The sequence below is a fragment of the Canis lupus genome, chromosome 9 (genome assembly GCF_011100685.1).
Source record: "Canis lupus familiaris isolate Mischka breed German Shepherd chromosome 9, alternate assembly UU_Cfam_GSD_1.0, whole genome shotgun sequence".
Lineage (NCBI taxonomy): Eukaryota > Metazoa > Chordata > Mammalia > Carnivora > Canidae > Canis > Canis lupus.
In genome coordinates, this window is record NC_049230.1 from 55,223,500 (window position 1) to 55,488,804 (window position 265,305).

General features: G+C 52.1%; 14 protein-coding genes, 3 long non-coding RNA genes and 3 other non-coding genes across 44 annotated transcripts; 10 read left to right on the forward strand and 10 right to left on the reverse strand.

The window, feature by feature from the left end:
* The first annotated feature begins 3,458 nt into the window (after window positions 1-3,458).
* Window positions 3,459-3,523, forward strand: MIR219-2 (microRNA mir-219-2). The gene has a single exon (NR_049376.1). It is a non-coding gene; the product is annotated as a microRNA mir-219-2 (primary transcript).
* A 1,879-nt stretch (window positions 3,524-5,402) lies between these two features.
* Window positions 5,403-21,459, reverse strand: URM1 (ubiquitin related modifier 1). Its single transcript, XM_038549198.1, has 5 exons — window positions 21,369-21,459; window positions 17,169-17,239; window positions 8,153-8,234; window positions 6,802-6,850; window positions 5,403-6,471 (listed from the first exon to the last, which is right to left on the reverse strand). Exons 1-5 carry the CDS (start codon window positions 21,401-21,403, stop codon window positions 6,403-6,405), a joined length of 306 nt encoding a protein of 101 aa, XP_038405126.1. The 5' UTR covers window positions 21,404-21,459; the 3' UTR covers window positions 5,403-6,402.
* A 5,346-nt stretch (window positions 21,460-26,805) lies between these two features.
* On the reverse strand, window positions 26,806-41,946 carry SLC27A4 (solute carrier family 27 member 4). Of its 2 annotated transcripts, none has more exons than XM_038549199.1 (13): window positions 41,777-41,946; window positions 40,287-40,453; window positions 38,330-38,724; window positions 36,654-36,812; window positions 35,035-35,104; window positions 34,823-34,914; window positions 33,900-34,009; window positions 33,488-33,697; window positions 33,187-33,313; window positions 32,414-32,551; window positions 32,071-32,235; window positions 31,835-31,981; window positions 26,806-29,319 (listed from the first exon to the last, which is right to left on the reverse strand). In XM_038549199.1, the coding sequence occupies exons 2-13, from the start codon at window positions 40,445-40,447 to the stop codon at window positions 29,162-29,164; spliced, it is 1,932 nt and encodes a 643-aa protein (XP_038405127.1). In that variant the 5' UTR covers window positions 40,448-40,453; window positions 41,777-41,946; the 3' UTR covers window positions 26,806-29,161. The 2 variants fall into 2 exon arrangements, with proteins under 2 accessions (XP_038405127.1, XP_038405128.1); XM_038549200.1 differs by lacking the exon at window positions 41,777-41,946 and adding an exon at window positions 41,265-41,415.
* A 479-nt stretch (window positions 41,947-42,425) lies between these two features.
* Window positions 42,426-42,516, forward strand: TRNAR-UCU. The gene is given in 2 exon segments: window positions 42,426-42,462; window positions 42,481-42,516. It is a non-coding gene; the product is annotated as a tRNA-Arg (tRNA).
* A 5,244-nt stretch (window positions 42,517-47,760) lies between these two features.
* COQ4 (coenzyme Q4) lies at window positions 47,761-58,658 on the reverse strand. Its single transcript, XM_038549202.1, has 7 exons — window positions 57,971-58,658; window positions 57,767-57,898; window positions 56,277-56,373; window positions 55,646-55,748; window positions 49,446-49,575; window positions 48,870-48,963; window positions 47,761-48,351 (listed from the first exon to the last, which is right to left on the reverse strand). The coding sequence occupies exons 1-7, from the start codon at window positions 58,038-58,040 to the stop codon at window positions 48,171-48,173; spliced, it is 807 nt and encodes a 268-aa protein (XP_038405130.1). The 5' UTR covers window positions 58,041-58,658; the 3' UTR covers window positions 47,761-48,170.
* On the forward strand, window positions 58,471-68,243 carry TRUB2 (TruB pseudouridine synthase family member 2). The gene is made up of 8 exons (XM_038549201.1): window positions 58,471-58,579; window positions 58,922-59,053; window positions 60,832-60,906; window positions 61,920-61,981; window positions 63,319-63,400; window positions 66,116-66,188; window positions 66,695-66,831; window positions 67,544-68,243. The coding sequence occupies exons 1-8, from the start codon at window positions 58,471-58,473 to the stop codon at window positions 67,825-67,827; spliced, it is 954 nt and encodes a 317-aa protein (XP_038405129.1). The 3' UTR covers window positions 67,828-68,243.
* A 780-nt stretch (window positions 68,244-69,023) lies between these two features.
* LOC119873440 lies at window positions 69,024-70,446 on the reverse strand. The gene is made up of 3 exons (XR_005364083.1): window positions 70,016-70,446; window positions 69,808-69,926; window positions 69,024-69,082 (listed from the first exon to the last, which is right to left on the reverse strand). It is a non-coding gene; the product is annotated as an uncharacterized LOC119873440 (long non-coding RNA).
* Window positions 70,447-94,124: 23,678 nt separating this feature from the next.
* SWI5 (SWI5 homologous recombination repair protein) lies at window positions 94,125-99,349 on the reverse strand. The gene is made up of 6 exons (XM_038546062.1): window positions 99,329-99,349; window positions 99,047-99,261; window positions 98,738-98,786; window positions 96,906-97,027; window positions 96,082-96,176; window positions 94,125-94,474 (listed from the first exon to the last, which is right to left on the reverse strand). The coding sequence occupies exons 1-6, from the start codon at window positions 99,347-99,349 to the stop codon at window positions 94,410-94,412; spliced, it is 567 nt and encodes a 188-aa protein (XP_038401990.1). The 3' UTR covers window positions 94,125-94,409.
* Window positions 99,350-99,393: 44 nt separating this feature from the next.
* Window positions 99,394-116,327, forward strand: GOLGA2 (golgin A2). 3 transcript variants are annotated; one of them, XM_038549204.1, is made up of 27 exons: window positions 99,394-99,552; window positions 101,072-101,188; window positions 102,323-102,403; window positions 105,505-105,621; window positions 105,900-105,943; window positions 106,063-106,126; window positions 106,545-106,604; window positions 106,785-106,865; window positions 107,664-107,702; window positions 108,007-108,069; window positions 108,155-108,248; window positions 108,347-108,453; window positions 109,386-109,444; window positions 109,728-109,869; window positions 111,008-111,097; window positions 111,204-111,311; window positions 111,497-111,584; window positions 111,965-112,305; window positions 112,576-112,689; window positions 113,515-113,739; window positions 113,819-113,894; window positions 114,095-114,183; window positions 114,457-114,666; window positions 114,750-114,852; window positions 114,936-115,042; window positions 115,120-115,273; window positions 115,362-116,327. In XM_038549204.1, exons 1-27 carry the CDS (start codon window positions 99,505-99,507, stop codon window positions 115,583-115,585), a joined length of 3,045 nt encoding a protein of 1,014 aa, XP_038405132.1. In that variant the 5' UTR covers window positions 99,394-99,504; the 3' UTR covers window positions 115,586-116,327. The 3 variants fall into 3 exon arrangements, with proteins under 3 accessions (XP_038405132.1, XP_038405134.1, XP_038405133.1); XM_038549206.1 differs by lacking the exon at window positions 106,785-106,865 and having other exon boundaries at window positions 99,490-99,552; XM_038549205.1 differs by lacking the exon at window positions 102,323-102,403 and having other exon boundaries at window positions 99,490-99,552.
* On the reverse strand, window positions 103,750-111,947 carry LOC102157251. Its single transcript, XR_005364949.1, has 6 exons — window positions 109,707-111,947; window positions 107,642-108,000; window positions 105,692-105,791; window positions 104,847-104,989; window positions 104,281-104,499; window positions 103,750-103,977 (listed from the first exon to the last, which is right to left on the reverse strand). It is a non-coding gene; the product is annotated as an uncharacterized LOC102157251 (long non-coding RNA).
* A 1,105-nt stretch (window positions 116,328-117,432) lies between the features above and the next one.
* DNM1 (dynamin 1) lies at window positions 117,433-162,998 on the reverse strand. The gene is given in 22 exon segments (NM_001131049.1): window positions 117,433-117,571; window positions 121,357-121,572; window positions 121,940-122,181; window positions 123,246-123,416; window positions 123,991-124,002; window positions 124,446-124,557; window positions 125,195-125,304; window positions 129,099-129,212; window positions 131,536-131,547; window positions 131,753-131,804; window positions 131,976-132,046; window positions 135,115-135,201; window positions 144,090-144,228; window positions 145,331-145,398; window positions 145,571-145,706; window positions 145,848-145,990; window positions 147,222-147,382; window positions 147,473-147,571; window positions 147,974-148,177; window positions 148,470-148,619; window positions 148,922-148,995; window positions 162,722-162,998. Coding segments are annotated over 22 exon segments (2,595 nt in total). The 5' UTR covers window positions 162,883-162,998; the 3' UTR covers window positions 117,433-117,510.
* On the forward strand, window positions 126,986-127,044 carry MIR199-3 (microRNA mir-199-3). The gene has a single exon (NR_049377.1). It is a non-coding gene; the product is annotated as a microRNA mir-199-3 (primary transcript).
* Window positions 162,999-167,952: 4,954 nt separating the features above from the next.
* Window positions 167,953-187,402, forward strand: CIZ1 (CDKN1A interacting zinc finger protein 1). 10 transcript variants are annotated; one of them, XM_038549214.1, is made up of 19 exons: window positions 167,954-168,164; window positions 168,921-169,044; window positions 169,277-169,392; window positions 170,898-170,969; window positions 172,737-172,966; window positions 175,141-175,234; window positions 175,421-175,529; window positions 176,045-176,339; window positions 176,424-176,607; window positions 176,820-176,938; window positions 177,564-177,761; window positions 178,427-178,551; window positions 180,634-180,721; window positions 181,164-181,277; window positions 181,484-181,630; window positions 182,824-182,893; window positions 183,099-183,220; window positions 183,573-183,728; window positions 186,254-187,402. In XM_038549214.1, the coding sequence occupies exons 1-19, from the start codon at window positions 168,011-168,013 to the stop codon at window positions 186,344-186,346; spliced, it is 2,610 nt and encodes an 869-aa protein (XP_038405142.1). In that variant the 5' UTR covers window positions 167,954-168,010; the 3' UTR covers window positions 186,347-187,402. The 10 variants fall into 10 exon arrangements, with proteins under 10 accessions (XP_038405136.1, XP_038405142.1, XP_038405135.1 ...); XM_038549213.1 differs by adding an exon at window positions 184,200-184,258 and having other exon boundaries at window positions 167,956-168,164; window positions 176,045-176,607; XM_038549212.1 differs by adding an exon at window positions 184,200-184,258 and having other exon boundaries at window positions 167,956-168,164; window positions 176,045-176,607; window positions 186,290-187,402.
* Window positions 184,906-188,395, reverse strand: BBLN (bublin coiled coil protein). Its single transcript, XM_038549217.1, has 2 exons — window positions 188,177-188,395; window positions 184,906-185,384 (listed from the first exon to the last, which is right to left on the reverse strand). Exons 1-2 carry the CDS (start codon window positions 188,253-188,255, stop codon window positions 185,212-185,214), a joined length of 252 nt encoding a protein of 83 aa, XP_038405145.1. The 5' UTR covers window positions 188,256-188,395; the 3' UTR covers window positions 184,906-185,211.
* Window positions 188,396-193,088: 4,693 nt separating this feature from the next.
* Window positions 193,089-207,435, reverse strand: LCN2 (lipocalin 2). Of its 3 annotated transcripts, none has more exons than XM_038549219.1 (7): window positions 207,411-207,435; window positions 196,824-196,999; window positions 196,152-196,288; window positions 194,679-194,758; window positions 194,401-194,520; window positions 194,067-194,168; window positions 193,089-193,290 (listed from the first exon to the last, which is right to left on the reverse strand). In XM_038549219.1, exons 2-7 carry the CDS (start codon window positions 196,959-196,961, stop codon window positions 193,244-193,246), a joined length of 624 nt encoding a protein of 207 aa, XP_038405147.1. In that variant the 5' UTR covers window positions 196,962-196,999; window positions 207,411-207,435; the 3' UTR covers window positions 193,089-193,243. The 3 variants fall into 3 exon arrangements, with proteins under 3 accessions (XP_038405147.1, XP_038405148.1, XP_038405146.1); XM_038549220.1 differs by lacking the exon at window positions 207,411-207,435 and adding an exon at window positions 199,704-199,725; XM_038549218.1 differs by lacking the exon at window positions 207,411-207,435 and adding an exon at window positions 193,412-193,442.
* On the forward strand, window positions 202,493-202,882 carry LOC100682801 (60S ribosomal protein L30-like). The gene has a single exon (XM_038549221.1). The coding sequence runs from the start codon at window positions 202,553-202,555 to the stop codon at window positions 202,880-202,882; it is 330 nt and encodes a 109-aa protein (XP_038405149.1). The 5' UTR covers window positions 202,493-202,552.
* A 975-nt stretch (window positions 207,436-208,410) lies between the features above and the next one.
* On the forward strand, window positions 208,411-213,959 carry PTGES2 (prostaglandin E synthase 2). The gene is given in 7 exon segments (NM_001131050.1): window positions 208,411-208,773; window positions 210,756-210,953; window positions 211,598-211,656; window positions 212,023-212,172; window positions 212,468-212,668; window positions 213,012-213,129; window positions 213,805-213,959. Coding segments are annotated over 7 exon segments (1,119 nt in total). The 5' UTR covers window positions 208,411-208,503; the 3' UTR covers window positions 213,928-213,959.
* Window positions 213,960-223,444: 9,485 nt separating this feature from the next.
* On the reverse strand, window positions 223,445-259,312 carry SLC25A25 (solute carrier family 25 member 25). 11 transcript variants are annotated; one of them, XM_038549222.1, is made up of 11 exons: window positions 259,040-259,312; window positions 231,531-231,657; window positions 231,357-231,444; window positions 230,696-230,731; window positions 230,329-230,440; window positions 228,766-228,924; window positions 227,031-227,183; window positions 226,623-226,730; window positions 226,357-226,524; window positions 225,642-225,792; window positions 223,445-225,539 (listed from the first exon to the last, which is right to left on the reverse strand). In XM_038549222.1, the coding sequence occupies exons 1-11, from the start codon at window positions 259,295-259,297 to the stop codon at window positions 225,355-225,357; spliced, it is 1,545 nt and encodes a 514-aa protein (XP_038405150.1). In that variant the 5' UTR covers window positions 259,298-259,312; the 3' UTR covers window positions 223,445-225,354. The 11 variants fall into 11 exon arrangements, with proteins under 11 accessions (XP_038405150.1, XP_038405160.1, XP_038405157.1 ...); XM_038549232.1 differs by lacking the exon at window positions 259,040-259,312 and adding an exon at window positions 242,536-242,554; XM_038549229.1 differs by lacking the exon at window positions 259,040-259,312 and adding an exon at window positions 241,981-242,116.
* On the forward strand, window positions 238,052-242,684 carry LOC119873364. Its single transcript, XR_005364950.1, has 2 exons — window positions 238,052-238,121; window positions 241,989-242,684. It is a non-coding gene; the product is annotated as an uncharacterized LOC119873364 (long non-coding RNA).
* A 558-nt stretch (window positions 259,313-259,870) lies between the features above and the next one.
* NAIF1 (nuclear apoptosis inducing factor 1) lies at window positions 259,871-265,047 on the forward strand. Its single transcript, XM_038549234.1, has 2 exons — window positions 259,871-260,998; window positions 262,718-265,047. The coding sequence occupies exons 1-2, from the start codon at window positions 260,488-260,490 to the stop codon at window positions 263,188-263,190; spliced, it is 984 nt and encodes a 327-aa protein (XP_038405162.1). The 5' UTR covers window positions 259,871-260,487; the 3' UTR covers window positions 263,191-265,047.
* Window positions 265,048-265,305: the final 258 nt, after the last annotated feature.

Consider the following 265,305-nt stretch of genomic DNA (forward strand, 5'->3'; position numbering starts at 1 on the left):
AATCGCTTGGTCTTCTATAATCCCCAATAATTCTGCTATTATTTCAGCTAAAGAGTTTTTCTGTGGCTCTGCGCCTTTCTTGGAGTCTGGCTGGCTATTTGTGTGTCTGTCTACTTGTCTACTGGATGGATACTTCTGGAGAGGCAACAGCAGATGGCTCATCTTTCTCTTTGCCCTCTCCCCAGCCTCCAGCACACAGGGTACACCTCAGATACTCATAAATGTTATTCATTGTCAGGGAACCCGCCTGAGGTCACCTGCCTGTAAGAGCAGGTTTGAGACCCTGCTCTGCCATCTACTAATCCCAGGCCACCACCAGCTGTCACCTGCAGTAGTAGCTCAATGGATCTCCTGTCATCCAGCTAGTCCCATCCCCTGCCCCACCCCCATTCTCTACACAGCAGCCCCAGCAAACCTTTAAAAATGTAAATCTGAACTTGTCAGACCTTCCAGGACCCCCACTGTGTTAAGGATAAAATCACAAATCCTCCCAATGTCTTACAGGGCCCAGCGGGGTCAACCCCAGCTTTATCTGGCACTTCCTCTTCCTCTCCAAGCTCCAGCCACACCAAATCTCTTCCCTTCCCACTCTCCCAGTTCTTTCTTGCCTGTTAGCTTTGGGGTATGCCATTCCCTCTGCCTGGAACAGTGCCTGCCTCAGTGACTGTCCGCCTTCACCTCATGCCCTATTCCCCTAGGACTGGGGTCTCCTCCCCCGCTGGTCTGCCTTTGGGGACACTGCCCACTGCTGAAACCCTGACCAGCACACAGTAGGCATTCCAGAAATATCTTTTTAATGACTTGCGTGATAAGACCCTGCTTAGGTCTCAGTTTCCCAGAGGATGAGGATGAGGCCAATTGACCCTTCTCTGCCCAGGACTAATGGCTTTAAATAGCTCTGACATACTCTGGAGGTGGAAAATGTAGATTAGATTGTAGAGTGTGGCTTTAGGCCCCGGTAGTTCTGCACGGGTGCAGAGACCACTCTGGCCAGCTTCATCAAGGTTGTTTTCCTGCCAGGCTGGACTGGGGCTGGGACCAGGTTTTTAAGAAGATACAGGTGTTTCTGGGTCTCACCACTCTGTATGTGCATTTTCACAAGTCCTCTCAGTATCTCTGCTGAATAAAGGATGGAAACCACTGTGCAGTGAGTTCCACAGCCCTGGGTCCCAGTTCTGGCTCCATTGCCTGCCAGCTAGCAGCTAGGGACTTCACTGCCACCACTCAGTTTCTTCATCTGTAAAGTGGGGCCGCTACTAGTACCGACTTCTCAGGGTCATTGTGAGCAGTCCACAGGCTACCTTAAAAATGTTTAGTGCTTGGCACATCAAGCATTTATTGCAGCCATTATTATTAGCAGATGGTTCATTCCCAGGAGTTGGGATCTTGTTAGTTAGCAGTGCTCCCTCTCTATGAAACCTGGACTTCAAGTACTACTTCCCAGAAGCCATATTTTTTCAACTTTTTGTAAGAAACTCCAAGAAGTTTATGTGGTTCATGTTTAAGCCACTGGTGGATGTTAGCGGACATTCAATGATGGGTGGTGGTGGTAGGGCACTGTCCTAGGCTCCAGAGGCAGGAATATTAATAGGATCCACTTCTTGTCTGGTGAGAACAGACAAGCTGATAATTACAATCCAGTGGGGGCATGTGTTGAGATGGCCCACAAACTGTGAGGAGAGGAGAGGATTTCAGGGTGGGGGCAGCGGTCCTTTGAGTGGAGAGCCCCAGAGTGGATGGAAGAGGGGAGGATGTATGGGTGGAATGGCCACATACTCCCCCACCAGGGTGTGAAATTCACTGGGAAAGACAGGTTGAGCTCTCCGGGTGATAAACTGGTATATAATCCCCCAGCTGATAGAGAACCTCCCCCGAGCCAGACCTGGCTGGGCTGGAGGTAGGGGGCACATCAGCCCTCCTGAACCAGTGGGCTGTCCAGTGGAAGAGACAAGACAAGCATTAATAGCATCCACGCCCCTCTCACCCTCCCTCTGCTCCCCCCCTCCTACACCCTCCCTTGCCAGAGTTGAGGTATCCAGGAACCTGCAGGAGGTACCCTGGGAATCAAGCCCCTGTCCTAGGTCTGGGGAGAGAGCAGTCTCCAGATCTCTAGTGGGGGTGTGGTCTCTGAAGATGGCATCTTCAACCTTGGGGGTTGGGACTGCGTGCCCTCCTCCTTTATCCTTTAGCAGAGCCTTTTAAGGGGGTGACCCTCTGACCTCCAGACTGTTCCCCCTTACCCTCCAGCCAGAAGTCCCTAGGGCAGCAGCTTAAGGAAGGAGGGCTCCGCAGGCCTCAGGTTGAGCTGCAGATGGAAGGCCATCGTTGGGCCTGAAAAGACTCTGGGGTCCCCTGGGCACTCCTGGGGAGCTCGATCAAGGCCAGGGTGCCTGAGTCAGGTCCATGGGAGTGCAGCGACGAGAGGCGGGTGCCTGGCTGGCCCAGGACAAGGGAGGGGGTGAAGGGCGAAGGGTTCAGCCGAGGGAGCAGGCGGGGCATGGGGAGTCTAGGGCTCCGGATGGGGGTGGGAGGGTGAGGGGTCCGGCCGATGCAGGGGAGGGGGCGCCCCTGGGGAGGGGCACGCTATGTCTTTAAGAGCTGCCTGAGCGCAGGTTGCAGCTGCCTGGCCGGCCCGAGAGACAGCGGAGATTCATTACCCGCCGACACAATGACCATTGATGGCCCCGTGGCGTTATTCAAATCCAGTACCAATTGCAGCCGAGCCCCTTTCTCCGCGCCAGGCCCGTATTGTTGGAGCGGCCCACTAAAAGCCCGCCCCGGCCCCGAGCCGCCAGAGGCGCCCGCTCGGGTTCAGCCCTGCGCCTCGCCAGCCTGCCGGCTCCCAGCCCGGCTCCCAGCCCGGCTCCCCGGGCGCTGCAGGTGACCCGGCGGCGCATTCCAGCGCTCCCCGCCGTCCCGGCCACCGCCGCCACAGCCACCGCCACCGCCGGCGCCCCGCTCGCGACTCAGCCACCGGGAAGCGGAGAGCGCCGGAGCCGGTGCGTGCGCGGGGCCGGGCGGGGGCGGGGACCTCACGAGGCCAGCAGCCCGCACCCCGGGCTCGGAAACGCGCCCCGGCCTCCGGCCCCTGCTTTCCGGATTCCCGGCGAGCCCGGGGAGCCCAGGCTGGGGGCGGGGAGAGGGGAGTTGGGGTTCCCCGGGCCTGACAGGGGAGATTCCCCCGACTCAGGGCGGCGCAGAGACCCAACGCGGGCTACTCTAGGGACCCCGGGCCGCGATCGAAGGAGACGCACGCCAGGGGCGATGGGGATCCCCACGCAGGGTCGGGATCCGCGTGCCTGCTCGTCCACCTTACCGCGGGATGGGCCGCGACCGCTGAGCGTCTGCGAGGTAGTGGGACGCGCAGCTCCGGAGATCTCCTGGTCCGGCGCTTTTAAGGAGCCAAGCGGAACCCCGCACGCAGGAGACTGGGGCCCCGAACTCGGGGGCTTTGCCACTGATTGTCCAAACGCAATTCTTGTACGAGTCTGCGGCCAACCGAGAATTGTGGCTGGACATCTGTGGCTGAGCTCCGGGCGCAACAGGGGCGGAAGCCGCAGGGACAGAGCTCGGCGCAAGCGAGACCCCTCGGGGAGGCGGCTGGTTAGCCCCAGCGCGAGGATCGCTGCCCCAGCCGGGCGCGCAAAGGAGGGACGCCGGTCCCTGCCACCAGCGCCGCCATCCTCATCCTCGTCGTCGTCGTCCTCCTTCTCCTCCTCCTCTGCGGGTGACCAGTCCTGGCTGGCGGGGGGCCTCCAGTCGATCGCGTCGTTTTTCCCTTTTTCAAATTTCGGCCGGGAACGAAGCTGGCACGCCGCGGCTGGGCACGATTGTGGTCCGGGGAGCCCGCCCTCGGCCCGAGCCTCAGCAAGTCAGGGGCGAAAGACGATGCCGGCGGAATGGGCTCGCTAATTCGTTTTGAATTGGTTTTAACCTAACCCCCACAAATACCCCCCCCAAACAAAAAAGCCTAAACTGACCCTTAAATCCCAAATAAACCGACCCCTCCCGGCAGCCCCATCCAGGCGGACCGATGGGCTGAGCCTCCTCCAGCGGCTCCAGGAGTCAGGAATCGGAGAAGCGTCGGGAATTATGCGCTCCAGCCGGGCAATCGCCTCGGCTTTGGAAACAACTTGGACAAACGAATCCTTTTCATTAAAGACAAATCTTCGGAGATAGTGGGGTTTACTTATTCGTTTATTTCCTCCAAAGCGAGGGTTCAGGAGTTGCGGGGCGGGGGGGAGGGGGCAGTTGGGCGTTGTTGAGGCTGAGCCCAAGTCACCTGTTCCTGACCCTTGTCCCACTGGGGGCTGAAAATGACCTGAAATGTCACCAAGCAGGGAGGGTTTGGGCCAGTTTCAGCATCCCTCTCCCCAGAGAACCCAGTTTTCTTGGTGTAGCCTCCTGCCCTACCTCTCCGCATTAATTGGGGGTGCCCTGGCAGAAGGGATATCCCACATCTACTCTCCCTCTTCCCACTGCAGACGGGAAAGGAATCCTATCATCCAGTTTCCAGGACCTGGAATCCCAGGTGGGACAATGGGCCACTCCAGTGGAGCTGGAGGCAGGGAGGGACCTCCAGGTTACAGCAATCAGTGAGATCATAGGGGGCCATTTCAAATCCCTTGCTCTGTTCCCTAACATGGAGACCATGACCTCAGTACTGAGCACGGGCTGGTCATAAGCCTTTCTAGACAGCACTTGGACTCCAACACTGGTCTTAATTTGCACTCAGACCAGTTCCTACCCAGAACCCCAACATGGCTCGCCCCTACCTGCACATACCCAGAAAGTCTCTACCCACACAATGCTGGAGAAAAGCTCAGAAGCCAGAGGTCATGTGTCCTCTAGGCCTTCAGACTGATGTGCACACACATCCCCTCTACCCCCAACACTGCTGAGACAACTATTTGGCACTTTCATCTCCATAGGAGACAGATTCCACCTTAAATTACTGACATTTAATGAAAAGCAATGTTTGGGGTGGGATAATGTTAATGCCCTAATTTTTTTTTTTTTGAGGTTTCCCTCCAGCAACACTTTTTCTCCAGGTCACAGGAAAGGAGGTTTAAGCAGTCTTCTATGCCATCCCTATTCTGGTTTCTGGGGCTGCTGGCTGCAGCTGGTAGGACAAAGCCTGGCCTTGGACAGACAAGTAGAGAAGTGTCCTGGGACCCAGATTGGTCAGCACGGACTGGCTCTGCCATCCCCTTCTCCAGATGGCCCTATTAGACCATCTCTCCCAGACAGTTTCTGTGGTCTGGTTTTTAACCCCTGCCCTCTTTTTGGGTGAAGGGCAGCTCTGGAAGCCCTAGGCTGAGGGCAGAGAGGTTGGATCAGGGACCTTGGCTCAGGGGATGTGGGGTGCCACTGGTTTCTAAAGATGAAGCTCCAGGCAAAGCTAGTAAACAACCTAGTCTTTTATTTGCCTAAGGCCAGCTGTTGCAGGCACTGAGGCCCCAGGACTTCCAGAAGGGATGGAGGGAGGAGGGGCAAACCATCCTGCCTACCAGGTGCTGTCTGCCCCTATTCTGCTTCCTGCAGGAGGTGGAAAGAAGATAAAGTCTACGTTTGTGCCATCAAATATAATGCTTCCTTCAGATACTATAAATATTTAGTTGCTGTTGAGGAGGAAACTGAGGCACTCTGCCCCCCCCGCCCCCAGCCTCTTATGTGCCAGTCCGAGGTTTTTGCCTGTTCCTCTCCAGAATGAGCTGCAGGCAGCCTTTTGCTGGGGGAGGGTCTTAGGAGCCCATCTGGTGGCCTGTGGGGGGGGGGGGGGCAGGCCAGCCAGGGTCAAGGGCTGGGGATGGGGAGCAGGAGGAGGGGTGTGGTTGGAAGAGCAGCTGCTGGGAGGGGGGAGTTAACACTGAATAGGGGACCCCAGCTGGGGTTCCATAATGATATCAGTGGGGGACAGCCAGAGCCCTCTGCTGTCTAGATGGGGAAACTGAGGCAGAGAATCCTCTTATCCTTGAGAGGGGAGGGGCCTTCCCCATCAGCTATTCCAGTCCATTCATCTTCCCCAAGAAGACACCACAGCCCAGGAGCTGGAGTGCCTTGTCAGTGGTCAGTGTTCAGCCTGACACACAAGGAGTGGAAGGCAGCTGGGTCACCTGGCCACGGGGTCCCCTCCTGTTGTGACAAACCAGAGGGGCACCCTCCCCCACCTCAGCTGCTGGGGAGGGAGGCAGGGCTGAGCCTGTCCGCCTCTACTCACGTGCCTGAGAAAGGCTCATTTTTAGCACCTGGCCTCTTTTCCCTGCCTGGAGGGAGCTCAGGGGACAGAGCAGGGAAGAAAGCAGCCAAGGGGGACAGGGAGACCTGGAAGCAGGGCCCCAGGGGATGTCTGATTGTGCTCGTCTCCCCACCCCAAGGGAGCCCGAGCACCGAGTGGGGCCCTCAGCCGCCATGCAGTGTGGATATGAAGAGGATGCTGTCCTGGTCCTGCAGCTGGTAGTCCAGCTCGCCCTGGTCCAGAAGAGAAAGGACGAGATTGTCAGTGGTTTCTCCTCAGCTGTCGGGTGGGGAAGAGGGGGCCTGGCCGCTTTGGAAGAGAAGGAAAAAAATCTACCAGAAACATGGGTGCCCTACACACAAACCTGTAAATCTTCAGGATGGAGGAGAGTGAACCACTTCCTCCAGCTACCCGTTCCTCTCTGGGGTAGAAAACTTGAGTGGCCTCAGTTTGGAGGCCAAGCAGGACAGAGGACTAGCCAGCCACCCCCACTGGGCCTGACGAAAGACCCAAGGCTGTTCTGGGGAAGCAGCGAGGGGAGGGACATCCCCTGAGGTACTGACCAGCAGTTCCCAGTCGGCATCGTTAACCAGCACCAGAATTCCTGGTCGCCTGTGGGAAAGAGGGTGTAAGGAGCAGGGCGTGAAGGGCAGGAGGTGGCAGGGATAGAAAGGCTAAGACACTTGGGCGGGGGAACAGTGTGGTGGGAGCTGTTCCTCCTGAGATTCTGATTAAAGATCATCCAGAAGTGGAGGGGACACTAAGTTTAAAGGAACCCAGGCCAGACAGTCGTAGCCTTTAGTATGATAAGGAAAACAGGTGCAAATTCCAGCACCACCTCCCAGACCTCGGGCAACTCATTTTGTTTCTCTGAGCATCAGTTTTCTCTCTGAAAATGGCACAAATTACACAGCCTTCATCCCAGGTCTGTGCCAGTATGAGACAGGATGATGTGTATCAGGTACCTGCCTGCCTGCATCTATCCTGGTAAGCACTGGTAGCAACATATTTTCCCAGAGGGCTCACCACACTCTCCTAGGCTTTCCACAGGCTCGTCCTGGACAGGCTATCTTGGCTCTTTGGAATCAGGGAAAGCTGCCAGTGGCCTCAAGCACCCACATGCCCAAGAGCAGCTCTGCCTAGTGGTAAGGCAAGGGAGGTTGACATTTGGATGGGTATCTGCCTGGTCCCTGCTGGCAGTAGCCCAAAGAGCACTACTGTTCATGGGGATGGCTTCCATGACCTGAGCCAGGGGTTGGATGGCAGCCTTAGCTCCCAGGGTCTGCTGGTGACCTCTGCGTCAAGGGGGTGATAACTGGGTCCCACAGTGCCTTGTCCACCTCTTTTACACATTAGGTTGGCCTTCTTGTAGAAGCAGAGTGACTTCTCGGGCCATGGAATGTGGCTCTTTTCCCAGGAGGCCAGACTAGGTCTGGGACAAAAGCTTTGGGCCAGGGGTAGAGCTAGCTTTGGAGTGAGCACAAATATGCACGTGTGTGTGCACGATGTGTGTGTGTACCTGTGTGTGTATACACATGCGCACAGTGACTCCCCAGAATTCTAGACTTGTGCACTCCAACACGGTATCTATGAGCCATATTCACATTTCCAGAGCTCAACAGACTCCTATGTTTAGCAGCTACTATATTAGCACAGATACACATTTCCATCATCATAGAAAGTTCTACGGGACAACAGAAGTCCCATATTGTTGAGGGATGAAAGGGACCATAGGCAGCATCTTTTTCTCAGTGCTTCCTGTGTGGAGAGAGTAGCTGGAGCCCAGAGACGGAGGAAGGATAAAGGGGCGAACAGGACCCTGAGAAGGCTGTGAGTGAACCCAAGGATAGGGGCTCAAACCTTCTCCCCACCCCACCCCCTGCCCGCCTCAGGGAAGGGAAGAAAGGGACTCACACGCTGTCTCCCTGGATGAACAACTCTGGCCGCTCTTTTAGCAAATTCTTCTTGATCCAGACAAGGAGACTCCGGATGTCCCCTGGAGAGGAAGGCACAGAACAAGCTGCCATCAGACCCCAATGATGCCTGGCCCCCAGAGCCTTGCCTGGATCAGAAGGAAGGGAACATGGGGCACAGGCGGCCTCTTTCAGACCAGGCTGTCGTCGCCTCTGGACTTGCAGTTTCCCAAAGTGAGGAAGTGGGTTAGGGAGCCGGCACCTTTCCAGAGAGGCCCTCGGAGAAAGTGGCACTGCTCAAGGCTTATAGAGGCAATGGGCCTCCACATAGACTGCAGAAGGAACCCACATATGTGGGAGGGTGGGAGACAGATCCCCACCACAGGCTCTGGGAGACAGTCTGAAGCTAAAACAGACAGGCTTCTGAAGGACCCTGAAGGACCCCCGCCACTCTTCTCTCTTGAGCCCATCCCAGACGATGGGGAGGACTCAGCTTTGCTCTCAGAGGGGTCTGCATATATTTCCCTTTGTGAGGGAAGAAAAACAATTGCTGAGCCGATAACATCAGTTAATTTCCTCTGGCAGAGGGAGAGAAGGATCCTTCACCAGCCAGAGCTACTGACAGATTGCTGCCCCACTACCCCCACCTTCACAGAGCCCCCCAGGCCGGGGACAGCCACCCTAAAGAGGCAAGAGGTTCAGGATCAAAAGGGCCTCTCCTGCTCAAGCTTAGACACTGGGATCTGCCACTCCGTGGTTCTTGGACAGCCACTGAGCTCTGTGCAGACCACATGGAGGCTGAGCCACCTGTCCCTGGGTCACCTCTCCTTTCCTAGGATCAGGGTCCTAGGCCACAGCATACTGAAATCTGGCTCTAGAAACTCCTCAAAGCCTATGGCTCCCAACCATCCACTCCTCCAACAGACTGTCTCCCAAGGCGGCAGGAGTTCCTACTCTCCCTGAGGCCACTTGAGGACAGAAGGCCCAGGGGAGTCAGTAGGAGCTTGGGGCTGCCTACCTCTATCCTGACTTCATCTCTCAGAGGGGTCCGCTGTCCTGGGCCCACACCTGAGACAAGGCTCAGGGGCAAAGCTGAAGAAAGGCCCAGGCAGTGCTTTGGTTTCTCTGTGCAGTGACAGCCTTGGCATGTAAGTAAGGGAAAGGCTGCTTGGACAAGCAGCTCCGCTCTGCCCTAGTCTCGGTCCAGCAGTGTACCTCAATCACAGAACCAGCTTTGGGCAGGGTTTGAAGGCATTCTCCCTGACCTGTATGCCACCCTCCTGAAAGGCAGGCAGGCTGCACCCGGGATGGACTCGCTCACTATGCTCCATGCCAACTTCCCTGGATCATCCGCCAGCAGAGCACAGGGCCATGGGCAAAGTGTCCAATATCTGAGGCTGCTGCCTTTCAACTGGAATTCCTGCTTTTAAACAAAGCAGATCGGATCTGCAGATCATGGCTCCTGGAGTAGGCAGGGGATGGGTGTTGCCTCCAACTAGCAGCAGTCCGTTTGGACTTCTGGCTGGGTTCCTCCCTTAGGCCTGGTTTCAGAGGTTCTCCCTTGGCCTCCATCTTGGCACTGTCTGGTGGGCCGCCAGCCCATATATCTTGTGGCCGCTCGATACAGCCGCTGCGGTCTGACACATCCATCAGCCAGCCGTGGCAGGCGAGGTTGTGCCTGTGTGTGTGTGTGTGTGTGTAGGAGCTGAGAGGCACTGGGCAGTGCCTGGCCGAGGGTCACCAGCTGCACCTCCACAACCCTGGCTGGCCTGTACAGAACCAGGACCCAGTTGGGTTAACGGTCTGGGGTCTCTCCAAAAGGAGGAGTCTTCTGTTCCACTTTGGATAGGCTGGGGGCTGGGGGGAGGGCTACTGGTCATGTCAGGGTCATCCAAGTGATGGCACCATCATGGAGTCCCAGGGGGGTGGACTAGGGGGTGAGCCTGCTGTTGGTCCAGGCTCATTTATCATGATGCTCCTCTTGGCTGAGGTCACTCCCTCCCTCCTCTGTGCCCCCCAGGCCTGCCCACATTCTTGATAGCCTGTTTCCATGGTGAGGTCGCCGTATTGTTCCCCCATGCCTGGATTTGGGGGTGGGGAGAGGTGGAACTTGCTGCTCCCTTCTCAGGGAGGCCTGCAAGGGCCACTCGGCCTGGCCTGAAACACACCCCCAGGGACATCTTGCTAGGCTTGCTGGGGCCCAGACAATATGCAAATAGCCTCCAAGCCAGATGGTCGGCTTCCAAACACGCCCAGGGGAGGAGAAGGGTTAAGCAGAGTCAGGGACTGGTGGCTCTGGGGAATCACCCGTCCACCTTCCCTCTCTATGTCCTCCTGCCTTCCCACTTTCACTGAGGGTGGTTTCCCTCCTGGGATCCCATGCAGTCATTCACAAGACAAATATTTATTGAGCAACTACTACGTGCCAGGTGCTAGGAAGACGGTGGACACAGAGCCTACCCTCATGGGGTTAACAGGCCGGCAGGGGGGATGGCTGCTATTTATTTCATTAGTTGTGATACATGCTATCTCCTTCATGCAGGGGCAGGAAAATTTTTCTGAAGATGTTCACGTTGATGTCAAGGCCTGAGGTATGAATAGGGCAGAATGGGGAAGTGTCCTAGGCAGAAGGAACATACACGAAGGCCTGAGGCAGGATGGAATTGGCAGGTTCAAGGTAAAAGAACAGAGAAGCCAAGAAGATTAGCAGAAGAGGAGGCCAGAGCAGTCGCCAAGGGGCCAGATCATGCAGGGCATGCTGGGGCCTTGAGATGGGTCTGTTCTGGAAGAGGCCTCTCCTTCCTCATGAACCCCAAGCGTGCTCCATGGATACAGAACCCACACTGCCTTGGCCAGTGCTCCATGTTTCTCTGGCCACACACGTTACCAAGAGCCAGCTCAAATGCACGGCATGACCATTATGCACTGGAGTGTTCTGAGGACCTGCTGCTGGGCACAGCACACAGCACAGAACCTTCCACCAGAACCCGCCTGAGATGTTTGCTGTACATGTGGACAACTTCAGAAGGGACAAGAGGCTAAGAACAGAGATAGTCCTGGTTCTGAGTTTGAGCCATCACTTTCTGTTCCTATTACCCTGGCTATGGGATTCTCTAAGCCTCAAACATCTTTCTGTGGCAAGTGGGAATGGTTAGAACACTTCACAGGGTTGTTGCGAGGATCAAATACCATGATCCATATGAAGCTCCTGGCACATTTGTGCTGTAATTGTTCTGTGACCCACAGGAAAAACCTGTACCCTTTGCTCTGTCCCAATGTCCCGAGCTTCTACATGCTCTGCTCAGGCCCCTGGCACCCTGGGATGTGCTTGGACAGCCTGGCAGGTGGAGTACAGTCAAGTACTCATCAGATAGCACTGGGACTGGCTGGGGCTTTCTGTGGGATTCATTCCCTTGCCATCAAACGTGAGAGACAATGAGGGAATGTGGGGAGGAGGGCCTTGGGAATGGCGAGGCGGCCCTACACACTGGCCTTCCCTCCATTTTATTATTTTTAAAAATAGTTGTTGTTGTTGTTGTTTTTTAAAGTAAACTCTATATCCAATGTGGAGCTTGAACTCACAAACCAAGATCAAGAGTTGCCTGCTTCACGGATAGAAGCAGTCAGTTGCTCCATTTCCCCCATTTTAGATGTTCAGACCCCCAATGTGTTCTCGGGACAAGGCAGGCAGGCAGGAATCACAGTCTGAGGCTGTGGAGGCCAGAATGCCAGCGCTGGATGAGCATCCAATACAAGGTCTCCAGAGGGAAACCTGGGGAAGAGCAGTAGTGGGAGCCACTGCTCTATGGCGGGGTGGTTAAGAGTTGGAGGTTCTAGAGAGAGACCCTGGACTGCTGCTAGATGCCCTGGGTAGGAAGTCACCTGGCTTCTCAGTGTCAGTGTCAGCCTCTGACAAATGAGGACAGCAATCTAAACCCCAAAGCACTGCCATGAGGGTTCAAGCATAAAGTAGCAGCAGGCCCTGTGGAGTGTCCAACACAGAGGACAATGTCCATTTGCCCACAGGGACTCAGGGCTCCTTATCCTCTGGCTGCCAGATCCCTCTCTTGCAGGCTGCTGGCAAAGGGGCATCATGCACACCACTCAATGATGAGCACCTACAAAAGCTCCCACTAGGACTGCTTGCCCTGGTAGACTGCCCTTGTCTGGGGACACTAACCAACCCACTTGGCAGGGCCACTGGTGTCCATCCTAGCTTCTTGGGCTGAAAGAGCACAATCATGAGGTCTTATCTGATAATGAACTGCCAAATGCAACAGACCCACATCCAGCCTCTCTTTGATCACCTCTAGGGAGAACTTTTCTCCTAACTAGTAATCTGTCTTCCTGACACCCTCCCCCATGAGCCTGGTTGGTCCATGGGGACCACACGAACAAAAGTGGCCCTTCTTCCCCACGCCACTAGGATCAGGGAGGGCTGGATCCCCTAAGTCTTCTCCTCCATGAGGTTAAACCGCTCCAGTTCCCACCAAGTCCACCAGGCTCCAGGCTCTTCTGGGAGCCCACCCCAGGCCTTAGTTGAAAAGGGAGAAGAAAGAGCAGGGATGGGGGAGTAAAGGAGAAGAGAGGGTAGAGGGAACATCAGAGGGTCTATTTACAAGTGAATGGGGGTAAGAATGGAGCAGTTTGTGGGCTAAACTGGCCTCAGAAGGAGGTTTACAGATGTGCAGGGGACGCTCCTCATTGTTTAATTAAGCAGAAAGTGGATCTTTTCAAAAGCAATTTTGCACAGGGACTGGGAGGGACTGGGGGAGAGGAGGGCGGTGGGGAGGGGATCAGCAAACAGGCCCCAGAGCAGAGAAAGGAACAGCTGGCCTCAGAGAGGCTGTGAAATGCATGCTAAGCAGTTTAAAGCGCCGGGAGCTCCCTCCAGCTCCCTGGCCGGCCACCCTGTAATACAAAGGCAGGGCAGAGGAAGGGCAGGGAAAGGTGAGGCCTAGTGTCTCCTCCTAAGGACCAGGGCAGGTAAGGCCCTGCCTTTGTATTATGGGGAGCGGACAGTCTGTCTTCCCTGACATTTTAAGTTTGCTCCAGGGAACTAACCAACCAAGGGCTGGGAGCCTTGCATTGAAGAGACCCTTGATGCATAAAAGCCAGCCCCCAGTGACAATATCTGAAACTGATGGCTTCTACCAACCTCTGACAATCAAGGAGATGACCTGTTCCATGGAATTGGCTGTTAGAATATTCCCTTCTATAAGCATACCTTCTGGCCAACACAACCTGATGTCTAGAATTGTGTGCTTAACTCTTCCAAACTGCGGATGTCCAATGGATAACCAGCTCCGTAAACACTAAATCTAGCCCAATCTCCCATTTCACAGATGGGAAAAGAAAGGCCCACAGAAGTTAAGTGATCTGCAAACTCACACTGCCAGGGCTCCTCTTACAGGCTCACCCCATTTGGCCTTGCCCATCTTCTTTTCCCAAGTTGGCTGGTTTGAAAGCTCTCCCCTGGCCCAGGACCCAGGGCCTTGGAGTCCCCTTGTTTGTGAGACTTGTCACAATCCATAATCTTATGGTTGCCATTTTCTCCACTGGAGTCTCCAGGACCTGCTTGGCCAAGTGGCAACCCCTGGGCTGGGAAGGCTGCCAGTTGACAGAGCTGGGCACAGGCTGGGGGGAAGAGTGAGACTCTGCCGGCAGCACCCGCTGGGCTCCTGTGTGCCAGGGTAATGTCTGGCAGCTGCCAGCCGGCTCTGAGGCTGCGGTGCGACCTATGCCTCTGGGCGCAGCAGGGCAAAAATAGGAACCAGGAGTGGAGATCTACAGCCAAGGGCACAAAGACTAGGTCAAGGGGCCATTTCAGCTTCTCTCCCCTGTTTGCTTTTCTGTCATCCCAGAGAGGGTAGGGTAGGACCCAACTTACCTGCTAAGCAGTGAATGGAGGCTGAGAGATTGAACACCTGGGTCTTAGCCCCACTCCCTATTTATCTAACTCTGGACAGGTCAACATCTCTCTCTCGCTCTCTGACGTTTGGTTTCCTTGGTCATATATAATATATACTGGGGTCATTACAAAAATCAAAATAAGTAGCTGTTAAAAGCATGAGCGAATGGGATGCCTGCGTGGCTCAGTGGTTGGGCACCTGCCTTCCACTCAAGTCATGATCCTGGAATCGGGGATCAAGTCCTGCATTGGGCTCCCTGCAGGGAACCTGCTTATCCCTCTGCCTGTGTCTCTGACTCTCTCTCATGAATAAATAAAAAATCTTAAAAAAAAGCATTAGCAAATGAACAAATGAATAAATGAACAAATAAGTGAATGAAAAGTGTAAAACCCAGAAAAAACACTGCAGGTGTGAGAGTCATGTGGGTGACTCAGGGAATTTGTGGCACCATGCAAGGATTTTGGAGACCCTGGAATATGGTTCTAAATCCCAGCTCTGCCATTCATTCATTTATAAGATTTATTTATTTACTCATGATAGACACAGAGAGAGACAGAGAGAGAGGCAGAGACACAGGCAGAGGGAGAAGCAGGCTCCATGCAGGGAGCCCGATGCAGGACTCAATCCCGGGTCTCCAGGATCACGCCGTGGGCTGAAGGTGGGCACTAAACCGTTGAGCCACCCAGGGATCCCCAGTTCTGCCATTTAAATAACCATATGGTGTGGACTGAAACCCTTGACACCTCTGAGTTTGGGTTTCCAGTTTTTAAGAAGGGAGCTATATTGGGAGTCACCACCTAAGTATCTGTGACAATTATTTGTATGACCAACCAGGGTTGTGCCTACCATGCTCAACTCAGCCTGTGGCTCTCATCACACCGGATTTTCTTCAGTTCCTGGACTTAGGTGAGGCTTTTGACCAAGATGCCCTCCCAAGAGCTAGTCCCTCTGCCTGAACTGGACCCCTGCACCTGTGCTCTCCTTCCCAACTTACCAGGCTAGCTGCTGCTACTTCTTTTTTTTTTTTTACCCTTCAGGCCTTCACCTCAAACTTAGCTCTGTAGAGGCCTTCCCTCACCATCCGCTCTCCTTCAAAGTACCTGTTTGCTCTCCTTATGCTAATGCCCACCACCTGTACGGTTTGCATTAGGTTTTTTCCTGGTTTACAACCTGCCTCTGCTTTTTTTTTTTTTTTTTTAATTTATTTATTCATGATAGTCACACGGAGAGAGAGAGAGAGGCAGAGACACAGGCAGAGGGAGAAGCAGGCTCCAAGCACCGGGAGCCCGATGTGGGATTCGATCCCGGGTCTCCAGGATGGCGCCCTGGGCCAAAGGCAGGAGCCAAACCGCTGCGCCACCCAGGGATCCCCTGCCTCTGCTTCTGATAAGCTACATGTCGGGCAAGAACCACATGCTTTGCTCACCACCGAATACCCAGCTACTAGTACAGTGCCTGATATAAAGGAGGCACTCAGAACAAGATATGCCAGCCACAAGCACAAAGTGCTTACTTCCAGCTCTGGCACATGGTAACTCCTCAGCCAAGGGACAAATGAAGGGGACTGAAATCACTAAACCTGGGGACTTCTGTGCCATGCTAATGCAGGTGAAATGAATCATAACTCGTGAGACTTTACTAACTTCCTGGCCAGGTCTTTAAGGCTGAATCTTTGAGAGGCTTCTGAGAGCCCCTTGTTCCCTCCCAAGGCTGTGTGGCCATCTGTCAAACTAAGAAACAGTCACCTTTATTTTCATGGGTCTTCCCTCACCGGGGACACTCTGTTCCCCAGTCCTCATGCCCACTCCCAGTTCAAGGATGGCAGTGTCCTGGACTTTGGTAAGTGTCCCCCAGCCTCTGAAGGTGGCACATAGATCGACCCTGTGCCACTGCTCTCCAACCCAAAGGAGGGTCAGGGACGGCCTTGGCAGACAGTGAACTTGGGCAACTGTTTGATTCTTAGCAAATGTGTGCACACTTCCAGAAAAAACCTGTCAGACCTCATGACCATTTCTCAACTGCCTACTTCCCTAAACCTCATTCTCCTGCCTCCTCATACGATTGATTTCCCTCACCTCAAGAACTATCTCAGCCCTAGGTGGAGATGGGCTTACATGTCTGTTCTGCCCTTGGGAGGATCCATTGCTAGAGCTGCAGAACAGCTCTAGGGTTGTGATGCCCAGGCTTCTGTCTCTAGGCTATGGGGGATATTTACCCAGCTGGGCTCCTGCAGGCTACCTCTTCAACAACCCCCTCCTCGGGTGAAGGCAGGGCCTGGCTCATATTTGCGTGTCTCTCCAGTGCCTGGTACACAGTCTGACACACAAGAGGTGCTCAGTATATACTAGTGAAAGGAAAATGAACCAGTGCTTGAATGGACAAATGGAAAAAAAACCCACTGTCTCCCTTAGTCAAGTTCCCCCATCCCACCTCCTTTCTGGCTGGATACTTTTCACCTCAGCTAATCCTCTCACAGTGTTAGCCCATCCACACTGTTCCATTCTCGATGAAACCAAACCCCTTCATGAGGACACCTCTCTGCTGCTATCGGAGAACAATGGAGATGCATGCTATAGCTTTTAGCACATAGGGATTTATGCTTTACCTCACATGTAAGAATGCTAAAGCTCAGAGAGGTGAGACCCCTGGCCCGAGGTTCTTTTTTCTTTTAAGATTTTATTTATTCATTTGACAGAGAGCACAAGCAGGGGGAACAGCAGAGGGAGAGGGAGAACCACTGAGCAAGGAGCCTGACTCAGGGCTTGATCCCAAGACCCTGGGATCATGACCTGAGCTGAAGGGAGATGCTTAACAATTGAACCACCCAGGCGCCTCTGACTTGAGGTTCTAAGGAGATCCAAACTCAAGTCTGTCTGAATACAGAACCTGCATCTGTAAGGACTAAATTATGCTACCTCCCTCTTGCGCAGCTGGCTCATCTCAGGGGAGGGGAAGGGAGAAGGGTACTCTGGTGATGTCTCTTCCTTACTCTCCTCCCTACTACTGGCCAGGGAAATCCTACCCATTCTTGGACAGGACTGAGTGAACCCTTAGACTCCTCTTCCATGCCCCACCCAGAGAGGGGCTCAGAAAACTCATACTCACAGGGCTCCTCCTGTCCAGGCAAGGTGACCTGATGTTTCTTTACGCCATCAAACAGGAGCTCTGCACCGCCTCTGCAAAGGAGGGCCAGAGAAAGATAGCCAGGTGAGCTCCTGCAAAAATCTAGCCAAGACTGAAAACTGAGGAGGGAGTTGATATTAGAAGCCCAAGAGAAGCACAGACCAAGGCTCAGGGACATCAGTGGGGTACCAGTGTGTGACTGATTCTCAAATGTGACTTCCTGACGTGGTCAACGAGGATGTAAATAATTTCCACCAATCAAGCGCCTAAATTTGCAGGCTCTCATATTTACTCCTCTGCTTTCTCAAGAGGCAGCTCAGCATATGGGTGCAGAGCACAAGCTTTGGAGCTGATGCCCCATGATGGAAACCACATTTCACCTCTGCCTGATGCCCAGACCATTGGCACGTGACTTCATGTTCTCAAGCCTCAATTTTTCCATCAACAGAAGTGTTGACAAGCCACCATCAGACAGAGACCCTGCATTGTTGAGGGGTTTCCTCTGGCCAGGGGATGGTCTGAAATGCCCCCTGCTTGTGCCACACACTGCTGGCCTGGTAGGCACACCACAGTGCTAGAGGCTGAGATCCACTGGGCTTAGCAATAACTTTGTCATTTACAAAAACATTCTTCACCTCATTTCACCCACAGGGCATCCCAGGTAAGGAGGAAGGGAGGCAAACGTTATTAGTTCCACCTGATGGAGAAGCAGGCTGAGGCCTGGAGAGGTTAAGTGACTTGTCCAAGGTCACACAGGCAGTGGCTGAAGTAGGATCTAAATTCCAGTTGGTTTCTGCTCAGCCCCAGCAGCCTTGGCAGAAAGAAAGCAAGGCTCCCCAAGGTCAGAAAGCCCCTTGAGGGCAGATCTTGGTTCATTTCTGTGTGCCAGCACCTGGCCAAGGGAAAGCTGGGACAGCAGAGCTGCTTGGAGCCACGTCCAGAAGCTGGGGCTTATGATGCAGACACCAGGGCTCTTTCAATGCCTCACAATGCTTCTTCCTCTGGGTCTCCTGATTCCCATCTCAGACTTCACGTGGATCTTAACTGAGAAGGCCTTAACAGACTTTTGATGGATGTGAGTCTTCCCACCCCACCACCCTTTCCCAATTTCAGAGAACAGAGATGTCCTGAGACAGTCCACTGGGAGGCAAAGGCAAGGCAAGCATTGTCATGGGGGAAACATGGGGCGACTGTCATCCAAACAAGGTCACGCTTTGTTGATGCAGAAATGTGGAGGGGGAGAAGAGGCCCATCTGTGGCCGCGCGCACGGCCATTTCAGCTGCAAGCCTGCACAGAGCCTCCATTTATCCCCTTCCAAGAGCTTCGTTCTCTCCTGGGTGGGGGCTGGCACATGCAGCAGCTGGGGTGGGGGAGGGTGACAGGCAAGGGGGCTCAGGAGTTGGGGGTCAGAGAAGAGGGGTGGGAATTGGAGGCCCTGGGACCCAGGCAAACACCCAAGAACAGCCAAACCTGGTGGTGCCAGGCTCAGAGGCCAAAGCTGTTTTTTCCTTTGGAAGCGGATCAAGAGAGAAGCAGTCTGGCTCAGAGTGACCTCTCACCACTGGGTTCACTGGCCCCCAAGAGAGGGGTTGGCACTTCTACTGCCAGCACATCTGGAGGGGAGGAAGGTGAATGCCCAGCCTCTGGAGAGATTCAGGGAGGTGGGCAAGTGGCCTGTGTTGGCCCAGAAGAGAACCAAAGCCAAACTTTCTGCAGGGTTTGCTCTTCAAACTCAGTTAAGGAGTCACATCTGAAGATACTTCATCTTCCCTTCACCCCCTAATTCCCGATAGGAATGTTTGTTGGTACCAGTGGCTGCTACAGACGCTCCCCAAACCGCCTGCACTGTTTCCAGCTTATCTCCATCTGTTTGTCTCATACAATTTTTGTTTTATTTCCCTTTTACCTGCTAGAGTATAAGCTCTGCCTAAAACAGAGTCTGGCAAAAAGTAGGCACTCAAGGAATATTTGCCAAATGAATGAAAATGCCCATTTCTCCTTCTTCTCTGAACTCAATGGCACTACCTCCCTTTGCCAACACCTTCTAGACTCAGAAGAAGGAAAAGGGGTGAGGGAGAAGGAATCTCACACCTGGACCGCAGGGACATACAACACATCTCTACTGCGTACTTTGAATCTTGTATGATCTGAGAAAATTAGCTGCTAAGGACGGTTCTGGAGGCAAGACAAAGGATGGCAGAACTGGTTTCTGACAAGAGAGTACAAGATGTGAGAGGTCTTCTAGAGTTTATCAAAGTTGGTGGGACTCACAGGACCACATCTGCTCCAGGGAAAGAGGCAAAAATCCTACCTGGACTCTTTAAGGACCAGAGTGGCACTCAGGAACAAAAGGGAGAGAATGATGGGTAAGGAGATTTCTTTGCAAATTTGATCAGGTTCACAATGAGGGGTGAAGGAAGTCCACTAAGAAATGTAGGTAACGAAAGACAGGCCAGGGGTCAAAACATGCACTGAGACAAAGAGAGAAGGAATCTGGGTTTGGCATCATCTTAGACATTCTTGCTTCCTGAAAAGCCACTATTCTCATTGGATACTGTGGTGGTTAGAGGAGGTATTAGGAGATGGGGAGATGGGACAGGAATGTCGTGGGGCTCACTCTTACTCTGGGGGGCAAAGGAGGCTGAAGCTAGAGATGTTTAGACTAGAAAAGGGGTAATTAAGCTAGTCTGTAAGCTCTGGAAAGCAGGGGCCATATTTTCCTCATATGACTTCCCTACTGCTGCCAGCATAGTACTCAGCAGAGACATTTCTGATGAACAAATACCTTGTTTGACTCAGTGAGAATGAAAGGTAAGCTGACTGCAGATAAACCTGTACACCAGCAGCCTGCAGCTTCTCCCTTTTCAGCTCTGCTGAAGCCAGTCAAAGCAGCAGGAATTGGCCTAGAACCTTTAAGCTCCAGGGGGTGGGGTAGGGTGGGTGTATAGCTGAGCCAAGGGTCCGTGAAGCAAAATAGTCAGGAGGCCAGACCAGTATTGTTCTAATTGGACCCATGGGGCCAGACAATATTGTCAATTAAAATGCAGTTAACATTCATGAGACTACCCCCTTCTTCTAAGGGACAGAAACACTGAACACTGGAGGGACATGGACAGAGTTCTATTTATCTTTGTATCCTCAGTGCCTGGCTCACTGCCTGGCACATGATAGGCACTCAATAAATGGCTACTGAATGGACTAGCCAATAAAGGGAAAACATGAAAGAAACTGAGGGCATCCAATGGAAGGCAAGGCATTTATGGGTAGAGGTTTTAGATGATTATTTCAGACCTTCCCTTTCATATAAGCCTTGGCTTGTTCATCTTCACACACACATCTAGTCCTGGCTCTTCCCATGTGACTGGAAATTATACCACCCATTCTTGGTCTCAGTTCCTTTGCCTTCTCTCCAGGCTCTGCAGTTTCTCTCATCTCTGAAATTACATGACAAATCTGTTTGTAGGGGATGGATAGGAGCTTGAGGAAGCTTCCTCCCTGATCTAGGTTTCTTCAGCTACTGGTGTGTGTGGCCCAATCCTGCTCCCCTTGTCTTGTGAATGCTGTACTGGCAACTTAGCCTCCTCCACTGTGCTTTTTATTCATCCCCGTTACCTCCACCTGACTCAAGACTTGCAGAAGGCAATCAGCAAGTTTACTGAAGGTCCTCAAAGGGCTTCAGGTCTGTTTTAACACCCCCACGTCTTGAAAAGAGAAGGAGTCCCGTCTTGGCTACACATCCCATGAGAAACAAGGCTCCAGGGACCGTATAAGCGGAAACTGCTGCCCGAAGGAAGAAATCTGGGGGTGAAGGATGGTCCTTCTCGGGTTCTAGAAGCTCAGATGCCAGACACACGGCCCTGTCCAAAACGAGATTAGCAAGGAAGGTAAGGAAGTCGCCAGCGCCAGCTAACCGTCACGGCTTTTGGATCCAGCAGGGTACAGGGCGCTGAGGAGTGCCCAGAGAGCACTCCACGCCCGGACTTGCGCCTCTATTCCCGGACATACGGTCTTGTCGCCGGGAGACCGAACCTCTCACACACTCCGAGGCGGGTGGCGCAGCTCTGGGAAGGCGCTTGTGGGCCTCGGCGACTCGGCCGTGACAGGGCCTAGAGCAGAGGGAGGGGAGCTCCGGGCCCGACGACTTCAATCCATCCCCACGGCGCCCCAGCTCTGTGACTCACCCGAACTCCACCTCCACTGACAAGGGCGCCGCCATGTTGAGGTAGCCGAACTCACAGGAAATTCCCCTCAACTTCCGGCGCTTCCGCCCCACTTCCGGTTGCCGCGGACGGAAGAGGCGGTGCCCAGGGAGCCATCCCTCCTCAGCTATTGGAGGAAGGCCGGGAGCGAGGAGCCGAGGGGAGGTCACGGCGCTGTTGGAGGCTCTAGGCTTGGTCTTCGGGTGCGTTTTAGGGACGGGGCTCAGGGGGCTGGGGGCGGGGGGAGGTGGGGCAGCGGCTCTTGGGAGCTACGGCGCGAGCGCGGGAGGCGGGAGGGCGTCCTCGCGCAGTACCTGTGAACCACGTTATTGGTTATCTTGGAAAAAGTTACGAATCTCTTCGTAAACCCGCACACCATTTGGGTGAGCCCGTCGGTTCGTCTCGGCTTGATTTGAATTATAAGTGACTGCAAATCTATTTCCAGCCCAGCAGTCGCTCCTGAGCTATTGAGCCCCTATCCAGCGGCCCCTTTGGTTATTGATTTGGGTTTTACTCTTTGAACAGATAATTTATCGCACGATCTCTGTGCACCAGGCATCTTGGTCGGTGCTTCCCGTGCAGTGGTGAACGGGATGGGTAAGGTTCCTGCCTTTAGGGCGCTCACACAGTCTAGTGGGCCAAGCTAGTTGTAATCAAATAAGCAGAACAACCATAAATACAAAATGTGAAACCGAAAGAAGTGATCTGAAGTTACAGGAGTTTCGAAAACAAACTGGGCTGTTCCCTTAGCTGTGCTCTCAAGCCTGAGTACAGTAGGTGGATGTGATGGGGAGAGAAATCTCCGGGAGCATTCCAGTGAGGAGAACAGAAGATGCAGAGCCTCTGGGTGGGAGACTCTGCGGGAGCACCCCAGGAGAAGAAGGTGGAAGTTGGGGAACAGAGGGCCTGATAAAAGATGAGGGTAGAAAGGGGGCAGGGGCCAAATCATACCTTGGGAGCCGGGTAAGAACTTCAGTCTGTCCTAAGCGTAGGGGGAGACTTTTGCAAGGTTTGCGGAGGGGGGGACATTTCAACTGTGTTTTAAAATAACCTTCCAGGTATCTGGGTGGCTCAGTGGTTGAGCATCTGCCTTTGGCTCAGTTTGTAATCCCCAGGTCCTGGGATCAAGTCCTGAATCAGGCTCCCTGCAAGAGTCTGCTTCTCCCTCTGTCTACATCTCTGCCTTTCTCTGTGTCTCTCATGAATAAATAAATCTTTAAAAATTAAATAAATAAATAAATAAATAAATAAATAAAATCCTTACTGGGGCATCTGGGTGGCTCAGTTGGTTGAGCAACAGGTTAATTTTAGCTCAAGTTGTTTTGTCAGGGTCCTGAGATCAGGCTCCAAGCTCAGTGGGTGTCTGCTTGAGATTCTCTCTCCCTCTCCCTGTGCCCTCTCCATTCTTGCACGAACACTCTCAAATAAATAAATCTAAGAAAAAAAAACCAAAACCAAAGAGAACCCTAAAAAGGTAAAGTATCCTTACTTGCTGCAATGTGAATGATTTGAAGGGGATCAAGGAAGAAAATGGGAGACCACTGGAGCCTGTTACAAAAGCTCCAGAGAAATGGAGTAAAGCAGATGTTCCAGACTTTCTTTTTCTTTTCTTTTTTTTTTTTAAGATTTTATATATTCATGAAAGACCAAGGCAGAGAGAGAAGCAGGCTCCACACAGGAAGCCCGATGCTGGACTCGATCCCAGGTCTCCAGGATCACACCCTGGGCCAAAGGCGGCGCTAAACCGCTGAGCCACTCAGGCTGCCCTCCCAGACTGTCTAAACCACACTTCCAAATTGAACTCAGCATTGGTAGCGTATGGTGGGGTAGCCTGATAGTTGGTGGTGGAATGCCAGAATGATTAAGAGCTAGTTCAGGGTGCCTGCTTGGCATAGTAAGTTAGGCTCTTGATTTTTTGGCTTGGGCCATGACCTCAGGGTTCTGAGAATGAATTCTGGGTCAGGCTCTGCACTCAGTGAAGAGTCTTCTTGAGACTCTCCCTTTTCCTCTGCCCCTTCCCCAGCTCATTTTCTTTCTCTTTCTAAAACAAGTAAAATCTAAAAGAAGGAAAAGAGAGAAAAAGAGCCAGGAATTCAACTGCCATCTTTATATCCAGGTCCCACCACTTCCTACTTGTTTATTTTAATATAGTTTTCTTTTATAAATCTTATTTATTTTTTAAATTTTATTTATTCATGAGAGACAGAGAGAGAGAGACAGAGGCAGAGACATAGGCAGAGGGAGAAGCAGGCTCCATGCTGGGAAACCAATGTGGGATTTGGTCCTGGGACTCCAGGATCACACCCTGAGCCAAAAGCAGTTCAACTGCTGAGCCACCCAGGTGTCCCCTAGCTGTTTTCTTTAAGTAAGTCCCTTAAGTTACATGTTTGTGCCTCAGTTTCCTCTGTAAAATGGGGATAACAACAACAAACCCCTAACTCATAGGGTTGTAGCCAGAACTGAATGAGTTCTTGGCACAGTGCCTCCTTCCCTAAAATGGGCCCTCTCCTGTGTTTCCCGTTTCAAGGATACCATTGCCATCCACTGAAACACTCAAGCAAGAAGTTTAACATTGTTCTTCATTCTGTCCCATATTCAAATAGTCACTGATTTGGATTCATCTCTCATTTAAGCTAATTTTGCAACCCTCAAAATCTTCCACCACCACCACTACTCTCTGGTCCCCGTACCTGCTTCCTCTCTGCTTGCCTGCCCCCTACATCCCTCACTCTGGCCTTGGCTTCATTGTGCAGTCTGTCTCTGGATAGCCCTGAGCCATTTCAATGTATTAGGCACTGTTCCAGGACCCTGGCAAAGTGAAGACAAATGAGACACAGCCCTGGTCGTCACAGAACACAAAGGAATCCTGGGGCAAATGGAAAGGCCCCACATTTACCCTGCTGTGTGGGTTGGTCACTTCCCCTCTCTGGAACTCAGTTTCCCCCATCAATAAAGAAGGTTGGGGACCAAATGATCTATGGTCCTTCCAGCAATATTCTAAAATTCTGCTAGACCCAGCTCCTCCAGGGCAGAAATCTTGCCTGATTCATCTTTGATCCTTGGCTTGTAGTAGAGGAGTTTTACTTGCTAAATGCTTGCTGAATGAGTGAGTGAGTGAGTGAGTGAACACACGTCACTCCCCCCCCCCCCCCCTCAAAGTCATTCACTGGCTTCTCTTTGCCAACAAGATAAGGGCTTTCCCAGAAAGTATTCAGAGCCCCTGAGCATCTGATCTCGACTGGCCTCTATGAATTGAATATCCTCTCACCTGGGGAACTGCCCCCTCCTGGGGCTGGAACCTGAGAGCAAGGGAGCATGGTTTCCTCCATCTGACATTTAATGAGCATCTATTAAGTGCCAGCCCAGTGCTGGTGCTGGGAACAAGACAGCAAATAAAACCAACAGGTCCCTGCCTTTCTTCTGATACTGTTGGAGAAGACACAGATGTAAAAATGGACCACACAGTGTGATCAGTAATATAAAGGGGGAACATGGGGCCCTGTGGGGGCTGGAGGAGCCCCCTAATCCAGCCCTGGGATTAGGGAAAGCTTCCCAGAAGTCACACCTCAGCCCAAATCCAAAGGAACAGTGGGAGGGAGAGGGCACCTAGGCAGCCGGGAGGAGGCATCTTCCCACATCTCAACAGGCAGGGGTTCTTGTCTTCTTGCATGGTCCCAAAGATTGGGAGCTTGCTTCTGGGTAAATCAGCCCATTCTGTGAATGCCTGGGTCTCAGAACGTCCTTCCTTCTGACCCCAAGCCTACCCCCCTCTCAACATCTTAATTAGTAACAATATTAGTGTAACATATTCAAAGTGTATTTATGGAACGCCCACCTTACACCTGACAGGTGCTTTACATGCACTATCTGATTGCCCACAGGGACTACTGTTATCCCCACCGTCCAAATGAGAAAACTGAGGCTCAGAACCAGTGGTTTGCTCATGGCCCCTGTGTTGGGCCTCAACCTCAGGTAGTACCTTCAGCATCACTGACCCTGGTGGCCTCCCATTGGATCAGGCTCACCCAAACACCTTCCCCCGGGATCCACACAGAAGAGGGGCTTGGGCCCCATCCCCAGTCCCCTCAAGCAGGCCGGCCAGCCCAGGCGTCGGCCTCCAGCCCCTCAGAAGCAACTAGGGAAACAATGGCAGGGTCGGCGGGGGAGGCGAGGGCGCGGGTGCCCCCCTGCCTGCCGCCCTTTGTCTTCCCGCCTGCTCCCCTCGTGCGCCCCGGGAGGCTGGGAGGCGCCTCGCGCAGGCTTCCTCCTCCCATTCTTGTGCTAATTGGGTGTCAAGCTGAGATCAGTGAGAAAGAAATCCGCCCCGGCTCGGGTTAAACTGCCGCCAAAGACGAGGGCTGAGCCCAGAATATCATTAGGCTGGGAGGAAGCAGGGCCCCCCTCCTCGGGGGGAGGGGCCGTCCACGCATTCAGGCCCCTTTGAAAGTCACTTGGTCACCCCCTCCCTTGCTGCCACCGTTTCAATGGGCCTCTCGGAGGTATTTAACCTTCTTCCCAGGGATTGAAAGTGATACGCCAAGCACCGGCCTGGTCAGCCACTTGCCTGTCCTGAGGGCGGTAGGACCTCCGGGGATGCTCAAGGCAGGCTCCTTCCATTCCAGCCTTCCCCCGGCACTGTTGCAGATAGGAACACTGAGGCTCTGGGAAGGGGGTTTGCATCCCAGCCCTGCCATTCACAGGCTCTGTGGTCCTCCACAAGACTGCTTCCCTGAGCCTCAGATTTCTTATCTGTGGAGTGGGGATGAAAATAGTAGCAGCTTTGCGTTATGGATTTAACGAACCCAAGTGCTTGGGTTCATTCAGCAAAGCACGTTGCAAAGATGCAAAGCGCCTGGCACATAGGAGGGGCTCCATCCGTGGTGGCCATTAGCAAGTCTAAGGCAGTGGGTCTGACCCAATGCCGGGACCTCATAGCATAGCTCCTGGTCTCTGGAAGTGTGCAAGTACAAGTGCTCTCAAAGGACTAATTTTTCATCTGGCTTCAGCTCTCCTCCATCCCCAACCTGCACTCCCTGCAGCCTCACTGCTTGCTGTAATCTGTCCCACTCACCCTGTATTTCCAGGCCTTTACATTTTTCTGCTACTCTTGTCCCTCCAATTCTTGGATAACTCTTTGTTGAAAAGCCTCTCTGACCAGGAAACATGACCACCAGGGCACTGGGTTAGTAGCTGCAGCTAACCACACACTCTCTGCTTCTTTACTCACTAGCTCCCAGTCCCCTGACTCCAGATGGTCGCTCCCGAGATCTGTCTTGCTCACTAAGCACCACCTCTGCCCCCTGCCCCCAGCCCCATGTAGGCCTTTAGAATCAGCTCCATAGATGAACTTGACACAGTACTTTGTAAACTGTGAAACACCATATAAACGTCAGGAATGTCCAATAAACAACAGCTATCGTTAACCTCACAAGCACATATTGAGCATCTACTCCATAATGACTCACACAGCGGTGCTTGAGGATGACCAGAGGCAGATGCTAGAGCTCCCAAGGCCCTTCAGGGGTAGGGGGAACAGTGTGGAAGTGGTCAACTCAGGCCTAGTCTGGGGTCTTGACACCTGAATATATATCTTCTTTTTTTTTAAATCTTGTAACTGCTACATACTGAGCAGATAGCAGCACCAGACTGCGTGTTTAGAGATCTCCAGGCACAATGCATGTTCACAGCTATCCGAGATCTCCATTTACAGAAGAAACTGAGGCTTAGCCTGGTGAATGGACTTGAATACATCTGTTCAAGCTGGAGCTTTTAACTGCCACGGTATACTGCCTTTTGGTAGTTGTGTCGAACCTCAAGGAAGGATGCCCCTCCACCCAAGTCGGGGGTGGGGTGGGCACTAGCCCATTGGAAAGCACTCACTCCCTGCGAAGGATTAAAGACACAAAGCCTTGCTGTCAGTCAGGTCCAGCACCTTAGAAGTCTGACCCTGGGCCCTCAAAGTCCCGCCATGGGGCGCTCTGGCCTGGGTACCTGCCTGGGCCAGATCTCAGCCCCTCCTTCCCACTTTTGTTGGAGGCTGAGCGCTCAGAGCCAAGATAGGATTCTCCAAGCTCTGAATGCCCTCTGCTGGCCACACTGGGACACTGCAGCCGTGACTGTCTCCCTCCGCCTTAAACCCCTTCAGCACCTCTCCAAGGGCTCTACTCCAGCTCTGCCTCCCACTGGCCCCCAAGAGCAGCATCAGACTCCTCTATCTGAATCAAAGTCACTCCCCCAGGGGGCATCCTAAATCTCATCCCGGCCCCCTCCAACTGGGCCTTCAGCTGCAGGCCTAGGGTGGGGCCCACAGTTGGCTCCACAGGCATGGGTGGAATGGAAGCTCTTTCGGCTTTGCCTTGGCCTGCTGCACCAGGAGGCAGTGGGGCAGCAGGAAGCAACAGGGGCTCCGGTTTGCATTCTAGCCCCTCCCCCCCCACTCCCCTGCTGTGTGACCTTGGCAAGTGACAGACCCTGGGGAAGCTTACATAGCGAAGATAACTGCCATAGGCTGGGTTGGATCCCTTTCCCAACAGGCTGTGCGTTTCCAGCCTGGGTGTGACTCCAGCGATGGGGCCTAGGAGACAGCTGGCTCTCCACGGGCACTGCTGGTGCCTCAGCCCCGGGAACATCACTGAGCTTTTCTGGACTCTGCCAGAGTTGGTCAGGCAGCCCTGCTCTGGCTCACACAGCCCCAGAACCCTGGTGATATGTACCCCAGGCAAAGGGAACAGCACTCTCAAGCATCTGGAGATGGGATCTGCCCCTGGGTCAGGGTTTTCTCCCTCAAAAGCTCTGAAGGGCCCTTTCCTCAAAATGTGTACCTGTATTCTCTGAATCCTCCTGACTCAGATGGGGAGACTGAGTCACTTGCCCTAGCCCACAAACTCAGAAGTGATACAGCTGCTTTGGACTTTCGAGTTCATGCTATTTAAATACCTTGTGAACTCACTGAGGGCATCTTACCTGCTGGATCCCTAAGTCTGAACAAGTAAATGGGCTGGAGGGGCAGGAGGTGGGGCCCGAGCAGGTGGGGTGAGCTCAGGTGGCATGCACACAGGGTAGGCTAGGGGGAGTCAAGGCAGTTTATTGGCCCCTGAGCGATGCCCCCCTCCCCACCCCTTCTCTCATAGCCAGCCCAGGACTGAGATGGAGAAAGAAACATGGACAGACCTACAAGGAGAAAGGTCCCGCCCAAGAGGTGGCCAGGCAGCCACCTAGGAGAGGAGGATGGTGGTGGGGCACTCAGTCCAGGCTGCCTGCTGCAGGTCGGGGTCCTCCTCCTATGGTCCTGGAGGTGCAGGCAATCTTGAGTGACACTGGAAAAGCTCTGGGGCCAGTATCCTCATTGCCACCTGATCAATAGCCGCTGTAGGCCCTGCCCACACTGCTGCCTTCCTGAGTCTGGGGGCTTTGGGGCTCGTCCCTTTTACAAGCTCCCTGCTCTCTGGGGAGTACTTGGCGACGCTCCACCTGCCCCTGCCCTGACCCAAGACATCATCCTGAGGGACCCAGTCTGTCTCAGCCTGGGGCCTGGTGGCCCCACCTGGCCTTGAAGACATTAACATGGACTTGAGGCTTTCACAGAAAGCCTCATGAAGGGCAGGAGGAGGCGGCAGTGAGTCACTTGGCAGTTTTGAGGGGAAGGGGGTCAGCACCTCGGGGTGGAGGTGCTGGGCCCTGCTTGCTTTGGTCTAGCATTGCCCATGACCCCTCTGGGGTGGGAGCTGGGGCTCTGGATCCAGCACCCGCTGGCCCTTAGAGGGAGTCAGGGCAAATCACAGCTTCTCCTCGCCCGCCTGGATGCGGGCGTAGGCCTTCTGGTCCAGCGGGACGTAGCGGCCCTTCCGGGCATCCAGGTAAAACAGTGGGTCTCTCACAACTGCCGGGTTAAAACCTTCCTTCCGAAGCTCCATCTTCTGTAGCTTGAAGGTCCCTGAGGGAGCAGAGAGGATGAGTCAGAGGGTACAGGGCAGGGGGCCTGAAGTTGGAGGGATGGAGGAGGCGGAGGGCTGGGGAGAGCATGGGAATGGGCACAGAGCACAGCGGAGCACAGCCCTTGCTTTGCAAAGGCAGCTCCAGCTGTTGTATTACTACTGCTGCTCAGAGCAGCCCTGGCGCAAGGGCGGGAGGGCGTGGTAGCACTACTTGCCTTCTTGCAGCTAGGGAAACTGAGAATCAAAGAAGGGAAAAGATCCACATACCCTGAATGACAGCAGAGGGAGGGCCTGAGAACCTCCAGGCACAGGCATGAGCTCATCTAATGTGCACACGAATCCCAGAGGCAGGTGCTCCACCATATTCTATGGGTTCTACAGTGCACATGTTTTTGGTTTCTAACATATGTCAAATAGTTTCAACAGCAATGTCTTCTCAGTCATAAGTCACAGAAGTGGGCAGCCCCGGTGGCGCAGCAGTTTAGCACCGCCTGCAGCCTGGGATGTGATCCTGAAGACCTGGGATGGAGTCCCACGTTGGGCTCCCTGCATAGAGCCTGTTTCTCCCTCTCCCTGTGTCTCTGCCTCTCTCTCTCTCTGAATAAGTAAATAAATCTTTAAAAAAAAAGTCATAGAAGTTACACAAGTCTTGGTCACTGGCATCATCCCACTGGAGAGATGAGAAGACTGGCGTGGGGAGGCACATACCTGTGTCAATGCCACACAGCTAATAAGTGCAGGAGCTGGGATTTGAACCCTGGTATGAGAGATTGCTAGAAATGGCCAGGTTCCTTCCTTACCTGGACACACACTCCACTGCCTTGTGGCTTGGCCATTTCTCTCAACAAGAGCTAGAGTCTTTCTCACCCTCCACCTGAATCTAACTGGCCTTGTGACTTGCTTTGACCAAAAGAACATGGGAGTTCTGAGAGTTGAGGCCTTGGAGGCCCTGCAGCTTCCACTCCAGGAGCGGGGGGTGCCTGGCACCAGTGTAGTCTCTGAAGGGTGAGGAGCCACCAGAGTAGAGAGGAAACATCCCAGGAATGCCCCCTGGACTGGCACTATCCAATACGATAGCCACTGGCCATATGGGCCTATATACATGTAATTGAAATGAAGAAAAATGTCAACTTCGCTTCCTCAGTCAACTGGTCCCAGTTCAAATGCTCAGTGGTTACGTGGGGCTAGAGGCTGCAGTGTTGGTCAGCATGCACATAGGACATCGTCATCATTGCAGACAGCTCTGCGGGACAGTGCTGCAGAAGCAACCAGTGGGGAGCCAGACAAGCAAGTAAGGACACTCTAGCCCTTCCAGCCCTAGCTGAGTCACAAGTGATGGCAGTTGATCCATCAACAGAAGAACCGCTCAGCTGAACTTAACCCCAATTGCTGACCCACAAGCAAGGGGGAAAAAAAAAAGGCTGCCTTAAGGGACGTTTGTTCTGGAGCAAAGCCTCTGAAACATGCTGGCTTCCCTGCCTCTCCTACACAGAGAAGTCAGCTGTCACCCAAACCTCAGGAGCTCCCAGCCTCAATCATGAGCCTGGCACCAGTGTCCCCATTAGACCCGCTTCAGGGGCTCCCAGGAGCCTATCACCTGACAGGGGCTAACATGACCAGTACAAGGGAGATGGCCCAAGGCTGAGCAGTTAGTGAGCCTGACATAGTCCAGGCCCTCCCCAGCCCAGAGTCTTCCCCACTTGGCCTCTCTGCCCCACCTGACACTGCTGCCCACAGCTTGGCTCCAGCTTTGGGGGCCTCCTTTCCTTCCCCTTGTGCCCAAGTAGCCTTCTGGCTTAGGGACCAGCCCGGAATGCCTCCCCTGTAAAGCCTACCCTTTCATTCAGGTCTCATCTCAAAGATCACCTCCTCAGGGGAGCCTCCCAGGCACCCCATGCCCCCTTTGCTTTTCTGTCAGTTCAGTTTGTATTCTGTTCTTTGCCCTTGGAATGCCTTGTCCTGTGCTGCCTCTCCTACTGCTACAGAGAAACTCCAAGATGGCAAAGGTCCCATCAGAACTTGTCACTTCTATCCCTAAAAGGCCTAGCATGGAGCCTGGCAGGCACACAATAGTTACTCAGTAAACATTCGTACCACTAATGGATATTTGAACCTTCTGTCTCTGACGGCTCGACCCACTTGCTTGTATACAGAGAGGTGTGTTTACCAATGACGCAGCAATGCTGTGGGAGAAGGGCAAGGGACAGCCCCCCAGGATCTCTCCAAAGGAACCAAGAAGGGGCACAGGCCTGGAACCCATGAGCTGGAGCAAGGGAGGGGACACACCTGTTTGTTTTGTTTTGTTTTAAAGATTTCATTTATTTATTTGAGAGAGAGTGTGAGCATGAGTGTGTGTGTGGGGGGAGGATATGGGTAGAAGGAGAGAGAGAAGCAGGCTCCCCGCTGAGCAGGGAGCCCGACGCGGGAGGCTCAATCCCAGGACCCCGGGATCATGACCTGAGCCAAAGGCAGACACTTAACTGACTGAGCCACCCTGGAGCCCTGGAAACATACCTGTTTTGTGCAGCTCAGGAAGGAAGCGCAGGAAGATGGGGCGGGCGTACAGGGGAAGCTCCTTCTCTAAGAGCTGTGCAAAGTGCTCCAGGTCACAGCTGCCAGCAGAGTTGGCCACAGCAGCCATTCCAGCCCGGCCCTCAGTTCCTGGGGGTGGCAGCATGGAAGTGAGGTGGCAGTGACCCCTGGCAGTGCCTCCCATACACACCTGGCACCTCCCAGTGCCCCATAGATACCTGGCACCTCGACACCATACACTGCCACATCGGTCATGTCCAGCAGGCGGCTGAGTGTGCCCTCCACCTCTGTGGTGGATACATTCTCCCCTTTCCAGCGGAAGGTGTCTCCTGTGCGGTCTCGGAAGTACAGGTAGCCCAGCTCATCCATCACCAGCACATCACCTGGGGGGGGGCGGTGCATATGAGCAGGGCTTGGGCCAGTTGACCATGTGGGATCCCAGGATCTCTTGACAAGGAGGGCTGGAACTGGGGCAGTCTGGGCAGTATTCTCTAAAGGTGGGAGAGGGCCCCTTCATTTCTCTCCACCCTGCCCACCTCAAAGGGGCTAGTGCCCACCCACCAGTGAGGTAGGCCTGGTCCCCCTTTTGGAAAACGTCCTTGGCGATCTTCTTATTGCTGGCACCCTGGTTCAGATAGCCATCAAAGCGCCGCAGGGGGTCCTGCTGGATGATGCGGCCCACTAGCTGGCCTGGCTCACCTGGGAGCAGAGAAAGAGGGGCACCTTTACCCTGGTGGCCTCCTCTACCAGTTCCCCACCCCAAATTCACCCTGAATCTTGATCTGACTTTTGGTCACAGTGCTTCCCACAGAAATGCTATGGGCTCTGTGCAGAAGCCCTGAGGGCAGGGAGCTTCTCCTGGTGGGTCTGATGGGCACAAAGGCACTCAGTAATGTCTGGAGAGCAGATGGAGAGATGAACAATACGAAAAGGTGGCCAAGCTCTGTGTAGTCAGCCTGACTAAAGCCAGCACTCATTGGTCCCTTGGCTCTGCTCAAAGAGCCGTACGTTCTTCAGCATGCATGATCCCCGGAGCAACCCCAGGATGCAGTGTTGCCATCAGCCTCACTTGCAGATGAGGGGACTCAGGCACAGAGCTAAGGAACTGAGCTAGGATCAATCCCAGGGTCCTTCACACAACAGTGACTCAATGGACTGACAGAGGGGATGAGGAATGGAAGGACGAATGGACGAAGAAATAAATGACTTGTGGCCCTAAAAGAAGAGCCAAGTGACGGCCAATGGTCAGAAAAGGGCTCCCCACTCAGCTCAGTCCCATCTCCTCCCAGGCCAAACTCTCCTGCTCTGACTCCACTTCCAACCCTGGGACAGACCTGGCTGGCAGGGAAGGCAGACACCATTGGGCCCCCGGATCAGTTCCATGGTGTCCTCGTTGACTCGTACCAGCCGGATGGGGTACACAAAGGACAGGATGCGGCTGTTGAAGCCACAGGCCCCCACCTGCAAAGGCCAAGACTTGGGCCTGGGCTCTCCCGCCACCGGCCTGAGGCTGGACAATGGTGGGGAGCCTGGTGCCCACACTCCCACAACTGCCCTGCCCCAACCAGACAGCAGGGTCTCCAGTGTCCACACTCCTAGCCGGACCTGCCCACCCTCCACAGCCCCGCTGCCCACCTGGCTGTCGAAGTTGCCCACACTGCAGTTACATTCAGTGGCCCCGTAGAACTCAGCCACTTGGGGGATGTGGAAACGGCTAGAAAAGTCGGTCCAGATGGACTGGCGGAGGCCGTTGCCAAGTGCCATGCGCACCCGATGCTGGTGTTCCGCCTCCCGGGGCGGCTGGTTCAGGAGGTAGCGGCACAGCTCGCCGATGTACTGCACAATCTGGGGGTGGACTTGGTGTGAGGGTGGCCCTCGGCTGCTCCCTCCTGCCCTCCCAATCCCGCGGACCTCAGTCTCCCCATCAGAACAACAGGAATGTTGCTCCCAAATGAGTGACGGGCTTCAGCTGCCAGACAGATGTCCCCCTGTGGGACTGGCAGGTCCCGAGGGGTTGGGCGGCTCATCCTCTGCCCTTCTCACTTACTGTGCAGTTGTACTTGATACAGTCGTCCCAGAACCGGGAGGCTGAGAACTTCTTCCGGATCACCACTGTCATGCCATGGAGCAGGCACTGCCCTATTCCCACGATGTTCCCTAAAGGTGGAGGGCTGGGCCGTGAAGGTCAGGGAGCCGGGAGATCCCTCCTTCCAGAGCTTCCTCTTGCCCAGCCCACCTCCTCAAAGGCCCTTCCTCAGTCCCTCCTTCCTGTCCTGTTCCTCCAACACTAACTAATCACACCTCTCCCCTCATCAGACACCTCCCATAGTTCCCTGCTGCCTCCCCAGTGTGGGATCGAGTGTATGCTCCTCAGACTGTCCCTGGGGGCCCTAGAGCTGGCCCCAAGCTCTTGCTCCTGTACCTGTAATGCTGCCATTCAGCTAGAGGGGGACCAAGCTAGCACTCCTGGCTTCTGCACCTCACATCTGCCTGACTTGGGAGCATCTCCTCCAGAAAGCCTTCCTGACCATCACTGGGCTCTTCTCTTGAGCTGAGCTCCTACTCCCTACCTGTCTTCATACTCACCATGCCATCTCTTATATTAGTCAGGTGAGTTTCCATCCTTCACCCTGCCCTAAACCCACACCTGACTCTAAGCACCTTGAGGGCAGGAACTATAATTATTCCATCTCTGTGTTTCTGTTCCTAAGCAGCAAGGCTGTGCATACCTGTGGAAATGAACTGGCTGGTCAGATTAGCCTGGGTGCCCTGTGGGACACAGCTGCACACATTGTGAGGCTGGTGTGGCCATCTTGGTTCAGAGGTCCAGTCAATGGCCACATCTGAGTTTGAACCCACATTTGACTCCAAAATTCATGTGTTTCTACCCACAAGATGCTGCCTGCCAAGAGGGGTGGGGTTCCTGAGGCCCAGGGGCACCAGAGGCTGAGAAAATGGGCCCAGTGTTACCTGCTGAGTGGTAGAGGGGCAGGCAGTCATAGACAATGTCATCGGGCCGCATCCGGAATCCATAGTACACCAGGGCAGCCATGCGGTAATACCTGGGAGGGCACAGAGAGAGTGCTTTGCAGGCCTCTGGGGAGGCAGGAGGAGGGCCTCCCAGGCCCTGCCACCCATCCCCAGCACCCACTACCCCCCAACCCCCGGCACTTGCCCCTTACCTGCTATGTACCACGATGGCAGCTTTGGGCAGCCCTGTGGTACCCGATGTGTAGATGTAGAAGAGCTTATCTAGAGAAAACAGACACATAAGTGGCTGTGAGAAAAGACAGCACAGGGCTGGGAAGACACTGGCTGCAGGGAGTAGGGTGCACAGAGAGCTTCTCCACTACAGATCATTTCTTTACTCCACCCTGATCCTAGATCAGGGACTGTCACGTTAGTTTCTTTCTTTTCTTTCTTTTTTTTAATATTTTATTTATTTATTCATGAGAACACACAGAGAGAGAGAGGCAGAGACACAGGCAGAGAGAGAAGCAGGCTCCATGCAGGGAGAGCCCGTCGTCTGGAGCCTGGGTCTCCAGGATCATACCCTGGGCTGAAGGTGGCGCTAAACTGCTGAGCCACCCGGGCTGCCCTGTCACGTTAGTTTCTATAGAGACTTGGGCCCACCAGGCTGGAGGGGGACCCTAGGTCCTAGGGCAGGAACATCATGTAAAACTGCATGTCATGCATCAACCATCTCATGCCCTCTGGATACCTGCTTATGCCAGCCCTTGGCTGGGTACCATGAAGACACCAGGCTGACCCAGCCAGAGACCCCGCCCTCAGGTAGCTTACAAAAGCACCCAGGAGGGGCGCCTAGGTAGCTCAGTAGATTAACTGTGCCTTCAGCTCAGGTCATGATCTCAGGGTCCTGGGATTGAGCCCCACATTGGGCTCCCCACTCAGTGGGAAGCCTGTTTCTCCCTCTCCCTCTACCTGCTGCTTCCCCTACTTATGCTCTCTCACTCTTTGCCAAATAAAATCTTAAAAAAAAAAAAAGTACCCGGGAGACAAAATTCACATATGACAGAGATAAAATGACCACGATGCCAACAAAGACTGGTCCCTGAGCATTTCCTGTCACACCCGAGCTTTCCACTGTCTCATTTTCAATCCTCAAAGCCACTCCATAAAATCGGTTCCGTTACCACCCTCATTGTTATGACTGTGGGAACCGCGGTTCAGAGAGAGGACAGCTCAGGTGCTCAGGGTCACAAGGGAAGCAGTGGGCTGAGGCATGAACTCAGTGCCAGCTCTGAGCCTCTGGGTGGTGTAGCAAACTGGGGGCTCCCCAGAGCAGAGTGGAGCGGAGGAGAGGCTACAGGGTTGGAAGGCTGCCTGGAGGAAGGGATGGGGAGGCAGGGCAGCCTAGTGCAGAGAGAGGATCGCAGGCTGACAGGGGCTGGTACCGAATAGGTGCGGAGTTAATATTTAGAGGGTCTAGCCCCTGGCCCAACCCCAGCTGAAATTCAGACCCAGTGGTTTCCTAGGATCCATGTGACCCTGTACATGATGGATGGCAATGAAGGCTGGTTCACCAAGCTAAAGAATCAGGTTTTCTGGACTCCTGAGTTGCTGGCACCATGTCTTGCATCTTCATATACATCAGCTATACATCAGCCTTCAGAGTGACCCCATGGTCACTATACTCATCTTCCCAGTTGGAAAAAGGGAGGTGACAGGACTCACTCCAGGTCACATACCAAGTCTGCAGAAGAACCCAGGCCTCTGGCTCTGGGGCCAGTGTTCTGTCCTGGGCCCATCTGAGAACCCCTCTGTGGGGTGGGAGGCCCACCTGTGAAGCCCTTGTCAGGACGACTGGGCAGGTGCTTGGGGGCATCTTCCAGGAGGGGGTCCAGGTGCTCCGTGCTGGCGGGCAGGGTGCTGGGCTCCCAGGGGCCAGAGCAGAAGAGGCTGAGCGAGGGGTCCAGGCTGGCTTGGATTTCAAAGATGGCTGCAGGGGAGACAGGGCCAATTAGCAGACAGACCAGGAACCTCATGTCCCCAGGACCTCTGCTTGTGTCAGAGCTGGCGTGTTGTCAAGGGGAGACCAGCTGTGTGTAGGGAAGAAGATGACTGAAGCACCTCAGCTCCCTAGTTGCTGGCTAAGTACACGGCAGATTCCTTGCATGCGCTCTCCTGCTCACACAGCCCAGGAGGTAGGTACCAACAGAGACAGGCTCCAAGAATGGGAAGGCCTGCTCACAGCTAGAATGTGCTGGAGCTGGGACTCCAAGCTGGCTCTCTCACATGCCAAGGTCTGCGCCCTTCCACACTGTACCATGCACATCTGTGGGGGACCGTTAGAAGGAAGGTGTGGAGTACCAGAGGTCAGCAGCCCCCAGCTTCTTCAGGTCCCCCCATGCACTATAGCTGTCTGGATGCTCACCTATGCTGGGCATAGGCCAGTCCTAGACCCCTCAGCTCTACTTCAGCCTCCCTCTGGATCTGTCCAACCCTCTCCCCTCTCCCTTGGGGATCCTTCCTCTTCCCTTCTCCATATGTCAGTAACCTTCCCTGGCCATCATCCCAGGATGAAATCCTGCTTTGGTGTGACCTTTTTTTTTTTTTTTTTTTTAATTTATTTATGATAGTCACACAGAGAGAGAGAGAGAGAGGCAGAGACACAGGCAGAGAGAGAAGCAGGCTCCATGCACCGGGAGCCCGACGTGGGATTCGATCCCGGGTCTCCAGGATCGCGCCCTGGGCCAAAGGCAGGCGCCAAACCGCTGCGCCACCCAGGGATCCCTGGTGTGACCTTAAGTGAGCTCCTCACACCACTCTGAATGTCAGTCTCCTCATCTGTAAAGCCAAGATGGACATCCCTACCTCACCTGGCTTTATGAAGATTAGGGCTGCTTTTGTAAGGCACCAAGCTCTGTACTCAGTCAGTGCTCAATGTGGCAGCTAATAAAACATAAGCTCTGCAGGAGAGCAGAGGATACATTTTTTTTAAAGATTATTTATTCATGAGAGATACAGAGAGAGAGAGAGGCAGAGACACAGGTAGAGGGAGAAGCAGGCTCCATGCAGGGAGAGCCCGACGTCTGGAGCCTGGGTCTCTGGGATCATACCCTCGGCTGAAGGTGGCGCTAAACCGCTAAGCCACCCGGGCTGCCCAGAGGATACATTCTTGTTCTCATTCTATAGATGAAGCAAATGAGGCCTAATTAGTCACAAGAATCGCTACCACTGCATCTGTGGGCTCACCTAGCATCAGGCACTGTTAGTACTTCTGGTGAAGTATCATCTTGAAAACAATATGTGGTAGGTACTACAGTGAGGAAACTGAGTCACAGACATTTCTAGTCTTAGTCAGGATCTCCAGCTTACAAGCAACAGAGCCCAGGCCATCTGATACCAGGCTTAACCCCTGAGCCACACACAGTTTCCCCCAGGCCTGGAGAGGGGCTGTGGTCTGTGCAAGACCCTGTGGGACCTCTTGCTTGACCCCACAGCCCTGGGACTCACCTGGGGCCATCTCACTGCCAAAGATGAGGACCCGGGCCTGGGAGGTGGTCAAGCAGTGGCACAGGGCGTCCCGTCGGAGGTTAGTGTTGATGAGGGCCGCCTCCACGCCCAGCTTGGCCATGCCCAGCCACAGGCCCACAAACTCATTGCGGTTCTCCATGAAGAGGGCAGCTACATCACCCGAGGCCAGGCCCCGAGCCTGCAGAAAGTTGGCCACGCTGCTTGAGTAATCATCCAGCTGGCGGAAGGTCCAGTGGGTGTCTGTGCCCTCAAAGATCAAGGCTGTCTTGTCTGGGTGGCGCTGTACCATAGAAGCAAACAAAATAGGCACTGTCCGCTGCTCCCGCAGGTACCGCCGGACCTTTGCCTTGACCTTCAGGAGTACCATGCCGCCACTACATGGAAACAAGAAAGGGAGCTGTGACTGCTGGGGTTGGGAGTGGGTGGTCCCAATACCCTGGTCCAGGTTGCCATCCCACAGGCCTGAGACTCCCGAGCCTGATCACTTGTAACACTCCCCTTTCCCAGCACCTGGGCGCCAGGCACCATGCCAGGCACCGACCCACTGATGCTGCACAGTAACTCCAGGGACTCGGGCGATAACTCCCTCCTCAGTACACGGGAGGAAAGGAGGCTCTGCAGGACCACAGCTCACCCGGAGTTCACAAGCTGAGATTAGGTCCCTGGTCCTGTCTGGCATCAGGGTTCAACGCCCAGGACTCAAGAAGCTCTGCTTTGAGTCTGCTGCTCTGTCAGAGCTTTCATGACTCTCAGGCCCAAGCCAAAAGTCTCAACTCATTTGAGATCCCCCACAGCCCTGTACTGCACCTCTTCGGACCCCTACCACAGTAAATAAGGGATAAGTTTGAGATTTGTTCAATCTCCCTCCCTGTGAACCTATTGAGGGTAGGGCTCCATCTGTTTACCACCTGGTCCCTGGGGCCTCACTTAGTCCTGGGCCCAGAGCTTCACTAAATGCAGAGCTATTTGGCAATAGCTCCCTCTCCTGCCCTGCCCCTGCCCCATCTGACCTTTGAAAGTTTCTAGCTCCCTGAGTTCTATGCCTATTCAGATGTTGTGCCCTCTGGTTGGAATACCCTGCTCCCATCACCTGGAGGCGCCTCTTGAATACAGCTTTTTGTCCTCCAGGAGGCCTTCTCTGATTCCCCAAGGTCCTGGCCTGAAGCCATCTCTCCCTGCCCCATACTCCCACAGCTTTCTGCTACCACCCTTCCTGCAGTGGCCACTCAGAACCTCCTTTTACAATCAATTCAGATGACAAGTGCTGAGCTGCCTGTTTTGAGTGTGGGTCACTGTGCTGAGCCATGGGACACCACCTGTAAGCAAGACTGCCAGGGGCTCTGCCCGCACAGTTTTGTTAGTTTAGGGATTTACTGTATCTCCTTCTTATCTCCCTGACCAGTCTAAGCTGGGCCCAAGACTAGGTCTGCCTTGTTCCTCCTGAGCTCCAGAGTCAGCCTGACGCCTGGCTCAGGGTAGGTAGCAGCAGGTGTTTCTGGTACAGAAGAGCCTGTGAACCATACCTGACTTTCTTTGGGGAGTAGGTTCCCCAGATATCTGATTCAGGGCCCTGCTCTGAACTCTGTGCCCTTTCAGACTTATGGACAGGGTCCTTCCCACAGGGTTCCTCTTCATTCTCTTACAAGCCATAGCATGGCCTCAAGACCCTTTGCAGATATCTTCTTCACACACCTGGTGTTCAGTGTACATTCTGGGCCCCTAAATCTGCCCTAAGCTCAACAGCACCAAGTTAGGGAGATCCCCTAGGACAACACTTTCACCTTGGAGGTGGAGATACCAGGTACCACTGCCAGGGGAAGGGGGTAGAGCAGAGGCTGCTCCTCTGGGGACCAGGGGACCCTCTGCTCACAGAACTTTGGTCTGGAGAGATTTTGGGAAGTAGGAGACCCTAGGATGGGCTAGACCAGATACTCACAAGATATCACGCCTTATGGTCTTGACGAAGATGCGGACAAAACGCCAGCCTCCAGACCCCAGGTAGAGAAACAGCAGGGAGAACCCCACCTGGGTCCAAGGCAGTTTCAGCACCAGTTTGGAGAACAGCAGCACCCCCACCAGAGACGCCCCGAGCAGCATTGTGGTCTGTGGGCACAGTATAGTCAGTGGAGCCAAATGTCTATGTCCCTTACCTCCTAGCCCAGGCAGCCACTATGATCCCAGGGGTCAACCCATAGTGAGGCTTAGCCATGCTGAGTAGGTAGCTGAGGATGGGGTCCCTTTCCAGGGCTGTTTTGAAGGGAAAGGCTAGAGGGGAGGAACTTGAGATGAGGAGTTCCATGGCTAAGAGGCAGAGGCCGGGTTCTAGCCCCTTAGTCCCATCTCCTCCTCTAACTACCCCCATCACCTTGGGTAAATTCCTTTCCTACTTTAGGCTTTAGTCTCCCCCTCTGTGTTAGGGGTATAGTGAGAATTGCTCTCGGAAGCCCTTCCAGCCCAAACAGGACGGTCCACTTTCCTGATATCCAGGATCTCTAAGCAATATGGCTTGGAGGGGGATATTAACTTAAGTGTCTCTGGTTTGACTCCTCATCCAAAGACCCAAGGAGGTTCTCTGGATGACCAGGCCAAGCCACAACACCCAAAAGGGCAGCTTCCTGGTAAGGGGCCTGGCTCAGTCCCAGCCCACAAACCCGGATAGTGCCATGTCTCTGCTGGCCCACAGAGGGCGACAGAGCAAACAGGTTAGAGCTTGGAGGTGCCTGAGAGGTGACCGCCTTGAGGGGAAAGGTGATTAAGGGAGCAGGAGGGCCCTGAAGTCACCCCGAACAAATACAGTTGGCAAGCCATTGAGATGACTCTGTGGGGACTGGCCTATAGGGGAAGGGGAATGGCTTGACTAGACGGAGATTAGGAAGGACTCTTAGTCTCTACTCCTGGCGTTGTAGGTACTTGCTCAAGAGGCAGCAGATGGGACTCAGTTTTCTTTCAGGGCTCTATTCCTGGGGAGGAGGCGAAGGTCATGGCTATAAGGGAGCCTGACAGTCTCCAAGCCAGGATGGAGACATGGTCTGGACCACAGGGAGCTCTTACAGACCATCTCCTCCCTTCTCCACATGAAAAGCAAAAACAAGGAGGGAGACAAAATCAGCGCTCCCATATCCAATGCCGAGATCTCTAAGGTCCTCAGACCTCTGGGCTCCCAGAGCCGGCCAGGACAGAGAACAGGAACCCGTCCCGGAAGGCTGGGGGATGGGACGAGAAGGGAAGGGGATGCCGACAGCCCTCGGGCCCCCGTCCCAGGTCACTGCGAACCGCCTTCGCTTCCGAGCAGCCAGGGCAGCAGAGCGCCCGGCCAGGACTTAGAGCAGCAGGGCGCGCCCCTCACCCCGGCCCGCCCCACCACCTCCCCAGGACTCAGCCGGGCACATTCCCTGCCCGGGACCCACTGGCCTGGCCTATGCTCACCCGGTGTTGGCCCCGCCGCGCGGCGCCCAGTCCAGATGCGGCCTGGCTGCGGCAGCGTAGAGGGGAGCGCGGGGGGCATCAGCCGCCCCTGGGCGCGCAGACCCAGGTCTCAGCAGAGCTTCGCCGGCTCCGCGCCCTGCATGGCCCGGCCGCCCGGCCAGCCCCGCCCGCAGCCCGGCCCCGCCCGCCCGCGGCGCTCCTCCCCCGCCCGCCTTCTGCAACCCAAACCGGCTGCGCGAGGCCACAGCACCGCCTCTCGCGCCTTCCCCGCGGCGGAAGAGCCGCAGAGACCTCGGCACCGCGCAGCCCCAACGCGCCCGACGCCTGCCGGCCCAGCCCGCCCTGCGCGCGCGAGGGCCTCGGGCGGCGCCCCGCGCGGCACGCTGGGAGTTGTAGTCCGCGCCGCGCAGCCCCGCCCACCGCGGAGACCCCGGGGTGGGAAGGAGAGCCGCGGGCTGGGGTTGGGCCCAGAGCCGGCAATCCCATGGCTTTCGCACGTGGTGGGGAGCACCCCCGCCCGCAGCGTGGGCGGAGAATCCGGAGAACGCGAGCAGAGATGGGCAGAGCTCCAAAAAGGCTAACGCTACACCTAGAAGAACGCTAAAAGGGTGGTGTAGACACAGAGGTGAACTGGGAGTTTCAAGTAGCTGGCTCTGTGGCGCAATGGATAGCGCATTGGACTTCTAGCCGATCGGGGTGTGGTGATTCAAAGGTTGTGGGTTCGAGTCCCACCAGAGTCGAATTTTGATAGCTCCTCCCTCACTTTCTTTTTTTTTTTTTTTTTTTTTTTCTCCCTCACTTTCATGGGGATATTTTACAGCCTCCAGTACCTTCACATGGTTCAGAAAATTTGCAGACTTGAGGCTGGCACCTGTGCATCTGGGACGGCAGTAAACGTGACGTCAGGTTCCTGCCCAGGAATCCTTCCTTTCTCATCCCTGGTATCTTGTAAGCACTGTGGCACACCTAGTGGTACAAAGGGCATGGAGCTGAGGATCTGTACCTAACTGGCCTCTGATCGCTCTGACCTTGCAGCAGATCAACTAACTTCTAAGCCTACGACTGTATTTGTCTTGCTACCTGCCACGTCCTTGGCCATTGGCCAGCTCCCCAGCCTTGTGTGGCTCTGGGCCTCTGAAAACTTGGTTCCTTGATAATTAAACACGTTGGACATCCACAATTGCCACTTATCTTTTTTTTTTTTTTTTTAGATTTTATTTATTTATTTGAGAGAATGTGAGCGGGGGAGGAACAAAGGGAGAGGGGCCAGCAGACACTCTGTACTCAGTGTGGACCCTAAGGTGGAGTTCCATCTCACAAACCTGAGATCATGACCTGAGTGGAAATCAAGAGGCACAACTGACTGAACCACCCAGGAGCCCCACCACTTATCCTTAAATACATCCCCTAATTCCTTAGTCCAGTGGGAAGTCCTTAAAGGGGAGGGGCGGGGCAGTTTTCAGGGTCTAGTCCTTGGGATTAAAAATGAAATTTTCATCTGAGAAGTACTTGGCAGAGTATAAAGTGCATCCTTTTGGGGAACCTAGGTAAGTTAAAGCTCTACCTCCCCCATGGCTATTATATTCAGGAGGCAGTGTGGGGCAGAAGTGATGGGCATGGGCATTGGCATCCAACACATATGGATCACCTTCTCAGCTGGAAGTTCAAAGTCTCCACTTTTTCTTATATATAAAAATGAGAACATACTATAAGATTGAGTTAGCATTTGACATATTTATTATTGTAGTTTATAAGGTCACTGACCACAAAGTACATGCAAAATCTAGACATGAAGATTCTTCCTGATTATGTCCACAGGGCTTATCTTGATAAATGTGTGTTGAATGAATGACAGGGAGAGTGAATTGGAGGCTCTGACTTGATCCACACCAGGATCCATCAATATAAACATGATCATTTCCACATCATCTGCTGAGGTTATATGTAATGTGGACAAAGGAGAGTTTAGAAGATGGTAAAAAAAAAAAAAAAAAAAAAAAAAAAAAAAAAAAAAAAGATGGTGCTTGTGGCCAGCTCCGCAGCTCTCCTCAGCCCAGCCTGGTCACAACCATGAAGCCAGGGCGGCACTCCACCTAGACCCTGGGCCTGGCCTGAGGGGGAGATGGGAGGGGACATAGCAGTAACAAGATTGTCCTTAAGTTGCTTTCAGTCTAGTTGGACACAGAGAGACTAGTGGAGATTAGATCATTAAATGGTTTGCCCCCCAAGTGCTCTCCATATGTGTAGTGGATATGCACTATACATTATTATGACTTGGCTTCTTTGCTTTTCAGTCAAGGACATCTGGGTTATACTCCTAGCCCCACCTGAGGCACTGGGCAAATCACTTCTTATGGCCTTGGTGTCCTCATTTTTTTTTTTTTTAAGATTTTATTTTAAAGCAATCCCTAAACCAAATGTGGGGTTCAAACTCAACCCCAGGATCAAGAGTCCCATGCCCTACAGACTGAGCCAGCCAGGCGCCCCTTCCCATGTCCTTATTATAGAATGGGAATACAGTCATCATGGTCCCTGCCTCCTAGAGCTTGGTACAGACTCAACGAGATGATGTGGGTCAAGCTCTCAGCACAGGGCGGGCACATCAAAGGCCCTCAGCTCCTGTAACTGTTCAACTCCAAGAGGGCAGGGATATAGCTGTCTCTTATCACTGTGGAATCCCCAGTGTTTGGCCAACACTCAGAGGTATTTGTGAAATAACTGGAGACTAGTGGGCCTGTGCATCAGGATTCATGGACAGGGGAGGGCCATGTGGTGGGAAATGGGATGGGAAAGGCCTTTGTGTGATAAGCTGAGGAATTTATCCTGGGGGCAGGAGGAGCCCCTGGGGGTTCCTAAGGGCAGGAGCTGGGTACTATCATTTGTGGGGCAGGCTGAGCTTAGGCTGACCTCATACTGGGTTCCTTTCCACTGACATGACCCCTATCTGCCTTGCATTAGGGAATTAACATCAGTTCTTAAACCTCCAGACTTGCCAGATAAGAGACCAACATTTGGACTCACTTGAAGGCACTAAAGATCCCCAGGGGACTGAAGTGGTTTGGCCCCTGGCACGCAGTGGACACTTATCCCATAGATACTTGGTTACATTGGCATTAGGACCTCTGAACTATAAAAGTCCTCTCACTCTGGGTGTGTGCAAAATAAATACCTCTGGCTTCATTGTGTACATGGTGACTTCAGAGGCCTCAAAGGGCCTTCCTGGCAAATGACAGCTTCTACTTCCTTTTTTTTTTTTTTTTAACAGCTTCTCCTTCTAATGCTTACTTTGTGCAAAACCACTACACGTGCATAACGTCCCTGCTGTAGGATAGGTAGGTACTCTCCCCATTTTACAGCCTTCCCAGAGGCTCAAAGGGGTGACAGTACTGCAAGGGTAGAGTGCTGGTCAGTGGCAGGTCCAGGTCTCTCTGTCCTCAGACCCTGTAACTCCAAATGTTGCTCTGAAGCCAGCTACATATGGCTTTTTTTTTTTTAATTTTTATTTATTTATGATAGTCACAGAGAGAGAGAGAGAGGCGCAGAGACACAGGCAGAGGGAGAAGCAGGCTCCATGCACCGGGAGCCCAACATGGGATTCGATCCCGGGTCTCCAGGATCGCGCCCTGGGCCAAAGGCAGGCGCCAAACCGCTGTGCCACCCAGGGATCCCTACATATGGCTTTTATCAGGCCTAGGGAAGGGAGCTTTCTCTGAGCTATCAGGAGAGGATTCAAGACCCGTGCATCACAGAACAAGCTCCACCACAGCCCAGCTATGTGACTTGAGGATGCTCCCCAATCTTGATACCCTCATGAAGTGAGGTTGTCGTGGGGTTCTCTGCTTCGGCCTTAGCATTCGTTCTTTCAACTAATGGAGCAGCAAGCCTCTACTATGTGCCAAGCACCGTTCCCATGAGTGAGGGAAAAGAAGAGGTACTTGCTCTTCTGGGGCTGACACAGACCTCATAAATAAATGAACAAATAATTTAATTTCAGAGTGATAAATTCCAGAAAGAAAATAAGGTGACATGGTGCAGCAAGGGGGAGGGCACTTCTTCAAGTGGGTGGCCAGGGAAGGCCTCTCCAAGGAGATGCCTTCACATTTGAGCACAAATGTGAGTGACAAGTATTTGACCACGTGACGACCTGGGGACAGAATGCTATTCCTAAAGACATGAAGAAGGACAACATAGTTTATTGAGATGAAGAATGGAAGTTTCTAGGTAGAAGTTGGCAAAGCTATGGGCTGTGTTAAGAACTAAGGAAGTGGTAGCTATTGCCAGTATAACTTTTTTTCCAATCATGACTTGGTGGCAAAAATGCCACCCCAAGGGCTGGAGACCAGACTCCATTCCCAGCTAATCATGATCCCCAATGCCCATCTCTCCAATGCTGTAAAGGCTCAGGATTATTCAGGCACAAAGTGGCTGAGGCAGGTGAACTCTCTAACTGGTCAGAGACCTTTTCCCCTCAAACTTGGCACTGTTGACTTTTACTGACATGGGGGACATGGGGGTAGGGGTTCCTGGACTCTGGAAAGCTGTGGAAATCTGACAGATCTGGAAAGGTGGTCCATACTGCAAAGATGAATTAGGTCTGGAAAGCTCACCCCAACCCCCTCCTCTTTCTGCAGAAATTCAAAGAGCTCAGGACAAGGCTTCCTTTCCTTCCCAAGGCCCTGGTTCTGAGGTAGGCCTCCAGCCTCCCACCTCCATCCCTGAGGGCCCTGGACTGGGATGTCGTTGGCACAAGGAAGGCAGAGGCACTGGTGTGGCAGTGGGGCAGGTTTCAGACATCCCCTGGTTCGAGTCCCAGCTCTGCTCCCATTGCCTTGTTAGTAAAATACAAGTAATAATACATCTTTCTTTGGGTTGTTGGAGGCATCAATGCAATAATGCATCTCAATGGCTTAGGCACATAGTACAGCTATAAACTATAGCCCTTATTATCGATAGAGAAACTGAGGCATAGGAAACACAACCATAAAGTCTTGTGGCCTGTGTTCTGGTTACTTCAGGCAATTCCTTGCCCATCTCTGGCCCTTAGTTGTCCTACCCACATAATGAGGAGCTGGCCTCTCAAAACTAAATGCTCTGCCATATTTAATTTTTTTTAAAGATTTTATTTATTTATTCATAGAGACAGAGAGAGAGAGAGGCAGAGAAACAGGCAGAGGGAGAAGCAGGCTCCATGCAGAGAGCCCGACCTGGGACTCGATCCAGGGTCTCCAGGATCACACCCTGGGCTGCAGGCGGCGCTAAACCACTGTGCCACCGGGGCTGCCCTAATTTTTTTTTTTTTTTTAAAGATTTTATTTATTTGAGATTGTGGAGGGAAAGGAAGAGAGAAACAAACTCCACTGAGCAAGGAGCCAGATGCGGGACTCAATCACAGGACCCTGAGAATGTGACCTGAGCCAAAGGCAGACACTTAACCAACTGAGCCACCCAGGTGCCCCAAGGCTCTGCCATCTTCAGAGTGTTTCTGGTTTTAAATCCCAAGGCAGGGCCAGCCACTCTTGCAATGATACTTTAACCCTACCTGTCCCCACTCCTTGGCCCCGACCCAAAGAAAATGCCTGGGTGAGACTCCAAAATGAACCAGCTGCCTCACTGCTGCCTTTTCACCTGTGAACACAATAGAGATAATTTCTTTCTGTCCCTGAGGCCCTTTCTCTGAAGCCCTTCTTCTGAACATCACCTCATGAAATGCTCACAGTAACCCTAGGAAGTGGGTGTGGGTTCTGTTCCCTTTTTACCCATGATGAAATAGGCTGAGAGAGGGGGACAAACTTGCCCTAAGTCCCTCTGCTGAAAAACAACGGAGGAATTAGGAACTTGAATCCCAGTGTGTCTGACTTCAGACCATAGGAAAGAGGATAAGCAGCTAAAGCTTAGGCTGGAGGGGATGTCTGCCCTTCGTGCTCAGAGGCCCAAGGCTGCCAGAGCCACGGACAGCCCTGGGCAAAGGCAGGAGAAGCTGACACTTGGGCTGATGGCAGACTTTATTCAGACAGTAGAGACTCACTTGCCTCTTCTCAGGTCTTTGGAACTGGTATAGCCCTTACTCCTGAAGGACACCGGACTAGCACCCAGAAAACCCTGGTTGGCAGGGAGGGGTCCAGAACAGGGGTAGTGGGCCTGAGATACCCCAACACCAGGCTGGATTACTGATTCTCGCTCACATCTGGTTGGCTTTGGGTGGCTCCTGGCTCTCCTGGGAGCCCCACTGCACTGTCTGCTCCCTCCCAGGGGGTCCTCAAAGCCACTTGGCAGTGGTTATGACAAATTATGACAAATGATGTCCAAGGGTCAGTGCTGAAAGAAAAGGAACAAAGGTAATGGTGAGAGAATCCTTTGCCCCAGGGGAAGTGGGGGTGGTGGGGTGGGCAGTGGCTCAGGGCCTAGGCCAGGCCCCTGACATGCACGTGGGGGCATCTGTGATGCCCAGCTCCTCCCGGAGAGCTCTCAGGGGCTGCTCCCAGCGCCGCTCGTAGTACAGGTTGAGGACACATGGCGCTCTGTGCCCATTCTGAACTGCCCACGGGATCAGCTCTGAAATCAGCACTTGCAGACTCCTGCAAGACAGCAGAAGATAAAGAAGATATAAGGTCCCAGGGCCAGGCACGCTCTGCACCCAGAAACTGGTGTGCATTTTCCCAGTTAGTCCTCACTACCCTTAAAAAGAAAGGAGTTACTATTCCCATTAGCAGATGAGGAAACTGAAACTCAGGGAGGTTAAGATTTTGTGCCCAGAGCCACACAGTTTGAATACGCTAAAGCCCAAATCGTAATCAAAGGCTACCTAACTCCAGAAACTAACACTGGGGTGCCACCCAACCCTCTCAATTCCATGGGGGAACTCCCAACACTGAGGCCTGCCCCAAGAGACCCTAGAGTCCTATGAAACACCCAGGCTTCATTCATTGCCCTGGGGACACTGCGCCGGGCCAGTTTCACCCTTCTGCTCCATTATTTCTACCCTGGCTTTCTGGAGAACCACTGGGGCTACTCAGGAAGGCTGCATGCTTGTCCCATTTCCTGGAGCCTGGCTCCTCTGAGCCTTCCCTCAACCCCTTGCCACTAGAGAACTTACTGGGCACTGAGCCGGATTGGTCCAAAGAGAGCACCCAGGATGCACATGGGCAGGTGGGTCTGGACAGCCTCAAACCACTTCACAGTGATCTCCCCTGGGGGGGCAAGAATAGGGTGGGAGGTGAGAAGGGCCCAGGAGGAGAGCCATGGTGCTCCTGGCAGAGCAGAACAAAGCATCTGTGCCTCCTTGATCTCTATCGAGGTTAGCTGTGGCCAGTCCTGGCCCATGTGGGGATGTGAAGCACCTGGCTTGGGATGAAGGGGAGGGCATGAAAAAGAGCACAAGGAGGTAAGGGCTGGGAAGGAAGCTTGGGATCTGAATATAGAGGACTCCAAATTTGAGGCTATCAAGTCCAGGGCGGTTCCTGCAGGCCTCAGGGAGTTGTGGCCGGTTTCAGAGCCTGCAGCCCTGGTGTTTGGGTGCTGCTACATCAGCTTAGGAAACACAGAGGTAGTGGGATGGAGAGGGGATGTGTGGCACAGATGCTACCAAGATGTTCAGAAAGCAGAAAATGAGGCACTGAGCTGCCCCATCCCACCCAGCCCCACTCTCAAGGCAGCTGGGGCTAGCACTCACCGAGGAGGTTGGTGGGCATCCCCAGCAAGGTGTGGAGTATGTCGTGAACCTCCCGGTACCGCTGAATCACATATGCTAGCTCTTCGTCGTCCACGAATCGGGTGGGTGCTCGGGTATCTGGGGAGACCCTCTAACAACCATGAGCCTCCCCTAGATCTCTTCCCAACTGTTCCCAAGGCCAAACTGGCCAGCATCTCTTTGATTGTCAACCACTCCCACCAGACTCATAACCACCAAAAATCTCTGGGGACTGTTTCTGTCTACTCCTGCCCACAGGGAAGTCCTCAGGCAGGGAATAGAGGCACTGACACCCCTATGGCCTACCCCAACTCACACACAGTGTCAAAGCCTGTTGGAATTTATGGCAAAGAAGCTCCTGGTGGTTGGGGAAGTGATAATTGTTTAAGGGGTAAGAGTTTGGGAACCCTGGGTGGCGCAGCGGTGTAGCGCCTGCCTTTGGCCCAGGGCGTGATCCTGGAGACTCGGGATCGAATCCCACGTCGGGCTCCCGGTGCATGGAGCCTGCTTCTCCCTCTGCCTATGTCTCTGCCTCTCTCTCTCTCTCTCTCTCTCTGTGACTATCATAAATAAATAAAAATTAAAAAAAAAAGGGGTAAGAGTTTGTTTTAAAAGGTGGAAAAGCTCTGGAGGTTGGTTTCACAACAGTGTGGATATATTTAACACCACTGAATTGTCCACTTAGAAATGGTTAAGATGAGGGACACCTGGGTGGCTCAGTGGTTGAGCGTCTGCCTTTGGCTCAGGGTGTGATCCTGGAGTCCTGGGATCAAGTCCCATATCGGGCTCCATGCATAGAGCCTGCTTCTCCCTCTGCCTGTGTCTTTGACTCTCTGTGTCTCTCATGAATAAATCAATAAAATCTTAAAAAAAAAAAAAGAAAGAAAGAAAGAAGAAAAGAAAAGAAAAGAAAGAAATGGTTAAGATGATAATTCTTTTTTTTTTTTTAAAGTAAACTCTACCCCCAACATAGGGCTAGAACTCACAACCCTGAGATTAAGAGTCACACACTTTCAACTGGGCCACCCAGACACCCCCGAGAGGGCAATTCTTATGTTATTTTACCTTTTTTTTTTTTTAAGATTTTATTTATTTATTTATGATAGACACACACTGAGAGAGAGACACAGGTAAAGGGATAAGGAGGCTCCATGCAGGGAGCCTGATGCAGGACTTGATCCCGGGACACTGGGATCATGCCCTGAGCTAAAGGCAGACTTTCAACCGCTGAGCCACCCAGGTGTCCCACCTTATGTTTTTTTTAACCACAATTAGAAATAAAATGGGGAGAAAAAGAAAAAAATGAAGCTTCCAAGGCCCAATACTTTCTTTTTTAAAGATTTAATTTGGCGGTGGGGGGTGTGCCTGGGTGGCTCAGTTGGTTAACTGTGCCTTCCGCTCAGGGCATGATGTCAGAGTTCTGGGATTGAGCCCTGTGTTGGGCTCCCTGCTCATGGGGAAACCTGCTTCTCCTTCTCCCTCTCCCCCTCCCACTGTGCGTTCTCTCTCTCTCTCTCTCTCTCTCTCTCGTGCACATGCAGGGGAGGGGCAGAGGGAGAGTCCCAAGCAGACTCTGCTGAGTGTAGAACCCAACTTGGGGCTCAATCTCATGACCCTGAGATCACAACCTGAGCCAAAAACAAGAGTTGGATGCTTAACTGACTGTACCACACAGATGCCCCTAATTTTTTTGTTTTTTAAGTAATCTCGGGACGCCTGGGTGGTTCAACGGTTGAGCGTCTGCCTTTGGCTCAGGGCATGATCCCGGGGTTCAGGTATCAAGTCCTTCATTGGGCTCTCTACATGGAGCCTGCTTCTCTCTCTGCCTATGTCTCTGCCTCTCTGTGTGTGACCCTCATGAATAAATAAATAAATAATCTTAAAAAAAAAAAAAACAATCTCTATACCTAGCGTGGGGCTAGAACTCATAACCTCAAGATCAAGAGTCATGTGTTCCACTGACTGAGCCCACCAGGCACCCCAGCCCCCATCCTTCACATGAGCTGCTCTCTGCCTAGGGTGCTCTCCCCCACCAGCCACAGCTTCACATGCGCAATTTCTACCTGTCCTTTATGATTCACCTAAGTGTCCCCCCTGCAGGGAGGCTGTTGACTGATCAGGTCCACACTACAACCTCTTGTAGCATCCTATACCTTGTATTGTGATGTGTAGTACCACGTGCCTCTCTTCTAGACCTGAACTTTCCAGTATGGCAGCCATGCACTGCGTGTGGCTACCAAGCCTTGAAATGTGACAGTTCCAACTTAGATGTATTATAGGTATAAAATACACACTTGGTTTCAAAGACTTGGTGAGAAGAAAACAATGTGAAATTTCAGTAATTTAGAAATACTACCTGTTGAAATGATAATATTTTGGGAACATTGGGTTAAATACAATATGCTATTAAAATTCCACCTGTTTCTTTTTGCTTTTGCTGGAGTGGCTAGCAGCAGATTGGAAGTCACCTGGCTTGTGTTCTCTTTCTGTGATTGGTGCTGTAGTGACCTCTCAGCTGCACATGGCTGCTGGCTGCTTTGCTCACTGTTGTATCTCCAGGGCCTGGATGAATTCACGTCTCATGAATACCTGACTAAAAGGCCAGCTCCTGGTGCTTTCCTGGCCCCAGGCAGAGGTGAGAACTGACTCCCTCTGATTCACCCTGCCTGAGTCCTCAGTAGTACTCATGAAGAATGGGAGCAGCCTAGTGTTCCTGTTCCCAGAGCAGGGGCTCAGCCTATCCAGAGGCCAAAGGATTTGATGTCTTCATTGCTTTGGGGCTGCTGGCTCAGTGCCTTAGTCTGTGTCTGGGATCTCACAGGGGCCCGGTTCCTAACTTCTTCCTAGGAGTTCTACAAGCCGTATAAAGCAGAGGGTGATCACAGTGATAGCAATTATATTTATTCAGTACGTACTATGAGCCAGCACTGTATGAGTTTCTTTACATGTATCATCATAGTGCATCCTCACAACCATCTGGGGGTAGGTGCTCTATGAGCCTCAGGTAATGGTAAGAAAAATGAGGTTCAGAGAAGTTATGTAACTTGCCCAATATCAGCTAATCAAGTAGCTGAATCAGGACTTGAAACAAAGTCTACTAGATTTCAAAGCCAGTAGCATTAATATCCATAAGCCATGTCACTGCCCTGGAAGATAAACATTAGGTCCCCTTACCTCAGATAAGGAATATGAGGCTCAGAGAGGTCAAATGATTTGCCCAGGGCCATAAAGCTGGGAAGAGAGGTAGGATTCTAATTCAGGCTACTTTTTTTTTTTTTTTTTTAAGATTTTATTTATTTATTCATGAGAGACAGAGAGAGAGGCAGAGACATAGGCAGAGAGAGAAGCAGGCTCCATGCAGGGAGCCCAATGTGGGACTTGATCCCAGGACTCCAGGATCACACCCTGGGCCAAAGGCAGGTGCTCAATTGCTGAGCCACCCAGGCATCCCTAGTACAGGCTACTCTTAACTCCAGAGCCAATGCCCATAATCTCGATGCCATGAGATGACCATGCCCCTTACCAATGACAGCCTCAGGGAGGGTAGCCTCACCTTGAACTTTGATCTAAATCTCTTCTGGAACAAAGGTGTTCCTTCACATTCTGTGGGCTGTTGGTTTCAGTGCTCTAAAGTGTCACAATCTCTAGGGCTATTATCACAACTAGGGCTGAGACTGGGCAGGGTGCCCAGGGAGGCCCTGGCAGTCCCATCCTCTCCACAGCAACAAGATGAAAGGCACTGGGGACTTTAAGGTGATCCCTCCCTGAGTGGCATTTGGGGAAGGCCACCCTGGTGGGTTTCCCACTGATGAAGTAAATTGCTTCCTGGTGAAATATGAGATGGTAGAAAATGGGGCAGGAACAAGTGTCAGGAGAGTATGTGGAGCAGATTATCATCTCAGGGACAATAACCTTCTAGAGCAGTAGTTTCTCAGCTGTCCACCACGGGATATTTGCAATATCTGCAGAGATTTATGGCTGTCATAACTTAGCGGGGGTGCTAACTGGCATCTATGTATACAGGCCAAGGATCCTGCTAAACATCCTGGAAAGCACGGGGTAGCTCCTACAAAAAAAGAGTTATCTGTTCCTGGGGCACCTGAATGGCTCAGTTGGTCAAGTATCTGCCTTCAGCTCAGGTCATAATCTCAGGGTACTGGGATCAAGCCCCACATTGGGCTCCCTGTTCAGCAGGGAGTCTGCTTCTCCCTCTCCCTTTCCCCTCAACTTGTGCTCTCTCAAATAAAAAGAAAAAAAAAATCATCTGGCCACAAAAGTCAATTGTGGTGAGGCTGAGAAGCCTAGTTCTAGAGCAACCTGCTAGAGCACCACTTGACAGAGGTGCTTTGATGGGATGTGTATACACTAGGATGCAGTGGTTGGAACAAGGAAGGTGACCCAGATCCTAAGGTCTTTTTATTGATCAGGTCATGTTACTATCCTTTTTTTTTTTTTTTAAGACTTTATTTATTCGAGAGAGAGAGAGAGAGAGAGAGAGAGGCAGAGACACAGACAAAGGGAGAAGCAGGTGTCATGCAGGGAGCCTGACACAGGACTCCACCCGGGTCTCCAGGATCACACCCTGGACTGAAGGCAGCGCTAAACCGCTGAGCCACCCAGGCTGCCCCTCATGTTACTATCCTACTTGAAACCCTTAATGTAAAAAAAAAAAAAAAAAAAAGAAAAGAAAAAAAGAAACCCTTAATGTTTTCCTATTGCTCCTGTTGTAAAATGCAGACTTCTTCCTGTGGCTGGAAGGGTCTGGGCCAGTTCTCCCACCTGCTGGCTGCCTCTCCTCTACTCAATTCCTAGATGGCCACTTCAGCAAATTTTACTTTCTTTTTTTTATTTTAAAGATTTTATTTATTTATTCATTCATTCATTCATTCATTCATTCATGAAAGACACAGAGAAAGAGGCAGAGACATAAGCAGAAGGAGAAGCAGGCTCCCTGTGGGAAGCCCGATGTGGGACTTGATCCCAGGACCCCAGGATCACAACCTGAGCCAAAGGTAGGTGTTCAACACTGAGCTGCACAGATGCCCCAGTTTTCCTTTTCTTAAACACATTGGACCTTGCACTTGCCAATGCCTCTGCTCCTCCTATCTTTCCTCAGGGCTGGCTCCTCCTCATCCAGGTCTCTTCAGAAGGCCTCCTGTGACCTCCCTGTCAGAAGTGGCCACCTCCAACCCCACCTCCTTGTCCTCTCTAATGATGTTGTTCTTACAGCACCGCCAGCTAGAATGGAAACTCCACAAAGGCAGGCTCTTTGCTGGTTTCATTCACTGTATCTCAATTACTGAGAACAGTGTTGTACATTCCAGATAGTCAATAAATATTTGACCTGAATTTTTATATGAAATTTCTTCTTCTTCTTAACCTACTCATTTTCTTCCCCAAACCAGAATATTAGCACCCACAAGAGCAGGACTTTGTACACTGTCTAGTTCACCATTATATCCCCAGCACCTGGGGTAATGGATGGCACACAGCAGATCTTGAACAAATGAATGAGTTCCACAGCAGTTGGGACTCTCCCTACAAGGTCCTGTCCTCCCTGCATGGGGCAGAGAGTGCCACAACTTGTCATACCCTGGGGGAAGCCCTATCTCTAGAACAGGGGGACATGATACAACAGTTAAGAGCATGATCAAGGAGCGCCTGGCTGGTTCAGTTGGTGGAGCATGCAACTTTTGATCTTGGGGTTATGAGTTCAAGTCCCACATTGGGTATAGACAGACTTAATAATAAAATCTTAAAAAAAAAAAAAGCATGATCTGAATATGAATACTGCCTCCATTCATACTGGCTATATGAAATCATCAAGTTGCTTAAGTGCTCTGAGCCTTGATTTCTTCATCTATTAGAGAGGATAATAATAGGACCTACTTGACAGGATGGGTCAAGGATGAACTCTCCTGTTGGGAGGGTTTGGCAAGATCAGGTATGAGCCTGGCATCTGACATCTAATAAGTGACTTTTAAATACTGGCCAGTATTATCACTCAGAGTTCCTGGCCCATTTGCCCATCTCATAGAACACGACAAAGCCTTGGCATAGGAGACAAAAAGCACACCTGCCCACAGTGGCCACACAGGACTCCTCTTTCCTCAGGACGTCACTCCCATGCCCTTCTCTGCCTTTCCTAGTGATTGCCACATGTGCAGAAGCTGGAAACTCACATTCACATCCAGGAAACGGAGATACTCTTGGCCAAGGGAGCCCTCAGGCAGACTACGGAGCTTGTCCAGGTCAAGGGTGGACAGTGAGATCCGGGGCCGCTTTCTGCGAGGCAGAAGGCAGGACTTAGGTACTGAGAGAGCAGAAGCAAAGGCAGGTGAGAGGTCCAGCTAGGGCAAAGGTGTGAGAGGTGAAGGGGCAGAGAATAGGGCCACAAATCCGACTTTAGCACCTGCTTCTGGCCAGGACGGTGGCAGGGACTGAGGAGCCTACCAATAGCTAAGGTCATGGTTCCTGCCTGCAGTGGCATAATATAGGAAGCAAGCCTCAGGTGTGATCAGTATACTCACAAAGAACATTGCAGGGGTGGGGGTTAGAGCTAGCCTGTTACGGGAGCTTAGGGAAGGCAGAGGGCCCTATGGCGGGAACTGGGCTGATGCCACCACATTGCACTACCTGCTGGTCATCATAATATGTATGTGAATGGCACCTATGGAGTTGGGCAGTGCCCAGCATGTGCAACCCTCCATGGCCAGGGCATCAAGAAGAGTTCCCTAGAGAAACACAATGCAACTCCAAAGGGATCAGGATCCTCAGAGTGTCTCCAATTCCCCAGGCACAGTTGGGACCTACTGTAGGATCTCGGCACCCTCTGGATCCTTCCTCATCTGGTCCCTGAGGAACTTCAGGGCATAGTATCCTGTGGTCTCCCCTAGGACTGCGACCATGTCTGAAAGGAAAGAAATGGGGACAAATGAAGGATATGATCTCAGGTAGGTTACTGGACCTGTCTCCTACATGATAAGCTACAATACTATCTATCTCTTAGTTATGAGGATTCATGTTATACATTTAGCAAATCACCTGGCACACAGGAAGCATTCAATATATGTACCTATAGCATTATCATTGTTATTAATCTAATAGGCTGAGGTGGCTCTGATTAGCACAGTGCTCTAAAGAGTTTATAAATCACTTTTACACCCATTATTGCAACAGAATATCATGCCTCCATTGATTACAAGCTTTGGCATCAAAATGTTAGGTTTGGGTTCAGTTGCAATCACCATCTAAGTGAACTTGTAGAAATGCTTCACATTTCCAAGCCTCAGGCTCCTAATTTATGAAATGTGGAGAACACCATTCTTACAGGGTTAATGTGAAAAATCAAGAACACTACACATATAAAACATTTAGTGCAGTGAGCAACCAGCATTAAGTGCTCAGTGAGCGCTCAGTAAGCTGAGCAATCAGTATTAACATTTCTATTAGTAGGAGTAATAGTACTTTCCAGACTTAGAACCCTAAGATGTTCTAGTCATACATCCAGCCAACATTTATTGAGCATCTACTATGTGCCAGGCACATTGTAAAATACTGATGATATAGTAGAACAGGGCAGTCAGGGTGTCTGCCTTCATAAGCTTTAATTTTTAGTGGGATGTTATAATTTGGTGTATATTATACCAAACTCTGCAAATCATCTATTTACTCCACAGGTTCTTTCTTTCTTTTAAGATTTGGTTTGAGGGCACCTGGGTGGCTCAGTGGTTGAGGGTCTGTCTGCCTTTGGCTCAAGTTGTGATCTTGGGATCCCGGCATCGAGTCCTGCATCGGGCTCCCCATAGGGAGCCTGCTCTTCCCTCTGCCTGTGTCTCTGCCTCTCATGAACAAGACAGAGGAGGGGGGGGGGGGTAGGTGCAGAGGGAGAGAAACAAGCAGACTCCCAGCTGAGCAGGGACCCCCACGTGGGGCTCGATTCCAGGACCCCGGGATCATGACCTAAGCCGAAGGCAGACGCTTAACGGACTGAGGCACCCAGGCGCCCCTAGTCCGCAGGTCCTCAAGGTGGCTGGATGACAGACTCTTCTGGTAGTTTATTTCCCTCCCCGAGCTCGGGATGATTTGGCTGGAGCTCAGGGTGGGACCCAAGCAGCTGCATTGTTGTGAACCTTGCGCGTGATGATGGGATGCAGCCAGGTTTGGGAACCCGGACCCAGTTTCCTCTCCGGTTACCACCAGGGGACGGGCAGAGAGAGGTCAGCACCTGCCAGGCTCCCCCCCGCAAGGGTGCGTGCCGACCTCCCGCTGTCCTGCAGGAGCGCCGGCGCGGGCGGCCTTACCGTGCCGGTACGGGTTATAGAGAGCCATTCCGGCCGAGCCGGCAGCCAGCAGCGCCTTCTGCAGCGGGGAGGTGGGGAGGTGGCCCGGGTAGAGCAGGCCGGCGCCATGGCGCGCGCCTCGGAGCCACACATCTGCGGGGAAAGACGAAGGCGGTGGTCAGAGGAGCCTGGCTCGCCAGGCTTCCCTCCCGCCTCCTCACTTGCCTGCAGCTGGCCCTCGGCGGCCGCCGAGCGCGCGGAGAGGGCGTAGGGCCGAGCGCAGCAGCGTCGCCATTGGCAGCAGGCCCCCGCCGGCCGCGGGAGAGTGAGCGCGGAGGGCGGACGCCGCGAACCTCTCCGGCCGCGGAGCTCCAGGAACGGCCTTTGAAGGAGAAAAATCGTAGCACGGGCAGAAGGCCTAATCGCTAGGTATGAGAGGGAAACCCAGGCGACCTGTCTATCACCTGCTTCCACCGAAGCAAAACTCTCCCCATTTCCCTTCACTTCCGGCAAGGGTCCCCAGGTGAGCCCCGCTAGCTTGGGGTTCAGCGCCGGACCCCAATTCTCTCTCCCCTGCGCGTTTTCCCGGAGGCCAATAAGACGTGAACCTCTTCCGGCTGCGAAACATGGCGGCGCTCATGCTCCGGACCTCATTTAGGGTGGGACCGTACGGCACTTCCGTTCAAGAGCAGCTGTTCCGCCAGCCAGCGCCGCGGGCTTTGAGCATGGGGTCCTGCGCCCTGGCGCGGCTGCAGGGGCTCTTCGCGGTCTACAAACCCCCGGGGCTAAAGTGGAAGCACCTGCGGGACACCGTGGAGCTGCAGCTTCTGAAGGGTGAGTGCCTGGAACCAGACCCACGATCCCGCTCCGCCGCTTCTCCCGGGAGTCCACCTCCGCCTCTCATCCTTCCGGCAAAGTGAAGTCATGTGACCCAGGCTCCTGGGCAGAGCTTATTCTGCACACCGTTACTCCTCACATTCCCCTGCGTTCAGATGGCCAAATAGTGTCCATTATCCTAAGTCGTAGAGTCGGAATTTGAACCCAGGCCTGTCTCTGAGCTGCTATCCTATACGTCGTGGGTTTTGTCTTCTACGTCTGCACACCTCCCCGTCCCCCCCCCCCCCCCCAGGTGTTTGGACAGAATTGACCTCATGCCCTTTACCTTTGTGTACTCAGGTGTCAATGCTGGGAAGCCTCCTGCCCCTGAACAGCGTGTTCGTTTCCTGTTAGGACCCGTAGGAAGCGATGAAGAGAAGGAGCTTACCCTCACAGCCACCAGTGTGCCCACCCTCACCAACCATCCCCTGGGTAAGGGGGCCTGGGTGTCACCTCCCAGGCAGTCTCTGCGCAGAGTCCGTGTCCCAGTCGGTACTCAGACTCCCGTCCCAGATCCCTTGATGGGCCGCAGTGGGGATGAAGTATTTGACCAGGAGTCGCCAAATTTTCTGGAAAGGTCCAGATAGCAAATGCTTTAGGTTTTGCAGGCCCAGTTCTGCCATTGCAGTGCAGAGAACCTGTAGGTAGTATGGAATGCAATGAACCTGACTGTGTTCCAATAAAGCTTTAGTTATGGAAAGTGACATTTGAGTTTCATATACTTTTCCTATGTCACAAAATGTTATTCTCTTGATTCTTTTGGAACCACTGAAATATGAAAAAAAAATTTAACTCATGGGCTTAAAAAAACAGGCTTGAGGATTTGGCCTGTGGACTGTAGTTTTCTGACACCTTTTAACTATTCTGGGACTCCAGTTGGGAGATGAGACCTTCAGGTAGAAGTCCTAAGGCAGATGTTTTGGGTTCTTGGGAAAGGGTGATTTTTTTTTTCATTAAATATTTAATTTATTTATTCACGAGAGACACACACAGAGAGGCAGAGACATAGGCAGAGGGAGAGGCAGGCTCCCTGCGGGGAACAGGATGTCTGACTCTATCTGAGGACCCCCAGGATCATGACCTAAGCCAAAGGCAGACAGCCATTAAGCCACCCAGGTGCCCTGAAAGAGTGATTTTTTTTTTTTTTTTTTAGTCAACAAAGCTACCCAAGAATGGAACTAGTGATAATGAGTTCTTTGTCACTAGACAGTATTAGGAAGACTGATAGACTTGATCAGAAACCACTAAAACCCCTTTGGCAGTGATATTTAGTGACTTTACAGTGTAGCAATAACAAGTATGTACTGAGGATCTCTTCTATATTAGATACTGTGTTAAGCTCTCGCCAAGTACCATTTCATTAAATTTTCACCACAACCCTGTGAAGTGAGTCCTGTTCTCATTTCACAAATGCTCAATGTTGACATTAAGTAACCTAGCCTATATTCAGTAGGCTCTTAACCATCCTGTATCCTTCCCCTAAGTACCTCTTGTTCTGTAGAAGTGTATGTGCTTCTGGCTCATTCCTTCATGCAGTTTTTTTTTTTTTTTAACAGCATTATTGAGATATACACAAAAACACACATTTTTATTTTTTTATTTTTAAAACCCACATTTTTAAAAAAAGATTTTATTCATTTATTTGAGAGAGAGCACATGTGCATGTGTGGAGCCCAAAGCAGGGCTCAATCCCAGGACCTTGAGATCATGACTCCAGGTGAAACTAAGAGTCAGGTGCTCAACTAAGCCACCCAGCCCGCCCCCACATGTTTTACTGTATATATTTTTAATGAGTTATTCATTCTTTCAGTAGTTACTTTCTGAGCACCTAGTGAATTCTGGGCTCTGGGGGTAGAACTAGGGACCCAGGCCCCACCTTCAGGAACTTACCACCTCCATTTTCTTACCGGAGTGGCAGACTCTTCTGCCACAGCTGAGTAGGAAAGTTGAGTCCCAGTGTTAAGTCCAGTCCAGTCAAAACCTCTCACAGGGGGAATGATGATAGGGAGATTAACAAGCCCTTTTTCTGGGCCCAGGGAGCTGAGGAAATGGTTCTGGGCCTCAGATTCCATGGTAGGAAGCAAGAGTCCAACCTGATCCTGGTTTGGGGTCCATGAGGCTACGTCCTAGGAATGAAGCAATTGTGCAGGCTGAAATCATCCTGGAGGCTGGATTCATTGAGGAAAGGGACCTTGTTTGTTTCTTTCTAGTCTGCGGACCAGCATTCACCAGCCTGAAGGTTGGTGTGGGACACCGTCTGGATGCCCAGGCGTCTGGGGTGCTTGGTAAGTGATGTAGTGAGCCTAGGGTGCAGTGATACAGGCTTGGGGGAAGACTGGGGAGCAACGATGAACCCAGGCCACTTCCATCCTGACAGCCGTTTCCCACTGCTGTCCTCCTTCGCTGATTCCTGCCCCAAGTCTGATCAGCTGGTGGAATGGGGGGAATGTCCTAATTGCCCACTTTGTGCATATGTTTTCATTAGATAGATAGTTTATGATTTTATGAAGAAAAGAAGGCTCCAGGAGCTTAGCTGACTTGTTCGGTGTTATGTGGCTGGTGAATGACCCTGGTCCAGGGAGCAAAAGCTTTCACTTGTGTGGGGTAGCCAAGAGCATGACTCTGGCCCTACTGGCCAGGATCTGAATGTCTTTGGAGCTGGACACACAAAGCCCTGAGTCATGAACCATCTGTGTCCCCAGGGCAGGCGGTGGCCACATCCTCCATGCGCGGTAGTCACAATCCCCTTGTCTCATTTCCTGGGCACAGGCAGGGAGACATGATCTCATGCTCCCTCTCCCTGTCCTCCCTCTCCAGGAGTGAATGGAGGGTCATTCTCTGCTTTCTTCAGAGGGAGAAACAGGCAGGAATGGCCACAGTGCCCCTTTATCGGGCCCTTCCTTTGTTCTGACTTCTTTCTGTGCATTGCCTCAATCTTCAAAACAGCCACAGGGATCAGAAGTATTTTGTATCCCCATTTTACTGATGGGGGAGCTTGAGGCCCAAGGAGGCTATTGGACAAGCTTAGAGCCACCCCAGATTTGAGTGTAGGTCTATGTGACTGGGCCAGTGGTCTCTTTCTTTTGAGTGCATCAGAAAGAACCCCCTGGGGCGCTCACGAAGTATCCGAGGCCCCTCCCCTCCATGAGTCAGAGTCAGTACAAATGGGTGGGCCCAGAAACCTGCATTTTTTGTAACATCAGAGGCGGAAGTATTCTGGTGGTGGTTGTAGGACTTGGAGATCTCAGGGAAATGGGGAGGGGGAACTAGGTGTGAGATCAGCCTGGGTGTCTTCCAGTACTCGGCGTGGGACATGGACGCAGGCTCCTCACCAGCATGTACAATGCTCACCTCACCAAGGTATGGGGGCGCTGGGGACAGCTCATTTAGCCCTTGGTCCTTTCCCTGGGGGTCACTGGTGAGAGTCAAGCTGAGAGGACTCCGTGGGGGAACACCTAGGCCATTAGCCAGTGTTGTTTCATGGCCATGTGCTGGGGGAGACTGTGTGAATAGCATGGTAATAACTTCCAGCTTTCTTTACTGCGTACCAGCCACTGTGCACTGAGCATTGCACGTGGACTCCTTGTAGATGCCTCACAACCCACCTTCCAGATGAGACCACTGAGGCACAGAGAAGGGATATCATTTGCCCAGAGTTGTGCAGCCTGTAAGGAATGGAGCTGTGATTTGAACCTGGATCTGTCTGACACCAGAGCCTGATCATGATGCCACTCCTCTCTCCCCCCAAGACTGAGAAGTGGCTGTCACCATCCACGCATCAGGGAGCTTGCATCTGGGCTGGGGCCATAGGGTCTGGTACCATGAGTGGGGACAGAGGTGCTGCATTAGAGAGCCTCCATTTCTAGTGGTTAAGAGCACAGATTCTGGAGCAAGTTGGCTTTATTTATTTTTAATTGTTTTTTCTTTTTTTAAAGATTTTATTTATTTATTCATGAGAGACAGAGAGAGAGAGAGGCAGAGGGAGAAGCGGGCTCCATGCAGGGAGCGCGACATGGGACTCGATCCCAGGTCTCCAGGATCAGGCCCTGGACTGAAGGCGGCACTAAACCGCTGAGCCACCTGGGCTGCCCGCCAGTTGGCTTTAGTTTGAAACAATTCCCTGTCCTGCCAGCTGTAGGTCCCTGTGTGGATTATTTAGCATCTGGGTTCCTCCATTTCCTCATCTGTAAAATGGGAGAGATGATAGTACCTCCTGTATAGGGTTACTCTGAAGATTGTTAGCTAACTCCATGCAACATACTTAGCACAGTCACTGGCACATGGTAAATGCTCAATAAATTACTGCTGTTGCCATCATCTCTTCCTTGTGGCAGAGGCCATTAGCTGCACAGATCATATTTGGAGGCTGGAGAAAAGTCAACAGGGTGCACTGGGAGGAGTTGTCAGGCTAGAGAGGAGATCAGAGGCATGGGGCGGTTGTGGTAGGGCTGTCACTGCCCTTTGTGGGCAAGTGCCTGCTGTCATAGGGAAGTCTGGTGCCCTTCCCTGGGAGCGCAGTAGGGTGGCTGGGTGGGGGCTGAGTGCCTGGCTCCCTAACGGGAGACCGGAGGACCCTGCCCCACCTGCAGACTGTCTAGCAGGTTATGGGGGAGGGGGTGTAAGGTGACACACCTCCCTTCTCAGTGCTGAGGGAGAGCAGTGACACTAACCACATCTTCCCTTTCCTATCCCCATAGGATTACACAATACGTGGCCTCCTGGGCAAAGCCACAGATGACTTCTGTGAGGATGGGCAGCTGGTGGAGAAGTCAACATATGGTGAGAGCCCACAGGAGCCTAGGGCAATGGGAGTAGCTATGATTGCCTTTGCATTTGCTCTCCCTTGATTCCTTACCCCTACACAGGCCACACAGCCCTCAGTGACTTTAGCACAGTAAGTTTGAGCTGGCTACTGGAGGGCTTTGGGCATGTCACTCTGTCTTCCAGGTACAAATGCCCTGTGCTTCCCCTGTGCCTCCCCACCTAGCATAAATGTCACCTCAGGGAAGCTCCTCTCACCCACAGATGAATTACATGGACTCTCAGAACAGTAATCAACTAATGCTTAGTAATTTTTTTTTTTTTAATTTACTTCTTTGAGAGAGAGAGAGAGAGCGAGCGAGCCACGCTGCATGGGGAGGGGCAGAGGCAGAGGGGGAGAATTTCAAGCCAACTCTTGTTGAGCGTGGAGCCTGATTCAGGGCTCAATCCCACAACTCCAAGATTGTGACCTGAACCAAAATCAACAGTCCAATGCTCAACCAACTGAGCCACCTAGGCACCCCATGATTAGTGATTATTTAATATCTGTCTTCCCACCACACTGTCATGAGAGCAAGGACCATGTCATTCCACTCCTGTAGTTCCATACAGTGCAGAGCCTGGGACATGGAAGTGCTTGTTGGTTGGGTAGAAAGATGGAAAGGTGGATGGGTGGGTGGGTAAGTGGGTGGATGTATAGTTGGATGGCTTATTCTTCACTTCTTACTCTATGTTCTAACACTTTCTATAAGATCTATTACATTTTCTTATTTGACTTATGTTTTGGGGCACTGACCATGTTCCAGGCTCTTGGAGAGGGGAGATACAATGAATCGGATGGCGTCCCTAATTTCAGTGAACTCAATCTAGCAGGGAGAGCAAACACACACCTCTGCATCTTCTGGAGAGGATTGTAAATGTGGCAGAATAACACTATATATCTGTACATGTGGGTGTGTCGGCATACAAAACATGTCTAAAGACAGTTACCAAGTTGACACTTCTGGTAGGGAGGAAGCCAGAATTTGGAGGAGGGGCGATGCTTGTTAATGCTGATTTAAATTTCCTTCTTTCTTCCTTTTTTTTTTTTTTTTTTTTAAGATTTATTTATTTATTTATTTATTTATTTATTTATTTATTTATTTATTTTATTTCAACAAGAGTGCATGCACATGTGTGCAGGGAGAAGGGGCAGAGGGAGAAGATATTAAGTAGGCTCCGCGCTGAGTGCAGAGCCCAATGGAGGGCTGGGTCCCATGACCCTGAGGTCATGACCTGAGCTGAAATCAAGAGTCAGATGCTGTGGCACCTGTGTGGCTCAGTGGTTGAGCATCTACCTTTGACTCAAGTCATGATCCTGGGGTCCTGGGATCAAATCCCGCATTGGGCTTCCCACAGGGAACCTGCTTCTCCCTCTGCCTATGTCTCTACCTCTGTGTCTCATAAATAATAAAATCTTAAAAAAAAAAAAAAAAAAGGTCAGATGCTTCACGCACTGAGCTACCCAGGTGCCCCCTAATCTAAATTTCTTAAGAAGAGTACTTACATAGATCCTCTTCCTCTGCCACTTCCTCCTGTGTGTGTGTGTGTATACATGCTCTCTCTCTCTCTCAAATAAATATAATAAGTCTTTAAAAAATAAATTTCTAGGGCAGCCCTGGTGGCGCAGTGGTTTAGCGCCGCCTGCAGCCCAGGGCGTGGTCCTGGGGAGTCTGGATCCAGTCCCACGTCAGGCTCCCTACTTCTCCCTCTGCCTGTGTCTCTGTCTCTCTCTCTCTCTGTCTCTATGAATAAATAAATAAAATCTTTTAAAAAAAATTTCTTGGGGATCCCTGGGTGGCTCAGTGGTTTAGTGCCTGCCTTTGGCCCAGGGTGTGATCCTGGAGTCCCAGGATCAAGTCCCACATCAGGCTGCATGGAGCCTGCTTCTCCCTCTGCCTGTGTCTCTGCCTCTCCTTCTCTCTCTGTGACTATCATAAATAAATAAAAATTAAAAAAAATAAAAAAAAAATTGGGGCTCAAGGGACTTGGCTTAGAATATTGGAGAAGTCAGGGCACCTGGGTGGCTTAGTGGTTGAGCATCTGCCTTCAGCTCAGGGCGTGATCCTGGGCTCAGGGATCGAGTCCCACTTTGGGTTCCCTGAAGGGAGTCTGCTTCTTTCTCTGCCTATGTCTCTGCCTCTCTCTCTCTGTCTCTCATGAATAAATAAATAAAATAAAATATTTTTAAAAAATATATATTGGATAAGTCTTATGATGGCTTTGAGTTTCCAAAAGAAACTTGTTGGGCAGCCCGGGTGGTTCAGCAGTTTAGTGCCGCCTTTGGCCCAGGGTGTGATCCTGGAGACCCGAGATCGAGTCCCACGTCAGGCTCCCTGCATGGAGGCTGCTTCTCCCTCTGCCTGTGTCTCTGCCTTCCTCTGTCTATCTGTCTCTCTCTCTGTCTCTCATGGATAAATAAATAATCTTAGAAAAAGAAACTTGTTAACTTGGAGTCTGTGAGCCCCTTAATAATGTCCTCACAAAGTTAAGTTCAGGCATAACTTTCTGAGAAGAGGTCCTGGCTTTTGTAAGATTCTCAAAGGACTCTCCCCCCCCCCCTCCCTAAATGGGAACTCTGGGACTCCTCTGACTTCCAAGGATAGAGCTGGGTTGAAGGAAGGGAATTTGCCAGTTTGTTGCGGCCCTTCCTCAGCAGGTGCTTGTGTGCTGACTGTCCCCTGGCTTTTCCAGACCATGTGACTAGAGAGAAGCTGGACCGAATCCTGGCCCTGATCCAGGGCTCCCATCAGAAGGCCCTGGTGATGTAAGTGGGGCCCAATCCACACTTTCCTGAAAGGGGCCCTTGAGGAGGTGCAGCAAGAGTGAGAAGTGCCTGCTGGGCTCCATGTAGGCTCTGCCCATCCTGGGGCAGATTCCATGGATCTTTTTAGAGCCTAAAAGCAGACATGAACCACTTCTACCTTTCACAGCCCACAGAAGTGTTTCTTTGTGCCAGACCAGCCCCTGGGGAGACCAGGGGGGAGCAAGAAGCCCCCGCTAGCGTCAGTGGGAGCATATGATTTAGTGGAGAGGAAAGCCAGGAACCCACATCCCAGGACATAGAGGCAGGGTGTAGCAGCAGGCAGTATGTGCGTGGAAGCTGGGGGAACTACGCAGAGGAGGGCAGAGCCTGCTTTGAGGGATTGGAGGGGACAGAGAAGAAGGGGGCTGGAGGAACAGGAAAGATGGAAGGCTCTTTATGAGTGGGTCAGGGCCAGGGGTAAACAGGCCCAGCTCCCCATCCCACACCAACCCCCTTCTGACCCCCAGGTACTCCAACCTGGACTTGCAGACCCAAGAGGCCTATGATATGGCTGTGAGAGGCTTAATCCGGCCCATGGATAAGTCCCCGATGCTGGTAACGGGCATCCGATGCCTCTACTTTGCACCTCCGGAATTCCTCATGGGTAAGTTGCCCCAGGAAGTTGGAGCAGTGTGGGGCTCCTGGGTTTGGGGAGTCACTGTGGAGTGCCCTTGCAGAGGCCAGCACATGCTAGCCCTGACTTCTGCTGGGTAATGCACCAGGGTCCACCTTCCTTCTCAGCCCTGGACTGGACTCGGCCCATCACATGGCACCCAGATCAAATGCTGTCCTGTTTGCTGCCAAGTCACCCTTTGAAGCTAGACCTCAGTGAGCAAGTTATACTTAACTGTTCATTTCCAGAGCCTCCAAGTGTTTCAAGTTGCAGTGGGCTGCAGTGGGCATCCTCACCACCACCACCCCCAGTCCCACCCAGCTCAGCCCCTCCCTCCTTTCTTCTCTGTCTTAGTTACTTGAGTATTGACCAGGACTCTCCCAATAATAAGCACCTTATGTACCTTGTATCTTAAATTCTTCACAACCTCCCATTTTACAGCTGAGCATAGCAGGTCTTAGACCCGGGCAACCTTCTGGGAGTTAACCTGCCCAGAAAGCAAACTCTGATTCTGCAGTTCTGGGTGGGGCCCAAAATTCTGCACGTATGATAAACTTTCAGGGTTGGCCCTTGGGCTACACTTTGAATAGCAAAGCCTAAGGTTATCACACAGCCAAGAGGTATCATGGGTGTGGATTTGGATCAGAAGATACCAGAGGTTGTGCTCCCAACCTTCAGATCTCTTGTTGTGTGTCCCTGGCAGAGGTGCAGTGCATGCATGAGACACAGAAGCAGCTGAGAAGGCTGGTGCATGAGATCGGCCTGGAGCTGAAGACCACTGCTGTCTGCTCCCAAGTACGGCGTACACGTGATGGCTTTTTCACTCTGGACGATGCCCTCCTGAGGACCCAGTGGGACTTACACAGCATCCAGGATGCCATCCAGGCTGCTGCTCCCCGGGTGGCAGCGCAGCTGGAGAAGAGCTTGAGGCCAGGGCATCCAGCAGCTTCCATGTCCAGGCCGGCTCTGGGACTCCAGAGGGCCTAGCTCTGGCTCAGGGCTAGAGAGCTGTTCAGGGCATTGAAAGGCCAGGTGGCTGGCAGGGCAGTGAATGGATAAGATAAGAATTATTGGCAAGCTGGAATTGATAACTGTGCAGAAAGCAAGAGTAGGGGAAACTTTTCTACATATGACATAGAACTCTGAAGTTGTAAGAAAAAAGATCCAACAGATTTGACCCAATTGGGGTCAAAGGAAAAATTTCTTTATGGAGGAAAAGATGATAAACAAATGGTAAGACAGGTAAAAATATGTATGATATGTTTAAGAATGACTATCCAAGGGCACCTGGGTGGCTCAGTCAGTTAAGTGTTTGCCTTTGGCTCAGGTCATGATCTCAGGGTTCTGAGATTGAGCCTGCATGGGGCTCCCTGCTCAGCGGGGAGACTGCTTCTTCCTCTTCTCCTCCCCCCACCCCCGCTCATGTGTGCGCTCACTCTCAAATAAATAAATAAAATCTTTCTTAGAAAAAGAATGAGAATCTGTAATATATAAAGAGCTCTTATAAAACAGTAAGAAAATTGGGCAAATGACATGAATTTGTGTGTGTGTGTGTGTGTGTGTGTGTGTGTGTGTGTGTAAATTCAAATGGCCAATAAACCAGAACTGATGCTTACCCTCTCTAATAATAAAAGACATACAGTAGAAAATCATACGATTTTTCCTGCCTTTCTAAACAATTAATAAAATATCCAGTATGGGTGATGATATGAGAAAATGGGCAACCTGTGCTATTGGTAGGAAGGTGTACAACTTTGTAACCTTTCAGGAATAACTTGGTAGTATGTGTCAAAATTAAAAATACTCTGACTCAGTAGTTACAGTTTCAGGAATCTCTTCTGGCATAAGTTGCAGACAGTTACAGGTACTTAGATTCTCATAGCTGCAATGTAATAGTAACAAATAGGAAACGTCATTACCATCCATCAGTAAAGGACTGGTTAAGTAAACGGCATACAGAGTCAAAGACTCTATCCTAGGGGAGCCTGGCTGGCTCAGTCTGTAGAGCATACAACTCTTGATCTTGGGGTTGTAAATTGGGTGTAGGAATTACTTAAATAAAAACGTTCTTTTCCGGCAGCCCTGGTGGCTCAGCGGTTTAGCGCCACTTTGAGCCCAGGGCGTGATCCTGGAGACCCGGGATGGACTCCCACGTCGGGCTCTCTGCTTGGAGCCTGCTTCTCCCTCTGCCTGTGTCTCTGCCTCTCCCTCTCTCCTTGTGTCTCTCATGAATGAATAAAATCTATAAAAAGAAAAGACAAACAGAAAAAAGGAAAGTTCTTTTCCAATACTCAGGAAAATTATCAAAAACCAATTATTTTTTCTGCCAATTTGATTTTCCTAGGCTTTGGACATCTTGATCCCTTGTGGATGGTTTTGTTTTGTTTTGTTTTGTTTTGTTTTGTTTGTTTGGGCCTGACTCTATCCACGTGGATCTCTTCCCTCTCAATATTATTCCCCTAATAATATTTTAGTCTCTATCCACTAAGTGGAAGTATTCCCACTTAAAACATTTGGGCTAGAAGGAGCAACTTAGCATCTGGCTAAGGTTCCAATTTCGGGGGGATGCCTGGGTGGCTTAGTGGTTGAGCATCTGCCTTTGGCTCAGGTCGTGATCCCGGGGTCCTGGGATCAAGTCCCACATTGGTCTCCCCACAGGCAGCCTGCTTCTGTCTCTGCCTAGGTCTCTGCCTCTCCCTCTGTGTCTCTCATGAATAAATAAAATATTTTTTTAAAAACTGTTCAAAGGTTCAAATCTGGGCCCCAAGGGGAGGCAGTGCATATTTCTCATGCGTGCTGTCACCCTGGGAGAGGAGGCCCCAGCCACTGCAGCTCCCTCACCCTCACAAGGGGGCATTGCACAGTTCAGAGCAGTGCTGAGCAGGTGTGGCTCTGCTGGCTTCTGGCTGCGGGGCCTCAGAAGCTCAGCTTCCTTATACATAACATGAGAATTGTGATCTTGCCTACCTGGTGGGCTTGTAACAAATGAAGTCATGGTGAGGTTCTTGCCCTGGTGCCTGACATGTAAGACTTGCTCTGTGAGTGAGCCGCCTGCTCGCTATGGCTACTTTCTTCTGAACAGTGACCTAAAAGAATTGTCACAGAGTCAGAGGCCTTCTCTCCATCCCTCCTATTTATCTGGCATAAACATCAGCTAGGAATTTGACAAACACACCTCGGCCAGATGATCAAGGTCAACAGCAACAGTGATAAGTTGTGTTGCTGGTAATGTCCTCTTGATAAGATGTAATGAAAATGACACTTTACCTCTGTGGTCTTCTTCCTAGTAATCCATAGCCGCAGTCTTATGAGAAAGACATGGGTCAGGTTCAGGTAATGAGGCATCCTACAAAATACCTGACCAGTACTTCTCAAAACTATCAAGGTCGTTAAAAGCAGTGAAGTCTGAGAAACCACTACAGCCAAGAAGAACCTAAGGAGACATGATGAGTAGATATACTGTGGGATCCTGGAACAGAAAAAGAGGACTTTAGGTAAAAATAAAAGAAATCTAAATAATTTCTGGGCATTAGTAAATAGTAATGTATCAATATTGGTTTGTTAATTTTTTAAGTTTATTTATTTGAGAAAGAGAATGAGCACAACTGGAGGGGAGGGGCAGAGGGAGAGGCAGACTCCCCACTGAGCAGGGCGCCCAACATAGAATTCGATCCCAGGACCCCAGGATCATGACCCGAACTGAAGGCAGATGCTCAACTGACTGAGCTACCCAGGCACCCTGGTTTGTTTTGTAACAAATACATTACTGTAAAATGTTAATAGTACAATAGTGTGGCAAACTAGTGCTGAATGTATGGGAATTCTCTGTACTATCATCTTGATTTTTCTGCAAACAACTGTTGTAAAAAAAAAAAGTCTACAAAAAAAAAAAAGAAAGAGATCGAGGTGCCAGTTAAGCATCCAACCCTTAATCCAACCCTTACCAAGCTCAGGTAACAGTCACAACGGTCATGAGAGTGAGCCATGTGTCAGGCTCTGCACTGAATGGGGAGTCAGTTTGAGGATTCTCTCTCTCTCCCTCTTCCTCTGCCCCTCCTTAACTCCCCTCAGTTGTGCACTTTCTTTCTCTGGGTGTCAAATAAACAAATCTTAAAAAAAAAAAAAAAAAAGCTGGAGAGACTTTTGAGAATCCAGATTTTTTTTTTTTTTTTTTTTTTTTTGGAGTTGAGAATCCAGATTCTAACCCCAAACTTTGGATTCTGACTTAGTGGATCTGGAGTGAGGCCTGGAAATCTGCATTTTAGCAAGTCCCTAAGAATTCTGATACCAGAAGTGTAAAAAACAGGGGCCCCCAGGAGCCAGCTAAGCATTGTCATTCCCCTCTGGTCTTCAGGAACCACATTAATGGCTACTTGAGGCCCATTTGAGAAGAGAGTAGCCAACAGCCATGAATGACAGGGCATGGTGTGCTAGTTAGTAAGGTTACTCTATCAGAGTATCACAAACCAAGTGGCTTCAACAGTGAAAAGCTATTGTTGGGACGCCTGGGTGGCTCAGCAGTTGAGTGTCTGCCTTCAGTTGATTTTATTGTGGCCTGATCTCAGGATCCTGGATTGAGTCCCACATCGAGCTCCTTGCAGGGAGTCTGCTTTTCCCTCTGCTCTCTCTGTGTGTGTCTCTCATGAATAAATAAATAAAATCTTTTTTTTTTAAGATTTTATTTATCCATTCATGAGTACACACAGAGAGAGAGAGAGGCAGAGACACAGGCAGAGGGAGAAGCAGGCTCCACGCAGGGAGCCCGATGTGGGACTTGATCCCGGGTCTCCAGGATCACGCCCTGGGCCAAAGGCAGGCACCAAACCGCTGAGCCACCCAGAAATCCCATAAATAAATAAAATCTTAAAAAAAAAAAAAAAAAGGGAAAGCTATTGTCTTGCAACAGGCCAAACGTAAAAGGCTAGAGATCCAAGATCAGGGTGTCAGCAGGGTCAATTCTTTTTGAGGGATGTGAGGAAGTAAGTGTGCCAAGCTTCTCTCCTGGCTTCTGCTGATTTGCTGACAATTTTTGGTGTTCCTTGGTTTGTAGAAGCATTGCTCAAATCTCTGCCTTCAGGTTCACATGGCTTTTTCCCCCATATACATGCCTGTGTCCAAACTTCCCCTTTCATAAGGACACTGTTCAGATTAGGAACCTGCTGTACTCAGTATTACCTCTTCTTAACTAATTACATCTGTAATGACCCTATTTTTAAAAAAATCAGATTCTGAGGTACTAGGGATTAGGACTTCCATATGAGAATTGTGTAGGGACACAATTTGACCCACAACACATGGTTAGACATTCATGTGGGCTGGCTCAGTGCTCCTCAGAGCACTATTGTCATATGGCCAGAAGATTCCCCCAAGGTCAGGGCATGCTCCATACTCCCCTCCACATCTGCTGCAGATTGCCTGGGGCAAGTGTCATGCTATGGTTAGTCCATGCTCCCTTAGGAGCTCTTCGCTAGGAGTAGTAGGGGTCAGAGCTGCTCACAGACTTCTGTGCCAGCCTGGGGTAGTGGGGAGAGCTCAGGGCCCCAGTGTATCTAGAGGGTGGCGACCCAGAGTCAGGAAATCCAGCTGTCCCCTCCGGGGCCTCTCTCCAGTACTTTACCAAGCATCTCCCCTTCCCTTCCCCAACTAAAAATTTAAACTTTTTACTTAATGGCACTGTATATAAGAAGTCTATCTCGATCTCATTCTAGGATTTACAAAATTTGGGTAGTTGGTCTTAGATTACAAAACAAATATGGTGTGCCTGCGGGGCACAGTCGGTAAAGCGTCCAACTCTTTGTTTCAGCTTGGGTTGTGACCTCAGGGTTGTGAAATCAGGCCCCACATCGGGCTCCCCACTCAGAGCGCAGTCTAAGACTCACTCCCTCTGTCCCTTCCCACTGCTTGCTCTTGGGTTCTCTCTCTCTCAAATAAATAAATAAATAAATAAATAAATAAATAAATAAATAAAACAGAAATATATCTCTAGGAGTCTGTTGAGATGAGGACTTTGTCTACCGCATTCAGTAGAGCCACACCATGTGCTCCTAGGATGAGACATGTGTTTGTCAAGGCTCTTCAGAGAAACAGAACCAACAGGAAGTGCATATACAAAGAGAGATTTATTTGAAGAAATTTGATCATGTGGGGCACCTGGTTGGCTAAGTTGGTAGAGTGTGTGATTTTTGATCTCAGAGTAGTGAGGTGGAGCCCCAATTCGGCATAGAGATCCTATAAATAACCAAACAAACAAACAAACTTAAAAATTGTATTTACTGATATTATTGTGGAGCCTGGCAAGTTCAAAATCTTCAGGGTAGGGCAGCAGGCGGCAGGCTGAAGACCAAGGGGAGAGTTGATATTGCAGCTCGAGTCCCAAAAGAGTCCAGAAACAGAATTCCCTTTTTTGTGGGGGATTCAGTTTCAGATTTTTGCTTTTTCTTTTTTCTTCTTTTAAGGCCTGCAATTGATTGAATAAGCCCCACCCACTCTGCAAAGAGTAACCAGATAAATCTACAGATACTAGTGTTTGACTAAGTATCTGAATACTTGCCCCAAACTTCATCACAACAGGATGTATCTCTTTTTCATTTAGGAACACTATGCATACTCCCTATGCAGGCTGAAATGGTCCAAGAGGTGCTGTGGGATTGACCATCTGGGTTTGAATCCCAGCCCTACCTTTCCTCTGTGCATGAACTGAGCCAGTAACTCCACGTGAGTGAGTCTTGTTTTCCTCCATCTGTTGGGTAGAAGTGATGACAATGGTGCCTGTCTCGTGGAGGAATAAGATGAGCCAGGATGAGCCAGATGAGTAAATGCCTCCAGAGAGTTTTCTTTGTGCCAGGCCCTGGGCTAAGAGCAGTAACAGATCTGATCTCATTTAATCCTCAAACAGGCCTAGGGTTTAGGCACTATGGCTATCCCTGTTTTACAGAAAAGGAAACTGAGGGCAAATGACACCTTAAAGACACCCAGCAAGGGAGTTCAGAGCCAGGGATCAGATCTTTGGTGTCCAGAGTGACCATTCCTAACCACTATGCATCCTGCCTCTCTGCTAGAGCTATTGCTGCTTTTGTGCTAGTGGCTTACTAACTAGTCCCAGGCCTGGCACACAGTAGGTGCTTAGTAACTGCGTTTAAGGAATTCAATACCTGTTATGATATTGAGATATAATAAGAAATACAAATTTTGGTCTTCCTCCCCAGCTTCTGGCCAGAGCACCTAAAACCTCTATGATTTCCTAAGTGATAAAGGTGAAAGGAACACCTTTTGGGTTTTGTTTGTGTGTTTGTTTTTTAAAGGTTTTATAATTGGGACGCCTGGGTGGCTCAGTGCTTGAGCATCTGCCTTAGGCTCAGGGCGTGATCCCGGGGTCCTGGGATCAACATAGGTCCAAGCCTATGTCTCTGTCTCTCTCTTTCTGTGTCTCTCATGAATAAATAAATAAAATCTTTTAAAAAATTAAAAAATAAAGATTTTATAATCGCTTCTCAGTTTTTTGGCTAAGATCAAGTTGTTTTTTTTTTTAAGATTATTTATTTATTCATGAGAGAGAGAGAGAGAGAGAGTGGCAGAGACACAGGCAGAGGGAGAAGCAGGCTCCATGCAGGGAGCCTGATGTGACAGGACTCCAGGATCACACGCTGGGCCAAAGGCAGGCGCTAAACCGCTGAGCCACCCAGGGATCCCCTCAAGTGTTTTTTTAATAAAGATTTTATTTACTTATTTGAGAGAGAGTGAGAACACAAGTGGGGGAAAGGCAGAGGGAGAAGGAGAAACAGGTTTCCCACTGAGCAGGGAACCGGATGTGGAGCTCAAACCTAGGACCCTGAGATCATGACCTGAGCTGAAGGCAGATGCTTGACTGTCTGAGCCACCCAGGCAGCCTGAAAAGAACACCTTTTGCTATTCATAATAAGGCCCCACTTCAACCACACCTGCCTACTAATGGGAACTTTGTAAAAAATCCCTAAATGATGTGGTTCAGAGAGTTTCCATGTTAGGGAACACATCTAGGTGCCAGGCAGGTGGCGTACCCGGAGAGGACATGGAAGCTCCGTGCGCCTTCCCACACACCTTGCCCTGTGAGGCCCTTCCATTTGGCAGTTCCTGAGTTGTATGCTTTATAGCAAACTGGTCAATATAAATAAGTGTTTCTCTGGATTTCATGAGCTGTTCAAGCAAATTATGAAACTTGATGAGGGGGTCATGAGAACTCCCGATTTATATCCAGTCGGTCTGCAGTACAGGTGACAACCTAAGACTCATGATGAGCGTCTGAAGTGCAGGCAGTCTTGGGGGATGGAGCCCTGAACCCATGGCTTTGGTATTAACTCCAGTCAGTTAGTATCAGCACTGAGTTACATTGTAGGAAACCAGTCCTTGCCCACCGAGAATTGCTTCATATAGAAACCACCACACATTTGGTGTCAGTAGTATTACATGCAGAGAGGAAACGGGTTTTTCTTTTACTTGTATATGAATTCTGTATGTGTGTGTTGATATGAGTATATGAATAACCCAAATGGTTAATTTTTTAACAAAGTAGAATGATAATATACGTGGTGTGTAACAACTTGCTTCTTTCATGTGTAATGGAGCAGGGCCATTTCTCCCTGTCTGTGCACCAGGTACTGGTGCTCCTTCCTCCAGACCTCATATGGGTGGCCAGAGGTACAGGAAGGCCCCGACCTTCTCCCGCCTTGGGCTGTTCCTGTCTATAGAACACATAGCAGGGCAGCCCGGGTGGCTCAGCGGTTTAACGCCTGCCTTCAGCCCAGGGCGTGACCCTGGAGACCCTGGATCGAGTCCCACCTCGGGCTCCCTGGAGGGAGCCTGCTTCTCTCTCTGCCTGTGTCTCTGCCTCTCTCTCTCTCTTTGTGTGTGTGTCTCTCATGAATACATAAATAAAATCTCTAAAAAAAAAAAAAGAGAACACGTTGCTGCCGGCAGGACGGGGGAGCTTTCCCAAAGGCCTGGGTTCCAGCCACTTTATTGAGAATTCAATTAACAGATATTTATTTAGTGCCCACTATTTTCCTGGTCCTGTTGTAGGCACCAGAAACACAGCAGTAAACAAGACAGCCCAAACATCAAGTAGAGATAGGGCAGCTTGAGAAGAGGTCATTAGAATAAAGAGCCAAGGAGGTCAGGCACGGAGCCAGGGAAATTATCTGGAGGAAGAAGCCTTTGAGGCCAAGGGAATAGCCAGTGCGGGTCAAAGAGTATCTGACTTATCAGGGGACAATAGGTCCTACACGGAGATGCAATATCCAGATTGGCTTGACGGCGTCTGAATAAGAATCACCTTGAGGACCTTTGCACCTGATGTGAGTGTCCTGTGTTGTCAGAAAACAGGACCTGGACTTTTTGCTTCATAATCTGCTGGATGGAAGATCCACCTAGGTTTTGTCATCTGTGCATTTTCTCAAACCTTCACAGGGTTAAGAGCCAGGGTGACCAGGATTTGTTCCTTCAGAGGAATCCGGCCCTTCTGGGCCTCTCTTCTGGCACTCACACCAATAACTTCAAAAGAATGTAGAAGCAGGCTGCCCACAATGCCTTCTTGAAAAACTAAGCTGATGCCATCACTGTAAATTACTCCCAGGGCCCAGTGTCCAGCCCTGGGGCCTGGCCATGTTTTGGGATCAGCAAGCCAAGTGATTTGAAAAGAAAAGTGATATTAATAAGAGCAGCTAGCATTGGGGTACCTGGGTTGCTCAGTGGTTTGGCGCCTGCCTTCAGCCCAGGGCATGATCCCCGGGTTCTGGGATCGAGTTCTGCATCAGGCTCCTTGCATGGAGCCTGCTTCTCCCTCTGCCTTTGTCTCTGCCTCTCTCTGTCTGTCAAGAATAAAAAATAAAATAAATAAAAAAAAAAGCAGCTAGCATTTATTGTGGGCATCTGCCGAGCCGGGCTCTGGGCTGAGAATTTCACATTTACCCTCTCCCATGCTCCCATAATCATCCTGGTATGAAGGATACCATGATTGAAGTGCTTGGGTGACTCAGTCGGTTAGGCATCTCCCTTCAGCTCAGGTCATGATCTCAGGGTCCTGGGATTGAGCCCCATGTTGGGCTCCCTGCTCAGCGGGGAGCCTGCTTCTTCCTCTCCCTCTGCCTGAAGCGCACCCTGCTTGTGCTCTCTCTCCCTGTCAAATAAATAAATAAAATATTTTTTAATAAAATCTTAAAAAAAAATAAAAGATACAAGTGTTTCTTTCTTTTTTTTAAAGATTTTATTTATTTATTCATGAGAGACAGAGAGGCAGAGACACAGAGGGAGAAGCAGGCTCCATGCAGGGAGCCCAACATGGGACTCGATCCCGGGTCTCCAGGATCACACCCTGGGCTGAAGGCAGGCACTAAACCGCTGAGCCACCCGGACTGCCCAACACTTGTATCTTTTAAAAAAGAAAAAAAGATACCATGATTGGGGCGCCTGGGTGGCTCAGTGGGTTACGCCTCCAACTCTTGGTTTCTGCTCAGGTCATGATCTCAGGGTCATTAGACTGAACCCCACATGGGGCTCCACACTTAGCATGGAATCTGCTTGGGATTCTCTCTCCCTCTCTCTCTGCGCCTCCTCGACACATACCTACTCGCTCTCTAAATAAATAAATAAATAAATAAATAAATAAATAAATAAAATCTTTAAAAGAAAAAGAAAGATACCATGATCATCCTCATTTTATGGGTGAGGAAGTTAGCAGGGAGAAACACTCTGCCCAGGAGACAGCATCTATGTCTCAACAGGACCCTGCTGTCTCCCTGACTCCTGAGCAGGTAGTTGCTCCAGAGATCAGCTTAACCTGCATGTCAACTGCCTCTCTGATCTCAGTCACCTGGATCTGTGGATATACTGAGCCTCAGAACCAGCCTCTGCACCAACCCTGCTTTCTTGAGCCACATTCACTGCCCCAGGTAGCCTCTCTTCTTTCTGTTTAGCAGCTCCAGGCTTCCACCTACCACGCCCTCTTCCTGGCCCCACCCTCACACCAAAATTCTCAGGGAATTTGATCCCCATATTATAGGTGGGGAAACTGAGGCACCAAGTCGGTACAGGCGAGACAGCCAGTCTAGGGTAGACTCAATATTTGAACTGGATAGTCTGGCTCCAGAGCCTGTGCTCTTTATTTGTTTAAAAAAAATTATTTTTTAAAGATTTTATTTATTTGAGAGAGAGAGACAGAGACAGAAAGAGTCAGAGCAAGCACAAGCCAGGGAGGAGATAGAGAAATGGACTTTGCCGTGAGCGGGGAGCCTGATGCAGGGCCCGATCCTAGGACCCCGAGATCATGACCTGAGCCAAAGGGAGACACTTAACCGACTGAGCCACCCAGGTTTCCCCAGAGCCTGTGCTCTTAATCCTTCTTTAACCATGGCCCCTGTCTTGACCTTGGCCCAACCTAGACCCAACCCAACTGTGCCCTGGATAGGTTTCCAAGTAGATTTTTCCTCCTGAGACTTTGAGCCAGAGGACGTATGCATAACCTAATCTTATCTAAGAGTTGTGGCCCTGTTAGATAGGAAGCAAATGAAAATATATGTTTCTGCATGTAGAAAATTCAGAATAAAGTCAAGTAAGGCTTGGATTTGCTGGATCCAATCCCAAACTGAGGAAACCTGACCAGAGGGTATATGCAAATTTCTGCTGGCTGGAAAAATTAGATAAATGGGACCCAGGTACATGGGCTGTCCCACCACCCCCTTTGGAGTTCTATTGGCACAGAGATAATCAAGAGGACTCAGTGTAGCCCATCATGATCTTGAAATTGCAGGGGACTGGAGAACCCTAACTCACGACCAAACTGTTAGGTCAATATGCAGTCTCATTTAGCTGGGAAAACCACCAAATCCCTGAGGATGATAAAATATTTTCCTTAGGAGGTATCTTTAACCCTGAAAAGGCTAGAACTTAACAGTGATTGTTAAATTGTGCCAAATATGTTAGCAACGTGAGATCTGTCAGTTGAGTTTTCAGTTGCATTATTGAGTTCATTATTTCAAGAAAGAGACTCTAGGGCAGCCCTGGTGGTGCAGCAGTTTAGCGCCGCCTGCAGCCCGGGGTGTGACCTTGGAGATCTGGGATCCAGTCCCGTGTCAGGCTCCCTGCATGGAGCCTGCTTCTCCCTCTGCCTGTGTCTCTGCCTCTCTGTTTGTGTCTCTATGAATAAATAAATAAAATCTTAAAAAATAATAATAATAAATTTAAAAAAAGAAACTATTCTTCAAGAATGTGCAACAGCATGCACTTACTATGCATAAGATGTGTTCTTAAAAATACCAGCATCCTCATCAACAAACCTACAGGCCTTTGCATTTGTCAGTTGCCTGCCTGGGTGCAGCCCTGCCCCATGTGTTGGGGCGGGCCTTTGGTGGTAGAAGGTCCAGGGTGTGAACTCCAACTCACACTGGGTATTTTGACCTCTGTGAAGCCAGTCCACCCACAATAAAAATGGGGATTCATTCAGTCTTTCCCCCATGTACTTCTGTGGGCCAGCCACCACTCTAGCACTAGTGCTGGTGTCAAAGAACCAGCAAACAGCAGCAAGTGTACATGGTGAGAGGAGCAGGTGGGGAAATAATGGGAGAAATGAGTGATTGAAAGGAACCAGGCAGGGGTGCCAGGGTGACTCAGTTGGTTAAGCGTCCACCTTAAACTCAGGTCATGATCTCAGGGTCCTGGGATTGAGCCCTGTGCCTAGTAGGGCTCCTGGCTCAGTGGGGGGTCTGCTTCTCCCTCTGCCCCCACCATGCTTGCACAGCATGCATGTGCTCTCTCTCTCTCTCTGAAATAAATAAATAAATAAATAAATAAATAAATAAATAAATATTCAATTTTATTTATTTATTTATGATAGTCACACACAGAGAGAGAGAGAGAGAGGCAGAGACATAGGCAGAGGGAGAAGCAGGCTCCATGTACCGGGAGCCCGACGTGGGATTCGATCCAGGGTCTCCAGGATCGCGCCCTGGGCCAAAGGCAGGCACCAAACCGCTGCGCCACCCAGGGATCCCATAAATAAATAATCTTAAAAAAATAAAATCAATGAGCAGAAATCTGTTCCATTTCTGTACATTAATAACAAAGCAGCAGTAAAAGAAATCGAAATCGATCCCATTATAAAACAATAAGATACCTAGGAATAAACCTAACTAAAGATGTAAAGATCTGTACTCTGAAAACTATAGAACCCCTAAGAAAGAAATTGAAGAGGACACACAATTCCATGCTTATGGATTGGAAGAACAAACATTGTTAAAATGTCCATATTAATCCCAAAGTAATCTACACATTTAATGTAATCCCTATCAAAATACCACCAGCGTTCTTCACAGAGCTAGCACAAACCTAAAATTAGTATAGAGCCACAAAAGACCCCAAATAGCCAAAGCAATCTTGAAAAAGAGAATCAGGCTGGTGGCATCACAATTCTGGATTTCAAGGTATATCACAAAGCTGTAGTCATGAAGACCGTGTAGTATTGGCACAAAAACAGACACATAGATCAATGGAACAGAATAGAGAACCCAGAAATGGACTCTTAACTATATGGTCAAGTAATCTTCTACAAAGCAAGAAAGAATATCCACTGGAAAAAAGACAGTCTCTTCAACAAATGATGTTGGGAAATTGGACAGCCACATGCAGGAAAATGAAACTGGACCACTTTCTTACACCATACACAAAAATAAATTCAAGATGGATGAAAGACCGAAATGTGAGACAGGAATCCATCAAAGCCCTACACGAGAACACAGGCAGTGACCTCTTTGACCTCGGCCATGGCAACTTCTTACTAGACACAGTGCCAGAGGCAAGGAAAACAAAAGCAAAAATGAACTATTGGGTCTTCGTCAAGATTAAAAGCTTCTGCACAGTGAAGGAAACAATTAAAAAAACTAAAAGGCAGCCTATGGAATAGGAGAAGATATCTGCAAATGACATATCTGATAAGGGGTTAGTATCCAAAATCTATAAAGAACTTACCAAACCCAACACCCCAAAAGCAAATAATCAAGTTTAAAAATGGGCAGAAGACATGAATAGACATTTTTCCGAAGAAGACATCCAGATGGCTAACAGACAAATGAAAAGATGCTTAATTAACATCACTCATCATCAGGGAAATACAAATCCAAACCACAATGAGATACCATCTCACACCTGTCAGAATGGCTAAAATTAACAACACAAGAAACAATAGGTGTTGGTGAGGGTCTGGAGAAAGGGGAACTCTCTCACATTGTTGGTGGGAATGCAAACTGGTGCAGCCATTCTGGAAAACAGTGTGGAGGTTCCTCAAAAAGTTAAAAATAGGGATGCCTGGTGGCTCAGCGAATGAGCGTCTGCCTTTGGTTCAGGGCATGATCCCAGAGTCCCAGGATCAGGCTCCTCGCATGAAGCCTGCTTCTCCCTCTGCCTATGTCTCTGCCTCTCTCTGTGTGTCTCTCATGAATAAATAAATAAATACAATCTTTAAAAAAAAAGTTAAAAATAGAACTGCTCTACGATTCAGCAATTGCACTGCTGGGTATTCACCCAAAGGATACAAAAAGACAGATTCGAAGGGATACATGCACCCTGACGTCTATAGCAGCATTATCAAAAATAGCCAAACTATGAAGAAAGCCCAAGTGTCTATCAACTGATGAAAGATAAAGAAAATGTGGCATACACACACACACACACACACACACACACACACACACTGAAATATATATTGTATATATATGTATAATGGAATTTTGTGTACACATATATATACACACACACAATGGAATATATATAATATATATAATATATACACACACATATATACACAATGGAATATATATAGTATACACACATACACAATGGAATATTATTAAGCCATCAAAAAGAATGAAATCTTGCCATTCATCATGTTGTAGATGGAGCTAGAGTGTATTATGCTAAGTGAAATAAGTCAGAGAAAGAGAAATACCATATGACTTCACTTATGTGGAATTTAAGAAAGAAAACAGATGGAAATATGGGGAAGGCAAAAAAATAGGAGAGAGGAAAACAAGGCATAAGTGACTTTTTAAAAAAAGATTTTATTTATCTATTCATGAGAGACACACAGAGAGAGAGAGAGAGAGGCAGAGACACAGGCAGAGGGAGAAGCAGCAGGCTCCATGCAGGGAGCCCGATGTGGGACTTGATCCCGGGTCTCCAGGATCACGCCCTGGGCCGAAGGCAGGCGCTAAACCACTGAGCCACCCAGGGGTCCCCCCATAAGTGACTTTTTTTTTTTTTAGAAGATTTTATTTATTTATTCATGAGAGACACACACACACACACAGATGCAGAGACACAGGCAGAGGGAGAAGCAGGCTCCATGCAGGGAGCCTGATGTGGGACTCGATCCCCAGTCTCCAGGATCACAGCTTGGGAGGCAGGCGGCGCTAAACCGCTGTGCCACCGGGGCTGCCCCCATAAGTGACTTTTTAAAAAAGATTTTATTTATTTCTGAGAGACACAGAGAGAGTCAGAGACATTGGCAGAAGGAGTGCTTCTCCTGCTGGGTGCCCGATGTTGGACTCAATCCCAGGACCCTGGGATCACAACCCAAGCTGAAGGCAGATGCTCAACCACTGATCCATCCAGGTGTCCCCATAAGTGACTCTTAATGATAGAGAACAAACCGAAGGTCTGAGGAGGGAGGTGGGTGGGGGATGTGCTAGATGGGGGTTGGGTATTAAGGAGAGCACTTGTGATGAGCACTGGTTGTTGTTTTTTTTTTTAATTTTTATTTATTATTTATGATAGTCACACACACACACACAGAGAGAGAGAGAGAGAGAGAGAGAGGCAGAGACACAGGCAGAGGGAGAAGCAGGCTCCATGCACTGGGAGCCCGACGTGGGATTCGATCCCGGGTCTCCAGGATCGCGCCCTGGGCCAAAGGCAGGCGCCAAACCGCTGCGCCACCCAGGGATCCCCGAGCACTGGTTGTTATATGTAGATAATGAATCAGTGAAGTCTACTCCAGAAACCAATATTGCACTATATATTCACTTAAAATTTTAAAAACCCCAAAATACAAAATTGGAGCCAGTCTTCTCAAACCCTGCTGCTGATTTATCAATTACATTTATGTGGCATTCTAAAACATTTCAACAATCTTCATAGCATCTTCACCAAAAGTAGATTCCATCTCAAGAAATCACTTTCTTTGCTCATTCGTAAGAAGCACCTCCTCATCTGTTCAAGTTTTATCATGACATTGCAGCAAGTCAGTCCCATTTTTCAGTCTTCACTTCTAATTGTTGTTCCCTTGCTATTCCCACCTCATCTGCAGTGGCTTCCTCCACTATAGTTTTGACCCCTCAACGCCATCCATGAGGGTTGGAATCAACTTCTTCCAAATTCCCATTAATGTTCATATTTCGACTTCTTCCCATGAATCACAAATGTTCTTTTTTCTCCTCCCTAAGGAACATAAAGATTTTTTTTTAAGATTTTATTTATTTATTCATGAGAATACACAGAGAGGGGGGAGAGAGAGAGAGAGAGAGAGTCTGAGACACAGGCATAGGGAGAAGCAGGCTCCATGTAGGGAGCCCGACGTGGGACTGGATCCAGGGTCTCCAGGATCACGCTCTGGGCTGTAGGCGGCGCTAAACCGCTGCACCACCCGGGCTGCCCCATAAAGATGTTTTTATTTAAACTTTTCCGGAGCACAGAGAAAAAAAGGAAATTATCCCAAATATATATTTTTTCAGTTTCGTTGCATAAATGTCCTTAATAAAACCTTTCCAGAAGGTTTTCAATTTATTTTGTCCAGATCCATTAGAGGAATCATAATCTATGACAGCTATAGTGTTATAAAATATTTTTCTTTTTTTTCTTTTTCTACTTCTTTTTTTTTTTTTAAGATTTTCTTTATTTATTCATGAGAGACAGAGAGAGAGAGAGACAGAGAGAGAGAGAGGCAGAGACTCAGGCAGAGTGAGAAGCAGGCTCCATGTAGGGAGCCCGATGTGGGACTCCATCCCGGGATTCCAGGATTATGCCCTGGGCCAAAGGCAGGCGCCCAACCACTGAGCCACCCAGGTGTCCCAACACACACATTTATCAATTAAGTTCTCTATCTTATATGGGCAAGGCTCATGGTGCCCCAAAACAACTACAACAGTACCATCAAAAATCCCTGATCACAGATCACCATGACAAACAATAATAGTGAAAAATTTGAAATATTGCAAGAATTACCAAAGTGTGACACAGAGACAAAAAGTGAGCAAATGCTATTGGAAAAAGGGTGCCACAAACCTTCAATTTACAGAAAACACAATATCTGCAAAGTACAATAAAGTGATATGAGATGCCACGAGGTATGCCTGTACTTGTGCACCAGACCCCCTACCTTCTCTCCTCACCCAAGGTCATCAGCCCCCATTCTCCCTCTCTTGTGCTTCATGATTTCCTCTTTTTCTTTTTCTTTTTTTTAAGATTTTATTTATTTATTCATGCGAGACAAAGAGAAAGAGAGAGAGAGAGGCAGAGACACAGGCAGAGGGAGAAGCAGGCTCCATGCAGGGAGCCCGATGTGGGACTTGATCCCGGGACTCTAGGATCAGGTCCTGGGCTGAAAGCGGGGACTCAACTGCTGAGCCACCCAGGGATTCCCCCCAGATTTCCTCTATTTCACTTGATCATTTCCATCGGCACACAAACATGCTGCTCTATCTCCTCTTAAAGACAAACAAGCAAAAGAGACAACAGCAGTTCCTCTAAAAATTAAACCTAGAATTATCATAGGATTCTGCAGTTTCACTTCTGGACATACACCCTAAAGACTTGAAAGCAAAGATGCAAACAGATATTTGCACACCCATGTATGTCACAGCATACACAGGCAGCCAAAATGGAAACAAAGCATGTGTCTACGGAAGGGTGAGGACACAAACAAAATGTGGTCCATCCACACAATGAAATATTATTCAAGCATTAGAAAGGAAGGCAGTTCTGGCACCTGCTACAACATAACTGAACCTTGAGGATTATGCTAATTGACATAAGCTTCTGGAAGACAAACACTATATGATTCCACTTGTTTTCAGTCCCCAGAGTCATGGAGTTCACAGAGCCAGAGAAGAGCACAGTGGTGCCAGGGGCGACGGGGTGGGGGTGGATGGGGAGTTAGCGTTTAAGGGGGACAGAATTTCAGTTTTGCAAGAGGAGACCTCTGGAGATGAATCGTGGTGGTGGTTGCAAACAGTACAATGCCACTGAACTACACATAAAAAAGTGTTAAAATAGTCAATTTTATGTATATTTTACACCTCTCCCCAAATTCCCAAACAGAAAAACAAACATTAATTCTTGACCTCATGTCTTCTTTCTCCAGTTACTTGGTTTCTTTAAGAGCAAACTCCTGGAAAGAGTGCCGTCTCTGGTGATTGTCCCCAGTTCTCATCCTGTGCCCCCCAGAGTCCCTCTAATCAGACTTTTGGTCTCCACTGCTCTTGAGAAATTGCTCTTGCCAAGGTCACAGTGAGCTCCTGGCTACACACATCAGCTTCAGGGGCCTTCCCCTGAGCTTCCTCCTCCCTCCCTGGTTCCCTTTTTGCTTTTTTTTGGCTGGATCCCCCTCCCCTGAACTCTCCTCATTGGTGCCCCCAACCTCCTTCCAGCTTTTTTCTTGGCCCACAGCCTCCTAGGTGATGTCCCTCAGCAATCACATGGCTGTCTAAACCAGGGGATGCAACAGGGTGGGTGCGCCCATTTATGTGTCTTGCCTGACCTTCCCAGGAGTTCCATCCCCAAATACCTGTTGTCCCGCCTCTTGGCCTCTCAAACCTCACAGAGCCCAAACCCAGCTCCTTATCTTCCCAGACTTCCTCATTCCAGGGAGTACAACTCCACCCTTCCAGTCACTGGGCCCAGATCCCAGCAGGCCCCCTTTCCCACACACCCCATACTTCATTCATTAGCAAATGCAGCTGGCTGTGCCTTCAACATGCTGTTGTTTCCAGAATCTGAGCACTTAGAGCCATTTCACTTAGGTCCACTCTTATAACCCTTCCACCTAGTGGAGAGAGGGATTTTGTAAAAATGCAGGTTAGGAGCACCTGGGTGGCTCAGTAGTTGAGCAGTTGAGCGTTTGCCTTTGGCTCAGGTCATGATCCTGGGGTCCTGGGATCCAGCCCTGCATCGGGCTCCCCAAGGAGCCTACTTCTCCCTGTGCCTATTTCTCTGCCTCTATGTGTCTCTCATGAATAAATAAATAAAATCTTTTTTAAAAATGCAAGTTAGTCTTATTTTTCTGCTCAGAGCTTTTCCCTGCTCACCCAGAACAGAAGCCAAAAAGTCCTGACAGTGGTAGCTTCTAAGGCCTTCACTCTCTGCTCCCCACCCCTGTCCCTGCCCCTTTGCATTGTTTGCCTTGCTGAGTTCACACTGGCTTCTCCACTGTTCCTCAAACCCTCCTGTCTCAGGGTCTTCTCCACTTGCTGGTCCCCGTGGGCGTCCACAGGGTACCCCCTCTCCCTTCCTGTGGGTCTCCACTCCACTGACACCTTCCTGCCCTGTTCATAAAACTGCCCCAGAAGTCCGGCTGGCTCAGTGGGCAGAACAGGTGACTCTTGATCTCAGAGTTGTGTAAGCCCCACATTGGGTGTAGAGATTATTTAAAAATTAACAATTTTAGGGGCACCTAAGTGGCTTAATTGGTTAAGGGGCCAGTCTTGATTTTGGCTCAGATCATGATCTCAGGGTGCTGGGATTGAGCCCATCGTTGAGCTCTGCATTCAGCAGGGGCAGCGTGGAGGGGGCTGTCTCTTCAAGGATCCTCTCTCCCCTGCCCTCCCCCTGATCTCTCTCTCTCTCTCTGAAATAAATGTCTTTTTTTTATTTTTATTTTTTAAAGATTTTATTTGTGCATGAGAGACACACAGAGAGAGGCAGAGACATAGGCAGAGGGAAAAGCAGGCTCCCTGCAGGCAGTCCGATGCAGGACTTGATCCCCAGACTTTGGGATCACGCCCTGAGCCAAAAGCAGACGCTCAATCGCTGAGCCACCTAGGCGTTCCCCCCCCCCCCCATTTTTTTTTTAATAAACATTTGGGACACCGAGGTGGTTCAGTGGTTGAGTGGCTGCCTTCGGCTCAGGGGTCCTGGGTCCTGGGTTCGAGTCCCACACTGGGCTCCCTGTGAGGACTCTGCTTCTCCCTCTGTCTATGTCTCTGTCTCTCTCTGTGTCTCTTGTGAATAATAAAAACAACAACAACAACAACAACAACAACAAAACAACAAAAACCTGCCCCAGAATAGGCCCCTTCCTGGGCTCAGGACCTAAATTTGAATTCATTCAATATGTCTTTGGGGGAGGAGGGGAAGGAGACCCAAATATTATAAACTTTAGGTCCCATCTATTTTCCCTGATTTATTCTTCTCCCTGGTACTTATCACCATCTGAAAGGATGGTTTGTCTTTTATTTGCTTTATTGTCTTCTCCCAGCCTTAAAATGTAAGCTCCACAAGGGCTGGAATATTTGCTTTCCTACTATTTCCTACTATTTCCTACTATTGCGTCCCCAGAGTTTAGAGCAGTGCCTGAAAAAATTCTTGTTGAATGACTGAAGGTATGAATGAATGAATATTCATGCCGAGATAACCAAGGCTTTCAAGGTAAGAGTTTTCTCTTACAGCCCCCCCCCCACAGCCCTCTCCCTTTTCCCCTCTCTCTTCAGGGTGCTCCCTCTCTTATTCCTTCCTGTCCAGACCTCTTCTCCCCACCCCTCCCCAGATTTCGCTGCCCCAGATTGCAGCCTCATTAAAGGTCCCACTTTGAGTTAGAAGGACCCTGCATTCCTGGGGACCAGTAATATACTTAGGATACACAAATGTATTATCATAGTAATGAGCTGACAAAATGGCCAATGTCTTTAGAGTCATTAAACCCACCTTTACAGCTATGGTCACTTGTGAAGTGGCCACAGCAGGTTTTATTTTACCTCCATTATAGGTGAGGAGACATAGACCTGGCAAAGTTCCTGCCAACCCAGCCTCCTGCATCTGTCTATATAGTAAGGCCTGCTGAGCTTCCTCTGTTTGGCCACAGATCAAAAAGCAAACAAAAAACCACTTCCAGCACCGTATCAACAACATCTCAATCTCTTCTGCAATATCTTGTCAGTCCTTAAAGAACCCCCTCCTTTGAGCACTGTAGCAAGAAGGGTGGGACGCTGGAGATGATGGACTGGATAGCAGGAGGGACTCACATTAGTCACAGGAGAGAAGTTCCCGTCTGGAGGTGGAGGGGGGAGGTTGACTTCCAGAGACAAGCATCAGGTGGGTGGCCAGGGTGTGACGGCATGGTGGCTGGGCTGTCTAGGGGCGCCTTCCAGCCCCCTTGTGCTCTGCAATGCAGCCCATGGTCAAAGCGACTCCCCACCAAGTGCTCTTTCACGTGGTCCCTGCTGCCAACCCCTATAGGCACTTCTTCAGCCCCTGATAAGTCAGAAGCAAGAGCCCTAAGATGGCAAGACAGGCAGAGCTGCTCCCTGGGAAACCAGCCCGGCAGGTCTGCTGGTGCCAGGGTGGAGGGTGGAGCTGCAGGTCAGCTCTAGGCAAGTCACAGAGCTAACAAACATGGGGATCTGTGAGAGGGCCAGATAAAACCCCACCTTAGCTGGAGCTGGAGCTGGCTCTTCAGGGCCAGGGACTCTAGATGGGTTTGAATGTGGCTGTTTGGAGGCAGGGTTTGAGCGTACTTTATTATTGTGGGTTAGAAGCAATTTCACCAACCAGCAAGGAACACTCACCAGAGAGGTCATATACCATGAACATCTGGGAAACTTGTTTAAAAAGTACAGGCCTGCCCCAGGCCTACAAAATCAGAATCCCTAGGGTGGAGTTAGAGACCAAAATCTTTATTTTTAAAAGCCCTTTCAGGTAATTGTGATAATCAAAGGTTTGGAAATTATTACCTGGACTTTAAAGAGCACGTTTTTGGAAACTTCTCCTCTGGGTCTACTGGTTACCTGTGTTACCTTGGGAAAGTGACTTAACCTCTCTGAGTTTCATTAGCCTCATCTGGAAAATGGAAATAAGTGAATACCTCTTAGGAATCTGTGCAAACACATGCAATAGTCATGCCAAGCACAAGGGTCACTGGGAATAGAGCAAAGCTTCCTGCTCAGAGGAATTAGGAGAGAGGGGGGCGAGGCTAAGGCCAAGGCCAAGGTGGTTCATTTTTGGCCACTGGCCTGGCCTCAAGAGCAGGGCTTGGGCAGATACAACTTATAAGAAGCACAGCAGAGATTTGTGGTTAAGAACTTGAGCTTAAGGGCTCAGAGATTTCTGGGTTCAAGTTCTAACTCCTCCTTTTATGAATGCATGACTTTGGGTGAGAGATTCACGGGAGGCTGGGAATCTGCTGGGGAGGCAGAATAGTATCCTGTTGGCTGGGTTCTGGGGTCCCACAGCACAGCTGCTAATTGGACCTGTGACCTGGAGCAGGCTACTCCACCCTGTGACCTGCAGTTTGGAAATGGGGAGACTCCACCTAACGTGCTCTGTGGTTGGGAGGTGCCAATGGGATAGTGCCTGTGACATGCTTGTCTCACTGCCTGACTGCCATGTTTCGTAAAGGGTAGCTGTTACCACCATCAACCCCTTGTCTGGGGAAACCTCCAGCGTGTGACTGGTTTGAGTGTGTGGTTGTCACCTTTCACCTCATTTTCAGTCCCTGTCCACCTGACACAGAGCTTTCATCACAATGCCCCCAGGGCGTCGGGGTTGGGGGCCTGTGGGCACCCTTCTCCCACCGTAGTGGGGCCCTGGACCCCTGGCCTTCCTCACCTCTCCCTCCCCAAAGTGTCCACTTCTGAGAAGAGCTCAAGTGGGGTGCTATTTGGTGACACTGTCTCTGTGAGGGCAGGCTGTCCAGAAATTAACCTTTCAATCCCCAGAGATGATGGGAATGCAGGCTGTGTTGTGTTAGTGCTGTAGGTGCTGCATGATAAATATTTCCGAGTAAGGTTTACACTAGATGTGCTCAAACAACCTAGGTCTATGTCAGAGGAACCCTTGGCGGCCAAGGAGGCACACCCTGAGCACCTGTCACTGTCCACATCTCACAACCGGTTGGCTTCTTACCATCTGTGGTGGGAGCTGGGGTCACTCCGGCCTCCTGGAAGGGGTGCTGCCAGAGAGAACCCCACTTCTGTGTGGGGTGTGTTGAGGATCTGGTCTCTAGCCAGTGGCTCAGCAGGCCCAGACCATCTCACCAAGGCCTTCCTAGGGATTGCTACCTCCCAACCCCGCCCCCCCCCCCCCCAGATTTGGGAGCATCTCTGGGCAGACACTGCCCCCTTGAGGCCTCCGCCTGCCATGATACTGGGCTGAGCTGACGCCACATAAAAAGACATGGATCCAGATGATGCTTTCCTTTCCAGGGTCGTCCTTGGTCTCTGGAGTTCTGGACAGTGTATTCTTCTCAGCCTGAGAACCTGGAATCTGCCCTACTGCCATTTGTTGCCTTCCAGAAGGAACGCAACTCCGAGCAACTGCCAGGACAAAGTACATATAGACACAAGAGGTCTTGGGACTCTAGGCTTTCTGTAATTTGTAAAGAGGCGAGGGTCCAGGGAAAAATGATTTCTAGTAATATTTAGAATTAAGGTTAAGGATACGTTTTTTAATTTTTCTTTTAAAAAAAGATTTTATTTATTTATTTATTTATTTATTTATTTATTTATTTATTTATTTTTTTGAGAGAGAGAGAGAGAAGGAGCTGGCGGAGGGGCAGAGGGAGAGGGAGAAGCAGACCCCCTGTTGAGCAGGGAGCCTGATGACGTGGGACTCCTTCCCAGGACCCTGAGGTCATGACCTGAGCAGAAGGCAGACGCTTAACAGCGTGAGCCAGCCAGATGCCCCTGAGGATAAGTTTAGAATCAAGCAAAAATAAGTAGTAGAGAGTTAAGGGTAAAGGGGAGGAATAAAACAAAGCAAAAAAAGGATTAATTACAGGAAGGTCTGGATTACTTGGCTGGACTGAGAACAGAGAGACTCAGCAGGTGGAGGTGTGGGGATGTGGGTTCTTTGGCTGAACCACCCAGTGTGATAGCATGGCTGTTGCAGAGAAAAACATGAGAAAAGAAAAAACACCAAGAATCCTTCCACATTGAATAAGCATTATTACTATTGTGGTGCATTCCCTGTTGTTTTTTCCTATGTGTCTTCTTTTATTTTTATTTTTATTTTTTTTAGGGAAGGAACGGGAGAGAGTCTTAAGCACGATCCTCACTGGAAAGCCCAACACAGGGCTCAATCTCAGGGCTCTGAGATCATGACCTGACCTGAAATCAAGAGTCAGATTCTTAAGTGACTGAGCCACTCGGGCGCCCCTTATTTTCATTTTCTCAAAGTTTTATTTATTTAAATCATCTTTATACTCCATGTGGGGCTCAAACTCATGACTCTGAGATCAAGATCAAGAGTTGTGTGCTGAGCCAGCCAGGTTGCCCCCATGTGTCTTCTTTTAATGTCTTCATTGGAGTTAATGTCCTTATTGGGTTTTTTCACTTCATAAGAATTAAATCATAAACCATGTGAATTACAGAAAATAAAAACTGTATCCATCTCCCTGCAAAAAAAGATCAGCCCCAAACGCAGAGCTGGGGTCCGACTGTGTCTGGGACAGAGTCCCATCTGTACCAAGAGTCCGACTAAATAGTCAGCAAATCATCTCTAATTGCTGTCCAAGCCGACTGAGTCCTCAGCGCCCGTCCTGGGCCCGCTAAGATCTCGGCTTGGGGCCTCTGTCAATGTCATTTCCCCTGCTGGAATCCTGGCCCACATTCTTGTCTGGCTGACTCCCAGTACAAGCATGAGTGTCTCTACCCCAGGACATTCCCCCAGTGTCCCAAAATGGTTAGGTGCTGCTCACATATGCTCCTGTAACCCATAACAGCCTTTGACCAAACTATTGTCATCATTTCTTAGATCCCTGACTTCTGCTGGCAGGCGAACACTGTGTGGCAGAGACCCAGAGGCCATGGCTCGACAGCTCCTGGCACTGAGAGACTCAGCATGGACAGAGCAAGGCGAGTCAGCTGTCTGTGTGGAGAAAACTCCTCCTGGGGGCTCCCCCAACCCTGAGCCTGGCTGCTTACCTCTCCTCCTCTTCCTCCTCCACTGGAAGATGATGTTGGTTGCCCAGGAAGCTGAAAGGGAAAGGTCAGGTGAGGTGACAGCTGTGTAGGATCTCACATGTGAGAGGCTCAGAAAGCCTGTCCCAGTCCTGCATCCATATCCAGTTAGATCCAGCAGCCCTCTCTCATGACCTAAAAGGATGGGATCAGGGTCGCATTCAATTAGGCAAATACTGAGTATGTGTGAGGTGCAGGTGGCAAAGGTATCACTAGAGATGAATCTGACAATCTTGTCCTCAGAGGGCACCCAGTCTGGGAAGAAATCCCAAGAAGGCCTCATGGTGTAGGGTTCAGGTTGGAAGGCCAGGGTCTAGAGCCAGACAGACCTGACCTCTTGTTCCCACTTGGCCACTGTGTGACTTTGACAGATTGCTTCCCCTCACTGAGCCTGTCTCCTCTTCTACAGAAGGAGGATGATGATAGAACCTATGTGGTTAGGTGGTTGTGAAAACCTTGGACATGGGCACATGGGTGGCTTAGTGGTTGAGTGTCTGTCTGCCTTTGGCTCAGGTCACGCTTCTCCCTCTGCCTATGTTTCTGCCTCTCTCTGTGTGTCTCTCATGAATAAATCTTAAAAAAAAAAGAAAAAAGAAAACTCGTAGACATTAGGATGCAAAAGTATAGGAAATGGTGAGAAGTGCCCCCAAATGAGAATGCACTCTGGCTCTCATAGTCAACAAAGGCATACAGATACAACCAAGTACGTGACATCTGGAATGGGCCGGAGTGTGGACATGGGTCAGGCTAGCCCCTGAGGAGCACGAATGGGGCACTGGGTCCTGTGCGGCTGTCCAAGTCCTGGAAGCATGCTTCGGAGCTAGGCCCTTGGGGCTCAGATGGCAGCGAGTCCCCACCAAATATTCATATGCTCACCCTCATTTTCCGGTCCCAGCCTCCCTTAGTGGGTTTGGGCCATGTGGCTAGTTCTGGACAACTGTCTGTGAGCAGGAGTGAAGGCTGCTCATTGGGCCAAGTCAATTCAGACTTGATGTGTCTTCTCCTTTTCTCTTCTCCATGCCTTGGATTCCAGCAGTGAAGCCCTACGATGCAGGGGGGCTACCAGATCCTCATCAGACTTGCAGATTCGAGGGTTGTTTGTTGAGGCAGCTAATGCTAACTGCCACACTGCATACAGTACTACTGTTATTTCTGCTTATAGAGGCCAAGTCAGTGGCCTGTGGTCACACAGCTCATAAATGGACAGAGCTGGAACCCACACCCAGGCCTGACTCACACGGCCAGTTTTTAAAAACCATGCTTACTTCACCTCATGACGGCCTGTTGTGAAGCGCTGCTATCACACCTAAGATTTTAAGATGTCCAGCAGGGACAGCCGGATGAGCAGCTGGGACAGTCAGAACACTTTTTTTTTTTTTTTTAAATTTATGATAGTCACAGAGAGAGAGAGAGAGGCAGAGACACAGGCAGAGGGAGAAGCAGGCTCCATGCACCAGGAGCCCGACGTGGAATTCGATCCCGGGTCTCCAGGATCGCGCCCTGGGCCAAAGGCAGGCACCAAACCGCTGGCTGTGCCACCCAGGGATCCCCAGTCAGAACACTTGGCTGGCTCAGTGTGAAATCCTGCCCCCTGGGTTGCACTGAGCACTTGCAGCACCAGTTTCACTTCTGCCAGTGCTGGTGGTTCAGAAGCAACACACAAGGGAGTCCCTTGCTTGGTGGAAGACTGCAGCCGGGGACTGGGGCCCTCATTATGCAGATGGATGCACAAGGGAAGAATTCCTTCTGTGCCACTGTTTCATACTAGGCTCCTACCCGCTTGTCCCTCAATCCAGAAAGGCAGCAATGCAAACCATAAGCTTCAGAATTAGACTTATGCTTGAATCCCTGCTCTGCCACTTACTGGCTGTGTGACCGTGGGTAAGTCACTTTGCTTCTCTGAGCCTCCACCTCCCCATCTGGGGATGGGGACAGCAATACTCATTCCTCACAGGATGGACTCGGGCATTAGAGAGAACAGATATAAGGTTCTCAGCACAGTGCTTGTACATGTTGGCTTGTTATGATCCAAGGGGGGCTGGCTCTCTTTCTCCCGGGGAAAATCAGGGGGCTATCGGAGGAGAGGGACTCCATGTACAGATTCACACCAAGATTGCTTGTATGTTTATTTACAAACGGCAGACATACACACATGTACCTATCACCAGAACATTTCAGGAAATGTGGAGCAGGTAATAGTGCTTCCACACCATCTGCCTCTTCTCCAGGCTCCCTCCTGACTCAGATTGAGTTCTCTAGAAAACGGCTTCTGAAACTTTCTCACTGGGAAGCCTGTGGGTGTGCTGGCTGGGCTCTCACTGCCTCTCATGTTCAAATCCACCTGTCCCATCAGGCTGTGGACAAAGGACTGTGAGCCTTGGTTCAGTCGTTCATTTCCAGGCCAAATTCTGGATACAACTCTTTGGTGGTGACACCTCGGATCATGGCTGAAAGAAAAGAAGGAAGAAGGGATGCACATCCTGAGGAGGAAAGGGGGAGACGGGCCAAAGGCCTGACACCTACCCAGGACCCACTCCTGAACCTTCTTTCTGCTCCCATAGTTGGTTGAGATACCCTCCTGCTATTCTCTCCAGACTTCACAACCATGGGCCCTGCTGGGCCACCCCAAACTAGACTCACTGAACCCTCACCCCACTTTGCAGAGGAGTCAAACAAAGCTCCCCTGGACTCCACACAGAGCAGCTAGAGCCACCTGCTGAAAATGTAAATTTATATTTACACTGTACCTGAGGACTGCTGAAAACCCTCAGTCTTTAGCCTGGCCCATGGGCCATGCCCTGGCCATTTGGTGATGCCATTCCTCCTCCTCCCTCAAAGACTCTTTCTTCCTCCCAAGGGAAGGGATGGCCTCCCAAGAGAAGGGTTTCCTGAGAGGCCTTCCCTGACGACCTTAGCTCATTCCTAACTGCCACCCTGTTTATACCTCAATATTCTTCTCCATCTTTGTTTCTATCATAGCACTTGGCACATTTTATAATTCCTCTGCTTATGTTCCTTTACTCATTGACCACCTCCCTCCCCCCGCAATACCAAAACATAAGTCACATGAGAACAGGGTCCTTTAAGGGTCTGGTTCATTGGAGTGCCCCATGCCGTGCAGTAGCACAGGGCAGGTGCTCAGCAAATATCGCCTGAACAAATGAGAGAAGATAGGCTGCCCTATCCTCTCTCTCCAGGTCCTGTGACCAGAAAGACAGGTCTCAAGCTGGGTTATATCTCACAAGAGTTTATGCCCTTAATCACTAGGCTACAGTCCCCTGGTCTTCCTTTCTCCTCAGGGCCTGATCATCCTCCTTTGTCTGTATCTCCCTCCTTCTGTTGTCTCCTTTCCTTCCCTGGGATCCATTCCCCACTGGAACAGAGAAGCCCTTCCTGCCACAGACTCCTGGATGCTGACAGGCAATTCCACAAGACGTGCTAAACTCCTGCAGTGACCTGGTGGACATCCTGGCCCTGCACCCTGTCCCAAAGAGTCACCAGTTGCTGAACGCTGGAGTGCTCACTGACCTCAGCCAGGTAATGGACTGAGGCTACCCATGCATTTCCTTACTTCCCAAGTGGCCTGTCCTAGCCAGCACAGACACCTTTGTGTGTGTGTCTTGTGTCTTGGCCAAGCCCTCTGAATAGTCAGACTGTGTTCTAGGAGGAACAAAATACTCCTTTAAGTCACAGAGTCACCCTCCTGTGACTTTCTGCCTCTGTGGCAAGTCAGCCATTTGAGGTAAGGGTGGTATCTCCATCAGTCTGAGTAGGGACCTAGAAGACCAGGAACCGTAGCCCTCAATCTAGCAGGTAGAGGAGTTCGTGCTCAAATCTGCCTGGGGCTCTGAAGCAGGCTCCACGTTTAGGGAAAAAACCCTAGGGACTCCTGTAAGAGCTGTACAGCTGCTTCGGGCATTTGAGCAGTGGGCCAGCTGAGAAGGATGGGAAGGCTGGCAAGTTAGAGGGCCCAGGAGCAAAATCCAAACACCTGGGGAAATGGAACCTCCTTCCCTCTGAGCCCTCGCTGGTCCTCTGGGGTCCTGCTGCTCACCTAGTTTGCCTAGCAGCATCTGGCCTATATCCTTGATGTCGTTATATTCATGGAGCTGGGAGATGTGGTCCTCCAGTTCATCCACACTGTAGCCTCTGGGGTAAGAGATGGAGAGAAAGAGAGAGAGGGGATCTTTAAGAAAGCTGAGGAGGATCCAAGGTTCAGAGACTAACAAGGCATTTTTTTTTTTTTTTTTTTTTTTTTTTAACAAGGCATCTATTTAACAAATGTTCACTAAGGGCCTACTAGGGGCCAAGACAGACTCTGCCCTCAGGAAGCCTACAGTAGAGCAGGGAATGTGCCTAGCCCCTCACTCCTGGCAAATGTCCCTATGCCCTTGGGGGGCAGCTCCCAGCCACACTGGCACTATGCAACCAAGGGCACAGCTGAGGGATTCACTGATGGGCACATGAGTGGCTAGTCAGATCCCTTCATGTGTGAAATGCACAAAGCTTGCTCAGTCTGTGCCATGTGACTATAGCAAGGGGCATGAGAAAATCCAGAAGTTGTGGAAGAGCCAGCTTCCCCCAGGCACAGAAAAGCCCACCTGTAGAGAATGGAGTCCCACGTGAGTGTGAGCAGGGAGCAGAGGCAGAGAGGGACTGTGAGAGTGATAATCTCTCTGTTCTGACAGCTTTCCACTTCCTAGTTCCCGCTCCTCCCAGGCCTGACCATACCCTATCCAAGATGGATTGCTGAGAGGGGCTGGATATAACAGCAGGGCACCATCCTGGTTTCACGCTAAGCTAGCATGGCTAGGTTTCAGTTACTGGGCTCTGGTCAAAAGCTATCTCGAGCATGTTGAGGAGCCCAGTGAGACTTACTCAGATATTAATTGGGTGATCTCCTTGTCCAGCAGATCCCTCTTCTCCTTCAGTTTCTGAATGTCAAGGCGCAGAGAATCCTTGCTGGCCCCATCAGCCTGGCCAGACTTGGGAGATGGCCGCTGGGTGGCACACAAAGTCATTAGCCAGACGGACCCATTATCCACAATTCAGAACCTACAAGTTTGCCCTCAACAGCCACTCAACCTGCTTCTGCTTGGTGACAGACAGCCCCCACCCACTAATGAGATTACATTTCCCAGCTTCCCTTGGAATTAGATGTAGCCCTCTAAGTTCTGGCAAGGGGAAGTTAATCTGAAATCATGTGTGTAACATCTGGGAGTCATTCTTCCAGGGAGAGGGCATGCTTTTCTCTGGCCTTCCTTCCTCCTTCCTGCTGGCTAGAATGTGGATGTAATGATAGAGCTGAACAGTATCTTGGGTGACAAGGTAGAATCGAAGCTGAAAGTGTGGTGAACCAAGATAGAGGCCTGGGTCCCGGAAGACTATTTAGGTCACCATTATTGGGGGCTTTCTTTCACTCCTGCCCAAGCCCAATCCTAACTAAAGGGCTCACTCTGGCCCCTAATCTGACCCTAGATAATCTACTAGGGTCATGTCTACTTCTCGGATTCTCTTCTCAAGTCTATGATGTCGCTGGGCTTATGATTTTATTGGATAACAAAACCATTCTCTAGGGCTGCAGTTCATCTGCCCTCTTTGTCTCTAGAAGCTACAAGGGCCAGGGCTTGGTACACTGGCTAATCTTTAGGAAATATGTGTTGGATCTGAAGAAGAGGCCAAGGAAGATATGGTTCCTATTCTTAGGGCAGGGTTTGTTAATCAGTGAGTTGACAGTGAATAAGCCCTATCTGCTAGACACTGGCAAAGGCTCCAGGAATTCAACGATGGACAAGACATCAAGCCTGGCCCCTGCCTTCTGGGAATGCATATAAAACACCCAGTAATTATGGTTTTCCTCCAGATATCTTCATTTAAAATTCTACTCACACTTCATCAGGAAGGCCCTCGCTGACCACTCCGTCTAAAATGGTCACTCCTCACTGGCTTACTATTCTTTTGTCCTGATATTTTAAAACATCTATCACCACCTGACATATACATTTCATTGATAATATGTTGTTGGCCTCATGCCACTGGAGTATGAACTCCATGAGGGCAGGGACTGTGTTTTGTTCACTGTGCCCCAACAGTGCCTGGCACACGGGAGGCACTCAATAAAAAGGTGTCCAGTGAATGAATGAATGACAAATAATTAATCAACTAACAACAAGTCTGAAAAGTGCTTTTTAGGTGAAGTACAGTGTGCTAAGGGAGTGTCTAATTGAGCAACTGGACCGAGTCAGAAGTGGGGGTGAGTGAGGCTCCTCTCGGGGATTCTCAACCCGGAAGGATGAGCAGGCATCACCTTGCTAAAAAGCTGCAAGGGAAGTATTCCAGAAGCGCACAGTATATTCAAATGGCAAAGGCACGAGAGCGCACGCGCGTCTGGGGGAATGAGAGTGGTTTTTGTGTGGGGTGGTGGGTGAGGGAGGAGATCAGGGTGCTCCCGGCAAGGAGGAGAGACAGAGCCTACTGGGGGAGCCTGGGGTACCACAGGCAAAGGCCAGGACACTGCTTCTCCTTTGAATCTTGGTGGGCAGGAGGAAAAGAAGGCAGAAGGACTGAGAAATGACCCGGAGTTCCTCAGCAGAACAAGATGTGCTGGGGGAAGACTTGAAGGGGGCTGGGGATGGAGAGGAGGGCTGGGAGCAGCACTGACTTCACACTGCGGAGGGAGAGAAAGGGGTGGGGGTCACAGGCATACTCACAGGGGATTGGAAGGCCCCGCGGCAACTTTGGGAAAGTCCTGGTTGAGTCCTGGAGAGGAATCCGAAGACAAAAGGCTGATTGAACCTAGAGTCAGTCCGCTCTGAGAGGAGAGGGTTACGTGGGGGTGTGGGAGGTAAGGAGTTGGGGAGGGGCAGATACGGTCCGAGATGAGGGCAGGGAGTGTGGGGGGCTAGATGGGGGTCTCTGGAAGTGATCTCTGGGACCAGAGTCTGAGGCCCGGCAATGGGGAGTCAGGAAAGGGACTGTGAAGGGATGCGCTTTCGCCCTGCTATCCGCTCCTCGCCCACCTCCGGAGCCCTGGGGTCCGGGGCCCCCGTCTCGGGGGAGTATGCAGTGCAGAAGGGTCCAGGGCGGGGCGGGAGAGCGGCCCCTCTGGCCCACCAGGTACTCGGAATCTTAGGACGGAGACGCCGACGGCTGGGTGGCTAAATGCGCGCGCAACCTGCAAAGCCAGGTCCCGCCCCCGCCCCGAAGTGGGCGGGGCCAGAGGCTGCGCGCGCAGCTTTCATTGTCACTCCACCCGCTCGCGGCAACCTGACCACGCCCATTCCCCCGTTCATCTTTCTCACCAGCCAATAGAATTGGAGCATTGAGGCCACGCCCACCAGCTGCTACCTAGAAACTCTAGGGTCCCTCCCTTTCTGGCTCAGTCGCACACCGGCGCGGTGACTGCCGGAAGTGATGCCGCGGTGGTTGCCGGGATCGCGGTGATGTGGCCACCCCCCTTACCCCTCCCCGTCCCGGGATGTCGGAAGAAACCCGACAGAGCAAATTGGCTGCGGCCAAGAAAAAGGTAAAACGTGCCGGGTCGCGGCTCCCTGACCCAGCCAAAGGCCCCTCGGACGGCCGGGCCGTGGCCAGAATCTTTGCTGCCCCTGAGGCACACGGGGCTAGCCCCGTGACGCCCCTTGGCGCCCCCCACCCCAAGTCGTCTCAGCCAGTCCCGCCCCCCGGCTGCCCAGCCCCCGCCCTCGCCCGCCGCCCCCGGTGACTTTGGGCTGGTGACTCCCCGGGCTCCCTGCTCCAGGTTTGGCCCTAGCCTTCTGCCACCCAGAAGCGGAGGACCTGGGCTCTCCAGGCCGGTCCCGGTGTCCAGGGACCTCGGTCCCAGCCCTGCTTTCCCCTCCCCCACCGCGGAGCGGCGACTCGGGCGTTGGTAGGGAGGAGGGGAATGTAGTTACGTCACAATCCCCCTCGGAACTGTCATTAGCGCCAGGAGCCCCGGTGTTTGGTCTTACTACCCAGTCTCCCAGTGTTTTCATACCCTTTCCGGTTTCTCCGGTCGCGGCGCAAATTTCCAGCTTGAAGGGGACTGGGGACTATGGGACCTAGGTGGGAGAGGTTTCAGGAGCCCTTACTCTAGACTGTACCCCATCCTTAAACATTGACTACACCAGTGATCATGGAACATTGATAACACCTTGGTGACAATGGGGAGAGTGTGTTTTCTTTGGTATGGTTTCCTTTTAGGTTTCTACTGTCCAGAAAGACTTTCACATATTAAATCTGAATTCTCTACCTCACATTTTAATTCCTTATGATTCTGGACCAGAGTCCCCCCCGCCTCCCCCCCATCAATCAGTGCTCTTTGGAGTGAGATCTGCTTATCCTCTGTGGAACTGATCTCTGGAACCTGAATTTCATAGGTGGGAATCTTCCCCAAATCATCATCTCAACATGGAGTGTTCTGAGGGCCACAGGATAATATAGAACTGAAGCATCAATTGTGCTTGATTCTTTTGAGAAAGAAAAATCCTTTTATAGTAATGTACTAGGGATGACATTTGTGTAGATTTGTAAGATTATGATAGACTTCTCTCTGAAATGGTGCTTGGATTGTCCTCTTTCTGTTAGGTTTCCACATTCACTAGGTGTGTGCCTTTACTGCCTTCTGCCATCAGGATACGTTGATATAAAAGTTTGATAAATACCAATGTGCAGCTTTAACAGATTTGTAGGAAAGGACTCTAAAGTCAGATTACTCAGATGTTATTTTTCCCACCTTTTCCACCTCCACCTCTGGTTTTGCCTTTTGGCACCTGCTGATTTCATGGCATAACCCCAGAACTCGGAGTCAGAAGACTAAGTTTAAATTCCATTATTGCCTAAGTTTAAATTCCATTATTGCCTTTTCTTTTCTTAGTCATGTTATCAGTCTATTTCTGCAGTCACTGAGAATTACAACACCTTGTAGGGCTGTTGGTGGCATTAAGTCAGATGGCGAGTATGGGAGTATATTGTAAACTACAAAGTTGGACATGAATACAGGGGTTTATAGTTCTCATGAGCCCCACTGATTTTCCTTTCTGTAGTTGAGGGAGTATCAGCAGAAGAACAGCCCTGGTGTAGGAGCAAAGAAGAAAAGGAAGATTAAAAATGGCAGTAGCCCTGAGACTACCACTTCCAATGATTGTCACTCTCCTGAGGATGTGAGTACTGGCTGGCCAGGTTCCTGGGGCCAGGGGTGTTTGAGGGGCAGTAGAGGGTGGTGGTTGATACTGTGGAGGAGATGTCAGGTACGGATTTGAATCCTACCTCTCCCTCTGCTGGGAATATGCCCCATCAATAAAGTTGGGGTAATAATGTCTTAACACTGGTGACACTGGAATGAGATGGTTGATTTTTTTTGTTTCTTTTAAGGGTTTATTTATTTGAGAGAGAGCAGGGGGAGGGGCAAAGGAAGAGGGAGAGAGAATCCTCAAGCAGACTCCCTGCTGAGCACGGAGCCTGATGTCTGGCTGGATCCCATGACTCTGAGATCATGACCTGAGCCGGAAGAACTCAGGAGTCGGACACTTAACCAACTAAGCTGTCCAGATGCCCCATTGATGTTGTTTTTATATTAATCCCTTAGGGCCTGGTGTGGGATAAGCATTCAGTCAAGGGTAGTCCTATTTGACATACTGACCTGGTGACTTTCCTCATCCCTGGCTTCAGGGGGGAAGCCAGGCAGTGAGAATAGCCATCTGCCATCACACTGTCCCTATAGGAAGCACCAAAAGAGACCCAGGGTGTAGCAAGGAGACCAAGCATTTGGGTTAGGTGACAGTGAATTTTGAGTCCATCTTTGCCACCAGTTTGCTGGGCGACCTCAGGAAAATCACTTCCTCCCCTGGGCCCAGTTTCCTCTTCTGTAAGATGATATTGTTGGAGCAGATCAGTGTCTTTCAGACTTCTAGCTGGAGCTCCCTTTGTTCAAGCGAACCCTCCATGGAAGTCTGGTTTTTAAAATGGAGTTGCAAGCCTGTCAGATTTGTCCCCAGCACCCGGGTCTGAGGAGAGGGTCTGATGAATGTATTAAAATAACACCTGCATTGGGCTGGTGATCGCGTTCTCGGTCTCGTTCAGGGGACTTTTCCATCTGGGTACATTGATTTCTGCCTCCAGCACGGCAGCAGGTGGCTGTTTGGGAAGGCAGCACAGGCCATGGATTTGTTGCCCTCTCTCTTCTCCAGCATTTCATCTTCCTGAACCCACTTCTTCCTTCCCTGACTCTCTCACCTCTCTCTAAGCCACTCTTCTCTCTCCCCTTGCCCTTGTTTCTCCCTTCTCGCCTCCTGTAGATTCAGGATATTCTGAAGGTGCTGGTGTCCGACCTTAACCGCTCCAATGGGGTAGCGCTCCCCCCATTGGACAAGTGGAAGGTGAGGCAGTGCCGAACCCCCTCTCTGGCTTGCTCTCTCCCAGCTGTGCATGCCCCAAGGCTTCTCTGGTTTGGGGGAATACTTTGCCTCTGGCTTATTTTATGTTGCTGTCATTAACCCTCAGCCTGTTCATGTCTGCTTTTTTTTTCACCTGCTTGGTTGATTGGGTTTTTTTCCTTCCCCCACATCTTTTATCATTTTGAAGAAGATGTGAGACACATCTTGAAGTTTAAAGGTAACTTGGGAAAGCTTCCAGAGCAGGTGTGTGGGATTTGGCTTTTTCTAGCCTTGGGTATGAATACCCAGTGGCGCGTCAGATTTGGATTAAATAAAAGCAAACCTTCACACTTGCCCTTTGGGCACCTGTCCCCCAAAAGATGAATAGACTGCATAGCAGTTTGTCCTTTTTTTGAATTGGATTAGTTCATTTTGGTTGGAGAGTAGGTAGTGTAGGGTTAAGACAAAGGGAGTGTATGTTATAGTTACAAGGACTGAGGTTATTTTTTCAGAGGAATTAACTGGAAAGCATGTGAAGTTAACCAAACATGAGTGACCAGGACATCCCGCCTGCCCCTATTCTCAAAAATCAGTTCAACACTGGGCTGTGTGTTCAATGGGTCCTTGCTAGGAGAGGCAGTTGGCTAGGTGCTCAAGAAAAAGAGGTAAACCAGGTTGAATGCATACTTAGGGAGGCAGAGACCCTGCTGCAAGAAGCAAGGTAAGATGTGGCAACATTCCAGGTGCTTAACTGAGGGTAAGGTTGGTTCTAAATGAACTCGAGACTGATGGGAAGATTAGAGGCGGGTAGCATTCATCCATATGGAGAGTGGGGGAAAGGGAATCCCAGGCAGCCGGAGGGTGGAATGCAGGTAACAGTTTGCATTATGATCTCACAGAGTATCTCCCAGAAAGGCAGGGAGCCTGGGTGGGTTCTCTGGACATGACATTGGTACTTCCTCCTGGGACACTGGCCAGGCCAGGGGCGTAGGGCTGAAACGCAGCCACGTCCAGTTAGAGATGGGCATGGAGAGAGAGCAGGGGACAGAGCCCTGCGTGCTGGTGTTAGAGGCTTTCACTCCCAGGGACTGCTCACGCCTGGGTGATCGGGTCTGTCTAGGTGCTGTGACTGACTCATCGTGTGGGCTCAGAGGAGCTGCTGAGAGGCACAGGGAGGAGGGGAGCCTAGGCCTGGGGCAGTCCTGAAGCTCGTATTTGCGCTGAGTTCTAGGATTCTGTGCCCGCTGCCCGCATCCCTCTATTGTCCTGGAAAGGAAAACCCAGATTACTCTTGTGGGTTTTTTTTTTTTTAATTTATTTATTCATGACAGAGAGAGAGAGAGAGGCAGAGACATAGGCAGAGGGAGAAGCAGGCTCCATGCAGGAAGCCCGATGTGGGACTCGATCCGGGACTCCAGGTTCATGCCCTGGGTGGAAGGTGGTGCTAAACTGCTGAGCCACCCAGGGATCCCATCTCTTGTGGTTTTTAGATCCAATCTTCTATCAGTGATTGTTTCCCACTTAAGTTTTCTGTCCTGGCAATGCTGGCTTGTGGTTGCAGGATCCTGGACAGAGAGCTGATAGCATTTCCAGAAGTGGGGAATCATGAAGAAATAAAAAAAATATTAACAGTACATTTGGAGGAGTGGCGAGTGATTTTTTTAAATACCCCCCTACTTTTGCTGTAAGACCTAAAATTGTGAAATATCTTGGTTGGTCACAAAATCGTCATTATAGATATAGATATATATATTTAAATCTTCAGGTAATCACTTTTTTCTTTTCTGAACGTCATTGTATCTAGTGCTAGGGATCAGGGGGATCTCAAGATGCCAGGAGGCACCCAGAGCTTGCAGGGCCCAGGGCTGGAAGTGCCCTACCTCCCCCAAAGTCTCATGCCTCAGCCAGCTGCTGAGCCTCTGCTCTTATCTAGGATTCTGTTGAACAGGTTGTCAAGACAACGCCAGGTTCCAGGGTCAAAGGTCACAGCATGGACAGTAAACATGCAAATTGCTCAGATTCATCCTCAGCTCCCTGGGCTCTGCGGCACTTGCTCTGAGGAGGGCAGCAGATGCGTCCAGAAAGCAGCGAGCCCTGGGCTGAGAGAGAGAGAGACAGACAGACAGGCACACGTGTGGCCTCTTCCTCCCGCTCCTGGCCTCACTGGCCAGGCCTTGGCTCCCTAGTGCTCCCCTCTTCAAACTTGAGCTTATCAGCCATCTTCCCCATCTCTCCACTCATCTTTACTCATCATCAGACATTAGATCTGTAGAGCCAGGTGCTTGGACTGAGTGTGTCAGACCTGAGCCTGGAAGGAGGCTGGGTAGGGCCCTGGTCAAGCAAGTGGGTTCAGGTGGGGAAAAGGGAGCAGTTTCTCTGTGGCTCCTTGTGTCCCATTCCAGGATCGTTCTCCAGGATACCAAGAGTCAGAGGGCAGGCATCTTACCTCTGGTTTCTCAGGTTGGTTCCTGGTTGGTAGGTGTTTTGGAGCTAGGAGGTTGGGGTGTGGGTGTAGTAGCCATGTTTTTCTTTTCACCTGCAGGAGTAGGGTGAGGCTTCTAGTTGGGTAACTTCCTTCCCAGGAAAGGCCTGAATTGAACAAATACAGCCAGGAGTTGGAAGGAGGAGGGGGGAAGGGAAAAGAGAGCAGAGAGGAAGGAGGCAAAGAGTGGAACTGACCACATCTCCTTCAGTACCACCACCCTCTGCCTGGCAGGGGCCCAGGGGGGTGTCACCCTGGCATTCCAGAAGAACAGGGCCTGCCTTCTCCCTGACTGGGCACCCTGTCTTCCACCTGCTGTGGCTGCCACAGGTCAGAGCATGGTACTGTCTCTTGCTGAGCTCTACGGAGAACAAGGCCCTCATGTGTTCATGAGGGAGGTCTTGCAGACCTTGCTTTGAGCTTTGGCCATCCAGAAGGCTGCAGGCGGCCCTCGGCTTGGGTGAGTCATAGCCGCACTCCAGAGTGGCTCCCAGCATGTGTGACTGTCACTCTGACCACAGCAATGCCTGTCCTGCCTGCTCTGCATCCCTGCGTCCATGGCAGCAAGGCACCTTCTTACCTGCATGGCCCCTAACCCCCTGCCTGCTCTGTTCTGTGACAGGCGCCCAAAGACCGCGCCGCTCCTGCTGCACCAACTGTTGATGACACCGTGTCACCTGGCGGTGTCCCTTCCCCCTGTGCTAGTCTCCCTCGTGTCACCAGCATGACATCAAATCAGGTTTGTGCCTCCTCCCCCTTTGCCGCCCCCACTGTATGTTCACCCCCTCCTCTTCCTCAGAGGACTGTACCTGCTTTGGGTCCTCTTCCCATTCTTCAGGTAGCTTGGTTCCTAGAGCAGAGTGCCCTTCTGGAGGACTGAGGTGGGGGAAGCCAAGACCAGGTCTTTCCCTGAAGTTTGGGAAGTTGGCAGGTTATCAGAATGAGCTTGCCTCCCCCTGCCCCTGGGTGGTCTTACCAGCAATTGAGTGACCACCTCATGTGTTTCTTCCTGAACAGAACCATGATGCAGAAAATGGTCCTATCCTCATAGATGATAGCAAGTGAGTATCTCCCATGAGGGCAGTGGTCCCTGGGCCCAGGCGTTGGGGCAGGCCTCTGCCTGAGACCCCCTCTTTCCCGCTGGGCCTCCTGAACCCCTGACTTTCATGTTCATCCCCAGATGTCTGTCCTCTACCGAGAGCCTGCGACAGCTTTCTCAGCAGCTCAATGGTCTTGTGTCCGAGGTACCCCAGAACTTGAAACCCAAAGTGGGAGGGAAATGGGGAGGGAGAATATGACAGAAAGAAACTGAGGCAGAGATTTCCCAAGAGGGAGGGAAGAGCTCAGGAGTAGCCAGCTCACTGGGTAATGTTTGCCTGACTCCTCTCCCCTTTGAAGTCTTCCCTTTGAAGCTCCCCCAGGTAAAGGGGTCCGACCTTGAGGCTGCTTACATCATTTGACCTCTCTGCAGAAAGTGCATAATGAGAGCTGCCCAGGAGGGGATGGATGATGACGGGGGGCTAAGAACCAGGAGGAGTGGCACAAAGGAGGGGTTAGTTAGGCAGAAAAGTTTGCAGCTGATGGGCAGGATGAGGAGTCAGAGGGCTTAGGTACTGGGGCGGGCAGAGTGCGCCTCCATGTGAGCCCTTTCGTGTCTCCTAGTCTTCATCCTACATCAATGGGGAGGGCCTGGCATCTTCTGCTAACATAAAGGATCTAGAGGTAAGTGGCACTAGACCATGGTCTCAGGACCCTGCAGGCCAGCCCCCATCTCCTCCCACAGCGGGGGCTGGGTGCCCCGCTGCCAGCCCAGACAGCCCCCAACCCTAATGACTGCTCTCTCTACCTCTCCCCAACCCTCGTCCAACTCCTCCTCCTCCTCCTCCTCTGCATGCGCCTCAGAGCCGGTACCAAGAGCTATCACTAGCCCTGGACTCCAGCAATCTAACAAACAAACAACTCAGTAGCAAGATAGAGGAATTGGTAAGAGTCCAGTGGGGTCCCCTGATTCCACACTGCCAATCTGGGGCTCCAGTTTTTCCCTGGGGCTCTGAAGAAAGGGGCTGGGGGACCCTGGTGCTAAGGGAGAATGGGGTGTCGGGGGGTTTGAGTCTCAGGTGGAGGGACCCCAGAGCATGCGGCATGGCTCTCTGTGGCTGCCTTCTTTGCCTCCTTCTGTTCTCCGGACACCCCTGCTTGAGTCCTTTCCATACTTGCCCCAGGGCTGTAGCCTCTGGAGGAAGCACTGGCTTGGCTGGTGTGCTCCTGCCCTGACCCAACCCCTAATTTGCTCCATCTTTGAACTTGGATGAGTCACCTTTCCTCTCTGGGCTTCAGTCTCCTGAGGAGGTAGAATTAGAGGTGTCCAAGGTCCCCTTTAGCTCAGAGAATCAGGTCCTTCTCATTCCTGTATCCCTGCTATTAAGAACAGAACCTGGCCTGTGGGTACTTAGGCCCAGGGTGCTCAGTAAATACTTGTTGAATGAAAGCACCCTTCCAAATCACGAGCTACCAGAAGGGTAGTCTCTTGCTTCTCAACTCCTGTTTCTGGAGGTTTATCCCTGTCCTTTCACAAGGACTCTCATCTGTGTAGCTGTGAGCAAAACTACCCAAGACCCAAAGTCTTTTCTTGGGAGCTTGAGGAGACTCTTATCAGTTCGTGTCCACATGAAGTTTCCCCTTTGAAACCCATTCCTGGCCCCTGCCCATCCCTCAGTCTTGGTGTGCAGAGGGCAGTGAAAGGGAATAGACCGAGTTACCTCTCTTTGGCTCTCCCCACAGAAACAACAGAACCAGGAAACTCTGGATCAACTGGAAAAAGTAACATGATATCTTTTGTCTGCTGATTATGTGGCAGAGGCGTTTGGGGAGGATTCAGATGTAGAGGCCCATTCTCATCTTGGTCTGCTCCCAGCCTGGAGGAATAAAAGGCCCCCTTGTGTCCCCCACCCCTTCCCTACCCCTGCCCTCCTCCCACTACCTGCCACCACGCCCCCCTCCCCCCCAGTCTGGCCACATTGTTGGGCCTATCCTGCTCCACTGATGGCATATTTTGGGATCACGTCCTTTGCTGTTTCATCTCTGCCCCCTTCCAGTCAAGGATGTTGTGTCCTCCTTCCTGCAGGAGAAGAAGGAGTTTGAACAGAAGCTTGCAAAGGAGCAGGGGTCTCTAAGGGAGCAGCTGCAGGTGTGTGGAGCTGGGATCTCCCTCCTGCCCCCAGGAAATGCTTCCATCCCCTCTCTTCAGCACCCCTTTACCTTCTTTCCCAAAGGTTCACATTCAGACCATAGGGATTCTGGTGTCTGAGAAGACCGAATTACAGACAGCCCTGGTCCACACACAGCAGGCAGCCAGGCAGAAAGCAGGTGGGAGTCTAGACATCCTCCCACCCCATAGCCTGGCACGTTGGCAGGCCTTTGGTGGGATTCCTTCCTGGGCTCCTCTTTGAACTCTGTCATTCCAGGAGAGTCTGAAGATCTTGCTAGTCGCCTGCAGTCTTCCCGCCAGCGTGTCAGTGAGCTGGAGCGCACATTGTCTGCTGTCTCCACACAGCAGAAGCAGGTGGACAGGGTGAGCCCAGCTTCTGACCCACCTGGCTGGAGGTGCAGCTTCCCCGACAGGGGAAGGGGAAAGGTCCCTTCCACACGGTGGAGTGTCTTCCTGCCCACAAGGCAGCATGGGCTGTTTCTTGCTGCTTTAAAGTTTTGAGGTGGTTAGAAGCAACCAGGGCTGAGCTGACTGTCTTGGGGGACTTAGCAGTTGGGGCTGCTTTCTGGACTGAGCACTGAATGTAGAGTCCAGATCCTGAGAGACAGCCCTGCCCCCTTCACTGGCTGTGGGTCTTGGCTGAGTACAGAACAGTCTTTTTCGTATGTTACCATTTGTATAGGAAGGGAAGTATGTGTGTAATACAAGGTGTGTGAAAGGAATTATAAAAACCCAGGGAGAGGAACAGATCACCTCTGTACAGTCTGAGTGGTGGGCCGTATGAACAGATCATTCAAAAAAGGGACAGAGGATCACAATGCAAATTTAATTCCACTCCTTATCCCTGCTTCCCCAACCCAGGGAGAAAATGTAGGTGAAGAATCAGACGGACTGGATGTTTAATTCTAGCTTTCCGATGGGGATTTTAGGCAAACGACTGAATCTGTGATATTCTGTGTTGTTCACCTGTAAAAACAGACACAATCGTGCCTACCCCATGTGGTGGTCGCAAAGCTTGAATGTGATTGTTAGCATGGCAGCTGCTGACATGCTCTGTGAAGGGTCAGGAGTGTTCTGACGCTACTAGTAGTTGATAGCAGTGCCACTGTCTGGGCCTCTGCTGGCCAGCTCTGAATCTCTCCCACCCTTACCAAGTTCTAGTCCACGGCACATGACAACTTGGGCTTGGACATGGCTTTGAACAAAGTGTCAAGTGTGGCTAGGGTGGGTGAAGAAGTGTGGCTGCATCTTCTGCTGCCCAGCCCATGCCTGACCCTGCCTTTCTGTATCTGCAGCACAACAAGGACTTAACCAAAGAGCGAGACACCCTCAAGCTGGAGTTATATAAGAACAAGTAGGACAGCGGGGCTGGCAAGTGGGAGGGCTACAGGGGAAGGGGGGCACCGCATACGGCTTAGAACACGCACAGAGCTGGACTCCAGGCCCAGCTGTGCCGCCAGCACAGGCTGTGGCCTTGGGCCTCGCGGGTCTTCTCTCTGGCCTGCTCGTTGGGCTTCATGTTCCCCGGGGGCCCCTTCCGACCGTTCTGTGGCCCCGTGGCAAGTGTGGTGGGTTGATCACCAGAGTACTCCTTTCTGTTCTGTACTCATACCTACCTTTGCTCTCTCTGGCCATAGCAAAAACAATGAGGACCTGAAGCAGCAGAACTCAGAACTGGAAGAGAAGCTTCAGGTGATGGTGAGAGAGAAGGCAGCCATGCAGCTCGGGATGGAGGAGCTGCAAAAGAAGCTGGAGATGTCGGAGCTCCTGCTGCAGCAGGTGAGGCCGAAGCCCCAGGGAGTCTGGGTCCCATCTGTCTGGGGCCGTGGTCTCCCGGGATTGTGATGGCCAGCCGTTAGCCAGAAGCTGGAATATTTGGGTCCTTGTTCTGGCCCTGCTATAGAATCCTGCTGCAGATGTTGATCAAAATCTACAAATTGGAGCCCTGTGCAGCAATGTGGACTCAGAATCTCAGGGATGGGGCTTTTTAAATTTTTGTTTTTTAAAGCATCTTGGTTGCAAACCATTGTTCTACAGTTGACAGTCACAAGGCTAGCCCATGAGTCCCCATCTGCTTCCTCTTGGAGGTGGGGCCACCAGGTCATCAGGGTACCTGGGCCAAAGAGCTCCCCTCCATCAGTGTTTATTCACACAGCGATAATCTGCCTTCAGGTCACTTCCTTCAGTGGGGTTCTTCCCTCCCAATCAACACAGGAAAAATTTCATCTCTTTCCTGAGACCTTTAGATACTCGGAGGGGGTGTGTTTGTAGATTCCTTGGCCCTCCCTCAGGTTTTCCCAAGCTCCACAGCCCCAGCTGTTTCTCACATGGTCTGTCACCCTCCTGACGGCTTTTTTTCCTGCATGGGACCAATTGGTTAAGGCTCCTCTTCTGGTCAATCCCCCCAGAGTGAAACATGAGTCTCCAAATTTGGTCTGTCCTGGGCAGCAGGTAGGGCTCTCTACCCATCTCCCTCACCATCTCCCCATCCATTCAGCAGGTGTTGACTGAACATGGCCTCCGCCTGTTCCTAGGCTGGGTAGTCTAACAAATAGCCTGGTAGAGAGAGGAAGTGAGGGCTTGAGGTTGCTCTGAAGTTAATGGACACCCGCACTCTGGGACCTGACCACCCCATTTCTGGGACCAGGGCCAGTTTGTAGCCACCCTCACTATAGCCAGTAAAGAACCTGGAAGAGAATACACACCAGGTTGGCAGGACTGGGAGCTAGAGGAGCACTTACAATGAGTATTTAGTTAACAGAAAGCCTGTGGACCCAATACTAACGTAATGTAAAGGTAGAGATCTGTATCAATGCCAAATTGTACGTTATCCCAGCTCAGATCCTTTTGGGGTGGGGTGCATTACTGCAACAGCCTGGGCTCCCCACATCTAACCTTCTCCTTTTCCATTCTCCAGTTTTCTAGTCAATCCAAAAGCCCTGACAGCAGCCAGGAGTTACACCAGGCCCTGGAAGAGCGGACACAGCTGGAGGCCCACGTCGGGGAGGTGAGGCCTTGCAGAGAGCAGGGGGTGTGGAAGGATGGCCCTAGGTGCTTAGAAGCTGGTTAGGCCCAGCAGCAGCCCCTGCTAACATCTGTGCCCCTTTTTGTAGCTGAGAGATTTACTAAAGCAACTGCAGCTGGAGAGAGACCAGTATGCAGAGACTCTGAAGGAGGAGAATGCCATTTGGCAGCAGAAGATGCAGCAGATGTCTGAACAGGTGAGATGTGACCTTCAGCGCCCCCACCTTAGGCTGCTTGATCTTTCTGGACATCAGTAAAAGGGGAATCCTATCACTTGGTATGCAGCCAGAGGTGGCTGTGCAATTTTTATAGGTGGGAATAGAGAGGGCAATGGTCTTACTTCCCCCCACCCATGTACCCATCCCCCCTGTGATTTGGGCAGATGCACAGATTGAGGGAAGAGAAGGAGCACAGCATGAGTCAGGTGCAGGAGTTGGAGGCCAACTTGGCTGAACTGAAGAACCAGATAGGTAAGCTGAGGCAGGAGGATCTGGGAGCAGGATTGGTGCCAGAGGGCTGGTGAGGATGCCTTCAAATGCCCTAAGGATGTGGGTGGATGGAAGGGGACTGTGGCCCAGGGAAAGAGGTCCGTACTAGGAGTTGGCCAGGTTGGGCAGTGTGCCCGCTGGCAACCACTCCGAATTGTCCTGAGCATAAAAATATTAAAAACTCTTTTCAAAAGTGTCTTGAAAGAGTGCATATCCCCTGAGGGTGAGGGATTGTGAGCCAGGAAGCCAAGGTTTGGGGCGAGGAGGCCCAGTTAGGAGCTGTGGATCAAGAAGAGGGCTTTTTTGAAGGCACAGAGGTGAGAGGCCCCTAGCGTGTGTCCCCCTCCCCCTGCTCCCCACAGTGGTGCCCCCAGCCCAGGAGCCCCCAGCCAGGCCCTTGGAGGAGGAGCAGCAGCGGCTGCACGCCGAGACTGAACAACTACAGAAGGAGCTGGAGAGCCTGGCCGAGCAGGTGCAGGCCCAAGTGAAAGACAACGAAGGTTTGAGTCGCCTGAACCGGGAGCAGGAGCAGCGGCTGCTGGAGCTGGAGCGGGCAGCCGAGTGCTGGGGGGAGCAGGCAGAGGAACGCAAGCAGATTCTGGAGAGCATGCAGAGCGATCGCACCACCATCAGCCGTGCGCTCTCCCAGAACCGCGAGCTCAAGGAGCAGCTGGTTGAGCTGCAGAACGGCTTCGTCAAGCTGGTGTGTAGCCCTTCTCCTCCTAGCCAAGTCTTTTGGTGCTGGGCAAGACAGTTAACCCCTCTAGGCCTTTGTCTCCCCACGTGTAAAATGGGGGAAGGGTGTATGCACCCAATGTGAAAATGGTGCCCTTGAAGGCACCCTGTGAGCCGGAGAGCCCTGCTGAGATGAGTGGGGCAGAGGTGGTGAGGACACCTGCCTCCACTCTTCCCTGCACTGTGGGAGGTAGACTCCATGTTCTGGGGTGGCCACTGACTCCTCTTCTCTCTCCAGTCCAACGAGAACATGGAGATTACTACCGCACTGCAGTCGGAGCAGCATGTCAAGAAGGAGCTGGCCAAGAAGCTGGGCCAGCTGCAGGAGAAGCTGGGAGAGCTAAAGGAGATGGTAACTTACCCCCCACACCAGCTGAGGAAGCCTGGAGGACAAACCTACCTGCTCGGAGGGTGGGAGGTTGCCCAGGATGGTGCAGCTCCAGCCTGTGGGGGGACACCTGACTCCAGAGTCCTTCCAATCCTGCCTGTGGTGCAGGCCCCTTGTCACTCCCAGCTGTCTGACTCTACAGAGTGGGTATCCCTGGGCTGAAGGTCCTCGTCCTGGCTAGAGAGCTCAGGCCCCTAACGAGGTCAAGAGATGGTGCACCTCGGATTCAGCCCTGGATGCTACCCCCAGCTCCACCAGTCACTAGTCGCTTCTCATCTCTCAGCCTCAGGTGTCCTCAGAGATATTAGCATTTTGCTCACAGAGGTGTCAAGGATTATTATTTTTTAAGATTTTACTTATTCATGAGAGACACAGAGAGAGAGAGAGAGAGGCAGAGACACAGGCAGAGGGAGAAGCAGGCTCCATGCAGGAAGCCCGATGTGGGACTCGATCCTGAGTCTCCAGGATCAGGCCCCGGGCTGAAGGGGCCGCTAAACCGCTGAGCCACCCGGGCTGCCCAGGTGTCAAGAATTAAATGAGAAGCATGCCTGTAGTGTGAGGCATTCAGGGCGCACTCAGATGTCCATGGGCGCACTTTGCTTTTCCACTAAAGTGAAAATAGAAGGTGGTCATGAGGCATGAGGAAGGGTAAGGGAAGTGTGGGTCCCTGGATATAGGGGCAGTCACTGAAGTCCTAGAGCGAGGAAGCCAGGGGCCTGGGCGGGCCGCAGAGCCTCCCGCTTTCCTCTCAGCACGGGTGCCAGCCTTAGTCCCTGGGTCTTCCCACAGGTGGAGCTGAAGAGCCAGGAGGCTCAGAATCTACAGCAGCAGCGGGACCAGTACATGAGCCACCTGCAGCAGTATATGGCCGCCTACCAGCAGCTGGCTTCCGACAAGGAGCTGCTGCACAAGCAGGTGCTGCTGCAGACTCAGCTCATGGACCGGCTGCAGCATGAGGAAGTTCAGGGCAAGGTGGCGGCCGAGAAAGCCCTCCAAGAGTTACAGGAGACCCAGGTGAAGGGAGTTCGAGTACTGGGCCCCGAGGGGAGGGCCTGCTACCCGCATCCCTTCTCACTCTTTCCTGGCCCCTCAGGGACGCCTGGAATCTGCCACCCAGCAGAACCAGCAGCTCCAGGCCCAGCTGAGCCTCATGGCTATGCCTGGGGAAGGTGAGTAGGAGAGTGTCCAGGGGAAGAGGACAGAGCCCGAGGAGGAGGAGGGGTGACTTTGAGCAGCACAGAATCAAGTGTGACGGGACCTGTAGGACAGTGAATTCTTCTCTGGGGATGCACTGGCCCCAAGCTTTGTTCCCTGGCCCGCTTTACCTCCCCTGTTGGGTTGTCTGAGGACCCTCCATCTGCCCTGACAGGAGATGGATTGGACAGTGAGGAGAAGGAAGAAGAGGCTGCCCAGCCAAAGCTGAGCATGCCAGAGAACCTGGAGAGCCGAGAGGCCGTGGTGAGCAGACCCCCGCTGCCCCTTCCTCGTCCCACCTTCCCGCTTCCCTCTGTGGTAACCCCCTCCCAGGGGCACCCTCCTTTCTTCTTGGTTCCCTCCCTCAACCTCTCTCAACCCTCAAACCCATGGGACCCAGCGGTCAGCCTCGGCACCATCCTTGAAGCGCAGATGTGCCCACGAAGGCCAGGAGAGGAGGAGCTTCTCTCTGCCTTCCTGCCACCTGGTCACCCTGAGTATCCCCCACAAGAGCACACACACATGTCTCACCTGCAGGTGGCATTTTTTAACTCGGCCTTAGCCAGTGCTGAGGAGGAGCAGGCACGGCTGCGCGGGCAGCTGAAGAAGCAGAAGCTGCGCTGCCAGCGTCTGGCTCACCTGGTGGCCCCAGGCCAGCAGGTGCAGGAGGAGGCCGCAGCCCCCAGTGGTGACAGTGTGCCTGGGGAGACCCACCAGGCCCTTCAGGTGGCCATGGACAAGCTGCAGGTGAGCCAGTCGCTGGCCAGCCCTGGAAGGGTGGGGCCACCAGGGCGGGCTGCCTGACCCTGACCCTGCTGCTCTGGCCACAGGGCCGCTTCCTGGAGCTCATGCAGGAGAAAGTGGAGCTGAAGGAGCGGGTGGAGGAGCTGGAGCATTGCTGCATCCAGCTTTCTGGAGAGACAGACACTATTGGTGAGTGGGAGGGCCAGCACCCGGGGGTGGGGGGAGCCCTGTGATGGGTCCAAGAGCCTGAGCGGCAGCCCGTGTACCCACAGGAGAATACATCGCCCTGTACCAGAATCAGAGGGCAGTGCTGAAGGAACGGCACCGGGAGAAGGAGGAGTACATTAGCCGTCTGGCTCAAGACAAAGAAAACATGAAGGTAGGGGCCCTGAGCATCGCTGGGAGTGGTACAGGGCAGGGGTGGAACTCGGGGGTGCTCAGCACCTCTCCTTCCAGATGAAGCTGCTGGAGCTACAGAAACTGGTGCTATGCCTAGTGAGCGAGCGCAATGAACGGCAGGGCAAGCTCCTGGCAGCTGCCCAGGACCCCGCAGCAGAGCCTGCTACAGCACCCCCAGCCCAAGAGCTTGGTGCTGCCAATGGCCAGGGTGGTGAGTAGAGCCCTCAGGGTGGGTGGGGCGGGGAGAGCTCGCACAGCACTCAGAGCCCTGTTTCTTTCTCTCTCCCTGACCCACAAAGATCTTCGAGAGGTGAGCCTGGCTGACAATGATAATGTGGCACCTCCTCAGGGAGAGGCCCTACCAGGCCACAGTGCCCCTGAGAACCCCACTGCACAGCAAATCATGCAGCTTCTGCAGGAGATGCAGAATCCCCAGCCATACCTAGGTTTAAGCAAGAATCCCTGCGTCCCCTTCTTCTACCGGGCTGATGACAATGACGAGGTGAAGATCCTGGTGATCTAAGAGCCTGACACCAGCAAGCAAAACCTGGAGAAGTGGGGCCGGGGGCTCTGCTCCCACCCTGTCCCTGCCACCCTATCATTCCTTCCCAGTTACCCTTTTATCCCTAAACTAGCAAGATAAGACCCCTGAGAGGGGTGTGAAAAGCCTCCTAATTGGGGGAGACAAATAGGTGCAGACCTCTTGCCACCTTGGCAAGGGCTGTGTCTTTATCTGGACTACTCATCGTTCCAGAAAAACAAAGAGCCAGAGGCTCAATAAAAACATAGTTTATTTAGAGGGCTCCCTTTCTTGGGGGGCAGGGGCTCCCTGGTGGCCTCCTCACCCCCACCAAGCAGTCCTTCAGAGGGGCTCAGGCATCCTCTATTCAGAGGCACTTTGGGGAACAAGTGCTCCCCCTGTCCAGCTCAATGACTGGGCAGCACTCTCCCAGGCCTTAGGACAGTTGGGGCTAACCCAGGCCAGGCAAAGGCATAAGCTGGTGGGGGGGGGGGCTCCCTCCCCAGTGTATATACTGTACCTGTGTAACATTTTGTATATTCTGGGGATAGGGCAGCCCCCTGTATCATAGCAGAGGTTGGAACTGGCAAATGGGGAGGAAGTTCTATTAAATATTTGGGGATGAGGAAACTTATTTATTGATAGCATAGGACAGAGGAAGGAGGCGGGGACGGGGTTCCGCCCAGGTGACTCACAACTTCTGTTTGCTTTTTATTTCGGAATAAATGGATTTAGCCATACTGTTTAGCCTTGTGTGTGCCTGTTTCCAGTCACTGGCCCCTAGGTCCTGGAGTCTGCACTGTGGGCATTGAACAGGGAGCAGATCCTGCCAGCAGAGGGCAGACTTCTGGATTGTGCAAAGCCCCAGTGTCTCTGAGCCTGCCTAGCAAACAGAGCTGTTGGAGATGATCCAGGCCTGTCACCCCCATGCTGCTTGGGGAAGCCTGGGGGATCCCAGGGCCCCTGCCATGCATGGGACTCTAAGGAGCACTCCTGTCTTAATGGTCCAAAGGCTCAGAGCCTGATCTAATCCTGGGTTGGGGAAAGCAGGGTCCTCGCACCAAGAGTGCTGCCTTCCAGTTCAGGCACTTTGCCCTCTCATCACCCTGGCCCTCTGGTGGCCTGTTGTCCTTCCCCTGCACAGTGCGTGCCAGGGGCCCCCAATCCTCCTTCTGGGCTGAGTTGGTGCCCCTGCCCCCTAGTGGGCAGAGCAGGCTTCCCAGAAAGATAACCCATGAATCCGCAGGTGCTTTCCCAGTAGGCCCTGGAAAGGACAGGACCTCTCTTCGCCACTCATCCCAACACCCTAGCAATGGTGGGGCCCTTCCCCACCGCTTCATCCCAAGGTTGAAGCCTTCCCCTTCCCCTGAACTCCACAAAAACACAAGCCAGCAGAGGACAGTCTCCCATCGTCCAGAAATGGGTTTTATTCTCAGCCAAGAGACAGCAAGACTGGTGGCAGAGGACCACACAGCTGCCAGTACAGCGCCCCCCTGTGCTCGAGCGGGGGAGGGACGGAAGAGTGGCCGTCCACAGGCCGGGCATGACAGGGAGGCTCATCGGAGGTGGCACACTTTGGAGAGGGGGATGTCAGGGTGACAGTGTTCCCCTGTAGTTGGACCACAAGACTCCTCAAGGACAGCGTGGTGATTGGTTCCCAACACTAGAGGCGAGGCTGTGGCAGCCATATATGTATGTGTGTGTGTGTGTGTGTATTTATAGTTATTTATAGAATGGGATAGGAGCAATACCACAGAGGGGCACAAGTTTTCACCAATATCACGCCTGGATGTGTCAGCTCACCACTACAACAGACTAAGTCACAGATGAAGGGGGAGGCTTTGGGGCTGGGGAGCCACTGTCAAGTCACAGAACAGCCGTCCAGGCAGGCTTGGAAAGGGAGGTCTCCGAGGAATAGAGGGATCTGGTTAGAGGTCGAAGGGGGGCCTGGGGCTCTCAGGACGGGACGGACTTGCCTGACCCGATCGGCTGGCAGTTGGAGAGAAAGCAAAAAGAGAACGGAGAGAAGGAGGAAGAGAACTGGTAAGGCAAGGGCAGCCAAGCCCGGTGGGGTAGGAGGGGAGGACAGGGGGCGAAAACAAAGCTGAGGGTGTGGGCAAGGGTTCTGGAATGGAGGAGAGAGAAAGGGAAGGTAGGAGGAACTGGAGGTGGGTGGGGGCCACAGCTTCCCAGGGGTCTTGGATGGAGGCCGGGGCGGCCCTCCCTCTGCCACGCACGCCGGTCTCTCATACACCACCAGGCAGTGCACCCACAGCTCCAGGCACATGCTCGGCCCCTCTGCCTTCCCTCTTTTCTGGCCCCCATGTCTTCCAATGTACTGGCCCAGGACCAGCCCTAGTCTCGGAATGTGGGTCCTGATGCCCCATGCCACAGCCACCAGTCCTCGTGGAGAGAGACAGGAGAAAGAACAGTGTTTGAACCAGGAGGGCAAAGCTAAAAGGATGGCTGGAGGGGGCACCTGGAGGCCCCTCTGGGTGGGCAGAAAGCCCGGAGTCCTCAGAAGGGACCCTGGGGAGGCAGGGAGGTCAGGCAAGCCGGATGCCAGCGGCCACAGGCTTATAAGTCTAAGAGGGGAGCCTCAGCTGGCCGGGGGACCACAGGTCGCGTAGGTGAGGCTGGGCCCTTCCTGCTGGGGAAAAGCAGAAGAGTGAGAGTCAGCGGCAGGGACAGAGTGGCAGGTGGGTTGCTGGGCGCATGTGCGGCCCAACCAGGGTGGGACTCAGAAAAGCTGATTTGCCTAGATTGGTGGACACTGTCGTCCCCTTGGCTGAAAAGTGTAGGTCACCCCAGGAGCACCAGGCCTAGGCCCGGGAGCCTGAGGGCTGGCTTACGGTGCTTCATCTGGGGCAGAGGACACTGTCGTTTGTAGTGCCATCACAAGCATGACCATACCAGGAGGGAGAGGAACAGGCTGCGTGATCCTACCTCGCCCGTACACTGTGGACAGGGCCCTCCAGCTTTCAGAAATCAGCAAACCAGAGCCTTCGCCCCAAATTGCTGCTCAACTGCTGGCACCATAGAGGAGGTGGGGCTGTGACCTCCTCTGCCCTATCATGGCCTCGGTTCCCAGCGCTCCTGAGCTGGGAGCTGGCTGCCCTGCCCCGACAGCTTGGCTCAGGTTGGACAATGAGTGTGGCACCCCCCAGGACAAAGTTCCAAGCCTGGCTGGCTGAGTTCAGCCCCACGCACAACCCCCTCCAAGGTTCCTGCCTCTACACCATAAACCATGAGCCCTCTGTCCTCTCTGATGGCTCCAGAGAGCACCTGTGTCTGCCAGCTCGGGCGCGGAGCCTGTCCCAAGAGCTCCCCAGGCTCAGCCATGGAGGTCTTGAGCAGTGGCACTGAGTCCCGAGGCTCGCTGAGAGGGAGGTGAGAGAGCCAGCTGGCAGCGAGGACAGAAAGAGGAAAGAATAAGTCTGGAGCTGCAGAAGGGAGAGGGAGGGGAGCCTGGCTCTGAGGTCCCAGGTGCGCCCCCCAGTGTGGAGCTGGTGCAGCGGCGGGGGGCGGGGGGCAGACACACTGTTCATGCAGCAGGCAGAGAGGCATGTATGCACCTACCGTGGCTGACGCTCCTCAGGGGTCACTGATAGTGATTCTGAAAGACAGCACGAGATCAACATGGCAGTTCACACGCACAGACAGGGCAGGCCTGGGGGGTGGGGGTCACGCACACGCACACGCCCGGGCGTGCACACACATGCTGGGAGGCCCCACGGCCCCGCATGCACACACTGACACACATGCCCACAGACAACACGCATACACCTCCCCCACCTCCCGCTGCCCAGCACCCTCACTGGCTGGCACGTGCAGCACGGATCGGGGCATGCAGCCACTCGGCACATTGAAGCACACGCGTGGGCTGAGTCACGACACAGAAGCTCGCCCATACACAGGAGGCATTTGCACCAGCTCCCTGCACATTCGTGCCTGGAGTGCTCAGAGGGCCACCTGCAATGCTCCATAAGGGACAGGACTTGCTTTCTCAGGGTCCAGCTGTCATTTCTCTGCCCGAGAACCTTCCATGGCTCCCTAGTCCCCATAGCATTGAGTCCCAAGAATTTTTAAGGTTCTGCAGCCTGCCCCCACTGTACCCACGGCAACCTTTTCTTATTCTTCCTCATTCTATCTGCACTCTTCTCTGGCCAGTGGCTCTCCTCAATGCATCCCAAGCTAAACCTTTGCCTTCATTGCTGCTCCATACCGACGCCCCTGACTCCTCATCACCTGAGTCTTATCTCAATCAGCCCCCAGACCTCCCCTAGGTCAATCTGTCTTGAAGCATCCCAGACTGTTCTCTTCCCCGAGGCAAGGCGATGACTTGCCAAGCATTTCCTGTATGTTAGTGAGACTGGAGTTAGAGCAGGTGCCAAATCTTCCTCTTCCCATATGTCACACCTGGGCATGTCAAATACCCTTAAGAATCTCGACTCACAAGAGAAGTTAGCAAAGTGCTCCTATAGCCACATCTGCAGTTTGTGGCTACAGTCTGAACTGTAGAACTGCAGACAGTTCTACAGTCACTGTCTCCCTTGATCCTCACACCAACCCTGGGAGAAAGGCAGAATGTTAAATATCATGTGGTAGAAGGGAAACTAAGGCCCTGGAAGAGAAAGTGACTTGCCGAAAGCCCAGGGTGAACCAGAACATCTGGACTCCAATCCCGCACTCTCGACCAACTACCATGCTGCCTGCTTTACCCCATCTGCTTTGGTCATCAGATCACCATGGAAGCAAGTCCCATCTCTGCTTCATTTGGGGTCCATGGAGGCTAGACCCAAGAAGGCGAGGCCCTACCCTCCAGGCATGTGGAAACACAAGTGGTTGCTACTGATCTGATGTGCTTCTCCTCAAAGAATGTGGCCACTGGAAACAGGGATCAGAATGAGCTTCCTTGAAAAATGGTCATGAGTCAAGAAGGCAAATCCAAGGGACGATGTAGAATCCTTTTCCTTGGAAATCTCCGGGAAAATGGGGCAGCCTTCACCCACTCCTGCCTCCATACCCACCATGTTGGTTCAGGCCAGGTTGGGCCAGAGGCAGGGCAAAAGAAGAAAGCCATTAGACTGCCCCATGGCGTGCTCGCTTCGGCAGCACATATACTAAAATTAGACTGCCCCATGGCTCCCAGTCCCCTTTCCCAGCTGTTCCATGTCCTAGCCCGTGCCTGGATGCCATTCTTACACTCACACTTGTGTGCACGCCCACACACACATCACACACCTTGCTGGTCAGTCACAGCCTGGCCTCTGTTCCTGTGGGCCAGAGGCCAGATGCCCCCTGGGACAGCTCAGAGAGTCAGGACTCAGAGCAGCCCTGAGTGTAAGTGAACAAATTCCACATCTGGAGAGGATCCGGGTTCAGATCCCCGGACCTGAGGTAGGTCACCAGGGACTGGGAGAGAGAAGTTGAGGGCAGAATGGAGAAGGGAGGAGAGGGAGGAGTGCGAGGAGAAAGGAGGAATGCAACGGGTGGAGGAGAGAAGTGAAGAGGGAGGGAAGCGCCATGCAAGTGCTAGAAAGAAGGGGGCAGGTGGGATGAGTCCCATGGCCCCCTTCCCAGAAACGACCACCTCCGGGACTCAGCGCCCCCTGGGGGGCCAGGCTCCGCCAGCCCTCGGCCACACCTCCCGTGGCTCCAGCGTCCACGTCCGCGTCCTAGCGCCCTGGATGGAGAGGGCGGGCTCTGGCCCTCCCTTCCTCCCGGCTACGCCCGCCCGGTGGTCTCTCCCGCCGCATTCAGCCCCTACTCACCTGGGGACCCCGGGCGGGGCGCGGTTGGGGCGCGAGGGCACCTGGGGGGGAGGACCGAAGGGGTCAGGGGAAGCCCCCGGCCTGGAGGGCACGGGGGGCGCCCCCCCCAGGGCGGACCCAGCAGGCGGAGGCCCAGGAGCAGGGCCCCGCGACCCGGGCCGGGCTGGGGGCACGGCGGGGGCTCGGCGCTGCGGCGTGGGGCTGGACGTGGGTGACCTGCGGACGACAGGGCGCGGAAAACAAGGAGGGAGGAGATGAGTAGCTCCGCCCCATCCTGAGGCCCCGCCCCAGCCCAGCGCCGGTCACGCCCATGCGCGGAAGCCCCGCCTCGCCGCGCCCTACTCGTTCCCGGAGGTTAAGCCCCGCCTCGGGCGGCTCCGAAGTTCCAGCTCCACCCAGCCCCGCAGCCAGCGCTTCACGGCAAGCCCCGCCCCGCGTCAAGCCCCGCCCGTCTCTAAGCCCCGCCCCCTGCTCCAGGTGGGAGCCGTTCCGGTGACGCGGGCGCGCCACTGCCCGGTCCCGGCCCACCTCCCGCGGGCCCCGGGTTGGGGGGCTTTGGGGCCGTGGGGGCCGGCCCTGGTACCTGCGTCCGGCCGGTACGCTCTGCACCTGCAGCCAGGAGTCGTCCACGGGCGGGGGCATGGGCGTGCTGACGGTGGTCGTGTTGATATCGCCGATGATGCTGAGCGCCTCCTTCAGTGCGTGGTACATGCGCAGCATCTCGTCGCGCCGTTGCGCCTGCTCCGCCGACTCCTCCATCAGTGTGTTCTGGTCCCCGCACGAGTACAGGTTGGCGAGCAGCTCCGAGAAGATGAATTCCTTCGTCTGCGGGCGCGCCAAGAGAGGAGGGGCTAGGACCTGACGCCTGTGCCAGTCTGGCCGCCTTGGGGGACCGTGCGCTGGACTGGGAGCTCGGTGGTCCTGGCTTTGCCACTCAGAGATCTCCCCCGCTTTCCCGTCTCCATGCTTGCCCTTTTCTCAGATGGTCCAGAGGGGAAAACTGACCTGTCCAAGGTCATAGATACGGGAGGGCACTCAGGGCCTACCATGCAACCAGCACACCTAGTTATTCAGCATTGTTTCAGCCTCAGTTTCCTCATCTGTAAAATGGGATAGTTATAACCCCTTCCAAGGACTTGCACAATCCACGGGGCCAAAATAAGGTAGATGGCATTTTAAAAATTCCCAAGCCCTTGAGTAGCAGATGTAAATACATGCCTGGATTGGGTGAAATCTGAGTCTCTATGTGTAGGTGGTGGGCTCCTTTATGCTCTACAGGTGCTACCTGGCGCAGGCCCCGGGATATTCATGGGGAGGCACTGAGGTTTTTACACCATAGGTCTGTGTCTCACTTATTCGTTATTTAAATATATGTTGAGCACCTACTCCTACTATGTGCCAGGCACTGTGCTGCTCTGCACTTTATATTCCCTTAATTCTCAACTCCATTATTATCCATATTTTTACATAGAGGGAAACAGAGGCTCAGGAAGGGTAGTTTACTGAAAGTCAAACAGAATTTGTGGCAAAGCCAGGATTGAAATACAGTTCTAATTCCCTGGGGGCCATGCTTTTTCACTAAGCCATGGGTGGTAGTGGTTCTGCAGGGCGCGCATTTCAAAACATGGTCAGGGAGTACTCAAAAGGTGTGATTCCTAGTCCCTTTTGGGAAATATTTAAGCATGTTTGGAACAACTTGAGTATGTGAATCTACAAAATAATATATAAAGCTCACATTATATTTCTTTTTGGATAGCTCTAGTGTGGACCTATACCTACCTCTCTAGACCTGATCCCAAGGGACTGGTCTGTGCCTCCCCCAGGCCAATCTGGCCACTCCCTCCCTGGTCCCAAAAGAGCACCCACTGCCCACGAAGTGTTGCACCCACATTGTTGATCATGAGGTGCATGATGGTCTTCGGCATGAGGTCACGCACGGTCTTGTTCACGATGGCCATGTATGAGTCTACCAGGTTCCGGATGGTCTCCACCTGCCGCTCTAGCTGTGGGTCCATGGAGTGCATGAAGCTGTCTGAGCCATTCTCCTCTGTTTCGCTGGCCTGCCGTTGAGAATAGAGGGCATCAGAGCGGCTGGGCCCTCGTAGCCAGGTTCCAGCCACTCCCAGGGTCTCAGCCCCTTGAAGGGTGCCTGGAGAACTGAGTACAGAGAGCAAAGGGCCTGAACACACAGACACTGGCTCCTCCAAACGTTCTGTGTCTGCACTCTGCCCACCCCAGTGTCTCTAAGGCACCCAAACCCTTGTTCAGCCTTATCTCCACTCTCAACTTGGTGCCTAGAATTTGCCTCAGTCTCCCAGTCTCTCAATTAGCAAAGACCTTTCCAAGGCCCCTTCCTGATTCTAAAATTCTTTTTTTTTCTTGTTAAAAAGATTTTATTTATTCATGAGAAAGACAGAGAGAGGTAGAGACATAGGCAGTGGGAGAAGCAGGTTCCCTGGGGGTAGCCTGATGTGGGATTCGATCCCGGGACTCTGGGATCACACCCTGAGCCTAAGGCCGATGCTCAACCACTGAGCCACCCAGGTGCCACCCCCTTCCTGATTCTAAAGACCTGGCCAGAGCTGCTGCCAGGCTGGAGACACCTGGCAGAAGGTGAGAGAGGGGCACACTCACTTTCTCCTTGTCCTGGGAGGCCCACACCAAAGCCATAGAGGCCACGACACCAGCATTGCCACCACCGCCGCCGCCGCCACCAGCAAGCACAGCCAAAGCAGACACACACACAGAAAGGAAAAGATGAGTGAACCCAGGGCACTTGACCCCAACCCTAAGGCAACTGTAGACATCACCACAGTGAAGGAGAGAAGGGAAATGAAGGTAGCCACAAAACCCCCTGAACTATTCTACGAAGAGAATGAAGGAATTGCCATCTGTGGTCAAGGAGGCTCACAAAAAACTGGCTTTGGAGGACAGGAGGAAGGCTTAACTCTGATCCCACCCCAGTACAGGTAAGGGGGAGGATCTGTGCTATTTCTGAGCCCTGATGACATGACTTGGCATCGCTGAGGATAGTGATTCAGGGCCCCCTATTAGAAGTAACTTGCCCCCCTCCCTGCCCTTCCACTCACCCCAACGCGTTCAGGATATACGCCAGCCCGCAGGAAAGAGGCCTTCCAGCTATCCACCTCCTCTTGTGTCTCACAGGCCAGTTCCAGCTGCCGATAATCCTTGTAGACATTCCTGCAAGGTGGGGCAGGCGGCGAGGGGAGAAGGCTCGGAGACCCACTCACCCAGGTGATTAAGGGCATGCACAGACTGGGGACATCACACCTGGGGCCCAGTCCTGGCTTCCTCATTTCCCAGCTGTGTGACCCTGGGCATGTCCCCTCACCTCCCAAGCTTGTTTCCTTGCCTGGAAGATGGATTAATAAAAACAATTCCTGCCTCCCTGGGTCATTGTAAGGATTCAGTGAAAAAAATGGTAAAATGCTCTATTAAAAAGATACTAAAAAGGAGAAGGGGGACTGAGATCTCATACGAGGGGCATCCCTGACTGTGCAGCCTCCATTGGCTCCCTCCTTGGCTCTCTGGGGACCTCCCTGATGGCAGCTGTACTGAACCCTCGGTCAGCCCTGGCTTGAGAGGTGAGAGGCCTGGTACTGTCACCAACCCTGCTGGACACTGAGCAACAAGGGGATCCGGCCTGATGGGCCCTTTGTCCCCCATGCTTAGCAGGGTGTCTTAGGCAGAGCAGGCGCTTACCAAGTGATTGACTGAATATTTGTCAAAGGAATGACTCTCGCTGTGGGGCTTGGAGCAGGTCCCTCTCCTTTCTGCTCAGGAAAGGTGGTTTGGGGCTTGCAGTCTGGGGACCCACCTCTGCTCAGTGTTAAAGAGGGCAAAGATGTGCTTGCTTGACATGAAACCTTTCTCCACGTCCCGTAGCTTCAGATTGTCCACGGAGAGCATGTATTTCTTCTCTTTCTCCTGTGGATAGAGGTGGGAGCGATGGGTGAGGTCGGTGCCATGCCTCATATCCTAAGAGTGTTCCATGCGGAGGTTTGGGGCAGTGGGGGAGCAGGGCTCTGGAGCCCCAGGGCAGCCCTGGGTTTCTGGGCACCCATGCCCCCTGCACAGCATAGGTGCTATCTGAAAAAAGCCTGGCCACGGAGCCCTGGACCTGCTGAGCACCTCTGGTTCCCAGTGGCTTTCAAGCCATTCCCACCACCTCTGCATACATGCCAGAGCCCAAGAGGGCAGGGTGGCGAGACGGAGGGTGGATCCTACTACCCCCCAAGCAAGCCCTGGATGCTGTCCAGGCCAGCCCTAGCCAGGGACCCCTCACTCAAGCTTCTCTCGCCCCCGGCCTGGCCAATGGGACCTGCTTTAGCTAAGTTGCTGATTTCATTTCCTGACTATAGAGACAAGAAGGGGGGCCACCAGCACCAGCAGCTTCAAAGGGCTGGCTCAGCCCACACCCTCTCCTCGCCCCACCCCCCAGGCGCCCATGTGTTAGCAATCAGGCGCACAGCACAAGCCTGGAGATGGTATGTCTCTGTGTGCAGCATGTGTGTAGTTGTGTGTGTAAACACATGCCAGCTGGAGCACGTACCATATCACCACTGTGATGTGAGCCCACGTGTCTGTGTTGCGTAGGTGTGTGTGTGGGCATGTGTGTGCCTGGGGAGGTGCCTAGCATGGCCATGTGTTTGTGTGAGCAGGCCTGTGTGTCAAGGCGGATGTGTGCACAGTTTCATAGATGTATGTGGCAGCTGTAAATATCTGTGTTTGTATGGAGTGTGCCTGTGGGGAACACTGTGGGCTTGCACGTTCATGTGCATATGGTTTGCTGAATAGGTTGAATGCGTTTGGTTTATTTGTAGTCATCTGGGAGGAGTAATATGTATCTGTGGATGGGCATGTGGGGGCCAGGCCTCCGTGCACACTAATGTGTGCCTGCTGTGGGCCGACATTTGTCTGTAGCTGTCCAAGGGAGGCCCGGGGGTTCTGCAGAGAAGGTACTCCAGGAGGGGGCTCTGGGAGGAGGAACCCCTGGTACCCCACGTGCCCACACCACAGGACCCATGCCGTGGCCGGGGAATGTCTGTGTGGATCTCAGGGACTCAGGGCTTGGGCATGAGCCTCATCCAGGATCTCAGGTCGGGGATGGATTTAGGGGGACCCTGCTCCCCGGTCCTGGCACCATCCTGCCCACCTCCTTCTGCCCTCCACACCCGCCTGGCCGGTCCAGCCACATAAAGCCTTCTTTATGCCAGGCGGGTGGCCGGGAGCCCCAGAGGGCGGCTGGGGGAGGAGAGAAGGAAGTTGCACACGCGGCCAGGGAACATCTGGAAGCGTTCGAGGGAGGCCCCGCCACCACCCGCCCAGTGCTCTGGGGTTGGACTCTAGGTAGGAGCGGCCTCCTCCCCCCACCCCTCCCTTCCTGCCGGCCGGCCCCCTCCCCAGGCCCCTCCTTCCCAGCCACAGCTCCCGCTCACCCCTGCCACGTCAAAGGAGGCAGAAGGGGAGTCGGGAGCAGAGAGGGGACCACGGGCTGGCTGGGCTGGGGCTGGGGGCCTTGGGTCTCCAGGAGATGGGGCCGAAGCTCTCACCCGACGGACAGACACAGCTGCCTGGAAGGACCAGAGGACACCTCCACTCCGTCTACCCAGTGTTTAGACTATCTGTTCAGGACTCCCAAATTGTACAGTAGTCTGCACATTGGTTAGGCTGGGCTGGGTTAGACCCTCGGCGCCGCCGCTGGAGAGCTGGACTGACCCCCACCCGCCATCCCAGAACCGGAACCCGGAGATGGGGCAGGGGGCTGCTGGGGGGTGCAGCGGGTGCTGGGAGGAGGTGTAGAGGGAGGGGGGCACCGTGCTGTGAGACGGGATGGGGATGCTGATGGGTGGCAGAGGGAGACCGAGAAGATGGGGGGGTTCAATGAGGACTACGGATATGGGGAGCCGCCTGTCTGCCCAGAGGGCCGCCCATGTCCCAAAGACTAGAGGGCTGGCAGCTGGGGAGAGAGGGGGACAGATCATCCTCCCTGCAGCCCAGACCACCTCCATGTCCGCAAGCTGTTCTAGTGCAAAAATCCACTCACATGCAACACACACACACACATACGCACTCAATTCGACATGCACACCTCTGCCACTCAGGCACATACATTCCCACACCCAAACTAATATCACACATTCATGCCGCAAGCACACTTGCACATCTCAAGGCCACAGGCTTGTGCACACATACATACCCTCACAACGGAACACAAGCTCTCTCCCATCCTTACATCCCAAGCACACGCATGTTCTCAGATGCTCCACATGCACACTCTCCCTCCTCCAGCCCATTTGCTACATACAGCTTCACTTACACGCCGAGAAAGGGCACACATGGTCTTCCCCCAACCACACCTAGATGCTTATAGCCCAAACACTCTCCTGCACCACCACCCCTCCCGCCACACATATCATCCATCAGCCTCACACACCCCACCCCCCAGCACTTACTACCCACCCCTACTGCACCCCTCACATGCTCAGCACAGTTCCCACACACAACCCAACTCAAATGTACATACAAAGCTCAGAAAGAACCCACCACTCAAGGACGGGGTCCCTCTTGGATACTTTCTCCCACAGGGCAGCCCTCAGCCCCAGTTCACACTGTCCCCTGGCCCAACACATAAGGAGCCCCAACTTAAGAGCACCAGGAGTCCTAGGGCCAGTAATCAGTGCCCCCAGCCCATGAGGGGGTCTAGGCAGCCTGCCTGAGCGACAGAGCAGGAAGCGACACCCCCCCCACGTCACGCCACCTCACACTCCAACCCTTCCAGGGGCCCCATGCTCGGGGAGAGGCCAGGGTTGGGGTAATGAGGTCCAGATGGCTTGGCGCCCCCGCCAGTGACGACGGAAGGCCCAGCCCAAGATGAGGAGGAGGGGGCCTTGCCCAGGGCGACTTGGAGGAGGCAGGGATCAAGGAGGGAGCTCAGAGACCAAAATCACAGCTCCCACCCCAGCCCCACTTCCCCACTGAGAGCTCCCTCTCCTCCGAAAGCTTCCTCAGGAAGAAGGTCCCCTCCCCCACTGGGTGGCCAGCTGGAGTTCATTACCACAAGTCTCCCCCCCAAAGCCCCAAGCCCTCCCTGTTCTCTCTGGTCACCTCTGGAATCCAGATGTGGAAGCCAAATAGACTCATTTTTAAAGGAGACCAGCAGCAAGGGAGGGAGGTGGCAGGCATTCTGTGAGCCCATGTGGGCAGGGAGGGGTTTTGTGTGGAGCCTCTGCAGGGCCCCATCACTCCTGGCCCCTTGGCCTGGAGGCCCTCAGGGCATCTCTCTTGTGCCCGTGGGGTCTGGGGGACTGGGGTGCAGGGGTTAATAGGGTGTCTGGCAGCTGGACATATGTGTGTGTCATAGGTCTGTGGGGGCCACAAGGGAGGCGGCACACCCCAGAGCAGGAAAACAGGAAGGCCACAAGGCTGGCGGGGTCAGGGAGGGGCACCCGGCGCCCCTGCCTACCCTCCCCAGGGCACTTGGCCCCAAGCTCCCTGATCCTGCCAAGGCACCTTCTCTTTCCCGCTGGATGAGCTCTCAGGATTGTCTGCCTCTGATCCTTGCGGGCCACCTCTATTCAAGGGGCTTTAATGGGATTAAAAAAAAAAAAAAAAAACTTTGTTTGTTGGGTGGCCCAATCTACTCCAAGCCCTTGGAGTAGTGTCTGAGCCTGAATCTGGCCCCAGCCAAACCCTTTGATGACCAGTGGCCCTTTACTCACCTCGTCATCCTTGTACCAGGACAGATTCTCAGCGGTCAGGACAAACCAGTACTCCTTGGAGCCCCCCTTCATGATGCCAATATTGTTGATGGTCAGCCAGCCCTTCCGGATGACCTGGAGGGTGAGAGGGCAGGAGGTCAGTGGGGAGAGGCCAGGACTCTCCCTGGAGGATGGGGTAGGCAAAGAGAAACACTCAAAAGCCCACCCCTCCTCCAGCTCTTGGAAGCCTGGCTGGGCAGGGAGGGTGTGGGCCAGACCTGCCCTGTTTTGAACCACAAGTAACAGACTGGAAGACAGAGGAAGGCATAGGTCAGCTCAGGATAGAGAGCCTTCTGATAGAGCCATCTGAGTAGGGGACTGGTAGCCTTGGTAGGGGATGAGCTCCCCACCGCTAAAAGTATGCAAGTAGAGTGTAGGGAGCCAACTGGGCAATGTCTTTTCAGCTTAAGATCCACTTAATTCTAAGACTTGTTTCTGATCTCAGTGACTATGTAAGTGCTGCTGCTGTCTCTGCCTAGAAAGCACTTCCCTCCTGTTGGCCTGCTGAATTCCTCCATACCCTCTGGGTATCAGCTCAAAAGTCACATTCTCAGGCAGGCACTCCCTGACCCCAGTATAAGTCAGGACCCTCATTGTCATCTTACTGTCTTTTACAACTCCCTTAAGTCTTCTCCTATGACAATGACTGAGGTTTCAAGATTGTGTGTCATGTGTATGTCTGTGTGTGTCTGTGTGTGAGAGCGAGAGAGAGTGAGCGATTATCTGTTGATGTCAGACTGCCTTGCTAAATTATGAACTCTTTTGCCTACTCACTGGCATATCCCAGCGCCTTGCAGTGTGCCTGGCAACCAGTAAGTGATCAATAAATGTTTGTGGCATGAAAACATGAATGGTTCTGAGGGTCTTTGGTCTCAGGCCCTGAATGGGAGCAGGGTGGTAGGGCTTGGGAACAGGGTGAAAGGCTGAGCATGAATTGAACAGGCCCTTCCTCCCAGAGGACCCCAGAGAAATAGGCAAAGATCTGTTTTCCAGCAGGAAGCAGCTGTCCCCAAGACCATCCTGAGCCATCACCACAAACAAGGCCTGTAGATTCTACTCCAAGGGCAAGGCCACTAACTAGACCCTGGGGGTGGGCCAAACTGAGGAGGAGGGAACTCTCTCTTCTCCTTCCCCTAGCCCTGACCTCCCTGGCTTCTCTAAGCATCCAGAGAAGAGCCGAGGAGCCTGGGGCTGGCAGGAAAGCCTGCTTCTGAGGCCTCCTGGAACCCTCCTCGACCCTCTGGCTTCCCCAGGAACCTTGCAGAGAACCCAAGTGACATAGTGGATCAGTAGCTGAGTAGCTACCTTAGCCATTAACAGAAACAAGGTAGCCAGGTGCTCTGTGGTGCCTCTCCTACCCTGTCCAGGTCCGATAAGGACCTTAGTGTCTTGTCACTATCTTTGGAACTGAGTCCAAATGCCATGCCCTGGCACTCCCTACCCCAGTATCTCATGAGCAGACCTTGTCACTCTACTCCCTGCTCTGACCTGCAGGCTTTGTCCTCTCTTGGCCACCCCCAGCTCTGCTAAACCCCCTTGCAGAGCTCCTGCACCAGAAACCTCCTGCCCCTCCAACTCCCATCCTGCTGGGGCCTGATGGCAGGCTCAGGTCTCCAGGGGGCAGGGCCAGAATCTGACTCCTGTCTGGCAGCCTGTGCAGTGTAGGCACCACCGAGTGTTTGCTGAACTCAGATATTACACTCATTGATGCCTTAGTTCTACTGAGCACCTGCTCTATGTCAGGCACTAGGCTGTAGGGCTGAAGACTTGCTGATGGACAAGAGAGACCCAACCCTTCCCCTCATGGGGTTTGAGAGGGAAATAGGTATGAACCCAATAATCACACAAACACCTAGATTGTCATAAAGAAACTATGGCCTCTGGAAGATTCCAGACCATGGCTTGTGGGTACAGGTGGGGGTAAGAAGTGGTGTTTCAGCAGAAATCTGAAGGACAGAATGGGCAAGGAGGGACTTGTCTCTTGACATTCATTTATCTCTTTACTCAACTTTCCAGTAGAGATGGCTATCTTAAAAACATATTTCTCTTCCATCCATCCATCCATCCATCCATGCATGCATCCATCCATCCAACAGATATTTGAGGAGCACCCACTGAGTGCCAGGCCCCTGCCAGCCATTTGTGCCCGCCCAGCCCAAATGGTCTACCTCTGACTGAAGTAGAAGCTTAGCTCATGCGCACTAATGGACAGGTTGATGGGACTCTGAATGGCCAGGCCTTGCCTCTGGACTGAGAGCATGTGTGGGCACCCATGTGCTGGTATGTGCAAGCAGCTCAAGCCAAAGAGTGCCCTTTTGCCCCCTGGGCATCCCCACTACTAATGGGTCCCCTCCTCCCCTTCGCTATACAAGCCAAGAGCCCCAGTCCTGGTACTCACCAGAATCTCATCCTGCAAAGAGGTAACCATAGCAACCACGAGAAGCATCGGGAGAGAGGAGAGAGGGTTACTGAGGCAGAGTGGGAGGCTTGTGGCTGGCAGCTGATAGGATCCCTGGCCCCTGTGAGACCCTTCCCCTCGGGGGAGGGGGCTCTCAGAGCTTGGCGTCCATCCGGCACCCTCCATCCCTCCGGCTGGGGCACTGGGGTTCACTCACCTGGTTCCCTGAAGCCTTCTTCTTGTTCATCTGGTTGCTCCTCTGCTGAGCACTAAGAAGAAGAGAAGGAAGAGTCTCAGAACTTCTCCTCTCAAGAGGCCTAGCTTCAATGCCACTGCTCAGTGGGCACCAGACCCAGAGGGTTAACCCAACAGGCCTGGGTCCTACACACACACACACACACACACTAGAGGTGTCACTTCTTAGCCTAGGGAGCACTCACTTGGCAAAGCCTATGAAGTCCTCATGATTGGTATTCATGTACGCCAGCTCAATATCGATGAGGAGCATAACCTTTGAGGATATGCAGGTCAACAAGCAAGTGGAAAAAATATGACAGGGTTTTAAAAATGCATGAAAGGCTGGAAGAAACATACTTATAGCATATATAGAACCCATAATATATCAATCAATGCATCAGTAATAGTACCCATAATAAATAAAGAGTTCCTATGAGTAAATAAATGACAGACACAAAAACACAAATCAAAATAGCCAAAGAACATGAATGGGTGGGGATCCCTGGGTGGCGCAGCGGTTTGGCGCCTGCCTTTGGCCCAGGGCGTGATCCTGGAGACCCGGGATCGAATCCCACATCAGGCTCCCAGTGCATGGAGCCTGCTTCTCCCTCTGCCTGTGTCTCTGCCTCTCTCTCTCTCTCTCTCTCTCTGTGACTATCATAAAAAAAAAAAAAAAAGAACATGAATGGGTAATTCATAGAGGTAATACATGTAATCAATAAGTCTATGTAAAAGAATGCTCACCCTCATAACTAAAGAATGAGACCCTTTTATAACCTATCAAATTAATAATAAATATTGGTAATGACCAGTGTGGGCATTGTGGGAAGATGGATTCTCATATACTGTTGGTGGAAGTACAAGTTAGGATCACCTTCTTGGAGGGTAATTTGGCAATATTGAACAATATTAAAATGCACATATTCACATCTAGAGATAGATACATAGACTCACAAAGTGAGCAATGATATATGTATATCAGGGTGTTCAGTGTGGTGTAGTTTGTAAAGGAGAAAAATTTTCAACAAGCCAATGACCATCAGAAGGTGAAATAGATTATTGGATCCTCTGAACAATAAAGCTCTCTATAGCTGTTCAAAAGAATGAAGACAATTTCTAGGTTCTGGCATTGGAAAATCCCAGGATGAGTGATGGGATTTGTAACTGAGTTCTGACCAGAGTGACATGCCTGACGCACACTGCTGAGTTTCGACCCAAGCGCCACTGCTTTCCATAATAAACCTGTGCTCACTAAGTCTCCAGTTCATCAGATGAAGTGGTCTGCCTCCTGGGAGTGGTGAAGACACAATGAAATGAGGCAGATCACATGTCTGACATGTAATGGGCACTCAACAGATGTTAGCTACTACAATTATCTTTAGAGGAAAAAGACAAGACACACAGCAGGACTGCAGTTACTGAAGATTAAGATGGAATCTGGAATGTGTATATGCCTAGGGGGAAAATGCCTTGGGGCACCTGGGTGGTTCAGTGCATTAAGCATCTGCCTTAGGCTCAGGTCATGATCCCAGGGTCCTGGGACTGAGCCCTCTCATCAAACTCCCTGCTCAGTGGGGAGTCTGCTTGTCCCTCTCCCTCTGCCCTCCTCCCCAACTTGTGCTCTCTCTCACTCTCTCTCTCAAATAAATAGATAAGATCTCTCTTTTTTAAAAAAAGATTGTACTTATTTTTGAGAGAGATTGTGAGCGGGGCTGAAGATTTTATTAAGTATTTATCACTTTCGTAATTAAAGAGATCAGTGAGGATTCAAAACTTACAATAAAGATGTGAATGACTGGGGCGGCAGCACCGTGGTGGAGAAAGGGCGTGTGAGGATGGAGGCTAGGAATTGGAAGCCAGAAGCAGGTATAGATAGAAAGGTGACAGAGAGTTGGACAAGTAAGGAGGACTCGCCCATGAGCCTGGAAGGGGCCTGCTCATCTCTGCTCCTCCCAGCTCAGAGGTGGCATTGAGTGACTATGTTTGTGATTGAATGAATGAATATCTGATAAACTATTGAAATGAAATGAAAGCATATACAGGCAATAGAATAGTGTTCAGGTATTCCTTAGAAAGGAAGGGAATTCAGAAGGGGCACCTACGACCCAATGTTCATAGCAGCAATGTCCACAGTAGCCAAACCATGGAAAAAGCCCAGATGTCCACTGACAGATGAATGGATAAATAAGATGTGGCATAGGGCAGCCCCGGTGGCGCAGCAGTTTAGTGCCACCTGTAGCCCAGGGCGTGATCCTGGAGACCCCGGATCGAGTCCCGTATCGGGCTTCCTGCATGAAGCCCGCTTCTCCCTCTGCCTGTGTCTCTGCCTCTCTCTCTCTCTCTCTGAATGAATAAATAAATAAATCTTAAAAAAAAGTTTAAAAAAATAAGATGTGATATATATATATATGATAAATATTATGATGGAATATTATTCAGCCATCAAAAAACCGAAACCTTGACATTTGTAATGACATAGATGGAACTAGAGGGTATTATTCTGAGTGAAATAAGTCAACCAGAGAAAGACAATGATCACGTGATTTCACTTGTGTGGAATTTAAGAATCAAAACAGAGGAGCATAGGTCAAGGGAGGGAAATATAAAACAAGACAAAATCAGAGAGGGAGACAAACCATAAGAGACTCTTAATCATAGGAAACAAATTGAGGGTGGCTGGAGGAGGGTAGCGGGATGGTGTAACTGGGTGATGGGCATTAAGGAGGGCACATGACGTACTGAGCATTGGAACTGATGAATCACTGACCTCTACCTCTGAAACCAATAATACGCTATATGTTAATTAATTGAGGTTAAATTTTTTTTTAAAGAAGTGAATTCTGACACCTGGCATAGATGGACCTTGCGAAAATTATGCTAAGTGTTTTTTTTTATGCTAAGTGTTATAAGCCAGACACAAAAAGACCATGGTTATAGGATTCCACTTATACGAGGTTCCTAGAGTTGTTAAATTCGTAGGAACACAAAGTAGAATGGTGGTTGCCAGGGGCTGGGGGAAGGCAGGGGCTGGAGAGTCACTGATTAATGGCACAGAGCTTCATCTGAGGAATATTAAAAGGTTCTGGAGACAACAGATGGGGGGGTATGACAGATGGGGATGACGGTGGCACAACAGTGTGAATGTGCTTTATACCACTGACCCGCTCATTGAGAGGTGGTCAAGGTGGTATGTTTTACGTTGTACATATCTTCCCACAGTAAAAAAAAAGAGAGAGAAGCAGAGAGTGTGAGGCCAGAAAGCGTGAGGGAGACAAAGACAGAAGAGGCAAAATGGGAAGGAGAGGGAGGAGGGCCCAGGGGCAGGAGGGGCTGTGGACTCACCTGCTCCTTGGTGCGACCCTCACGCTCCCGGATGTGGGTGGTCACGATGCGCTCCATCTCCTCCCGCAGCCGGGGGTACTGCTGCAGCTGGGGAGGGGCGGGAGGGGAGAGAGCCACGTACACAGGGGGCACTGGCGGGGAGCTCCTCCACCCCACCAGAATCCGGGGATCCAGGGGCGTGGCGTGGGAGGCACACACAGAAGGCCCGGGATGAGGGGAAGAGAGGCCTGGGGTCCCCAGGAAGCTGAAGGCACCAAGCCACGGCCACCCTCTCCCCCAAGTGTGGGTTCCAAATGACAACTCGAGGGTCTTTCCGGTTCTAGGCCCTCGTCCCTGGCCTACTTGGGCAGCTTTGGGGGGAGGGCAGTGAGTTCCCATGGGCAGAAGTGCCACGGGGCTTGGCCTCCTCTTTCACCTCGGTAGTGGCCTCTTGGAAACAGACTATTCGACTGAGGCCTCTGTTTGGGGGCCCGTCAGCCCCCAAAGATTTCGCTGACCCCAGAGCTATGCCTTGTCCTCTCAAAGGCTTGGAGGGACAGTCAGGTGGGGAATCAGGCAGAGAACAGCCTTGAGATTCCTATCCAGGAAGAATCTGGGGAGGGCAGGGCCCGAGGTGCCAGCTGGCCTCCTGAGTCAGGCTGGGGACAGGCAATGGTCCTTGTCAGAGCTGAGGGAGGGGGCAGGGGGAAGCCAGCAGGCACATACAGGACATGCAGGAGCCACAGGCAAGCATGCGAGGGCACAGGGCAGGGGGCATGCGGAGTGGGGTGCCAGCAGCATGAGCAGTACCCCGCGGGGGCCTGGCTGGACCCCGGGCCCTCTTGGTAGAATCCACGCGATTTTGCCTCCCTTTGCATGCCCCGGCCTGGCACCATCATCCCCAGCAACATCTGCCCAGCCAACCTGTCTCTACCCCGCTCCTTTGGAGTAGGAGCTCACCGGTACCCACGTCCCTCCAATTTTTATCAACTGAGGCCCAAGGGGAAGTTACTCTAAAACCTCCTCCCTCTGTGAACTCTGCCCTCAGCTCAATGGGATTCTGGACAAATCTCACATTGCTTCATTCTCCTGCAGGACTGTTGGATGCCACCTCCTCCAGAAAGTCTAGCCTAACTACCCCAAGAACTGGGTTAGGGGCCTCTCTATGCTCCCCCCACACCCAACAACTGGATTGTCATTGCCCTGAGGGCAGGAGCAGAGCCAGGCACATGCCTGGGGCTCAGAGAGGGCAGGTTGAAGGAATGAGAGAATGAATGAAGGGTGGATGTCTTTGCCTTCCTCTTCAGGGTGAGTGGACATCAGCCCTTCTGGTTCATGAACAAGCTCCTCTTCAGGGAGGGGGCCTCATTGAGCTGATGATGGGGAGTCCACTCACAGGAGTCCTGCTGGGCTGCCCTCACCACTTGGTGGTGGTCACATGGGACCCAGGTCGGGCAAATCTTGAACCAGTCCCATCCCTCTTCCCATGCCTGGGTAGGGCCCCTCAGGTAAATCTCCCTATGCAGGAAGAGACCTGGAGGTTAGTGTGCCTGGGTCACAGGTGGTGATCCTGAGGGCAAGATGGAGGCCAAGGAGATGGGGCGGGGTCGGGAGAGGCAGCAGGATGGGGAGGAAAGTGGTGCCCTGGTTGCCCAGGAGAGGTAGATGTGAGAGATGGCTCATCGTCCCCCTCCACCCCGACCATCCCATGGCTATGCCAAGGTGTGGCTGACGTGGCCAAGCAAAGAGGATCTGGAGGAGAGATAGCCCGAGACCAGGGCCTTCAGAACAAACACTAGCCAGACGGGTCTGGCGGACTCGCTGCCCCATGAGGCCTAAGGAGGGGCTCCCACTCCTTAGTTGCCAACTTGGGACAGAGATTCAGGACTGAGTCACTTCCTCTGAGGTGGTCCCAAGTGCTTCCTCCCAGGGCAGGGCTGTGGCAGGGGGGTGGAGGGATGGGGAGAGGTGGGCAAAGAGGGAACAGGGAGCAATTTGCCAAAGAGCATGACCAATTCTCCCACTAACCGCCTGTATGTTACATGTGTCAAGTTTTCCACGTGTCACACATGACAGGGCAGCCTCAGCCTCTTTGAGAAGTTCTGTTCCCTTTGAGCATCTTTTTCCATTCTGGCTGTCTCTGAGCATTTCCAGGACTTTTAGCCAGTTTTTAAAATGGAACATTTCTCTCCCAGTCCTTGGCTGAGCGGGGCAGTCAGCTCGGAGCCCATGAGTTAGTGGCCAAGGATGCGGGCCTGGGCTTGTTTCAAAGCCAGCCCCTGCCCTGCTGACTCTCCTTAGGAAAGTGACTGCCAGCTTCTGCGAGCCTCGGTTTCTCCGTGTGTGAAATGGGGCAGTAACAGCACCTTCCCTCTTAGGGTTGTCAGGAAGATTGAGCAGCACATCCCATGGGCGTCATTAAACTCCAGATTTCATCCAGAGAGGAAAGTTGTAATCCCAGCAGGCCTGGGAAGAGTTAGAATTGACTATTTAGAAGCTTCCGGCAGGGGTACCTTACTAAATTTAGACTTGGGAAAGAAAAAAATAAAGAAGATGGGTGGATTTTTGTCATGTAAAGAAAAAATAATAATTACTGTTCATTAAATAAATCAAAAGGCAACATTATTTAAAAAATAATTTATAAGCTTTCCTTTTCGTTAATTAAGATTCCTGCTGACAAAATCTACAGACTCACTGTAAGGCTAAAATTTGCAAAGCAGGGCAGCCCAGGTGGCTCAGCGGTTTAGCGCCCCCTTCATCCCAGAGCGTGATCCTGGAGACCGGGATTGAGTCCCACGTCAGGCTCCCTACATGGAGCCTGCTTCTCCCTCTGCCTGTGTCTGTTCCTCTGTCTCTCTCTGTGTCTCTCATGAATAAATAAATAAAATCTTAAAATTAAAATAAAATAAAATTTGCAAAGTAGAAATGGAAAAATTCCTATTTTCCTTGCCCTCTTTTAAAAGAATGGTTAGCAATTTGGTGGCTATGACTTTGGAATTTTGTTATTTATATATATTATTTCTTCCCCCCAAATACTATATTGTCTTCTGAAACCTGCTTTTTTTCAACAGTACATTGTGGAGGGACATGTGAATGGAAATAAATATACCTTGCCCTTTTAATGGCTATAGTCTGCCATTGGCTGCATGATATTTTACATAATCGATTCCCTCTTGATGGATATCTGGGGTTATTTCCAAAATTTCACCATTTACTATATTTACTGCTTTCCTTTGGAATGCAATTCAGTAGAGTGTTTCACAGCTTTTAAATGTTTGTATCTAGTAATCAGTTTTCTAGGAATCTATCCCAAGGGGAAAAAATCCTAAAGAAAGAAAAATAGACATTTATATAGGAAGAGGTTCAGGGGCACCTGGCTGGCTCAGTTGGTTAAGCATGTGACTCTCAATCCCGGATTATGAGTTAAAGGCCCATGTTGTTCGTAGAGATTACTTAAAAAAAAAAAAAAAAAAAGAGGGGGATCCCTGGGTGGCTCAGTGGTTTAGCGCCACCTTCGGCCCAGAGTGTGATCCTGGAGTTCTAGGATCGAGTCCCACACCGGGCTCCCTGCATGGAGCTGGCTTCTCCCTCTGCCGGTGTCTCAGCCTCTCTCTCTCTCTGTGTCTTTCATGAATAAATAAATAAAATCTTAAAAAAAAAAAGATGTTCATTGCCATATTATTTATAATATTGAAAAAACTGGAGACAATTTAAATGTTCACCAATCGGGGTGCCTGGGTGGCACAGTGGTTTAAGTGTTAGACTCTTGGATTTGGCTCAGGTCCTGATCTCAGGGTTGTGAGATTGAGCCCTGCATCAGGCTCCACGCTGAGCTTGGAGTCTGCGTGAGATCCTTTCTCTCTCTCTGCCCCTCCTGCTCATGCTCTCTCTTTCTAAAATAAATAAATAAATCTTTTTAAAAAATAAAGGGGCGTCTGGGTGGCTCAGTTCGTTAAGCATCTACCTTCGGCTCAGGTCATGACCCCAGAGACCTGGGATGGAGTCCCATATCAGGCTCCCTGCTTTGTGAGGAGCCTGCTTCTCCCTCTCCTTTTGCCTGCCACTCCCCCTGTTTGTGCTCTCTTTCTCTTTGTCAAATAAATACAATCTTTTAAAAAATAAATAAAATAAAAAGTAAATGTTCACCAATAGAAAAGCTGTTATGTAAACCATGATAAATCTGTTTGGTAGAATATTATGCAACCACTAAAATAGATTTATGTAGACTATGTAATATACCCCACCAAAACATGTGTTACTAAAAGAAAAAGCAGGATACTAATATATTCACAGTGTGACTACCTAACAGAGTAAATAAATCTATGTGTAGAAAAAAAAAATTGGAGGGGGTGTCTGGGTGGCTCAGTTAGTTAAACATCCAACTCGTGATTTCGGCTCAGGTCATGGTCTCTGGGTCACAGATCTAGCCCTGTGTCAGGCTCCACACTCAGTAGGGAGTCTGTTTGGGATTTTCTCTCTCCCTTTCCCTCTTCCCTCTACTCCCTGAAAATAAAGAAATAAATCTTTAAAAAAAAAAAAAAGATTTGGAGGACAAATTGGTAAAAACTTTTTGGAGGGCAATCTTGGGGAAGTAGGGAAATTACCAAAATTGTGAATGTTCATTTCCACTGACTGGCCATTCTCTGTCTAGGAATTTGCCCTAAAGAAACCACAGGATACGTACTATAAATACATCTGTAAGGATGTTCACTGCAGCACTATTTGTAGAAGAAAAGAAGCTTGAAACAATCAAAATGTCAATAGGATCTTGAATATATAGATACCACCTTCCTACAGTGGAATACGACTCAGCGGTTCAAGGGTGGATCTTCCTGTAGTTACATACAAGGATTCCATGACACACTGCTTGGTAAAAAAGAGTTCTGGAATCAATGAGTATAGTATGATCCTATTTAGGTTAAAATTGCTGTGTGTTTGTAATTAGTTAGAAAGTTAGTAGTCCTTATCTTTAGGGTTGTACAATTATAGGGACTTGCTTTCTCTGTGCTATTTGAGTATTTTTATGACAATCATGTATGATCAGAACAAAATCAATACTGATAATTTTATTTTTTAAAAAGGAGTGTCAGGGATCCCTGGGTGGCGCAGCGGTTTGGCGCCTGCCTTTGGCCCAGGGCGCGATCCTGGAGACCCGGGATCGAATCCCATGTCTGGCTCCCGGTGCATGGAGCCTGCCTCTCCCTCTGCCTGTGTCTCTGCCTCTCTCTCTCTCACTGCGTGCCTATCATAAAAAAATAAATAAATAAATAAAATAAAAATAAAAAGGAGTGTCAGGGTAGCCCTGGTGGCGCAGCGGTTTAGCGCCGCCTGCAGCCCCGGGTGTGATCCTGGAGACCCGGGATCGAGTCCCATGTCAGGCTCCCTGCATGGAGCCTGCTTCTCCCTCTGCCTGTGTCTCTGCCTCTCTCTCACTCTCTCTGAATGAATAAATAAATAAATCTTTTAAAAAATAAACAAATAAGAAAATAAATAAAAAGGAGTGTTGCTTGCAAGACACATACCAAAATCTCGATAGTGGCTCCCTGGAAAGGGAGGGTTGTTGCCCTCTTTTTAAGCTTTGGCATTTACTAAATTTTAAAAATCGAGACTGTGGGGCAGCCCGTGTGGCTCAGCAGTTTGGTGCCGCATTGAGCCCAGGGCGTGATCCTGGAGACCCAGGATCGAGTCCCACATCAGGCTCCCTACATGGAGCCTGCTTCTCCCTCTGCCTGTGTCTCTGCCTCTCTCTCTGTATGTCTCTCATGAATAAATAAATAAAATATTAAAATAAATAAAAAAATAAAAATCGAGACTATATATATGTATATATATGTACACAGAGTTTTATAATGAAAAGCTAAAATTTAAATAAATTTAATTATATCTTGTCTTCTTTTGTAAAGAGATTTGAGGCAGCTTCAAATAAATTCAGTAGGGGTGTCTGAGTGGCTCAGTTGGTATAGCACCTGCCTTCAGCTCAGGTCATGATCCCAGGAAAGTGGGATCGAGCCCTGCATCAGCCTCCCTGCTCAGGAGGGAGTCTGTTTCTTTCTCTCTCCCTGTCTCTCCAATCCTGCTCGTGCTCTCTCTCTCTCTCAAATAAATAAAATCTTAAAAAAAAATAAACTCAGTAATTTTTAAAGTTTAACAAAAGTAAGATTGTGTTGCTTAGTATTCACAGTGCAGTAGGACCATGACTCAGATGTCACGATAAATACTATGCAGTGGGGAGTCCAGCCCAGATCTTATTCCACCTGGAAAAGGCATGGAGTGGATGCTAATTTACTTACTGTCCACATTAGGCATAAAAGTGGGCAAAATGAGACAGGATAACGAAAGGGGTGCACATGACTCACGAAACCCGTGAAACTAAACATGAAGTTGAGGCAGAAGTGCCCCCACCTCCCAGCATAGGGAGATTTTTCAAGTATAGGCAAGGCTGGGCTCTTCCTGAGATTCTGATTCACCTTGCTGGATAGGGGCATCTGAATCCTAGGAAGGCCCCCCAAGGCAACTGATTCTCCTGCACTCCCCTGGGAAGAACTGCCTTCAGAAGATCTGGCTAAAAATCCTCACAATGCCCAAAAGTAGACAAATAGGAAGAAGGCATTTAAAAGTTCACAGACCCAAAAGAGGCTGATCCTGTTAAATGCATATGGATTACTATAAAGTGAGTAATCCAATATGCTTTTAGGCAAATTGGTTTTGAGGAACTGGGATAGCTTCCCCCCCACCCCAGGAGGCCTGGATCCCAGATCTATTCCCTCAGTTTCCCTAAATCTGAATCCTGCTCCTCTCTTCTCTTCTGAGACTCAGTTTATTCATCTGTAAAATGGGGTTAACACTACCCACTTCTTAGGATTGTTGGGGAGGCTTAAGTCAGATAACAAGGATGAGCACTGAGCTTAGTGCTTGGCACCTAATAGGTGTTCAATCAACATCAGCCATCCCCTTCTCATCATTGTCACCATTGTCATTCTTGTCGGTGAAAAGGATGCTTGGGTTGGAGTAAAGTCTTGTAGCGGAGCTGGGAGCCTAAAAGGATGGTAAGTATAAGCAGACTGAGGGTTTTAAGCTATCAGGAAAACTAAGGGCCCGGAATCACCCGGCCAGCACAGGCGTCTGGGTCCCCGTGGGCAGCCGAGAGGCTGCCTGGCCTGCTCAGCAGATGGTTCTGCCCACGGGAGTCCATGGCCAGAAGGAAGGGATGGCCAGGCCCAGCCCCGCCCTGGCGGCCCTCATACCTTTTCGCTACACTTTCTGATGGTGGCCGTGAGCTCACTGACTACCATATCCACACACTTGATACTGGGCTCTTTGAGCTTCTGCACCTGCTTTTTCACTGTGGCTTCAAAAGCGAGGTCAGGTGTGAAGAGGCCCGTCCTGCACCCAGGGAGAAGGAGGGGATGGGAGGAGGAGCAGCCATGGGCAGGTGGGGAGAAGGAGGGGAGTGAAAGCCAAGCAGAGCCAGGATTCAGGAGTGGAGGATGGCACGGGCATGGGGGAAGAGAGAGAGACACCGACACAGAGAAAGAGAGAGAGAACAGAAGACAATGTGAGTGTGGAACCGGCCCTCCCTACCGCCACCCAGGGTCGGCACCTCCCAGGTGCTGCCAAATATCCCCCAGGGCTCTGTGGGTATGGGGCAGGGGGCTTCTGAGGGACAAAGCCTCTGCTCCATACAAGGCCACTTACTGAGTTCAGATTGTCTCCCCAGGGCTTGCCCCCCAGCCCCTCCTCAGCTACACTGAGCCGGCCCTCTCTGTCTTTTCCAATGCTGTCTTTGTCACAGCCTTGGGTCCTCCTAAGGGGCTGACCCAAGCCAGGACCCCACCCACCCATTCTCTTCAATTCAAGGTTTGCCAGCACCTTCTGCATCCACTTCATCCTGACTCCAAAGCCTAGCAGAATTCCCTATCTCCGCCAGGATTGCTGCACCCAGCTGCCCAGGCTATGCACTGCACAACTCCAGGGGCTCCATTTGCATAGACCGTGGTGCAGATGATGCCTCCTGGAGTTGCTGTGTAGCTGCCTGACCTCCACTCTCCACCATCCTGTTCTACTCCTGCCCTTTTCTTTCTCCTCAAGGGGCATCCTTTGCCTCTCCTCCAAATGGTCTGGAGGAACTCAGCTGGGAAAGACAGAAAAAGAGAAAAGGAAAGACAGAAAGAGTGGAGGTGGTGGTAGAGAGGGGCCAGGGCAGCAGTGGGGAGAGGAAAGGGAGGGAGGCTGAGGGCGGAATCAAATACTAGATTTGGAGTCCAAAGCCTTGGCTTCAAGTAACAGCTCTGCCACCTGCTAGCTCATATGACCTTGGACAAGTCACTCAATTGCCTAAGCCTCAGTTTCCCTCTTGTGGCTTGGGTGCCATCCTCCCTGGCCTGCCCTCCTTGGGTGGTTCTTGTGAGGCTCAGATGACAGAACAGATGGAAGAGGACTCTGTCCCTGGAAGGTTGGATATGGATGGAAGGGAAGGGAAGGGTCTTGAGTGAGAGTCCTAAGTGAGGCTGAGGTGAGAATGGAGAGGATGAAAGACAGTGGGGAGTCAGGGTACCTGCTAGACCTGGGTCCTCTGCACCCCTCTAGCCATCCAGACCCCCAGAGCAACACCCAAGAAGGCCCTGTATCTCACCTGTCTGCAGGGCCAAGGTGTTCCCTCCCTGGAACCTCCAAAGAGGACTCCCAAAGCTGGAAGGGGGCTCAGGGCCCCTCAAGGCCTATCCTCCCTGAGCTGGAGGAGCTCTTAGTGGGCTCTCAGGACATCCATCATCACACCTGTCTTATCAATGTCTAATCCCTTGCGCCTGGGGGCCAGGGGGTGGGTAAAGCCCCTTCAGAGAGGCCCCCTGTCTGGGTCTGGGGTGGCCTGCCTCCCCCACCCCGCTGAGGTCTGTACATGCTACCGAGGAGGCAGTGGGGGGTGTGGGGAAAGAGCGCCTGGCAGCAGTGCAGGATGGGGACAGAGGTGGGGGGGCTGGCCCGGGCCACCGGGTTACCTTCTTGGTGCACTGTCTAACCGTGCTGATTAGTTCCGAGATAACCATGTCCACACACTTGAGACACGGTTCTCGGATCTTCTTCACCTGCTTTTTCACAATGGTCTCAAAAGCCATGTCTGGGGTAAAGAGCCCCGTTCTGAACGCCCGGAGCGGGAGAAGGGCACAGTGTCACAGGCCAGCTCCTACCAGGAGTGCTAGGCCAGGGCCCACCCGACCCCCTGATTTCTCCTTGGGGTCCTCCCGCTATTACCCCTCTCTGGGCTTCAGTGTCCTCATCTGTAAAATGGGCGGGAGGGATTCTAATGGAGGACATTGAATTGATGCTCTTTGGGGCAAGGCAAGGTCTGCTTATAATTATGTATGTCCTGCTTCCTCTGAAGATTCTGTTCACACAAAAGGTTCTCTGGCCAGAAATGGTACGAAAACTGCCAAACTGGGTTCTCTTTAAGAGCCTCTCTGGGAATAAAACATTTTATTTTAAGACTAAGAGAGAAGATTTTTTTCTGTGTCGTGGCCAGTACAGTTATCAGTTTGTAAATTCCATGCCAAACCTTGGAATTGAATCTGTATAAAAGCAGGGACATTTTGGTCTTGTTCACTCCCTGGCACATAGCAGGTGCTTTAAATGTTCTTGTTACATGAACAATGTAGATCTGGGTCCTTGAAGGGGGCTAAGCTTTTGTCTTTTTTCCAATCCCTCTTCCTGTTTCAAAGGCCATGGGGTTGGCTGGAAGGAGGGAGGTGGTGTGGAGTGAGACCCACTTTGGCCTAATGAGACTATGGGAGGGTCTGGAAGGTTGAAAGACCCTGTTTCATCATAAAAGGACACAGGCCAATGCCTAAATGCTCCATCCCAGGCCCTCCCCAGTGGTTTTGGCAGCTTTGTGCAGCTACCTGGATAGGACTGGAGGAAACTGTCTCATCCTGTGGATGGGCAGGGGGCCCAAGCCCAGAGGATGCTTCCCCAGCCTCCTATGTCACCTATGTCCTGGGCTCTGCCCAGCTGGTCCAGCCTCCAGGCCCTGCTCCCAGGGACAGCAAAGGAGGACAGCAAGCCTCTCATCCACCTCCCCCAGCTCGGGCTTGTCTGAGCTGGGAGCCAGAAAGGGTGGAGAGGATGGGGGACCAGGGCTCTTGGTCCTTCCTGAGGGCGGCTCACTTTATCACTCCCTGTGCCTTGGCATGAGACCCCCTCTGCCTTCCAGGGCTCAGCCCCTTTCCCCAGTCCCAATACGTGCCTAATGCCATGGATGTTCTTGATGGCGTAGCTGATCTCTCTCCGGAGCTCCTTCTCATCAAACTCCATCTGTGCAGGAGAGCAAGAGGCAGCTGGTCAGGCCTTCCTGCTCCCTAGAAGGCCAAGACAGAGGCCCCACTCCCTATCGGCACCAGGTCAGCAAAGGTTCATGTGGAAGTCCTGGAGGGCAGGGTGGGTAGTCCTAAGCTCCCCCACTCTGCCCCTGGGGAGACTGTCCTACCTTGACTAGCTCAAAGGGGAAGCGCTCATGGAAGATCCGGTTGATGCGGGCTCCCCCTGACAGTTCATAGGTGTCAATCTGGTCCCCGGAGCCCTCAATGCGCTTCTCAAAGTCCACAGCAAACTGCTGGACCATCCTGGGGGATGGAGAGAGTGGGATGGCGTGAGGGGGCTGCAGCAGCCTTGTGCAGGGAGCCCTGGGTGGAGAGAGCCCTGAGAGAGCCCGGTGCAGAGGGGCAGCTCAGTGCTGGGGTGTCAGGAGTTGGGGCGGGCCTCACTGCAGCAGGGCCTTGGTCTTGCGTGCTGGGTCATCAGGTCGGAAGTTCTTGTACTCCTCCACCTCCTTCTCAATGGACAGTAGCTGGCTCTGCAGCCTGTTCCGGAGCCCCGGCAGTGTGTCCCGGATGTGGTTGGTCAGTTGCTGAGGGGGGAGGGGAGGCGGATGAGACAGGGGTTAAAGCCATGGTCACAAATGGAGATGCCCACAGGGCCAAGCAGAGACCAGAGTGCCATGGGACCTGCGGATGTGGTGAGATTGAGAGATGTAGAAGGCAGCCACGATCCAGCCCACCAGGATCGAGGAGGAGAGCTGCCAAGGCCAGGGCTTGGAATACAGTAGGTGTATTAACTGAATTTGTGAGTGAACAACACAATTTTCTTTTTCTTTCTTTCTTTCTTTCTTTCTTTCTTTCTTTCTTTCTTTCTTTCTTTCTTTCTTTCCTTTTCTTTCTTCCTTTGTTTTTTAAAGATTTTATTTTTACATAACCTCTACCCCCAATGTGGGGCTCAAGCTTATAACCCTGAGATCAAGAGTGTATGCTTTACTGACAGAGCCTGCCAGGTGCCCCACGCAATTTTCAATAGAAACCAGAAGTCTAGATTTTTATTTGAAATTACCGGATTTTTGACTAATGGACTATTTTTAGACACCATGAGGGCCAAATAAAATGTGTCTGGGGCAAGGATGGCCAAAGGGCAACCCTCTGAGTTTAGACCTCTGGTACGGTAATTCTCAAGTTCTGGGGCTCACTCTGGCTAGGTCCTCGCACACAGTATCTCCCTGAAGTTGCACAATGATCTTATGAAGCAGGGTCTTATCACCAACATCACCATTTTACAGATGCAAAAATAGAGGTTCAGAGAGCTGGTGTGTCAGGTCTGTGGCTTCCAGAGTCCCCGGTTCTGCCCCTACACCACACTGCCTTCCCCACTGCTTCTCTTCCATCATCACACACACATACACACATGGCTCAGTTCTGAAAGCCCCATTCCAGATGGAGAAACATCTTAGGGAAGCCTCTGGGATTGCCTGTTCCTGTCTCCAGATGAGCCTCTCCCCACTTCAGAAGGAAGCAAGGCCTTCAGCCAAGTACACTCTAATAATGGCTCCCAAACCCAAGCCCTTGTCAGTGCAAGGTCTGGATCCTCACTCCCTTCTGAGGGGCTACAGGACTCCCTTCCTAGGCCCCTGTCAGGGAAAAGTCAGTGAAGCTCTGCTGCTACCTTGCTGTGGGGCTGCGGGCAAGTTGCTTTGTGTTCTGGGTCTCTGTTCATCTGCATGATGAGGACACTAACCCCTGTTGGTCACCTTCACAAAACACATTTAAATATACCTGTCCCCGCGCTGCTTTCCCCAGGCCTGAGTTCCTTACCTGGTTGAGGACCTTCTGTAGGTAGGGTGTGCCCATGCGGTCCGCCAAGTGGCGGTAGGATGGGTGGGAGAGAAAGAACTTGCGTTCAGCGGCCAAGGCAGCTGAGATGTCCTTCTTGCCATCAATGTCCTTCTGGCTTCGGTTTACCACCCCTATGTAGCCTGTGGAAGGGGGCCGAAGTCAGGGGCAACCAGCCTCGCACAGGGTGGGGTGAAGAAGGGCAGGTGGAGTGGGTCGGAGAGCCTACCTACCTCTGCGCAGGGGAAGGAGCTTATTCTCTAGCACATCTCGGGCATCTGTGCCCTCGTCCATCAGATCTAGCTTGGTGATGACCCCAATGGTGCGCTGACCTAGGGGACAGCAGGAGAGGGTCACCTACATCTGCACATGCTCTCCTCACAAGGGAGACCACATGCACTCCACCTGCTTCCCACATCTCCCTACCCACACCCTCCCTCACCCACTACCTGCCTCTGCTCTCCAGCCTCATTTAAAGAATTTTTTTAATTCCTGGGAGACACACAGAGAGGCAGAGGCATAGGCAGAGGGAGAAGCAAGCTCCCTGAGGGGAGCCTGATGCGGAACTCGATTCAGGGGCCCTGGGATCACGACCTGAACCAAAGGCAGACACTCAACCACTGAGCCACTAGGGTGCCCCTCTCCCACCTCATTTATTCTTCCCAGAGGGGCTCCTCCTGGAGCTGAGAATAGAGCCCCAGGGCCTTGTACTTCTGCTGCCCTTAGGAACCTACCCTGGGGGTCCACCTCCTTGGCAACCTTGAGAGCATCAGAGTTGGCCAGGTCGGAGTTGGCGGGGGACACAGCCAGGATGAGGCAGTTCTCTTTGGTGACGAACTGCATAAGCATGTCCCGGATCTGGAACTCGATGTCAGGAGGTTGGTCCCCCACTGGGACCTTGGTCATTCCGGGTAGGTCCACCAGTGTCAGATTCAGGACTGGACAGGGTGGCGAGAGGGCGGGCTCAAGGCGAGGGGCGTGGCCGTGGGGCGGGCGGATTAGGGTCTTGGGAGCGTGGCGGCAGGTGCACGGGATTAGGGAAACGCGGGACGAAAGCGGCGGGGGGGGGGGGGGGGGGGCGTGTAGGGCACTAGAGGCGTGGCCAGAGGTGGGCGGAGTCGTGGCAGGGTGGAGCTTGGGGTAGGATGGGCGGGGGGGGGCGGGGGTCGCCCTGGGGGCGGATCTAAGACCGGGAGCCCGAAGGCCTGGGGCGGGGACACGACTCCTCACCCTGAGGCGAGTAGACGCGGAGGTTGATGGGCACCGGCGAGATGCCCTTGTTGGTGCCAGTGACCCGGTCGGTCTCAGCCTCGATCTCCAGGCGTACCTCCTCGAAGTCAGTGAATTTCTTCCCCTTGCAGTGCAGGAATTCGGCATATTCTGTCCCAGAAGGGGACGTGGGGAAGAGTGGGGGAGGGTAAGCATTCTAACCCCAACCCACCTAGGTCCCATCTTCCCCTGGAAATAGACCCACACACACCCCGAAACACTGCCTTCTCCCCACTCCCTCCCCACAACAACGCCATGTCTTCGTTATGCATTTTATCCCCACTGTCCAGAAGGGGAATCAGTGCCAAAGTCCTAGAAGCAAGCAAGTTCAGCGGCTAGGCCAGACCTCTCCTTGGGGATAAGGTGGGGACGCTGGAGAGGCCGGGTCGAGTGCTGGTCCAGAGAGCGCATACCTGTGGTGGCATTGACCAGCTGCAGGACCAGGGGCCGTCGGGTGACAATGCCTGACCCTCGGGGCAGGAAGTCCCTGCAATGAGTTGGGAGTGAGAGTAGCAATGAGTCAAGGCCTGAATGGGCTCCCTGTGTCCTGGGGGCACACATCCTGCCACTGGGAGTTCCAACTCTCTCCCAAAGTGCCCACCACACCTTAGCTCAAGGGTTTCATGTCACTCAGGAGAGATGGCAGCTGAGAAAAGTGGACAAGACCTCCCCCAGATACCCTGGGTCACAGATTTATGCATATGAGCTGCCAGGAGACCAGACCAGTAACCCCCAGATCTCTCTCAGGTATGCCCTGTGTTGTCAACCAACAAGAAGTCCCTCTGCCAACCTAGTCACTGCCATTCAACTGTGGCACGGAGTGCCCCACATGCCCAAGTGGCCAGTGGCCACAGAGTGGATCTCAAGGAAACAGAGCAGCACCTTTTCCCCTTCCTTCCTCTGTGGGGGAAGGGCAGCATCTCACTTCCCCTTGGGGGAGGGCCCATCTGGCTGGGGTTGAGGATGAGGGGGGATGGGGGAAGGAGGAGGCAAGGAAAAGAATTCATGCTTAAGTGCCTACTACTGCACGCCAGGCTCTTTGTGGCCAATATCTCATGAACTCCACACAATAGCCTAGTGAGGTAGGTGCTATTATTCCCATTTTGCAGATGACATTGAGGCTCAGAGGTGTTCAGACTCCAGATGCAGATCTGTTTGACTCTGCTGTGAGAGCTCCTTGCGTTTCAATGCCTTGCAGACCCATACTTTGAAGGATGGGATCTGAGGGGTCTCCGAGTCACTGCCCCAGACCTGATGTCTATACCCCAGATATCTGCTGGTGCCAGTGTCAACCTCAGCAGTCCTTTCGGCTAGCTCTTGTGGGTGCTGATTCTCGTCCTGTCAGCTCTTCTCATATCCACTCCCACCCTCGGCCCCACCCAGGCCAGCGCAAGCATGGGGGCAGAGGTCTCTTCAGGGACCAGACTGTCAGAACTGCAGTCATGGGATCCCCAGGACACAGGAAAAGGCGGAGCAGGTTACAGCCTGAGGGATCCAGTTGGCCACCGCATTCACGGAGAGGCACATGGAGGCCTAAGAAAGGGAAGGGACACATTCAAGCTCCTACAGGACTTGGACAGAGCTCGAGAAGAAACCAGGTCTCCTACCCCCAGCCTAGAGCCTGACCTGAGCCACATAGCTTCCTGCACCCCCACCCCCACTCCCTACTCCCCGGCCGGAAGGTCCCAGGAACAACAGAATAGGCCCAGGCTGCTGGGTTCCAGGCCTCCTCTTGGGCCTTGGGGAGACTTCTTCCTGCCCGGTAGTTCCTCTGGGGCAGATTAGAAGCTAATAGGGCGGAGCCAGCCACTTCAATGGGGAAGGAGAAGGATGACATATCCTGCAGTTATTCATCATTTCCAGGTGCTAGGCAAGCACTTTTCATTTTTGCAACACTGAGCCTCAGAAGGGTGGGGCCAGTGTCTTTCTGCCCACCATAGTGTCCCATTGTCTGGCCCAAGGCTTAGCACACAAGGGGCACTTAATAAATGCTGACTGAATCCCCTGGTCCTCAATGCTCAATAACAGTGCTCAATAAAGAAATTATCCTGTTACAGATGAAGTAACTGAGGCTCCTTGATGAAGTGACTCATCCAAGGTCACCCGGATGGGAGTGTCAGAGCTTGGATTCAAATCCAAGGGTCTGTTGGACCCCAAAGCCTGGGAAGTTCCCTGTCAAACTCAGCTCCTCCTTCAACCCAAAACACCAGACTTGGCTTTTTATGTAATTCAATTACATTCAGTCTAGGACATATTTGGGAGCAGCTGCTCTGTGCCAGGCCCTGTGCTGGGCCCTGGGGATGTGAGATGATGAGTCAGACAGCTCCCTACCCAGAGGAGGAGCTCACAGTGTGGTGGGAGAGACAGACAAGTAAACAGATAATGCAATGCAGTGTGACATGTGTTGGAACGGAGATGCACCAGGCAGCACAGAGAAGGAGGGGATTAACGGGGCGGTGGGGGGTGGGGAGGTGTTCTTGTCTCTCCCATCCATTACTCCTTTGGGGGGTGACCCTCTAGTATTTGGGAACCCCCAGGGCTGTGGAGATAGGACATCTGTCCTCACAGAGGCTGGGCTGGCTTGGGGGCCCGGGGTCCACCCTTTCCCCCACCAGCTTCTCACCCAGCAATACCATGGCAACAGCAATTGCCATGGAAACTACAGGAGGGGCTGGAAAGGATGGGACTCCCCACAGAAAGCCCCCTACGCAGACATGGACCTTCCCTGGAGCTTTTCCCTGAGAGGCCTCCCCTGCACAGATGGGCCCACTCGGCCCTGGCAGACCTGCAGGTTGGCGGTCAATGAGGTGCTGCATGGAGAGGTACAGGGAGCCCAGGGCCCAGCTGGAGGGGTGGTCAGGGGTCTGGGCCAGGCTTCACCAAGTCACTGCCTCCCCAGGGTTACTTAAAGGACAAGCAGCTTATGAGAAGCAGAGATTAGAGGGGCAGGGCTATGTGTGGGAGTAGAGCCCCTCCTCAGACCAGGAGCTCTTGGGGCCAGGGTGTGGATGGGGGTGGCAGGGTGGGGAGAGGCCCCATCTCTGTCCTGGCCCAGGTTCTCAGAGTAAGACCCTCATGTAGCCTGCAAGGACAGCTTATTAAACTGTGTGTTACTCAGATATGCTGGGTGAGGATCTAGTGGGGCTGGGGTGGGAGAGAGGGAATATGGATTTTAATAGTCATTTTTGGGGGCACCTGGGTGGCTCAGTGGTTGAGTGTCTGCCTTTGGCTCAGGTTGTGATCTTGAGGTCCTGGGATCTAGTCCCGCATCAGGCTCTCCTCAGGGAGCCTGCTTCTCTCTCTGCCTGTGTCTCTGCTTCTCTCTGTGTGTCTCTCATGAATAAATAAATAAAATATTTAAAAATAAATAAATAAACAGTCATTTTCATGTTTCCTTTCAAGTTTAGTGGTCAGGAGCCAATGCCAGGCAGAGGCCCTGGTTTCGAATCCCGCCTTGGCCATTCTGCGATCTGGACAAGGCTCTTTACTCTCTGTGCCTCAAAACCTTCAGCCTCTAAATCAGCATCATAGAAACTGGGCATCATCTGCTACCACACGTGGGCTGCAAGGTCCATGGAAGCTCTTCATGCAAAGAGCTTAGGCCGGGCCTGCTACATAGAGGGTGCTCAGCAGCCCCAAGGGGCTGCCCAGGGGCTACCTATTCTCAACCCCCTCTCTAGGAGAGTTCCCAAATTTCAGCAAGGAATGCAAGATCCCACAGAGCCCTCTGGCCGCCTCCTCCAAGCACTGACTGGGGTCTCAGGATTCTGACCACAGAATGTTAGGTGTAAATGCAAATATTAGATGCCTGCTGAGGAGGAGAAGCTTTCAGAGACCATGTCATCCCTCTACCATTGTCTAGAGGAGGTGGGGGACGGAGGCCCAGAGAGGCACCAGGAGCTGTGACGGAAGAAGTGGCTAAAAGGGGACCAGGGACTCACACCCTGGGCAGGCAGCAAAGAGCACTAGCTGGTTCACACGTCCAGACTGAGGTCCTTGCTCCCTGCTGGCTTCCCATGCTCACCACAGGCCAGGCAAGGAGTAGGTGCTCAGGTAACCCTCACAGGAGCAAGCATAGCTGAACAGCTTATGGCTCCTGCCCTCCACCTGGACCCACGGTCCCCGGCACTCTGTTATAGCGGGGGTTAGGGCCTGATCTGGCCTCCAGCCAGTGCCACCATGTACCTCCCACCCGGCTCCTGTGTAGGATGAGGGAGGACAGAGAAAAGTGTGCTGGGCCCACCAGCCCTGGGAGCCATGTGGGAGGGGTGCATGGTGGCATGCCAGCTCTCCCTACTCATTCTGGACAGATGGTGGTATCCCGAAGAGGCTTTGCCTTGCCATCTGCAGAGGCACCTTCAAACCTGAGGCACAGGGAGGGTGAAGTAAACACCTCTGAGGACCTCCAGGCACCACATGCTTCCTGTGTGAATTGGCACTGTCACACCCAGAGGGGTCTGGAGGAAAGACATCAGAGGTCCGAGGAGACCCTCCTCTACTCCACTCTAAGACCTGAGATCTGGGGCCAGAACTCAGGGACGCTGCTTTCCAGGTCCTGTTGAATACAAACCACACCAGAAAGCAGCATGCTCCGGCTAATGCGTACCCAGAGGCCGTCTTCCTCCCAGGTCTCCTCTTTCCCAGGCTCTGATGTCACACACGCCCAGTGTTGAATATCAGAGCTGCCAAGTAGGAGCTGTGTGGCTCTGAACAAGTGACCATACCTCTCTGAGCCTCAGTTTTCACATTGGTAAAATGGGTTGCTGTGAGGTTCATCTAACTTGATGCCCGAAGAAATGGTAGCTATTATGATTACAAATAATATGACTTGCTGAGTAAGCTGAGGACCCAGGCTGGGCTCCCACCAAATGTGCAGCAGGGAGGGAGCTGGAAGGTGGGTCTCCTGGGGGCCGGCCGGAAGAGTGGGCTGGTGGGCCAGACATTTCCAGCCAAATCTTGCCCCTGAAAGCGGAAGGCAAGGGGGAGGCGGGGAGGCTGGGAGGTGCCCTCTGAAGCACGGAGCTGGAGTGGAGGCCAAGGAGGGGGTGGGCCAATAAATACAGTTGGGAGGAGGTGAGGGTGACTTCAAGCAACAAGTCTCTCTCTGTTCCTGCTGCCCCAGGAGGCCCCAGGCATCATGCAGCCCGTGAAATTCCAGCTAAGGTCTGAACATTTCAGGGCAGTCCTGGCCTGGTTTCCCCTGATGCTCTGATGCCCTGAGAGCAGGGACTGGGCTGGTCCTGTTTAACAGTGTCCTCTGGAGTCAGCAGGGCAGGTAGCTGGCACTCAGGGCAACCCTGCTGGCCTAAAGAGTGCTACCCAATGTCATAGAGCAAGTTGGTCACGGGGTAGGATGGGCACCCAGGGCTCTGGACTCTGAGTGCAAACTCTCTCCTCAGCAACTGTTTTCCCTACTAAAGAAAAGCTATGGGGACACCCGGGTGTCTCTGTGGTTGAGCGTCTGCCTTTGGTTCAGGTCATGATCCTGGGGTCCAGGGATCGAGTCCCGCATCAGATTCCCCACAGGGAGCCTGCTTCTCCCTCTGCCAGTGTCTCTGCCTCTCTCTCTCTCTCTATGTCTCTCATGAGTAAATGAATAAAATCTTAAAAAAAAAAAAAAAGAAAAGCTATGATTTTTCCTTCCTCCTTATCCTTCCCTCCTTTCTTCCTTTTTTCCCTCCCTCCCTTGCCAGTGTTGATGACTTTATATTTTCAAGATGGAAATGGATGTCTCTTTTGCCTCCGACTTACAAAAAATCATGTTCTCCCTTTGAAAAAAAATTCAGAAAATACACAAAATGTTTAAAAAATAAAAAGCAATCATCATCCCAACACCTGGGGACCACCCTTGTAAACATTTTATTATTTACAATAATGACCATGGCAAACACAGAGGGCTCGCTGACTGCTAGTCAGAGGCTCTGCCGGGTGCTTGAAAATCTGCATCATGACAAGGCTTCTTTCTGGGGTGAGGGAAGTGTTTTAAAATTAGACTATGATGGTGGTTGCACAACTCTGTAAATATACTAAAAATCATTGAGTTGTGTACTAAAAACAGGTGAATTTTATGGCATGTAAATTATACCTCAATAAAGCCTGTTTAAGAAATCTGCAACCTGGGATCCCTGGGTGGCGCAGCGGTTTGGCGCCTGCCTTTGGCCCAGGGCGCGATCCTGGAGACCCGGGATCGAATCCCACATCAGGCTCCCGGTGCATGGAGCCTGCTTCTCCCTCTGCCTGTGTCTCTGCCTCTCTCTCTCTCTCTCTCTCTATCATAAATAAATAAAAAAAAATTAAAAAAAAAAAAAAAAGAAATCTGCAACCTAAAAAAATAAAAAATTAAAAAATTAAAAAAAAAAAAAAAAGAAATCTGCAACCTGGGGCACCCGGGCATCCTGGCTCAGTCGTTGAGCGTCTGTCTGCCTTTGGCTCAGGTCATGATCCTGGGGTCCTGGGATGGAGTCCCACATCGGGCTCCTCGTAGGGAGCCTGCTTCTCCCTCTGCCTGCGTCTCTGCCGCCCCCCCCCCCCCCGCCCCGCCCCGTCTCTCAGGAATAAATAAAATCTTTAAAAAAAAGAAAGAAATCTGCATCGTCTTTTTTTTTTTAAGATTTTATTTTTTAAGTAACCTCTCCACCCAAGGTGGGGCTTGAACTCATGACCTCGAGATCAAGAGTCACATGCTCCACTGACTGAGCCTGCCAGGTCCCTCCCCGCATCCTCTTGATTGATACTCACATGGCCATGTGAGGCAGATGTGATGAGAGATGGCCCAAAGCCCCCTCACATGTACACACACACAAGGGGCTCCAGTCTACACTGTAGTGGCTCTGTTTGCCTAATAGCTCATCAAGGGCATTTCCCAAGTCATTCAATACTGAGCTACATCTGGATCCTTATTTATTACCACCAGTAGCTCGATGCAAGAGTATCTCAGCTCCATCACTAAATTATTTCCCTGCTCAGAGCCTCAGTTTCCTCATTAGTGAAATGGGACACAGTCCAACAGCTCCTTCCCAGGGCTGCTGAAGGAATGAATGCCCTAAGAACCTGGCTGTGGAAGGACCTAACAGGGTGCCCATTGGTGGTACCATGAGCCACCTGCGCACTCCTGTGCCAGGTGCCTTGTGTGTGCTAGTGAGCATTGCGTTCCTTCAAATTTGGGACTCAGGGATCCCTGGGTGGCGCAGCGGTTTGGCGCCTGCCTTTGGCCCAGGGCGCGATCCTGGACACCCGGGATCGAATCCCACATCGGGCTCCCGGTGCATGGAGCCTGCTTCTCCCTCTGCCTGTGTCTCTGCCTCTCTCTCTCTCTGTGACCATCATAAATCAATAAATAATTAAAAAAAAATTTGGGACTCAGGTCAGAGGTGAATGTGCATTCACCTGCTGAGATATTTCTCCCCATCCTGCCTAGTGGCCTCACTTCCCCATACTCAGACCAGATGCATCTGACAGGAGTGATAAAAGAGGAGGCATTAATAAACAGCTAAAACGTTCATAGGAACCGTGGTTGGGGCTGCTGTCTGCTGAGAACCCTCAACCTAAGGGGGTTCTCTCTTAGAACCACCTCTCTCTTCCTCTGCAGCCCCTCATCCTGGGAGAAAACTGAGCCCCAGCCCCTACACTGAGGGTCAGGTCATAGGGGGAGAGGGTGGTCAAGGAAGGCATCCTGGAGGAAGTGTTGACCGATATGAGACTCAGAGGATGAGCTGGTGAAGGAGGAAGACGAGGGCATGGTGAACATGAGGACAGCATATGCCAGGAGAGTGAGGAGGGGCATTTTTCCATGCATGGGGAGGAAGACACAGAGGGGAGGCTGGTCCCAGAGCCTTCGGCTAGGACAGTGGGAAGATGCCATTTAGGAGACTGCCTTGAACACCTTCCAAGGCCAACAGTCCTTCTTCCTGGTGCCTAGCAGCTGTTCCAAGTTGTTAGAACCACTGTCCCCACACAGCTCTGGTTCCTTAGCCAGATTTCAGTCCAGGTTGGGGTAAGAGTCCAGAGCGACAACCAAGGCGAGCAGAGGGGTGTGATATATACACACATGGTGGGGATGAAGAGAGCAGACACTGACACGGAGGCGGGGGACTGGTACATGTTCCTGTCCTGCCTCTGATTCCATTGCTGCAGGACTTCAGACAGATCCCTACCCTCTCTGAGCCATCTTGCCATGTGGAAACCAGGAATGATAGTCTGCTCCTCCAACTAACAGGAAAATAATCAGCACTGCCCTCGGACATGGGGACTCAGGGCCCCCGCCCCATGTTTAAGAGGTCCTTCTTTGGATCTCCAGAGCAAGGGGTCCCCAGGGGCCAAGGGTCAGTGTCCAGCTGGAGCCTATGCACCCCTCCTAAGCCACACTGAGTGCTCTGGAATTCCCTCTCCCACTCAAGCTCTCTTCTGGGGTCTGCCCCGCCAAGGTCAGGGAGATCCTTTCTGGCACCCTGGATGGAGCTCAGATGAGAGGGTCTGGTGTCTGCATGTGAACCCAGGGGGCCCCTTGTGGTTACAGGACACAGTGAAAAGGGACAGAGTCAGCCTGAGGGGATGGGTTCCACATCCCGTCACAGAATCCCGAGGAGTCTGAAATTCTCCATGCAAACCCAGTCTGCCAGGTTGTTATGAAAGCATGTTTGTCAAGGTGGGAGGGCCGAATGCATTGTGTTCAGCGATCCCCTGGCTTGATTTATAACTGGAATATCCAGACATATGGCTCGTGGGCCTCCATTTCTGCTCTTATTTCATACCTGATAACACTGTGCCCTAGATGGGTCCCCTCCAGGCCACCCCCCACCTCCCCACCAACCACCCCCCCTTGCATCCCCTCCCCTGAGGTTCTGACCCTGTGACCTCAGCTAAGGTCGTTGGGGGGGAAACTCGATTCCATTGGAGCCTGGATCAGATGCTGTCTGCCAGAGTCACCTTTCATTCCCGACTCCTTGGGGCCACTGAATGGGGTGGGGGTTTGGTGAAGATGTTCTCCAGCCTGGGTTGAGCACACGAGCCTAGCTGTAGATGTGTGTTGGGCATGTGGCAGGTCCTGCTCTGAGCACAGGGTGGCTGCCTGGCAGTGAGTTGGCTCCTGGGTGCGGGTGGCGGCTGAGGGGCCACCTGTGCCTCCCCACCTTCCTGGTCTTACTGGGGCCTCTGCTCCTCACTCGGTGACACTGCCGTTTGTCTGGGTTCTCAAACCCATCGGGCTCTTTTCCTTCTTGGGCCTTTGCTCAGACAGGACCCTCCACCTGGAATATGTTCGCTCCTTTGCTTGACTGGGTCCCTTTTTTGCTCAGGTCCAGTCTCAAATGCTACCTCCTCAGGGGGCCTTCTCTGGCCTCAGTGATGATGCCGCTCTTCAATAGAAGGCTCCCCCCGTGCCCTTCTTCAACTACATGACAAAAGAGCCCTTTGTGTGATTTAGTGTCTGTCTGTCTTGCTCAGCTGTGAGCCCCCTGAGAGCAGGGATCAGTCCTGCTTGCTCACAGCTGTATCTGCAGCGCCTGGCACCTTGCACACCAGGCAAATGTCCCTCCTCTCTGCCTTCTCCCGTCATTGAGTTTCAACCTACAATGTCTTAGATAGCCCCTAATCCTCCTTGGCCTCAGTCTCCAAATCTGGGAATTGCAACCACTAAGATGTGTCCCAAAGTGTTCAGAGGATGAGGCGAGCTTAGTAATGGGGAGTGGGCTGTCCCCTACTGGAGGGTCTGGGGTTGAGCATAAGAGGGGTTCTCAGAGGCAGAGACCGGCACCAGGGCTGTGCTGGGAGGAGAACATAGAGGAAGTGGCGAGGAGGTTGGCAGGAGGCAGGGAGCCTGAGCAGGGGTAGGCAGAGTCACTAGGGAAACCCAAAACCTTGCCTCTCAGGCCGCCCCTTGGGCTCTGGGCAGAGGCCTCCTGCCCCTACCCGCACCCGAGCCGGCCTCCCAGCCTGTCCCTCTGTGCAAGCAGAACAGAACTGCCACGTCCTCTATGCTAGGCCTTACCTGGAGTGTTTCGTGGGTGTTATCTCAACACTCAGCACAATCCCATGAGAGAGGTGCTATTATAACCCCCATTTTATAGATGAGGAACTAGGAGCTGAGCAGGGTTTATGAAACACGCCCAAGGTCATTTGGCTTATAAGTGGCAGAGCTGAGCTACAAACCCAGGTCCAATTCCAGAGCTCGAGTTCTCACCCCCTCTGCTGAATCCCCACTGGCTTTCGCCTCCCCAGGAGTCAAGCAGGCAGGGAGGGCAGGTGCTATGCATTTGTCAGCCTACTTGGCACCAGAGTGAGCGGAGGGGAGTGGAGGCTGAGAGCCTGTCCGGGGCAACTTATTCTTGGTTCTGGACAGGTGTCGCAAGGAGGGGGCATGCAGCCAGGGGCAGACAAAGGATGGCCTAGGGCAGCAGGCACCTGCTCACAAAATGCTAGGGTGACCTGAGACCCTGCACACACTCCTCTGTCTACACTTACCCTGAGATGATCTCATCTACTCCCATGGGTATAGATCCCACCTCTATGTGATGGATGACTTCCAGACTTACACTTCCAGCCTGCCTTCCCCTGAGCTTCCAGCTTGCATCACCACACTGCCCACCTTACACTTCAGACTCAACATGCTCAGAATCCACCTCCTGAGCCTACCCCCGCCCCCCACACCTGCTCCTCTTGTCCTCCAATAATGGCACCAACACCCACCCAGAATCAAAGACACTGGCGTCATCCTAGAGTCCTCTCTCCCCACCCTGCACATACCATCTACCGCCAAGTCTTGTGGGACTTTCCTCCAAAATATACCTTGAACTCCACTGTTCTTCTCCCCCTCTATGTGGAAGCCCTGGCCCAGCCACCCCCCCATCAGCCGGCACCTGCTCCCTGGGGCAGCCTCCTCACCTGCTGCCCCCACCCAAGTGCTGGAATCAGCTCAAGTCCCTCCACTACTTCAGAGCTTCCGGCAGTAAGGAAAGGAAACCCAACTCCTCTTCAGAGCCTAAGGGCCTTCTAGATCCAACCCCTGCCTACCTCTCTGATGCCATGTTGCCCTGGTGTACCAAACACCAGCCACAGTGGCTCCTTTCTGTTCTTTCTTACTGCCCCAGGGCCTTTGCATTCACTGTTCCCCCAGCCTAGAATACTTCTCAGTCCCATGGCTTCTCATCTCAGATGCTACCCTCTCCTAGAAAGGGACCTCCTTTCTTTCTGACCTCCCTGTGCAAAGCAGGCCTTCTCCCTCTCAGAGGACTGGCCACATTCCCTCATTGTCATCTTCATATATGTGCTCCTGTGTTTACTATTTCAGTCTCCTCCTCTGGAATGCACAGCTATTGTCTTTTCTACCCTAGAATCTCTAGTGCTGTGACACTGTCGACAATCCACAGATGTCTGAATGACTAAATGAATTAACCTCAGTTTCCTGTTCTGTAAAAGGGGGATGAAGAAGTAGTATTGAACCAGACAAGTCCTAGCAAGTCCGGCAGCTGCTGTGCCACTTCCACTGCAGAGCTGACACCAGGGCCGCCTGGGGGTGCCCAGGAGCCCGCGCTGGCCTGGGGCAGCCTCTGCTCCCTCCGGTTTATTTTCCACTTCCTCTCCATGGGGGGTTGGCTCCTGGGAAGCCCCAGGAGGCAGAGCAGCTGTTTCCATGCTCACCGGTCTGGGGACCCAGCCCTAGGCCAGAGAGGTCAGGAGCCTATGAGGGAGCAGTGGGGCTGGTGAGGGGCACTACTGAATTCCCTCCTAGGGCCCCAGCCATGGCCTCCTCACTAACTTTCATGAGGATCAAATAATGCTTTCCCACCCATCCCTCCACCTCAGGCCAAGTCCTCCTCACTGGCCCTGGGCCCACACCTGGACACCTCTCACATCCTCCAGCAGAGCCACTGTCAGAGGGTCACGAGGCACAAGGGACGAGAGGACCCAGGCCTCTGGGGGCACAGTCCACATCTTGCTCCACTCACCAAACTAACAGGGGCCCAGGCTAGCTGTGGCTGGGCTGGCCTGCTGTGTTGTCTACTTACTGGCACCTCTCTCGGCTGGACAAGGAAACTCCAGGAAGACAGGGGCCAGGTCTGCACTGGCACACATAGGGCCCCAAGCCTAAATGACCATCCACAGCTCCCTCGCACATGTTTACAAAGGGGCGTTTACACCCATGAACTCCTTGGAGCCCCATGCCACCCTCTCAGGCAGGTAGGGCAGCAAGGGTCAGCGTTCCCATCCCACAGATTTGGAGGACGGCGGCACATGCACCTGTGTGTTCCTGTGCCCAGCTCAGGGCCCGGCTCTCATGGGCTCTCAAGATTAGGGTTAGGAACCTGGGCTTTGGAATCGAATAGATGTTGTCCTTCTTGGGTAGGGGGACATCTAACCTCAGAGGTCTGTCTCCTCAGCTGCAGGATGGGCATCATAGCACCTGCCTCAGGGGGCTGCTGTGAGCCACCCGACAGAGAATGGTGTAGGGCACATGAGAAGGAGAAGGGCTCAGCAGAGGGGGGCTGAGGTCACCTGCCCCCTCCCTGACCCTATGCCTCCTGCCCAGAGCACACAGCCTGGAAAAAGCAGGTATTCAACACATGTTCAATGGATCGAAGGTAGGAATAAGGTTTCTACACTGTCAAGTGCTGCATTTCCATGGGTGCCTTTTAAAACACTAGGGCCTCTGGGCTTTTCTGTCTCCAGAGGCCCCCACCCTACCCCCTCCCCCTGACTGCTGGGCCACAGGGAAGGGCCCCATCTGTGTATGTCTTGCCTGTTTATGTCTGCAGCTCCGGGGGTCACGTGAGCAGGAGAGGGGCTCTGTGGGAGCCCGTCCCCAAGAGACAAACGGCCTCCCCCGCTGCTGATCAGTTGGGCCCAGCCACCCCCACGGTGGCTTCCCAACATCCCCCAGATACGCTGCTCTTGTCGGAACCCTTCCCTCCAGCCCCAGGGTTGGCACTGGGCTTCCCAGGTCATTTGAGGGGCAGGAACAACCATCCAGTGCAACTCTCCTTCCTAGAGGCGGACACACAGGCTCAGAGAGGGCAAGTGATTCACCTGAGGCTTCACAGCAGAGCCTGGCTTGGATCCAGAGTGTTCCCCTGGGAGGCAGGGGCCTCTGCTTCCCTCCCTCACCTGCCAGTTGCTTCCTTAGCGGAGAAGGTCACGGGGAGAAAGCTAGGATGTCTGAAGAAGGTGAGGGAGGGAGATGCCAGGGTGGAGAGGCCAGTGTCACTGCCTCCTCCCTGTCTGCCCAACCCCCTCCCCGAGAGCCTCCTCTTCTCCGGCACCGAAAGGCCATCCTTGCCTCCATTTTCTCTGGGGATCCCGGGCGGGGAGGGTCACGACCCCACCTGCCCCCCTAAACCCAGGACCTTTTGTCTCTGCGGCTGCCCCCCGCTCCTTGCCACCTGGCCTCCCAGCGCCCTGTAGGATCAGAGGCAGGAGGGGGATTAGGTCGTGCAAATGGCTCCCCCCTCCCCGCCATCCTGCTTCCCGGTCTTAGTCATCTCTGCCCTCTGCCGCCTTCTCCCTCCATTACGATCCCTCTGCCAGGCCCGGGGCGTGCGACGGCTGCGGGACCCCCACCCGGGGGCGGCGGCGGAGCCAGCGGCCGGCGGCGCGCAGGGGGAGCAGAAGCGGTCCCGCCGCCACCCCCCTCCGGCCCTGCAGCACCCCAGCCCCCCTCCCCTCCAACGCCGCGCTGCGCACGGATGGCGGCGGGAGCTGCAGAGGTGTGTGCGAGGGGGGCGGCTGTGCCTGGTCCTCGAGGCCCGGGGACTGTCCTCTCCCAGGGACACAGCTAGGGAGGGGGGCCTCGTGCGGGAGGGAGCTGTCTTCCGCGGAGCCCCGGGCTGGGGAGCACTGCCCTTGGTGCTGCCCGCTCCGGGGGCCGCGGGAGCCGAAGGGAGGCGCTGAGTAATGCAGGCCCCCTCGGTGCCCATACTGGGGGGGGACCCCTTGGCAGTGTCTCTCCGCGGAGCGCCGTCTTCCCTAAGGATGTGGCGGAGGAGGGGGGCGTGATACCGTGGCCCGTGGCTTGACGACGTCTGCGGACAAGCGGGGGGCGCTGCCGCCGCTAAGGGGCTCTCGGGGCTGGGGGGGCGCCCTCCGTCTGGCTGGAGGAGGGGGGCGCGCGGTCCGCGGGGGCAGCGCCAAGGGCTGCGAGGTCGCGGCGCCGTCGGGGCTGGGGGCGGAGGCCCGGGGACCCGGGCGGGGGCAGTTCGCGCTCCGGGGCGCGCCGCTCCTACCTGCCTACGAAATTCTCGAGCACCGAGCTCTTGCCGGCGCTCTGGCCGCCCACCACCGCGATCTGCGGTAGGTCGAGGTCCGCGTTCTGGCCGATAGCGGAGAAGGCGTCCTGCAGCCGGTTGACTAGCGGGATGAGATCCTCCATGCCGCGGTTGCCCATGGCTGCGGCGGGCCCCGCGGGCTGCGATCCGGCCGCGGCTCCGGCTCCCGGCTCCGGTTCCCGGCTCCGGCTCCTCTGCTGCAGCCGCGCGCTCCGAGTGCCTGCGCGCGGCCCCCCCCGCCCCTCCAGGAGCCGAGCGGAGCTCTGCGCCCGGCTACCGCCAGAGGGCGCCCTCAGCGCTGCAGGCTGGCTGCCGTGCGCAGGTGCCGCCTGTGGCATTATGGGGATTGTAGTTTTCTCCGCCTGCGGCTTTTGGGGCGCTTGAGCAGTGTCTGGGGAGCTCTGATGCTGCACCGTAGCCATCATTGTTGGAAATGAGCAAGGTCTCGCCCCTAGTCCCAGGCCTCTTGGATAATGGTCATGGCTGTCTCACTCCATCTTAAGATGAGGAAACTGAGGTTTGGAGAGAGATGGGTCTCCTTCAAGGTCACAGTCTCCGGACCTGGAGTTCCACTCTGCCTCACTGCCTTCTACTCTAGGTTCTGACACTAATTCATGGCGGCATGCCCCTTCCCACCATTAGGCCTCAGTTTCCTTGTTTCTAGAAGGAGACAGAACATTAATTCAACAAATATTTATTGAGCACCTACTATAAGCCAGTCCCTGTTGTAGGCAGAGGAGTTACAGTAGTGACCAAGACTGACAATGTCTTTACCCTCAGATCTCACATTGGGTTGGTGGAGACAGATAGGAAATGAAAAACAGGTAAACGAAAGACTAAAAATGAAAATAGTGTGCACTAACAGTGATGGAAGAAGTAAACAGGGTGTGAAGAGAGGTACTTACGTAGGTGCAAAACGTCCAGTTAGCCTGGGAGGAGTTGGGTGGTTCTCTGAGGAGGTGATATTTGAGAAGAGACCTAGAAGATGAGAAGGAGCCAGGCCTGACCCTTGGAAGGCCTTCTTGGGAGCGTTGGGACTTCTTGTCCTAGGGTGTCAGTCTTTGTCCCAATCCATCAGGGTAGTGGTAAAACTGGGACTCAAATCCAGGACTCTTATAGCCCTACCCTGTGTATCCCTTTCACATGGAGAGGCCGTGGGCCCCAGCCCTAGCCTTCCACCTTTGATTTGGAGGAACCTAATTTGGACTGCCCACAAGGAGTCTAGGAAAGAAAAGCCAGCCTATCCTGTGCTGTTAGGCATCAGCAGGTCACCCTGCTGTGAATCCAGGTGGTGGGGAAGCATTTCTGGGAGAGCAGTGGCCCGGCAAACAGAGATTGCATTCACTCACCTGTTTAATGCATATTAACTGAGCCAGGCACTATGCTAGAGCCCAGAGCAGTGAGCAAAATGGACAAAGTCCTTTCCCATATGTGGCTTATACCCCTATGTGGAAAAAGAAACAAAGCACCAATAACCCAATAGATATGACTCTGTCAGATGGTGATGGGTGCTTTGGAAAGCAAGAAAGCTTGGGAAGGCTAAGCGGGCAGGGGGGTGGGTGGATAGTGCTGTTCTTTGTTTAGAGTGGTGAGAGTAGGATTCTGGTAAAAATGTGAGCAGAGATCTGAAGGAAGTGACCCATATGGACATCTGGGGGTGGGGGGATTTTCCAGACAGGCAGAGGAGAATGAGCAGGTCCTGTCCTAGGAGGGATTTAGTCAAGCTAGGTGATCCAGGTCCCTACCCATCTCTGAGCCTCAGTTATCTAATCTGGGTAATGGGGATAATGAAAGATTAGAATCCCTGTGAGGGGCGTGGCACTGGCTTGGTGCTCACGGGAATTTGATTAAACCAACTAATTGAGCCTGTTTCTCCCTCTGCCTATGTCCCTGCCTCTCTCTCTCTCTCTGTCTCTATGAATAAATAAAATAAAATCTTTTTAAAAATAAATAAATAAACCAACTGATTGAGCCCTCCAGGCAGCTGGAGTATTAGCTACACACAACACCCATCCTGAGCAGCTGCTTAGGGCCAGGCCCTTTATTATGCTCTGAGAACCAGAGAGGGCAGAGATGAAGCCTGGTGTGGAGCCATTAATTTGGGGAAGGGGTGCAGTTTGCCGATGTCTGCCCAGAAGGGTGCCATCACGGCTCGTTGTTTTTCCTAGTTACAGTAGTGAAACTTACTGTAAAAGTCAGACTTTACACTGTGTTTGAAAGCTTCTGGTTATCCTCCCACCCACAGATAACCACTATTTATAGCTTATATGGTGTTTATTCTCTGGATTTTCCTATATATATATTCATTTTGTTTCATCTTGTTTTTATAGAATGGGATCACACTATAGGTCTGGTACTGCTTATCACTGACGCCAGAACAGCAGCTTGGACATCACCTGGAGTTTGTCAGAAGCATGGAATCTCGGGCCCTGCTCACGGTCTGCTGGATCACAAACCTGCACTTAACCAAGAGCCCCAGGACATTCCTATGCACATCAAAGTTGAAGGAGCTCTTATATATATTATTATATAAAACTTGAGAGGTGGTGGGAGCTGGGGGAGGGGTTTAACAAAGTCATTCTACAATTTACCTGGAAAAAATTTTTTACACAATTGGGAATTGGCAAGAAATGTTTTGTAAAGCATGATAATGGTGGGAGCTTGTGCTATCAGGCATTAAAATACATTCCCAAACTGTAATAGTCACACCAAGTGGTAGGTTGCATCATGGGAAGGGATGGGTAGATTCCTGGAGCAGAAACAGGTCTGAATGCAGATCTACATGAGTATGAGAGTTTATTACATGAAAAAGGTGCCACTCAGATTAGAGGCAAGAAAGAGGCCTCCAGGTGATGCTACAGCGTCAGACTTCATATCAGATGCAAAGAGATGGTGCCTCTCTTCTCCCTCTGAACATAGTCCACTGGGGGGCTTTGCCAGCAAGGGATTGGTTAAAAGCAATTAACATGAGGCTAGCCCTGAACAGTATCCCCCAAGGAGTTACCAGCCATTGTCTTGTCTGGTCTTCAAGGAGTCAACACAAAGTCTTATACATTTTTTAAAATGTTCAACTCCCTCCCCATGAAAACATCATCTAAACCGATACCGTAAATTGGAAAAAAGGAAAGAAAGTGAACCTCCTCCATGAGCTCACTACACACGTATATTTATTTTTTCCAAAATTAGGATCATGGGCAGCCCAGGTGGCTCAGTGGTTTAGCGCCGCCTTCAGCCCAGGACGTGATCCTGGAGACCCAGGATCAGGTCCCACATCAGGCTCCCTGCATGGTGCCTGCTTCTCCCTCTCCCTCTGCCTGTGTCTCTGCCTCTCTCTCCTTCTGTGTCTCTCATGAATAAATAAAAAATAAAATATTAAAAAAAAACAAAAAACAAAATTGGGATCATAATTATGTATGCAATTTTGTAACTTGCTGATTTCACTTCACATCATATTGTGGGTGTTTACATAGTCTTTGAAAGCATAATTCCTGATGGCTGTGTGCTACTCCATAAGAAGAAAACACCATGATTTCCTTAGCTGTTCTCCTAAAGTTGATTACTTTCCGGATAGCTATTATAAATAATGGTCCCATGAATGGCGTGCTGGCTTTAAAAAGTCTCCTGATTCTTTTCTTGGGCAAGTTTCCTACAAGAGGGGTTGCCAGGTCAAAGGGCAGAGCACATTCAAGAGGTTTTGTTTTTTTTTTAAGATTTTATTTATTTATTCATGAGAGACACAGAGAGAGAGAGAGAGAGAGAGAGAGAGAGAGGCAGAGACATAGGCAGAGGGAGAAGCAGGCTCCTTGCCGGGAGCCCCATGCGGGACTCTATCCTACGACCCCAGGATCACACCCTTAGCCAAAGGCAGACACTCAACCACTGAGCCACCTAGGTGTCCCTCAAGAGTTTTGATAGAGCATTTACAGATTGCTTTTCAGAAAGATGAACTAATACAGAATCACCAGCATGAGCATTATTTTTAGTTTTGTTTTTTTACTTCAGCAATTTGAATGCAGATCTACGTTACACATTACACAGCGCTATGCATTATGTAATATTATCCTCACACCCACCCAGGGAAGGAGCATTCATTGTATAGAGGAAGAAACCGGCTCAGAGAGGACTCCTGCCTGCATCTGGGTGGCCTAGCCAGAAAGTAGTGGAGTCGGGATTCAACTTCTGCTAGCACCGGGACCAAGGTGTCAGTGGGCTTGGATCTTGGCTCCGTCTTGGTTCTCACCAGAGGGAGTTTTCTATTTTTCTATTTTTTAAAAAAGATATTATTTATTCATGAGAGACATAGAGAGAAGCAGAGACCCAGGCAGAAGAAGAGTCCAGTACCCCGGGATCATGACCTGAGCCAAAGGCAGACGTTCAACCACTGAGTCACCCTAGGCGCCCCCAGAGTGAGTTTTCTAATCCCGGGAGATGGGCTGTTGTCATAGACTTTCCTAGCGCTCCCTGCCCTTCAGGGATAAAGCCCAAGGCCAGGCCTTCAAAGCTCCCACGGTGCAGCCTGCCCTTCCACCCAAGGGCACCACGTCCTGAGGACTCCGGCCCCTGCCTCGTGCTGTGGCCACGCCGAGCCACTTTCGAGCCGCTAGATCCAGGCGGAATTAGGCATCTGTGCCGCTGCCGCCCGGAGCTGCAGCGGAGCGGGTCCCGAACTTTAGCGCAGCGCTTGTCACACGACTGCAGGGATTGGTTGACACTCATCTCCGCGGCCGAGCGCGCTGGGCGGCCTCCAACCTGCGAGCCTCTAGCGCCACTGCGCGCTGCGGCCGCGCACAATCTGCGCTTAATGCAGAAGGAGCTGATTGCCCCGGGCGGTTAAATTTATGGACCGGTTTAGGTAACAGAAAAAGGGAAAGGGATTGCTACTTAGTAACCGCGGGTTGTTAGGCTCACGTGGGGGCCAAGCACCGGGACGCCAAGATGTGCGGCCGAGGGGTAATTAGAGTCTTTGAGGGCCGGGTAATTTCAGGGGCAGGATGAACGCGGTTTTCACCTTGCACTCAGCCCTCCTCGCCCCCTCCCGAGTCAACTCGAAGAAGCACCTGGAGACGGACCTCCCCACCCCCTTCTGCCCGCTGTGCCCGTCACCCTCTCGCCGGGCCAGTACTCGAACGTGCAGCGGCCGCCTGCACGGCCCCTCCCACCCCAGCCCCGCGCGAGGCCTCCGGATCGCGGGACAGTGGCAGCCGCGGGGAGGTCGGTTGGGGTCGGTCCTTCTCGAAGTTGCCCGCGATGTCCCCGCCAGCCGACAGACCCCTCCGGGAGAGAGACGGACCTCGGGCTCGGAGCCGCCGGTTCCAGGGGCGGAGGACGCGGGGCGGAGGGTCTGCGCTGCCTACGGCCCCCTCTCAGCCCACGGTCGCGCCCGCCGCAGCCGAGGCGCCGGGTAAGCGGGGGCGGTCCCCGCAGCGGGACCCGAGCGCAGGGCGGCGGGCGGCGCCGGGTCCTCCGCTCCTCCAGAGGGCGCTGCGGCGGCCGGGTCCGCAGGCCGTTCTAAGTGGCCAAGCCCCCGCGGAACCGCGAGCTCCGGCCGCCCTGCCCGCTCGCCAGTGGGGGCGGGGCGATTGCGGGGGGGTTCGGGGAAGCGAGGTGCGCGGGCCCCGCGCGCCTGGTGGACGCGTGCAAGGCTCAGAGGCCGGCTGGCTGGAGGCTGCGGGCGTCGCGGGCAGGTGGGGTAACCGGATTTGACGTGGGTTGCTGGCTGGATCTGCAGAGGAAGGGGTTAGCGGAGTGGGGGGCGGAAGCCTGCCTCCCACTTTGTTCCGAGGCCAAAGCGAAAGATTGGGGTTCTGTTATTGACGCAAAATAGGCACGAGGGAGGGGTGTGGTGTGGAGAGGGGCTGGCATAGTGTTGGCGCGAGAAAGGCTGGGGGTGGGGGGAGGTGCGCTTGGGTCTGACGCCCCTGGAAGGACCGAGCCAGGGGAGTCGAGATGGTGGGCCAGGTTGGGGGGGACTTTTGGCAAGATTTGCGGAGAGCGGCGGGAGGAGGGGTATTGAAAGCATGAGGGTGCAAATGCTGCAGGCTCTTGGCAGGACTGGGGTGTGACCGTGAAGCTCAGCGGGCCGGTGTTTGAAGGCCATGGGTGGGCCTGGATGGGCACAGAGGCAGGTGTCGTGGCTTACCCCATGTCCTTCCTTCAGCCACCATGTTCAACCAGCAGCAGCAGCTCCAGCAGCTCCAGCAGCAGCAACTCCTGCAGCTCCAGCAGCTGCTCCAACAATCTCCACCGCAAGCCCCGCTGCCCATGGCCGCAGCCGTCAGCCGGTGAGTTACCCTCCCGAGGGGGGGTGGTTTCAGCCCTGTCACTCAGGCCCCTGGCGTGGAGACCCCGTCCCAGCCCTTTCTCCCAGGGACATCCCTGTTTTTCAGTCTTGAAAGCCATTAATTCTCACCTTAAGAGGTTCCTCTGCAGTAGAGAGGGGCTGAGAATGGAGGTGAAGGAAGGGGGGGGGTCTGACTCTCCCAAAGCCCTCTGATACCCTCTCCCAACACACAGGGGGCTTCCCCAGCAGCAGACACAGCAGCAGCTTCTGAATCTCCAAGGTGCCAACTCTGCCTCCCTCCTCAACGGGTCTGTGCTACAGAGAGCTTTGCTTTTGCAGCAGTTGCAAGGTAGGCCTCTTCTGACTTCTTAGTGGCGTGCCCTAGCATCCCCATTTGCACTAAATCCCACCAAGTCCACACACCAACTCTGAGAGGGAGCTACTCTTGGCGTCCTAGTTTGCAGACAAGGATTCTGAGGCTCCAGGAAGTGGAGTCCCAAAGTTGTCTCAGCTGGACGCAGGTCTGATTGCAGAGGTGTGCCCTTGGCCACGGTGCTGGCTCTGCAGGCAACACTCAGCATAGCTCGTTCTCATTCAGATTAGATGAGATGATGGATGAAAAGATCTCTTCGGACCACCCTCTGCCACATCCCATGCGACAGATAAGGAAGCCGAGGTCCAGAGCTGGGTCTGGACCAAGTCCTTGCCCTGGGTCACTCAGCTATATGAAGGCCTGAGCCTTCTGACCCCTGCATGTCTGAGTAGGTGCCTCTAGCCCTGTGTAGCTTGTGTCCTTGTCTGTTTCCCTACGTGGAGAGCAGCTTCTCAGCTCTTCCTTCAAAGATGCTGTTCCAGATACTTATGGCTCATGTGCAGACCCAGCCCTTCCCACGTGGTAGCTGTGGCTTGCTGCGTGGTCCTTCTGGGCAGTGCACTGTCCTGAGACCTTTACAAACACAATTCCTTGACTCTGCTGATAACCCTGGGGGTAGCTGAGAGACACACTCATGATCCCATTTTATAGATGAAAAAACTGAGGCTCAGAGAAGAATCATGTGTTCACAGTCACACAGGGAGTAGGTGTGGATTAGAAAGAGAGTTAGAGCCCAGGTCTGGCTACAGAGCTGTGTTCTTACATACTAGCCTGTCCTGCCATCCAGCAGAGTACACTGCCAAGTCAGAGGATGCGATGGCTGTCACTCTTAGGCCTGCCATATGGGCGTGGAAGGTCCTGGAGTGAGTTGATTTACAAATGATCAATGGATAGGTGGAGAGAGAAAACCACACTCAGGGACCCACAATATATACATATGTATTTCCCCCTTTTTGTTTCTCATTTTAAAAGTCACACTTTTCAAAGAAAAGTGAAAACAAAAAAACTTTTTTAAGAGAATAAGGAAACCCACATTGTTATAGACTCCCCTCCTAGAGGAAACAACAACAACACTTGTCAGGGTTTTGGTGCATTTTCTCCATTTTTTTCTAGGCTCAAAGTTGGGAATTTGTATATGATTGTGGTTGGTTATTGACATGTAAGTGAAAGGCTGAACCTTACTTCTTTTTCATGGAATAGAATGGCATGATCATTTACCAGATGATTTGAGCATCTCTGTAAAAGTTATTTTTTAACGGCTGTTTGTATTCTACTGGAGGGGAAGCACTCATGTACCAAAACTCAGCTGCTTCTTTTTTCTTTATTTTCTTTTTCTTTTTTCTCTGTTTTAAATAACATGGGGATGAATATCCTGTTTGAGACTATTTCCTTAGAATGTATTCCCAAAAGTAGAATAGCTGGGTTGGGGGAATGGATGTTTTATGGCTCTTGATAAGTATTGCCAACTTGCTTTCCCAAAGGACTGGACCAGTTTGCAATGCCACCAGCCACGTATGACAGTGCCGGTCTCACCATGCCCACGGCAACACTGGGTATTATATACTTTTTTATATATACATGTATATACATATGATTTACTAACTTGGTTGGCAAAAAAAGCTGTATCATTAATGTTTTAGTTTACATTTCTTGGAGTGCTAGTTCAGTTTTTTTGTCTGTTAAACATTCGTATTTCTTTTTGTGACTCGTCCATGTCCTTTGTCCATTTTTCTTTTAGATCTTTTAGATCTCTTGATCTTTTTAAAGAGCCGGTTGGCATTCTCTCTGCACATATATGTACATGTATTTGTTTTAAGTTAATGTTAATTGAACACTTACCGTATACCAGGCACACTTGTATATCTCCTTGAATCCTCATAAAACAGTGAGTCAAGCGCTATTATTATCCCATTGTACAGATGAAGAAACTGAAGCTAAGAAGGAGGAATTGATTTGCTCACAGAGCTTTGGTTATAGAACCTGAACTAGCTGTTAGAGCTCCTCTGATCCATGTCCTCAACCCCTGTGCTTCCTGTCCCAGCTTTGGGGCAAGGATTTGAACTGTCTTTTATGGCTCAAATACTTCCTGAGCAGTGGGCCTCGGAGCTAGATGAGGTGCCTGCCCTTATAGGAGTTCCCACTGTGGTTGGGTGGTGGGCAGTGGGAAACAGACAAGGAAAAAATTGTGCAGCTAGTCCTAGAACAGCTGGGGCCTCTGGAGACACAGAGAGGATCTGAGAAGGCCTCTCAGAGGATAAACACCTGAAGGGAGATTTGAAGGATGACCAGGAGATAGTGGGGGGCAGAATAGCCGGGGCAGAAGGAACAGCATATGCAAAGACCTGGAGGCAGGAAGAAATGAGGCTTGTTGAGGGATGCACAGAAGCATATAGCTGGAGTGTAGTGGATGCATGTGTGGGGAAATGGGCAAGAAAGGAAGCCTGGGAGGAGGGCAGGGCCAGACCCCTGCAAGGTGAGGAATGGGCTCCTTTCCAAGCAGCAGGGAGCTATGGAAGGATTTAGGCAGGTGGAGAGGGGTGGAGGCAGAATGAGCAGAGACCCTGGGCAAGCTGCACCTCTGCTTTGTGCCTGTTTTGTTATTGGTGGAGACATAATACCTATGCTATGCTGATGGTAGCTGGGTCGAATGACTGAGGTTGTGCATGGGAAATGCTTAGCAAGTGCCTGGTTCCCAGTAGATTTTTTTTTTTTTAAGATTTATTTATTTATTCATGAGAGACACAGAGAGAAAGGCAGAGACATAGGCAGAGGGAGAAGCAGGCTCTTTGTAGGAACCCGATGTGGGACTCAATCCCGGACCCTGGGGTCATGACCTGAGCCAAAGGCAGCCGCCCAACTGCTGAACCATCCCTCCAGTAGATTTTTGATGAGGGTGGGGTGAAGGGGGATGGGAGAGTATCTTCTTATTCCAGGGACCAGTCAATCAACTCGCTGGTTCTCCCTATGGGTACTGTGCTGGGTCTTTCACATATCTTAAGGTGTACCCTAAAGCATACCCCAGAGGGTGAGTGAGGTTGCAGGGGAGGCTGACCAGGGAGGCATCTGGAGGGGGAAAAGCAGTGTCCCTCTCCTCAGCTGGAGCAGAAAACCAGCCCTAAAGTCCCCTCACCGCCAGTGCCTAAGGTGGGAGTGGGCCTCTGGTGCTCATCTCTCTTCTCTGGCTGTTGTCGTGTGGGAAATGTCCCTGTCAAAGTCATCTGTGTGTTGTTTCCATGATGCTTTGGGGCACTGACACCTGACCCCGGCCTCTACCATGTGACCCCATTGTAATCCCTCTTCTCCCCTCTTCCTGCCCACAGGTAATCTCCGTGGCTACGGCCTGGCAACCCCAACCCTGACGGCCCCCAGCCTCACACCCCCTCAGCTGACCACCCCAAATCTACAGCAGTTTTTTCCCCAGGCAACTCGGCAATCCTTGCTGGGTCCCCCTCCTGTCGGGGTCCCCATGAACCCCTCCCAGATCAACCTTTCAGGGCGGACTCCCCAGAAACAGGCCCGCACTCCCTCATCCACTACTCCCAATCGCAAGGTGAGTGGCAGTGGGGTACAGCGGATGGGGATGGGGTAGGAGGTCATACCTGGGTATCAGCCCAGTTCTACCCACGTGGCTCACACTGGCCTTTAGGCAGGTCACATCCCTTTTTGTCCTCAGTTTCCCCATCTGTAAAAAGAGGGGGGTAAATTGACCTTGTCTAGTGTTTCCCAAATTTCAGATATTCTTGCATTGACTTTTGCCATGTCCAGATACCACCAGTACCATTATTTACCTAATATTTCTCTCTTTGTAAACACCTGGAGATAAAAACGACACAGGACACTATATTAGTTTTAGGTGTCCTGTGGTGGTTCTCTGTAAATCCACGCTGCCCTGTAGAAAGAAAATATGAGCCATATACGGAATTTAAATGTCTCTCTCTAGTCATCACATCAACAAAGTAAAAAGAAACTGAAGAAACTGGTGAAATCAATTTTACTAACAGATTTTAGTTAACTCAATATGTAAAAAATATATATGTATTATCATTTCAACTTTTATTCAATATTTTAAAAAATGGTCGGGGCATTTTACATTCCTTTTTCTTTTGTAGCAAGTCTTCAAAATCTGATATCTCAATTTGGCTTGCTATGTTTGGAGAACTCAAAAGCCTGAGCCACCTAGCTTTAAATGAATTAGGTTCTTGTTGGTTACATTTATTTCACAAAGAAACATTATGTCACTACCTGAAATGTTAAAAAAAAAAAAAAAAGTCTAAGTTAATTGTTGTAGGTGGAAGTAAAAGAAAGGTAATTGGGTAAAACAATGTTACAAAACCCTAAACTCTACATGTTGCCATCCTAAGGTTCTGGAGCTGCACCCCTAGCTCCTTGTGCCTTGCCCAGTGTGGGTGTGGGTGTGGGTGTGGGTGTGTGGGTATGTGAAAGGTGCCTCTCTCTGCCATAAGCTGAGAGAAGCGAGGAGATTTGCCTGGGGATAGCTTCCTTTCAGGGACTGTCCTGTGCCCAAGTGTCCTGACAGCTCCTCACACACAGCACGCTCCTGGGAGCATTCTGGGCAAGGCTGGTGCCCCCCTTCTCAGGTTCTGAGGCCAGCTCACACCTGGAGGTGAGGCATTTCCCTCCAGAGAGGGGTCCCGGCCTCCAGCCTGCCAGTTGGGCCTGTCTTCACATGTTCTTCTTGTCTAGTGCTCCTGCCACTCATTTGACATCTGTGTAAACTGAGGGTCAGGGAGTGGTGTCGAGACAGACCCAGTCCCCAGGCCTCCTGACTTACAGGCCAGCAGTGCTCCTGTCATGCAGGGTGAGAGCCAGGTCGTTTCTGAAGGGCATGGAGTGCTGATGTGGTGCCCGTTTCCACTGGGAGCAGGTTCCTTCAGCTTAGGAGGAGGGAGCAGGGGCTAATTGGAGCCCAGGACCAACCGGAGTCGTGCATTTATTTAACAAACATCTCTAAGTCCTGTAGGGGCTTCTGTTGTAGATGGTGCATCTAGCCTGACCCTCCCGGATGTCTTAGGCTGAGGAGGGTAGTGACAATGGCGAGACATTAATGCAAATAATGTTCCCGCCAATTATTTAAGACTGAAATATTCCATAAAGAGGAAGCCCAAATTCCTTTGGGAACCTGTATTCTGGGGTCAGGAGGGCTTCTTGCAAGAAGTGCCTTTGAGGCTCTGGGTGAAGGCCTGGGATGGGAAGAGGCCTAGGATTTGGGGGAACCAGAGAGAAGACCAGTGTGGATACCGAGAGGGTGAAGGGGAGAGTGAGGAGGTGGCTTGGGGTGGGGGCAGGGGGACAGAGGTCCAATTGGATGGTGGGTGGGGGAGGTGGTTTTGGGCTTGGGTGAGGAAGGAGTACTCTAGAGTCAGAGGAGTCATAGGAGGATTTTAGCCTGAAAGACAAAAGACATGATCAGGTTTGCATTTTAGTTGGATTCTTCTGGCTGCTTCATGGAGAAGTCACTTGGGGAGTCAGGAGGGGCCCTCTGTGTCCCCCAAATCTGGGTTAACAGCCATGCAGCTGGATGGACCTGCCTAGACATGATTCCTGGGGTGCTTAGGATCATCTCTGGGCAGCTCTGGGCCCACCAGAGTCCCCAGGTCCCTTCATCCCCTAGGAGACTGTCACAGCTACTCTTGGGCCAAGGTATACTTAAGGTTATACTTAACTGGGCAGCAGATGTCAAAACTAGTTTCTGAAAGGAAGCAGGATTCTTATTCTCAGACAATGCCTGTGGAAGATGAGTCAGACCCCCCAGAGGGGTCTGAGGAAGCTGTCGCGCCCCAAGCAGACACACCAGAAGGTAAGACAGGGAGGCTGCTGGCCCTTTGGAGAGGATACAGGTTAGGGCATGTGGGTGCAGGGTCGGTGTTGGAGGCAGACCTGGGAGGCGGGGCCCTTGGGGGGAGGGGGAGCCCAGGCCCCATCTCTCGGAGCTAGTTTGTACTCTTCGTGGCATCGGCAGTCACTCATCTGCCCTCCATTCCAGACCAGGATTCCCCACCCTGCCCAGATGGCATTGCTAAGGAGAAACACACTGTAGCACCTGCTCCCGAGTCTTGTGAGGCATCTGAGCCACCAGCTAAGAGGTCAAAGAGGTAAACCATGCTGAAAACCCCCCCAGGGCCCAGGTGCCTCGTACTCTCATTCTTGCAAAGGCTGGGGGTGGGTGTAGGTGGGGTCAGGACCCTTCACGGAGCTGGAGTAAGGAAAGGGCCTTGATGTCTGGCTTGAAGGAAGGTCAGACCCAATTCTGCATCTCACTGGAGTCTCCAACCGGAGAGTCTCCAATGTTTTCTCTGGCACTGAGCCACCTGGAGGCAGGCTAGGTGGGCGGGTCAGAAAGGTGAACATGTGCATCTGGGACCTCAGAATGGGCAGAGGATGGGAGACTTTACAGGGCCTTGGATACATATTAGCAGATGTGGGAGGTGGTGGGTGAGTGATCCTCCCAACTTATTTAGGTACACTGGGGCTGGCAGAGCTGCGGGGGCTTGCCCCAATGCCCAGCTTGTACGTGCTAAAACTAGGACGGAACTGGGTCTTGGCCCTTTTTGAGGAGCCCCTGGGGCCAACGGGGAGATACTGGAAGATATCTTTGGATCCTTCCTAGCTCAGAGTTGCCCACGGAGAAGGGGCTTCCGGGGCAGCCGCAGGCCCGCACCACAGCCCCGAAGCAGACACAGACACCCGAGCTGCTGCCTGAGCTGCCAGAAGCCCGAGTTCTGCCACGATTCCAGCCCCGGGTTCTGCAGATCCAGGCCCAGGTGCAGCCGCAGACGCCGCCACAGGTGCCTCCCGTGGACATGCCAGTGCAGCGCCTCCTGCAGAAGCAGGTGCAGACACAGACCTCTCCAGACCATGTGGGGCCGCGGCAGGTGCTGAAGGAGGCAGAGCCGCAAAAACAGGTGCAGCCACAGGCACATTCCCAGCCCCTGGTGCAGAAGCAGCCACAGCTGCAGAAGCAGGCACAGACGCAGACGTATCCTCAGGTCCAGCCTCCGGAGCAGCCACTGAGACAACCTCCAGGGCAGCTGCCAGTGCAGGCACCTGACCCCACTGAGGGACAGCCTCAGGCCCCGCTACAGGTGTCAGTACCAGCATTGGAGCAAGCCCCGGTTCCGGTTCATTCCACAGAGCTGGAGACGCCTCCTGATAAGGGAGATAGTGGAGCTGGTCAGTGAACACTGGTTCCCGGTTGCCTGGGGATGGGACAGCTCTGCCAGGACCCTTTGATCCTCCCCCTGGTGCTGTCCAGTCCTGACCATGGTTCGGGGCTGTCCCCACCAAAGGCTTCAGGATCCTGGCTGTGGGGAGAGAAGGTGGCTATCAGCCCCACCCAGGTCCCTCTGGACCCTGGTGGGAGATGGACCCATCTTTCATTTCAGGCCTGGAGGAGGCCTCGCCAGAGCCAGAGGGCGCCCAGGACAGCATGGAGAGTCAGGACGAGTTGACCAGTGGCCTGGATGTGGGAGAATGTGAAAAAAGGGCAAGAGAGATGCTAGGGGTGGGTAGACATGCTCCTGGGACTGCACGGGTACTGTGGGGCCCAGTGGTGGGATGGCCTTCCCGCCCCCACCCCTAGGCCCCCTTGTGTGCCCCACCCCCACCCCCACCACTGGGGCCCGTCGGCAGAGCAGACTGGGTTTGACCATTGCTGTGTTGCCTTCACACACCTTTGCTCTGAAGAATCAGAGGTGCTTTTGGTGACATGTCCCTTCCAACCTGTTCATCCCCAGACTATAGCCTTGGTCCCCTCCCGAGGTAAAGTGTTCTAGGGGTAAAGCACAGAGCAAAAGCCTGTGCATGCAGTTCAGGTTCCAGCTCTATCTCATAGTGCAACTGTGGTCAAACTCACCCCCTTCTTTGTACCTCGGTTTCTCCATCTGTCACGGGAGGATGGGATGGGGTGGTCTTTACAGTTGGGTGGGCTTAGGCTTGAGTCCTGGCTGTAGTACACCCTAGCTCTGTGAGCCTGGGCAGTCAGCTACCAGCTCGGCACCTCAGTTTCCCCATCTGCGAAGGGGGCTGTTGGGAGGGTCTGGTGAGATGCTGCTTCCGGATGCTTGGCACAGGGGCTGGCCGACCATAGGTACCAGCTGGTGGTAGCTCTGCCCCTGCCTCTGCTGCAGGTGTGGGGTGCCGGGGGCTCCCTGAAGGTCACCATCCTGCAGAGCAGTGACAGCCGGGCCTTCAGCACTGTCCCCCTCACACCCGTGCCTCGCGTTGGCGAATCCACATCTGCCACCCCTGCCACTGCCAGCACACCCTCTAAGCAGACCCTCCAGTTCTTCTGCTACCTCTGTAAGGCCAACTGTAGCAGTCAGCAGGTACTGCCGGCCAGGTCCCGGGAAGGGGAGTCCAGTGGGCAGAGTGGGGGTGTCTACAGGGTGTGCCCGGGCCTGGCTGCCGTGCCTTAGTGGCCCTGAGGGCCCTGTGAGCACCATTCATGAAAGCCATGCATGCATCTGTTCTGAAAACATTTCCTGGCTAGCCAAGAAGTTAGGATCTTAGAGTCCAGCAGACAGGTCTAATTCAGCCCTGACTAGGTGTGTAGAAGCCAGATGGCGAGTTCCACTCCTTATGCCTCTGTTTCCTCATGCATCAGATGAAGAAACATTTAGAACCCACCTTGCTGGGAGGTTCTGACGATTCAGTGACTTGACATTGAAATCACGAGCCCCTAGGCCCAGCCCAGAGCGAGTGTAGCCTTACCAACAGCGTTATGCTCCTAATATTATGACCATTTGCTGTTGCTGCCTGTGTCATCCTGAGCATAGCCGTGGGGTCTGGAGGTCATGTCCTTGTCCCTGAGGAGCCCACACAGTGTCCAGGAGGAGCAGCAGAAGCTCTGGCTGCTGTGTGCTCACTGGCCCCCAGAGGGCTGTAAGAAGCATGGCCTCAGCGGCAGTGGGGTGACCATGAAGCTACAGGCCTGTCCTCTGGGCCCTGTGCTCGCCCACTGTTCTGGGGCTCACTCTTCATCCCGCTGCAGGAGTTCCAGGACCACATGTCGGGAGCCCAGCACCAGCAGCGGCTCGGGGAGATCCAGCACATGAGCCAAGCCTGCCTCCTGTCCCTGCTGCCCGTGCCCCGGGATGTCCTGGAGAGAGAGGATGAGTGAGTGGGGGGATCTCTGAGGCATCGTACTGGGGGGTAGACAGTCTCGTGGGCCAGGCAAAAGCTGAAAGGGGCCCTGAGTCCAACATCTGCAAGGTCTGCCTTTGGGTCAAGTGTTGCTTTCTGCCAGAGGCCTCTTTACACCACTAACTGTTTATACCTTTGGACCTCAGTTTTCCTCATCTGTAAAACGGCTTGGTGAAGTGCAAGAATTCATGAACTAGATAGTCTCTTAAGGTTCCATCGAGGCAGGAACAGTGTGACTACCCACATGGGAAGGAAGTGGTTTGTGGCACAGACCCCTACTTCCCTGGCATATGTGTTAACTCCAATCAGGGGGCTGGATCTTATGGCCTGATATTACAGCTACCCTGTATTTCCCCCTTTCATTGTCATAGGGGCTTCATTGATCCTATTTATGACCCTCCTGGAGTCCAGGACTAGCTCTTGGGCTAGGGGTGCTGATGGAAGCTGGAAGACCTTTCACCAGCAGTCACAGGTGCCTACAGGGAGGGGAGAAGCAGGTTGGCACTGCCTTGGGCTGTGCTGGGGGGCATGGGCTCCATCTTACAGGATAGCTGCCCCTCAGCATCAGGTCTCCTAATTGTTCTGGAGAATATAGAAACAGCTTTGATGTGCAATCTCCCAACTTTAGAATGCTAGCAGCTAGTTTGGAATCAGAACGAAGCAGAGCCTAGGGAGGCTGAATCAAACCCCTTCATGGGGCTGGACGGGCCTGGAGGCAGTGGGGTGGGGACTCTGCCTGTGTGCTCACAGAGGGTCACAGCTTGGAGCTCCCTGCTTGCACGGCCTGGGTGGCCTGGGTAACGGAGTGCTCCCTCCAGAGGCAGCAGTGTCTCTTAGGTGGTTCTCACTTTGAGAAGAACTTTGTGACATGGTGGTGTAGCACGTTCTTGAGCTTTAAACCTCCCCCTGCTCAAGGACCTAGGAATTACACTTAGGTGAAGAGATCATAAATACAGAAGAAAGATGACTCCCAAGGATGTTCCTTACAGAGTAACATTATGGTAAAAAAATTTTAATTGGATGCTGTCTAAAATCTCCATACCTGTGGGATTAGTTAGATCAGGCTTGTCTGCTTGATGGAACAGCTCACAAATAGGGCAATACGAGGTAGTTCATGAGACTATGGAAGCTCAGTTGTGCAAAGACAGATCTTGTGACAAAAGAAAAGTCGAGGGATCCCTAGGTGGCTCAGCGGTTTAGCGCCTGCCTTTGGCCCAGGGCGCGATCCTGGAGACCCGGGATCGAATCCCACGTCCGGCTCCCGGTGCATGGAGCCTGCTTCTCCCTCTGCCTGTGTCTCTGCCTCTCTCTCTCTCTCTGTGACTATCATAAATAAATAAAAATTAAAAAAAAAAAAAAAAAGAAAAGTCGAAGAATGTAGCCCATCCTGCGAACAGGCTTTAGGTGTAGGACATTCACTGAACCGTCTCCTGATGACGTCTTCCTATGAAGCCTGACTGGGGCCCCCGAGGCCACACAGAACATGGCAGTCCTACAGATAAGCTTCCTTCATGCAACGCAGTCAGAAGCTCGGGGCTGATGCCGTGCCCAGCCCAGGGCTCTAGGATAGAGTCCTGGCCTCCCAGAGCTCATCACAGTCCAGTGGGAGCAGGGATGGGATCGGGTCCTCCCTGTCCGTTGTAGCAAATGCTGTGGTGGTGGCCCCTTAGGGCACCAGAGGGTGGTAGGGGATGTGGGGGATAGGAGGGGGTAGGTCCAGGGCAGGGCAGGAACAGCTCCAGGAATGACCAGGCATCTACATTGAAGGATAAAGAGGACTTTCCAAGGCCAGGTATGCTCAGTGCTGTTACTGTCCTGCTGGCCTCCTGGTATCCCAAATGCTTCCAAAAATCTCTTCCCCTGCCAGCCTTCCTTGGTTATTATCCTGGTGTAAGCATTCTTCCAGATGCATCTCTGAACCATTCAACAATGAGTTTCTAAAAAAACATCCCATTGACATTGTACTGTATTACACTTATGGAGCATTTGGGAGAGCGGCTGTTTTCCCAACAAGAGCAGTGTCACACTATACTTGTTTTGATTGTCGCCATTCAGAGAGCCCCCGCCGAGGCGCTGGTGTAACACCTGCCAGGTCTACTACATGGGAGACCTGATCCAGCACCGCAGGACGCAGGACCACAAGGTATGAGGGCTGGCAAGCTGCGAGGGTGCCCACAGGGGCTGTCTCCCAGCCCACGGTTGGGGGGTGCAGTAAATGGCAGGCTTTGTCTCTGCAAGGCTATCACTCCTAAGCATGGCTTCTCAGGGCTTCAGTGTCTCCATCTGTCCAATCAGGCAAGGTACCATCTCACCCTGCCAGTCAGCCAGAGTTCATGGGGGTCCTCCTTGGCAGCCACTCTCTCTCCCTGCCCTATGTCCGTCCTCTGTTGCCATCTGCCATCCCATCTCATAGCCCAAGGGGTGGGCAGGGGGAGTACGTGCCCACATTCTGGTAAAGGAGTGGAGCACAGCCAGCTGATTACAAATGTGGTGGCCTGTAGGTGGGATATGAGGTGTCAGGGCACAGCTGGGATGCACCTGGGGACACCATCTGCCACCCACTTGGCCTGCCCTCCTTTCCACAGATTGCCAAGCAATCCCTGCGACCTTTCTGCACTGTTTGCAACCGCTATTTCAAGACCCCCCGCAAGTTTGTGGAGCACGTGAAGTCCCAGGGGCACAAGGACAAAGCCAAGGAGGTAACCCAACCCAGCTCCCTTGGAGGACATAGGCCTAGAGAGGCACAGAGCCTTGGCCAAGGCCACACAGTGAATTGAGGTTTATCCCAGCCTATACTCCAAGACGTCTGGAGGGATTGGGACTCTCAGGGGTGTGGTAGAGGTGGGTGGGGTGGCACCTCAGCTGCCCAAAGCTGACCTGAGCCCTGGCCCACTCCCCTGGGCAGCTGAAGACACTCGAGAAGGAGATAGCCGGTCAAGATGAGGACCACTTCATCACAGTGGATGCCGTGGGCTGCTTTGAGGGTGATGAAGAGGAGGAGGAGGAGGAGGATGAAGAAGAGATCGAGGTTGAGGAGGAATTCTGCAAGCAGGTGCTTGGGGGCAGAAGGGGTGTGGGAGGCAGACTGGAGGCTGGACTCCCAGCTCAGAGGGACCTCACCCCATCTCTTTGGGGTCAGGGGGCACTGTGCTAGCATTTGTAGGCACAAATGCATGACATGATTTAGTATGAATAGGATTGTATCCCATATGACCAAGTGTAAATGCCCATCATGAGGATGGCAGGACGGCCAGCAACATGTGAGAGCCTCGAAACCTGGCTGAAATTTTGATGTCAAGGAAGGGAAAGGGCTTCTTAGGCCAATAAGGGCTTGGGGGTAGCTATGTGGGGTACACAGGAACAGTCAGTGCCAGATGAGGATGATGAAGATAGTAGCAGTCAACACTTTTTTTTTTTTTTTTTAAGATTTTATTTTTTTATTAGAGACACACAGAGAGAGAGCAAGAGAGGCAGAGACACAGGCAGAGGGAGAAGCAGGCGCCATGCAGGGAGCCTGACGTGGGACTCCATCCCGGGTCTCCAGGATCACACCCAGGGCTGAAGGCAGCACTTAACGGCTAAGCCACTGGGGCTGCTCCAGTCAACACCTTTTGAGCGTTTGTTATACACCAGGAGTGTACCAAGCACTTTCCTGGCTGAATCTCACCAACTTGGGTGCCAGGATGTGACTCCAAAGCCTGTGCTCATAAGGTCCCAGCTCTACTGCCTCCAATGAGCGAGGAGCTGGAGGAGCTTGGATTCTTTTCGTTTAAGAAATGAAAAGCAGGGATCCCTGGGTGGCGCAGCGGTTTGGCACCTGCCTTTGGCCCAGGGCGCGATCCTGGAGACCCGGGATCGAATCCCACGTCGGGCTCCCGGTGCATGGAGCCTGCTTCTCCCTCTGCCTGTGTCTCTGCCTCTCTCTCTCTCTCACACTGCGTGCCTATCATAAATAAAAATAAATAAATAAATTAAACAAACAAACAAACAAAAAAAGAAATGAAAAGCAGCTGCTCTGAGCCAGGCACTGTGCTAGCTGTGGGGATATGTGGGGATCAAGCCCCTGCCCTCCTGGGGCTTGCCCATTGCAGTCCAGAGTGGTGAGGGGCAGCCAAAGGGGCCATTGTGGATGGGCTGTGGGTGGTGGGGTGCAAGGGTGGCCTTCAGCCCCAAGCAGGCCCCACCTGCATCTGGGAGGAGTTTGGGGGAACCTTAGAACCAAGGCCCACACTTGTGTATTTTCAGGTGAGGTCCAGAGATATATCCATAGAGGAGTGGAAAGGCTCAGAGACCTATAACCCAAACACCGCATACGGTAAGACCCTAGCCCTGACCCCACCTGCAGAAGCAGAGGTCCTCGGGCCCAGCCCCCAGGGCCCAGCCACAGCATCATGGCCGGGCAGCCTCTCCCCTTGTCCTCTTCTCTCCTACCTGGAGGCCGAGTGAGCAAATGGGCTCCTAGAGAGAGTGGGATGCCAGGTTGGCATGGGGATGGGTGCACAAACTCTGCAACCCCACAGGCGTGGACTTCCTGGTGCCCGTAATGGGGTACATTTGCCGCATCTGCCACAAGTTCTACCACAGCAACTCGGGAGCACAGCTCTCCCACTGCAAGTCCTTGGCCCACTTCGAGAACCTGCAGGTGAGCTGGGCCTCCTGCCCCACTCACCCATCCTAGCTGATGAGTGCAGCCAGCAGCCAGCACCCCCACCCCCCCATCCTTGTGCCTAGCCTCAGCCCATGGGCACACCCCCCAACAAGAGGGCCTCCCCGCAGAGGGAATCTGAGCAGGGGTGGGGCCCAGCCCTTTCTGCTATTGTTCTGTGATGTGGGCCAGGCCCCAGGAGGCTGAGTGTATCACAAGGGTCACACACACATATAAGGTCACATGGCATGCCCAATGCAGTCTCAGTCAAGCCGGGGAGGCAGCTGCCAGCAGGGCGTGTTACCAGGTGGGGAGGAAGCCCTGCCTCATCTGCACCTTCTGTGTCCAGAAATACAAGAAGGCCAAGAACCCCAGCCCTACCAGCAGGCCCGTGAGCCGCCGGTGTGCGATCAACGCCCGGAACGCTTTGACTGCTCTGTTCACTTCTGGTGGCCGTGCACCCAGCCAGCCCTGCAGCCAGGATACAGCTAAAACCCCCAGCAAGGTGACAGCCCAACCCCCTTCGCCCCCACTTCCCCGGCGCTCAACCCGCCTCAAAACTTGATAGAGGGCATGCCTCCTGCCCACCCTGTTTGGGTCTAGGTCTGCTATGCTTTTTAGAGTCTGTGTGGAAATTCTGATGTGGTTGGTGTTTTTACTGAAAATCAAATAAAAGAAGGTAGTTTGGCCACATAATGCCCACCAGCCCTTCTGTCTGGGTGGACGGCGGGAGGGAGTACCCCAGCCAGCTCTCAGCCAGCACCCACCCTCTTTAGGCATGGTGTGGTGGCTGAGCTGGAAGGCCATAGGCCGGCTCCCTAAACAGGGCTTGTGGGGTCACAAGGTGCTCTCTCATAGCCTGTTTCCCTCTTAATGGGGTGATCAGGGCTAGGAAAACCTTTACCTTCAACCAGATCTCATTTAATCCTCACAGGGACCCTAGGGAGCAGGTCTTATTATGATCCCCAAATTATAGGTGGAGAAACTGAGGCCTAGTAAGATCAAGTGACTTACTTGCTGGAGGCCATATATCTGGTGAGTGACCAGGATTTGCCCTAGGCCAGACCTCTGGGCCCCTCCGCTGGCCTCTCTCCATTTGGACCCCATGGAAGCTGAAAGGCAGGAGTGGGGGGCCTCCCTGACCTCTGGTTCTGAGTCTGTGGTTCAATAGCAGGGGCCCGCCCTTCTTGTCAGGCAACCCAAAGAAGAATCAGCAGCAAATGGGGCCCAGGAGTTGGTTCTTTGGTTCTGGTATTTCCCCCATCTGAAAAAACCCTTAGAGGTAGACAACCTGACCAACCCTGTTATTGGCCAACTAGGAGGACTGAGGCCAGGAGCAAGAGGATGATGCCCAAGGTTACACAGCATGAATATGTATTGCCTGTCTTAAAGAAAAAAGGCCCTAGGACCCAGAGAAGCTGAGTGTGTCTACAGGGTCACATAGCACATCCGATGCTCTTGGCTGGGCTGGGCAATCACCTGCTGTCCAGGATGGCACCGGGCGCGGAGGAAGCCCTGCCTCACCTTTTTCTTGTGTGTCCAGAAATACAAGAAGGCTGAGAACCCCTATCAGCAGGCCCATGATTGCCAGCACATGATCAGTGCCTAGAATGCCCCCACTGCCCTATTCCCCTCTGGTGGCCAGTGGGGTCCTCAGTCCAGGATACAGAGGAGAGGCACAGTGGTGTTGGAGACCCGTTTAATGTGGACGCTCAAGGCCTGGGCAGAGTGAAGAGTGCCCCAGAACTGGGCAGGCAGGCAAGGTGGGTGGGTCGAGGGCCCACACCTGACCCCAGGAGGGGATGTCGGATGTTGGGGGCTGGCCCAGGCATGCCAAGGGGAGTACCAGAAGGGTGTCCAAGGCAGGCAGACCCACTGGGGGACCTGTAGGCCAGCCCCTGAGCAGGTGTTGAAGCCAGGTGGTGAGTGCCTAGGCCAGAGCCTAGCCCAGGGAGGCAGGGTTGGAGCTGGCTGGGAGCTCCCAAAACCTAAGGACTGGCATCAGGAGGGGCCTCCCCAAGCTGCTGCTGGAACTCAAGGCGTGTCTGCCGGTTGGACTCAAGCAGCTCCTGGAGGCGGGCATGGAGGTGGTCATTCTTCTCCTCTAGGTGGTCTAGACAGGAGTTGATCTGGTCCAACATGGAGTTGATGGCAGCATATTCTGGGAGGAAAGGAAAAGAGAGCCAAGGTCCCATGTCTCCTCAGGGTTCACAGATACCCTCCCCCACACTGTTCTCCAGTGAGACAAAAGGGCTTTGGCCAAGTCTGTACTCCTTTCTGACCCTCTGTGTCACCATCTGGAAAATGGGTGGAAAAAAAAAAGAAAAAGAAAAAGAAAGAAAGAAAATGGGTGGATACCACAAGTGAAAGGCTTTGGAGAAATAATACCTTGTTTCTAGGATTAGGGTAGTCAGGGGGAGGTCAGCCAGGCAGTATCCTACCAGGATGCCTACCAGGTGCCTAGTCTCCTCTCTACTTCCCTCATCAGCTGCCTAGAGGCCAGAGCCCACCTTCAAGCCCACCTAGAGGCCAGAGCCCACCTCTGTCCCCCTGCAGGCCCTACTCTCCAGCTCCTCTGAAGCTCCCCTTGCCCTGAGGAAAAAGCACCACCTAGATTCCCAGGCCCCACCCCCTCCAGCCCCACCTTCCACTCCCTTTCCTTTCTTGTCACCCACCTCTGCCCACCTCTGGTCCCCTGAACATGCTGTTGCCTCTGCCTGCAATGCGTTCTTCCTTCCCCTCTCATCCTTCTAGTCTCAGCGTGGATGCTGCCACAGGGAGCTTTCCCAATGCCCCAGATGGGATCACCCTTCTAGTCCCGATCCCCTTGCCCTCCACACACCTCCACAACCTCTGGCTTGTCTGATGTGAGTGTGTGCTGCTCTGTCTCCCCCACCAGACTACAGAGCTCATGAGACGGGGAATGTTCTTGTGTTCACTGCTCTCCCCGATGCCTTCACTGTCACATAAGCACTAGTTGAATGAATGGATAGATGCATGGATGAGTGAATGAAGCCTCTGACTTTCTAGCCTTTCTGCATTTGCTCACCTGTCTCTGCCACTCAGAATGCCTCAACCACAACAGCTATTCAAGGACCAGCTCAAAAACGCCTCCTCTTCTAAGAAGCCTTCCCTGGTCTCCACCAGAAACCATCACTCCCTCCTCCATGGCCACTCCTGACCTGCCTCTCAGCAGCACAGTGTCCCTTAGGATCCAAGGTCTGGGCCCATGCCCACTGCGGACCCAGTTCTGAGACAGCCCATGACTCAGATATACTCAGCTGCCAGTCTGGGACAAAGGGGAAGTGGCTGGCAGTGTTTGGAAAAAGTCAGGGCTGGAGGAGTGTATCTGGGATATGCGTGCAAGTGTGTCTGCATTCTGGGGGAAGAGCACCACCGCCCAGAGCTGGCACACCTCTCCAAGGACAGTCTTGGCAAGTCCCTGCTGGATATTAGAGTCCAACCCCCTTGTGGTACAGATGGGAACAGAGGCCCAAGAAGGAAGGGACCCACCCAGGATCCTCCAGCTGGTTGGTGGCATAGCCAAGATTCAGAAGGAGCAGGGGCACTTGGGTTTTGGTCCCAGCCTCTGCTCCACCCCAGCAAGTTACTGGATCTTTTGGGAAGGCAATGAGGCCTGGGATGTTGTAAGGATTCCAGTATATTAAGAACTCAGACAGGGTCTGGCCACAGCAAGTACTTAGTAAATGGTCATTACTATCAACACTCACATTCTGTGTGCAGAATGGGGGAGGCGGGTGGTGTCTCCACACCACTGGGGCCAGGCTTTATCTGTGCCAAGGGCACTTCCCAGTGTTAAGCCTTTGCCTTCTGCCTGGGACAGCCACCTCCCCACTGCACTAAGTCCTGTGAATCTGCTAGCATCCCCTCAGTGTGACACATGAGCGGCTTTTCCCGATTGCTCCCACTGCAGGCTTACTTACACACATCTGGCTGCTGTTCACCTGCAGTGCCCAGGGCAAACCAGCCAGCCTGCCACTTACCACCCTGTGGAAAGTCCTCTACCTCTTTATTAAAAGCAGACCCCGGGTGATCAAATTGTGATAGATGCACAACTCTGAATATCCTAAAACCCACTGACATGTACGATTTAAATGGATAAATTGTATAGTATGTGAATTATAGCTCAATAAAGCTGTTACCCAAACAAAACAAAAAGCGGACTCCATACTTATCTCACGTTTACTAAGTCCTGCTCTCCCACTTGAGAAACCAATCTTTATTTTACTAAAGAGAATAATAACCACTCACCAAAGAACATTTGTATGCTTCGAACCTATTAGCTATTTTCCATTTGTTTTTTTCTTCATTTAATCCTGACACATTGCAACGCAGGAGATACTACTCATTATTCTTGTTTTACAGATGGGGAAACTGAGGCTTCCCAAGGTGAGAGGGGAGCTGATGGTTCTCCCTCCACCTCCATTCCCACCCCCCCCACCCCACCCCTGCAGTGCTGTGCAGGCAACAGGCTGCGCTGTAAGCAGGTCACAGGCGCCAAGGCTCCAGGGCGCACCGGCCAAGGTGGCTGGGGAAGCTGACGCAGCAGGCCTGTCGCCCACCCAGACAGCCCCTCCGGCTAAGCCAACACGGCCCCCCGCCCCCCGCCAGGAGCCTCCGTGTGCACACGGACGACACGGACTGGCTGGAGCAAATGTCTAAAGGGCGAGTGAACCTCAAGTGGCCTCAGTTTCCCCAACTGTAAAACGGGGCCGGTTGCCCGCAGTCCCTCAATGCTGCGGTTTCCAGGGACCCACTCCCGGGTGCTCGCCCTGAGCCCCCGGGCCGGCGCCTGCAGCCGCAACCCACCCAGGGGCGAGGGGGGAGAGGCTTCTGCGGTCCCCTCCAAGCCCCCCGCCTGGCCCCGGCCCCCATCCCCAGGAGGGCAACCCTGAGAAAGCAAAGGTCGCTTCGGTAGTCCCCCCGGGTCACCTGCTTCCCCGAAGCCGTCGTCCTCGCCTTCCGCGCCCGCCTCCACCGGCAAGCCCAGGTCCCCGTTGGGGCCCGACATTGCGGGCTCGGGCGCCGCGAGGGCCGCGCGACGACGGAACGCGGCGACAGGCCCGCGGACGGCCGGCGCCGGGCGGAAGGTGGAGGCGCGGGATGGAACGCGGCGCCGGAAGAGTCGAAGCGCGGGCGGAGCGCGGCAGGGCGGCCGGGGCCCCGCCCCGAAGGCCGGAGCCGCACGGCGCGAGCCCCGCCCCGCCCCGCCCCCAGGGCTCCGCCCCCGGCAGCGGCCAGACCACGCCCCCACGCCCCAGGGCCCGCCCACTCCCTGCCTCACAGTCGCGCTCCGCCCCCGAGCCCCGCCCCTCTCCCGGCCGCGGGGCGGGGCCATCCCGACTGCCCGCCCCGAAGCTTAGGCTGGACGCCTGGGCTCGCCGCTGGGGCCCGCGAACCCCGCAGAAGCGCGGGGCAGCCTGGCGCCCCCGCTCAGCCCGTCCTGCAGCTGGGGACCTGCGAGTCGGCGAGCCGGCGCCTCCACATGGCTTTGGAAGAGAAAAATCTGTAAAATTTTTCTTTCTTAGAAATTTATTTCCCCCCCCCCCCCCACAAAAAAAAATTTATTTCCTAGTTCTGGGCAGCCCCGGTGGCTCAGGGCTTTAGTGCGCCGTCAGCCCAGGGCGCGATCCTGGAGACCTGGAATCGAGTCCCACGTCGGGCTCCCTGCATGGAGCCTGCTTCTCCCTCTGCCTGTGTCTCTGCCTCTCTCTCTCTCTCTGTCTCTCTGTGTCTCTCATGAATAAGCAAATAAAAACTTAAAAAAAGAAAAAGAAATTTATTTCCTAGTTCTGCAGAGATGGTTGTATTAGATGTTCTCTATCATTTAATAATATACTTGTGGACTAAAAGATAATAAGTGCTGTATAAAATCAGCCAATTATGTTACACTAGCATATCTGCCTTTATTGTGTTTGTCATTAGCCTGAATAGAAAGGCCTTTAAAATTGATTTTTAAAAAAAAAAAAAATTGATTTTTTTTTTTTAGAAAGCATTTGAATGCATTTTGTTTGGTATTGTGTTTATTCAATAAAGTAATTAGTGCTAAGTGTGAACTGAGACGCGTGGCTTTGGAAGACTTAGGTTCACGGCCTTGGTGAGAGTCATAGTCTGTGTTGGCCCAGAGATGTGCGTGGCTTCAGGATAAGGCTGGCCCAGCTGCCATCACCCTCCACCCCTTTTGCCAGCTGAGAAAGGGAGGCCTGCCCAGAGTCACCCACCAAGCCACTATCACTCCTGAGCTGGACCCAGAGGTATCATCCTGGCCAGGGGTCCAGCTGAGTCAGGCTTACTCATGGGACTCCTGTAGCTGCCCGCAGGCCCCATGGCTACAGCAGTCGTTGCTGGTCTCACACTGGTGGTTTCTGTGGTTAGGACAACCTTAGGATAGGGATCAGACTTGGGTATGTCCCCAACCGCTTGGCGTTCCATCTGTCACCCCTACCTTGGCCGGGCACCAGCTATCAGCTGTTGGGTGCCAGGGTCACTGCATTCCATTGTGGCACAGCCCTGGCGGCCCAGGAGCCCAAGCCCACAATGTCCGGCCCCAGTGGGGACCTGGGTATGTCCCAAATGATGACAACAGGGAAGGATCCTCTGTGTCCTAAGGAAGGTGGAAGTGAGGTGGAGTCCACAGCCTACAGTCAGAGCCACCACTGACTTGCATACTGGCAGCCCTACCTTCTCCCCCCCTCCCCCCAACCAGGTGGGTGAGTGGAGGTGAGGCCTACATTGAACCAGTGAGCAGGATTGAGAAAGAGGTCTGGGCATCTGCCTTTGGCTGATGGGTTGGAGGCCTTCCTTAAGACCACAGCATTTGGGATCCCTGGGTGGCGCAGCGGTTTGGCGCCTGCCTTTGGCCCAGGGCGCGATCCTGGAGACCCGGGATCGAATCCCACATCGGGCTCCCGGTGCATGGAGCCTGCTTCTCCCTCTGCCTATGTCTCTGCCTCTCTCTCTCTCTCTCTCTCTGTGACTATCATAAATAAATTAAAAAAAAATTAATAATAAAAAAAAAAGCCCAAATTTAAAAAAAAAAAAAAAAAAAAAAAAGACCACAGCATTTCACCAACCAAGAGAGCAAAGCGCGGTGTGTCCTGACTGGCACAGAAACACCTGTATCCTCATGTGGCACGCAGGTCTGCAGAGACAGGGCAGAAATACAGGTCATCTATGTGGACGTGCTGACATAATCCAAACACATTTATCCCTTTAAGTTTGAGACATCCAAACAAAAACTGAGGCATGTGGTTTTCTCCTAAATGTGAAATCACATGTGGGATCACAGGACCTGACTCTGTATCTAAACCAGGGGACAAACTTGCAGGCTCCAGGGCAAGGGGATGGGCAAACAAACCCTCAGAAAGTCACGTAGTTTTTCAGAAACATGCCTAGGCATGCACAGATACGCATACCACAGGGACACAGCAGATAGATGCGAATGCTCATGCACAGAGCCTGCACAGGGATGCATGATGCACACATCCACCTGTCTGAGTGCCCAGCTGCCCTCGGGCATGCTCCTAGTTGGTTAAATGCTATGGTCCCAAGGAGGGCCTCTCCCTCTGGTCACCTCACTCCCTCACTCAGGGCCCATAAGCCAAACCACAGGACAAAACAGCCACCTACTCCATCCAGCCCTGATGGGGGAAGAGAGTATGCCTTGCTGCTACCCTGCCTCTTGAGTCCTCGTTCACCTGTCTCCCCATCTCATTAGCCTTGCCATGATTCCCTCTCCAAATCCAATGTAGTAGTCTGCCCCCAAAGATATCTGGATCCTAATCCTTGGAACCTGGGAACAGTACCTTATTTGGAAAAAAAAAAAAAAAAAAAGAGCCTGTACAGATGTGATTACATGAAGTATTTTGAGATGAGGAGATTACCCTGGATTATCCAGGTGGGCCCTAAATGCAACCATAAGCGTCCCAGTAAAGAGAGAGGCCAAGGGAAATTTGACTACAAACAAGAAATAAGGCCATGTGAGGACCTCAGCAGAGAGAGATATTTGGAGATACCATGCTGCTATCTTTGAAGAAGGAAGAAAGAACCCCAGGGCAATGATGGGGATTCTCCCCAAGAACCTCTGGAAGAAGCACAACCCTGCTGACACTTTGATTTTAGCTATGAAAGTGATTTCAGACCTCTGGCCTCCAGAACTATAAAAGAATAAATGTGTATTGTCATAAGATGCCAGTGTGTGATAATTTATTATAGTAGCAATAGGAAACTAATAAAACCCAGTGACCCCGGGAAGAAACACAAAGCCCATTTGTCTCCTAAGAGTTTGATCCTGGAAGACCCAGCACACCCAGGTGGTGCCAGGTGCTGCATGGCTTGGGCCAAGGCAAAGAAACTGTCTCTGTTTCCCGAAGTGGAGCTCAAGCACCAGGCATGCTGGGTGCTGGGGACAGCTCCCACTCCCTTTGCCAGCTAGTGGTGCTCTAGCCAATAGTCCCTTGGGTGCCCTTCTCAGTGGGGGCCTTTCTGGGGTTGGGTAGAGCCTCCATCCTTCCTCCCTCAGCCCACACTGCAGCAAGCTGGTCTCTTCCGGGAACCTGACCCCCAACCTTCTTCTTCTTTTCTTCTTCTTTTTCTTCTTCTTCTTCTCCTTCTTCTTTCTTCTTCTCCTTCTCCTTCTCCTTCTTTCTCCTTCTCCTTCTCCTTTTTTAAAAGACTTTACTTATTTATTTGACAAAGCATGAAAGCACAAGCACGGGGAGCAGCAGGCAGAGGGTGAGGGAGAAGCAGGCTCCCTTTGGAGCAGGGAGCACAATATGGAGCTCAGTCTCAGGACCCTGGGATCATGACCTGAGCCAAAAGCAGATGCTTAGTGGACGGAGCCACCCGGGTGCCCCCTGACCCAGACTTCTAATTGGTAGGCCTGGATCTCAGGCCTATCCTGCCCCCTCAGGGCTGAGGATAGGACAGCTAGAGCTCCAGTATCCCCCCACTACCCCACCCTCCCCCACACCCCCAAGCCTGCCCAAGGGTAAGTGTGCAAGCTGAGGGGTGGATAAGCCTGGGTTTCTTTGGAACCTCAACCCTCCGGCCCCTGACCTTGCAAGGGGAGAAGAGGCCAGGAGGGAGTTTCAAATGTGTGGTGTTGTATGATGCAGTTCAAGTAGTGTGATGCAGACACAGAGGGGTGGACAGGGGCTGGTCAGGCTCCAGACACAGGCCCAGCCAAGTGGTGGGTATAGGCCTAGAACCCTCAAGTCTTCTGGATTCTGGATTCCTGGCAGCATATTCTCTTCCTTGCCTCCCCTGTCCCTGTCCCTGGTGATCCAGAGATCATCATCACAGAGGAGAGATGTAGGTGAGGGACAGCACTCAGAATGGGATCAGCGTGGACACTACCACCCACCAGTGGGCCCACATGGGGCTGGCAGAGGGAAAGGGGACCACCTCCGGTGACCCTCTGTCCCTGGCACAGCCTCAAGCTGGGCATGCTTCTGCCCCACCCACTGTGCACCCCTCTTACCCTGGCTGAGATCTTCCCCCATCTACAGGGTCCTGGTGAAGTGTGGGTGATAGCACCTCAGCCCCCTCAAATGCTTTCAGCTCCCTGGCCCTAGCTAGGCCCCTGCCATAAGACCTGCAGCAGGTAGCTGAACGTGGATGTGAGATGTGACCCATCAATGTGTTAAGAGGCAGAGGTGAGTGAGGGTTATTGCTGGTCTGGGTCTGGGCCTGGAGTTGGGAGCTGGATGTGTTCAGTCAAAGTGAACTCTGCTTCTGTGGCCTCCATCCCTCTCTGGGGACCACGATCTCTGGGAGTGATGCTAATAGGAGCCCTCCTTTGCTCTTCTCCCTCTCAGATAGCCCGGGGGTCAAGGAGCACAGATTGGGAACCAGGTGGCATGTGTTTATTTAGCAAGCAAGGAGGAAGAGTTCCATCAGAAGGACAGCCTGGAGAGCAGCTGGTGGGCTATGTGGTAAGAAGGGTCTCATGGCTCTCTCGGTGTCCGGGTTGGTGGGGACAGCTGGGTGATGTCCTGGTCAGAGGTTGGTGTGAGGGCGACCGGGTGGAGAGAGACAGGGAGTACCTGAAAGGGAGTCAGGGGAATCAAGAGGGCAGCAGTGCTGGTCAGGGGGGACAAAGGCAGGCCTGGGACTCCCTCCCACCAGCACTCTGGCCCCCATCAAGCCCTCCTGAGCCATACTCACCGCGTTCTCATTCACTCATCAATGCACTGGTCTGTAGGGGACAGAGTGGTCAGCATGGGCAGGGGGGTTGGAGTGTGGTTCCCTGACCTACAGGGCCCCTGTTCTTCCTTTGGGCCACCCTGGGCCCCAGCCTGGCCCAGCCACAGAAGATCTGGGGGTCCCCTTCCGGGATAGTACAGCAGAGGGCTGGCTGATGGGGGCGGGGAACTGGGAGAGAGACCTGAGGACGTGCAGACCTGAGTGACACTTCTCCAAAGGAGGCAGGTGAAGCCCAGCCACATGCCTGCTTGGGCATCAGGCCTTCTGCCAGCTTACCTGCTAAGTCTCGACAGCCCCTCAGCCTTGGGCCCCACTGCCTGAAGACAGGGGGCCTCCCAAGTCAATGGTGAGCAAGCCCCAGGGCAAAGTGGGAGCTAGCCCAGGACAAGCAGAGGGAGGTGGAGGGAGCCAGGCAAGGAGACAGGAAACCTGGACCCTGGCTATCTGTCAGGGAGGAGCACTTGGGGCCCACGTTGCCGGGTGCCCCACAGACCCCTGGGTACAGCAGACTCTTCCTGAACCCAAAGTGGCTCCCAGGGACTCCAGTGACTGCTGCTGGGGCCCGAGTCTCCCCCTCTCCCCACTTCCCCTTCTCTTCAACTTAGCCAATGATTACCAATGGGGACAGGGAAGATGATGTGGTCTTCCGTGAGGCCTATGGATTTGGCAAACCTGATGAATTCCTTCTTCAGTTCCAGGGGCAGCTCCTTCGTCCTCCCTGTAGTCAAGATGGCCGGTAAGTGGCAGGTGAATGCTCCAAAAATATCATTGAACACATGAAGGGCCTTAGACCCCTTCCTCATGATGGAGGTGGGGGGGTGGTATCTGTGGAGAGATCTCTCTCCCATTTCCCAAGGGCTGTGGGGCGGGGAGCAGGTGGGATGGGCTTATCTTACTCCCCCACAAGCATGAGCAGGAGCCGGGCCCCAGAGGCCATAGTGGGGACCTACCATAGAGGGTGATCTTGAAGTACTCCTGGCTTTTGTAGACTTTCCGGAAGTACACCAAGGCATACTGGTTGTAGTTGGTGGCCACCACTTGCACCAGGTAGCTCTGTACTCCAGGGTAAACTGCAGGGGGGAGGATGGTAAGGGATCAGCCCATCCCGGCCCGGTGGAGGGACCTATTTCTCCCTAACCCTAACCCCCACACCCCCTGGCCGGGCGGTGTCTGTGCAGATCGCCAGGAAGGTCTGTGCCCCTGGAGACCCACCCTGCTCAGGACTCACGCTGAATGTCGCCCAGGCTGAACTGGCCAGGCTGGAAACTTGGGACAAAATCTCTGTTCCAGTAGTCACAGCGCTCATTCCTGTGGAAGCAAGAGATGGGTGGTAAGATGGTGACAGCCTGGCAGTGCTTGGCTTCGGCTCAGGTCACTATCTCAGGATCCTGGGATTGAGCCCCACATCAGGCTCTGCACTCAGCACCAAGTCGGCTTGATATTCTCTCTCCATCTCCCCTTGCCCCTGCCCTTGGTCACGGGTGCACACACATGGGCATGTGTACACACTCTCTCTGTCTCTCTCTCAATAAATACATACGATCTTTTTTTTTTTAAAGGGTGTCAGCCCCTTGTGCCACAAGAGGCCTGCACCCCACCCTACTCCGATGGGTCTGGCTCTTCCCCACTGAGCCTATCCCAGCTTGTCCCTGCCTGCTCTGTCCTGAGCCACCTGACTCTCCTGGCACCTACTGTCCTCCCCCCTTTAGGGCTGTTTCCCCTCAGTGGCCTCCCCTCCATCCTGTCTCCCCAACCCCAGGCATTTGTCCCTTACTCTCATCTTGTGGCTTCCTGCTATAAGCTCTCCTGGGGGATTCACTCTCCAAGGCTCCAGTCGGCTTGATGCCAAGGGACTCCCTTAGCTCTTGGGCCAACTCTGACGTCTCACCTGCGTCTCATCTGGTCCCCTGGCATCCCAGAGCTGATCTCCCCAAACTTGCCCTTCTTCTGTTCCCAGAACCACAAATGCCCTAGCCCCATCCCCCAAGCGCTAGAGCCAGAAAGCCATAGGAGCTGGGTAATCCTCAGTTCCCTCTCTGGGTCCTAATCTGTGCCTGATTCCCCCCTACCCCAGTCATCTCCCACCTGTGACTGGCCAGCCTCCCAGTTGCATCCTCTCATCCCTCTCCCTGTGGCAGCCAGACCTGTTCCTCACCGGACCCCTTTGGTACCGGTGCCTAAAGACCCTGCCACTGTGTCCAACGCCCCCGTCTAGGCTGCTCCTTGGCCCCTGCTCAGGGCAGCTACTTGATGGCATCCTGAAGAAGCAGCTCTGGCAGGCCCTGTCCAGCAGCCGCTGCCACAGATGTTCCCGGCCTCCTTTTGAGGCATGTTGATTCCTCAAGGCCTAGCCTAGAGACCACCTCCCTGGAAGCCCTTGACGAAGCCCTCGGTGGGATTCCAGGCTGGATCCAGGGGCCCTCCCCTCCACTCTAGGACACCCCTGCTCTCTCTGTCTCATTGCCCTGTGACTGTCTGTGTCCATCCCCAGGACTATCGGTGTGTCTGTGCTGAAGGGACCGATAGGCATGGATCTAGAGAATGAAGGAAGGAATAAATGGAGGGGGATCCAGTTCCAAGCAGTAAGATGACCTTTCAGTTTAGGTCACTCCTTGGTACGACATCGGTCTGTCCCTTGGACCCCCAGGGCGGCCCCCACCCCAGGGCCCTTGTGCCCCCCCCAGGAGGCGGTGGCTCTCACCTGAGTAGGGTGGAGGTGACATTGTAGCTCTGGTCATCTTTCAGCTCATAGGTGGTGGTATACATCTTAAGCTGGCCATGTCCTTCTTTCTTTAATATATTCCCTGCTATGCCGATGACGTACCATTTCCCCTGGAACTACAGTGGGTGGGGATGACAGGCAGGCGGAGCCCAGGAACAGCCCCTGGAAGCCCTACTGCTCCGTCCCTGCAGACAGCTCTGGGCAGCCTGGCCAAGGGTCCCTCTAACTGGGCAGCAGGGACCCTGACTGGCCACACAGGCCTGTGGTGATGAAGGCTGCGGGAGCCGGAGGCTACCAGGCCAAGAGGGAGCCCAGAGTCTGGTAGGGATGGGGTGACCCTCGGCGAGTGGCCAGCTGACCTCCCTGATCCTGTTTCTTCATCATGCAGAGAGCCTGAAGCTTTTCCACCTCACTGGACTGTGGGGATTATGGAAGGGAGTGTGGACCTGGGAAGTTCTGCCCTAGTGACCCTTTTGTTGGCGAAGTTGGGGTGGGGATGGGGGCATGAGATGTGCCTTCCATCAGGGGACCCAAGGGCAGGCTGGGCTGAAGCCTGAGCCCATCCTGCCCTGACACGCTCTGCCTCTCCTCCCCTCTGTTATACTCTGCCCTGGGCCTCCCTGCAGCAGGCTGCCCCTCCAGCCCCCTTACCTGGTCATGCTGGAAGTCAGGCTGCAGTGGCACCTTGAGCGGAGGCGGGGCTGGGATCAGACTTGGGGTGGAGTCCTGGGTCTGGACCTGCAAGGACCCCAGCAAGGCAAGGCCCAGCCACAGGAGAACTTGGGTCATGACTTTAGGGCTTAGGAAGCTGGTGTGCCAGATAGCAGCTGAAGAAGAGAAACTAGTGAGAAGGTTGCCCCAGGGGGCCTTATTTATGGTCCCCTAGTCAGTTGCTCATTCCGGGGTGGGGCGATTTATCCTTTGCTAATCCAGAAAGGGTGAAGCAATGGCCAGCAACTCAGGCTGAAACATTTGGCAAGCTCTGACCCTTTCCCTGAGGTCAAGATTATGCAAGATGAGGGGGAGAAAGGCCAGGGAGGGGGGCAGGGATTCCCCAGAGCTCCACACCTCCGCAAGCACAAGGACGCCTTTGTGTGGGATCTGTGGTCTCCAGTCTGGACAAGCTGTCATCCCTGACCAGCCCAAGCCCAGAGTGGGGTAAGTGTGGGGTAAGGCGGGGAGAGGCCCCCTCCCCACACCTGATGAAAGCAGAGAATGCTTCACAGCAACAGAGTACCTGCTACTTCTTGGTTTCCCTCCAGGAACAGGGAGACAGCTGTAAGTACACCTTACCGGCAAGGAAGGGAAGGATGGAGTGTGCCCCACACTCCTGGAGCCCAGATCCTGGCTCTCCCAGGGACCCCACACCAGACCCTGGCCCAGGGTGAGATGTCCCTCTCCCTGCGAAGGCCCCCTGTTCCATGCCCCACTGTCAGGGCTGGACCCAGACCTCAGCTGACACCTGAGGGCTTGGCCCCTCCTGTGGGCCCAGTGGACAGAGACCCCAAGCTGGGCGTGCCAGCCGCAAATGAGACAGCTTGATAAAGCAGAGCTCTGAGGCTGCGATGCCAGCTCCATTTTGCTGGGAAGACCATGAAGGACATGCCCTGGACTGGATGAAACGTGCCGGGGGGCTAGGGCCCAAAGGGAGGGCTCTCTACCCTGTTACTCTGGACCCCAGGTACTCTGGGGTCACAGTGATGGCAAGGACTCATCCTCATCCTTGAGAGAGCAGGTATCAACCATCTGCCATCTCTGGTCAGCCTTGGACTCTGGAGCCCAGGGGCCCAGGCCTAGGCCCCCAGAACTGTTTCTGCCATGGCTGATCTCAGCTTTGTCCTGGAGGGAAGCAGTTTCCTCATGGGGGCCTGGTGGTCTATTGGAGGCAGTGAAGGGGCCCGGCCCCTGGGCAGTGTCCCCTAGAAGTCAGCAGGAGGCCTCACTGGCCTCAGGTGACCTCTGGGACCTCATTACTCCTCCACCTGCTACAGGGGAACCAGCTCCTCTAGTCTGGGCTTTGGGTGGTGGGTCCTGAGGGAAGGAGACTCTGGGAGTCCTGAGATGAGGGGTGAGGGTAGCGTCTACCTCCCCAAACGCCAGGAAGGCCCCCAGAGGATCCCCACCCTCTCAGGCCTGTCAGGGTGATGAAAGAGCAGGAGGTGGAAATGTGCAAACTTTTGGGGTAATGATGCTGCCACCAAAGGCCACATACTCTCTGAAGGCACCAGTGGCCACCCCTGACCCCTCTCATCCCCACTCACAGCCCCAGGAACTCCACTCCTGCTCCTTCTTTGACCTTTAAAGGTATCTTTGGGTTTGCAGTGACTGCTGGATATGAGGGAGGTCAAGCCCCAGAGACTTTTCACTAGGGGAGGGGCAGTGCCTCTCTGTCACTGGATGGAATATTCTAGACTTGAAAAGTCATGAGGTAGAGTGGCCAATGCTCCTTTGGTCTGAATCCATACCCCTGCTCCCCAGGGTATGAAGTGGGGAGGAGGGGTTAGGGCCAGGTCTGCAGCCTGAGCAAACCAGGGCCAGGTGCAAGCAGGGGGAAGGCCCGGCTCCAGAGGCGCCTGGTGGGACCCTGAGTCCCCTAGCTGTTGCCCACCCTTGCCCACCCTTGCCCACCCCACCCCTCCCACAGGCACAAATGGATTCACTTATGTTAACAGCCCCATGTTGGCAAGCCAAGACCTAACATCGCCTAACCCAACTGCAGTTTCGGCTCCGATGTACCCCGCCCCATGTAACCATTCCACATGGAATTTCTGGAACAGCACCCTGGAATTTACTGAGAGACCCCTTCTGTTACCCTAAGGAGGGTGACCTTGCCTAACACAATGGATTCTTTGATAATAATTTCCTTCTTTCTGTTGCCTCTCTACCTTCAAGAAACCTTTCCTTTTCTACAGCTCAACAAAGCTCCTCTCTATTTGCTAGATGGGATGCTGCCTGTATGAGTCATTCAATAAATCCAATTTGATGTTGTAAATTAGCTGAATTTGCATTGTTTAACAGAGGCCAGGCACACACACAGGGCATCTCTATACAAGGCTGTCTCAGAGTTTGTAAGCAAATCTGGTCTTCTCTTTGTGGTGGCTCCAGGCCTATCGCAGGCCCACTGGTCTTATCTGTCTGTTCTTATCTCTGTGTGGTCCCACCTCAGCTGACACCTGGTGACAGCCACCTCATCACCCCTTCCTTCCCTATCTGCCTCTTCCCCCTGTTGGCCCAGCCCGGGAGCCGAGGGAGAAGTAAGAGGGGGACGAGGCTGTGTCCACGGATATGAGGCTCAGCAGGGTGCAGTGTCCCAGCCATACTCTGGGGATCCAAGGACGGTCATATGACCACGGCTGGGGCAGAGAGGTCAGGCCAAGCTGTGGCTGATCCCAGCCAACAAGATGTGGGCGCTGAGCTGGTTGGAGCTGAGGGGAGGGGATTGGCTGGGTGTGCCCACTGCCCTGGGCCTGAGGAAGGGAGGAGTCCTACAGGGCTGTGGGGAAGAGGGTCAGCTCCAGATGGCACACCCACCTCACAAGCTGAGACTTGGCACTCAGACAAATGGGTAGGCACCATGGTGTGAACCTTCTGTGTGGACTCTGGCCAACTCCAAGGGCTCCATGGTAGACAGAGCCCTGAAGGCCACATTGTCCACTCATGTGAGTCCACAAGTCACGCAGAAGCCTTGGGCCCAAGTCCCTCCTGGGAGAAGCCAGGGCTGGGCCTTCCAAGTCCTGCTGTGGGTCTCTGCAGCAATGGCAGGGACTGTGGCAGGAAGTCGGGACAACTCCCCCACTGTTCCCGCAGGCGGCTCTCCCTGACCCACATGCCCGAGAGCAGAGGCTCCTGGGGACTGCATGGCCTCCGTGGAAGAACAGGCCCCACCTTTGTCTAATCACACAAAATGTATTCTGGCAGTTTTTACATCTGAGGAATCCTGTCTAACCTCCTGGACAGGTTTCTAGAAGTTTGTGAGCAGTGTCTGGTCCAGCCCATAGCTGGGGCAAAAGCAACCCTCTCTCACCTGCTTGAAGGCTGGGATGGACATCCCCAGGAAGGGGGTCACTAGGCTTCTCAGAGCCAGGACCACACCTAGAAGGAGCGGCCAAGCGAGATGCCCCCAGGAGACCAGTCACAGTAGCAGAAACTCTTGGGGTCCAGAGATGAGCCCTCCTTGGCCACTGCAGGTCGGAACACCCCGGAAGGGGAAGGCCTGCTCCTCCATAGCCTTGGCTTAAGTTTCTAGTTTGCAGAAGCAGCTTTCTAGCTCCCAGGCCCCGTCTGTCATGCTAGGACTCACCAAGGAGCCTCAAGGATCTCCTTGCTCCTGCCCCTTCCACCTGGTGGGGACCTTGCTTATGGAAAAGCTCTGAAAGGCAACCCCTCTCTACACCTCCCAAAAACAACTGCTGGGTTCCTCTAGCTGCTGCCCACCCTGCGGAGGTGGGAGTCCTTTGGGCCCTCTGGGCAAGGGCAGCAGGCCCTGCCATTCGAGGTCTCGGCCCAAGGCTGCCTCCTCAGTCTGGCCCTCAGGTACCTGGCCCAAGCATGCCTCCTAGCTGGTGCTCCTGCCTTTCACTCCAGGACCTGGACTCCCATGCAGCCTAGAGGGTCCATGATCACCACAGTGGGGACTGGAGGCCACTGCTCTGGGCAGGGTCTACAGTGGGCACCAGGCATCTAGCAGGTGGTGGATAGACACTGGACTCCCGTAGAGCTGGGCAGGAGGCACCTCTGCCTGGCAGGGTCCTGGCGCTGGGTGAGACCCTGCTCCTCCTTGCTCTGCACCCTTCCTTCCTGGGCTGAAGCCCTGGGAGCCCCAGGAAAGGGCGTCTCTACCTTGGCCATTCCTGCCTCCCCACCCCCCCTTGCTCCCTGCACACCCCGGGCCCTTGGTTGGGCCTCTGTTGGACACCATCCAGGATGGCTCTCTTAAAAGGATGTTTCTCAGGGACACCTGGGTGGCTCAGTGGTTGAGCATCTGCCTTTGGCTCAGGTTGTGATCCTGGGGTCCTGGGATCAAGCCCCGTATCAGGCTCTCTGCAGGGAGCCTGCTTCTCCCTCTGCCTCTGTCTCTGACTCTCTCTGTGTTTCTCATGAATAAATAAATAAAACCTTAAAAAAAAAAAAGAAATAAGAAAAAAAGGCTGGTTCTCCTTTGTACCCTGAGAGCCCGAGATGCATGAGAAAGTGCCCAGGTTCTGGAAGGGGGAAAAGAAAACAAATGTCTGAGAGGTACCTAGCTCTGACGAAGTCCTCCCAGGAGCTCAGGGGGTAGGGACTGCAACCCTTCGGCCCCTCCGCATTCATCCTGGGCCCCTCCGCATTCATCCCAGGTGGAGGAAGGCCAGGGTCACTGTGGCTCCTCCTCACTCCCTGAGCTTATTTCATATGGGGTGGGGTCTGTGGCTGAGCCTTTTCCTCTGGGGGAGGGGGTCACGAGCAAAGCTGTGACAGGGAAATGACAAGGTTGGCCCCAAAGAAGAGCGTGTCCAGCCTCATACAGGGAAGGGGTCGACTTGGGCCAGTGGAGTGGGGTGAGGGGCCAGGGGGCTGGTGCAGGTTTGGAGGAAATGCCAAGAACATGGGAACCCTCTGTGGCAGCCAGAGCACACAGGGCACAGGTCTGGGTGCCTCTCTCTGGGCCCAGGGTCCTTCGGGTCTTGGGTGGGCACTGGTCTCCCCCCCCCCCCCCCGCCCAGGTCAGTGCAGCTGTGAGTGTCCCTCCTGAATTACTCAGCCGAGTCTGCCGGGACTGGAGTGTTCTCGGCCCGAACCCCTTGGGCCCCTGGTACTAGACTGAATGCTTGTGTCATACCACCCCCATCCATTTGTATGTTGAAATCTTTTTTTTTTTTTTTTTAAGATTTTACTTATTTATTCATGAGACACAGAGAGAGAGAGGCAGAGACACAGGCAGAGGGAGAAGCAGGCTCCATGCAGGGAGCCCGAAGTGGGACACAATCCGGTGTCTCCAGGATCACACCCCAGGCTGAAGGGGGCACTAAATCGCTGAGCCACCTGGGCTGCCCTGTATGTTGAAATCTAATCCTCAGTGTAGTAGTGTTTGGAGGGGGGTTCCTTTGGTAGGTGATTAGATAATGAGAGTGGAGCTCTGGTGAATGGGATTAGTGCCTTTATAAGAGGCCCCAGAGAGGTCCCTCACCCATTCTACCATGTGCAGTAAGAAGGCAGCCAGATCCATGAATCAGGAATCCAGTGCTCACCAGACACTGAATCTGTCTGCAACTTGACCTTGGACTCCCCAGCCAGGCTCCAGAGCTGTGAGAGATAAATTAAAACTTTTTTTTGCCTTTCTCTCTCCTGGCCGTTTTGGCAGCTGCTCTTGGTTGGGGCCATCCCTCATTTAAGGCAGGAGGATGGTGGCTGTGAAGAAGATGAAAAAGTCATTGGAGTCAATTAACTCTAGCCTCCAACTCATTATGCAAAGTGGAAAGTATATGCTGGGGTACAAGCAGATTCTGAAAATGATCAGACATGGCAAAGCGATGCGGGTCATCCTCGCCAACAACTGCCCAGCCTTGAGGAAATCTGACATAGAATACTATACCATGTTGGCCAAAACTGGTGTCCATCACTACAGTGGCAATAATATTAAATTGGGCACAGCATGTGGGAAATACAACAGAGTATGCACACTGGCTACCATTGACCCGGGTGATTGTGATACTACTAAAAGCGTGCCATAACAGATGGGTGAAAAGTAAGTCATGCAAAATTTTTCTTTAATAAAACTGACCAGAGCTTGTTCTAAAGGAAAAAAAAAATTTTTTTTTTCTTTTTTTTTAATTTTTGAGTATAGGGGATCCCTGGGTGCCTCAACGGTTTGGTGCCTGCCTTTGGCCCAGGGTGCGATCCTGGAGTCCCAGGATCGAGTCCCACATCAGGCTCCCGGCATGGAGCCTGCTTCTCCTTCCTCCTGTGTCTCTGCCTCTCTCTCTCTCTCTCTCATAAATAAATAAATAAATAAATAAATAAATAAATAAATAAATAAATCTTTAAAAAATAAAATAAAATAAAATTTGAGTATAATTGACACACAATGTTACATTAGTTTCAGGTGTACAACATAGTGATTGGACTAAGTATGCTATGCCCCCCGCAAGCATACTTGCTTGCAGATACTGCTGCTGTGCAATATCAAGGACTATATTCCCTATGATGCACGTGAGAGATAAATTTCTGTTGTTTCTAAGCTACCAAATCTGCAGTATTCTCTTAGGACCGAGATAGCTACCACCCCACACTGCTGGATCTCCACGTCCCGGGCTGACTCCCCCACCCCACCCCTGGAGAGCCCTGTCTTGGGCTACCTTTTCCTCCACATCCTTAAGTCCCCTGCTCAGCTATACCCCTGATCTCTCCACAGCACCCTCTCTGAACAGTGAATTTCCTACTTTTAGCTATCTTCTGACTAGGCTGATTATTTCCCAAACCATCAAATTATTGCAACAAATCACCACAAACTTTTTGTCTTAAATGAACACATTCTGAAGGCCAGAAGTAAAAAATCAGAAGTTCTCTGTGCCAAAATCAAGGTATGGGCAAGGCCACACTCCCTCCTGATGTTCCAGGAGACTGTTCCTCGCCTCTTCCAGCTTCTGGTGGCTGCTGGCATTCCTTGGCTGTGGCTCCACTGTTCCAAACTCTGTCTTTGCATCCCCTTCTCCCCTGTGTATCTCACTTGCTTCTTTATTTTTTTTAATTTTTATTTATTTATGATAGTCACAGAGAGAGAGAGAGAGAGAGGGAGAAGCAGGCTCCATGCACCGGGAGCCCGACGTGGGATTTGATCTCGGGTCTCCAGGATCGCGCCAAAACCGCTGCGCCACCCAGGGATCCCTCACTTGCTTCTTTAAAGAGCACACGTGTGATGACACACTGGGCCCACCTGGAAAATCTGGGATGACTTTCTCCCATCCAAGTTCCAACTCATTTGGAATAAGAGGTGAAGGACAGAAAATGAGAGAAGCAAAAGAAGGGAAAAACCAATCATTAATTTTGAATGCTTGTCTTCTACTATTAAAATATTGGTCAGTTGTGAAAATAATTTTCTTCTTCTCTTGAAAATTTGAAAACCGAATGCACTCTGTGTCAGATTACGAATCAGGAATTAGAATACTGCCAATCTTCAAAAGAGGAAAAAAATCTGGGCCATAAAAAGAAAAAAAATAGCTTTATTTGCTTTTGAAGAGAATAATGTACACATTTAATTTTTTAAAAAATATTTTATTTGAGAGAGAGAGAGCACAAGCAGGGAGAGGGGCAGAGGGAGAGGGAGAAGCAGACTCTCTGCGGAGCAGGGAGCCCCATGTAGGACTCAATCCCAGGACCCTGGGATCATGATCTGAGGCAAAGGCAGATGCTTAACCAACTGAGCTACCCAGGTGCCCCTGTACACATTTAATTTATACACTTTGAAAATCGGATGTTAGCACATTAACCATTAAGGCATTTTGAAAAAGTAGTAATAAAGAAAAAAAATCTTTATTTTAATCACAGCTGCAAAAACTTTTTTTCCAAATAAAGGTACATTTACAGGTTCCAGGAATTAGAAAATGATTATATCGTTTGTGGGGGGTGCAGTTTTCAATCTGCCAAAGTCCCCTTGACCCACTCAGACCCTTTCTTCTCACACCCCAGGCCCTATCTGTTGTGTGCCTCATACCACATATCTGCTTACAAAGGGACTTGGGTTCACTGGTCCTGGGCAGTCTGGCCTGTGTGCGCAGCTGCGGTTGAGCTGCTAAAAGAGCTCCTCATCTCGCCAGCAGAGGGGCTTCAGAGCTCTGCTTTGTCCCACACAGGGCTTCTGGGTGCCCTGGAAGGTGCTGTGGTTGCAATGCGGGAGCCCGGCCTTCTTCTGGTGTCTCCTTCTTGTGCTGCCTCACAATGCTCCCCTTCCTGCATGGCTAAGGGCTCCCACGAAGTCCCAAGTGTACACCAAGTGTTTTCTTGAGGGGGCGTGTGCCGTATTAGGAGCAGTGGGAAGTAGGTCTCCCAGAGGGCCTTGGGGTCCTTCCCCTCCCTGACTGGAGCCTCTCCCCTTCTATCTATGAATTATCCCTACTAGGAGCGGAGTGGGGAGGGAGCTGCTTCTCCAGCTCCTGCCGAGAGAGGCCTATTTTAAAGTCGTGGGGAAGATGGAGGGCTGACTCTGACCTTGGAGATTATGGACTAGAGTTAGACTATTGCCAAGAAAAGTGAAGGCAGCTGGCTGGCTCAGCTGCTGCTGAAGAGAGAAGAGAGGGGGCAGTGGCCCAAGAGAGGCTGCTGCTCCAAGTAGGCAAGGAGGGGTGACCAGTCTTCTTTCTGTTGTCTCTCTGCAACCCAAGTGGGCCTTGATCAGGATCTATTTGTGTGTGTGTGTGTGTGTGTGTGTTGTTTTTAAAAGATTTTATTTATTGGAGAGAGAGAGAGCGCGTGTGCATGCATGCACACAGAATCAGGGGTGAAGGCAGAGGGAGAAACAGACTATCCACTGAGCAGGGAGCCTTACTCGCAGGATCCCAACCCCATGATCCCGGAGATCATAACTGGAGCCGAAGGCAGATGCTCAACCATCTGAGCCCTTATCCAGGTGCCTCGAGTAGGATCTATTTGAAAAGCAATCATAGTTGAACAGGAGCCCGGACATTTTGAAGAGCGCTCTCTCTGCCAGACAACCAGATGTAGCTGAAGCCAAAGCTGAATACCTGGCTAGATTCACAACAAACAATGGACACGCCTAGTCTCAAGTGTGTGCTTTATTTATTTATTTATTTATTTATTTATTTTTAAGATTTTTTATTTATTTACGACAGACACAGAGACAGAGAGAGAGAGAGGCAGAGACACAGACAGAGGGAGAAGCAAGCCCCGTGCAGGGAGCCTGACATGGGACTTGATCCCTGGTCTCCAGGATCATGCCCCGGGCAGAAAGTGGCACTAAACCTCTGGGCCACCGGGGCTCCCCTATTTATTTATTTTTTTAAATATTTTATTTATTTATGAGGGACACAGAGAGAGAGAGGCAGAGACACAGGCAGAGGGAGAAGCAGGCTCCATGCAGGAAGCCTGACGTGGGACTCAATCCTGGGACTCCAGGATCACACCCTGATGGCAGCACTAAACCGCTGAGCCACCCAGGCTGCCCAAGTGTGCGCTTTAGAATAGAGAAAGGCTGCAAAGTCATGAGAAAAGTGTCCTGAGTAAAAGTTTAGAAAAGAAAACATGGAATACAAAGAAAATAGAATGAGAACATGAAGACAAGAAATTAATAGAAACCAAGTTACAATAGGAATATCAAAGTAAAAAAAAAAACTGAGGTTCCCTGGGCATTAAGTAAGGCTCCTTGTTCATTGCTGCCCAGAAACAGGAGGCCCCTGGCTGCAATGAATCAAGAAAGAAACAGTGTAGGGACAGAGGGCAGTGAGACTGCCCTAATATCCTGCCTAATCTTGACCAAAAGGACCGAAGGAAAATTCTGCCAGGTATTTTGGTGGAGGTGCTGGTCGCTGAGTTTCCATTCCATAGTTGGCAAAGGTGGAGCAGCTGCCAGGCACGCAAAAAAAGAGGAGTCTCTAAGGCACAAGACTCTCTAGCCTCTAGTCTGTCCCCATTCATTTTTCCATTAAATCCTTACACATCTCAATGCAGGAGATACTGCTCATTATTCTTGTTTTATAGATGGGGAAACAGGTTGGAAAAGGTGGAAAACAGCTGATGGTTCTCCCCCCCCCCACCCCCACCCCCTGCAGTGCTGTGCAGGCAACAGGCTGCGCTGTAAGCAGGTCACAGGCGCCAAGGCTCCAGGGCGCACCGGCCAAGGTGGCTGGGGAAGCTGACGCAGCAGGCCTGTCGCCCACCCAGACAGCCCCTCCGGCTAAGCCAACACGGCCCCCCGCCCCCCGCCAGGAGCCTCCGTGTGCACACGGACGACACGGACTGGCTGGAGCAAATGTCTAAAGGGCGAGTGAACCTCAAGTGGCCTCAGTTTCCCCAACTGTAAAACGGGGCCGGTTGCCCGCAGTCCCTCAATGCTGCGGTTTCCAGGGACCCACTCCCGGGTGCTCGCCCTGAGCCCCCGGGCCGGCGCCTGCAGCCGCAACCCACCCAGGGGCGAGGGGGGAGAGGCTTCTGCGGTCCCCTCCAAGCCCCCCGCCTGGCCCCGGCCCCCATCCCCAGGAGGGCAACCCTGAGAAAGCAAAGGTCGCTTCGGTAGTCCCCCCGGGTCACCTGCTTCCCCGAAGCCGTCGTCCTCGCCTTCCGCGCCCGCCTCCACCGGCAAGCCCAGGTCCCCGACATTGCGGGCCCTCCGCGACGAGGGAACGCGGCGACCGTCGAGGGGACAGCGGGCGCGGGGCGGAAGGCGGAGCGGCTGGAAGGCGCGCTGGGCGCGGGGGAACCGCCTCCCGGCCCCGGGTCGGCCCGACAGTAACCCCGCCCGCACCCCGTCAGGCCCCGCCCGCCACGCCCCGAGCTCTCGCACGTCCCCCGGCGCCCAGCGAGCCGAGCTCCGTCGCCGCCCCGCGGTGTCACTCCTCTACCCGCCCACGACCTGGCCGGTCCTTGGATCTCCGCCTTTCCCGGAATCCCGCTCCTCTGCCGGCCTTCGGGCGGAGCCATCCGGGGCTGCCCGCCGAGAAGCCCAGGTGTGGGGGGCCTGGGCCGTCAGCCACGGCGAGCGAGCCCCGCAGAGGGGCGGGGACAGCCTGGCACCTGCCCTCGGCCCGTCCTGCGGCGGGGACCTGCGCCTCCGCGTGGGCGAAATCTGAGACACGTGGTCACTAAGGCCCCCTTGGGTGCATGGAAAATTTTATGGTTCGGGACACAGAAGAAACAGTGCAGCGGCGCGGGAGGGCAGAAAGAGCCCTAGTCCTGGCCCCAGGCTGGGCCGGCGGTTCCGCGGCTCTCCCGGACCCATGCTGGGACCCTTTCCCAGCCATTCTGAAGGGCTCAGTCTCTTTCCATTGGGTGCATGAGGTAGAAGTTAATAAACACACATTCCGGACGACGCTGAGACCCAAAGTCCACACGGCGGGTTCCTGCCCTGGGCCCCGGGTCACCACCGAGAGCGGTTACATCGCGTGTTCAGAAGCCGGGCATTTAGCGACTCCCAGATATCCCAGAGTGTTTCTGTGGCTCTGACGAGTGCGGGGAAACTGGGCGCCCGGGACGCACGCCCGGTCCCTCCGGGGCTGTTCTTCCCCCCTCGGCGTCACTGTCACCCCTGGCAACCCCCCGGCGACGGAGCCCCGCCCCTTTAAGGGGAGCCTCTCCCCGGCGGTCTTCGTTTCGCGCGCCCGCCTGCGGCTCCGGCGGAGCGAACATGGCCCAGGTCGCGCGGGCGCTGTGGCCGGTCCGGTACGCTCTGGCCTGGAGGCTGGGCGGTCGCCTCCCGCCCGGACTCCCCGCGCACAGTCGGGCCGGCTTCGCGGGAGCGGCAGGAGGCCAGGGCCCCGCTGCCACCGCCCGCAAGGGGAGCCCGCGGCTGCTGGGAGCGGCGGCGCTGGCCCTGGGGGGCGTCCTGGGGCTGTACCACACCGCGCGGTGGCACCTGCGCGCCCAGCACCTCCGCGCCCAGCGCCCCGCCGCGCAGGTAAGGCCGGGCCGCGCCGAGCCGAGGGCTGCGCTCAGCGCCGAACTCGGGACTTCTGGTGGGGTCGGGTATCCCCTCTTCCGTCCGTCCGTGACCTTGGGCAAGTGACTTGGTTTTAGGTCTCTGAGCACTTAGCGTCCTCAGCTGTGCAATGGGGTCGCCGTTGATGCCAGCTAGCTAGTATTGCTGTCTTTGTCTTAAGGTGGTTTTCTTTTCTTTTCTTTTTAAGATTTTATTTATTTATTTATTTATGAGAGAGAGAGAGAGAGAGAGAAGCAGGCTTCATGCAGGGAGCCCGACACCGGACTCGATCTCGAGTCCCCAGGATCAAGCCCTGGGCCAAAGGCGGGCGCTAAACCCCTGAGCCACCCAGGGATCCCCTTAAGGTGGTTTTCTATCGTGTTTTCAGACCTTTTTAATGGAAAGATTTGGAGGTTACAAGAAAGGGAAAGAAAGCCTCCTTCAGAGTTCATTACTTTCTAAACATTTTGTCTTTTGGAAAGTAATAAACATTCCCTAAACCCTCCCACTATCTTCGCATCATAAGGTTATGCATTCGTTTATTAGTGTTAATATTTTTAGGGAACACACGACCCCTGGATTCTCTGGATTCTAGGCCCTGAGACAGAGAACCGATGACCCCTAGATTACAGGCCCTGAGACAGAGAGTGGCAAGGAGGTGTCCACTAGCTGGATGGTGGTCCAGGTGCCCTTGCAGCCCTCCATACACAGCACCAAAATGACCACCGTCCACCCACAGGTGCCCCTTCCCTGGGCCCAGAGCAATAGGGTGGTAGGAGGGGAGTGGGATTCTCTGTATCTCCCTGCCCACCACCATGGTCCAGCTTCAGTGTCCCATCTGAACAGTGAGGGAGGGGGACTGCTGCTGTGGCATGCGTGCATGCATTTATTATTTATTTGTTTGTTTATTTATTTATATTATTTATTTGAGAGAGAAAGAAAGCATCAGTAGGGAGAGGGGCAGAGGGAGAAGCAGGCTCCCCGCTGAGCAGGGAACCCAATGTGGGGCTTGATCCCAGGACCCTGGAATCATGACCAGAGCTGAAGACAGATGCTTAACCAACTGAGCCACCCAGGGACCCCTGTTGTGGCTTTTTTTTTTTTTTTTTTTAATTTATGATAGTCACAGAGAGAGAGAGGCAGAGACACAGGCAGAGGGAGAAGCAGGCTCCATGCACTGGGAGCCCGACGTGGGATTCGATCCCGGGTCTCCAGGATCGTGCCCTGGGCCAAAGGCAGGCACCAAACCGCTGTGCCACCCAGGGATCCCCCTGTTGTGGCTTTTAAACATGAATATGTAGCAAGCTTACCTGGGGCTTACCTGCTGAACTCACAGATCCAGGCCCAAGGCCCACATACAACCCTCCCCACCTTGGAGATTTGAGGTAGACCCTGCTCCGGCAAATGCTGGGCTCTGTCCCCTTACCCAGACGTCCCTTGGGTGGAGGGAGTGGGGGTGGGTCCTCCAAGTTGAAACAATTGCCCTGCATCTTGAGTGGCACACTGGAGATGTATGATATGGTCTTGGGACAGTAGATGAGGAGAGGGATGCCTGGGTGGCTCAGTGGTTAAGCGTCTGCCTTTGCTTATAGAATTCTGGGATCGAGTCCCGCATCGGGCTCCTGCATTGAAGCCTGCTTCTCCTCCCTCTACCTGTGTCTCTACCTCTCTCTGTTGTCTCTCATAAATAAATAAATAAAATCTTTTAAAAGGGAAAAAAAAAAAAAAGGAGGAGAGGTGTCTGATGTTGAACAGAGACCGGAAGATTCATCCATCTTACCATATACTTCCTGCCTGAGGGGGGTGTGGTATGAGCTCTCTGCCACCTACCCCACCCCCCTCACCATTCCTTCTGAGGGTCTCAAGGTCATCCTCAGAGACTCCCTTGGGAGAAGTTTGCTTAAGGGTGGGGGCCTGGGCACCAGGCTTCAGATGCCCCCCTCCCTCTGCTCCCCACCCAGCTCTCCCTGTCCAGTCGCCTGCAGCTGACCCTGTACCAGTACAAAACATGCCCCTTCTGCAGCAAGGTCCGTGCCTTCCTCGATTTCCACGCCCTGCCCTACCAGGTGGTGGAAGTGAACCCCGTGCGCAGGGCCGAGATCAAGTTCTCCTCCTACAGAAAGGTGCCCATCCTGCTGGCCCAGGAAGGAGAGAGCTTGGTGAGCCTCAGGGAGCAACCCCCTGTGTCCTGGCTTGTCCTGGGGTACCCCTGAGTCAGGCCCTGCACTGCAACTCTAGAAGAATGTGGACTCTTTGGGCCTCGCTGAGGATTATGAACCAGCTGGGCCTAAGGGAGGCAGAGCATCACAGAGGTCAACAGTGTAAGCTCTGAAATCAGGGGGGCCTGGGCTCAAGGTGGGGCTCTGCCTCTCCCTGGTTACATGACTTGGGGCCAGTCACTTAGCCTCTCTGAGCTTGCTTCTTCGTTAATTAACAGAGGACCATAGTGCTTGGCTCCTAGGGTGTAGCTTCTAGAGTCCACCCTGCCCCTCAGTGCCTGGGAGGGCAGGCAGGTGAGTGGGCAGGGCCCAGACGTTAGGTCCTCCCTAAACCCTCCTTCCCATTAGCCACACTTGGGTCTCCCTTACTCAGGATGGGTCTGAGGGGGTGGGCAGGGACTAGGCTCAGTGGGCATCGATTTTGGGGGGATGAACCCCCAGGGATGGACAAACAATGCCAGGGTTCCACCCAATCAATTTCCTTGAATGCCTGGTGTTTATTTTTAAAGAACCCCGATGATCCTGCTGGTGGCCAGGCAACCCCTGCCCACTCCCCCAATTTAAACCAACCTCTTGTCCTCCAGCAACAACTGAACGATTCCTCTGTCATCATCAGTGCTCTCAAGACCTACCTGGTGTCGGGGTAAGGAGCCCCTCAGAGGCCCAGGCTGGCACTACATTTTGTCCCTTTTATCCCCTGGGAAGCCTTGCCTGGGTCCCTCCGGGGAAGCAGGGTGGGGCTGCTGCAGGATTGTTTCTACTCTGAGAGCCCCCTTCTCTCCTCTGTACATCTTGCTCTGTCAGGGAAGTGCTTCTGGTATTTGCCCCAAGCCCCGCTTGCTGCAGGACCTCCTCTGGCACCACCAGAGGGCAGAAAGCTTCTGTTGGCTTGGTCCTGGTTCTGCCCCAGAGCTGGTCCGGTCAGGGTAGATATCTACCCTGAGCCGGTGACAGCTCAGCCTCCCAGAGGAGGACCTAGTTGGGGTGAGACTCTGGATGTCTCCCAAAGGCAGCCCCTGGAAGACATTATCACCTACTATCCACCCATGAAGGCTGTGAACGACCAGGGAAAGGAAGTGACTGAATTCTGCAACAAGTATTGGCTCATGCTAGATGAGAAAGAGGCCCAGCACCTGTATGGTGGGAAGGAGGCGAGGACGTAAGTGAGGCTGGGGCAGGTCCCAGGAGGTGGCGGGATCAGGGTCTTCCCGGGTAGGGGTGGGAGTGGGGACAGACTGAGCGAGACACTGTGAGCAGGAAACAGTGTGGGAAGGAAGACCAGGAGACCCCTGGGACCACAGCCCCTTAAGGAACTCCTGCTCAGGCCTCAGCTTCCCGTCCATACCCTGCATGGTGTAGACAGTGCACCTGCTCCCACACCTCCCAGGCCCTGGCTTGACAGCCCACCTGGCCTGTCCTCTGTCCCCCTCTCTGTCCTCCCGCCTTGTCCACAGGGAGGAGATGAAGTGGCGGCAGTGGGCAGATGACTGGCTGGTGCACCTGATCTCTCCCAACGTGTACCGCACTCCTGCTGAGGCCCTGGCTTCCTTTGACTACATTGTCAGGGAGGGCAAGTTCGGGGCAGTGGAAGGTGCCGTGGCCAAGTACATGGGTGCAGCTGCCATGTACTTCATCAGCAAGCGGCTCAAGAGCAGGTGATGGTGCCTGTGTGCGTGTGCGTGTGTGTACGCGCCTGGGGGCCCACTGTCCCTGAGCCCCTCATATAAGCTGAGCCAGGACTCAAAGTCAGAACTCCCAGTTGCCTCCACCACCCCAGGGGAAGCAGACTGGCCTAGATGCCTGCTTTATGCCTTTTTCTGCTCTTTTCTCTGTGTCGGGTCTCTTGTCCATTGGTCTTGGCCTCCCCGTCTGGGGCAGATGATAACTGATTTTTGCAGTGCCCCTCAGGGGAGCAGCCCTGGCTCCCTAGCCTTCCTGTTTTCCCAACCTGGGCTGAGGGTTGGAGTTCCCCTGATGGACTTTTCCCTCTACACCTAGGCATCACCTCCAGGATGACGTTCGTGAGGACCTCTATGAGGCTGCCGACAAGTGGGTGGCAGCCGTGGGCAAAGACCGACCCTTCATGGGGGGCCAGAAGCCAAACCTGGCTGATCTGGTGAGTGTGGTGGTGGCAGGGGGTGCCCAGACTTGAGGGACCTGTTTGGGCGGAGGAAGCCCACATGTAGGCAATATCTATATCTCACAGCATTCCCACTCTGGAGGCACCTGGCTCCATACAAGGAACTGTCTTGCTTCACATAACTGACAGGTTCAGGGTGGGGATGGAGGGTTGGCTTCAGGCCCAGCTGGATCTAGAGGCTCAAGGGATATTACCAGGGCTCAGCCTCACCTGTTGCATCTCAACCCCTTGGAGTTGGCTTTAGCCTGAGGCAGACCTGGGTCCCATGCTCCATGCTTACACCCCACAAAAGTCTGGGGACACTGTCTTGTTGGCCTGGCTTCAATGCCAAGCCTTGAAGCAATTCTTCAAGTCAGGGTGGAATATATTGATTGCCAGGTCCAAATCTTAGAGCTGGGTGGTGGGGTCCCCGATCCTCAAATCTCAGGACCTAAGAGTGGGGTCAGACATTTTTCCAAAGGAAATTCTGGAGGTGGGGTTTGTTGCCCAGATAGGGAGTGTGGGTGCAGGGTAGGCAAAAACCTATAGAAATCCCACACTCTTCACCCAAAGCCCCAGTGAGCCCTCTCAGAGAGGAGGGTGATGGGCCCCAGGGCACACAGCTGGTGGAGGACAAGGCAGTGTGGACACCCACTCTGTACCCACCCGCAGGCAGTGTATGGTGTGCTGCGTGTGATGGAGGGCCTGGAGGCCTTCGATGACCTGATGCGTCATACCCGCATCCAGCCCTGGTACCTGCGTGTGGAGAAGGCCATTGCTGAGGCCCCCCAGTGACCCGAGTGTCCTCAGGGAAGCAGCAGAAGAAACACCGGCTGCCGGAGACCAGGACTGCTGGGTCAGCACTTGGTGCTGTGCTGTGGTGGAGGGTGGGGGTGGGGGTGGGGGTGGGCGTGATCATTCTGCCTCTTGCCCACCCCCAGCCCTCCAGCCCCCTCGATTCTCACACCAGACATATCCCCTGAGGGCCACAGGAGGCTACTCCTCAGCCCAGGTGGCTGACCCACCCCTGCCCCTATCCGGGGCCTCCCTGCTCTTCAGCTCTTCTCTGGGACTCTCAGGGGCTGCTCTGTCCACAGAGGAAGCGGGAACAGTCTGGCTTTAGAAGATTTCATCCCTGGCTCCTCCTGGTTCCTGCCCTTCCCAGGTTCCCCTGGGACTGCGTGTCACGTTTGCAATAAAGTAAGGTTTGCTGCTGCCTTGGTGGTGGTGGTGTTGTCCTGGGGGTTTGTGCCGGAGTGCTGCGTGTGATGCCTACTGGGTGTCAGGCCTGGGGTGAAGGACTTTGCAGGCTTTGTGTCACATAGACCTTGGGACACCAGGATAAGCAGCCAAGAGGCTTGAGATGTGCCAGGGTGCAGGTCCAGTTCTGCCCCTCACTTACTGTGGGACTCTGGGCAGTGACACCCTCTCTGAGCCTCCATGTCCTCATCTGTCAAATGGGCATAATGATAGCCTCCACCTCAAGGGGAAATTGCAAGGGTTTGAATAAGAGAAGGACGCCCCTCTCGGAGCAGGGCCTAGAGTGGCTTCAGTCCCAGCCCTGGGACAAGGGTAGGGGGCCCTGGGACAGGGGTCTATAGGGAAAAGCCAGCTCTGGGAGCCAGGGGGGCAATAAGTAGAGTCCCATTCTGAGCAGAGCGCCCTGGTCAGGGGGTGCCATTCCCCTGGTTCTGGTAGATGAAGAACGCAGTGGTCTCCAGAGGCCTGACAGGTGGCCAGTGGACCAAACTACTCACTGGGCTCTCTGACTCCCCCAGACCTCTCAGGAGAGTCTGATAATTTTCTTTTCTTTCTTTCTTTCTTTTTAAGATTTTATTTATTTATTTGACAGAGAGAGAGCACAAATCACAGGAGGGGCCAAAGCAGGTTCCCTGTGGGGCTCGATCTTGGGACTCTGGGATCATGATCTGAGCTGAAGGCTGACACTTAACCAACTGAGCCACCCGGACACCCATATTCTCTTCATTTTTTTAAAACCTGAAAATAATTAATGTCCCTTGTGATGGCAAACACTCAGATAAGGTAGAGGGATGGTGAGTACTCTGGAGGCAGATAGCCTAATGTTTGGAAGCAGCTGCCTCAGTTTCTCTTGCAGAAACAGTCTGCTATCTGTTCTCATACCCATCGTGGGCTTCTGTCTGTGTCAGCACATGTCACGCCAGCTCTGTCACAGCTTCAGAGGGCTCCTCTGTATGGATGCGCTGTAGCCCACCAGCCAGGCCAGGGGGAGCACCAACCTGGTCCCCTTCCTGTCTCCCTGGGAGTGTCTCTCCTGTGGGAGGAAGCAGCCAGGGCCTGAGGCCACATCAGTCTGTGGCATGAGGAGCCACGGAGGCCACCTCCAAGAGCCACCCTTGTGTCCAGACACGGTCCCCCTGAGTCAGGCCTTAAGTCCTGAAAGGCCTTTGCTCCAGGGACCTGGCATGGCCTGTGGATCCCAGAGCCTCCCTCCGCCAGATAGGAACTGGGCCAGCAGCGCTATGGGTCCCCCAGGGAGGGCCTTCCCTGCATCCCTGTGCCCCTTCCCTTCTCTTTGCAGATACCTGTTCGTGACCCCGTGGCCAGGGGAGGGTCTCACCACCCTGTGCTCCCTGCCCCTCTTGCTCCGACCAGTGATCATGTCTCCCAGCCTGGCTTTCCCGCCAAGGCCTGGTCTGGCTAAAGAGGCTTGGGTGCAGGCCAGGCCCCAGTCATCTACCTTCTCCCTATTTTCACAGACTGAGAGATTGTTTCTGTCTCTGCATCTTGCAGAGGAGAATCCATTGGTGGCAGAGCCATGCTGGAGATAGGGACCTGACTCCTGACTGGGGCTTTTACCCTGTGCTGCTGGAGGCAGAAAGGCACATGCCTGCACCCTCCACACCCACCTCCACTGAATGGTCACCCTAATGAAAAGTCCAGGGACTATACTAGCTAGACCTGTTCCCAATGGCTGGGGCTGGAGAAACTTTTTTCACTGAGCATCCCCCTCCTCCATCCCTGGTGACAATCCTGCCTGAGTTTTCCCAAATGTTCCTTGGCCAGCCCCTGGGTGTATTTCCCCCCCTAACCACTAGAGGGCAGCGGAGGATGCGAAACAAGGCCTCATGCTGTCACCTTGTGACCAACTTCAGAATTGCATCTTGTCGACAATGTTATCCAGGGACTCTATTTGCTCATCTGTAAAATGGGTTTAGCAGATAAGGATCCGAAAATAGGCAGGCAGGAAAAGCCACACCTCTCAGGGGAAAGGGCCCCAAGCCAAGAGCCTCTGCCGCATTGTGGTCACGCTCAGATCAAGGCATGTGCTCTCTGGCCTTGATGGCAGCAGAAGGCCTGAGGTAGGAACCCTGCCACTACCTTACCCATCCCTGGGTAAGCCCTTGGAAGTCAGTTAACCTTCGTGGAGCTGCTGTGGTCAGAGATGGAAAGCCTGCAGAGAGTCAATGGGCACAGTTGACATGTATGGGCATTTTATGCAGCCAGTGGGGTCTGCTAGCTCGGAACACGCTCCCTGCTCTGTTCCCACCCGGGGTCCTCAAGCTCATGGTCAAGAGCTCCAGGAAGTAAGAAGAGAGGAGTCGTGAGAACAGCAAGATCTTTCTGCCCTGGGAGTCAGGGAGGTCTCCCTGGGGAGGGTAAGCCACAGCTGGGGCTCCAAGGTTCGGGAAGATTCTCGTTTGCTTTTCTGTTAGGTTGTTAAAATTTAAAATTTCACTTTGATTGTGCAAATGATTAGGTATTGTACATGAACAAAACTCAGATAATCAAAAAGATGATACCAATAGTTTACAGTCCCACCAAACTAGAGGTATGACCACTTAAAAATTGGGGGGAGGGGACACCTGGGTGGCTCAGTGGTTGAGCTTCTTCCTTTGGCTCAGGGCATGATCCAGGATCAAGTCCCACATCCGGCTCCCTGAATGGAGCCTGCTTCTCCCTCTGCCTGTGTCTCTGCCTCTCTGTGTCTCTCATGAATAAATAAATAAAATATTTTTTAAAAATTGGGGGAATATAGCCTTCTAGATTAATTTTTATGTAGTTTACATATAGGTGCATGTGTGTGTGTATGCAGACATAAATAGGTATAAATATAATTCATATTTTATAAAAGAAATATGTCCATTACAGGGGGCCCATTTTATGGCAAACATTGTTTTATTTTATTTCATTTATTTATTTATTTATTTATTTATTTATTTATCTATTTATGATAGTCACACAGAGAGAGAGAGAGAGAGAGGCAGAGACACAGGCAGAGGGAGAAGCAGGCTCCACGCAGGGAGCCCGACGTGGGACTCGATCCCGGGACTCCAGGATCATGCCCTGGGCCGAAGGCAAGCGCTAAACTGCTGAGCCACCCAGGGATCCCCAAATTTTTCCTTTTTTCAAGTAAAAAGTTGGATTGTGAACATATTCCAGATCAGCAACTGTTTTCTCTCTCTGTTTTTTTTTTTTTTTTAATTTGAGAGGGAAAGAAGGAACAGGGGGAGGGGTAGAGGGAGAAGGAGAAGCAGACTCCCTGCCAAGCAGGGAGCACGACACAGGGCTCGATCCCAGGACTCCAGGATGATGACCTGAGCTGAAGGCAAATGCCCAACCGACTAAGCCACCTGGACGCCCCTCCCATACCAGTCCTGATGACTGTGTGGTGTTCCACAGTAGCCAAGTTCCATCGGATGACTGTTCCCTAATTTACTTCACCAGTCAAATGGGATTTTGCCAGGCAGAAGTGTCTAATGAAGAACAGGGTTTGCAGCGGGGGAGTGGTGTGGTGGATTGAATAATGACCCCAATATGTTCAGGTCTTACGCCCTGGAGCCTGTGACTGTCAGCTCATGGGGTCAAGGGCATTTGTAGATGTGATTAAATTAATGATTTTGGGATAAAAGGATTTTCCTGGATTGCTAAGGTAGGCCCTAAATGTAACATAATCATAATCCCTTATCAGAGGAAGGTGTGACTCCAGAAGAGATGAGAAGCTGTGCCTGGGGAGATTCGAGAAGGGGCCACGAGCTGAGGAATGATGACACCCCCAGAACCCTTAGGGACAAGGAGACGGCCTCTCCTTAGGGGTCTCCAGAAAGAACCCACCCCGCGCACACCTTGATCTCAGCCCAGTAAAATTGAGTTTGGACTTTCAGCCTCCATCATTGGCAGAGAATAGATTTGTTTTGTCTCAAGACGCCACACTTGTGGCACTTTGGAACAGCAGCCATAGGACATGAATACACATGATCCAAGCCAGTGTGGTGGCGTGGGGGGGAGGTGGAGAATCAGCCACAGGGGGTCTAGAGGCCTCTGGTAAGTCCCTTGCCTGGGCTGCCAGTTTCCTCCTCTGGAAAATGAGGGGTGAGGCTAGACTGGAGCAGAGTGGGTGCTCGCCCTGGTGGGCAAGAGTGGATCCAGCCCCCTCTCTCAGCAGCATCCACAGCTGCTGTGGGGAGATAAGGGGTGGTGTTGATGGGCCACGGCAAGTGGCCAAAAGAGGTGGCTGGTGGCAACCCCGGCCAGCTGCTGTTCCAGGAAACTGCAAGCAGGAGGCCCCCATCTGTCTGAGGACAGGCCTCTGGCCCTCTCTGGCCTCAGTTTACCCATCCTTGGTTTGGAAGGTAAAACCAAGGGGAGGGGCCTTGGTCCCTGCCCCATTGCATCCCTCCTGCCCTCCCTTCCTAGCCAGCCCTGACCAGTCTTTCCAGCCACCGTGACCAGCCCTTGCTGGCCTGCTCCAGCTTCCTCATTAGCCCAGAGGGCAGGGACCAAGGTCCACACCTGGGCTGCTGAGCTGAGCACACAGGTGCTCCCCTCTCCCTTCCCGTACATTCCAACTTGCTCAGACCAGTACGATCGGGACTGTGGGTGGCCCAGCTGGGAGCCAAGGTTGAGAACATGGCTTCAGAGTCAACAAAGCTGGTTTGAATCTCAGTTCAACATTTACTTAGCCTTTGTATGAACCCGGACAAGTCCCTTCCCCTTCTGAGCTGTCAGGAAGGTACTGTGCCCATCTTGATCGTAAGGAAACTGAGGCCCAGAGAGGCAGATTTGCCTAAGATCACACAGCGAGGTGCCAGGATTCAAGCACAGGCCTGCCCAATGCTTCCCAGGCTGTCTGTGGCCTCCTGACCCAGGAGAGTAGCCAGGGACTGGATGCCACCTGCCTAAGATGAGGCAAAGAGCACTTGCTCCTGGGTGTAAGTCCCCACAGGTGGGTGGAACATGTTCCCTGCCTCCTGGGCCTCCTGACAGGCAGCCCTAGCAAACCCCAGGGGTCTGCTGCCCTGCATGTGAGGCCCTGTCACCTACTCATGGTGAGGCCCTGGCCAAGTCACTTTTTTCCCAGACTTAGTTTTTTTTTTTTTTTTTTTTTTGAGATTTTATCTATTTATTCATGAAAGACACAGAGAGAGAGGCAGAGACACAGGCAGAGGGAGAAGCAGGCTCCATGCAGGGAGCCCGATGTGGGACTCGATCCCAGGACCTCACCCTGAGGGATCATGCCCTGAGCCAAAGGCAGACACCTAACCACTGAGCAACCCAGGCATCCCAGACTTAGTTTCTTCATCTGTAAAATGGGGTCATGGCCATTGTAATACCTCCTCGAATCTCTGAGGGCTAAGCTAAGTCCTGTGTGTGCCATGGCCCAGCTGGTGCCCTCAGGATTAGAGATGGGAGGGCTTAGCTTCAGGAAGGAGGCATGAAGAGGAGTTGCCAGATCTTGCAGCACAAATGGCTCCCCCCGTCCCCCAGGTTGGATATCTTCAGGTGCCAGAGATCCCAGACATGTGCAAACCTCCTCGCATCAGAGGCTGGATTGACAAGCACTGAGGGTGAAATTGCTGTGTGTGTAGAATCCTGGATGGGGAAGGGGAGCTGGTTTTTAAGGACCAGTTATTTCAATTTCCTGTCTCATTTCAATGTTCTTTTCTTTTCTTTTTTTTTTTTTTTTAATTCATGAGAGAAAGAGAGAGAGGCAGAGACACAGGCAGAGAGAGAAGCAGGCTCAATGCAGGGAGCCCGATGTGAGACTCGATCCTGGGTCTCCAGGATCACGTCCTGAGCCGAAGGCGGTGCTAAACCGCTGAGCCACCCAGGTGTCCCATCATTTCAATATTCTTTGTAAAAAAAATTATTTTTTAGATTATAGTTGACACAGAATGTTACTTTTCATTCCAACTTGTTAAAAAATAATTTATGGCTAACATTTTTTTTTTAAGATTCTCTTTATTTGAGAGCAAGCAAGAGAGAGTATGTGGGCCCAGGGAAGGGACAAGCAGACGCGTGCTGAGCTCAGAGCCTGACATAGGGCTCCATCCCACAACACTAGGATCATGACCTAAGCTGAAATCATGAGTTGGACACTTAACTGAGCTACACAGGCACCCCACATTTTTTTGAAGATTTTATTTTTAGGGGCACCTGGGTGGCTCAGTCAGTTAAGCATCTGCCTTTGGCTCAGGTCATGATCCCGAGTCCTGAGATCAAGCCCAACATGGAGCCCTGCTCAGCAGGGAGCCTGCTTCTCCCTCTCCTTCTGGCTTGTGCTCTCCCCCCCTCTCTCTCTCTCTCTCTCTAAGTAAATAAAGTCTTTAAAAGAAATTTATTTTTAAGGAATTTGTACACCCAACGTGGGGTCTGAATTCATTACACTGAGATCAAGAGTCACAGGCTCCATCCACCAGCCAGCCAGGTGCTCCTCACTCCAACTTTCTTTTCTTTCTTTCTTTCTTTCTTTCTTTCTTTCTTTCTTTCTTTCTTTCTTTCTTTCTTTCTTCTTTCTTTCTTTCTTTCTTTCTTTCTTTCTTTCTTTCTTTCTTCTTTCTTTCTTTCTTTCTTTCTTTCTTCTTTTTTTCTTCTTTCTTTCTTTCTTTCTTTCTTCTTTCTTTCTTTCTTTCTTTCTTTCTTTTTCTTTCTTTTTTTTTAATTAAAGATTTTATTTATTTATTCATGAGAGACAGAGAGAGAAAGAGGCAGAGACACAGGCAGAGGGAGAAGCAGGCTCCATGCAGGGAGCCTGACGTGGGATTCGATCCTGGGACTCCAGTATAATGCCCTGGGCTGAAGGCAGGCGCCAAACCGCTGAGCCACCCAGGGATCCCCTCACTCCAACTTTCTAACAACACTTCCAGGCAAGCCTTACTCTCTTGATCTAATGGACATGGGCTCAGAGAGGAGGTGTGACTTGCCCAAGGCCACCCCTCTGCCACCGTGGGGCAGGGATTTCCACTGTCCTGGTGTCTGTCCGTGGGAAGTCAGACAGGCTCTCTGCAGCTCCCACATCCCCCGTTCCCCAGACTGCTCCAGGCTCTCCAGCCATAATCTCACAGTAGGCGGGTGGCTGGATGCCATCCACACAGACCTGGGTACCTGGGGCGGGCCGGGGGTGGTGGTGGTGCCCACAGTGCTTGGGCTTCCTGGTGGAGCAGTAGGGGTCTGCTGGCCCCTGACAGGGTGCTCCTGGGGCTTCAGTGCCAGCCACCTACTCAGATGGGCCAGGAGCCAGGCTGGAGCCCGGCCCCTCCTAGGTCACCATTCCCTGCATACCCCACCTGCAAAGTGCCAGCTGGAGGCAAACCCCAACCCAGGGGAGGCTCTTCTCAGCCCAGATGGAAGAAGTTCAGAGCTAACCGTGTGTGTATGTGTGTGTGTGTGTGTGTGTGTGTGTGTGTGTGTTTCCTATTGCTGCTGTAACAAGTCAGCACAGGATAGAGCCTTAACCAGTACAAAATTATTATCTTACAGTTCTGGAGGTCAGAAGCCCGACATGTGTCTTACTAGGCTAAAATCAGTACATCAGCAGGGCCGTGTTCCTCTTGGAGACTCTCCGTGAAGATTCCATTCCTCATCTCTTCCAGCTCCTAGGGGCCACCGACATTCCTGGACTCGTGGCCCCTTCCTCCATCTTCAGAGCCCGTGACCGTGGGCTGAGTCCTTTCTGTGCCTTCTCCCTGGCCCTCCCATTGAAGGACCCATGTGATTCCGTGGGGCCCACAGGGATAATCCAGGATAATCTCCCTATTTTAAGGTCAGCTGATTAGCAAACTTGATTGCCCCATGCCTCCTAACCTAGGTCACAGGTTCTGGGGATTAGGCCAGGGATGTCTTTGGGAGGGGGTGTGACTCTGCCTACCATACTATGGGACATTTGGTTGGGAGAGCAGGTTCAGAGTAAAGGGGATCCACTTACCAAGACCCAATCATTGGGAAATGGTTTCTGCCTGTTACCCTGGCAATGAACAACTGAAGCAGGTGGCATATTAGTTTCCCCAGGGCTGCTATTAACGAAGCATCACAAACTTAGATGACCCCAAACAACAAAAATTCATTCTCTCATAGTTCATTCAGGAGGCCCAGAGTCTGGAATTCAGGTTCTGGCAGCTGTTGGGTCCTTCTGGACAGGCTGAAGAAGAAACTACTTCCCGCTCTCCTGGCTTCAGGTGGCCCCCTGCAATCCCCGGTGTTTCTTGGCTTGGAGGTGCCTGTCCTGTGATCACGTGGCCTCTTCTGTGTCCCTCTCCTCTGGGCTTGTCTGTCCAAAGTCCCCTGTTCTAGGACACCACTCATTGGTCTTGGGGCTCACTGTAATCCAGTGTGACCTCATTTTAACTCGATTACATCCGCATGAGCCCTATTTCCAAGTGAAGCAACATTCTGAGGTTCCCAGGGGACAGGAGTTTTGGGGGGGATGTAATTTGACCCAGGACAAGTGGTATATACCACTCTCAAACCTGGGCACACTTCTGTGCCTCCCTACAGTCTCTGGATGCCACACCCCCTCCTGAGTTCCCCCAGCTGCTTCCTAGTCTGCTGCTGCCCTGACCCATGGTGCCTGGGGCCATGAGGAGACAAAGGGTGGATAGTTTTTTAATGAAAACGGCATCTGCACTGTCTTAAGTGCTGAAGAGAATGCCACAAACGCATTCCCTGCCTCAGAGGCCTCATCCCCTCCTGGGAAGACAGAACAAACCGAGCATGCCAGGGGGCCCCTTCAAGACTCTGAGTGTGCAAGTGTGTAACAGTGAGGCTGGGAGGGGGGCAGCCAGCGAATGGACAGCACAGCAGCGTCTGCAGGTGCTTCAGGGGTAGGGAGTGGTCAGCTCCCCCCAGGACAGACTTCAGAGAAGGACCACCAGGCTCCGGTGACCTGGGCAGAGCACCCCAAATCCTACAAGCACCCACTTTAAAGAGGCAGTGCCTCCAAGAAGCCCGGAGAGGGAAGCTTTCTCATTTTCTGATGGCAAACGTGGATTCATCTTCTAACACGCAAAGCCCCCCAACCCAACAAGCCCATATCAGAAAATCCATGGCTCTGTCATCAGCTTTGAAAACAACTTTATTAGAAGGCTGTTTTTTAAATGACAACTTCCAATCCTTTCTTAATTTGCTTTTTCACAAATTCCAGTTATCGCTAGATTTATATATAACAATTTTTGCATTGATCTTTGCATCCTATTTGAATTGTCCTCACCAGGCCATTCTGGTGGAATGGAAGTGCGACCCTGAGAGTCGCAAGTTGACCAGCATTGCTGAGCAGGGGTCGTGGTGGCAGGAAAGGAGGGAGCCCGATTCACAGGCAGGAGGGCGGTGCTAGCCGCCCTCTCCTCTCCTCCCCACCCCAATCTCACAGTGATAGGACCCTTGGCACTTGTGCTAAAGGATGAAACAGATCCTCCGAGCCCAAGAAATGATGTGGACCTCCATCTTTGATGGAATTGAGATTTCTGCCACTCTTCCTGCTGCTGGTCAAACCCTCAGACCCTAAGGCTTCCTGGGTGTGAACCCTGTCCCAACCTGCCCACAGTCATCTCCCCCTGGCCAGGGCCCCTCCCGATCTGACCTTTTTTTTTATCTGTCGCCAGTTCTGAGGAATTTCTTTGGACAGACTTGACGTCAGTGTGGCCAGTGGTGGGAAAGGTCACTCCCACAGCCCCTCCTTCCTCTCCCCACCCGGCCTGGAGGGTGTAGGGAAGGTACAATCAACCACAAACATAAATATGAATACAAAATGAACTTGAAAATGACAGGCTATTAATTAAACAAATCTATAAAAATAGTTAGGACATAACTCTGTTCAAATAAATATGAAATAAATAGGCTCCAAGCAGTGACACCCTGCATCAGTGGAATGTGAGGCTGGTCCCACTCTGCCCCGATTGGGATCCAACAGGAATCCCCAGGGGCTCGGAAACAGACTTTAATGCCATCAGCCAGGCTCTCAACCCCCTTTGTCTCCCTCTGGAAGCACAGAATTTGCACATTTGTCCAGCTTGTCCTTCTGAACAAAACCCTTTGCCCAACGGTACATAATTAAGGCCTTGAACACCTTCTCCTCTCATTGGGGTGTGCAGACACTGGGCAGCAGCTCCCTTCCAGGAACTATGTGATGGCCCCCTGCTCTCATTCCAGAGCGGGCACGGGGAGCTGGTTCTGAGCTGGTGCCAGTGCTGACAGTCTGGGGCCAGCTCAGAGCACCAGGACAACCCTGGCAGCAGGAGGAGCAAGGCCCTCCACATTGCAGAGGCCAGTACTCGCCTTCCATGAAGCCATGCACTGGGTCGCCAGGCAGCCAATGGCGGGGCTTGGCCTTGCCCCCAGCATGCACACACACATCCAGGTGCCCATCTGTTGGTGAGCTCAGAGGCCAACAGCAGGGCTCAGAGGAGGATGAGCAAGAAGCCAGACTCCTCCCTCTCCCCGGCACAACCTAGCCAAAGGTGACACCATAGGCCAGAAGTCAAGGTGTGAGGCCCCCATGGACCGAGGGGAGGGGAGCAAGCGGTAACATGAGGAGGGGGCTGGCAGCCTTCCTCCTACCATATCAACACAGCAGCAAGGAAGGAAGCAAGGTGGGCATGGGGTAGATGCCCAGCAGGCCAGAGAGCAGGGCTTGCGGCCGGTGGTCTGGCTGCCAGAGGGAAGAACTAAGCCGGCTCTGGGCCCTGCTATCTGGCAGGCACCTCAGGAAAGGTCTGGAGCTTGCGTGCCTGTGCCCATGTCCTGCTGGCCCCGGGAACGGACGTGGTGGTCGGCCAGAGTCAGCAGGACATACCCGGTGGGCCTGCCAGGCCCTGCCCCACTCCCTTGCGGGCACATCCCAGGCTTTTCACAGCTTGGCTTCTGTCAGCTTAGTGTTGGCACATTCACAGAATGGATGGCTACACATCCCGGGGCTGCAGACCCAGGATCTGGGAGTCCGCCGAGCAAGCGCAGCTGCCCCCCGTCCCGTCACCGAGACTGCACACCCAGGGTGATCTTCAGGTTCTCATAGACCACGTAGCTGATGCTCACAGCTGGGATCACCTTCATGAAGTTAGGGGCCAGCCCCCGGTACAGGCCAAAGGCCCCCTCGGTTCGCAGGATCTGTCTGAAGAGGCTGCTCATGGTCACCTCTGGAGCGCCCTCAATGGAGGCTGTAGTGAGAGAGGCACCATCAGGGGTCTGCCAGTTCTGCCCTGGAGCCCAACCTGCCCGGGGACACAGGCCCCTGGGGACTGGCCCAGAACCAGCATTACCTTGGGCCTGCATCCGGGTCCTGACCAGGGCCAGTGGGTAGCTGGCCAGCTGGCCACAGGTGCTGGACATAGTGCCACAGGCCAGGAGCACAAACACGCCAGGGTCTGCACTGTTTACCGCATAGCGCTGTAGCCAGGCGTTCTTGAGCGTCTGGAGGGGACAGGGGGACAGGGGTGAGCCAAAATGCCTGTGAGGCCCAGAAAGAGCCTATGAGGCAATAAGAGACAGGGGTCTGGGAGTGGGGACACACAGTTACTGAATCCGCTCAGGAGGCATTTCCTTATCACATGGCATCCTCGAGGCTACTGTAATCTGACTCGCTTGGCCTGCCTGCCCTTTGTTTCTGCTGTCACTGGGGATTCCTGGATGGGACAGGGGGTGGGGATGAGGCAGGGGCAACACCCACTTCCCCACCCGGAGTCTGACTGCTGTGGTTTCAAGTCTGCTGGGGGCCCAGTGAGCAACCCTGGCCAGAATCAGTCTGGTTATCTGTCCACTTGAGTCCCTGTCGGTGGAGAACCTGGGCGGTCCCAGGGACAGGGAATGTGACAGGAGACCCCTACAATCAACAGAGGAGTCTGGAAGGAGACACTGTTCCCTGCTGCAGCTATCCCCCATGTCTATCAGGAGGTGAGAGCAGGTGGGGGGCCTGGCTAGGAGGAGTTTCTGGGTCTCTGCTGCTGGGTCAAGGGGCCTGAGCCACCAGAGCCTCACCTCATAGACAGCTAGGTCTATCCCAGCGTAGGGGATGATCCCCAGCATGTTTGGAACGTAGCCTTTGTAGAAGGCGGCCATTCCCTCTCTGGCTAGGATCTTCCTGGCACAGTCCAGCATGCCCGAGTACTGGCCTGTCTTGCGCAGGGCCATTCGGGTCTTCAGAACCTGGAGGACCCAAAAGAGCAATGGTAGTGTGAGCACGGCCCACTCCCCACCCTCAGCCCCAAGGGCACTGACCACTCTAGGACCGAGGGGGCCCTCACCTCCATTGGGTAGATGCTACTCTGAGCGATGGCCCCAGCCAGGGACCCTGCCACAAGTCTCTCGTGAATCCTCAGAGTCTCCTGGTCACTCCCCACAAGACGCTTGATCTAGAACAGAGAGCACAAGAACTGATATAGCCCAGAGACCAGCACAGCTGCTCCTGCTCCACCGTTCCTCCCAGAGCCAAAACCTGGTGCCTCTGGAACAGCCGTCACTGCCCAAAAATAGAAGTAACTGGCCCACAGTGGAGCTGGCAGCAGAGTGGGGGCTTGTCCCAGCTTCCTGCCTCACCCTGCTGACCCCTCAATACAGTGACTGGCTCCACGTTCCAGGGCATCAGCAGGGCAGAGGGAGGCTCAGGAAGCAGCTAACGACTGACGACTCTCCCGGGGAAGCTGGGTCCTTACCTGCTCGTAGGCCATGAATTTGATGGCTGATTCAGGGGCAATTTTGAGGACGTTGATGCCATTTCCCCGCCAGAGAGATTTGGCCCCGCCTTCTCGAATCATCTGGGTGAACCCACCCACAATGCACATGTTGTTGCTGCGGGAGGCATGGACCTAAGGAGGGAAGGACAAGCGGTGAGAAAATCCTGCAGCCAGAGGGATGCCATCAGGGCACAGAGAACCTCTACTACAGGCCAACACAACAAGGTCAGCAGGCGGCTCTCTCCTCTCGGTGTCCTAAAGGGTAACTGGACACTGGGAGAATTAACCATGGCTACCCTGGTTCTTCATGGCACCTGCCGCATGACAATCACCTCCACGACCACTACTTTAAAAAAAAAAATTTGTTCAACTGAGCCTTTAACTATGGAAAGTTTCAGACACGTACAAAAGTGCACAGTATTGGGGATCCCTGGGTGGCTCAGCGGTTTAGCGCCTGCCTTCGGCCCAGGGTGTGATCCTGGAGTCCCGGGATCAAGTCCCACGTTGGGCTCCCTGCATGGAGCCTGCTTTTCCCTCTGCCTGTGTCTCTGCCTCTCTCTCCCTCTCTCTGTGTATCTCATGAATAAATAAATAAATAAAATCTTAAAAAAAAAAAAAGTGCACAGTATTATATATTGGGCTCTCGGGAACCCATAATCAGCTCTGATAATCATAAAACCATGGCCCATGGAAGACTGCACGCTGCCCCCACCTCTGCTGGATCAATTTAAGGCACATCCCAGGTACTGTGAGTCCATCCATGGACAACTTTTCATCTCTCCAGCATTCCTGGGAATTCAGTTAGGAAAAACAAACTGATGAAGCAATTTGTTCAAGCCTCTTGGTTTCTGCAGAGGAACGGAAATCCTGGCATTGAAGTGACTTGCCCAAGGTCACACAGCTGTGGGGTGGGACCTGGTCAGGTTCTAAAGCTCTTCTCCCCAAACCATTACGCTGCCTCTCCACTTCTGATGAGAAGGGAGCTCATTTAACAGGCTTCCCACCAATGCCAGCTCAGGAGGGCAAGGCGGGGAGGAAAGGATGTCACCTTTTTTTTCCTTTTCTTTTCAAAAAAAATTTTAGGTAGTTACCACATAATGTGATCTTGGTTTCTGGAGTAGAACTCAGCAATTCATCACTTACACATAACACCCAGTGCTCATCACAAGAGGATGAGCTCGAAACACAAAGCTAGCACCTACGCCAAGAGGCGTGTGTGTGTGACCAGCCGTGTTCAGGCAACACTGAAGTCCGACAGGGCATCCTTGTGTAGGCCAATTTCGCAAGCCTGTCCCTGACGTGCACCTAGCTTATCTCTGCCCTGTGGACGTGGAGTTGGGCATCTGGCCAAAGTAAAGGTGTCTGGGCCAGGCGGGGGTCTGCTCGCACTTATCCCATGCGCCTGCACAAGATGTACACAAGGCAACAGGTTCCTGCCACACCTGGTTCTCACTGGCTTTACCTGTCTACACTTCAGCCCTGGCTAAATGTGACCCCTGGCTTTTGTACCCCGGATAAAATGAAATAAGCTCTGTGCAAAGGTACCCCAGACCTGGATCTTATGTTGCCCTTGTATGAACAATGATTCCAATCTAATTCACTGGGGTTAGAAAAGTATGAGCCCCAAGAGCACAAGACACAGGAGGAAGAGATCAACCTACTGAGGACCCCTGGGGTGGAAAGCCAGTGGTCTGAGGCCTGTTTTCCTACATACCTGCATGAGCACCTTGAGCCTGTCCAAGGGCGCCGTGCAAGTTCTGGATACAGCCCCCGCCCCGCCTCCAGCCACGAGGTGTCTCCACCACATCCCCGTCTGCCTCTCCTCCACTGTGAATTCATCAGGGACTGTCAGATTCTCACCCACATCAAAGATCTGCAAAGGAAGACCAGCAAAGATAAAACAAACAGGCTCCTGACGTTTGCAGCCAAGCTGCTGGCAGACAGCTCAGTTCATAACCTTCCACCATCTAGAATGGCCAGGCCCCTGGGCTTCTTACACCTTCTTACGGTGTAAGAAGGCCCAGGGGAGGGAGACTGGCATGCCCCTTCTCATTTATCTGTGAAGGTGGCATAGCTCTGGTCCCTGCCCAAGCCCTGAAGAGGCCCAGGGAGAGAATCTGAGAGCCTCGGGAGAGAAGAAAGTGGTTATACAACCATTTGGATGGCCTTGCAGATACCTGCCCACGGCTCCTGCAAGAACGGCTTACAAAGGCATTTCAGTTGAGGATCACCAGACCGCCTGTACTGCAAGGGTCAAGTCAGGGGTAAAGATTCTGAAACCCAATGTGTAACCAGATCACGCTGGCAGAACATTGCACAAGGCCTCGGCAAATATCAGAGCGCTGCGATGCCTATGTAACAGCCACTCTCCTGGGCAGCATTCCGCCTGGCCAGAGCCAGCTCTGCTCCAAAGCGTGGGGCACACCGTACTGGATTTCAGCTAGCTGGAGAACCAGGCGTGCCCTGAGGGTAGGCCCTGCCCTGGGCACTGTGGGAGACAGACCAGAGGCGCTCCCCTGGCCTCCCCTCCCAGAGTGGAGAGTCTGGGGTGGCTAAGATTGCAAATAGGGTGGGTGTACCCCAAATGAAGGGGCTCAGAGGTGGGGAGTCAACATGGCCATGACCAGGGAGGTGTGGATGTGTCTTTCTGTTTTTGTTTTGTTTTGTTTTAAAGATTTATTTATTTATGATAGACATAGAGAGAGAGAAGGGGGCAGAGACACCGGAGGAGGGAGAAGCAGGCTCCATGCCGGGACCCCAGGATTGCGCCCTGGGCCAAAGGCAGGCGCTGAGCCACCCAGGGATCCTCAGATGTGTCTTTCTGAACAGCAGCACTGACGGGGTGAAAAAGCAGCATGTACAGGACCACAGGGACATTTTCTTTTGACAGAAAGGACACCCAAAATGGGGTGGTGGGGGAAGAAACTTAATGGCTCTACTATTTGCTGTCTGTGGAGTGCCCCGGCTGCCCAGGGCGCACACGGGCTTTGGGAGAACAAGCAGGATTGGGGCAGGGGTGTTTGGAGTAGACCCTGAAGAACAGGCAGCGGAAGGGCATCCTTGGCAGATGGAGGCCTGCATCTGGGAAATGGTTAGGCTGCTCAGGTTGGCTGGTGTGTGGGATTGTGGTGGTGGTGGGTACATGTGGAGGGCTCTGCGGGGCTGGTGGAGTTGTGGACAGCCTTTTATTGAAGGAGGCAAGCTGAAAACCCTATGTGCATCTCCATGGATGCCGTAGGACCGGACCCGCCTTCGTGTCCCAGGGCACAGGACTCACCGTGGAATGCTTCCAGTACAGGATGATCTCGGGGATGTTTTCCACGGGATGGAGGAGGTGGTAGTCTCTCCATTCATTCCAGTCAATAGTCATTGTGCCATTCTTATCCATGCTGTAAGACAAACATATGGTTGGTTGCCCGGGGGGAAGACAGGCCGGTGGGTCAGCTGCACATTCCCCCTCCCCGAAGCTAAGGGCAGGCGCTGGGCCACCGAGGAGACCATGGGCAGTGTCTCTGTCCCAGTAAAGAGGTGAGGTGGCTCTACTTTGCACAAAAACGGGAATTTAATGGCCCACAAGAACCCCACTCAGATCAGGCACAGAGGTCAAGAAGGGAGGGATTCACCGGGGTGACACGGATACTTACTAGGTGACAGGGCCCCAGAAGTGGCCCGTTCGTATTCTGACAGACAGACAAAGGAGGATGCAGAGGAGAGAGGAGAAACACAGATAAGTGCTCTGAGCAGATGTTAGTGAAGCAGGCACACAACCACAGCATGATGCCCGGGGATGCCCCGGGGATCTGGAAAGGTGCACGTGGGAGAAGAAGCCGCTCCTAAGGCCAATCTGCATGATTTCCTGGTGGGGACACTATGTTTTCCCCTGGGACCAGGGCTCCCCCCATGAGCTGTCTCCAGGCAACACATCTGATTACAGGGTGGAGGAAGGTCAGCATTCTCAGGAAGCCCACCCTAAATGGGGTGCTGCCCCCGGAGCCCCTTCCTCACTAGGCAGAGAGGGTGCTCCTTGCTGGCCTTTCACCCTCTTGAAATCTCCCCAACTAGTCTCTTCTCTTCACGGGTCACTGGTGAGTGGGCATGCTTCCAGGCGATTTGTGACCCTGGCCTGGAAGCTGGGGAGCGGCTGCTCTTGGGGATGGGCTACCTTTCCATCACGTCAAACCACCTGAAGCCAAAGTTCAGAGAAACTGGGTCAATACAGTGAAGGGCACCACAGAGTTTGGTCCAAGAAACTCTCTTTCATCACATGTTTGTTAAACCAAAAACAGAAGCTGACTAGGCTCTCACCTCTTGAGAATCTTTTCCGCCTGCTGTTCGGATATCTTTACTCCTAGGTCCCGCAGGGACTGCATGATCTCCTGAGCATCGATTCGTCCTGTAACAACAAAGGCTTCATCCAGGGGCCAGGCCCTTGAGAGGCCTGAGACCCGGGCGGCCGTGGGCTCTGGAGGGAACACTTACCATCATTCTTCTTGTCCAAACTCTTGAATACCAGCCTCAGCTTCTTCTCGTGATCTTGTAGATAATGGACAAACTCTTCAAAGTCGAGCTGCCCATCGAGGTCTTTGTCTCCAGCTTGCACGATTTTCTATAAAACAGAAATTGAGGTTTCTTCCTTTAGCATGTACCCCAGCTTTTCCTTGTCCCTCATGGTGCCTCGTTCCCCAGGACACAACTGTGCTAACCCAAGGACAGAGGTGGTGGCTCTGAGGACCTGAGAGGCTTGCTCTGCTCTATTCCCAAAGCTACCACTTGGATCCCCGAAGGCCATCCAGAACCCAAGTGAGAGCCCACCTTGCTTCCCTCACAAGCAAAGAGGAGAAAGGCACCCCCAGGAGGAGCCCTTCAGATAGAAACCAGTGCTGGCCAGCTTGGCACTTTCTCATTCCAAGTATCCTGAAGACTAGCTTGCACAACCAAGGTCAGTTGTGTGGCTCCCCTGCAGCACTGTCCCTGGCACCAGGCCTCAGCCCGCAGGCTCTCTGCCCAAATGTGGGGACGGCCTTGGACGCTCCAGATTCCATGAGGAATGCTGTATCTTGCTCTTTTTATCCCTAGAAGTGGCACCAGCCCAAGAACCAATAGGTGACCAGGGTAAAAAGGTATGGGGGCTGAGCTAGCTCCTGCCAATGCCTGCAAGGCAGAAACACTGCCAGAGAACCCTGGTAAGAGCCAAGGGGGACTATTCTTGGGCATGGACATGGGCTTGATGGCACTGCTGGCCTCTGACTCCTGGGGAACCAGATGACATGGCCGACCTCAGCCCACTCAACCAGGCACTGAAAAGCAGGACAGCTCTTCTTAGCAGTCCTGACCCAAGAAGGCTTGAAGAGACCCCTTGAACAGAACTCTGTGCCTGTCCTCAAAAGTGAGCTTTGTTCAGCAGCCGCAGTTTTACACGCTCAGCCCTGGAAATTCTGCCTATAAGGAGGGAGCAGCCCTTGGCCTGTGCCACATGGCCTGCTAAAAGCTTTACCTCTGGTAACCTGCTGAATCCTCTCAAGCAGCTCTAGGAGGCAGGTACTGTTATTTCCCCCATTGTACAGAGAAGGAAACAAGCTCAGAGAAGTTAAGTAATTTATCCAAGGTTGCACAGCTAGGGAAGTTGTGGGTAGGATTCAAGCTGGGCCTGTCAGACTCTACCTCCCTGGATATCCTGCTGCCACCCTAAAAGTTAATCTCAAGAAGGTGGGTGACACACATGAGTCACTGCAACCCAACAACACCCCAAAATCTGGATGGAGACTCTCCTAAGGAAAATGGGGATAGTCTTCCTGCATTGCCCAATTCTCTCAGTGAGAACCACGTTCACTAGTCACAAACCAGTATGGCTTTAAAAGTCTCTGAGCCAGAGGGTTTGGAAATTGATGGACCACTGGCTGGCTGGTGCTCTCCAATGACTACAATCATGGTCACTCTCTGAACCACCTGATGGCCCTTTGTGACTGCTCGGCCACTAAGGGTGCAAGGAGGAGGCCTGGACAGACACCATGTCACTTAACATGATCCAAAGAACAACGCCAGGGGTGTGGCTGGAATGTGAGATAGGCTGGCACATATTTTATCTGTTATCTGGAGTTAACTTCCTGCAGACATTTGTGCTCTCAGCCAAGAATGGTACAAATTACATATAGGGTTATCATTCTAGATTTATAGCAGGAGTGGAAATAGAATCTCGGAGGCGAAAGCTAGGCACTGAGCTTTTTGGTATCCAAGCTGCTCTGCCACCAACACAATCCACGTGTCTTAATGGGGTGGGTGCCTTGTAATATAGAAAACCCAAGGATGTGTTCATTGCAGCTGATTTCAAGATATTCTCAAAAACCTTGCTTCTGCCTCAGAACCACTAGATCTACTTTCTGTCTTCTTCCTAGGATACGCTAATCACCATCCCTGGCACACCATCTAACCCCCACTGCCATCATGAGCACTGGAGGACAGCATGAAATCTGATTAACAGAAAAGTCAGAGGAGGCCCTTTTAGGAGGCGAGGAGGCCCTTTTAGGAGGCAAGGAGTCCCTCACAGGCTCTGGAGCCATTTCCCCATCTTTAAAATGTGATTTCTGCTGCCTCTCTGCTCCCAAGGGAAGCTAGGAAGGTTCCCCTCCCCAAGGCACAGCCAGGCCAGCTCCAGCCTCTGCAGCTCCAGTTAACTCCTGGCCTCCAACAGGAGCTTCTCTGCCTCTTCCTCCCCCAGCTCTGAGAAATGGTCCCACAGCAGCCCTGTACTTCTCTGGAACGCCCACCACTCCACCCCATCCCCGGCTCCCAGCCAAAGAACTCCTTTCCATCTCCCACAGGTACCTTCCCCGTAATTCCAGCCTGCCTTCCTTGGAAGTCATAAGAAAGCCAGTCATTCCCGTGACATGACATAACCCTTTCCCGGCTACAGCCACGTGACAACTGGGGAAAGAACTTGCACATTTCCGTCATTCTTGCCCTGTGGCGGGTGTGCGGGGGGGGGGGGGGGGGGCACAGTTCGCGCATGCGCACCCCTACCACCACTCATGCATGTGCTCAGCCGGCCCCGACCCGGCTCCCCGCCGCCGCTCCAGACCTGCTTCCACTGGCGGTAGGTGGAGAACTCCTGGGAGGGGATGAAGACGCTGAGTTTGAAGATGGACTTCAGCTCGGCGGGAAGCCCCTTGGACTCGAAGTACTGGAACTCGCTCTGGGTCTCCCCGATGAGCGGCACATAGAGGCAGAGGCAGAGCATGCTGACCGGGGCTCGGGCGCGCCGCCGCCGGGAGCCAGGGAATGCTGCCCGGGCCGCACACCGCTTCAGATAAGCCGGGGCGCAGCTGTCATTGGCTGCTCGGGCCCTGCCCTTTTACTTAATTGCGTAAAGCCGGCCCAGGGGAAGTCCTGCCCACAGCCAATGAGCACCGGCCCCCGCCTCCAGCGCCAGCGCCAGCGGAGGGGTGTAAAGATCAGGGCTGACGTCACCCGCGCCCCGAGTTAACTCTTCGGAAGCAGGCCGAGAGAGAACGAACTTTCACCCTTCGTTGCCAACCCCTCCAGATGAACAAATACCCCTCAGCATATTTTTCCACAAGGTCCCCAAACGCGTCACACCGTGGTTTTCTCCCCTTGGTAAATCATTCCCGGCAGAAAAATAAGTGGATGTACAGACTGAGTCGATGCTCGCTGGAGAGGGGCCCAGTTTAGCTGTGAGGGTAGAAGCTGGGGAGCCGGGTGCCCAGCCTTCCTGGCAGTAGCCCCAAGGCGAGCTCATTCATCCGCAGGGGAGTTGCCCCTGAACCGACTGAGCCCTGGACTCTGCCTGCCTGGGCCAGCCGCCTTCCAGCTGGCTCCAGTGGCCTTCTTTGGGCCATTCTGTGATGTGAGCACTTCAGCAGAAACCCATTCCCCTGGGGTTTCCCGTGAGGGTCCTGCAAGGACCCTCGCAAAGGTGGTTGTGCTGAGGGCCTCCCGAGGAGATGGGGTCAGCCAGGCCCTCACAGAAGACTCCAGACAGCCTTCAGAGCCCACTCTCAGAACAGCTGAAAGTTCGGTATACTCCTAGCTTTCTGGCCTAGGTCTGTGTTAATCAAGAAGTTTTAAATTTTGAATTGATTAAAATTAAATGAAATTAAAAATTCAGTTCCTGAGTTGTGTGACCACGTTTCAGGTACTCCATAGCCACATGGACTCTGAGCATTTCTATCACACAGGAAGTTCTACTGGGCAACACAGCTCCAGAACACCCCTTTTAAGTGAGGATGAGAGAAAATCTCAGGTCCTGGAAATTCAGGATTGGGTCCTCATTTACTTTTTTAAAAGATTTTATTTATTTATTCATGAGAGACAGAGAGAGAGGTAGAGGGGAGAGAGAGGCAGAGACACAGGCAGAGGGAGAAGCAGGCTCCATGCAGGGAGCCCGATGTGGGACCTGATCCTGGGTTTCCAGGATCGGGCCCTGGGCTGAAGGCAGCGCTAAACCACTGACCCACCCGGGCTGCCCTGGGTCCTCATTTAAAGGTGATCCTGGGACACCTGGGAGGCTCAGCAGTTGGCTCAGGGCATGATCCCGGGTCTCCGGGATTGAGTCCCACATCGAGTTCCCTGCATGAAGCCTGCTTCTTTCTCTGCCTGTGTCTCTGCCTCTCTCATGAATAAATAAAATATTTATTTTTTTTTAATTTTTATTTATTTATGATAGTCACAGAGAGAGAGAGAGAGAGAGAGAGGCAGAGACACAGGCAGAGGGAGAAGCAGGCTCCATGCACCGGGAGCCCGACGTGGGATTCGATCCCGGGTCTCCAGGATTGCGCCCTGGGCCAAAGGCAGGCGCTAAACTGCTGCGCCACCCAGGGATCCCTCTCATGAATAAATAAAATATTTAAAAAACAACTAAATAAAGGTGATCCTCTCCTGGCCAGCCTACCATCTCCACGTCACCTCTTGCCCACAAAAAGTGTCAAAGAGATTCAGAGTCTGCTGCGGAGGCAGACTGCGTCACAAAGATGTTCCTTCTATATAGTGTACCAGTTCCTAATATAGACTAAATCTCACTACTGGGATGGATAAAAATGGATGGTTATAATTTGGAAATAACCAAAGTAAAAGGAATTTTGTAATTCACTAAAGAGCTTTTTTGTTAAAAACTAGAAAAAATTATTTTAAAATAAGATGTTGGGGCGCCTGGCTGGCTCAGTCGGAAGAGTAGGTGACTTGATCTCGGGATTGTGAGTTCGAGCCCCATGTTGGGTGTAAAGATTAAATAAATAAAACTTTAAAAATATAAAATGAGATGTTGATACTTACATACAGTATTATGAAACATGTTAATACCTTACATGACATTTCAGCCCTTCTAAAAGAGATGTGATGGGGGCAGCCCTGGTGGTGCAGCGGTTTAGTGCCACCTGCAGTCCAAGGCGTGATCCTGGAGACCCTGGATCAAGTCCCATGTCAGGCTCTCTGCATGGTGCCTGTTTCTCCCTCTGCCTGTGTCTCTGCCTCTCTCTCTCTCTCTCTCTCTCTCTCTGTGCGTGTCTCTATGAATAAATAAATAAAGTCTTTAAAAAAAAATTAAAAGAGATGTGATGGGCAGCCCCGGTGGCTCAGTGGTTTAGCGCCACCTTCAGCCCAGGGCGTGATCCTGGAGACCCCGGATCAAGTCCCATGTCAGGCTCCCTACATGGAGCCTGCTTCTCCCTCTGCCTATGTCTCTGTGCCTCTCTCTCTCTCTCTCTGTGTGTCTCTCATGAATGGATAAATAAAATCTTAAAATAAAATAAAATAAAATAAAATAAAATAAAATAAAATAAAATAAAATAGATGTGATGATGAGTCTATAAAGACAGGTCTTGGACTACACTGGGGAGGATTCGATGAGGAATCTAGAGGCGGCAGCTTAGATTATCCAGATTTCTGCTCAGCCTCCACCCAAGTCCATGACACTCATCTATCTCTTCAACTGCCCCATCCAGAATTTCTGGTTCAGGGGTATTTTCATATATAACTTATCTCTGCTACTGGGGTTCTTGAAGGCAGAGGCTATTGGCTTTGAACCTTTGTATCTTGACTTGGGTCATGGAGGGTGCTGATACAAACAGCTTCTGAATGAGTGAAGCCAGTGGCAGCCCTTTAAGACTCCAGGAAACAAACATGACCACTCTTGATGAAGACTTAAAGTGTGTTCTGAGCGTCTGCAGTTGTCAGGGTATTTTATCCACCTCAAGAGGATCACATACTATTTTTATTTTAAAGGAGGTTCACATTTATAAGGGCACCTGGCTGGCTCAGTGGGTAGAGCATGCGACTCTTGATCTCGGGGTCGTTAATTCGAGCCACATGTTGGGTAGAGAGAGTACCTAGCTAAATTTTGAAATGGTGATCTTCCTTTGTTAAATTATTCATGTTTGCCTCTGAAACAAAAATAAGTTAGAAATGTTGAAATATCTCATTTCAGTGATGACTGCAGTCATTCCAATACAATAGGACAAATATTTTGACTGAAAAAAATAAGTTGTTCAACTTGGAGATGTTCATTTCCTAATAAACTATTTTTCAAATAATTATGGTAACTGTACCACTGAATTTTTCTTTGTGTACTATTGAGTTTTCTGAACCATTTATAGAACAAATGTAAGAAGAGTAGATAATAACAAATAAAAGTAAAACCTATATTCTATACTTTGGGGAAAACTTTATAAAGTATTATCAGATAAGAGCAACTGTTTTCCGGGGGGGGGGGGGGGGGGGAACAAGGTGAAATCCTGATTATAACAAAGCTCATTACTCCACAGACCAATGGCATCATGGGGTCAGGAAATGTCCTCTGACAAGCTCTGCATGTGCAATCAAATGTTATTTTACAATGCTAACGCTAATTCCATTCCAACGTTAATTCTAAAGGTTCAAACTTATTTTTATTGTGCAACTGTGATGGAATCTAACAGAATGTCTTCATTGGGCAAATGTGAATTGCTATTTGCTTATTTATTTAAACCACTCCTCCTGAGTCTCATAGGTCATGCAGACCTTTCAAACAGAAACTGGAAATTCTGCCCAAGTGAACCAATCTCTAGGCACCTGGGATCCATGGTAAGTGCTGTATCCCTGGGGTTATAGACAGCAGGGGCTCCTGGGGTTGCCCCTTAATCTCCGAGATGAGCAAAAGGACTTAGGAGAGGTGACCTGGTTTGCCCAAGCCCAGTGCCTGTTTGCAGCAGGGCTGAGCCTCGCCCAGGACCCAGCTCTTGTTACATCCACATAAGACGGCACCCAAACCTGACACTGCCAAAAATATTTTAGAATTCAGTTTCCAAAAAAGCCCATATGCCTGATACTGAGAATTACAGTAAGCCATACTTCATATTAAAAGGTGGCAGGTGTGTGGGAAAGGTGTGACCTGAGCAAGTTCAGGCTTAGGCTTAGCTAAGAAATGACACAAAAGCTGATGTGGGTTACAGCTTCTGAAAGCGCACAGGAGAAATAAAATAGGAAAGATTAAATCAAGGTTGTGTTCAGTTCCTCACGATTCACACCAGTGCATGGCGTCACGTGTTGTCCCTCTCCTTGTCCTGTTGTGTACCATTCTTTTCTGCTCTTTTTACTTATTCTGATTTTGTGACCCAGATCTACTTTCGCTGGTCTCTTCTGATGTCCATTCCTGTAACAACCAGCACACAAAACCAATGACAGCAACTCCAGATCCCTGAGGATCTAATGGTTATCAGGTTGCATTTCATCCGTAATGTAGAAGTTCCTCTCCTGAGCATCTCAGCATCTTGTCCCCCTCAAATCTGCCAATACCACAAGTTGTCCCTGGTTCTACCACTCTGGTTCATGCCCCAGGACAGGCACTTCCTGTTAAGTGCTGAATACCTTGAGTAAGAACAGGGCAGGTAGAGTACCTTCGGGACTGTAGCATTAGGTCATAAGGTATCTCCCCCCTCCTCTGCAATGACTCAGACCAAGCCAAAAATATTAATATGCGAAGAAGCCCTGCCAGCATCCGGCTCTTCTAGCCGCACCCACCCATACGGCTCTCGAACCTCATTTGCTGCTGTGGCCAGAGTGTCATTTGATGATCAGGTTGCCATGACAGCCCAGTGTAGCAGGTTTCCAATGAAACCTGCCTACACTTGCCAATTAGACACACAATGAGCAAAATTCTCTGAGCTTCTGAGAAGACGGCCCCTTGGGATTTGCAAGCTTGAATGCTGCTGAGGGCACCTCCCACTCCACACTAATGGCTTTCTTCTCCAACTGCAGATTAACTGTAAGACAAAGATAAAGGGGAGAACTGGAACAGTTCCTAGAATAAAAAAGCCTGCAGGAACCTGACTCCCTGGCAGACATATTTCAACGGAGGAAGTGAGAGCAAAACAAAGTAGTGCGGCTGGGGAACTGAGGAGCTAAGGACCAGGGGGCAACGTGTCTATAAGGTTTCTGCAGTCTTCTCAGGGAGACAGTCAGTGAGGTAGGTCCCCTCGGCCAGTGATCACAAACCCCAGACCCCACCTTTCGAAGTCACTGGAGCTGGTGGGCGAGGCCACGCTCTGTAGAAACATGCTCTTCCAACTGTCAGTTGATCCACAGAAATGCTCCTGCTATTCCCAGGTCCCAGTTTGTCGGCTTTTAAAGAGTCCACACTGCCCAGGTGTGCTTGTTCTCTTGCTTCAAACCAAAGAGGCTGATCTGTCTCTCTCCTGGGGCTGTCCCCGCCCCCACCCCCTGCCAGCTGATCCACATCTCTCTTTCCTGGGGAGAGTGGGTTAGTGAAAGGTCTGGGTCTCCGTCTCAGCCCCATGGCCCCTGACTGGCAGGCCAGGAGTGAAGCTGTTCAGAACATGAAGTCCTGATGCCAGGACACCCTGGGGAGGAGCGGGGGGGAGGAAGGCTGGCGAGAGGTGACGGGATGAGTTTGGAAAATGGTTCAGTTTATTTATTTTATTTATTTACTTATTTTTTAATTTTATTTATTCACGAGAGACACAGAAAGAGGCAGAGGGAGAAGCAGGCTCCACACAGGGAGCCCGATGTGGGACTCGATCCTGGGACTCCAGGACCACGCCCTGGGCCAAAGGCAGGCGCTAAACCCCTGAGCCACCCAGGGATTCCCAAATGGTGCAGTTTAATGATTAAAGTCCAAAGCAGGTGAATTTAAAAGGGAGCCAGCCAATCCCTTGATCCCTTGCCCATAAGGCCAACAGATCTGGAAATAAAAAAGCTCACAAAGGAGAGTGCCATTGCCATTTCTGAGCTCACCCCAAGATGACAGAAAGATAGAAAGTGACAGGGCTCGAAGCACACCTCAGGCGAACACAGACTCTGAGATCCTTGCCGACCAGGACGAGCCCAGGGGGAACTGAGGCTTCTCTGCCAAGCTCACGCCTAAATGCCCACAGAAGCTGTTGGCATCAAGAGTACCTCCCACTCAGCCAAGGAAAATGGAACACTGAATTATTTGATGTAGCAATTCAATTCAAGCAACATTTCTGGGGTAATCTACAATGTGCCAGACATGGGGCAGAACCTCTTTCCCTCTTCTAGTTGATTTTTATCATGACAAATGAGAACAGATTCAAAATAACCAAAACTCAGGAGGTCAGCAAGGTTGCCCCTAGTGCTGGCAGGAGAAATCCCAGGCGAACTGCGCTTTCTGTTCTAATCCTGAGAACACAACCGTATATTAAAATTGCTTAAGGGTAGTGAGGCCAAGTACAGGGCCAAAGTTCCACACAGATTCAGGTGAAATCTCATCTCTACTCCCCATAACTGTTTAATCCTGGGCAAATGACTCAACCTTTCTGCACCTGTTCTCTCATCCATGAAATGGGGGTGCTACCACTTACCTTGGCTTTTGTGAAGATGATCTGAGATAACCCACACTCAGAGCATGAGATGAATGGAAGGCTCTGGCACTCAGCAGACCCGCAGACCCTCGAGGGGCACCGGCCTCAGTACCTTGAGATTCCAGCCTTTCCACCGACTCCTCCTCCCACTCCCTTCCTTGCAGACCCAAGGCAAGGGGTCTGACCTTAGGGATGCAGGACAGGCTGGCCCTCCCCAGCTCCAGGCAGTTGGGTTCAACTTTGAAGATCCTCCCTGCATTGTTCAGACAGGCTAAGACATAAGACACACTGTAATAGTTTGTCTCTTCCTTTCAAATGGCTTTCTGGGGCCAAACAGAAAAATCCTAAGGTAAATCCTCTATTGCCTTCAACCTTCCTTCCCCAAATCGCCACACTGAAGCAGTCATGGCAGGCTGATAAAGCTCTTACTGTGGCCACAGGAAGATTCTAGACTGAAGACTTGGGCTTCTTCATTGTCTAATATTCTCCCCAGCCTCCAATACCAAACTGATTGATTTCTAAGTCCTTGCTTCCTCCCCACACTCCAGTTTTTTTCCAGGAAACCGATCCTAGACCAGCCCCTAGAGTAGGAGGTCTTCTTGAGGTTGCCATTACCTTAGGAAAATGCTCTGCAGGTCCGACCACCAGCAAAATGGTGGGTCTCTTTTCCGTGGCCTCAGCCTTTCCGTCCTGTTTCCCCAAAAAGCTTGACATCTGGTCTCCCCGAGCTGGAGCCAGGGTGCCTGTGACTTCATTATCCTTCCCCTCTCTGGAGCCTTGGCACCCAGCCCTAGGGAGAAGGCTAGACAGAAAATGCCACAGCATCTGCAACATCACGGCTTCCTCTCAATGTCGCGGATGGTGACTGTTCACTTTTGAGGAGGGATGTGACCACAATACCAAGGATCTCTGGCTACACGGTTGCTTGGAAGACTAGCCTGGGGAGTTGTAAGGCTGGACGCTCTGCATGCAGTGGCTGTTTCCTGCTTTTTCAAATTTGCTAGCACTGCTGTCCTGCCTGACCAGAGAAGTAGCTCACTCTCAGCGCCGCCGCTGGGTTGCTGGCAATGAGAGCAGCTGGAGCTTCTTCAATAAAAACTCACTTTTGCAGGTGGACGGTGATCAATTGTGTGGCTTTTTTCAAAAAGGAAAAAGCAATACCCCGGCTGATCTCTCCTGGCGGCAGAAGCAACTTGGAGCTCCCAAATATTCAGCAGTCCTCGCTCCACTAATGATCATCACACTAGCGAGGACCAGAGTACCCCTACCGCATTCTCACTGCAGCAGGGCGCGGCCAATCACCTCTGCCGACACTACCCAGTTCATTATCCCAACCGGCAGCGCTCCTCCAATCACAGGCGGCCGATTCCCTGCATGCATGCGGCCGGCAGCTCTGCAGGGAGGTGCTGATGGCGAGCTCCAGGCTCCGAGCGAGCCTCCCACCTCGCAGAGTCCTCCCTGTGCTGGCGCCCGCCCGCAGGACCCCAACTTCCTTCTCCCCGCCTGCTCGTTTCCGGGACGACATTCACCATCAAGGTTAACATGATCGACAGGCCCTGGCAACACTTCCTAACACATCTAGCAACATTTTTCTTTGCTCCCTTATCCCATTCTCTCCAACGGAGCGGAAAACAATACCCGCCATACCGGCTACTTACTCTCCCCGTGTCTTCCTCTACGCCATGAGCTGCTTGGGGACAGGAACCAAGTCACTCATGTTTCTACCGGTAGTACCCACAACCAGCACAGATGAAGTCTGCAGACTGGGATTGCGTCTATGATGATGAATAAAAGGGAATTAATCTTTGGTTATCTGTTTCTTAATTTGCTAGCTGCAGTGACCAATATCCTTCCAAAAGTCACCGTTTGATATGGTGTTCACAATCATTATTTTATTTATTTATTTTTTTTAAATTTTTTAAAATTTATTTATGATAGTCACACAGAGAGAGAGAGAGGCAGAGACACAGGCAGAGGGAGAAGCAGGCTCCATGCACCAGGAGCCCGACGTGGGATTCGATCCCGGGTCTCCAGGATTGTGCCCTGGGCCAAAGGCAGGCGCCAAACCGCTGCGCCACCCAGGGATCCCACAATCATTATTTTAAAAACACAAATATGGGGGGCACCTGGGTGGCAGAGTCGGTTGAACGTCTGACTCTTGGTTTCTATATTCACGGTGATCTCAGAGTCATGAGATAGGGCCCGGCAACAGGCTCCTTGCTCAGCTAAATAAATCTTAATAAAAAAAATGATAATAATAAATAAAATAAAATAAAATAAAATAAAATAAAATAAAATAAAATAAAACCACAAGTATGAGGGACGCCTGGGTGGCTCAGCGGTTGAGCGTCTGCCTTCGGCCCAGGGCGGGATCCTGGAGACCTGGGATCGAGTCCCACATCGGGCTCCCTGCATGGAGCCTGCTTCTCCCTCTGCCTGTGTCTCTGCCTCTCTCTGAATAAATAAATAAATAAATCTTAAAAAAAAAAAAAAGAATAAGGTATCTCTACCTACTGTTAGGAATGACTTGAAGGTATCTTTTTATTTTATTTTTTTTTTATCTTTTTATTTTTATTTTAAAATTTTATTTATTTATTCATGAGAGACACAGAGAGACGCAGAGACAAAGGCAGAAAGAGAAGCAGGCTCCATGCAGGGAACCTAATGTCCCAGGTCCGTGGGATCATGCCCCGAGCCACCGCTGAGCCACCCAGGCGTCCCTAAAATTATCTTTTGAAATGAGAAAAGCAAGATACAGAAGAAAAGAGATGATATACTGCCATTACATTTCAGCGTACATGTGACTAGTAACTCTGGAAAGACACACTAAAAATAGAAGAGATGGTTTAGGGCACTTGGGGGCTTGAGGGGAGAAAGGCAGGTAGGAGATTTCTTTTTAATGAATAGCCTTAGATCTTGTGAAACTGAATCATACGCCTTTTATGACCAGGTAAGCATACATATGTACATACATACAATTACTTAAAAGATCCCAGGTTTAAATCCTGGCCATCCCTTACTGGTAGTGTGAATGATCTTGGGCAGTTACTTTAGTTCTCTGTACTTTAGTATCTGTATGTGCAAAATGGGCATAGTAAAAGAACTGTATTGTTACTTCATAGAATTGGTCAAAAACTAAATTAGATAAGATACATAAAGCTCTTACAACAGTACATACTAGGGGCTCCGGGGTGGCTCAGTCAGTTGAGTGTCTGACTTGTGGTTTTGGCTCAGATCATGGTCTCATGGGTTGTGGGATCAAGCATGGCTCCATGTTCAGTGGGGAGTCTGCTGGAAGACTCTCTCCCTCTGCCCCTCCCCTCCCTAAAATAAATAAATAAACCTTTTTAAAAAAACAGTACATGCTAGCTCTTTTATTTTTTAAAACATTTTAGGGATCCCTGGGTTTGGCGCCTGCCTTTGACCCAGGGCGCGATCCTGGAAACCCGGGATCGAATCCCACATCGGGCTCCCGGTGCATGGAGCCTGCTTCTCCCTCTGCCTGTGTCTCTGCCTCTCTCTCTCTCTCTGTGACTATCATAAATAAATAAATTAATTAATTAAAAAAAAAGATTCTCTCTCCCTTTCCTCTGTCCCAGCCACTCATGCTCTCTCTCTCTCTCAAATAAATAAATAAATAATAAAAAAAAATTTTAAGTAATGTCTATACCCAAATGGGGCTTGAACTCACAACCCAGAGATCAAGAGTCACGTGCTCTACCAACTGAGCCAACTAGGCACCCCCATACCAGCTATTTCATTATCATCTAGAAAATGACTGTGAGTTCATGGAATTAAGTAGTTTTAATAGCAAAGAAGAGTCAGCCCAGAGTCCAAAATCCTATACAAGTAATCCTTTGAAGATGGATCTTGTTTTTAGGCACTGAAGGTCTGGTGAATTGCACATGGCAGTGTTATGGACTCCCATCTGCAAACACAAGAGAAATCTCTAATGTAGTAGATTACTAGCATTTCATTTAATGGACTCTTCCACTCCACAGAACTGAGTAAAAACTTAGGGGTTTCCAGCCAAGATGGAATAACAGGGACTGATTCACCTTTTAGCCCATAAGCAACAAAATACAGTGACTCCTGAGAGATCCATGCAAATGAGACAAGCCCTGCAACCGCCCCAGATTCCTGGCTGCAGTTTCCAGGCTACAGTCTAGGAAGTGAGTACCCAGGCAGAGCCCAGCAGTCTCCCCATGCTGAAGGCAGGGATCTGGAGGATCAGGGAGGCCAAGGAGCCAGAGGAGGAACAAATATCAGGGAGGAAGGAACTGAATAGATAGCAAGCTCTGGGGAGCTGCTGAGGGCCCCCTAGAGTCATGATGCTTGCATACAAGGAAACTGCCTGAGGGTGGGAAAAGAACCATCAAAGGCATCCTGTTTCCACCAGCTAGTGGAAAACCTCATAATATAGGGAGGTTCAGGGATGCCTGCCTGGGTGGCTCAGTGGTTGAGCATCTGCCTTTGGCTCAGGTCCTGATTATAGGATCCTGAGATAGAGTCCCAAATCAGGCTCCTTGTAGGGAGTCTGCTTCTCTCTCTGCCTGTGTCTCTGCCTCTCTCTCTGTGTCTCTCATGAATAAATAAAACCTTAAAAAAAATAATAAAAAAATAGGGAGGTTCAGGAAGGGTATGCAGAGTACTTTGCCTAGTAGTGGGGCAAAAGTGGCCCTACGCTAAATGTTATTCTGGCACCAAGAATAAAGCTTTAAGCTTATTTTTATTATTTTTAAAGATTTTATTTATTTATTCATGAGAGACACATACAGAGAGAGGCAGAGACACAGGCAGAGGGAGAAGCAGGCTCCATGCAGGGAGCCCGATGTGGGACTTGATCCCGGGACTCCAGGATCACTCCCTGAGCCAAAGGCAGATGCTCAACAGGTGAGCCATCCAGGCAACCCAAAAATAAAGCTTTAAACAGCAAGCCCTGTAGGGTCAAATAGTTTCCAAATAACTGCATCCTAGAATAAAGCTCAAGAATATTCATAGGAGGAGTGCCTGAGTGGCTCAGTCAGTTAAGCACCTGCCTTCGGCTCAGGTCATGATCCCAGGGTCCTGGGATGGAGCCCCATGTGCATGTCTAGCTCCCAGATCAGTGGGGTATCTGCTTCTCCTTCTCCCTCTGCTGGTGTTTATTTTTTTTTTAATTTTTATTTATTTATGATAGTCACAGAGAGAGAGAGAGAGGCAGAGACACAGGCAGAGGGAGAAGCAGGCTCCATGCACCGGGAGCCCGACGTGGGATTCGATCCCGGGTCTCCAGGATCGCGCCCTGGGCCAAAGGCAGGCGCCAAACCGCTGCGCCACCCAGGGATCCCTCTGCTGGTGTTTATACACATGTGCACTCTCTTTCTCTTCATGATTGCTCTCCCTCTCTTAAATAAAAAATAAAAAGAATATTTGTAGGACTATGAGAATATCTAGCACCCAGCAAGATAAAATCCAATTAAAAAAAAAAAACAAAAAACAGGAATGCAAAGAAGCAGGAAATGACCCATAATGAGAAATCAGTTGAAACTGACCCAGAGGGAGGCTTGGGTGGCTCAGCAGGCCACCTGGGTGGGACAACCACTAACATGCTAATATGAACTGGAGTTCATGAGGGTAGGGACAGAACATTTAAAGAAATAATGACTAGATTTCTACCCCCAACAAATTCAACAAATTCATTGAATACTACAAATCTACAGATCCAAGAAACGTAACAAACCCTCAACATAAGAAATATAAAACAAACTACACTCAAACCTATCAAATTAAATTTCTGAAAACCAGTGATAAAGTGGAATATCTTAAAATCTGATAGAGAAAAAAGACCCAAACATACAGTGGAACAAAGATAAGAATGACGGGGTACTTCCCATCAGAAACTGTTAACTTAGAAAAACACCTTCCACAAGGAAGGAAAAATAAAAACTTTCAGGCTTATGAAAGCTGAAAGAACTTATCACCAGTAGATTTGCATTACATGACATGCTAAAGGAGTTATTCAAGTAGAAGGAAAATCTAGATTTATACAAAGGAATGATGAGCACCAGAAATGGTAACTGTGTAGGAAAATATAAAGGATTCTTTCTTTGTTATTCAAATCTCTTTGATCCCAGGACCCCAGGATCATAATCTGAGCCAAAGGGAGACACTTAACCCACTGAGTCACCCAGGCGTCCTTAAAAGATAGTACCAAAGTGAAAGTAAAACAATGTATTGTGGGTTTATGACATATGTAGAAATAAAAATGTATGAGAACCACAGTACAAAAGCTGGGAGAATAGAAACAAAAGTACATTTGGTCCTTAAACAATGCAGAAGGTTGAGGCATCAATCCCTGAACAGTCAAAAATCCACTTTTGATTCTCTCAAAACTTAATAGCCTACTGTTGACCAGAAGCCTTAATGATAACATCAATAGTCGATTAACATATATTTTCTATGTTCATCTGCTTTTGGCTCAGGTTGTGATCCCAGGGTCCTGGGATCGAGACCTGCATCAGGCTCTCCCTGTGGGAAGCCTGCTTCTCCCTCTGCCTATATCTTTGACTCTCTCTGTGTGTCTCTCATAAATAAATAAATAAAATCTTTTTTTTTTTTTAAGATTTTATTTATTCATGAGAGACACAGAGAGAATGGCAGAGACACAGGCAGAGGGAGAAGCAGGCTTCATGCAGGGAGCCCGATGTGGGACTTGATCCCGGGGCTCCAGGATCACACCCTGGGCTGAAGGCAGGCGCCAAACCGCTGAGCCACCCTGGGATCCCAATAAATAAAATCTTAAATAAATAAATGATTTTATTTATTTGAGAGAGACAGAGAGAGAGAGAGCATGAGCAGAGAGAAGGAGAAGCAAACTCCTTGCAGAGCAGGGAGCCCGATGTGGGGCTTGATCCCAGGACCTAGATCGTGACCTGAACCAAAAAAAAAGACGCTTAACCAACTGGGCCACCCAGGCGCCCCTGTATTTTTTTCCCCCAAGAAATCCACATAGAGAAGTGGACCTGCACAATTCAAGCTCATGTTGTTCAGGGGTCAACTGTATACTAAGATTCTTAAACTATTTAATATAGTACCAGTTAAAGTAGGCTGTGATAAGTTAAAGTTGCATGTATATTATAATCTCTAAAGCTACCATAAGAGAGAGAGTTGGCTCATAAGCCAACAAAAGAGACAAAATGGAATCACAGATCATACTCAATTGACCCAAAAGAAGGCAGAAAGAAAGGGAAGAATAGATGACACACACAGAAGACAAATAGTAAAAAAAAAAAAAACCAAATAGCAAGATGGTAGATTCAAACCAAACCATATCAGTAACAGTAGGTACAGGTAGTCTAAACATCCCATTTAAAAGGTAGAGAATGTTAGATTGGATTAAACAGGCAAGATCTAGCCTATGTTACCTATAAGAAACACATGTTTTTGTAGCACATTATAGAGCCTCAAAAATACATGAAGCAAAACCAACAAAACTTCATGGAAAAGGAGACAAAATTATAGTCAGAGATCTTAACATCCTTCTTTGAATAACTGGTAGAACAAGAAGACAGAAAACCAATAAGGACACAGAAGACTTGGGCAACATTATCACCTTGACCTAACTGGCACTTCTAAAGCACTCTCTACATTAAGACTAGAATACATATTCTCTCCAAGTACACACATAACAGATTCTGGCTCACAAAACCAGTCTCACTAAATTTAAAAGGATTCAACTTGTACAGAGTACGTTCTTTGACCACAATGCAATTAAATTAGAAATCAATGATAGAAAGATACCTGGAAAATACCTATATGTTTGGAAACTAAATAACCCAACTCTAAATGATCCACGTGTCAAAGAAGAAATCAAAAGAGAAATTAGAGAAGTATTTTGAATGGTGTGAAAGCAGAACACATGAGAAGTTGTGGGACACAGCCAAAGCAATACTTAGAAGGGAAAGCCCATATTAGAAAAGAAAGGCCTCCAAGCAATGCCCTCAACTTCCCCTTCCCCTTCAAGAAAATAGAAAAGAACAAAGTAAACCCAGACTGAGCAGAAGAAAGGAAATAATCGAGGCAAGGGAGTGACCAAGCCTTATCTTAAAATCTGCACTGAAGACCCAGATCAGTGAAAACTTGCTCATACTTTGTCAATATTGTTATTTTGAAGCACCTTCTTTTTTATCTTTGATTCCCTTGTGGGTTAATGCAGTACCTCTCTTTTTCTTATATCACATCATCACTGAAACCAGTGGTTTTCTGGAGAACCATTAAACTTCTTTTGGGTTACAAGCAATTCCTATAATATAATTCTACTTCCTCGGGTATAAGAGGCCGCCGGTAGCCAGACACCAGGCTGGCAAGTGTAACCCTCCAGTAGCTGTTGCTTGTATGCATCAACAGAACCTGGTTAACAAGGCTAACCACCAGAAGTTACCCACTCTCGCAAGAAGCCAGGAAACAGACTTGCTGGATAAAACAAGACTCTAATGGAATGGCTGCCCAGCAGGAGCCCATTCCAAATTCTCCTGAGGAATTGCCCGGGGTGCAAAAGCCCTGGAGCAGCCAACAAAAGGAAAACTGGAGATTCCTGAGGAGTCTCATAACACGGCAGAGAGATTTCCCATGACTGACTCCAAGGCAATGTTTCATGTCTCATGTCTACCAGTTTAACTACCTATGACCTATCTGAGAATTATTACCATTCAGAAGAGCTGTAGTCAGAGGGAAGACTATTAACACTTTTTTTTAGATTTTATTTATTTATGAGATTGAGAGAGAAAGGGAACCTCAAGTGGATTCCAAGCTGAGGACAGAGCCCAATGCAGGACTCAATCCCACAGCCCTGAGATCATGACCTGAGCCAAAGCTGAAACCAAGGGCAGCCCCGGTGGTGCAGCAGTTTAGCGCCGCCTGCAGCCCAGGGTGTGATCCTGGAGACCAGGGATCAAGTCCCACGTCGGGCTCCCTGCATGGAGCCTGCTTCTCCCTCTGCCTGTGTCTCTGCCTCTCTCTCTCTCTGAATGAATAAATAAATGAATGAATGAATGAATGAATGAATAAATAAAATCTTTAAAAAATGATGAATGAATAAATCTTTTTTTTTAAACTTCCCATTTGCATTTTTTTTTTTTAAGATTTATTTATTTATGATAGACATAGACAGAGAGAGAGGCAGAGACACAGGCAGAGGGAGAAGCAGGCTCCATGCACCGGGAGCCTGATGTGGGATTCGATCCCGGGTCTCCAGGATCGCGCCCTGGGCCAAAGGCAGGCGCCAAACCGCTGTGCCACCCAGGGATCCCCCTAAATAAAATCTTAAAAAAAAAAAAAAGATCAAAGCTGAAACCAAGAGTTGGATGCTTAGCCCACGAAGCCACCCAAGCGCCCCAACACTTTTTTTTTTTTAACTGAAAAATTAAGCCAGACTTTGACAGAAAGCCACACTGATTTGCTTTGAAATGAGGTCTGGCTTGGCCAAGTAGGTTATATGGAGGCAAGGAGACAAAGCGAGGCACACCAGTTGGCACCAATGAAACCAAGGCATCGAAGATGACGATTCTGCAATGAAGAAGGTGAAATCCCCTAGTTTATTTCCATTTTAGGAAACAGAACTAAAAAAAATCTAGCTTTGGCAAAAAGTCCCTGAAGGAAACTCCTTTGACTGTGGGAAAGAGAAGTGCACTTTGGAGAAAACTCTTGGGAGGGCTTCTGTCAACTCCTGGTGAACAGCCAGTCCCCACCAAGGTTCAAGGTCAATGCCTACTAAGATGTCTTTTCCTTTTCTCTAAAAGAAAGTTAGGGACATATAAAATTAACCCAATTTAGAATTGGGATGTGTAGAATTTTGAGATGTGACACGTAAGTTAGGCACTACGCCATGTAGAAACATGCATGATTTTGTGTGTGTGCTCTTAGAAGAGCAGGATTCTCCTTCAAATCAGATGTGTGCCAAATGTTAAGGGGGAGGGGAGAATGAGGTATTGAGGCCAGCAGGTAAAAACTCCATCAGGGCAGCCCCGGTGGTGCAGCAGTTTAGCACCGCCTGCAGCCCAGGGTGTGATCCTGGAGACCCTGGATCGAGTCCCACGTCAGGCTCTCTGTGTGATGCCTACTTCTCCCTCTGCTTGTGTCTCTGCCTCTCTCTCTCTCTGTCTCTATGAATAAATAAATAAAATCTTAAAAAAAAAAAAAAAACTCCATCAGTTAAAATGATCAGAAATTTCTCAACCAATCCAAAATTGGCTCAGTGGGAGCCACACCCACTGTCATACATTGATCCTAATTCTGCAGCCAACTTACCCTTATTCACACTTTCCCTTCTCCACCTCAAAAAGGCAAACCAGCAGATTTATTATTAAAGCAACACTAAGTGTTGATCTCAGGGGGCACCTGGGTGGCTCAGTGGTTGAGCCTTTAGCTCAGGGCGTGATCCCGGGGTCTGGGATCAAGTCCCACATCGGGCTTCCACACAGAGCCTGCTTCTCCCTCAGCCTATGTCTCTGACTCACTCTCTCTCTCTATGTGTCTCATGAGTAAATAAATAAAATCTTTAAAAAAAAAAAAAAAGAAAACTGATTTCAGGATTACAGTCTAAAACTGAGATCAAATGAACAGTGCAAAAAATCATTTTCCCCAGCTGCTTGTTCTGTACTGAGCGGACTGCAGGGAACAGCCAGGGAAAGAGTGTGAAACCCACCCAACCACTGCCTTCAGCAAACACGCACCAGAGATCCCGTTGGGGTGCGAAGGGCAGACTTGAGAATTCCGTGTAAGCATCATGGTTTCTATCTTTTTAGCTATAGATTTATTAGATGCCATCTTTACTTCTTATACAGATTTTAATCTTTTAGAAAAGACTCTAGCAAAAGAATACACCCCTGATGTGATGAAAAAAAGAATAGCCGTATCCACAAATGCATCGCTAAGGGGTGCTCCAGGGACCTTACCTTACTCCCCCTAGTGAGTCTGCAGGTCCCTGGACAAGTCGTTTTAGCCTCTCTGGGCTGCCAAGTGGGGAGACTGAACTGGACAAACCTTGGAAAACTTTTGCATTCTAACATCATATGGATTCAGACTCAGCTTGCAGTAATAACCAAAAGCGACAAGCATTTTGCGCATGAAGGAGGTGGGGGGGCAACAGATGAATGAGGTGGGTGCTGTGGCTGGCTGGTTTTAACCGACTATTTAGTTGTGTCACGCCTAGGGCCAAGATTTCACAGCTTGTGCTCATTCTAAACCCTCCTCTGCCGGCCCCTCCTATTCACCACTGGCTTTCAATGGTTTTTGAGTTTTCCCACACAATATAGGTGGTTTTGTGTTTTGGTAAGAAGAGTCACGGCAGACTCCAGCCAAGGGGGGAGGGTTGGAGAGAAGGTACAAGGCCAGGGGTTGACCAGAACAGCCTGAAAGACTTCACAGAGCAATACCAGGAACAGGGACAGCCACCATCTCGTTTCCCCTTTGGCCCTAGAAAATGAGTCATGACTCACCTCCCTTTCAAGCTTCCTGGCCCACAGTGTAAAGCAGATAAGAAGCTCCTTGGGCTCTACCTTTGTTATTCATTTATTTAAAGAAAGGTGCACCAAACTTCTTGTTTGGTTTTCTTTAGGTATTGTGTTGAGTCTTTTCTATTCCGTATTTAGGAAGACCATACCATATCATTTTAGTCACTGCTTCCTGAGCACCATCGGGGTCCTGCAATGCTGAGCTGGTCTTTTACATGGTTGGTCACTGTCATAAACTGTGAAAATAAAAGTTGCAAAGTCTTCGGGGCTGGTGAAGTATCTGCAGCTGTAGAAGCAAGGAGGCAGGGTTTGCTGAACTAAACGGCAGTCAGAATCCTGGGCTCTGCTACTGCCTTTGCCTCCAACCAGCCTGACTTCTATGCCCCAGTCCCGCTTCTGCAAAATAACAAGGCTGGTGAGCTCATCTCTGAAGGTTTGAAGTCAGCTCCACTTGAAGCTTCCATTTTCACAACTTCCAAGTAAACTTCCAATCTGAGAAAAGGCCATCCATGGTTCATGAAAATAGGCAACAGGCTTGTGAGAGCCCAAAAGCACCCAGTTCTGTCCAGGGAAACATTTGGGCCAAAGACATCCTTTTTTTTTTTTTTTTTAATTAAGATTTTATTTATTTGTTTTAGAGAGAAAGAAAGAGAATGAGGGGAGGTGCAGAGGGAGAGGAACAAGTGGACTCCTCGCTGGAGCACAGAGCCCACCTGGGGGCTGGATCTCAGGACCCTGAGGATCACGACTTGAGCTAAAATCAAGAGTCTGGACAATTAACCATCTGAGCCGCCCAGGTGCCCTGAGCCAAAGACATCCTTCAGTGTAGATTGACTCTACCCCTTCGGTAACTTTTTAGAGATTTCCTGCTAGCAGGGTTTGTTTCTATCTTCCTAATGTCTGTAGGGCCCAAACTTTCCACAGCCCACACCTGTCCTCCCAAACTGCTGGCCCTCCCAGACCACACCACCCGGGTGCTACACAAACTTTATTACTGAGGTCCATCCACCAGATGTTCTTCCTTCTTCACCTAAGCCACCTGGGAAAAACCAATTCTGGGCATCTCATTTTCAAAGACTCTGTGTGCCAAAAAGCCACTTTGTGCCAAATACCTAGATGTCAAGACGCTGTGCCAGGCTCTTTACATACTTTGTCTAATTTAATCTCACAACCACCTTACGAAGCAGGTATTCATAATGCCATGTTTCTAATAAGGAGACTGAGGTGTGGAGAGGTTGAGTAACATGCTCAAGGTCACATGGCTGGCAAGCAGCAGAAATAGTATTTGAATCCAGATTTATACCACAGATCCTGTACTGGGTACAGGATCTTTTATTGTCATTGCTGTTGTTGTTTTTAAGTTTATTTAAGTAATCTCTATATCCAGTGTGGGGCTCAAACTTATGAGCCCAAGATCAAGAGTCACATGCTCTTCCAACTGAGCTAACCAGGTGCCCCTGTACTGGGTTTCTGAAAACAGTTTTACTGAGATAAAACCCCACGCACCCTACAAATCACCCCTTTATACAATTCGATGGTTTTTCACAGATCTGTGCGATCATCACCATAGTCCAGTGTAGAACATCTTCTCACCTCCAAAGAACCCCTAACCCTTTAGTTATCACCTTATCTCTACCTCTCCCCTCCCAGGTTTAGGCAACCACTAGTCTACTTTGTCTCTTTAGCTTTTCCTATTCTGGACTTCCATATAAATGGGTCGTGTAATACATGCTCTTTGTGACTGGCTTCTTTGACTTAGCATATTTCCAAGGGAAGACTGTCCTCCTAGCATATCCTGCCTCAGATGAGGGACCCCAAAAGGTATGGACAGCATATCATGTGAGCAATGCATGATGAACCCTGTTTTGGGCAGCAGCAGAAATTATTTTATAGACAGCTGTTTTCAGATACTTAGAGAGCCTTTGGATCACTTGGGTAGCATCTACGGATATAAGCAGACTGTCTGACATGAAAGCTCCCCACACTAGGTGTGAAGCTGGCCTATGGTGACCAGTGACCCTTTCAAGACTAAATTCTTTGATTCTGGGCAGTCCTGGTGGCACAGCGGTTTAGCGCCGCCTGCAGCCCAGGGCATGATCCTGGGGACCCTGGATCGAGTCCCACGTCGGGCTGCCTGCATGGAGCCTGCTTCCCCCTCTGCCTATGTCTCTGCTTCTCTCTCTCTCTCTGAATAAATAAATAAATCTTTAAAAAATAAATAAATAAATAAATAAATAAATAAATAAATTCTTTGATTCTGCCAAATTCATATAAGAAATGGCTATACATGAAAAGTCTGCCCGGCCTTAGTTTAATGAGACTGGTCCTATACAGTTTTGTTCATTAGATTCATCCTGGAGGTGTGCTCAGTAGGACTGGAAATGAATAGTAGCAAAAGTTTTTGTTTCTCTCAATCCCTGGTGGTCTCTGTGAGGCTTCAACAATTAATGACTCTTCGAGCATCAAAGGAATTCATTCAGCTGAAGCTCCAGATGAGGCCCACTCTGGTATATTCCCAACTATCATTTGGTTTTAGGATTGGGGTACCTGATTGTACCTTTCCAAATATCAATTAATTTATTTTATTTTTTAAGATTTTATTTATTTATTCATTCAAGAGAGACACAGACATAGGCAGAGGGAAAAGCAGGCTCCTCGCAGGGAACCCGATGCAGGACTGGATCCCAGGACCCAGGGATCATGAGCTGAGCCAAAGGCAGATGCTCAACCATTGAGCCACCCAGGTGCTCCGCAAATATCAATTAATTTTAAAAAGCCTTCTAGTTGACTTGATAATTACTTCAAACTAGGAACCAATTTCACAACAAAACACAATTAATTAGTTTAATATATGAATTAAATCTAATCTGTGGAATAGCATTTTTCTTTTTCAAGTGGGCCATTATATTTTACAAAGTGTTGTCTATCCTTTTTTTTAAATAAAAAGGCTCTTTATTTTGCAGATGATCTTACCTGAGTCTGGCTATTTAGGTAAATACCTTCCCCACAAATGGCCAATCATTTAAAAAGTATACAGTTCAACAGCACTGTCTGATTAAGCAGTACCACCTGATATCTTCTATTCATTCATTTTAAGTCAACAGAGATTGCCTCCCGTACACTGCTCAGGTCAAGGAGAGAATTAGGGCAGGGCGGATTCTCATTCTTTGATAATCTCCAGACAATCTTGAAATCTATTTTGGGAATAACAGATGTGGGTCTAACTGGATCTTTCTCAAAGTTCTTTCCAAAGCCTGAGTTGGAACTCTCTGTGTGTCCCTCAGAAACAACTGGTATAGTTATGGAGGAGTGGAACAGGAATCAGAAGACAGTTCAGTTGCTTCTCTGGTGTAATTCCTAGGAGGCCAAATGAGTTTTGAGGTTGTTTCACTGTCTTTCCAGACCTCTGTAAAATGGGGTGAAAACACTGCCTTGCTGCCTTCTCATAGTTATGGTGGAGTTCCAACTCAATGGCACATGTGCAAGTCTCTGAACTCGACCATCTTCTAGAAGCTTCACCTGCATTAAACACCAGTCTGGTAAGGGCCCAAGAGCCGCAGCTAAGGGGACAACTGTTTACATGTCACACAGCTTGCATTCTTTCTGTAATTGGCTCCCTGGGTTCTACCCTAGGTTTTAAATTTTGTTTTAAAACAAAGATTGCGTTTGGTCACATGAAACTGCCTTAAATAGGCAATCTATAATTAGCTCCAGCTGAAGCTTCAACTCCCAGAGTCACTACCGGTGTCGTCATCTCTTTTCTTTCTTTAATAAGCTCTGCCCCTCTTCGGTCCTAGGACGGGCTTCTGGTTAACATGCCCTGGCCGGCTGCCATGAGTTTCTCTGCCCACAACCATTTTGTCATTTTTCCTCAACCGTCCCAATTTCTTCTGAAATAAAGGCAGGTGACCCAAACTGCTGGTTCATGTCTAAAGAAAACTTGACTTGACCCATTGTAGGCTAGCCAGAGGCTTTATGTGGTCACAAGGCCTGGGTTCACACCACACACTGATAAGCACTCACAGGGGATTCCTGCGCAAACCCTAACATCTAGGACTGGTCCTCTGGGTCTCATGATGCAGCTACCAAAGCGTGATGTTGTGTTTTTCAATGCCTATTCCCATAGCAGATGACCCATTTCAAACCGAAGGCCCCCCACATTCTCTTTTGGTTTTGTTAGTTCTGCAAAACTACAGCACTGTTTTTTCTGTATGTAGCTAATACTGATAGAATTTCAACAGGAAGTGGGGGGGGGGGTTCGTGAGAGAGGGTGTCTTCCTGTGGCCCAGTTATTGACAAAAAGTCAGGTTCTCTAATACTTCAACCATTTGCCACAGGACTAACTTGTATATAAATGAATAAAATAGATCATTCCCAATTTCTCTCAAGCTGTACACTAATTTTACTTATATAAAACCCAAAAAAGTTGTAGAAATAGAGTCCATACTAAATCCACACACCAAAAGAATGATAAAGAAGGGGCAGCCCCGGTGGCACAGAAGTTTAGCTGCCGCCTGCAGCCCAGGGCATGATCCTGGAGACCCTGGATGAGTCCCACGTCAGGCTCTCTGCATGGAGCCTGTTTCTCCCTCTGCCTGTGTCTCTGCCTCTCTCTCTCTCTGCATCTCTATGAATAAATACATAAGAAATCTTAAAAAAAAAAAAAAAAAGAATGATAAAGAATTGTTTCACATCACACAACTGAGATTAGTCAAAGATTTCAGCCAATGTGACCCCAAGGGGAAAAGCTCCTTTTAGTTAATTAAAGTTTTAACACTGGAAATCAAAATGATCACTCCCTCCTTATTTCCCTTACAGATTTACTGGCCAAAAAAAGGGATTAACATTAATATCAGATGTATCATGAATCACAGTTGAGGCACAAAGTACGTACAAATATTGAATAAAGCCAGATGCCCTCAATGTGCCTGGGTAGGTTCACAAAAGCAGAAAGGTTCACCTAGGCTCACACTTCACCAAACTCCTAAAGCACAGACCCTGAGTTTAGCCATCCCATCTTTCCAGGCAACTTATTCATCAGATATGCATGGAAAAATATCTAGGGGCGCCAGGGTGGCTCAGATAGCTAAGAGTCTGCCTTTAGGCTCAGGTTGTGATCTCCAGTCCTGGGACAAGCCCTGCATTGCTCCGGGCTCAGAAGGGAATCTGCTTCTCCAGAGGATTCTTCCCCGTTTGTGCTTTCTCAACTGACTAAATAAAATATTTTAAAAATCTAGCTCATTGTATAAAAATGCAGGGAAAATAAAAATCTCAAACTTGTCTCCAAGCCTCTTAGACTTGGCCAAAAATTCTATCTTGCATAGTTTTACTCTCGGTCTTCTAGGCTGATCCTAAGTAGGTTAATTTTTTTTTTTTTTTAAGATTTTATTTACTTAAGAGACAGAACACCGGGGAGAGAGCAAGCACAAGTGGGGGGCAGAGAGAGAAGGATAAGCAGGCTCCCGACTCAGCAGGCTCAATCTCAGATCCTTGAGGATCATGACCTGAGCCAAAGACAGACGCTTAACCAACTATGCCACCCAGGCACCCAGGTTAAATACTTTAGATGTTGATCCAATACCCTGTAGCCAGAAGTTAAAAACACCTTAGATATACCCACCTGACCAACAAATGGGTTTAAAGTCACTGGTGTTTTATCAGATTTTTTTCATACTTGGCTATAAGAGATTCTCTAATTGTTGTATGTACAAATGGACCAAACAAACGAAAAGAGAAACAGGTTACCAGGTAAAGTACTCGGAAGTTCTATCCCACGTTGGAAATCAGATTAAGTCATAATAAATGAAATACTTGGGAAGAGTATCTGCAGCTACCAAGCCAGGGTGGGAAATACCAGGAGAGATAGAAGGGGAAGTGACAAGCCTCTGCTTGAGGTTCTTCTGAAGAAAGAACAGCACTTTTCTGGCAGGCCTAGATGGCCATTCTTGGTCCTCCCATTCCTCTTAGCCAAAGCCCGTTCCAGAATAGGAGTAAAAGTATCCCCTTCTCGGTGTGCAACGCTTTCACTTTTAGGAAGAATTTTCCTCCTTCCCCTCGAGATCACCATTCCATCTTCCGGATAACCATGTCAAATGAGGATGAACCTAAACCATGAGAACTGTCAAGTGTTGAGTCTTCACCAACCTCCTCACAGATCTGCCTGAAACCCCAGTTCCCATTTTTTCTACTCCCACATGCTTCTAAGAGGAACCAGATCAGGGCCCGCGGCTGGCAAAGAATCGAGAGGGGAGGGGGGGGCCGCCGGAGGATGGATGAAATAGTCAATGCAGCGGAGGGGAGGGCATCAAGCTTAGCTTGGAGGTCAGGAGGTGACAAAAGGCGACCGCCGAGACCTGGCCTCCTACTTGGAGAGAAGGCCGAGCAAAAAGGGCTATCCGCCCACCAGACAGCCCCAGAGGGCCCACCTGTGCCTACAGAGGGCCTTTCCCCCTAGTCCAAGCGCCCACAGAGCTCAAAAAGGAGCTCCACTCCCACGAGCACACACACGGCGCGTCCCACCCAGCCCAAGAGGCCGTCCACCAGCCCCGCCGCCACGCTCCACGGTGCTGCTCAAGAAGCCGGGCCGCTCAGACCTGTCACCCCGACCGCCGGAGGAGCTGGGGCGCGAAGGGACCCCTCCCAGCCCGCGCCGACTGAGCGCGCCGCCTACCCGGAGCTCGCCCTCCGTGCGGTGCAGTCCCAGGCGCCGCAGCCCCACGGCCAAGTCGTTGACACACAGGCCGCCGTCGCGGTTGACGTCGAGAGTCTGGAAGAGGCTCCACAGGCGCAGCTGGTGGTCCGGGCCCCCGCAGACGGCGCCGCCGCACGGGTCCACGGACGCCGGAGACGAGGCGGACGACGAGGAGGCGGCGGCGGCGGCGTCCGGCGGCGGGGAAGCCACGCAGCGGCACAACACACTGCTCACCATCGGGCGCGAGGCAGGGGCGCCCGGCGCGGGGCGGGGGAGGCTGGCCGGCGGGGAGAACGCGGAAGACACGCGGGAGTCCCCAGACAGGAGCGCGGGTTGAGAGAAGCCGGCAAGCGGGCGGGAGGGGCCGCTTCCGGGAGCCCGGCCCCGCCCCGCCCCGCCGCGCGCCGCCCGCCGCCTCGCTGGCCACGCCCCCAAGCGCGCCACCGGCCAATCACAGGCCCGGGCCGCCCCCCGGCGGGGCGGGGCCTTCCCGAGGACAGGCCACGCCGCCGACTGCCTGGATCAGGGGAGGAGGCGGGGCGATCCCTGCTCAGCCTGCGGTCGATTCAAACTGAAGGAGGCAGGGATTGGCTGAGCTGGGCTAGAGAGAGCAAATCACGCCGCGATAGGCAGAAGTTCTGTGATTGGCAGGCGGAAGGCCCCGTGTCCAATTTCCATCGAGAACGCTGCTTAGGCTAAGGAATCCTGAGTAGACATCGTAGTCTCCGGTGGGAAATAGGATTTGTGTGAGGACCAACTGGGAGCTGCGGCTACGAAGCAGAATTTGCCCCCGTGAGTAGGATTAAAATTAATTGGCCAGTGGTTCGAGGCCGAAAGCACTAGGAGGCCGGGTTTTGGCACTCTAACTCCCTAAACCACCAATAAAACAGCTGAATTTAACGGCGTAATAGTCGTAATGCTGACGATTGAGGGACAGAACGATTTTCCAATGGAAGTGAGTAAAGGCAGGTGGGCGGAGCGCTCTGTAGCGACAGACACACGTTTAGGCCAATGACCAGGCCAATTTGGTAAGTAGGCGTGCTCTCCAGTTGAGCGACAGATCAAAGGAACCAGTGATCGGCGTGACGTCTGAGCCCCAACCAATCAGGAGGGCGGGTTCCCCTGAAGACGCTCTGGGAGGCGGGAAGAGGGGAAGTGGGCGGATCTCCGCACACCCCGGCGGAAGAGGCAGATTCAGGAAGCCATTACGCAGCTGGCTGGCAGCGGCCGGGCCGGTCGGGGCTGGGCCCTACGCACTTTGCGTAGCGAAGGGGGTTACCAAAGGCCTGGTGCTTGGCCTTGGGCAAGCCCGGCCTCTCCCCTGTAGGGGGGGGTGTGTGAGGGGCCAGGCTGGGGAAGAAGGGAAGGGGAATTGGGGCAGTTGAGGGGATTATAATTTCTTTAAAAAGGGGGGGTGGGGAGAGGCCATGGCTGTCCCAGCCAAGAAGAGGAAGATGAACTTCTCTGAGCGAGAGGTTGAGATCATCGTGGAGGAGCTGGAACTAAAGAAACACCTGCTGGTGAACCACTTCAACGCCGGGGTCCCTCTGGCTGCCAAGAGTGCGGCCTGGCATGGCATCTTGAGAAGGGTCAACGCTGTGGCCACCTGCCGTAGGGAGTTGCCTGAGGTCAAGAAGAAGTGGTCTGACCTCAAGACCGAGGTCCGTCGCAAGGTGGCCCAGGTCCGGGCAGCGGTGGAGGGTGGCGAGGCCCCAGGGCCCACTGAGGAGGATGGAGCCGGTGGGCCTGGGACAGGTGGTGGCAGTGGCAGCGGTGGCCCAGCTGTAGCCCCCGTCCTGCTCACCCCCATGCAACAGCGCATCTGCAACCTGCTGGGTGAGGCCACCATCATCAGCTTGCCCAGTACCACAGAGATCCACCCCGTGGCCCTCGGACCCACAGCCACTGCAGCTGCAGCCACGGTCACCCTGACACAGAGTGAGTGACCTCTCCCACCCAGTCTGTCGTGCATAAATGGGAAGGGCCAGCCAAGAGCTGGGGCAGCCTGGGGAAGGTTGGCTGCCAAGGGTCAAAGGTCAGATGGGAGACTCTGAAGACCATGAGGCCTTCCAAGAGCTCCCCAGACAGAAGTGATCCTGTACTCTTTGGGACTTCCTCAGCACGCAGTCTGGACTTCTGAGGAGCTGGATTGCTCTCAACCGTTTTGCCACCATTCCTGTCCATGACTGACTGAACTCTGTGATCCTTGAAGACAGAGACCATGTCTGGATCCTCCCCCCTCCCCCCCCCATCACAGGTCCTGGCCCTTAGTGGCAGTCAGGACATATCTGTCAAATGAATAGATAGACGGGAATGATAATACCCAAGTGAGACATCGATTCTGGACAAAGACATTCTGGGTTTTCAATGCGGGGAGCATTCATCAGGCACTGCCCAGAAAACTCACGATTCCTAGTGTTAATCTATTCGTTCCTTCAGTCCTCAAACACTAGATCTTATTCCTTCCACGTCAGACCCTGTGCTTGGCACCAGGATTACCCTGGTGTTTAAAATACAGGCCAAACTGTATTCTAGTAGGACAGATAAGACACACCCATGAACAACTGTACTGTCGGTCAGGAGAACCTAAGGACTCAGAAGAGGAAGGGGCTTCCTGTGGGGGTGGGGACTCACAGCTGATGTTGGCATGGTAGGGTAGAGAAAGTTGTCCTTTCCCACAAGCCAGGAGGCCCAAACAGCCCACCCAGAATTCCTTTCAAAGGTTCTCAGTTATGAATGACAGTGGTTTTGTTGGACTTCTTAGTTCAGATAAGGGTTTGTACCAGTAACTGTTAACTGCTAGTTTGTGCTGGGCTGTGACCTGTATCAGCCGGTGATTCTCAGTGGGGTTTGGGGGAATTGGGTGTATGTGTGAGTACCATCCCCATGCAGTCATGTTTCCTAAGGATATCAAGGTGGGAAAGAGGATCAAACACTGGTCTAAGTCAGTTGCTATTCTAGAACTAGAAGGACAAGGTGATGGAGTAGGTGGGAGGCATTTATTGGGCACTTAAGCAACTGCTGTCCCGCTCCCACCTCCTTTTCTGCTTGGCTGTAAAAGAAGGAGGGAGGTAGGAGGACTAGTGTGGTTACCAACAGTTCAGGTAGAGTCCCATCCAAGCTGGCTACTGTGTGCCAGCCCTGCAGGGAGCATGTGGCCCTGCCTTTGTTAGCTGGAGGCATACCAGTGAAGTGGTTACCCGCAAGTTGGACTCTGGTGTTAGGGAGACCTGGGTTTATTTCCTGGACCTGCTGAATAAACTGTGTGACCTTAGGCAAGTCACTCCATGTTTTTGAGTCTGTTGCCTCGTCTCCCAAGATGAACATGACAGTACCTGCCTCTTGGTGTCTTGTGAGGATTCATTGAGCTAACAAGTGTGAAGGGCTTAGCACAGTACCGAGCACATAGTGGGTGCCCTAAATTTTTTGCTAGTATTGTCATTAGCTTTGCTTTTGCCAGATCTGGTACTGGCCCTTTGGTTACCAAGTAGATTCTAAATGCTTTAGACTCCAGACTTATATGAGAAGAGCTCTAAAGCCAGAGGAGACCTGAATTCCCCTGAATAGGGATTAATGGCCTCCTGCCAACCCCATTTGGCCAGCTTCATTCCTTCCAGAAGGTGACCTGCCATTGCCTTTGGTGTTTCTTCCCCACAGTCCCCACGGAGACCACCTATCACACACTCGAGGAGGGAGTGGTGGAGTACTGCACGGCAGAGGCCCCTCCACCCTTGCCAGCCGAGGCCCCCGTAGAGATGATGGCCCAGCACGCCGACACCTCAGTCAAACCCCAAGCACTCAAGAGCCGCATAGCCCTCAACTCAGCCAAGCTGATCCAGGAGCAGCGGGTCACCAATCTGCATGTGAAGGAGATCGCCCAGCACCTGGAGCAGCAGAATGACCTGCTACAGATGATCCGCCGCTCCCAGGAGGTGCAGGCCTGTGCCCAGGAGCGCCAGGCCCAGGCCATGGAGGGCACCCAGGCAGCGCTGAGCGTCCTCATCCAGGTCCTCCGACCCATGATCAAAGATTTCCGGCGCTACCTGCAGAGCAACACGCCCAACCCCACGCCTGCCTCTGAGCCTGGACAGGTGGCCCAGAATGGGCAGCCCGACAATATCATCCAATGAGGGCAGGGATTGCGCCAGCTTTCTGCTATGATTGGATGACACCACTGTGGTCTTGTAAGTGGGTTCCATGACTGGCCTTAGGCTAGGGCTGGTCACATGGCCAGCTCTCTCTTTGACAGACTGTTAGGAATCCACTGTTTCTCAGAAGTGAGGGAGACTGAGCAGAACTTGTGCTCCTGGGAGCTGAACTGCCTTACCCCTACCATTTGAGCTGCCTTGCTGAGAGCTTGCAGATTGGTTAGGTGGGGTTTGGGTACTGGTGATACAACACGTGGTGTCGAGCCAGGGCTTGTAAAAGGACACAATGGGAGGGGAGGTTCTCACTGGTGGCCTTCTCATAGCTTGGGGTGGGGGGGGTGCCCGGAGGGTCTGTGCTGAAATGCTGCCCCACCCCGCAGTGTCATCCTTTTGAATGAGATAATGTCAGTGGTGCTGGCATGGGCACAATATCTTCTTCCTCCCTTGGGAGGCAGAGTGACTGGGCCTGAGGAGGAAGCTCCACCCTGTTCTCCTTCCCACTGTGCCTCCATTCTCAGGGGACTTTAGTCAATCTGTGCTCTCTCCACACCCCACCCCACTCCGGGCGTAGCAGGGACCCCTGTTATGCCCCCAGGCTGCCTCTGCATTACACCCAGGATGCAGTCCATGGGGCTCAGGAGTGCTAGGTGTGCTGGGGACAGCCTGGCCACCAGCCAGTCTTCCCTGCATCCTCAGGCAGCCCTTCCGTGGTTGGTCCTGACAGCTTTTTGACTCAGGGCAAGATTCCGGCTTTAGGTGCAGTAAATTTGAGAGAGAACGGACCAATGTGGAAATTCATTGCTCCCCTGCAGTGGTTCTGAGGTGACCAATTGGCTTCTTCCAGAAGCTTGCTTCAAGCCAGTTGTATTTATTCTATACACTTATCCCTCCTTGGAAGGGGCAGGCAGCTCTGGCCACAGCCTCCATCCTGTCCTTACTGGCTGCATGATTCTGAAACTCAGTGTGGGGGGAGAAAGAAAAAGAAAAGTATGCGTGTAGGGGGAAAGGGCATCAGGCCCTAGATTCCCTCTCACATTATTCAGCACCTTGTGTTCTTGCGAGACCCCAACTGGCTGCCAAGGTGAATCTAAAGGCCTGATCAGCCCTGAACATTTGAGGGGGAGAGCCAAAGCTGACCCAAGAAGTGGGATCTTTACTTTCGTGCTCGGGAAAGAGCAGACTGACCTCGGAGCACCAAAGGAGGTAGTGTTCCGTGTCCCATCTTGATGCTCTTGCCCCTTTTGTGGGGAGTTTACCGAGATGGCACTTGCTTGGTTCATTTCCAGAATTGCCCTTGATCACTGAGACCCTTACATCTTCCCCAATCATTCTCCAGGATTGCCATTTTGCTGCCGATGCCTTGGCTACATGGGACCAGTGGTAACACCTCAAGGCTCCAGATCTCAGCTAAACAATGAAGGTGTTGCCCTTCTGGGCAACTTATGCTTAGAATGCTCACTTCACTGTTGCAATCACAGGAAGATGCCCCCAAAGACAGTTGGGAGGTGACTGCGGAACACCAGCCTCTCTAGAGGGCAGGTGTGGCGCCAACTACTGAGCAATGGAGAGGAATCAGACTGGGGAGGGGGGTGGGTGACAGAAGGAAGCTCAGTGGAGCCAGAAAGCTACAGCCTCCATGGAGCCGGATGGCCCTGGCAGGGAATCTATGAGGCTTTCCTGAGGCTTTGCCACTTGGTTTAGTTTTTCTTTGGGGTTGGCAATCTGAGCCAATATTGCATCTGTTCCAATTGGTATAAAGAGGAGGCCTGGATCACTTAAACTGACTGTTCCTTTCCAGGTCATAATTTTAAATTAAAAATATATCACTTTTTTTACACATATCTGTGTCTTTATTGATTATATATAGAAGAGATAGGGGCTGGCAGAGAGAAGGGACTGGCACACGATGGCCCCCAGGTCAAATCTGGCCCACCACCTGTCTTTGTAAATAAAGTCTTATTGGAACACAGTCACCCCCATTCATTTACTTAAAGTCTGTGGCTGTTTTTGTGCTACAGTAGCAGAGTTGAGTAACTGTGGCAGAGACCTCTGGCCCACAAAACCAAAGGTATTTACTCTGGCCCTTTACAGAAAAGC

Coding starts and splice junctions, on each gene's coding strand:
- URM1 (XM_038549198.1), bottom strand. CDS start 21,403: ATGGCGGCGCCCTTGTCAGTGGAGGTGGAGTTCGG. Junction 17,240..21,368: donor TCAGTGGAGGTGGAGTTCGG/GTGAGTCACAGA, acceptor CCTCCTTTGCAG/AGGCGGTGCAGAGCTCCTGT. Junction 6,472..6,801: donor ATGCCGACTGGGAACTGCTG/GTCAGTACCTCA, acceptor CTTCTGGACCAG/GGCGAGCTGGACTACCAGCT.
- SLC27A4 (XM_038549199.1), bottom strand. CDS start 40,447: ATGCTGCTCGGGGCGTCTCTGGTGGGGGTGCTGCTGTTCTCCAAACTG. Junction 38,725..40,286: donor ACCATAAGGCGTGATATCTT/GTGAGTATCTGG, acceptor GTTTCCATGTAG/TGGCGGCATGGTACTCCTGA. Junction 36,813..38,329: donor TGGCAGTGAGATGGCCCCAG/GTGAGTCCCAGG, acceptor TCTCCCCTGCAG/CCATCTTTGAAATCCAAGCC.
- COQ4 (XM_038549202.1), bottom strand. CDS start 58,040: ATGGCGACGCTGCTGCGCTCGGCCCTACGCCCTCTCCGCGCGCTCGGC. Junction 48,964..49,445: donor GATGCCCACCAACCTCCTCG/GTGAGTGCTAGC, acceptor TTGCCCCCCCAG/GGGAGATCACTGTGAAGTGG. Junction 48,352..48,869: donor CCAATCCGGCTCAGTGCCCA/GTAAGTTCTCTA, acceptor GCTGTCTTGCAG/GAGTCTGCAAGTGCTGATTT.
- TRUB2 (XM_038549201.1), top strand. CDS start 58,471: ATGGGGTCCTGCGCCCTGGCGCGGCTGCAGGGGCTCTTCGCGGTCTAC. Junction 59,054..60,831: donor CCTCACCAACCATCCCCTGG/GTAAGGGGGCCT, acceptor GTTTCTTTCTAG/TCTGCGGACCAGCATTCACC. Junction 66,189..66,694: donor CATCAGAAGGCCCTGGTGAT/GTAAGTGGGGCC, acceptor TCTGACCCCCAG/GTACTCCAACCTGGACTTGC.
- SWI5 (XM_038546062.1), bottom strand. CDS start 99,349: ATGCTCCAATTCTATTGGCTG. Junction 99,262..99,328: donor TGCTCCAATTCTATTGGCTG/GTGAGAAAGATG, acceptor TGACAATGAAAG/CTGCGCGCGCAGCCTCTGGC. Junction 96,177..96,905: donor ATCACCCAATTAATATCTGA/GTAAGTCTCACT, acceptor CTCTTACCCCAG/AGGCTACAGTGTGGATGAAC.
- GOLGA2 (XM_038549204.1), top strand. CDS start 99,505: ATGTCGGAAGAAACCCGACAGAGCAAATTGGCTGCGGCCAAGAAAAAG. Junction 106,605..106,784: donor CTAACATAAAGGATCTAGAG/GTAAGTGGCACT, acceptor CATGCGCCTCAG/AGCCGGTACCAAGAGCTATC. Junction 115,043..115,119: donor AAGACAAAGAAAACATGAAG/GTAGGGGCCCTG, acceptor CTCTCCTTCCAG/ATGAAGCTGCTGGAGCTACA.
- CIZ1 (XM_038549207.1), top strand. CDS start 168,011: ATGTCCCCGCCAGCCGACAGACCCCTCCGGGAGAGAGACGGACCTCGG. Junction 169,045..169,276: donor ATGGCCGCAGCCGTCAGCCG/GTGAGTTACCCT, acceptor CCCAACACACAG/GGGGCTTCCCCAGCAGCAGA. Junction 170,970..172,736: donor CATGCCCACGGCAACACTGG/GTATTATATACT, acceptor TCCTGCCCACAG/GTAATCTCCGTGGCTACGGC.
- BBLN (XM_038549217.1), bottom strand. CDS start 188,255: ATGTCGGGCCCCAACGGGGACCTGGGCTTGCCGGTGGAGGCGGGCGCG. Junction 185,385..188,176: donor CGACGGCTTCGGGGAAGCAG/GTGACCCGGGGG, acceptor CTTTCCTCCCAG/AATATGCTGCCATCAACTCC.
- LCN2 (XM_038549219.1), bottom strand. CDS start 196,961: ATGACCCAAGTTCTCCTGTGGCTGGGCCTTGCCTTGCTGGGGTCCTTG. Junction 194,521..194,678: donor CAGCCTGGGCGACATTCAGC/GTGAGTCCTGAG, acceptor TCCCCCCTGCAG/TTTACCCTGGAGTACAGAGC. Junction 193,291..194,066: donor CATCTTCCCTGTCCCCATTG/GTAATCATTGGC, acceptor ACTCCCTTTCAG/GTACTCCCTGTCTCTCTCCA.
- LOC100682801 (XM_038549221.1), top strand. CDS start 202,553: ATGGTGGCTGTGAAGAAGATGAAAAAGTCATTGGAGTCAATTAACTCT.
- SLC25A25 (XM_038549222.1), bottom strand. CDS start 259,297: ATGGTGAGCAGTGTGTTGTGCCGCTGCGTGGCTTCCCCGCCGCCGGAC. Junction 226,731..227,030: donor AATTCATGGCCTACGAGCAG/GTAAGGACCCAG, acceptor TCTCTGTTCTAG/ATCAAGCGTCTTGTGGGGAG. Junction 225,540..225,641: donor GACCCGGATGCAGGCCCAAG/GTAATGCTGGTT, acceptor CTCTCACTACAG/CCTCCATTGAGGGCGCTCCA.
- NAIF1 (XM_038549234.1), top strand. CDS start 260,488: ATGGCTGTCCCAGCCAAGAAGAGGAAGATGAACTTCTCTGAGCGAGAG. Junction 260,999..262,717: donor CACGGTCACCCTGACACAGA/GTGAGTGACCTC, acceptor TCTTCCCCACAG/TCCCCACGGAGACCACCTAT.